Genomic DNA, 288,358 nt, shown 5'->3' with positions numbered 1-288,358 from the left:
GAGGCATGGGTAGGGTGAAACGTCCATGTTGCATGCCAGCTGCATGTGGTACAACCCTCTTCTCTTCCCCTATGTTCATCAACAACTTGCCCCTCTAACCCTCCCTGCACCTTGCTTCCCTTGGCCTCACATGTTTACAGATAGCACCCAAGAGCACCCAGTTATTCATTTTAAAGTTTGGGACCAGGATGTCCGGTGCTGGCAGATTACAGCTGAGCCTTCACACTGGTGACGTTCCATTCTGCATCCTTGTGGAGAGAGGGAGTGGTTTGAATTTTGCTCTGATTTCTTGTTCATGTCAGAGTGAAGGAAGGTAGAAACATATCTTTGTTACCAGTTACAGTGCCTCCAGCAAGTACCAAGCTGACAACAAAGGAAATTCATTTTCTCACCCTGCTTGGTACACGATTTGTTTATTCACAGAGAGACAAACGTGCAGTATAATATAAAAAGTGAAAGCCCACAAAAGGATTTTAAATGTTGTTTACAGTCTTATTAAAGTTCAGTCCTGATGTCACAGCAGGAAGGCAAAATCATAAAATTACATAATGCACTTTAGAAATAATACTGAGGGGTGGGTACCACCAGAGGCCTGGGGGAGGGGAGAGGAAGAAGCAGGGAGGCGCTGGGTCTCGGAAGGAAAGACCTCGGGGCTGACCCGGGCTTTCCTGAAGAGCTAGGACACAGGTGCCCAAAACCTTACCGTGTCCTTCAGAGAATTTTAAACCTTATGACTATGAAGAACAAGAGTTGAAGCAGGGAGGAATCCTTTCTGTGAAATAGGGTTCATAATAAAAAATAAAATTGAATTAAATTAAAAAACCCTCAGTGGCACTTTTTCTGCGAGTATTTCATCTGCAAGTGGACTTGGGGTGCCCATAGCTCAGCTGTTACCCTCAAGTCTGTGAGCAAATCCAGTACTAGACCCACAGCCACTAACCCTGGACACCTGCTGGAGAGGGGCCAAAAAATGATTCACTGCCAAACTGAAGGTGGTTTGTCAAATTCATAAACTGCGAAAAGGTGTCCACAGCATAATAATAGCTCTTCTGGATGCTTCAAAAGGGGGACAGGGTGTTTTTTAAGTCAAAAGAATAAGAAAGGGGTCATGGCCAGCCATGTCCCAGCCAGAGTGACAACCTGCGTAAGTGGGGAGGAGGAAAGCCTCATGCTCATGATGGTCCTGGAGTCTCAGGGCTGTTCTGTTCTTGCTTGATTCTGGCACCATGGTCCTGGGTTCAATTCCCAGCTCCAGCAACAATGACTGGCAAGCCCGAGTAGACATGCAACCTCTCCAGGCCATGCTCTCCTCCTCTAGGAGAGGGGGGTGACAAGGGGAACATCTCGCAAGATTGCTGGTAGGATTTTCAAACACAGTGTGTATAAAGTGCATATCTCAAAGTGCCTGATACATATGCATGCACAAAGTGCTCAGAAAAAAAGTTGTCCATTAACATGACCTTACTGGTCTCTAGTAGAGACGATTACTCTTTGGTCTCTTCTTCTTTTCCTTTGCAGATCCCTCCCTCCGCACAAGTGGCCCTGCCTTGCCTGCCCCAGAGATGGGCACCTGACCAGCCTGGCTAGTCGGCATGTCCCCGCCCCTGCAATCAGAGCATGTGACCCTTCAGCAATGCTCCTGTCTCTGGAATTACTCTGCGTGGTGATGCTGAGGGGTCATCTCTGCCTCCTCCTTGAGAGCGTCTGCCCGAGAAGGAAGCCTATGTGGAGAAATCAGAGCCAAGAGATGGAGGGGGATGATCTGGAAGGCCCCTCTCTAGCCCTAGGACCCAGCCCAGTGAGAACCCAGCCCAGCAAGGATCCAGCATCAGCCCTGAAATACTCCCATTGGTGGAGAACATGAACTGGGTGCCCACAAATGACAGTAGTGGCTGTCAATCCTGATCATGCACCAAAATCACGTGTAGGGCTTTTACAATGATAGAGTCTAGGTCCCATTGGAGACTCTGATGCAATACACCTGGAGGGGGTCTGAGATTCCTTCTGTTTTAGTCAATAAAAGTGGGGAACCAGGCACTTCCAGGAAACCCAGGACAACTTGGTTACTGTGGGGAGAAGGAAGCTTGGTGCTATCCAGCTGAAATCAGAAGAAAGCACATTACTCAGATGTTACACTTCTCACTGTGTAATGGAGACAAAAAGAGGATCACTCAAAGCACCATGAATGCATTGAGAAGCCCAAAGCGTCCACATCCCAGACAAAACTGGGTACAACAGCTATTCAAAGTTAGCTTCTGTTTTTTATTGTAAAGACAAGGAAGTTTCACAAGAAAATTCAGTTGATCCAATCATTACAAAAGGACCCAAGGACATGGGTGGTGTTACAGAAGTTATCTATGGCTAAGTATAGCTTAAGCAATGGAAACTGGTAACATCAGTAAAATTAACGACGTGACATGCCAAAGTACATTAGTGAAAAGCTAAGTTGGGCAAACTGGCTCATTATCTAAAGTAAAACCTCTCCTTAAGCAAAAGTTACATTCTTATGATAAAATCTAAGTACAATTATTTCTAAAGTTTCCCCCAACAGACAGCTTGCCCCTAGCAAACATTTTTTTTTCACATCTTTTCCTTCAGCAATTCTTAAAATCTCTTAACAGTATCAGTATGACAACCACCTGTTAGCTCTAAAATCATTAGAGTATCCAATCCCAATACCTAAGCAGTGAGAGGAGTTGATTAGATGGGCTTTTGCCCTCTGGCTACAGGCCATCGCCTCCTACCCAGGGGCTTTTGCCCCATATATGCATTTACCTAAAAACCCTATTCTAAAATCAAATGAGAATCAAGATTTCTAACCCACCACACTCAGAGTCCTCTAAAGAAGCCAGAGAAGGGCTATAATACTGTTTTACTTCGTAGGAAATGAGCTCTTTTTTTAAAAAAAGTTTATTTTTATTAGCATATTCATTGTTACAAATCATACTTATTCTTTCTGCCCCCTACCCAATCTCTCCCTTCCCCCCTCCTCCTCTCCACCTTCCCCTCCCCCTCCCCCCCCTAATAACCATAGATTTGTTCTCTCCATCTGACAGATTGACTGTTCCTCTGTTGGTGTGTTGCCTACATGATCTGTCCAGTACGGAGTCCTCCCCTATTATCATAAATGAGATGCTTCTTCTATTACTGTGGAGTGTGCTTTGTGGAGAGAGAGGACCTCTTTCTCTTTTTTTTGGTCTCCACTGGTGCCTCTCCTTGTGTCAATGCAGTTGAGAGTCTGGCATGCCATCTGCATGGCGGCTGTGACTGCTGCTGTAGAGACTAGCTGCTTTCGTGGCAGCCATGGCATTTGCGGTGGCCATGGTGGGCTACCTGTGTGGAAATGGTGTTTTTGGTGTGCTCCTTACCTGGTTACGGCTGGGTTCAGTTTCCTCTGGCTCCATGCTTCAGGATGCTGGTGGGGCCCTGGGGTGGGGAAATGAGCTCTTTCTGACAACAATTGTGACCACCTATTTGATGTCGCCAGAGACCCAATTTTAATTTAGTGTTTTAACACTAAGAAACCATTTCCATCACCTTTAATTCAGGTTCATTCTGAGTCTGACAGTATCACTTCCTCCCACTGGTACAGCTGCCCTGCACAAGTATCACTTACGTGCAGGCAGTTCTATTGTGCATTGTCCCCTCGTCCAGCCCTTGCTTAGTGCGTGCCTTTCTCCGTCCAGTAGGAGCTCTCCCCAGCCCCCGACTGGGCTATTCTTTTCCCCAAAGAGCACTGCGCAACAGCATGTTTGTTCAGCCAAAACCCTTCCCGTGTTTGAAGGAGAAAGAAAGGAAATCCTTTTTACTATAATCCAACGTAAGATGAGGAAGGGGCAAGTGACCTATTTGAGCTAGGGCCTGTTTTAACTAGTGGGGGCTCTGATAGTGGCCACAGCCATCCAGCTAACAGCATGCGGGACTCAGCTTCTTATCAGGTTGGTTTGACTCTGGAGTCCATGGCCTTGCCCTATGCCCTAGAATTACTGACTTAATCCTGCTAGTTTTATCCAATTTTATGGTCAGTGCCTTCTCATTCCCAACATTTCAGACTCCTTCAAGTTCATTTACTCATGAATACAGTTTATAGGAGCATTGGCTGCAAGGTAGGTTTTCTCAAAAGGGGTCCAAGATCCACAACCCAATCCCTTGGAGGTAGTCGGTTTGGGGAAGGAAAAAAAAAAAAAATAGAAAAACCAGATCCAGAACCCTAGGCTTCTCCCAGACCAATGGGACCAGACCCTCTGGAGCTGGGGCCAGGGAATGTGCATTTCACTCAGCCCCTGTGCATTCCAAGCTCGCCAAAGCTTGAGAATCTCTGCGGTGGGTGGCTGTTCCTCTCTCTCTCCTCCTGTGTTACATAGTGAAAACCAGAGAGCTGGGCCGTAAGCGGGGCACGGGGACGAGGCCAGGCAGGAATGTCACCTAACCTCCTCCTGCACGTGTCACGTTAGGAGGCCCTCAGAAGAGGGGCAGGGAAGGAAGATGGATGTTCCACTAGGCTGGCATTTCAGAAAACTCTGTTTAAAACACCCTGAATTTTGAGGCCTGAAAATAGTTATTATGTTGCCCTCATTACCTTCTTTCCCTATTTCTGGAGGTCCATGCTGTCTTGTCTACTGACATCCATTTTGCCTTTTCTTGCCCCCAAATAGCCTTCCATTCTTTTCCAAATGACCTCATTTTCCTGATGTGCACTGACTCCGGGCGCTGGTTGCGACGGTGCTGGCCAGCCGGCCTCAGCCACTTTTCTCAGGTTTTCTACTTCGACTCGTGATCCAGTCACCTCCGGGACAGAGCAGATGTGGAAACTTCTCGGCAAATGTCAGACTTGCCTGCAGAGGTGATGATGTCCTGCCCACATTGACATTAGCCCACGAGGTAAAGACACCTGACCCTGGAACAGGGCCAGGCCAGGCAAGAGACGCTGCCCGGGGGACGGCGCCATACCTAAAGCTGAGCCACAAGCCCCAGCGCTGAGATGGGAGTTGTAAGGGAGAAGACCACAGAGCGACTTCACAAAGGAATATGCCGGAAAGGCAGATTAGCTAGCTGCGAGCGCCACCGGGATGAGGTTCTGTGGCTGGATTTCGCACAGGCAGACATATTGCTGCCTTGGCACTAGGGCAAATCCTCATACCCAAAATAGCACGGCGCCTTCTAAAATCCCTCCTGGCATCTGCTCACAGCACCCACGCCCAGGAAATGGTGGGTGGGGTCTGCTTTACCCACTGCAGTGAGCTAGAACAATTTCAGTCACTTTGGAAAAGAACAGATACGGGAAATGATTGCAAAGCAGGGAAAGGCAGAGCTTGCGTGGAGTTATTCCACTCTCTTTGGCTTTTTCTTCTGTGGCTGGGGCCCTGCTGTGATGGTTGCACATGCTGGGACACAGGCCCACAGGGTGGGAGTTCCCAGCCCCCACTAATGTGGCGCTCCCTGCACCCCTTATCAGCTCCTCAGCTCCATTACGAGCTGCTGTCTAGAGGCCAACACGTCCCAGACCTGCTGTGGGCACACTGCAGGGCAAGGGACACCAACAACCCTGCAGCTACCCCTGGTTTTCTCCTCTGCAGCATGGCCCCAGCTGCTCACCTGGGCGTGGCAAAATGGGCTCAGCACCATAGGGTTGATTCCACCGTTGTGTTTTGTCATCCTGAGAAGCCATGGTCCCATATTAACTCAGACCAGCATTCACTATCCACAGGCCTTCCCAGCACCCTCTTCTCTGGACATCCCTGGCACGCCACCCTTTGGGCAGCAGCCACTACCCAATAGATGTGTTCCAGGAGAGTTATGTGTGAGAGGGAGTTTGTAAAATCGAGCCTTGTGCTGAAAGCAATTAACTATCTTAGTAGTTGAAGAAGCTTTGTTTCCTTAACTAATTCTCCTAACCTGTGGCTCAGCTGTGCGAATTTTCACTGACTCTCCGGAGACACGCACAATCACGTGTATACCAGCTCTTTCGGTTATGTACTACTAACAAGCCACTCCGAATTTACTGGCTAAACACAACCAGTTTATTATTTTTCACAATTCAATGGGTTGAATCAGCTGAACATTTCTTCTGCTTGCCTCGTATGAGGCGTCTCAATGGCCTGCAGTCAGATGGCTGGTGTCTTGTTGGGACTGGCCAGAAGGCTGGACCTCTTGTTCGATTTACACGGTCTTTCCATGTGGCTAGCTTGGGGTCTTCACAGCATGGCGGTCAGCTTCCCCACTGCAAGTATTTGTAAGTGTCTTCCTCGTTCCTCTTGCTAATATCCCTTGACAACCAAGAGAATCTGCTCTGACTGGGTCAGCTAAAGTATAGTGCCTTGGGAGATCTAGGATAAGTTAGTAATCACATCCACCTGTTCTGAAAAATGTTATCATAAGAACATTTTACTTAGAAGCAGCCGTAATAGCTCCAGGAAGTCATAAAATAATTAAGATTCTTGTAAACCTTATCCTAGATCCCTGCATGTAGGACATAACCTAATAACAATCCCAAGTCTCTACGTCATATACAACCAATAGAAAGCCTAATGCAGTAATTAGGTGGAACTGTCCTCTCTCTCTCTCTTTTGACCCTTCTCCCTTCTTGTGGTTTTGAAATGTTAAGCTTTGCTGGCCCTCTTTGGAACACATTTTTCAGGGCAACCTGATCTATGTGTCTCCCCTGTTGCCATTGTCATATTGGCTCAATAAATCCTTGCTATCTGTATTTGGCCTCAGTTTCTTTTTAGGTCTACACCCTTTACCCAAAGCCATCCACATAGCCAACCCCAGAGACACTGTGGAAAATACTGAACGGCAGGGTTCCTTGGGAGCTGCAAATGTAACTAATTAGTCCACAAATGCAACCCGCTTAGGGAGAACCAAGTCCGGTGCACATTAAACACTACTTGTCTAAGCAAATCCTGGTGTCCCCTTTTCTCAGGAGGAAACTAGAGCAGACATAGAACCGTTCGGTACAAAAGGAAGAGCTGGCCAGCTCTCCTTAACAGGCAAATTCTAATTACCCCAAAGGAAGTCTGAGCTCATTTTTGGTCTGTTTCTTTTTGTTGTTTCGATTTTACTAATTTTTAATAACATTTTAATTAAAAAAGAATACACACACATCACTGTTTATGCTTTTCAATTCACTGGATTTGATTGATATTAACTATTTACTTCATCTCTGGCCCACAATCTTCCCTCACCTGAGAAACAAGACCATCAGGTTTGCAAGTAAATTCTTCGGTTCCCTGCACATCTGTCCACCTCAGGGAAACCTTTGCCATCTGTGCTGTTGCCCCTGTGGTTGTCTCTAAGACAAAAAACATCCAGTGGGCCCGAATATCCCCTCCCTTGGGCTCGACTATCCATGACGTCCAGCAGCTGGTGCTTTAAAAACTTACATCAAATGAAGGATTTGTTTTGTTTCCTTTTTAAGTAGAATCGATCCACTGTTCTGGAGTCCTACAGAAAAACTGATGGATCGTAAAGCCTCAAAGAGTAAATTCAAGGACAATTCTTTTGAATAACAGTAAGAGATAATAATGCAAGACAAACCATACAGTAGGACGACACAAAATAGCTTAAGAAGAGCAAAGTAGAGCAGAAGTATTTTAAAATTTTTTTCTTATGGAAAGTCTGAAACATTTACATAAGCAGGCAGGCTAACATAGTGAATCTCTGTGTTTATGATCCAGCTTCAATAATTATTCGTATACAGCTAGACTTCGTCCTTCTTTACGTTCACCGTGAGTCCCCTGCCCCGCGTGTAAATGTTCAGTGAATCTCAAAACACTTATACTGTGTAAACGGAGCTAGGCAAAAAGAGTGTATGTTTTATGATTCTATTTATTTAGAATTCTAAAACATGCAAACCAATCTATATGGACAGAAAGTAAATCAGTGATTGGGGACAGGACAGTGAGAGGCAAGAGGGAGAGATTACAAAAACATGCAAGAAAACTTTTTGGGGAGTGTCGTGGATATGTTCACTTTCTTAAATGCGATGATGATTTCACAGGGGGCTACCACGTCACAACTCACCAAACTGTACGTGTTAAGTACGTGCAGTTTATTTTACATCAATTATACCTCCATAAATCTATTTTGAAATAACACATTAAAGTTGAAGATTGGGTTTGAAAATAATCAAGGCTTTAAAAATTGAGTTAGATGTTTAAAATAATTTGTCTTATTCCTTCTGCTTTTATTGACATAAATTTTACTGAGGATATGTATTTTCCTTCAAGCACTGCTGCAGCTACAATCCATAGGTTCTGTTATGTAGTTTTTCAATTGTTTTCTGAAAAATTCTTTTTTAACCTAACAGTTATTTAAGAGAGAGTTATTTCTTTTTTAAAAAATTTCAGTTGGAAGGATTTTTTTTTTTTCTGTTTTTATTTTGTTATCAATGTCTAGTTTAATGTATTATGATCAGAGGATCTTGTTTATACTCTTTCTCCTTCTGGAAATTTGTTGAAGTTTTCATTATGAGCAATTATGAGATCAGTTTTCATAGATGTTTTCATTGACCCTTGAAAAAAGGTAAACTGTCAATTTTAAGGATATAGATTTGGCATACATCAATCAGACCAACTTCCTTAATTTCTGATTGTTTTTGTTATTTAATCTGACAAGTGTGTTTATATTTCTCCTTATATTGCATAGAAATTCATTAACTATTCTGTCTTTGTTGTGCAGTGTACCTTTAGCATTACAATGCGCCTTCTTTGTCTCATTTATTGTTTTTTTTGTCCTGAATTTCTTCTTCTTTGAAGGTAAACTGATGACGCTGCTGGTTTGCACTTGCCTGATACACCTTTGTCCGCCCTTTTCATCTCCAACCTTTATGGTCCATTTGTTTTGGGTATGTCTCTTTTAAACAGCACAGAGTTGGAATTTGCTTTATGATACAATGTGAAAATCATTTATCTTGGTGAGTGAATTAATCTCATTTGTATTTATTGATATGAAAGATGAGTTGATCTTAAATCTGCCATATTATTTTGTTCTCTGAATACAGTTATTTTAAATCTTTCAATATAAGGTCTGCTTGCTTTCTGGGGGCGTGAGCAGCGTGAGGAAAGAGAGAAGAGAATTAAGTTCTGATATTTAAGAGGATTTGTAATGTTCTAATGATTATCTTTATAATTATATTGTCATATAAAACCCTAGGTCATCTGCTTTTTAAATAGTATTGGGCAAGAGTAAAATTAGTATGTATTTTCTTCCCTTTCTCCTGCTTACGCTTCACTTCCTGGTTTAATGGAATTAAATTAAATCAATATCATTATCTTTTTTAATTTGTACTTTGGACTCTTAAATATGTCCTATGTCCACTATTTGATTCTTTAGCTTTAAATTATTTTCTTTTTCTCCTAATTTTATTGATTAGGAAATTACTGTACTTCCTGCCATCTTAGCCCCTTTCCCATCACAATTTTTGTTAGTTGTATTATTTCTACACTATCAGGGCATATAAGGTTTACACTCTATTATTTTACTCTAATTGCCACATTACAGTTAGTCATAGATCTGAACCTAAATATAATCGATACTTACAGTCAGACTTTTGGCTAATGGTTCCATAGTTGACTCTCGGTTGGTTGAAATTCATTTTCTGATTGTTTCCACAAGAATTCTACATTCTGAGTTCCTCTATGTTCAAAACGTTTTGCTATAGCCTTTATAATTGTTGAACAGCTTGGATGATATAAAATTCTTGGTTTGCACTTTCCTTAAATAGCTTCTAAATGTTTCTCTATCCTCTCTTAATGTTAAATGTTGTTTTGGTGAAGTCTGAGTTTAACCTGATTTTTTTTTTTCTCCTTGTAAGGGATTTAATTTTTTGTGCTTTACCGCCCAAAGTAAAAGCACAAAAAATTAAAGTCCAGTAACTTTACTAGGCTGTGTCTCACGTGGAGACTGTCCTAAATCAGGTTTCCCTGGTAAGTGGCATGAACGTTTAGCAAGGAGATGCAAGTCTTGTTTTATTTCACAAAACGTTTTGAATTATAAGCCAAAAACATTGTTACAATCCATCCTTCTGGTTTCTCTGGAGACTCCAATTCTGCACGTGGTGGCCTGCCTTTGCCTCCCTGCTCTCCCTCACTGTCTCTCTGATCTTAGCTCCTGATCTCTGCTACGCTGAGCTGGCATTCCATATCCCCGTCCTTTGCTTCTTTGACAGCATTTTCTGCCATGACTTTGCTCTCATTTTCTTCTTTCTGCTTCTCTCCCGAGTCTTCTAGTGCTTTCTCATCACTTCCCATCCCCTCGTCATCTTTTTTCTAAGTTCCTGTATTTCTGCTTTGTGGTTTCCCACGGCCTTAGCTTTGGCCTTGTCTGAGCTCTTTACCTTTAACAGGTACCTTCTTACCATGCAGGTCTTTAACCCAAAGCAGCTCTGTGCAGGCTGGAGTGGACCTGGGCTAATGCTCCACACTAAGCGGGCTCTAGTTGCTTGTAGAGTTAGACTCCAACCATGCCACCCTCCCCAGGTCCCCTGCCCACACACAGAACGAGGAGCCAACAGGGGAGGGGAGCCCTGCATGGAGAAAGACAAGACTGTGAGCTGACTGGAGGAGACAGAAAAATGCCGGCATGGCAGAGCAGCCCAGATAGGCCTAAAAGAAAGGCCGAGAACATTCCCCAGAGAAAAGACATAAGCCCCTGCATGTCACCTGTGAGTGGGTGAGATTCCTGGCCTGCTGTGGGCCTCCTGTTACTGACCCACCAGGCTCGGCTTGCACTCTCGCATTAAGTAAATGACCTGAAAGTCCAAAAGCTGATGCAAGGATTGGAAGGTTTATTCAGATTACTGGTACTCAACTAAAGGTCTAACCAAGCAAACAGAGAGAAAAGAGGAGCAGTGGGGTCCAGTTTATCCTAGTCCCAATTGGCGGGGCCAACCTATTCCATTAACAGTAATTGATAAAAGCAGTTCTCCGCACTGTTGCCAGCACAAAGAAGAAAAGGATCGACTAGATTTAAATCAGAGAAACAAAGCATAGCCAGGAGCCCTCCAGGGTGCACCTACAAAGTAGCGGATACAATCCAACCAAACAGCAGGAGAGGGCTCAGAAAATCAGAGAAAGGTAGAGAGAATTTTAGCGGCTTCCAGACTTGCAGTCACTGCACGGCATGGGACTGAATCCCACACTCTCATGAATTCTCCATCAGGGGGGACCTGCTCAAGAAGGTCTTCACGGTGCAGGACTGGCCTTCCCACCTCTGCCAGTTACCTGTCAGGGCAAGTCATTGCCAGGCAGAGGGAGCAGCTTCTCACAGGGTGAGAGGAGTTTAAGCTTTAGTTGTCCAGCAGTCACTTTAAAGAGGAAAAAAAGGGGGAAAGGAGAGCAAAAGAGAATAAAGCATTGCCTTGTCAGAATTTAGGTTGGGACTCCAGGAGAGACATGGGAGCAAAATAGTCCCAGTGGCCACTTGCCTCTTGCAGCTGGGGCCTTCTCTGGTGCCCAAAGCTTTCCAATTTTCTCCAGTGATTAAGTTAGGCTCTTGGATTCCAAAGTCATAGAAATGAACAATGTACCCAGTAGTAAAGCAAGCAACGCTTTATTAAAAGAGGAGATAGACTTATGTGTAAGGGGAGTAGTGACAGTAAAGCTGGCCACCTGAGGGAAGCTGTTCAGGGTCTTTATAGGGAAAGGGGTTAAGGGGTACAGGCCAGAGTCACTGGAGGTGGTCCATTCTGTTCTTCCTGGTTGCATCATGGGTACATGCTCAGTAGGTCCAGAATGGCAGTGGTGATCATCATTGTCACCCCAGGAGGGTCATTGTAGCAGTCACCTTGATGCATTGTGTGCAGGTGGGAATTCCTAAAGGGGTCTTAAGGTTAATCTGTAACTTTAACAATTATGGTAAACAAGCCTTGGGGAGGGATTTTGCAACTCAGTAAATATTTGTTTCCTCTCTTATCTCAGTCTATTTTATTAGGGCAGCCCATAGGTAATCATTTGCCCTGGGGGGGTCTCAGGAGTGAGGATTGGAAAAGTAACAAATTGTCCTTTGCAGGGAAAATGGAGTCAGTTTGGTTCACAGGCCTAGCCTTACTCTATTTCACTCCCACAGCTCTGGAATGCAGTTAGAATGTTGGAGAGCAGCCTCAGCAGGGGTAGGGGCCAAATGTTCTGGACACTTACCAGAAATAAACAGACTGCAATGAAATAGATCAAAAATCTCTTCCAATTAGGACAGTTGTGTGGATTTTTTTTTTTTTTCAATTTTCCTGAAATAGGAAAGGGAACAAGATGCAAAAATCTGTTCTTTTCTTCCAAAAGACTTTAAGAAGCAAATAAGCAAGGTGTTAGGACTGGGAAAGCCTTCTGTCTAGGCTCTGAGTAAATGAACTTGCCTTTTGGTATAGAGCTTGAGTTAAAATTAAACAGATACATATGCATAGCTTGCAACAAGAATGAGCCTACATGCAACGCCTTAAAAAGAAATCTGAACATTTTTCTGAGGAGGGCAAGTTAAGAGAATCAAGCAGCAGTCCCTCCTCCAGAAATCCACCAGCAGCCCCTCTGCTTCCACAGAGGAAGAAATTTCTCAGAGTGGCTTACCAAGTATCCTGGTGGTCTAAAAACAGACCAGGGTCTTTCACTTTGTTCTTCTGGACAAAGGCACTTACAGTGCCCCTTGAGACAAAGACAACATCCATGTAAGTATTGCCCCACCACCTCCACGTCTGTCCCCACCCCCAGTGGACAAAGTCAAGCTGTCACTGTTTGCAGGTAACATGATCCTATATATAAAAAAGCTTAAAGACTACCAAAAAAACTCTCAAAGCTGATAAATGATTTCAAGATAAAAGTTGCGAGATACAAAATCAACACGTAAAAATCAGTAGCATTTTTATACTCCAATAATGAACTAGCACAAAGTGAAATCAAGAAAGCTAGACCATTTGCAATAGTCACTCCAAAAATAAAATACCTAGGAATCAATTTAACCAAGGAGGTGAAAGATCTCTTTAACGAGAACTACAAATCACTGCTGAAAGAAATTAAAGAGGACACAAAAAGATGGAAAGACATTCCATGCTCTTAGATTGGAAGAACTGACATTGTGAAAATGTCCCTACGACCCAAAGCAATCTACAGATTCAATGCAATCCCCATCAAAATACCAATGACATACCCCACAGAATTAGAAAACAGTCCTGACATTCATGTGGAACAACAAAAGACCCCAAATAGCCAAAACAATCCTGAGCAAAAAAAGTAAAGCTGGAGGCATAACACTACCTGACTTCAGATTATACTACAAAGCTATAGTAACCAAAACAGCATGGTACTGTCATAAAAACAGACACTTGGATCAATGGAACAGAATAGAGAACCCAGAAATCAAACCCCATACTTACAGCCATCTGATCTTTGACAAAGGCACTGAAAGCACACGTTGGGGAAAAGACTGCCTGTTTAATAAATAGTGCTGGGGAAACTGGACATCAATATGTAGTAGAATGAAACTAGACCCCTATCTCTTGCCATATACCAAAATCAACTCAGAATGGACTGAAGACTTAAATATTTCCAATATACTTGCAGACACAGCCCAGCAGAAGGCTGTTGGTAACCTTAGGGAGGCCCAAGTGGAGCACTTGGATGATACCCCTAAATCTTCACCTGTACTAGAAAAACGATTATGTCCAGTTTACTCCAGGGATGTTGGCAGATATTAGAAGCAGCCTCAGTAATGCAGACTCAGGAATATCTAGAGTGAACTTGTCACAGAGAGTGGGCTGTCTAGAAGCTGCCATGGAGGGAGGCTGTCTGCACATAAGCCCTGGGCGAGTCACTGACAGTGGGCCACACCGTGTGTTTTTACTTCCATGCACTTACTCGTTTGTGACCCTCAAATTCTTATTCATTGTTTCTCCAAATAGACCACTTGAACCTCACTGTAGGCAACTAGGGTCTGGACTGACTTAGCTCAGGGAATGGAGGTGCCACTACCATCATACACAGAGGTGAGAAGGAAAGGAGGGGTCCCAGGGCCACTCATTTGGAGCACAGCTTCTTTGTCCCTAAGCATGGCCACGGAATTGGATTTTCCCCTGAATTTAGCACTGCAGGCAGGCTCCAAAGAAACCTGCTACCATAAGACCATCTGATTGCCCCACATGGACCCCAGGGCCATATTGTGTATGTTCTGCCCATCAGCAGCCCCACCCCTGCCCAGCACCCCTTCCTCCCAGCATGGCAGCTCCCCCCCCGCCCCGGCTTTGGGTGTCTGGCGTTTGCCAGTAGAAACTCCCACCAGGGGTCACAGGCACTGAATCTCTCCCCTCCCTGCTCTCGTCCTCTCGGAAGCGCGGTTTGGCTCGTCTGCACCTTGCCCTGTGTGTTCCAGCAGTTCCTCTTCCTCGCCCGACATCACCCTCACCACCTCCTGCTGCTTGTGTGGAAGCGGCCCCTGGAAACTTCTGGTAGATAACATGAAACTCTGCAAGGTGCTTCCCAGCTAGTTGTGGAAAGAGTAGACACACACTTTTTCACTCCCAGGACTCTCCAGTCACCAGGGCGCCCCCTCGGGAGTGGTGCTAATTCTCCTTCCCGGGGTTGTGTTGGGGAGCCGGGCGGAAAGCGCTGACAGTCTGTGTGATGTGCCCACCGCAGAGAGGTCTGCCAGTAACGCTCACACGACTGGATGAATTTTGATCGAGTTTGGTATTTGCTTTAAGTCCCATTTAATCTACTGCCTTGAAATAAAAAAGCTCTCAGTTAGGAATCTGCAGAAGGGATTTTTAACAGATTCTAGTGTATTCAGAAACAGCAAGAGCTATGGCTCACAGAAACCTCATGTGATGTAGGATGCAGTTATTATCTCCATTATTAAAATCCCACTCAGTGTCATTGTAGGGAGACCACTTGAACCTTGCTGAAAGCAGGATATGGAGTACAAGTTAGTCCTCTAAGACAGAGCTTCCAAACGTTTATAACCCAGGTCTCTTCTTGTTAATGTGCAAATCTCCTATTACTCCCCTCTCACTGTCAAGTTCTAAAAGGCCCCCAGCTGAAGATCACTATATCTTTTGCATATTTCCTTCAGCCCCAAAGCCTCTGTTGATCTGCACTTTGGATAGTTTGTACTATACAAACTAATAGCTTTTGGTTTTGCTTTAGAATACTAAATTTTTTATGTAATGTGGAATATGCTGTTTTGCACTGCACATGGCTCCTTAGGTATCTCTGACTGGGGTGAAGTCATTAGGCTTCGTGGCTAGCTTAACATCGGCACAGCCAGGTTAAGCGACTTTCTCCCTTTCTCCCCCTCTCCTTTCCCTTTTCTGCTCCAGGAACTGAGCAGCAAAATTCCTCTCCTGGGAAGGGGTAAACATGACTGTTATATCATCAAAGGAACATCTTGGGGGCTGCATAGCTGGCTTTGGGCTGGAACACTTTGCACTGATATAGTAACCACACTAACTAGAAGCCTATGCCCTAACCGACCAGATGTTAGCAGACCACAAGGGCTGTGTCACCTTGCATACCACTGATTTCGAAATGGCCCATCACTCTGTCAGAATCCTCAAAAACTTGTTAGCCTCTGCTTTCCTTTGTTTGGGGGAACTGATCTGACTCAGTTTCCCCTCCATGTTGGTGGAATAAAGCTTTTTGGCTCAAATAGCGCCTCGCGAGGGTCTCTCTCTCCCTTTCCTCCATCTGGCCAAACCTAACACTGAGGGTAGACCCCACCTCCTAGACTGTCACAGCTCTAAAAAATAGCTTCCTAAGAGCAAAGTGCATAGTGTTTTTATTGCTGGTTTTGCCTAAGCTTAGACCACTTCCCTTACTGCAGGGAGAAGAGAGGACCGGGAGACAGGAGGGCTTGACGTGGGAAGCAGCCCCAATAGCGCCATCCAGAATTTACTGGAGCAATGGAATTAGGAAAATCACTGGGAAGTTGGAATGAGGGTCGGGGGACGACCCCACAGCCTGCCCCATTTCCCCTTGCTGCCTGAGCTCTGATTTCGGAATGAAAGATGAGAAAATATGCCCAGATATTAACATTTTAGTAGTAACTGTTTTATCGTCATAGTTCTCATTGACGTTTTAGGAATCAGCTGCTGCTGCGTCACCAACTACCTTAAAGCTCAGTGGCTCACAACGGCATCCATATCCTGTTGCCTACAGTCTACAGGCCAGCCCGGCGGTTCTTCTGGACACAGTTGGCACATCTGCCACCAGCTGTGGGTCCAGCAGGAAGCTCTGCTGAGCTGCTCCCCTCGCTTGCTTGGGGCTTGACTGCTTCACGGCTATAAACTTTTAGGATGCCCATGGCTGGGCCGGCTGGGCTCTCCCTTGGGTGGTCTCGCACCCCCCAGCAGGCCAGGCTGGGCCTGCTCCCAGGAGAGTGGGTGCGATGCAGGACCTCCTCAGCTTCCCGTGCATTCTACCGGCCCAAGCACGACACACAGCAGCCCAAGTTCAAGGGGAAAAAAAAATAGACTCTACCTTTTAATCCAAGTCGCAGCAGTGTCACATTGCAAACGTGGATGCCAGGAACATCGAGGAAGTTGAGACATTTCCCACTCACTCCACCACAACATTCTGTTCAAAGGAGTAAATTACTTAAACACAATTCTCCCCCAGGACTCAATAAAGGTATGTACATTTTAATTTTTCTTTTAAAAAGGTGGCTGTGTGCACACAGTTCACTGCCCTAATACAACTAGAACTAGCTGGAGTTTCATCATCTCAGTGACTGGAATAATATGAACGTGAATGACTGGGTCAAAATGTAGCATTCAAGCTAGAAATCACCTGGGGCCCTGGTTAAGCTGCAGATTCGTGGCCTCAGAAAATCTAATTCAGTAACAGCCCAGGCATCTGCATGCTAACAAGCACCTCAGGGGATGAGATGCAGGTGATCCTGGAAACCCTATTTTAAAAAACACCGCTGTAAGGGTATGTGGTGTGTGTGTGTGTGTGTGTGTGTGTGTGTGTGTGTGTGTGTGTGTGTGTGTGTGTGTGTGTGTGTGTGTGTGTGTGTGTGTGTGTGTGTGTGTGTGTGTGTGTGTGTGTGTGTGTGTGTGTGTGTGTGTGTGTGTGTGTGTGTGTACAGGGCAATAGCATAATCCCCTTTTACAAAAAAATAAATTAAGGCTTCTGCCTGCTTGGTGACCTGCCCAAGGTCACTCAGAAGATTAATTGCAGAGCTGGCTCAGCACGCACATCTCCTGGCTCTAGGCCTACAGTTTGAGGGGCGCAGAGAGCCCCGTTCATCTTAGAGCATTTCCCTGGTCGGGCTTGCTGCCGTGTCCACAGGTCTCCCAGTGTCATCCTTGGTTTCCTCTTCAGTAGCAGCAAGATTATTCCCTCCCCTTCCAAGCCTTGCAAGGGGTCTAGAATTACTCAGGCACTGGTGAGGTGGAAATATATTAAAGTGGGGGCAGGAGGTCGTAAAAACTGAGCGCCCAGAAGTCTCGCCCCTTGGCTTAAATTGATGTACTGTATTAGCTGCTGGCCCCCAGCTCAGTCCTGAGCAAATGGTTTCCATCCCTTGAGGAACAAGCAATGACAGGAGAGGAAGGGATAGAGAATGAGAGGAGGGAGAACGGATTCTCTATGACGGTTTCTCTCTCTCCAGGTGGATTCCTAGAACTTCTGTGATGATGATGATGATGATGATGGTGATGACGGTGGTGATGATGGTGATGATGGTGATGATGGTGATGATGGTGGTGATGATGATGGTGATGACGGTGATGATGATGGTGATGATGGTGATGGTGGTGATGATGATGGTGTGATGATGGTGATGATGGTGATGATGGTGATGATGGTGATGGTGATGATGATGATGGTGGTGATGATGATGGTGGTGATGATGATGGTGTGATGATGGTGATGATGGTGATGATGGTGTGATGATGGTGATGATGGTGATGATGATGATGGTGGTGATGATGATGGTGGTGATGATGATGGTGTGATGATGGTGATGATGGTGTGATGATGGTGATGATGGTGATGATGGTGATGATGATGATGATGGTGGTGATGATGATGATGGTGATGATGATAGTGTGATGATGGTGATGATGGTGATGATGATGATGGTGGTGATGATGATGGTGATGACGGTGATGATGATGATGACGGTGATGATGGTGTGATGGTGATGATGATGATGGTGATGATGATGGTGATGATGATGGTGATGGTGATGATGATGATGATGATGATGGTGGTGATGACGATGGTGATGACGATGGTGATGACGGTGATGATGATGGTGATGATGGTGATGATGATGGTGATGATGGTGATGATGGTGGTGATGATGATGGTGATGTTGATGATGGTGATGATGATGGTGATGATGGTGGTGATGGTGGTGTGATGGTGATGATGATGATGGTGATGATGATGGTGATGATGATGGTGATGGTGATGATGGTGATGATGATGGTGATGGTGATGATGGTGATGATGATGATGGTGGTGATGACGATGGTGATGACGGTGATGATGATGGTGATGATGGTGGTGATGATGATGGTGATGTTGATGATGGTGATGATGATGGTGATGATGGTGGTGATGATGGTGTGATGGTGATGATGATGATGGTGATGATGATGGTGATGATGATGGTGATGGTGATGATGGTGATGATGATGATGGTGATGATGGTGGTGATGATGATGGTGATGATGGTGATGATGATGATGATGGTGGTGATGATGATGGTGTGATGATGGTGATGTTGGTGATGATGATGATGGTGATGATGACGGTGATGATGATGATGGTGGTGCTGCTGATGATGATGATGATGGTGATGATGGTGATGATGGTGATGATGATGGTGATGATGGTGGTGATGATGGTGTGATGATGGTGATGATGGTGATGATGATGGTGATGATGATGGTGATGATGATGATGGTGGTGCTGCTGCTGATGATGATGATGGTGATGATGGTGATGATGGTGATGATGATGGTGATGATGGTGGTGATGATGATGATGATGATGATGATGGTGATGATGATGATGATGATGGTGATGATGATGATGATGGTGATGATGATGATGGTGATGATGATGATGATGTTGATGGTGGTGATGATGATGGTGATGATGGTGATGATGGTGATGATGATGTTGATGATGGTGATGATGGTGATGGTGATGATGGTGATGATGATGGTGGTGATGATGGTGATGATGATGATGATGATGGTGGTGGTGATGATGGTGATGATGATGGTGATCATTATGATGATGTCGCTGTGCCCTGTTTACATACAGGGAACAAGAGCTCACAGAGGCTGCCCCACACCTCCCTGGATCCTGCCTCTTCTGGCTTTATTCCTCGAAAATGACCATGGGACAAACAGCAATCTCCAAACTGCTTTCATTTGGTGTAGTTCCTCAGAACTCTGGAATAGGGATTGAGGGTTTCCTCAGGAAGAAGAAAAGTGCAGCTTACTTTTAAGATCAATTAAGTCCTTAAGCTTGGTGTGAAGAATGGCACCCAGGACATACACCTTGCTGGGAATTTGGGACAGCACAGTCCACATCTGTCACCCTTAGATGCCAGGAAATGTTACCAGGACACAAAGATGCGCCCCTGTGCCCAGTCTCACCAGAATTTTAAGCAGCAGCGTCCAACTGAACCTCAGACTAATGACAAGAATAATCCTCATCATCCGTCATTGGTCCTTGTCTCTGGGTTGTTTCCCGAAGGCTCTGTGGCCACCTCAGATGGTGTATGAGTCCGGGTGCTCAAGAGAAAGAAAACCAACAGGACGTATGTGAGTGTATTACAGTATTACACACCTCTCTCTACGTATAGTATCTACATGTAGATGTTGTCTGTCTATCTGTCCATGATGTGTCTATACCTACCTGTATGTATACACACAGAGAGAGAAAGAGATTTAAGGAGCTGGCTCACGTGACTGTGAGGCTGGCGAGTCCACACTCCGCAGGGCGGGCCCGCTGGCTGGAGACCCCGGGGAGAGCTGACGGTGCTGTTGGAGTCTGAAGGCTGCTTGCTCGCAGAATTTGCTCTTCCTCAGGCGATATCAGTCTCTGTTCCAATATGGCCTTCAACCGATCTGATGGGGCCCACCCACATTATGGAGGGTAATCTGCTTTTATTCAAAATCCACTGATTGTAAGTGTCAATCACATCTAAAAAATACCCTCACAGCAACATCTAGACTAGTATTTGACCAAAAACTGGGCACCATGACCGCCAAGTTGACACACAAAATTAATCATCACAGCTGGGCAGGGAGTGTCCAGAGACAGGGCTGGGGGCCTGTGTTTAGAAATAGGCTTGCTGCTGAGCCTGACTTGGTGGGAGAAAAACAGGACAGAGGTGCCTACATGTGACCACAGCGACTTCTGCTCTTGAACTCAGCAGGGGCAGGGGCAGGGACAAGTGCTTGTGTGGCCTCTGTGGACCAAGATGATTCATTCCAACTCTGGGCTGACTGGGCTCTTGCTGCAGGCATGAGCTGGTGTCACTCCATGAAGCACACCCTTGCCAAACTCACCTTGTGCCTGCTGCAACCCTCTCCTCCCATGACACCGCAGCTCAGGGGCGCCAGCACACCCACTGGCTCCCAGACGCCCAGAAAGGGGTCATTCTGCATTGTTTCTCCTTAACCACTGTTCGTTCTGCCACCTTCTCCCCCGAGCCCTGTCTCTAGAAGAGTGACCCATGAGCACAGGCAAGTCTAGCAGGGGGATTCAAGCAGCTTGAAACCCTGGGAAATGCTAGTGCCCCCAACAAGATAATAAGCTGCCTCTTTGTCTCCAGTGGGCTTGCATCACGGGGACTGAAGGGGCAGCGAATCCCGTGGAGGAGGGAGGATTTGGGTGGTGGAGCCAGTGAGTGGGGGAGGGCGAGGCAGGTGAGGAGGGAGGTGAAGAGGGAGATGACGACCATGGCAGCAGTGAATTCCAGCTCTGGTCTCTAGAAAAGCACGAGAGAAGGAGCAGAGACAGTGCGTTTAGAGCCCTGCTAACCAGGGCAATGTACAGGCAGCTGCGGACCTGGAGCCAGCACAAAAGCTCTGGATGTCCTTGTCTGGATGTTCCTGGTGAAAGGTGTATATTTTTAGCCTTGATTATCTGAATAACTTGCTTAGGTCACTCTCACTTGTTCAAACTTGATTGGGAAAAGAGAGAAATGCAAAGGTCTAAAGAGGGACTTGTGGAGAGCGGGGCTGGCCCAAGGCAAAACTGGAAGTTGGGGGCTGGTTCTGTCCTTCTCCCAGGCCCCGGTGCTCAGAGCCACTGTCTACAGCTGACCTTCCCGCTGCGTACCCCGCCCCCCCACTCTTGAGGACCGATTGTGCGCAGGAGTCAACAACCCTATGATTAAGTTATTTTATTAGCCCATTTTACAGATAAAGACACAGAGACTGAACTACTAATTAAGTAATGGTCTAGGGTCAGACAGCCAGCCAAAAGCATGGAAAAATCTTGAACTGCACGTCTCTTAGCCCCATTGTTCTTGTCTGTGAAATGGGAACAGTAATCCGCATTCTGATATTACTAGTAATAAAGACAACATCTTTAACAACAGTTATATTATAGGCATTCAATAAATGATACCGACTTTAAAGGGACACAGTTTTTTGATCTAAAACAGGAAGGCAATCCCCGAGGCCCTTCCTCACTGTAGGAAACTACCAAGGACTTAAGTGTTCTGATAATCAACTCCTGAAAGAACTACTAGCAGAGAGCCAAGTTACTAATTTCTTTCAAGCTTCCCTCCAAATAGTCAATGAGGACTTGAAAACAATATCAAGGCAGGCTAGGAGGTTTTCAAGAGAGAAGCACTACACTTTCATCCCTTTCCTTTGATTCGAGGGGAAGGTTCAAGAAAAGAGGGTGGAGGAAGAACTGAAAAGGAGTTGCTGAGCTGGTATCGATCTTTTCCAGGGAGCTAGCTGGTGGGAGCTCTCCCTGGCAGGGGAATGGAGGCCTGACAGCAGCAAATGGGCCCCATACCAGAGAAACCAACTATTGTCCTAGGCTTAGTATGTAGGTTTGCTGTGGTTTGAATGTTGGTGTCCTTTCAAAATTCATATTGAAACTTGACCCCCAATGCAATAATATTAAAAGGTGGAGACTTTAGGAGATGATTAGGCCATGAAGGCTCCCCCCTTATCGATGGAATAAGTGCCTTTATAAAGGCCTTGAGAGAGCAAGTTTGTTCCTTCTGCTTCTTTGCCCTTCTGCCCCTTGAGGACTCAGTGAGAAAGTGCCATCTATGAAGCAGAATGAACCTTCACCAGACACCAAATCCACTGGCACCTCGATCTTGGACTTCCCAGCCTCCAAAACTGTGAGAAATAAATTTCTATTATTTATAAATTACCCAGTGCTGTGGGTCAGATGTATCCCCCAAATGTTCATGTGTTGGAAACCTGACCCCCATTGTAACAGTGTTAAGAGGGTGGGAAATCCAATTATGGTATTTGAAAGGTGGGGTCATTAAGGTGATTAGATTTTGAAGACCTGCCCTAGTGAATGGATTGATCCATTCATGGAGTAATAAGTGGATGATTTAATGGGTGATCATGGGCGTGGTTCTGACAGCTTTACAAGGAGAGCAGGTGAGCAGGTTATCTCTTTTGCTTAACCCTTTCTCACCATATGACACCCTGTGTTGCTGTGGAGAGTGACCACCAAAAAGAAAGCTCATACCAGATGTGTTCCCTGGACTTTGGACTTCTCAACCTCCAAAACTGTAAGGAATAAATTTCATTTCTTTATAAATCACGCAGTTTCAGTATGCTGTTATGAACAACAGAAACAGACTAATGCATCCAGTCTAAAGTATTTCATTATACCAATAGAACAGACTAAGACAAGGTTAAAGGATGCCACTTCTGTTGCAAATCGATTTATAATCCCTGAAGATATACAAAATTCAAAGATCATAAAAGGATATTATTACCAAGTTGAGAAGTCATAAAAACCAATGTAACACGCTTCCTTGTGTAATGTGTTTTTAAAATAACAAACCATAGGCCTCGCCACTGAAAAGCATTTTTAAAAAAGAATACTATGAACAACTCCACATGCATAAGTTCAACAATTTAGATAAAAATGGACCAATTCCTTGAAAACCACAAATGAGCAAAACTCACCCAAAATGAAACAGATAACCTAAATAGGCCCCTAACTATAAAAGTAATTGAATTTATAGTTTCAAACTTTACATAAGGGAAATCTCCAGGCTAAAATGGTTTCACTGGCAAATTCCACCACACATATAAGAAGTAACAGTGAATATACATAATATTTTCCAGAAAATAGAAGAGGAGGGAATACATCCCAACTAATTTTATGAGCCAGTTTTATCCTGATATTAAAACTCGATGAAGACAGTACAGAAAATTAAACCTACAAACCAATATATATCTCATAAGCTGCAGAAATATGCAACAAAATATTACAAGTTGGGTCCAGCAATATACAAAAGTAATCCCAAGTAGGATTTATTCTAGGTATGCAAGACGGATCCATCATTCAAAAACTCATTGAAAGTTATCCACTGTATTGATAAGCTAAGAAGAAATACCACGTAATAATATAAATTGACTCAGAAAAAGTATCTGACAAACTCCAACACCAACTCATGATAAAAACTCTCATCAAATTAGGAATAAAAGGGAATCACTTCAACCTGATGAAGAGTATCGATAGAAAACCCTACAGCTAACACCATATTTAATGGGGGAAGACCGAATGCTTTGCCTCTAAGAACAGGAACAAGACAAGGCAAAGATGTTCACTCTCGACATAGTACTGAACACATTATAGATTGGAAGGAAAGACATAAAATTTTTCGTATTTGTAGATGACAATGATTGTCTACAAAGTTGGGGACAACTGGAGCAGGAGCCTTAGACCAAAGAATAGCCACCTGTTGAGGACAGCAGATATGCCAGGCCCATTGGGAATCTGGATGGCCTCATATGAAGTGGAGCTCACCTTTCTGCCCCGGACTGTCACCTGAGGGGAAAATAAACTTTGAACTTATGTAGGCTAATGCATTTGGGGGTCTCTTTGTTATAACTAACATACATATTCATTGTAGAAAATATAAAGGGTAAAATAAAAGTCATCCAGAGTCTCAACACCCGAGAGAGACATGCTTGGATTTCACCTTGGCCCTTTCGATATGCTGGTAGGGTAACATAAAAATGTTAATGTGCATGAGCTTGTCTAGTGTTGTGGTAGATTTCCTAAACCCTGGATTTTGGGGGTGGAGTACAGGATATAATTTCTCCTGAGCCCTTAGATTGCAATAATGCCCTCTGCTGATCGTGCCACGAACAGATTACCACTCACTGTCAGAGTAAACCAGACTTGCAGCCAGTCCCTGCAGAGGACATGTCCTTCAACGTACCTAGTGAGGGGAATTAGTATAATACGGTAGTTAAGAGCTTGGTCTTTGGAGTTGGAAGCCATGAGTTCAAGTCTTAGCTCCGTTTCTCACTACATGTGTAAGCTTGGTCAGGTGACTTAACTTCTCTGAATTTCAGTTTTGTCTTATCTAAAATGGGAGTAAGTAGCAGTGCCCCATCCCAGGGTGGTTGCGAAAGTTAAATATGACAATAGAGTAAAAGTGCAGCAGGGCGCCCGCACACAGTAATACCTCGTAAATGGGTGCCATTCGATCATTCATTCCTACACCACATGTCAAGTGCCTGCTACATGCCAGGCACCTTTCTAGGCATTGGGACACAGCAGTGACTGACACGTAAAGGATCCTTGCTTTCATAGATCTTACTTTCAGTGGAGAGGATGAACCATAAACAAAAAACTTAAAAAATAATAGATCTGATGAAATTAAGGTGGATAAAGAGTGACTTATTATTAGTCATCAAATAGCTTTGGCACATGTGAGGATGTTTGGATCCAGTTTCCTCCCTCAGTCCTGCCAGGGTTTGTGCAGAAAGCTAGGCATGGTGAGTGCAGGCAGTGAGGACGCTGCACAGGAGACCTGGTACAGTGCACAGCTCTGTGAGCTGCTGGCATCCCACTCCCGGCATTAACTGTTCTCCTATGAGAACGCTGCTGACAACTTCGCCTGCTGGAGCCCAGCGATTACAGGGCAGAGGAAGAGCACAGGCAGGGGGCAGAAGTCTGGGGCACACCAACAAGGTTTCAGGTCTCCCGGGCCCTCGGGCGGGAGACCAGGTGGCTGCCTTTGGGGACCACTCGCAAAGAACTTTCCCCACCGAGTGGATGGCAGGATGTTTCTATTGAGAAAGACTTTCTCTACCCATGCATCAAGAACTAACAGCAGTTCTCAACCCTGTGTTTCATCAGAATCACTTCCAGATCTTTAAAAATAACAACAACATCCAAACCCTCCCATTCTCAGGACGCCTGCTTCAGGGCAGCTCAGGCCTAGACTGCGCATCTTGGCAATATTCCAGGGTGATTTAGATGCGCACTCAATGTTGGGAACCACTCCTTCCATCCTTCAACCAAATCCTGAACCATCTCTTGCCGCCAGGCAGGAATGGACCAGATGCCATGCTGTTGTAGGGCCAGCTTGTCACTCCCTCCCAAGTTTGGAGAAGGGCAGCCACAGTGAAGGACTGGAGACATCCCCATGGGAGAAGCAGGCTGGTTCCCAGCGCTGTGGCATTCCTTGGTCACGCTGTCCTCCAGACCCTAGCGAGTGCTCTTTCTGCTCTCCCCAGCCCCTCCATGGTCCAACTGACCTCCAGACTCTCTATGTCCAAATCTCCTCTCTGGCAATAGCAGCCCACAAGAACCTCTGCTTTCTTTGAAATCTGGACCCTTTCAGCAATAACAGGGTTTTACAGTTTACAAAGTACCATTGCATGTATTTTGGCACTTAATATTCACAGCACCCTATGAGATAGATATTACTATAACCATTTTACAAAGGGAGAAGCAACAACTTTAAAATATTAAATGATTTGCAAAGGCCTCTTAGTCCATAACTGGCAGTTCAGGAGACCAGGTCTCCTTCCTCCAAAGTGCTCTCAATTTCCACCCTACCTGGCAGATTCCCTTAGACAGAGTCCTACCACCTGACCATTTAATTTCTATAGGTGTCAGGATTGTTCCTTTAATCTTTCCAAATGCTTGATCCTAAATATGACATTTTTTTTCTCCCATGTGCCCATTGTGTTAAAATAGTTCATTCATAACAGCACCCCTTTAAAAGAATTTATTAAATATATACTGTATATAAGTTTCAATTGAAAATGAGATTATTTACCAAAAAAAATTTCAAAATATATTTTCTGGAAAATATGGACTACACAAAGTAAGGCACACTTTTCTGGCTTTAGTTCTAAGTTCTAAATTTAGAGAGTTGACAGCAACACAGGCCAGGCTGAGTTGGTCTTTCCTGATTGGTTTGTTGTGAGGACAGGAGGTCAGGTAGCATGAGGGTTTGGGTACTTTCATATTTTTAACAGTGCCCCTCATGGAGCTGAGCCTTTTCCCACATAATCTCCTACTGGCATTCACTTAGAATAGGTGCAGAAAGATCTGAGAATAGCAGCAAAGTACTTTCTCTGGAAGGTCATGGCCCCATCACTTTAACATTTCCTTGCAGAAAAATTACAAATGATTCATTGAAGATACTAAATCACCTGGAGGAAGCATTCAAATGGTTTGCATACCAATAAAAAACACTGCCTTTACCTCATCCCTAGGATGAATTTTCACAACCCATCCCTTTAAAGTGCACTGATATAAATGATTAGAACTCAAATCAATAGGTAATTGTTAATTTCATTCAAATCCCAGGACACTGACACAATAGTCTTGGCATGGGACATTTCCTATTTTCCTCTCACATAGCTCAGATTCCTTCATGTCTCTCAGCAGTCAAATTAAGCAGCTCTTTTGCATAGAGGAAACTGATGGGCAGCCAGCTGGGGCATTGTGCGGACCAGGAGATATTTCTAATTAGACAAGAGTGGGAGGCTGGCTCCCAGAGAGATAGGACGATGACTACTCCCTCTGCGCTACAAAACAGAAGAGAATTTGACCCTCTGGAGAGAGTTCACAGATGAGAAATAGCTGCACTCCCACTCAGTTTCCTGCAAGGCCTCTGTCTTAGTCTGTTTTGTACTGCTATAAAAGAATATGTGAGACTGGGTAATTAGTAATGCACCAAAAATTTACTGGCTCATGGTTCTGGAGGCTGGCAAGCTCAAGACTGGGGCCAACATCCAGGGGCGGGCATTCTTGCTGTGTCATCCCATGGCAGAAGGCAAAAGGGCAGAGAGAGGGTGAGAGAGAGCAAGGGATTGAACTTGTAGCCTCAAGACCTTTTATAATCAGAATTAATCCATTCATGAGAGTGGAGCCCTCATGATCTAAAAACCTCCCGTTAGGCCCCCCTCTCTGACACTATTGCATTGGAGATTAAGTTTCCAACACATGCTTTTTGGGGGACACATTCAAAACCATAGCATCCCACCCCAGGCCCATAAAATTCATGTTCTTCTCAAATACAAAATACATTCATTCCGTCCAATACCTCAAAAGTCTTAATTCATTCCAGCATCAACTCAAAAGTCCAAAGTCCAGAGTCTCATCTAAATCAGGTATGGGTGAGACTCAAGACATGATTCATCCCGAGGCAAATTCCCTCTAGCTGTGAGCCAATGAAATTAAAAGAGTTATCTACTCCCAAAATACAATGGTGGGACAGGCCCAGGACAGACATTCCCATTACAAAGGGGAGAAATAGGAAAGAGGAAAGGGGTAACAGGTCCCAAGTTCAAAACCCAATAAGGAAAACATCATTAAGTTTTAAAGTCGGAGAATAATCCCTTTTCACTACATGTCCTGCATCCTGGGTACACTTTAGCAGGGGATGGGACCCTAAGGCCTTAAGCAGTCTCATCCCTATGGCTTTGCTGGGCTCAGTCCACCCAGCAGCTCTCACGGGTTGAGGTCTGTTGCCTGCAGCTTTCCTAGACTGGAGTGGAATGCTAGTGACCCCAAAATTCTGGGGTCTTGGGGGCTGCCCCACTCTCACAGCTCCACCAGGCATTTCCCTACTGGGGACCCTCTGCAGTAGCTGTGCCCCTGCAACAAGTTTCTGCTGAGGTCCCCAGGCTGTTCACAACATACTCTGAAATCTAGGTGGAAGCCACCATGGCCCCACAGCTCTTGCATTCTGCACATTTGTAGAATTAACACCATGTGGACCCTGCCAAGGTTTACAGCTTGTACCTTCCAGAGCAACAGGTTGAGCCCCACCTGGGCCTACCTGAGCCATGGCTGGGGTAGCCAAGGGGCACTGTGCTGGAATATGGGGAGTGGAGTCCTGAGGCAGTGCAGGGCAGCAAATGCTAAGGTCCGGCAGGTGCCTCTCTAGGAACTTTGCCCTCAGGGTTCTGCTCTGGGCCTGTGATGGGAGGGGCAGACTTAAAGAAAAGATCTCTGAAATGCCTCCTAGGGCTTTCTCCTGTTGTCTTGATATATAGCACCTCGCCCCTTATACCCATGGTACTCTCTTTAGCAAAAGGTTGCTTGGCCACACCCTTAGTTTGCTTTCTTAAACATTCCTTTTCATTCTTACCATGGCCACGCTGCAAATTTTTCAAATCTTTCTGCTCTGTTTCCATCTTAATTATAAAATCTGTTTTAAAATAATTGCTTTCCTCTCTCTCATTTTAGCATAAGTGGTTAAAAGAAGCCATGCCATACGTTGAATGCTTTGCTGCTTAGACAGTTCTTCTGCCAGATATCCTAGGTCATCACTCTTAAGTTCTGCCTTCCACAGAGCCCTAGGACACAGACACAGTGCCACTAAGTTCTTTGCAACTGCATAAAAAGGATGGTCTTTACTCAAATATCCAATACTATGTTCCTCATTTCCATTTCAGATCTCATCAGAATGGCTTTTACAGTATTCTGATCATGACCACTTCCAGCATCTACCCATTACCCAGATCCAAAGTCAATTTCACATTTTCAGGTATTTGTTGTAGTAGCACCCCACTTTTCTGGTACAAATTTTCTGTCTCAGTCAATTTTGTGCTGCTATGACAAAATACCTAAAACTGGGTAATTTATAAAGAATAAAAATGTATTGGTTCACAGTTCTGGAGGCTGGGAAGTTCGAGATCAAGGAGCTGGTGTAAGACCCGCGCACCATGCAAAAATCCCACACCTCGGGATGGCTCACCTCACAAAGACCACGAGTTAGAGGCTGTTGCAATAAACATGAGATTTTATTATTCCAGCATGCTGGGGTCGCTTCGTCTCCAGGACAAAAGCGGCGCCCAGTTTACAATACAAGCACCTTTTATACAGTTTTTCCTGAACAGATCTTTATGACAGGATGAGTTGTTGGTTATCTGTGGCGCCCTTGGATTTATGGGCAGACTTTAGCAGGCTGGCACCCCGGTAGATCTAGATCTGTAGCGCCTTTAGATTTACAGGTGGGTTTTAGCAGGCTGGTAAGGAATGGCGCTTCTCTCAATCGTATATCTTCCCTGGGGCCTGGCCAGGAGGCACTTAGATAAGGTACTAGGCAGTTCCTGGAACTGGGTGGGGGCCATTCCCCTCTTGGAATGTTTAGTGTACTTGGGCCCACCTGCCTTTGCATGGCCTCTTTAGAAGCTGCTTAATAGCCCCTTAGAAGCTGCTTTACTTAGAATGTCATTAGCAAGCATTTGTCACAAAACTGTGTATACTAAAGGTTATATTTTTCTACAATCCCTACAATTTCTACAATCCCTACACTGGCATCTGGCAAGGGCCTTCATGCTGCATCATCCCGTGGTGGAAGGTGAAAGCGCAAAGAGGGTGTGAGAGAGGACAAGGGCTGAGTGGTTCTATTAACATCAGACAAAGTATACATCTGAACAAGGAATATAATCAAGGACAAAGAGGAATATTTCAAAAACAACAAGTACATCAATTCATCATAATGACTTAACAATACCAAAAATGTTTGTACCCAATAACAGAGATTCAAAACCCATGAAACTGAACTGGGTGTACCCTTCTGAATGAAACAAACAAACAAACAAAAACTGGACAAAATTTGTGAAACAATGGTTTTCAAGATATTGAACAAGCAACAAAGGACAATGATCTCTGAGAGACAGGAAACCAGTGAGGTGAGTCCTACTATTGCCCGTCTTACTGCCTGAAAAGAGTTTTGCAGTCCTAGTGCAGGGATGGGGAACACAGTTGGAGCCCGGTGGATTCCCTGAGCAGAGGAGTTGGAGGCGATGGCCCAGGGGATGATATGGTTAGAGAGATTATGGGACAGAATGCCAGAGACAGGAGAGCTGCACAGAGAGAACTCCAGAAATTTGCAGGGCTCCCCATCCACTATTAATAGAGTACTGACCAATGCAAATGTGGTCGGAAAAAAACACCAAAAAGGAACAGAGGGAACATTCCCCAGAGCTCATACAAGGCTAGGAGTAGTGCTTGCTGCCACCAGCCAGACAGGAAAACCTCGTATGTGAGTGGGCATTGGATAGAGCACTAAGAAGGGTCTTACCTACCTAGTGGGAGAAAACTAGCCCTAAATGGTTTCACAGTGCTATACACATATCAAAACTTATCAAGTGATACACACAAATATGCGTAATTTATTGTATGTTAATTATAGCTCAATAAATCTGCTTTTGAGTCGAAAGGAAAACATATGAACAACTTTATGCCGATAAACTCAACAACATAGATAAAACGGACAAATTCCTTGAAAAACACAAATACCAAAACAGTCTCAAGAAGAAATAGACAATTGAAGATTTCTGTGTCTACGTAAAAAATCAAATTCATAGTTACAACATTCTTACAAAGAAAACTTCAGGCACAGATGATTTCATTGGCAAATTTTCTGAAACATTTAAGGAACCAGGAACACCAATTCTGCTCACGCTCTTTCAGAAATCACAGGAAGGAACACTTCCTAACCTATTTCATGGGACCAGCATTATTACTCTGATACCAAAACCAGACAAAGATATTACAAGGAGAGAAACTTACAGAACAACATCGCTCATGATCATGGATTCAAAAATCTTTAGAGCATTTTAGAAAATTAACTTAAGCAAACATGAAAATAATAACACATCATGATCAAGAGTTTCATCCTAGGAATGCAACATTCATTTAACATTGGAAATCCATCAGTGTAACTCACTATGTTAACAAAATAAAAATGAAAAACCAGAAGATTTGGTTTGGGATTTTTAAAAAAATCATTTGACAAAATTTAAAACCTACTTATGAAAAAACTCTCAGCAAGCAAACTAGAAATAGAAGAGAACTTGCACAACCTGATAAAAGGCACCTCTGGAAAACCTACAACTATCATCATAGTGAGAGTATTGATAGGTAAAGAGTATGCTTTCCTCCGAAGTTCAGGAACAAGACAGTGTGTACACTTTCACTGCTTTTATACAACAGCATGCTGAAAGTCATAGTCAGTTTAATAAAGCAAAGCAAAAAATATATAAAAGGCACATAGATTGTAAAGGATAAAGTATAACTATCAATGTTCAGAGACAATATATTTGTATACAAAGAAATACAAAGAAAATCTTTAGAATCTGCAAAAAAGTGACTAGGACTGACAAACTGAATTTTAGCAAGGTCACAATATAAAAGTCCCAAGTCATTAAACAAAGTGAATTGCATTTCTATGTACTAGCAACAAATTGAAAATTGAAATTGAAAAACAATACTATTTACAATATCATCAAATAATATTTATAGTTAGGGATAAATGTAAACAAAATTTATTAAAGAACTATACACTGTACACTGTTAAACATTGCTGATAGAAACTAAAGAACTTCTAAATAAATGGGTAGCTATACCATGTCCATGGAAAAAAAAAAAGACTCAATATTATTAAGATGGCAATTCTCCTCAAATTGACCTATAGACTTAATACAATCCCAATCAAATTTTCAACAGACTTCTTTTGTAAATATTATATAATTCTAAAATTTATATGGAAATACAAAGAATCTAGACTATCCCAAGAATTTTGAAAAAGAACAAGTTGAGTCTTTACAATGCCTGATTTAAAGACTCACTATTAAACCTATAGTGATAAAGACACTGTTCATTGGCATACAAATAAACATATAGACCAATAGAACAGAAAAAAAGTCTAGATATGGATCCACACATCAATTGATTTTTAACAAAGGAGCTAAGGTAATTTAATAGAAAAAAGAGTCTTTTTAACATATGGTGCTAGAACAACTGGATATTCATGTTGGGAAACAAAATGAAGCTCAGCTCCTTCTTTCCAGAATAAACAAATAAAATAAATGCAAAAATCAAAATAGGTCACAGACTTAAATGTAAAAGTTAAGATTGGAAAGCTTTTAGAAGAAAACATAGGATAGTATCTTACTGATTTGAGATTAGACAACAATTTCATGGACAGGACACAGAAAGTACTAACCATAAACGGAAAATTTGATGCATTACACTTAATCAATATTTGAAATTCTGCCCAGCAAAAGACATCACTAAAAAAATGAACAGGAAAGCTACAGATTGTAATAAAATGTTAACAGAAACCTTATCTGACAAAGGACTTGTAGCCAAGAGACATAAAAAAAATTCCTGCAACTCCAGGACTTGTAGCCAAGAGAAATAAAAAAAATTCCTGCAACTCAGAAATAAAAGAAAAATAACTCAATTTCAAAAGAAGTGGGAGCAAAAGATATGAACATACACTTTACCAAAAAAAAGATATACAGATGGCAAATAAGCTCATAAGAAGATGCTCAATGCATTAAAAATCAGGAAATGCAAGTTAAAATTACAACACGGCAGTGCACAACCACTAGGAAGGCTAGAATATGAAAGACTGATGGTGGGGCATGTGGGGGCCAAACTCTAACCTGGCCCCCAGTGATCCTGCTTCCTGGTACTAGTGCCCTTTTAGAATCTCCTCCCCTTGAGTGTGGGTGGGCCTATGGCTTGCTTCTAACCAAGAGAATACAGCAAAGGCGATTAGATGTTACTTCTGTGTTTACATTACATAAGATTGTATCTTCTGTCTTGCTAGCCAGCTTTCTCTAGTGAATCTCTTACTCTCTGGATTTGATGAAGTAGGCTGCCAGACAAAGAGGCCCATGGGACAAAAAGCTGAGTGTGACCACTGGCTGAAATCCAGCAAGAAGCTGAGGCCTGACAGTGCACAAGGACGTGAGTCCTGCCCACAATGCCATAAGCTTGGAATTAGGTCCTTCTCCAGTCGAGCCTCAGATGAGTCTAGCCCTTGATTGCAGCCTCATGAGAGCCTCTGAAACAAAGGACTCAGATAAAACATATCAAGGTTCCTGACCTGTAGAAACGGTGGGTGTGATGGTTAATTTTAGGTATCAACTTGACTAGATGAAGGAATACCTAGAAACCTGGCAAAGCATTATGTTTTGGGTGTGTCCGTGAGGGTGCTTCCAGAGGAGATTATCCTGTGAGCCTGAGAAGACCAGGTGGGAAAGACGTGCCCTAAATATGGGTGGGCATCCAATCTGCTGGGGGCCCAGAGAGAACAAAAACAGAGGAACAGGCAAATCTCTCTCTCTATCTGCTGGAGCTGGGATACACCCTTCTCTCCTGTTTGTGGACATTAGAACTCTCCAGCCTTTGGGTTTCAGGACTTACACCAGTGGCACCTCAGGGCTCTCAGGCCTTTGGCCTCAGAGAATTCCACCATCGGCTTCCCTGGTTCTGAGGCTTCCAGACTTGAACTGAGACACACTACTGGCATCCAGTTTGCACATGGTCTATCGTGGGACTTCTCAGCCTTTAGAATGGTGTGAGCCAATTAGCCTAATAAGTCTCTTCTCATATATCTATATACATATCCTATTGGTTCTGTCTCCATGGAGAACCCTGACTAATGCAATGAGATGATAAATGTATGTTGTTTTAAGCTTCTAAGTTTGTAATAATTTGTTATTCAGCAATAGATAATCAATAGATAGAACAATTGAAACTGTCATACACTTAGGGTAGAGTGTTAAATGGCACAACCATTTTAGAAAACAGTTTGGGGGCCGAGCCCGTGGCGCACTCGGTAGCATGCTGCGCTAGCAGCGCAGCGACGCTCCCGCCGCGGGTTCGGATCCTATATAGGAATGGCCGGTGCACTCACTGGCTGAGTGCCGGTCACGAAAAAGACAAAAAAAAAAAAAAAAAAAGAAAACAGTTTGGCAGTGTCTTATAAAGTTAAACATACACCCCTAAGACCCAGAAATTACACTCTAGGTATTTACCTAAGAAAAATAAAATATACTCATATGTTCATATAAAGATTTATTTGTGATTATGTATAGCATTACATAATAGCCTACAATTAGAGACAACCCAAATGTCCACCCTTAGATGGATGAATACATGCAACAACACTGATGAACGTTGAAAACATCATGTTGAGGGAAAGAGGCAAGATACGAAAGAGTTTATTATTCATGATTCTATGTACATTAAACTCTAGAAACACAAATCTAATCTATGGTAATAGAAAACAGATCCGTGGTCATCTAAAACTGGGGGTATGGAGTTAGGATTGACAGCAAATGCTCAAAGGCTGACTATTAGGGGTGATAGACAAGTTCAATGTCTTCAATGTGACAGTATTTACAATCAACTGTCAACATTTAATGAACCGTTCACTTAAAATTGGTACATCATATTGCATGTAAATTATTCCTCAATAAAGTTTACTTAAAAAAATAGATCTCAAAGTGGATTAAAAACAAACTATAAAGCTCCCAGAAGAAAACATAGGGGAATGAAGCCTCATGACCTTGGTCTTGGAAATGACTTCTTGGATATGACACCAAAACCACAGACAACAAAAGCAAAAATAGCTACGTGGGAATACATCAAACTAAAAAACTTCTGCACGGCAAAGGAACTGTTAACAGAGTTATAAGGCAACCTAGGGAATTGGAGAAAATATTTGCAAACCATATATCTGATAAGGGGTTAATATACAAAAGGCGCTCATATAACTCGATAGCAAATAAATAAATAAATAACCCAATTAAAAAACGGGCTAAGCATTTAAATAGGTATTTCTCCAAAGAGGAGGCCAGCAGGTATATGAAGAGATGCTCAACGTCAGGGAAATGCAAATCAAAATCACAATAAAATATCACTTCGCACCTGTCAGATTGGCTACTATCAAAAAATAAATAAATAGACAACTATTAAAAAGCACTAGAGCTCAGGGGGGGGGAAAGGAGAGATCTACAGGGGTCATAAAGGTGGGAGAAGCCACGATGAGAGAAAGAAGGGACCGCTCCAACCGTTTGGAGCCCCTGCCATTTCAAGTCTGGCCCTGGTGAGCACACAAAGCAAGAGCTGGCAAAACCTGCAACTGTGCCCTTAGTATGAAGTTGCTTGGAGGTGGCAGAGGAGAAGAGGGCTTCGGTGGCCCCCAGGACAGCAAGACCATTGACAGGGGTCCCGTGGTACCACATAGGAGTGAGGGGCCACAGACAACGGAAAAAAGGAACCACTCAGAGGCCAGTGAGTCATCACAGCGGACCATTGCGTGGCCAGTCCCACGGGAAGGGTTTGGAGAGCAGGAGTTGAGGCAGCTGGGTCGCCAGGGGAACACTGGGACACAGCAAGGACAGCTGACCTGCCTCCAGTCAGCACAGGCCCATGCTGTGTAGACTGGTCAGGAATACAGAACTGCAGAGGAGCAGTTTGCTGAAAAGACTCAGGCCCAGACCAGAGTTTCCACACAACCCAGGTATATCAGACCTCACAAGACTTGGAAGTGCTTAAAAGGTCGAACATTAAAACCTGAGCCGCACAAAAAACCTTCCCCAGGGAATCAGCAGCAAAGCAGCAATTTAGCTCAACCACAGGGCTCAAGTGCTGGTCCCCACAGGAAGTTCCCCCATTTTAGAAGCAAGCAAAGGATAACAAATTAGTTCCAGGGCAGAGTTTAAGTAGTGGCAGTAGCTAATAATCCAACACAGAACTGGAAGAAAACACAAAATACCCACAGATCAAAGTTCTGATATTAACCAGTAAAGGTCTAACACCACCAAAGAACACCTAGAAAACCTAGAAGAGCTGGAGGCCCCTCAGGCTCCTGAGCCAGGATGAGGGGGGTCTGAGGGCCTCAGCTATGCCTTTCTGACATCTGCATCTAGCCTGGCGTCAACTATTCCACTCCTGGAAGCCCTTCAGGCTCCTGAGCTTGGGTGGGGGTCTGAGGGAATCTGCCATGCCCCCCAAACTCTGCATCCAGCTCAGTAACAACCGCACCACTGCTGGAAGCCCCCTGGGCCCCTGAGCTGGGGTAGGGGGTGCCAAGGGCCTCAGCCACGCCCCCCTGACATCCCCATCCAGCCCAGTGACAAACATGCTGTCACCAGAAGCTTCCTCTTCCCCTGAGCCAGAGTTGACAGGGGGCCCATGGGCCTCAGCCATGTCCCCCTGCCCTCTGCAACCAGGCCAGTGAGGGAGCCAGCCATGAGCCAGTCCTGCCCCACCGTCCATACTTCTGTCCGCTTACCCCCCTCCCTCTCCCACGGCTCACAACATCTGAGACTGTAAAAAATTAACAATAATAAATGAATTTTTTTTAAATTTAAAAATTAAAAATAAATACACAAGTGTTGGTGAGGATGTGGAGAAATTGGAACTCTTATACACTGTTGGTGCAAATATAAAATGGTGCGGCTGCTATGGAAAACTGTATGTTGGTTCCTTAAAAAATTGAAAATAGAACTAGTATATGATTTGACAATCACACTTCTGGGTATTTATCCAAAAGAACTTAAGTCAAGACCCCAAAGACGTATTTGCATTCCTGTGTTCATTACAGCGTTGCTCACAATAGCCAAGATGTAGAAACTACCTAAATGTCCATAAATAAGTGGATAAAGAAAATATGGTACATATATACAAGGGTACTTGAAAAAGTTTGTGGAAGCATAGAAGTAAAACATAACACAAATCTTTTCATGAAACTTTTTGAAGTACCCTCATGCAATGGAATACTATTCAGCCCTAAAAATGAAGGAAATCCTGCCACGTACAACAACGTGGATGAACCTTGAGGATGTTACACTAAGTGAAATAAGCCAGTCACAGGACAAATGCCACACGATTCCACTTACGAGGCATCTGAAATAGTGCGACTCATAGGAGGGTACTTCAAAATGTTTGTGGAAAAATAGAATTAAAAGATAATACAAATCGTTCCATGAACTTTTTGAAGACTCCTTGTACCAGCAGAAAGTAGGATGGTGGTTGCCAGGGGCTGTGGGGGAGGGGAGAGGGGAAGTGCTGGTCAATGGTACAGACTTTCCGTTATGCAAGACAGTAAGTTCTAGAGATCTGCACTACAGCTGTGCCTGTAGTTAACACTACTATATTGTACACTCAAGCACCTGTTGGGAGAGCTCATGTCACACGTGCTTACTGCAATTGTTAAAATAAATAAATAAATCACCCAGGCTATATCTTCTATTGAACCTAGACCAGGTGAGTGTGCTTTGGACATGCAACGCTGGGACCCTGAGTTTCCCTTTCCACAGCACTTTTCATACATTTGTCGTGGATTGTTTAATCACAGATCTTCCCACCTAAATTATAAATCCTCTGAGCACAGGGGCTACAGCCATCTGGTTTACCATCGTCTCCCCAGTGTTTACAGTGCCTGCACCAGAGCAGATGCTCAGCAAGTACTTACAGAATAAATGAAACCGTATGTAGTTCTTCTGCCCTTGTGTGGGGTTAGTCAGTCTTAAGCAAGCTATTTTGTGGTCTTCATTAAATACCCCATTGAAGACTGCATTCCGTCCCAACCGAGTTTTCTACAAACGTATTGCTGTGCCAAGTTCAACAGACAACTGGGATCGAAACTATGATGCCAGAAGCAGCTCAGACTAAAGCCACCTTCCCCGCTCATTTCTGCCTGGGCAGGCTCCTTACACTTGACGGTTTCCAGGCTTGATTAAGAACAGCTGGACTGAGCTTTATTTTCCATTTCAGTTTGGGGGCGATTGAAAAAGTTTCTTGCCAGTTGTCAGAATTAGCAGTTCCTTCCTCTGTCACCCCCAAAGCCCGTCGTTCTTACCTCTAGCCTAACATGAGACTGTTGTATTGTCATTATGGTTTCTGTGTCTCACTCACAGGTTAAGTATGATCTCTGTAAAGGGGAGTCAAGACCATCTTTCTACCACTCATACTGTTCGTGTTTTTGAACACTTCCGAGTGCCTACTGCTTGGCTGGTATTGAACTGGATAAGTCTGTGGTGCAGTTTCTCCAGCACATGGTAGGCCTTCAATTAGTGTGTGCTGCTGTTAGTCTCTGTGGCAAGGGTTTTGCTGGTGGTATTCCCCAATTCACTGGAAATCAAGGATGTTGCTTTCAGGACAACAGTTACTCTGGGGCTCCCAAGGTGGCCTACAATTAAATAAAATGCAGTGACTTTTGAAGGATGCAAAGGGGGACCCAGTAGCAGAGACTGATACTTGCTCTCTGAAAATCTTCCTCTCTTTCTTCTTTCATAATGGAAGCTGGATTTTTACTAGGGCACATTACCACCTACCCAAAATACTATTTTTTTCCAAGTCCCTTGCAGCTAGAAGTAGCCTTATAATTAAATTTTGGGGGCCGAGCCCGTGGCGCACTCAGTAGAGTGCTGCACTGGGAGCGTGGGGACGCTCCCGCCGCGGGTTCGGATCCTATATAGGAATGACCGGTGCACTCACTGGCCGAGTGCCGGTCACAAAAAAATGACAAAAATAAATAAATAAATAAAATAAATTTTGAGAAATGAGATAAAAGTAAAATTCTTATGTCAATTTCAAGATCTCTTTCAAGGGAGTGGGCACGCACCTCTTCACCCTGACCTGTCTGCTACCTGGAACAGAGACGTGGGAACTGGAGCTTGAGCAGCCACCTTGAGCTGTGAGGAGAGAAGCCAAACACTGGAGACGGCAGACTTGTGAGGGAAGGATCCTAGTTTCTGAGGACTTAAGGAAACTTTCATGCCAGCCCTAAACAGGTCATGACCAGACTTCTTTCATGTTAGAGGAAAGCAAAGTTTTTTTTTTTTCTTTTCTTTTTCGTGACCAGCACTCAGCCAGTGAGTGCACTGGCCATTCCTATATAGGATCCGAACCCGTGGCGGGAGCATCGCTGCGCTCCCAGCGCCGCACTCTCCCGAGTGCGCCACGGGCTCGGCCCCAAAGTTCTATAATTGTTTTAGCCACTGTAAAATAGACAGCACTTACCCAGGTATAATGCTTTCATTCCACCTATAGGCCTTTTCTCTTTGACTTAAAAAGTGTAAGTTTTTGAGACTTCCATTCAAGTTTGAAAAGTGTCTGGCAACTTGAAGTGTTTGTGAATGAAGGGAAAATCCATAGATGGCAGAACGGGAAAGAGAGAACTACACTATAGGGGATTGACATTTAACTATTGCTGTAAATGTCATCCTGTTATGCTGAGGACACAATCGTCCTCCTTCCCCACAACTACCAGGTTGCATGTAATTAGCCCCCGGCCTTTCTCTCCAGCACCTTCCCCGACTTCACACAGCTTCAGCTGCACTGGCCCTCTCTCTGCTTTTGCCATGCTTCCAGCCCATTGCTGCCTCAGGGCCTTTGCACGGGCTGACCCTCACCTGGAGTGTTCTTCCCCCATATCTTCACATGGATGCCTCCTCCTTGTCATTTGGGTCTCAGCTTCTCAGAAAGGGCTTCCTTCAGGTAAAAAATAGCCCCACCTGATATTTTCTAATTTATGTATTTATTGTTTGTCTGTGCTTTATATACCAACTGAATGTAAATTTGACAAGTCACTTGGCCCTATTTACTGTATCCCAGGACCTCAACAGATGCTTGGCACGTGCTATTCCTTGAACGCTTATTATTGATCGAACACAAGACTTAACGAGAAGAGCCTTCTCCCCGGGGCAGCTGCTGCTCTGCTTTCACTCATCCCTACTAGGCTTTCTGGATTTTACACATCTTTTTCTACATCTCAGAAAATGTATTATGTGCCAAATGGAGCAATTTCTTTTAAGTCTAATTTGCATAAACCAATTATTCTGTAATTCCCAATAGTATCTAGACACTGGCTTATAGTACTTGGGACTGTCATAAATTATTTAAACATCAACAATAGTCAGTTTATAAGACTCTTTCCTGAGCACAGTGTTTAAGGAGCAGGGGATGGATGGCATGTGAGAACCCTTATCATCTAAGGGGAAATAGCACCACCAAAGGGAGAAAATACAGAGAGAGGAGACTAAGATACATAAAAGCTGATTTCTAACTCACGGCTTTGCACTATCTATTACTGGAGATATAAGTTCAGCAACATGTGACAGAGACTCCAATACCGGTGGCTAAAGCAAGTCTGAGTTGATGTAACAGCTCTGCTCTGCAAAGGTGTCGGGAACCCAGACTCCTATTACTCTTCTTTGTTGCTCTGCCATCCCTAGGGTGTCACCATCACTGGGGGTCCAAGACAACTCACCACTAATTCAGCCCTTGGGAAGATGGAAAGTGCAGGGCAGGGCACTCCCTGCAAAACTCACACGCCACCTCTGCTTACATCCCATTGGCCAGAACCTAGTCATGTGGCCACATCCAGCTGCAAGGGAGGCTGGGAAATGAGTCTCTCTTCTGAGCAGCCACGTGACAGCCACAAAGCAGGGCTCTATTGAGATAGAAGGAGACCGTGGAGACTGGGGGGACTCCCAGCAGCCTCTGCCCTATGTAGTGTGTCTTGGTTGGAAGGATTTTTAGTGAACAGCCCACATAGGCACGTTTATACAAAAGGTACATAAAATAGACGCGTACACATTTTTCTACCAGCCTATGCTGTCCTGGGAAATCCAAGTGTAGTAAAGAAAAGGACATCTAACCGCTTTTCCACTCACACATCACCTTCCCATTCACGTTGGCCGAGGAGGTGAGCAGCACTGGGCTAGGCTTTCCCTGGTATTTCTGCAGATATAGGAGCAGGTGTGGGAACTGGAATGTTCGTTCATCCACAGACCCTAACGCTTAAAGTCAGAGGCGAATAGAGAAGCTAGAATTAACAATCTAATGCTTTATTTCTAATACTGCACAAAAGTTCAGAATTAACTTAAATATCAGTCCCTTCTGTGTTTTAAGTAGTTACATAAGATTAGCATCTCCCCTGTTTTCTTCTGACCCTGGGCAGGAGCACCACATGGCTGGTCTGGCCCCTTCCCCATTCTGGGGTGGAAAGTTATTCGTCTTTCCATCAGAGACATCCATATGCTTCCTAGCCTGTATTTCTAGAGCGAAATCAGGAAAGGAGCTGTGCTGGGGCTGCTCAGGGAGGACATGACGGCCGAGTGGGGCCCAGGATCCAACGCTGCCTTTGTGCTGAATAACTCTTCTTTCCACCTCAGGTCATTAGCCGTGACACACTTGGCACATCCAGTCATGCTTCCTGCAGTTCTAGTAAATGCTGCAAGTCTCCCCAGAGACACACTAGGCAGACTGGGCTCAGTTTCCCAGTCAAAAGTGCCCACATCGCTATTTTTGTCTTTCTGTGGACTTGCTACTTTAGTCTCTTAATCTACAGTAAGACACACTACACCTTTGTAGACTCAGGCTAAAGAGGTGGTCATCTGAGGTGTTGCAACAACCATGGAAAACTGTAAAGCCCTTACTAGGAATCACAGAGACCCAGTAAGCAGATGGTTAAGCTTCTGTAAAAGGCAAAGTTGACCCAAATGCAATGACCTCTTCTCACTAGGCAGCGACTCTGTGCTCAGCACTGTGCCGAGTGCTCCTGAGGCCACCTGGTCCTGCCCTCCTGAAGCTTAACATGGATTTCAAATTCAAATTCCACCACCACCGTCACCAGATTCAGTCCAAATTTGGCTGAACTGAGACCAATCCCTTTATTCTTGGCTACACCTGCACCAACCCCTCTAAAACTGGTTGCTCTGCTCCCTGACCCCCAAAATGATTATCCTCCAAACAGCCAAGAACTGAGGGATTTCCCAGGATGCAGGACTTTGAGTGCTAAAAGCAGAATGTCCCAGGCAACCTGGGCTGAGTCGGTCACCCTGCCTGCAAGTGAGAGGTTCCCCTCCCAGGAAGGAAAGTAGCAGTGGAGAAATTGGAAGCAGTTCTCACCTGGACCAGCACTCTAGACCCACAGGACTCCTGTCACCACGGCTTCCCCCACAACATCTGTGTTCACACACAACGTGCTTGAGTGGAACTTCATAGGCCACAATCTAGATTAAAAATGTCCTCAGTAATATCAGTCCCCACGGAGATAGTTGTAACCTGATCACTTTCCCACTACTGTTCCATCCTACAGCGTCCTGGAGGCCTGACCCACATGTCCCCCACCCAGATTCTTCCCTCATTGTCACTCTCACATCTCCCTCACCCAACATTTCAGTCCTAGAGCCTGACAGATCATGCCGGACTTCAGGACAATTGCTTAAATGGCTCCCTCTGCCTGTCCTGTCAGCAACTCATGGACACCCACTTCTTCATGCCTGCCCTGCCTGGACCCCACCCCTGCTTCCATCACTGTCCACTGTCCCTGGGAGGAGTTAGGGGGCAGTGGCGAAGAGCACAGGTCTGGGAGTCAGATACATGGGGTTTAGATATTGCTTTTTTCTAGTAGGCACTTGGACAAATCAGGCTCTGCAAGCCTCAGTTTCCTCATGTGGAAAATGGGAATAACAATATCCATATAACAGGGTAAGAGTGTATATCTGTACAGGGAGTGACACAGGTAAACTCATAATTGACATGAACATTCTAGCTGTCCACTTTTTACTAAGCCTTTATCTTTCGGTCTTTACATCTCTAGTGCCTGGCCTGAGAAGTTTGTTGAATGAATGAGGTGTGCTGAAAAGTTAGGGTTTTTCTTTCTTCTAGAACTGGTTACTGACTGAAAGCATCCTTTCAGAAATCTTAGAAAACAGCAGAAGTGACAGGTTGTGCCTTTTCAGCCCAGAGGCTGAGTGACGAGGACATTTTCAAGCTCTCCTCATTGAAAGTGGACATCAATTTGGCACATGCATAACAAGCTTTCAAAATGGTCGATTTGACAACTGCACTCCTGAGAGTTTATGCTGCAGAAATAATCAGAGATTTATACAAACATATCGACACCAAGCTGTTAGGAATTGTGTTGTTAATTGTAGGTGGGATCCCATAATAAGCACCTGGCCCTGGAAGCCTCTTGGTCCTTGTATGCCTGAGAATCCCAACTGCCACCAGTGTGAGAGCAAGTGACATATGACCCTCTGCAAAAAAGCTTAAGAGCCAGGGCACCACTCACCACCCGCCCTCCTTCTGCATGCATCAGTAGCATCTCTGTCCCCCTCACCTCCACTGCCGATCTACGCTGTACGTGTGGCAGGAGGGAAGAGTGAACCTGCCGTGTCGCCGAGCCGTGGGGTTGTTACCACAGCATAACCTTGCCTATCCTGACTGCTACAGAAACAAAAGATAAATATGGAGATAGTCCAAGACCATGGCTCTGGCATGTCCCTTCACTGTAAGGTTGTTACACAGTTTGAAGTTGGCGCATCATTTCAAATGACTGCCTGAACGAGAAAACTGAAAGTGAATCTGTACATCTGCTAAAACGATGACAGTAAAAACAAAGAAACACAGCTTCTCAACTGCTCGCATTTAGAAGAGTGGAAATTTCAGATTTGTGAATATCTTTTTTCCATTCATTCAGAAAGTATTTCTTGTGTAACACCTATGAGTCGGGTAAATGCTCAGAGTAGAAGATGAATAGTTCTTGTTGTCAGAAAGCTTGTCATCTGGTTTTCAAGATGGCGGCGGCTGCGGCGGCTGGTGCGGAGTAGCTGAGGTGTAAAAGGTGGCCACTGGGCCTCAGGCAGCTGGGAAACTTGTGGACCTTCCTCTCACCATCTCTTAAGGGAGGACTACAGCTGCTGGCCGGTCGTGGGGGCTCAACGCCACTTTGCCCCCGGCAGGAGAGGCTGCCTCATTTACAGGCAACAGCTTTGAAGTGTGGAGCAGGAAAAGAACTGATTCTTAGCTGCAAAAGCGAGTCTTGAAACAGGGAACACGGCGCCAGGGCTGCTGTGGATGCAGCCAGGATCCCGGAGGCCGGGGCCGCACTGAAGGCGGCCAGCTGCCCTATTCAGGATTCGAGGTTTCAGGCCGGCATTAAAGAAGATTCCTGGGAGCGCCCGAGCCGCACCGCGACTGAACAGCCCGAGGCGGCAGCGCCGAGAACACGGAAGGCGACAAACCAGAGACAGAGAGCGAACACCCGACCTGGCACAGCACTGTGAGTGATCCCTGGCACAGCTCTGTTCGGGGGGTGGATGCCCACGCGGCTCCCGCCTGCACCACCAGGCCACTAACCACCCCGGTGCTGCCTCCATTTTCCCAGGTGCGGGCAGCTCCGCCCTGCTCGGCCATCACTGAGCCCATTTGCTTGGCCTGGCGCGGGGCTTTCCGGAGCCTGCGGGCGGCCTCCTCTCCCACTCCCTCCGCGGTTCTCTGGCGGGGCTGGGGGCGTGGGGCGTCCCGACCAGTGTTGGGAGGGCAAGGAAGTACGGGCGGGCCGACTGTCACTCCACCACACCCTGGACTCCGGCCCCGGTAAACGTCCTGTTACTGGGAGGCAGATACCATCTCTGCGAACACCAGTTTGGAAAAAAGCCTAACGAATTTCTGGTTGGGAATAGTGTGGTAGGAGAGTTCCCAGGTCCGCTTGAACCTGCCGGAGAGCAGGCTGCAGGCGGGCACTAGACTCGGTTTATCCCGGGGGGATACAAAGGTGAACAAGACCCGAGAAAGATCTACACAGTGCTACAAAGGCACCCAGAGAGACCGGTCGTCTGTGCCTAGCAGAAACCTGGTAGACTTCCTGGGCGAGGCGGTGCTGAGCAGGGTCTTGAAGGCCCAGCTGATAGACGAGGGGTGCAGAAGACACACCCCAGCCCAGCACAGTGTGCACAGAGGGGGGAGACGTGCGGCCAGGGAGGCGGAGACTCGACAGAAACCACACACCCGGTGGGGTCGCCACTGCATGATCTAACAGCCTGGGCCAGAGTACACGGAACGGGGAGAAGTCCTGTACAGGAAGTGAAAGCTCAACAGAGATCACACACCCTGTGGTACGTGATCCACCAGCCCAGCAGAGTCCAAACTGACCAGAAAGGTGGATCCCCGGAGAAGCCCAAGACCCGAGGCAACCACACACACAAGACACTAGAGGCCAACTGAGCAGTCACGGCGGGAGCCATACCAAATTGGCAACCACAGCAACATCCTAGTTAGTCATTAGTCTCAAACCGGTGGACTGTGAAACCCCCTGCCACAATGAATAAACACCAAAAAAAAGACACCAGAAATACAAAAAATCAAGAAAGTACACCACCAAAAGTTAATAAATCTCATACTCTAGATCCTATAGAACAAGAAGCCCTTGAAATAACTGACAAGCAATTTCGAGTGATAATTCTAAGGAAACTGAATGAGATACAAGAAAACTCAGCTAGACATCATGATGAAATGAGGAAAAGTATACAGGATCTGAAAGAGGAAATATACAAGGAAATCAATGTCCTGAAAAAAAATGTAGCAGAACTTGCTGAACTGAAGAAGTTATTCAGCGAAATAAAAAACACAACGGAGAGTTTATCCAGCAGGCTTGTCGAAGTTGAAGAGAGAACCTCTGAACTTGAAGATGGGCTGTTTGAAATAACACAAGCAGACAAAAAGAAAGAAAAAAGAATCAAGGACATGGAAGAAAATCTGAGAGAGATATCAGACAACCTCAAGCGCTCAAATATCCGAGTCATGGGTATTCCAGAAGGGGAGGAAAATGGAGATTCCATTGAAAACATATTCAACAAAATAGTGGCAGAAAACTTCCCAGGTATAGGAAAAATCACAGATCTTCAGATCCAGGAAGCTCAACGATCTCCAAACGTATTCAACCCAAAAAGGCCTTCTCCAAGACATGTCATAGTCAAATTGGCAAAACTCAGAGACAAAGAGAGAATCTTAAAAGCTGCAAGAGAGAAGCGTTAAATCACCTATAAGGGAGGCCCAATCAGGTTAACATCAGACTTTTCATCACAAACCCTAAAAGCTAGAAAGGAATGGGATGATATTTTCAAAATACTAAAAGACAAAGATTGCCAGCCAAGAATACTCTACCCTGCAAGGCTATCCTTCCGAAATGAGGGGCAAATAGTATATTTCTCAGACAAACAAAAACTGCGGGAGTTCACTACCACACGACCACCCTTACAAGAAATCCTCAAGGGAGTACTGGGTTTGGTTCCTGAAAAATAACTACCACTGCCATAAAAACCCAAGAAAAATCTAAACCCGCTAGTACAATAAAAATGGCATTCATGAAGAGAAAACAAGCTAACAAAAACACTATCTACAACCTAAGGAACCAACAAACAAAGAAACCAAACAGTAAATCAGAAAGCAAGGAACAAAAGACACCTAAGACAACCAAACAACCAATAAAATGCTAGGAATAAATCAACACCTTTCAATAACAACTCTTAATGTAAAAGGCTTAAATTCCCCAATTAAAAGACACAGACTGGCTGACTGGATCAAAAAGCAGGACCCAACTATATGCTGCCTACAAGAGACCCACCTCACCCATAAAGATTCACACAGACTAAGAGTGAAAGGATGGAAAAAGATTTACCATGCAAACAGAAAAGAAAAACGAGCTGGAGTAGCTATTCTTATATCTGACAAAATAGACTTTAAACTAAAAACCATAAAAAGAGACAATGAGGGACACTACTTAATGATAAAAGGACTGATCCATCAAGAAGACATAACAATCATAAATATGTACGCACCCAATGTTGGAGCAGCCAGATTTATAAAACAAACTCTATTAGACCTAAAGAAGGAAATAGACACTAATACCATAATAGCAGGGGACCTGAACACTCCACTGTCAATATTAGACAGATCATCTAGGCAAAGAATCAGTAGAGAAACACAAGATCTAAACAAGACTCTAGACCAATTGGAATTGGCAGATATCTACAGAACATTCCACCCAACAACCTCAGAATATTCATTCTTCTCATCAGCACATGGATCATTCTCCAGGATAGATCACATATTAGGTCACAAATCAAGTCTCAATAAATTCAAAAAAATTGGAATTATCCCATGTATCTTCTCAGACCACAATAGATTAAAACTAGAAATTAATAACAAAAAAAACTCTGGAAACTATACAAACACATGGAAATTAAACAGCATTCTACTTAATGACATATGGGTCCAAGAAGAAATCAAGCAGGAAATCAAAAAGTTTATTGAAACTAATGAAAACAATGATACATCATACCAAAACCTGTGGGATACTGCAAAAGCAGTATTGAGGGGAAAATTCATTGCATTAAATGCTCACTTCAGAAGAATAGAAAGATGGCAAGTGAACAACCTAACACTTCACCTTAAAGAACTAGAAAAACAAGAACAATCCAAACCTAAAGTTAGCAGACGGAAAGAAATCATTAAGATCAGAGCAGAACTGAATGAAATTGAAAACCAAAAAACAATTCAAAAGATCAACGAATCAAAAAGTTGGTTTTTTGAAAAGATAAATAAAATTGACAAACCATTAGCATGGCTAACGAAAAAAAGAAGAGAGAAGACTCAAATAACAAAAATTAGAAATGAAAAAGGCGATATTACAACTGATTCATCTGAAATACAAGGAATCATTCGAGACTACTATAAACAACTATACGCCAACAAATTTGAAAATCTGGAGGAAATGGATAAATTTCTGGACACACACAAGCTCCCAAAACTGAACCGTGAAGACGTAGAAAATTTGAACAGACCAATAACAATAAAGGAGATTGAAGCTGTTATCAGAAGGCTCCCAACAAAGAAAAGCCCAGGACCAGATGGATTCACAGCCGAATTTTACCAAACATTCAAAGAGGAATTGACACCGATTCTTTACAAACTATTCCAAAAGATTGAAACGGACGCAAATCTCCCAAACTCATTCTATGAAGCAAACATCATCCTGATACCAAAACCAGGTAAAGATATAACCAAAAAAGAAAACTACAGGCCGATATCCTTGATGAATATAGATGCAAAAATCCTCACTAAAATACTAGCAAACAGAATACAGCAACACATACGTAAAATTATTCATCACGATCAAGTGGGATTCATCCCAGGGATGCAAGGTTGGTTCAACATACGCAAATCAATAAATGTGATACACCATATTAATAAACTCAAACACAAGGACCATATGATCATCTCTATAGATGCTGAAAAAGCATTTGATAAAGTTCAGCACTCATTCATGACAAAGACCCTCTATAAGTTAGGTATAGAGGGAAAGTATCTCAACATAATTAAAGCCATATATGACAAACCCACTGCCAATATCATCCTGAATGGGGAAAAGCTGAAAGCTTTTCCTTTAAGAACAGGAACTAGACAAGGATGCCCACTCTCACCACTCCTATTCAACATAGTGTTGGAAGTACTAGCCAGAGCAATCAGAGAAGAGAAGGAAATAAAGGGCATCGAGATTGGAAAAGATGAAGTCAAACTGTCCCTGTTTGCAGATGACATGATCCTATATATCGAACAGCCTAAAACCTCTACAAAAAAACTCTTGGAATTGATAAATTATTTCAGCACAGTAGCAGGATACAAAATCAACACACAAAAATCAGTAGCATTTCTTTTCTCCAATAGTGAACATGCAGAAGGAGAAATCAAGAAAGCCTGCCCATTTACAATAGCCACCAAAAAAATAAAATACTTAGGAATTGAGTTAACCAAGGATGTGAAAAATCTCTATAAGGAGAACTACAAACCACTGCTGAGAGAAATTAGAGAGGATACAAGAAGATGGAAAGATATTCCATGCTCTTGGATTGGAAGAATCAACATAGTGAAAATGTCCATACTACCCAAAGTGATATACAAATTCAACGCAATCCCCATCAAAATTCCAAAGACATTTTTCTCAGAAATGGAAAAAACTATTCAGACATTTATATGGAACAATAAAAGACCATGAATAGCCAAAGCAATGCTCAGCAAAAAAAATAAAGCTGGAGGCATAACACTACCTGATTTTAAGCTATACTACAAAGCTATAATAACCAAAACAGTATGGTACTGGCATAAAAACAGACACACTGACCAATGGAATAGAATAGAGAATCCAGAAATCAACCCACACACTTACTGCCATCTGATCTTTGACAAAGGCACCAAGCCTATTCACTGGGGAAGGGACTGCCTCTTCAGCAAGTGGTGCTGGGATAACTGGATATCGATATGCAGGAGAATGAAACTAGATCCATACCTCTCACCGTATACTAAAATCAACTCAAAATGGATTAAGGATTTAAATATACACCCTGAGACAATAAAACTTCTTAAAGAAAACATAGGAGAAACACTTCAGGAAATAGGACTGGGCACAGACTTCATGAATACGACCCCAAAAGCACGGGCAACCAAAGGAAAAATAAACAAATGGGATTATATCAAACTAAAAAGCTTCTGCACAGCAAAAGAAACAATTAACAGAGTTAAAAGACAACCAACAGAGTGGGAGAAAATATTTGCAAAATATAGATCTGACAAAGGATTAATATCCAGAATATATAAGGAACTCAAACAACTTTACAAGAAGAAAACAAGCAACCCAATTAAAAAATGGGCAAAAGAGCTAAGTAGGCATTTCTCTAAGGAAGATATACAAATGGCCAACAGACATATGAAAAAATGCTCAACATCACTCAGCATCTGGGAAATGCAAATCAAAACCACATTGAGATACCATCTAACCCCAGTTAGGATGGCTAAAATCCAAAAGACTCTGAACGATAAATGTTGGCGAGGCTGCGGAGAAAAAGGAACTCTCATACATTGTTGGTGGGACTGCAAAATGGTGCAGCCTCTATGGAAAATGGTATGGAGGTTCCTTAAACAATTGCAAATAGATCTACCATACGACCCAGCCATCCCACTGTTGGGAATATACCCAGAGGAATGGAAATCATCAAGTCGAAGGTATACCTGTTCCCCAATGTTCATCGCAGCACTCTTTACAATAGCCAAGAGTTGGAACCAGCCCAAATGTCCATCATCAGATGAGTGGATACGGAAAATGTGGTACATCTACACAATGGAATACTACTCAGCTATAAAAACGAATGAAATACTGCCATTCGCAACAACATGGATGGACCTTGAGAGAATTATATTAAGTGAAACAAGTCAGGCACAGAAAGAGAAATACCACATGTTCTCACTTATTGGAGGGAGCTAAAAATTAATATATAAATTCACACACACACACACACACACACACACACACACACACACAAACCAGGGGCGGGGGGGAAGAAGATATAACAACCACAATTATTTGAAGTTGATACGACAAGCAAACAGAAAGGACATTGTTGGGGGGGAGGGGGGGAGGGAGAAGGGAGGGAGGTTTTGGTGATGGGGAGCAATAATCAGCTACAATGTATATCGACAAAATAAAATTTTAAAAAAAAATAAAATAAATTAAAAAAAAAAAAAAAAAAGAAAGCTTGTCATCTAACTCTGCAGGGGTTAAAGACAATGTGACAAACAGAAAGGACAATACTGATCCATTTCTCCAGCATATACCATGCAGCTCTGTGCAAGCCTTTTTATACACTTTCTCTCATTTAATCCCCACATAAGCCTAATTACCTGGGAGTTGTGATCTCGGTATTAGACTTGAGAGAACTGAGGCTCAGAGAAGGTAAGTAACTCACCTGAGGTCATGCGGCCAGTGAGTGGTAGAGACGGAATTCAAATACAGAGTGGCATGCGTCCACAGCCTGAGTTCCTGTTGACACTCATGGCACGTTAAGTGTTAGAACAGAAATACGAGCGTGGTACCAAAGGAACCGAGATGGCCCACTGCTGTTTTCCTGTGGTTTGGGGAATATCAGATCAAAACACTCTGCCCTCAGACCAGCTGCAAACAGCCTGGGTACAACAGAAAGGCTTTGCTCTTCAGGATCCCCAGCAGTCCCCAACACTATGATGGGACCAGGGACCACTACACTCCTTCTCCAGGTTCAAGTGTGTCTAGCAGGAAGGGACATGACCTCAGGAGTTGACCTCCCATGCTCCCTCCAGCAGCACAGCTCTGCTCTTGGCTCACTGCAATTCCAAATGAAAGGATGGTAGGGTCACCTCAGCACTCAGGGACGGAAACGTCAAGGCCCTCAGCCTTCAGTGGCTTCACAGCAAGACACTTGAGAAGGCTCTGGAAGAAAACCTGGGGAGCAGGAGGCCGAGTCCGATGAGTCCTGAGCCAGGGGGGCGTGTTGAGTGTATGTGAGCTGACCCGCTTACAGTCCCGACACTGGGGGCAGAGCAAGAAATCCCGCCTACTGGGGTCATGCGTCGGGCCTGTGACAATAGTGAATTTCTCAGGGCAGACGCTCCAGAGCAAATCCAAGGGGCGCCTGTGTGTGTTATACCTTCTAGTGCTCCAAGGCAATCAGGACAAGAACATAAATCCTCATTTTACAGCCAAGAAAAGCTCTCCTTACACCAGCTAAATGGCCTGCACCAGTCCAAGCCGCTGTGGCTGATTTCTCTGCCCTCCAGAGATGACCCCTCAGGCTTGAACCAGGCGCCTGCTCAAAATGAGGTTGCCTTCATCCTTCAGGCTGGGCACAGAGGGACTTTTGCTGGATTCTAGGTCCTCTTTCCCAGTCCTTCAGGCATTATCTGCTAATGCTTAGCTAAAGAATCAGAAATGGACATCACTTTGCCCAGAGGCAAGGCCACATGACCTACAGATTTCCACTTTTTAAGTTCCTAGGATAAATTAGTGAGTTGTAACGTCCAAATCTTACATGGCCCAGACAAAGGACAGTAGCCTCAAAGTCTTATTTAAGACCAGAACAGGGAAAAGTTTGCGTTGTGGAAGAACCCACTTAAAGACCTAGCTTGTACGCAACTTTCAGGGGCCTTAACAAAGTCAGCCTTTCAGATACTTGGTGAATGAGTCTGACAGTATGGCTCTGACATGGGTAGATGTACTTAGCAATGCTACCTTACAGACTTTTATTATTTATTTCTTAAGAAGCTAAAAGAGGAGAATCTGTTCTAGCGACCCTAAGGATTTCTCCAGAAATATTTTGGCAATTTCTTTTATTCGAAGGCTGTTCACTGACAAAAAACAAGACCTGGTTTGTTTACATTTGATAACCTCAAATCTTCAATTCCAAGAGTAGCCTCCATTTATTTTTCTTGTTATGGTTTATGATCTTCCTATTTTCCCTGTGCCCTATGAAAATAAAATATGCCAGAGTTTTCATAAGATATCAGTTTCCAGTAGATAATATTGGCATGAAGTTAAATTTCACGTTTATTTGCATTTTTCTTGGTATTTCTACTACTGCTTACAGTGTCATATGGGCTGCATTTAACACCTATTCTGTGCTTTGTCTCTGACCGATTTTCTATTTTCATAATCAGCAAGTTCTGCAAAAAAAAGAGAAAGAATTGTCAAGTTATAAAATTTGTTTTATTCAAGACTATTTTAATTTTGTTAAGTGTCATCCTTTCCTCGAGTTTTCTCAGGTATTTTCATCTAGGAATTAAACAAAAGGACTAAATGAAGTACAGCTTTGTATTTGCAGAGCATGTGACATGTTCAAGCATTGTAGCAATGAGAAGCTCTCAACCGCAGGAATAGAAAACTTAACTCAAATGGCATAAACAATAAAGAAGGTATACTATCTCACATCACAGGGGTCTCAAAGTAGGGTAACTCCTAGCTGGCTGATTCAAGGGCTCAGTGACATCAAAGCCACCCTCCTTCTTGGCCAACCTTGGGCTCCTGTTGCAGTTGCAATGTGGCCGTCCTGTTCTCAAGGTGACAGCACCCAATAGAAGAGGCTGACTCTTCCTCTGTGTCTCTTTCTGCGAATGAGGAAACCTCTCCAAGAGTGCCCTAAGCAGATGCTCCCTCATGTCACATCAGCCACAATTCACCCCCAAGCCTAACCCACCACCTTGAGGGGGATGGGACTGGCTGCTTAGCTTGGGGATACTCTAGGCTGCATAAAGGTGAGAGATTGTCTGAGCTAAACCAGGTGGATGTGAGTGAACACTCAGGGGGGACTGCTACATATAACCCACTTCATTAAGTCCCCACAACAATTTTACGACATAGCTACTATTATCTCCATTTTATATGAAACCTAGGAACTGTAAATCCTTTCCTGATTATCCATACATGGAATATAACAGCCAGGATTCCAGAATTGTCACCCCAACGAATTCAAACTCAATTGGAACGACTTCACATTCATACTTAGAGGTTACAGTCCTTCTCTGTTCTTAACAATAACTCAAAATTAGGTACTCAACACATAGAAAGCTCAAGGCACAGAAACAACAGAGCTTCAGAGTTGGGAAGGGCTTCGATGTCTCACCCCCCACAGCATCCAAACAAGTGGTTATTGTGCGTCCACCCTACGTGAAATGCCAAATTGGGAGCTGCTGGACATGCCAAGACGAGGAAGATGGGCCCCCATTGCCAGGGCTCACAGACCAGGAGGCAGAAAGAGAAAGGCAAGCGAACAGTAGTACCATAGGGCAGCATGTACTACATACCGAGAGAGAGGTATCCAACAGCATTAGGGGGTGTTCAGAAAAATGGAAAGTTAACCATAAGAGGTTGCCATGGAAACGGTGGGATCTGGCAAGGATCTTTGGAGGTAACAATTCAACAAACGAAAATGGGTGGAAGGGAAGTGGGTCTCAGGATGGGAGCCCCATGCAGGAGCAGTCACGTGGACAAAATATCAGGAAATTAAACTTGGTTTTAAGCATAGGAGATATTACCTGGAAAAATCAAGGCTTGTCTTGTGTATCTGTCAGGATGCTTTGGCTGCAAGCAACAGAAAACCCAACTCAATATGGCTTGACCAACAAAGGCATTTATAGTCTCATTTAAAAGAAGCCTGAGAAGTTGCCCTGTTCCGGGGTTGCGTATTTCAGCAGCAGGTTTCCATTTCTCTGCTCTGTCATGCTCGAGATGTCAGCACTATACTCAGTGAGAAGGTGGCGGCCACGGTTGCCAAATCTGGCAATTGTGCACAATAACATCCAGAGGAAGAAGAGACGATCGCTTCCTGCCGTCTCCCTCAGGAATGACCCCATCAATCCCACAGGACCCCCCCCTTACATCTCGTTGGCCAGAGTTCAGTGGGATGTCTGGCCTTACTTAACCAGTCACTGACAAGCAGAGTGGGACAACCATGACTGGTTTCATCCAATTATCGTTCACCCTGAGAAACAGGGAGGAATACTAGACCCCACCCCCCAAAATTAAGGCTCTGCAAATAAGGAAGAAGGGAGACATAGGTGCTGGGGGGACAATAAAGAGGGTCTATGACGTGTTCCGTAAGGCAGGAATGTGACGCAGCATTATCAGCTGGAAAGCTACGACACTGATCTAGCTGAGAAATAACGGCAGCTAAGCTGAGGTCACCTCTACAGAGAGGGAAAAGGACTCTTTCTTGCATGACATGCGATCCCTGGATTCACCACGTTCTCTGCTTGATGATCTTCGGTGACGAAGCACTTTCAACCTTCTGAGGCTGCCGTTTTCTATTATTTAACAGACATCGGTCTCGAACCCAAACCCCTGGCTTTTCTTCACAGGAAATGTTCCCAAGCCCAAACTTTCCCATATTGTATTTGTGCTTCTGAATTTTTCATCCATCTTAAATGGTCTTTACTTTTATTCCTCTAAAATGTAGTTTTGTTGGTTCCAGTACAACATTCCAGCCTGATCTCTCAACAAGCACTGATTAACTCTCTGCTGTAAACAGGTATGCACCAGGCACTGGTGACTGACAGGTCAATAAGGAATTCACAGTCCAGTGGGGCGGTGAACACATGGACAAGTAGTTACAAACCTAGTGTGACAATGCTGTGACATCAAGCAGGGTTACTCAGCATATGGACTCCAGAACACCTACCTCAAAATCTTATTGGCACCTATTAAAAGCACATGTTCCTGCCGTTCCCCAGACCTGCTAGGTGTGGAATCTAGATGCTGTCATTTAAAAAAGCATTCTGGTTAATTCTTATGCCTACTCAGAGGAAGAGGGGACATGGGGGCCAAAAGATGGAGGTGAACTTCTGAGACTCTTTGAATAGTGAGTCTGTCCTCTAACCCATGATTCATCTTTCCTGACCTACAGCATTTGCAAAGAGGATAAACAAACTTCCACAGCGTCTCCCACGTCCCTAATGAGAGCATTGACAAGGACAAACAGGCAGCAGGACCCTGCAGGACCTCACAGAGCTGTAAACCACACCCTCAGGTAGAGTTGTCTGACCAGCGCTGAATCCAGCCAACTGTGCTGTTATTCAGACGACAGTTCACATCTGATTGCAAAAGAGGCATGTGAAACAGTATCAGACATCTCGCCAAGCCAAGACTGAGGACATGCCCATGACATTTCACTGCTCTTTGGGCCTCACTCTGCTGCTAGTTCCATGAAAAAGAACCTTTTTTTGATTTTTTCCTGACCCACCTGGGTTAAACAGAGACTCTAACACCAGAACACTGATTTCTGTGGACTTCACATTGGAAATTGGGCTGGGAAGATAAAAAGCAAGTGTGTGGGCTAGTAAAATATCTACTGTTTGAACTAAGAAGGAACGATATTGCTACTAGCCTTGTCCATCGTCATCTGTCACCTAGACAGCCATGACAGCCCCTCGCAGGTGTCTCTGCTTCCACTCCCACCCAACAGTCACTCTCTGTACAGCAGTCAGAGACAGCCCTGTGTTCAAAAACTTGACATTGTAAACATGATAAAAGCCAGACCTCTTGAGATGGGTGTCAGGGTTCATCTATCCCCTGAGCACACCCACCTCATTTCTGGCCATTGTCCCCTCAATCACTGTGCTCTAGCCACACCAACCTTCTCTCCGCACTTTAATCGCAGGGCCTTTGCATTTACCAATCCTTCTGCTCAGAACGACCTTCCCCCAGATAGATCTTTGCATGGCTATCTCTTCTTTATCATTCAAGGCTCAGGTTCAGCACAGCTTTCACCTCCTCAGAGTAGCCTTCCCCAAAATACTAGCTCAAACAGTGCCTGGCACAGAGTGGACACTCAATAATGAATGAATCAATCAATCAATCAATCAACTGGAGTATAAGCACCAATATGTATATTTTACAGACATGTGGTAACTCTTTAAGAGTCTATTAATAAGATGATTTGCTGATGATGTATAAGTGGAATGACCACTGTCTTAGTCTACTCAGGCAGCTATAACAAAATAAACTGGGTAATTTGTAGACAAAATAAATTTATTTCTCACAATTCTAGAGGCTGGGAAATCCAACATCAAGGCACCAGCAGATTCAGGTGTCTGATGAGGGCCTCTTCCTCACAGATGGTGCTGTCTCTGTGTCCTCACATGGTACAAGGGGTGAACAGCTACCTCTTACCTCTTTTATAAGGGCACTCATTCCATTCATGAGGGTGGAGCCCTCACGATCTAGTCACCTTCCAAAGACCCCACCTCTTAGTACATTGGTGATTAAGTTTCAACCTATAAATTTTTGCAGGGGAGGACACATTCGAACCATAGGAGCTATACATTCGCATTCAAACCTAGATATTTAAGAGTGAAAAGATCTCTTCATAATCATTCCAGTCCACAGAAGTAAATCAGGATGTCCCAAACAAACTAAGATATATATGGTCACCTTGATTATAGGTAATTATAAGGATAATGTCTATTTTCCCTACTAAATGATAAACCACATGTAGCACATGATACGTACACAACAAATATGAATTGAGTAAATGAATAAGTGATTCAGGATGTTGTATTTTCCACCCTCACTTCATGGGAAAACTAGCTTTGGCCACCCAGGCCAGAGAGCCAGCTTAAGGGCACTACATTGAATTGTTGGTCCAGTGAAAGCCACCAAGTTTGTGCTTCCATTGCAGATTCAAGGGGGCCATCTGTAGTTCCCCTGTAGTTACCAGAAGCCTCAGGAATTTGTCATCCCCCGATCTTTCCCATGTACATAGATAGCACTTTCCAGTTTACAAAGCCCCCACATATATTATACCTCCTTGAGCCCGTAAACCATCCTAAGCTATGAACACAGTGTTTTCTCTCCTGTGCTTCAGATGAGGAAACACAGTGTCACAGGAAGCTAAGTGACCTGAACTCAGGCTTCGGGAGACGTTGTCAGAGACCCTCATACTCATCACCACTGTCTTTCCTGCACACAGCCAGGCTTCCACTGCAGGAATTGACAGCTCTCTCTGCCTGAAGGCTTTCTCAGGCCGCCCTCAACCGATAGGCCAGGAGCTGCTGGACAACACCCCAGTTTCCTTGTCCCTCCAGTGGGACAGCTCTGAGGTGTATCCTACACTCCCTCCCAGAAACCCCAGGAGGATCAAGCGTCTGTTGCTCACAGTGGTAACTGTTCACTAAAACACCTTGTACTGATCAAAACAAATCAGAAAATAAGTGTTGGCAAGGATACGGAGAAATTGGGAAACTTGTGCGTTCCTGATGGAAATGGAAAATGGTGTAGTCTCTGTGGAAGACGGTACAGCAGTTCTTCAAAAAGTTAAACACGGAGTCACTGTATGCTCCAGTAATCCCACTCTGGGTATATACCCAGAAGAATTGAAAGCAGGACACCAACATTCATAGCAGCACTATTCACAATAGACAAAAGATGGAAGTAACCCAAGAGTCCTTTGACAGATGAATGAATAAACAAAATGTGGTGTAAACATAGAATGGAATCGCTATAGTCTGTGTGTGTGCCCCCAAAATTCAAGCATTGAAATCCTAACCCCCAGGGTGATGGGATTAGGAGGTGGGGCCTTTGGGAGGTGATTAGGTCACATGGTAGAGCTCTCATGAATGGGCTTTATGCCCTTATAAGAAAGGCCTTGAGAGACCCCTCTCCCCTTCTACCGTGTGAGGTTACAGTGAGAGGAGGACCTTCTATGAACCAGGAAGTGAGCTTTCGCCAGACACCAAACCTTCTGATGCCTTGATCTTGGACTTCCCAGCCTCCAGAACTGTGAGAAATAAATTTCTGTTGTTTGAAAGCTACTCGATTTCTGATATTTTGTGACAGCATCCTGAAAAGACTAATACAGAAATATTATTTGGCCTTAAAAAGGAAAGAAATTTTGACACATGCTACAATGAACGTTGGATGGATGAACCTTGGGGACATGCTAGGTGAAATCAATCAAACATAAAAGGACAAATACTGTATGATTCCACTTATATGAGGTACCTAGCATAGGCAAAACCCTAGAGACAGAACGTACAATGGTGGCTACCAGGGGCTGGGGCAGGGGAGGAAGGGGAGTTGTTTAATATGTATAGAGGTTTAATTTGGGACAATGGAAAAGCTGTGGAAATAGATAGTGGTAACGATTGCACAAATAGTGTGAATATATTTACTGCCACTGAATTGTATGCTCAGAAAGGGTTTAAATAGTAAATTTTATGTGCATTTTACCACAATCAAAAAAAGTGAAAGAGAGGGGGAAAAAAAAAAAAAACAACACTGTCTTTGCTTCTCTCCCTAGCCTATCTCACTTCCCACACAAATGTTTGCAGTCGCATCCTGGTCGTGGTGTCTGCTTTATGGGGAAGCCAGCCTAGCACACGGCTCATAAATGGCAGAGGTAGTATGTGAACTTCAACCTGCAAACCCAGTCTTAGGCATCAGGTCTCGTGCTCTTTCAGCCACACGAAGCTGTCTCCCATGCAGTATCAGTCAAATAAGCTTTATCCGCCAGAAGCCAGAAGTGCTCCAGTTGCCCTTTCTAGCTTTCCTGGGTTATGTTTATCACCGAAACAAAGAGCCGTTTGCTCAAAAAGCAGCCAGTTATTTCATCCATGCGTATAAACAAATAAATGAACAACAACGACAAAACCCAGCTCAGTGGGTCACTGTTTTCATCTTCCCGTCATTCGTTTGGCAAGATGTGACACAGCCACACATGCCTCCTCCTGAACAAATGAACCAGGAGGTCAGACAGAGTAAGCATGCCACCAGCGAGAATTCATGGATGAAGCACTGTGCAGCAATGAGTCACAGCGCTCAGGAAATCTGCAAGTTCGTTTGAGACAACCCAAACCCCTGCACAATGATGAGTAAGATACAAGCGCTTACAGACCCATCACCCCGAGAGTTGGGACAGATTTTGAGACCAGACACCTGAAATACTGTTTCTTCAAGGAAATGAGCTTTTAAAAACTATTCTCCCTTCAAGGGGTCGCCTGGCACTTCTGCGGCCCCTTCTCCAGCTCCCCTTGTCCTGCCCCCTTCTCAGCCCGCCGAGACCCAGCTCCACGCTGCAGTGACCACTTGCGCAAAGCAAAGTGAAAAATAAGTAGCTCAGCATAATTCCATCAGTTCTGGCCTGACCCCCACCTGTGTCTCAGCACCGATCAAATCAACCAGCTGACGACTGTGACTCCTTTCACTCGGGGCACTGTGGTCACAGACACTGACACAGCACAATTTCATTTCACCTGATGAATTTAAGGGCTGGGAGGTGGGTAGGGGAGGGGAGGCTGTTTCATCAATCCCAAGACTCTGCTGTGGCATTTGTCATACTATTGTAATTACTGGTCATTGTCACTGTCTGCTCCCTACCTTTGAACTCCTTGAAGACAGAGATGGTCTCTTCCTTCTAGACCTGACGTGCACAGGAGGCGAGCAGCCCTGCCTGGTGAATGAACATTCTAGCACCCCTCCTCCTGAGAGAGGGAGGCCATCCTCCCCAGGCTCTCTCAGCTTCCTGTCCTCCCCCTCAAGAGGCATCCATATCTGCACAAAAAGACTCGTTCTCCCTTGTTTCAGAGGAAGAGTGTGCACTTTGGGGTCACATAGACCTGGGATCAAATCCTAGCTCTGTTATTTATTATCCAGGCCAACATCTCTGAGACTTTATTGTACCCGTGAATCAGGTGGGGATTCTAATTGAGGAGCTCTGGGGCAGGGCCCAAGACTCTGCATTTCTAACAAGCTCCTAGTTAATGTCGATGCTGCTGGTCCATGGACCACACATTGAGTAGCAAGTCTCGAGGGTCTAAGTGAGATTGGTGATGTTACTTAAACTGTCCGAGCCCATGCCCTTTACTGGGGAAAAACAGGAGCTTACAGAATAGGAGGTCAAGTTTGCATTTGGCTCCATGTCATAGAAACCAGACAAATGATGGCTGAAATAAGGAAGGGGTGTGTTCTTCTCACACAAGAAAGAGTCCAGGGAGGGACAGGCCAGGGAGGGAGAGGCCAGGGCTGGTTCTGCTACTCAAGGAACCAGGCTCCGTGACTCTTCCTGCTTTACCACCCCTAGCAAATAGAGTTTCATCCTCAAGGCCACGAGATGGTTGCCCTGTCTCTGGGCATCTGCATTCTAGGCAGAAAGGAAGAGGGAAGAGCAAAGGCCAGGTGCCTCTGTTCTGTACAAATCAGAATAAATAATAACTTACCCTAAATCTCTATGCTGTAGACATCTGTGTACAACACAGTGGTCATATCTAGGTCACAGGACACCCATGGCAGCTTGGGAGTGTGATGAAGTGAGTATTCGAATCCTTCATTGTTGCCCTGAGCAAAATTGAGGGGTTATTAGTAGGGAAGCAGGGACAAATGGATATTGGGTCACCTGTGACAGTGTCCGGTGCAAATATCTATTTTATGCCATTGTAATGGTGCCTAAGGAGGCTTAATAAGGCATTGTGCCCAGCATAGCACCTGCACAGGGTCCCGATTGCGTCCCCCGCAGGAATTGCTGCATTTAGGATTTCTTCTCTCTGGTGCTTTGACACGCTCCTTCAGCCCTCCCAACTCACTCATCTCTCCTAGTCTGAAAACCATTTTCTTCCTGGCCTCCCCTGGAGGCTCCCGCCATCTGTCACACCTCTCCACCCATTCCTTTGACAACCACCTGTGTTTAACGGGCTTAAGCACTCATACCTCCCCTAAAACTGCATTCTCAGAGGTCAGAAGTACCATCCTAGCCATGAATTCCAACAGCCTCTTCTCAACGCCCTTCCCACTGCACCTCCAGGAGATGTCTTAACATTGCTGCATGCTCCTGCTTCTTAAAACATCAGCCCTTGTCTCTTAGGCACCTGGGTTTTTGAGTTTCCCTCTTCCCTCTCAGAATGCTTCTCTTTCGTCTCCTGGCTCTTTCTCCAACTTTGCCTTAGACACAGGCATTGCCTAAGTTCTCTTCTGGACACTCTTCACCCCACGTGCTCTTTTCATAATCTCACTCACTCCTGTGGTCTAGAGAAGATGGTCCTCTGGCCAAATTCCACCCTTCCTTGTCCTCCCCTGACTCTTATTCCAACTCTGATTTTTAAATAAAGTTTTATTGGAACACAGCCACTCACGATTCATTTGTATCTTACTTATACCACCATGGAAGAGCTACTACAGTGATCCTATGGCCCACAAAGCCTAAAATACTTACTATCTGGCCCTTTACAGAAAAGCCTTGCCAACATATGCCCTTTGACTCTTGTCTAACAATGTCCAAATCCACTTCACTAGATAGACTTTTTCATGCACCACAGACCCAGATTTCAAGTGCCTGTGAGAAAAGGCAGTGGGTTCTCTGCCAGCAACTCCAAGCCAAGTCCCAAACTACCTTTCTTCCCCAAACCTGTATCTACTCTTATTTGCCCTATTTCAATCAGTGGCCTTAACCATGACCTATTTGAGGTGAAACTGAACTTTTGCAGCCGATTTATGTTATCAGGACCATGGAGCTATGAAGAGCCCCAAGTTCAACATTTCTATAGTATCAATCATGGACATTGAACTGGTTTTACATTTTAAAAAATCAGTATGACATTAGCAAAACAACAACAAAGAACTGCACTTGAATTCTTGAATTCAGCACCTTTTTTCTTAAAATCTGGCTCTAAATCACTGCCTTGCCATGCTCACTTTAGCATGGTGCCTTATCTCCATGACAATAGAGGAGGTGAAATTCCATATACCTGAGACTCAGTTCTGGCTGGTGAGCTCCTTGGCTAAGGTGTGGTGCTGATAACACCAAAGTCCAGAGTTTTATCCTTGTACCGGACAGCCACCAAAAATAAAGAAAGAAAAATCAGTTATTCTGTCAACTTAATGTTCAAGTGCTACCTTCTTAATTTCTAGTTGTTTAAGTAGCTACAAGACTGAATTATATATCAATTCAGGGAATAAAAGAAAATATAAGGACCAACACCTAAATAATACCATAGTCAAGTTTGTTGTATAATTCAGACTTTTTCTACTTCCCCCAAAGAATAGCCTTCTCATTTTATTACTTCTTGGGTTATTGGAACAAAATATAAATTATTTGGCCTATTAAATTTTGCAAAAGTATCAAATGAACATTACACGGTCTCCCTGACAATGTTGGGATTCCCCGGTAAAAGTTCTTTGAACTTTGCCAGCTTTTTAGCAAAAAAGGATTCAGAAGACTTTATGAGCACTGGTAAAGACAAAGAGCAACTGTTTCTTGCCCTCTGATATCTGGCCACTCTTAGCCATAAGGAGGCTGAATTGTCAGAATTAGCATTAATAGTTTACAATGTGATTACCTTATAGTATCAGTGAAATTTTAATATTACTACTGCATCAACTTCAGCTTGTCAAAAACCAAGAATCAATATGACTTTGATTCTTAACATTTTTTTAGGCATGTGATGGTTAATTTTATGTGTCAGCTTGACTGAGACAAAGGATGCCCAGATATTTGGTCAAACATTATTCTGCATATGCCTATGAGGATGTTTCTAGATGAGATTAACACTTAAATTGGTAGAGAGAATAAAGCAGATTGCCTCCCTAGTGTAGGCAGCCCCCATTCAATCAGCTGAAGGCCTGAATGAATGAAAAAGCTGACCCTCCTTCTAATAAGAAGAAACTCCTCTCTGCCTGACTGTCTGCATGCTGGACATTGGTCTTCTCCTACTTCAGAATCAAACTCAGACTGAAACTATACCATTGGCTCTCCTGGGTCTCTAGTTTGCTGACTGCAAGTCTTGAGACTTCTCAACCTCCATACCCAAGTGAGCCAATTCCTTATAATAAACATATATTAGATAGATAGAATGATTGATCCTATTGGTTCTGTTTCTCTGGAGAACCCAGACTAATACAAGGCATAAGGAGTATACAACTGATATAGTAAACACACAGCTATACCCAAGATTTCAAAGGTTAAGCTGAGGTGCCAACTTGGTTGCATTTCTTACTCCAACGCAATTAATTCAAGTTGATAAAAAGGCCATTACGATCGACAACAACAACACAGATTATGCAAAATAAACTTTCACAAGACCAAGAAACATCACTGCAAGTGCAATTGCTATTTTGTATAATGTTCTTAGAAAGTAAAATTGAAAATATTTAAAAATCTATGAATTCATTGAGTCATCATAAAACTTTAAAACATGAGTAAGTTTTAAATGAACTTTTTATTCCTTTTAGTTTTAACAATTCCCATTATTGTATCTGAACAGAACTTTTTTTAAGTTAAAACAAATTTAATATTATTTAAAAGGAACTGTGGTGCAACAACTTTTAACAGTATTAGTACTGAGCACACAAGCCCAAGGGGATGAAAAAAAAATGGAAGTTGAAAACTTACTGATGATTTTGCTAATGCCAAACCATAGCAAAGGCCATTTTAAGGTTTTTTTCTGAATGTTTAAATTTGCATCATTGACTTTAGGTCCATTATGTTTTGCTTTAGATGTTAGATTTCAAATTTTTTATGCACAAAAAAATATTTCATCAAAAAGAATGCCATTTGGTAGTAACAAACGTGTGTGACTAGGTATGGCAAAATAAGTTCTGCTGGTTGGATCAGAACCACATTAAACCACTCTCAGCCCCTTTCACTGGCCGGGCCCCTGCTCAGCACCTCATCAAGCTACAGATCCTGTCCCATACTGTCCCCTTCCCCACAACTACTCTCATGCAGCTCACTCTCTCTGGGCCTCTGCCACTCCATGCTCCAGCCAGTGGCCCCAGTGGAGGCAGGGACGCCACTTCTTACAGCATGACCTTGGCACAGTTGCAGCTCTCAACCCCTCATGGGTACAGTGGCCTTCTTGGGAATTAGATGAGGCAGCAGGTGAAGGTACCTGGCATGGTGTCCAGCCTGGCACACAACAGAGCCTTAGTAAGTCTTGGCTTCTCTTCCCTTCATGCTTTCTCACCTAGACAATTGCAACCTCTGCCTAACAGCTTTTCCTGCCTCCATGACCTGCAAAATATAGACCTGTATAATTTCCTCCTCAAAACCTTTTGGTGAGTCCCCATTGCCTGCAGAATAAACCTGAGCTTTTTGGCAGAGCATATGAGGAACATCTGTCATCCTGGACACAAACAGCTTGCTCATTCCTGTGCTGTGTTCACATTTACCTTTGGGTTCAGGTCTGGGCTTTTCAATTTCCTCAGCTCCAACCTTTTCTCCTGGGCCTTTCCCAACCTGGAATGCCAGCCTCTGTCCCCGTGGCAGACCTCCAAGACTGGCTCAGGAGCTGCCTGCTCTGGGAAGCCACCGTCCTTCCTGCTAGTCTAGTGTGAATAAGCCACTCCCTGTGCAGCACCTACCCTCATGCTTGGAGAGTAACTATTCATGAATACTGCCTCCCCCACTGAACTGTAGACCATGGAGCACAAGACTACGCTTCCTAAATCTCTGTTTGCTCAGCACTTGGTTCAGAAAGAGGGTCACTAATGAGTGACATTGAACCCTGAGGAAAAGGGAGTCCTGGTAAAAGGAGGAAAGGAAGACACAAGGGGAAGAAATCCTTTGAACAAGAACAGACTTCCAGGTCCTTGACAGGCCAGGGGCCAAATGGTGTTGCGACGTGCTCCGCACTGGCTCCGTGGGTGGAGCACCCCACGTGATCACTATTACACTGAACACCATCCTCCCAGCAGGATTGGGCACCGGCCTTTGATGGGTCCGGTTACCCCTCATTACAACCTCCTTCCTGGGGACTCAGAGCCACAGACCCTTGAGGTGTCCCTGCTTCTCCCTTTGCTGCCTCAGCTGCTCCTGCATCGGTGGGAAGCACCTTCACTTGGATGCGTGCATTATCACACAGGTGGTATTGTGTGGGTAGAACACGGTCATTCATCTCTGAATTGATCTGGGAAAGCAAACAGACACTTTTCAGGTTGGTGTTGTTTTAAACCTTTCCTATAATAACTAGCTACCCTGTCCCCTGAAAGTCTACATGCCCCATAGTTCCACTTGAACCGATTTCCATTGGTGACAGAGTATAATATATCTTCCTGTTTTACAGAAATGAAAGACAGTTGCAGACTCTTGGAAAACATCATACAGAAACAATGAAAAAAGTCAGTTCATTCCAATACTTTGATTTGTACTTTCATCCATCAGTTTCCTGGGCATCCAGTATTTGTCAGATACAAATGGCTGGGGATGTAGAAATGCACAAGGTACTGCAGTGCTCTCTGCACCTCCCTCCTGGAAGTCTTAGAAGGGTTAATGAGCCCTGCTCACTTTGTAAAATCAGATCCACAGGACTGGAGAGCAAGTGACTCGTGATATGTGTGGAATGGATGTAGAATGACATCCCTGGATCTGACTTTCCATCAGTCACAGAGGGAAGAAGGTGGCCAGTTAAGCACCTGTTATATGACAAGTTTCATACGATCTCCTCCGTCTACAGTGCAGGCTCAATACTATCCTGAGCCTGGGCAGAGGATGATCACTATTCAACACGAGGACTTGAATATTCATATTTCCACACACAGGGACTACGTGATCTCTGTTGTAAGGAGACTTCATCTCCGGTGAGCTCCTGGGTGCTTGTGAATGATTGCAGTTTCAAAGCACTTAAAAATATGTCATATCTTTATCCCACCCAATAAAGCTATGGGCTATGCATTTTTACTCCCATTTTACAGCTAAAGAAGCGAAGACTCAGGAAGTTTAAATCAACAGTGAGGAGTGGGACAGGCCCTGGAGTCCCACCTCTGTGTCTGTAACCTTGCCTCCCGAATTCAGTGAGCAGCTATGGGGCTCATGATTGCACAGGACCTAAGCTGCTTGCCAGTGGGTGTTTCACTCTTCTTTTTAAAGTCTGAAAGCGTACATCAAAAGGTAAACAAAATAAGACCTTGTGGTCTCATAGCACATCCCTTTTCCACTGCTAGTCCATGGGTGCTGGAAGCCAGAGGAGAATGAAAAGTGGCAACCAAGTCTCCCCTGCTGGGTTCCTTTAGGAGAGAGAGCTACAGAGGAGCTGGAGTTTGGGCCCCAGCACATCCCAGATGGACAGCAATGGGTGGGAGGCTTTCCAGCTTGTACCTCAGTTCACAAACTCTGGGGACAGTTCAGGCAGCTGTCCCAGTCAACCAGCCACACACAAAGCAGAAGCCCAGCAACCCTGAACCCAGCTTCCTGCTCCCTCTCTCCCCAGTGGCAGTCCAGTTTTTGGTGTCTTACCTCAGCCAAGTGTAATATGCTTTCCCAGAATCTAATCTAATCGCTGTCAGACTTCCTTGCACAGAGAATAGAGGACTCTCCATAACAGAGCGGTGAGGACCCTGAAGCCATGCCCTACCCCAGCCTACTCAAAGCTGGGGACACTAGAATCAGCTGCTGGCCAGCCTTCTGAGCTACAGTTGGCTGACTCATACACATAAACCGGGACACTGTCCTGGAAAACTCCATCAAAGATGAACGGCAGGGACACACGTAGCCTTGTCTTCATGACTTGGGCCTCCACTGGAGGGGATGAGCGAGTGTTGATGAACTTCTCCCACCAGCAGCCCCGTGGCCAGCCTGTGTATGGGTCGTTTGAATTTTCCATGCATACAAATAAGAAGCCTGCTCAATGGACTGGTCACTTAAATAGGCTTTTCCCTCCATGCAGTTTCAATTTAAAACCCTGACAAAGCCATCTTTGGAAAATGTGCTCTTGCATTTATCTCTTCCAATTCACCTAAATGAATTAATCTACAATTGTCCTTGCAACTGTGTGATGGGAGAGAGTTTCTAAGAATTGAGTTTCTTCTAAGAACATGAACTCATTTGCTTATTCAATTTGCCAAAAGCAGCAAGGGAGTGTTTTCTCTACACTTTCCCAAGATTTATTATAGAGTTACTAATTTATTCTCTGTTAAATTGGGCATCGCTAACCTGAGAAAGTTGATAGAAAATGAATGGGAAAAAGAGGAGTGTGACCAGGGTTCACTTGAACTGATGGAAACTTTCAACAAAGTACTCCAGAATTTTAGAAATACCAATAATTGAAGAGTGGAGATGGAGCATGAGATGATACTGCTACCAGCAGAGTGGTTTTTCCATTTTCAGGGTTATGCAACCAGCAAGTCCATTCTACCTCACTACTCCCCCGCTAGGAAGACAAAGAGTGAAGTTCATTAATTCACAGGAAAGGAGAAAAGGTGGGCAAGGTAAGGTCCTGGCTGAGTCAACGCCAAGCCACGTTGCCAATCATCTCATAAGAGCAGAGCTGTTACCTCGAGTCCCCTCCACTGTGGGAAGTGTTGAACTGGGGGGCTTGGGAGCCAGACTGGCAGGGTTCAAATCCCAGCTCTACACTTACTAAGTTATCTCACTTCTTTGGGCCTCAGTTTCCTCCAAGGAGAAATGAGGATAATAATGGTGTCCCCTCATGGATTGTTGGGGGACTCCTTGAATTTTAATTTATGTGACGCTATTAGAACAGTGCCTGAAAAACGGGTGTGAGTTTGCTGGTATTCTAGGCATACTGTAACAGAGCCTAGGATAATCAAGTCTTGCTAAGAAGGGCTACTCAGAGAGCCCTTTAATGAACACATCAGAGAGAGGACATTTTTACATGCAGACACAACACTGCTATAGTGGAGGTTTTTTATTGTTTTTCTTTAAGTATTTAGAAACAATTTGATTTCTGAAGTAGACTAGTCATTGAACTGGTTCGGGTACAAATTTACCTTGTAAACCCTTTCTCTTCACAGAAAGTATGAAGAATCATTCAAATCATCCAGGACTGAGTAATGGAAATGTTTTAGGTTCCTATTCTACCTGGCTTACCTGTGGGGAAGAATTCTGAAGCAAGGAAGGGACAGCCATGCACCCCAGAAGCTGCTGTCAAACTTGGAATCTTTAAAAAAACACTCAGCCTATTGGTTTTATTAGAAGAGTGACCATACCTACTACAGAAAGTGGTGGGGGGACTCAAAAAAGTAGATAATAGAAAAGAAGAAAAAATAAGCTATAGTTCCAGCTTTCAAACAATGACCAAAACTGGTGTGAGGTATTCCCTTCCAGTTTTTTTCCATACATAGAATTTATAATTCTTGTTTTTACACAATAAGAATTCTATTAAATACATTATTTAACATATTCTTTTTTTCCTTTAACCTTCAGCATAAGCGTTTTTTCTGTTAGTACCAGGCTTCAACTCCTGCCTCATAAATCAGGGCCTGCTGGCGAGTGTCTGTTCTGTTCCTGCACCAAGCTCTCGTCTCTTCATTAGAAATGAGCAGGAAACTCCGTTCCATCATTCAGCTGTGTGGGTTGGGGGCACTGGGGAGATACGTGGCCTTAGGTGTAATAAAATTAGACTAATAAAATGTTATTTTTAGTGTTCCTAGCCCTATAATGCTGTGATGGTTAACTTTATGTGTCCACTTGACTGGGCTAAGAGATGCCCAGATAGCTGGTTAAACATCATTTCTGGGTGTGCCTGTGAGGGTGTTTCTGGAAGAGATTAGCATTTGAATAAGCAGACCAAGTAAAGAAGACCAGCTCTCACAAAGGTGCGCAGTTATCATCAAATCCTTTGAGGGCCTGGATAGAACAAAAAGGTGGATGAAGGGAGAATTCTTTCTCCTTGAGCTGGAACTTCCACTGCTCCTGCCCTTGGACATCAGAGCTCCTGTTTGTCAAGCCTTTGAACTCAGACTGAATTACACCACAGAATTTTCTGGGTCTGCAGCTTGCAGATAGCAGGTTATGGCACTTCTCAGCCTCTATAACCGTGCATGCCAACTACCAGACTAAATCTCCTCTCATTTATCTATGTGTAGCCTGTTGGTTCTGTTTCTCTAGAGGACACTGACTAACACAAATACATTCATTAACATCTCAATATATAATTTAAACTATACATGCTAAATGCTGTTTCAACCTACCATGGTGGTACTAATGTCCCAAGTGGTCAGTCCTGATGGAGGACTGTATTTATTAGTTCAGATTTCCATAACAAAGTGTTACAGACTGAGTGGCTTAAATAGCATAAAATCGTTTCCTCTTTGTTCTTGAGGCTAGAAGTATGAGATCAGATGCTGGCGGGGTGCGTTTCATTCTGAGGCCTCTCTCCCCAGCTTGTAGACAGTCATCCCCTCCCTTTATCGTCACCTGGTCTTCCCTCTGCATGCACAGATGTCTGTGTGCTAACCTCCTCTTCTTCTAGAAACACCAGTCATACTGGATTAGGGCCCACACTAATGACCTCATTTTAATTTATTTACCTTTGAAAGACTCTGTCTACAAAAACAGTCCTATTCTGAGGCACGGGGTTTAGGACATCACCACATGAATTTAGAGGGAACACAATTCAGCCCATGAGAAGGACATGCTATGCTCCACCAATGAGTTTGCTTGTTTTTAGCCGAGGTAGAAAACTCGCTTCAGTGATGCCATCTGCAGATCCAGAACCGCTGAGAGCTGGGCCTGGGTCTTCAGTCGCTCTTTCCTCAGATCTCACCACAGCGCTTGGCACTTAATAGATAACAAAAGAGAGAAGCCAAGAGGGGAGGAAATCAAATGTGCGGACCAAACGCTTCCTCCATCTGCTCAGGCCTCAAAGACTAAAAGAGGCGGACACGCAATTCCACTGCATTATTTTCTAATCCAGCTCCTAACGCTATCCTTAGTTATGAAGATGAGTAGTGACTCATTTTTCCAGAGAGACGGTGAACCAAAGCATGCTCTCTCTTTTTCAGTCTGAAGGCATTTGTTTCCTCTCTTCACGTGTTGCCTTCAAAGATAGTTTCTTGGATGAGCTTAGTTTTTACGGAAAAGAAAAGGAATTCAGAAGAGTCACCTTCTGTACGTTTTTTTTTCCTACTCTTGCAGCTGTTCAGAGCATGAGCTTGAGGTTGGTACACATCATTTCACCTACTCTTCTCAGTGACTCCGCTGGATAGGTGTTCCTAGACCACCTCTAGACCACGTGGACTAGAGGAACCAAGGCTCAAGAAGGTGAAGGTATTTGAACAAATCGCACAGTGAGTGGCAGAATCAGACCTCCACTGTTGTCTTGCAAACCCGAGCCCAGCGCCCTATTCACCTCTCTCCTTGGCTCTCTTCACCGATCGGGATCCACATACTGAGTTCCCACGCCTCTCATACCGAGAGGAAGAGCAGTGAAAAAGTGGGGAGGAAGGCTGGACGAAAGGGTGTGACAGTTAAGCTCTTCATCAAATTAACTGTGTTTGTTCTGAGCACATTACTTCCCTGTTACTCTGGGTTCTCATTTCAAAGTGGCTGCATTGCACGAGATCATGTTTAAGGTCCCATTAGTTACGTAAAGTTCTCTGATGGGCACAAAGCAAGTCCACATAGCACCGGGAGGGTGGTACCCTGAACTGTTTTGGCAGCACCCTATAACACTTGTAATTAATTTTCAAAAGCTGTGTAGGCCTTTCGACACCGCCACATCTACTTTATCCCCTCTGCAGCCTCAGTGAGAGAGACATCAAAGATAAGTTTGCCTGTTTCACATTTTTGCCTCCATCTTCTGCGTCTTTTGGAACTCCATGTAGACTAGGGACAGACCTACACTTTCTTAGAATTTGCACCACTATTAACTTAAGCATTTATCGAGCATCTGCTACATGCTTATACTGGACCAGGTAGAGAAGAGAAAACCGTGAGTTAGCAATTATTCCAGCCTTCAGAAAGCTCACCATTCAGTGAGGAAACAACTATGTAAAAAAAAAATAAGGAAGAGCCCGATCTCCTGGAATGGTAGATCGGGGACCTCTCTTAATCTGTCCACCCACAAAAGGAGCTAAAACACTGGCAAAGTTGTCAAAATCAACTATTTTAGAACAACCGACATCAACCAAAGGTTTACAGCAATCTGAGAAGCATTTATTGAGAAAAAACTGCTGATCCTCCATGAGAATAGCACAATTTGCTGCTGATCTACTCCCAGCTTCCCTCCCCAGCTCCACAGCAGCCTTGAAAAACCAGCCTCACGGCCGCAAAACAAACAGCAAGTGACAGATGTAAATCCCACGTTTCAATAATTATGTTGGATGTAAATATTTCTCTTAAAAAGACAGATTGGCAGAATGAATAAAACAACAGGATCCACTACTACAAGATACACACTTCAGATTCAAAGACATAATTAGGTTGAAATAAAAGGATGTAAAACATGTAAACGGTAAAAAGAGAGCTGAGAAAGCTGGAGTGGCAGTACTAATATCCGACAAAATAGACCTTAAGAGGAACATTGTCATTAGAGACAAAGAGGGACATTACATAATGGTAAATGGTCAATTCATGAGGAAGAGTGTAAACAATTATGGACATACCTAACAACAGAGCCCCAAAATACATCAAGCAATTCTGACAGAATCAAAGAAAGAAACAGACAATTTAACAATAATAGTTGAGAAATACCCCAATTTCAATACATGTAGCCAAAAGTCAAGAAGGAAATTGAAGGCATGCAGAACACAGTAGTTCAACTAGACCTAATGGACATCTATAGAGAAACCTTAAAACCCACATGGAAGCTTCTCCAAGATAGACCACAAGCTGGGCCATAAAACAGTCCTCCATAAAGGTATAAAGATTGAAATCATACAAAATATGTTCTCCCCCCATAATGGAATTAAATTATAAATAAATAACAAAAGGAAATTTGGGAAATTCACAACTAATGTGGGGATTAAATAACACACTTCTACATACATACCCAAGAGAAATAAAAATATCCACAGAAAAATTATACATGAATGTTCACAGCAGCATTATTTATAATAGCCCAAACATGCAAACAACCCAGATGTCCTTCAACTAATAAAGAGATGAATAAAATGTGATATATCCAGACAATAGAATGTTTTTCAGCAATAGAAAGGAATGAAGTATTAACACATACTACAACACATATGGCCCTTGAAAACACGCTAAGCGAAAGAAGCCAGACATGAAAGACCACATATTGAATGATCTTATTTATATGAAATGTCTATAATAAGCAAAACTATGGAGACAGAAACAAATTAGTGACTGGCAAGGACTGGGGAGAAGCGGGGTGGGGAGTGATCGTTAATGGGTAGAAAGTTTTTTTTTTTTTTTTTTTATAGTGAAGTTAAATGGGAGTTGTTTTATTTATTTATTTTTATATATATATATATATTTTTGCATTTTTTAAAAAAATTTTATTTTGTCAATATACGTTGTGGCTGATTATTGCTCCCCATCACCAAAACCTCCCTCCCTTCTCCCTCCCCCCCTCCCCCCCAACAATGTCCTTTCTGTTTGCTTGTCGTATCAACTTCAAGTAATTGTGGTTGTTATATCTTCTTCCCCCCCCCCCCCGGTTTTGTCTGTGTGTGTGTGTGTGTGTGTGTGTGTGTGTGTGTGTGAATTTATATATTAATTTTTAGCTCCCACCAATAAGTGAGAACATGTGGTATTTCTCTTTCTGTGCCTGACTTGTTTCACTTAATATAATTCTCTCATGGGTAGAAAGTTTTATTTGGTGTGATGAAAATGTTCTCAAATTCGTTTGTGGTGATAGTTACACAGTTCTGAATGCACGAAAATCTATTGAACTGTCCACTTTCAATGAGTGAATTTATAGTATGTAAATTATATTATAATAAAGTGGTTAAAAAGAAAAGACAGGAAGCGAGAAAGAATGCCGGGCTCTGTGATCAGAGAGAAGAGGTGGGAGGAAGCCAGAGGCAGAATTTGGCTTTCTACACAATTTTGCTTTGGGTCAGCTCTACCCAGAATGCTGTGTCAGCTGTGCCTTTGTCCCCAGGCCTGCAGTCTCAGCAGTACAAAGAGAAGTGCACAGCACACCCTGGAGGAAAGCAGAAGAAGGAGTTGACATTGGAGTTGGGACCATTTAGGGATGCCTTGACCTGAGGGGCAGAGGACAGCAGGAAGGGCCTTCTAGACTATGGAAAGAGCCACAGCAAGGACCGGCTGGAGGCAGCCAGGGGTGAGGTGTGCTGAGGACAGCTGGAAGGACGACTGCATGGCCCAGGTATCTGCGGGAAAAGGAGCCCTGAAGGCCTCCCAGGGTCTGCTAAAGAAGCTGCATTTCATCCTGGTCAGGGAGAAGCCAGCAGCAGCTCTGAACGAGAGCTTCAGATCCGGTTTTCATAAGCACATTTTGCCTTCGGAGTGGATGACAGATTGGAAGGGTAGAGGGCGGGAGGGTGTAGGGATTTGCAGGAAGCCAGCCCAGGAGAGGGAAAGTGGCTGGTCAATTCTAATCATAAGGCGTGTTAGGAAAAAAGCATTCTTTTAACACAAGGCATTCATTTGAAGCCTAAAAGACTATGTGTTGGGCTGTCAAAAGATGGTATTCAATTTTGTTACCTACAGAGCGCCTTACTCCTCTGATAAAAAGATTTGAGAGCGTAAGCTGTAATGAGAACATAATAAGCTGAGAGAAAATGCACTTCTCCAAATCCCCTGAGTCTTATTTCACTGGATACATTTAAAAGCTCTATCACTAAAATAAGTTTAAATTCCACGATGGAAAGAAATGACAGTTTCACCACTATTTTCATGGAAAGGCTCATCTTAGAGGCAGGGAGATACTTTGACAAGTGGATGAAAGGAGCTTGGTGTCTCTAACTTGCTGGGGGCTGGGGTGGGGAAGGGTGTGTGTGAATTTTTGCAGTCCCAGTGGCTCTAGGAGACTTTGGTCTGTGCTGTTCCTGTTGAACTCCTTCGTTTCTTATGGCCCTCATTTTTCTAAATGCTAAATAGATTGTGGACACCCGCCACATATATTAAGTAGCACTGTAAAAATTAATACACTTCCATTGGTTAAAAAATATAGTGTCAGGAAGACTTTAGCAGATGATTTCCATCCTTTATGAATAGCCAAACTCCCAGAGAAACGTGAAATTTACTGAAGGGACTGTGTGGAAATTGATGGAAGCATTCTAACTGCAGTTAAACAGGGATATAGGCTTCTAAATGCTTTCAAAGCGAGGAAATCAGCTGTCAGAAAAATACTGTTGAATAACTATATGCATTCTGCACAGGTAAAGTAGCAGAACCCTAGAAGTCAAATTATTATGAGCTATAATCTCCTTATAAGAATGCCTTCAAAGAGGGAGGGACCACCCATTATACCTGTGTTTTGATTTGTTAATGGTCAGAAATAGAGAACCACCTGAATGACCTCACAAAATAGTCATAAAAATATTGTAACACTTTCTGACATTTTTATGCACTTACCATACAGCAGAACCTGTGCTGAGTCATTTAACGGCTGGGTCTAATTCAGGCCTTACCCTATTAGGTTGGCAATATTACTCCCTGCTGTCATCTGAATGCTTGTCCCCTCCAAAGCTCATGTGAAAGCTTGAACCCCAATGTGGCAGTGTTGAGAGGTGGAGCCTTTCAGAGGTGATTGGATCGTAAGGGCTGTACCCTCATAAATGGACTAACCCATTCATGGGTTAATGGATTAATGAGTTAATGGATAAGTGGGTTATCACAGGAGGGGCACTGGTGGCTTTATAAGGGGAGCAAGTGAACACGTTAACATGTTCTTAGACCTGCACCAGCTCGGGACTCGGCAGAGTCCCCATCCAGACATCCCTGTGCTCTTCAGCACTCTGCCTGAGAGTCTTTGCATGTCAACTGCTGGGAATAGGGATGAACATGCAGACAGGATCCTGCCTCCCACAGCTTTCAGCCTTGTGCACAAAATAGACCCTAGACAAAGAGATACAGAGATAAAGCTCTAATTACAAACTGCGCAGAGAAGAGCCAAGCAGCAGGCCTGCTGGCAAGGGAGGCCCCAAGCTGGCATCTGGGAACTTGGCTCCCAGAGTGGAGTGCTCCCTGTCAACAGTTCACCTGACACTGGTGGCTCCGTGTGCCTCGACTGTGCAGACAGCATGGTTCATGCTGGACACAGGCCTTCCTCCTGAGGGTCTGGAATTGTGGTATGTGCTAAGCAGAGGTTCTATATGACCAGCTTGCAACTGAAACGTTGGGTGCCGCGTTTCTAACAGACTGCCCTGGGCAAAAACATCACATGCACGTTGCTGCATTTTTGTTTCTGGGGTAAGCGTGGGTCCTATGGGACCCCTCATGGGAGGAGAGGGCACAAGGGAGCTCTGCTTGGTCCTCCAGACTCTGCCTGTGTCTTTTCCCCTTGTGATCCAGCCGTGTATCCTACTATGTCACTATCATAAACCTTAGCTGTGACTACAACTGTTGCTGAGTTCTAACAAATCTCCAAATGCAGGGGTAGCCGTGGGGACCCTCAACATACAAATGGGGAGGGGTGCCATGAAGGAATAGTGCAGGTGACCTGAGCAGGAAAGCAGGAAGCTCGCTGACATGGGGGCTCCAGAGTGGACCTTGCTGTGTGGAGACTGGATTGCCAGGGGGAGGGGTAGAGACAGGGCGAGCAGCCAGAGGGGGACATGAGGATGAGTGCAGGATTTCAGGAAGAGAGTGGGGCTCGGACAGCACCTCCCAGCTGTCTCGGACATCCAGTGCTCGGCCTGCCGTGCCCCCACCCCAGCCCTGCACCACGACTCTCCCTGCCCCACGACTCCCCCTGCCGATGGCAGAGCTGGTGTGTGCAGCAGGCCCGCCTGAGCTGATGTTCTCAGCCGTTGGAAACATGAGCTTTAAGGTCGCCATCTGCTCTTTCTCAGAATTATTGTTCCTTATTTTGACATTTCATCCTTCCTATTTTTTTTTTTTCTCTGAAGGATGTTAAAATTTCCTTCTGTTTATGAAAGCAGGGTTAGAGCTGATAGTAGTTAGTTGTGTGTCCTTACATGGAAAAATAAAGTTGGTAACCCACTTTTATTCCTTTCCACTTTAGCTCTATTAAAAAAAAAAAAAAATCAATGATCTGTGAAATCCAGAGGTCTGTGGCCACTTGATTGGGGGCAAAGTCTAAACTCCTTAGCCCTGGGTGCCTGCCCTCACCTTGACTTTCCAGCATTCTCTCTCACTACTCCCCCACCCTCTGCTCCTGTCAATGGGTCCACACTTCCTGGCTGTCCCCCTTATGTCCGGGGTCACCTGCTCCTCCCCAGGTTGCTTCGGCCCACTGCAATCCTGCCCTCTCTCAACTGCCCCTCTCAACCACCTCCTTCCTCCTCCGACTCTCCCCTCACTCAGCCAGTTTAACCTCTTCCTGCATTTCGGCCTGTGTTGCAAACCCAACCCTCCTCAAGGCTGGAGACGCCAGTGTCCCAAGCCCATGGGGCCTCGCCACTGACTTCACGTGATTTGAGCGGATGCCATCGGGGCGGTGTTTGTCCTGCTTGTAGTCAGAGCCAGGAGAGGAAATGAGTTTCAAGTCTTGAAAGGCGGCATTCACAACCTTTCACATTCACAGAGGTAAAGTAGGCAATAGTCACTGCCCTTCATCCACTGGTGGCACAATCCCAGAACAAAGAGGCCGCTGATAGGAACTCCAGATGCAGCGCAGCTAACGGGAGAGCGCAGCTCACAGCTCCACCTGCCAGGACGGAGGCCGCTGCGACAGGCTGCAGGCTGTAGGAGTTCTCTGACATAACGGTAGTTATGCAAGCTATAATAATGATACATTTCCTTCAAAACTTGGATTTCGGGGTATAAATAGATCGTTTTCAGGAGATTAGAAAAGAACTCTTCCCACGTAGGCTCACCTGCTCCCTGAACAAAGCATATATTGGGAGATTTATTTTTGTCAAGTGCCAATGTCATTGTCCCAAGTAGAAAGTTTCAAAAAATTAATCAATTTTAAAGAAGAATAATCAACCATCAACAAGCCAACCGTGTATTTAGCACTAACTAGGTAATATGCTGTCAGAAATGCAGATCGAGTTTCAGTTAGGGAGAAAACTATAGTCATCAATATAAAACTGAATATTCATAAATGCTTCTAGAAAACTAACAAGGAAGGCATTGTCCTATGTAGAACTCAACATCCTTTACACGAGGACTTAGTGAGAAACTCTGCTTCCTCTATAAAGTCAAGAAAATTGTTTTCTTAAAATAGATAAATAAGCAATCCTTGCCCAAATGAGGGGTGCCTGGGGCAGGCAGCCCCCTGGCCCTTCCACAGGAGCCTGGCGGGGGCATCTCCCAGGCTTGATTCCAGGGTCCACGCTGCACCTGGTCTGCTGGCCTGGTCTTGCTGGCCAGCGGCCACGGGTCCACGGTTCCTTCTTCCACAGCCTCCTGTTGGATCAACACCTCTGGCTTCTCCTTTGCCTCAGTCTGTCTTTGAGCCTTCCCTGCAGCTCGGCGGGGAAGCACCTCACTTTCCCCTGCCCCAGCCCCCAGCCCCCAGCCCCAGCTTGAGTAGAGGAAGCCTTGGGGCCTCCCCTGTCCAAGAGGGGAGAACTGCGTGGCTGAGATTTACCTCTGCTTTATCTGCCAGGGAACACAGAGAAAAACGGAATATTCAACCCCCATGTGTCCAAACAGTGGTTTCTCTCTTTCTTTCTTTTGTTTTAATTTACCATTTCATTATTAAATTTATACAGAAACCTGCAGGAAGCAAATGTGTGGCTAACTGGATGCTGCCGGGTGAACCTCTGGAACCAGCCCTCCTTCCACTCCCTGCCAGCCTCCCCTGCTCAGGAAATAGGGCTCTGCTTGCTCACCCGGTGTTCCCTGGGGATCTCTGGGGCCTTCTCGGCTCTGCCTTCCCTCACACCCACATCCATGCTGCACCTGCCAATGCCCCTCCCTGGGCTCCCGCTGTCTGAGAGCTGAGCCCGGCCATCCCAGCCCTTCCCCGCTGTCCTCTCTATGCGGGAGGCTGAGCCCTGCAGGCTGGGGCTTGGCACACCAGGCCGGCGACCCCCATCTGGGCTTGGCCACTGGGGGCCAGTGAGAATTGGGGGTGGGGAAAGCAGGGGGGAGCCTGGGCCACAGTCCCAGGCACTGGCTGCAGCCAAGACCCCTCCATGGCTCCAGCTCCTGTGGGATAGGTCTGCAGAGGGTAGACAGGGAGGGAAGAAGAGGCCTGGACTCTGTGACCCGCCTCCTCTCCCGCTCCTCACTTGGGGGTTGTGGGGGCTCCCTACCTCCCCACCCACTATTTGCCTTCCTCTGTCACCAATGTATCAATCTTGCATTCAATTTCCTCTGTCTAGACAGGCACCTCCAGAGCCACACCCTCTCCATAATAGCCACCTTGCTGGCCTTCAGATTTGGTCCACTCTCACCTCCTAACATAAGTGACCACATGTCTGGTCTGACTAGAACGATCTCACTTTGCACATAGTCCCTGTGTACTTATTCATAGAGATCTCTTCTTTCTCAAAATTACCCTGGCTGGGGTGGTAAATGATGCGGATATCCTAAGTGCTCTTCATTCTCCACACAGCCCTCCAAAACACGACATTAGGAAGGCTATTAATAACAACAACACAAAGCCAGAAAATAACAAGTGCGGGTGAAGATGTGGAATAATTGGAGCCTTTGTACCCTGCTGGTGGGAATGTAAAATGGCGCAGCCACCACGGAAAACACTATGGCAGTGCCTCAAAAAATTAAAAATAGAATTACCATATGATCCAGCAATCTTAATTCTGGGTATATACCCAGAAAAATTGGAGACAGGGTCTTCAATAGATATGTACGCCCATTTTCACAACAGCATTATTCACAACAGACAGAAGGTTGAGGCAACCCAAGTATCCATTGACAGATGAGTGGATAAACACAGTGTGATATATCCATGCAATAACATACATTCAGACGTAAGAAAGAAGGAAATTCTGACTCACGTCACAGCATGGATGAACCCTGAGGACATTATGCTAAGTGAAATGAACCAGTCACAAGGACAGATGCTGTATGGCCACTTATAGGAGATAACTAGTCAAAATTATATGGACTGAAAGTAAAATGGTAGTTGCCATGAATACTGAGGCTGAACAAACAGTAGCCACCTCCTTGTTTTGTAGTTAATGAGCCCATAATGAGAGAGGGAAAAGTAAAACCACTTGACCAATCAAATTAAAGAACCCAAGAACTCTGCATTTTCTGTACAAAATAACCCCACAAAAACCACAACACACTGCTACAAATAACCACTACATGATCTTACACTCGTGGCACTAGACAAAAAAGGGAAAAAGTTAAGAGAAAATTGACCCCATTGTGCACAAGCCTTTCCTTCAAGCTTGGCAATATGCATGATTGGAAGCAGAAGTATCTCCCTGATCCAGAATTACCCAAGCCAATATTCCTCCCCCTAGTTAAATCAGAACATCACTCCTGTCCTGAGATGACGTATGAAACCAAATGACCCTGAATATCTGTGGGGCACTCTTCATTCACAACATTGCCCATGCACTCTTCTGTGTGTATTTCGCTTTGCCACAAACTTTGAGTGTGAACATGACATTGCCGTGTGTGCTTGAAGTTACTGCTGAATTCTCAATGGGATTCATCCCTCAAGAAATCTAAGAACCCACATCTCTGGTGACATTTTTACCAAATTTGGAATAAAATCCATGAACAAAACTAAGGCCTACAGGGCCTACATTAGCAGCCCTCCTTGCCTGTCCAAGCACACTCCCATCCCATCTTTCTACCTCTGACCTCACTCTGCCATGCCCATTCTCACTGCAGGCCTTTGTGGGAGCTCTGTCCTCTTCCTGGGGCCCTTGTCTCCCCCATCTTCCCATCACCAATTCTTCACACCCTTGGTCTCTGTCTAGATACAGCCTCCTCAGTGAGGCCTTCCCTGACCACCCTGCCTTGAAGGGGTTCTCCTCTCTTTCTGGCTTCCTTTTTTTTCTTACTAAATTGCATGCAAAAAGGGTAAGTGATAAAGGACTTTAGGGGTAGGCAGGTCAAGGACAGCTAAGGTCCTTGAGGGGGAGATGGGGCAGGTGGGAGTGATCTCCAGCAAGGTGGGCTGATGGAGAATAAGAGAACTGAGGGGCAGGAGGAGCGGCTGGGAGTTCCACGGGGCATGTAGCTACTAACCACTTCAGCTGTGGCTATAAAAATTACTGAGAACACAGCAGATGTCACTGCTCAACTGATCAAGTTTCTCCACATAGCCTGTCTCAAATACCCAAGAAAGAGTTTTAAGTCCTATAGCCAAAAATATCCTCCCAGGTGGATGTATGTCCCCCCACCCCCAGGTACAAATCTTGGAAGGAAGATGACACCCAGGGGAGAAGGGGTCTGGTACGTATGCCGAGGAAAGGATGGAAGGTTCTGGATCCCAAGGAGCCCGTGGTGGGTCTCTGGGAAGATGGGGTTTCTGGCAGACTCTCTCTCTCTCCCTCACTCTGGAGAACTGCTGTGAGGGTTTTGATCAACTCCCCCGACTGACATCTATTAATGTGGTTCTTGGGGTCATCTCTCCAGATCTAGTGACTCATTTGGAACATAAACAAAGTGAAAGTGATCCCTGTACCGGCCAGACACCAAAAAAAGGAAAGAAAATAAGAGCAAAAACCTCGCCCAGCATTTTACTGAACTGTGCAATATTTGCTTCACTTCAGAGATGGAAACAATTAGACTACCAGAAACCAAAAGGCAGGCTGAAAAGGAATACCACTAACAACATCGTTAACCTTCTGTCACACGACTGTTGCTTCATATTCATTTTTTCTCAATTGTGCACAATTTTGCAAGGTGAGTATTATTGACGCTGCCTTACAGATGAGGAAACGGAGGCTCAGAGAGGTTCATGAACTTGCCCAGCTTCTGACTCCAGGGCATGTTCTCCAGCCCCTCTCTTAAATCAGCCCATGTTGGTAGTTGAGACAAATAACCACTTTGGTTGGTTATACGTGTTAAAGTGTAAAGGCTCAGTCACCAAGGCTGAGCAGGGCAACCGAGGCATAGCCTCAGGGACGAGATTCATGGGCAGAGAAGGCATTTGCTGAGCGTCTGCTCTATGTAGAGCCCCTTCTAGGAACTGTGAGGCTTGTGAAGAAAAGCCACAGTTCCTGCCCTCGGGAGCTTGCTATCTGAGCCTAATGTCTTGTTTTCACGTGACCCTCACCCTGCACGCCTGATGGCACTGTCTGTCAATCGCACACTCACAGGGTGCCGTCCAGGCCGGGTCTGCCCCTCAGCACTTGGCACGTGCATGGGAACGTCATCTGAGCCCCAGCTGCTTTATCTACATGCTGGGCTGATGGTCTTCGTCCAGCCACTCCCCTGGGAGCTGCAGAAAGGTAACACAAGGTAATAGAGGTGCTAGCACTACAAAGTAAGAAGCCTTCTCTCAGCCTTAAATGCTATTGTCATTGGTGACTGACAACTTGCTTTTTGCCTCATCGCCAGACTTGCTGGATTCTGGTCAGAGCTGTGAATTGTGATTATTACAGAACAGTCTCCCATGTAGTGAATTCCTGGTTTGCCCAGGAGCACAGATTACCTCATTTAATCCTTGCAACAGTTCCATGACTGGGCGCTGTTATTATTATCCCGATGCGACCGATGAGGAGGCTAGGATTCAAAGAGCTTAGGTAAATGGCGGAGCTGAGATGGGACTGCGGGTTGGTCTGGCTCCAGAGCCCATACGTGCCACGGGGATCTGGGGTCCAAGCAGAAGCAGCTGCCTTAGGACTGAGAGCACACGGGTAATTTTACCCACTAAACACATCAGTGCTCAGACAAGCCAGAGGCTCCTTGTTGTGGCTGCTTGCTTGATAGGAGACCTCCCTGGCACAGGCAGTCTTCCAAAACAATACCACAGGCAAGCAAGGATGCTCAGGTTTACGAAAGCAAAGCTCGCATCAAGTACATTACCCCTAGAACCTCAGCGTGGGGTGTAAACATGACCCTCACCTGGAGACACACACATCAAGTGTAATCTCACCAGGTTACCAGGATCCTTTTCTGTTTGTATCACCTTAGATGTTTATTTTTGCATACAAGCTGGATATGGTTTGGGGGACAAATTACCTTACAGGCCTCACAAATCAGTGGCATTTTCCCAGTTATTAAAGGTAATCTGCTGTCATCACTGTGTTGCCAGGCTTTTCCCTGTACAGCTCAGTACCATCTTCCTGTCTGAAACTGTTCAGCTATAGAAAGATTTCTCCTTAGCTTCCAAAAAAGAAAAGCAAGTTGATATTTTGCCGAATTTGAATAGCAACCAGAAAAGAAGGTCAAGTTTTAAAAGAAGCAACACAGAAGGGATTGTAATTAAATCCACTCTGGGCTGGGTAGGGATGATTCATTTCAAGTACATAACATTCTGGAAAGCACATGACCAGAGGTATTTTTCTAAATAACCTCAAGTGCTAGTCGAGTTATTCTTTAAATTGCATGCCAGCGACATCTCCTAACTGGTATTTCGCTTGGCAGCTGCTGAGCCACTGCCATAGCCCAGATTTTCCTGCAGGCAGAGCTGCCTTGTTTCGACATTCGTGCCTGCTGCTTTCTGCTTTTGCTTGGAAGGATCCAGCAGCTTCAGAGGAGGGATGTCATTGGTGGGCTTCCCTTGTAGAAGGCCCCCCTGCTTGGGTAGAGGGTCTTCTCTGCAGGCCAAGGAGATGGCATGACCAGATCCCTCAGATTGGGCACTACGAAGCCTTAGGTTTCCTCCCAATGATGGCACTGCTGAAATTTCCCCTCTTCCAGGAAGATTTTTTATGAAAAACAACTAGGAGACCCAGGCAACTGACTTCTCAGACTGCCATCTTCCCTCCCCCATCATCCAAATGATTCCCAAGATTGCCATCAGGTTAGTTCATGGGGACTCTGTGCTCAGGATGTGCTAGGGTAGGTCCTGTCATGACCACCTCCACCTGACCCAAGCTGAGCCCATCTGAGTCCTTTCAAAGCTAGGCCACAAAAGCACGTGAAGCTGATCTCTGGAAGAGACAGAGAATTGATCAAATGTTCAGAGAAGGGCGAGGCTAAAGTCCGAGGGAGAGCATTCTGATGGTGTTTGGGTCCCGGATCCCAGTTTTCCCTGAAGCCCAGCTATTCTTAGGTCCTACAAGAAAGACATCTAGCTTTAAAATTAGTTTCTTGTTTCCTTTAGGCTAATCCAAGTGGAGTTTGTGTTACTTGTAACCAAAAGAGTCCTAATAATGTCACTAGACTCTCTTTCATTCACAAGTTTGCCACAAGGTATGAAATCTCTGTAACCACACTTTGCCTACCTGCACAGGCATCTTGTTATAGCTGGGCTCACTGTAAGAAAGCTTGACGTGTTGAAACACAAGTAATCCAGTCTGCAAAACGAATGGGTAGGTATTCAACCCCCCTAAGGAATTGTTTGTTCTACAAAAAAAGAACTTACTGCAAGGGGTTCTTTCAATTACAGTTTACCTAATACATTAAAAATATTCTTTTGAAATCAAAGGGTCCATCAAAGGGACTAGTAAAATAAATTATGATGCACCATATGTATTAGTCTGTCTTCTGGGCTCTGTCACAAAGTACCACAGACTGGGAGGCTTAAGCAACGGAGATTTATTGTCTAATAGTTCTGGAGTCGGGAAGTCCAAGATCAAGGTGTCGGCAGGTTTGGTTTCTTCTGAGGCCTTTCTTCTTGCTCTGTAGACAGGCGTCTTCTTCCTATGCCTCCCAACATCATCTTCCCTCTGTGTGTGTCTGTCTCTGTGTCTAAACTTCCCCTTTTTTATAATACCAGTCATTTTGGATGAAGGCCCACCTTAATGACCTCATTTTAACTTGATTACCTCTAAACATCCTGGCTCCAAATACAGTCACAATTTATGGTAATCGGGTTACATGTCTTTCTGGAGGAGACATGATTCAACCCATAATGTCACAGGATGGACTACGATGCAGCAAGAACAAAAGAGGAAGGGTGTGTACATGTCCTTAGAGACAGGTCTCCTCACATAGCATCAGGAAAAGCCAGTTTCTACGCCTCTATGTTTTGATTCCCCCATAAATTGTGTGGTGTGTGTGCATGGACATGACTGCTATGCATACAGGTGCATATCTTTAATTTCTGGAAGGAAATTACATTTGTTACCTTTTTCAAGGGAGAATTGAGGAAAAAGGGAAAGAGACAAACTTTTCACTTGTGATGTTGACTTTATCTCCACTGTCTAAACTTTATGTGTATGTATGTATACATATACTCTTCTTTCTTAGACGTGTCCGTATTCTGTTTAAAATATAAGGTACATATTGTCTTAAAGACATGAGTTGATTTACACGCAAGTTCTCAGGATAGGTTTTATGTGCCAAACATGACCTACTTTCTGTGTATCTGTCTGTACTTGTAAGCTCTTAAAAGGTTATGTTTGTTCTACTGCATGTATGTGGGGCCTGGCATTGCTGGCCAGGAAATCGGGTCCCTTCTAGTGTTCCAGAGACAGTGATGGGGAGGGGTGATGGTGAAGAAAACAGGGTTGGTCATGGCCTAGAACTTGGCTGGAATTGCTTCCATGGATGATGAAATAAAGGCCTTTTCTTATACAGCAAGGCCTGTATCAGGGAACTTGGCACACCATAGTCTGTCACTCCATTCTGATACCTGCTGTGTTTTTTAGGTGCAAGAAACATGTTCTTGGAAGGAAGGAGAGTGTTGAAGTCAATGCATCATTTTTACTTTCTAGAGCCCTCTCTTAAGACCAGCCCTTCAAAACTTGAGTTAAGGAGGAGAGCCCTGAGGTCCCAAGGCATCCACAGAGCACAGCGGGCTCACTTCTCCCCTGCCCTTGGCAGCACTGAGCACAGAGGCACACTCATACGTTCTGCAGGGCTTAATTCTCTCATGTAACCTGACTTAAAAGGCTGCCCTAGACTCTCTGCCCTCCCCATGGATCCTGCCCCCATAGTCGAACATCTCGTATTTCTGAGAAGAAGCTGGGACTCATGATGGCCCACATAGCAGAAAACAGCCAGGCCAGAACCATCTAAAACCCCATCCGGAAGGCAGGTACCACCTGGCACAGCCACTCTGGACCTAGAACCTAGTCTGCATGGCAGACGGTAGCCACTAGCCATATGGCTGTTTAAAGTTAAATTTAAACAAAATTTCAAATCCAGTTCCTCAGTCTCACTAGCCACATCACAAGTGTGCAACAGCCACCATATTGAATGGTGGACATTTCCATTAGAATTAGAGAACATTTCCATCAGCACAGAAGGTCTTACTGGGGAGCCCTGATAGAACATGACTGTGAGGAGGGCCCAGAACCATGACAAGAGGAAGTCCTAGCTCTAGACCTCAAGTCCACAGAGGGAACGAACACCTGAGAGTGTCAAAGCCCACACCATGGGATGAGAACTATGCACAGCTTCTTCAATGGCTCTAATAATAAATGTTCAAATGATGACACAATAAACACTTAACACACATAGACATGAATGCTAGGAAATATAAGTACTATCTAAAGGGAGGTTGATTGACATCAACCCACCACCTCTGCTGTGGGCTGTGGGCCAGGGGGCAGTGCTGGTCCAGGCACAGTCGTGTCTCCCCTCATCCTCTGCCCCTGATCCAAATCCTCCTTTTATTCCTCTCCATCTATAGTGGAACATTGTTTTTATACACACTGTAGAGGGTTCTCAGATTCTTTTCACAATGCTCAGTTATTTATTTCTCTCCCTGGATTGTTATGGAAACCTGGTAAATATTGAGTAGGAACGTGTACACTTTAGCTCTTTGAAAAAAAGTTTTGTATATTTTTCCAATTTTTTATTGTGATAAAATACACATAACATAAAATTTACCGTCTTCACTATTTTTAAACGTACAGTTCAGCGTATTAAACCCATTCATAAATTGTGCAGCCATCACCACTGTTCACCTCCAGAACTTTTTCATCATCCCAAACTGGAGTTCTGCCTTACGTGCAGTGACAGCTAGCGTTCCAGGTCACAGTGGATGAAAACAGGTGCTCCCGAGTTCCAGCACAACTGGAATCTTTAAACTTTGAGTAATTGAGTGACATCCAAGGATGGACAAAAGGTCTACTTTCCAAGAATGTCCTCAGTGGCAGGTGTAGAGAAAGCCCCAGCTCATCTTAAATGTAGTCACTACCTGGCCCAGGGTGGGACAGGAAGGGCCAAGTGGACAGGCTGGGAAGCTTGACTTTGTCCTGCACTCAGTGGAGAATTCCTGAGTGCCATGAGGCCACCAAGGAGCATCACATTCCTATTTTTATGGTGGAGAGATCCCTGTACTCATTTTCTAAGTCTGTGGTAACAAAGTACCACAAAATAGATGACTTTAAAACAACAGAAATTTACTTCTATGAGAACAACTTTTTTAGATTCCACATGACAGAGATCCTGCGGTAGTTGTCTTTCTGTGCTTGGCTCACTTCACTTAACATAATGACCTCCAAGTTCATCGTCCACATAGTCACAAATGGCAGGATTTCATTCTCTTTTATAGCTGAATAGTATTCCATGCTAACTCCCCTGATTGGATCATTACACAATATATGCATGTATTGAAATAACACACTGTTCCCATAAACATGTACAAATAATAAAAAATAAACAAATAAGAAAGAAACGAAGAATAAAACCCCAGAAGTTTATTCTGTAACAGTTCCAGAGGACAGAAGTCCAAAATCAAGGTGTGGCAGGGCCATGCTTTCTCCGAGGCCTGGGGTCCTTCTTTGCCTCCTCCAGTTCTGGTGGCTCTGGGCACCCCTTCACTTGTGGCTGCAAAACTCCGATCTCTGCCTCTTCCTCTCTGTGTGTCTTGCCCCTTCTCTTCTCTTATTAGGACACTTGTCATAGGATTTAGGGCCCACCCTAAACCAGGATGATCTCACCTCAAGATCCTTAATTTCATGACATCTGCAAAGACCCTTTTCTCCAAATAGGGTCACGTTCGCAGGTTCTGGGGCATGGACACCTCTTGGGGGGCCACCATTCAACCCTTGCAATCACTCAAGCAGCAATATTGAAAAATAAACTGCAAATAGGGCCAGGTCTCCCTCAGCTTGAGCCGGTCTAGTGGCTCCCATGACTGTCAGGATGGAGCTCGAGCATCTAAGTGGTTAAGGTCCTTGGGATCTGGACCACACCTGCTAGCAGCCTTCACCTGGCAAGCGCCTTGCCTGGCACCCAATGCCCCCTGCTGTCCCAGGCTCTGCCTTCTTCTGTGCTCCTCCTCCTGCATCCTTGAAAATGGTGCCTCCTTGAGAAGGCTGGGGACTTCTCCTCACACGCTCCTGGCCCTGGTGAGGGGCACCTCCCTGAGCTCCCACAGCCCCTATGACCCCAGCTGTTGAACAGCCCATCATTCATCTACCTGTCAGTCCTGCTGTGTCGTATCTATGCTGGTCACAGAGTAAACACATACTGTTCCTGTTTGTTGAACTAGTTAAGGTATGAGCTATCCTGGTGACTGAGGCAGGTCAGAGTGGGCTTGTGTCCGTTCTGTCCACTCTGGGGCCCCCGTCTATGAGCAGCATCCCCACTGGAGGTCTTCGCTCATCCACCCTCCTCACCCGTGGGCTGTCTCCATGCTCTCGGCCTCCCCAGCCCCGTCCTCCATTGAGGTCCCAGAACAAATCCGTTTGGTTCCTCCATGCCCTCCCTGATTCCCCGTCTTCAAGGTGAGAGGAGAACCTGGTAAGATCAGATAACCCTGAGGGGCAGAGAACAACAAAAACTAGAAAATGAAAAGCAATGTCCATCTTCCATTCCAAACTTTCATGGTGCATCTGTTCCATGCTCAGTCCTGAGGACCTGGTGGTGATCAAAATATGCTGACCCCACCCTCATGCAGCTAATGTGGGGGACACAGACAGTGGTCCCATATAAGCCAACATGACATTGCAACTGAGATGAGTGCCATAAGCCCTAAATTACGCTCACCCTAAACTGCTCTAAATAGACCATTTGTTCCCCAAATGTGTGCACACATCAAGTTGCCACTATGGGACAGAGTAAAATGCAGCAAATAACCCTCCCTTCTACATGACACTTCCTCATTGGTGAGGTCCTGGAAACTTCTGGATGCCTGAGGGCTGGGAGCATGGTATTGAGAGAAAGATGTCCTCTTGGGCTAACTTTGTGCTGAGATTATTCTCTCTGTGAAATCATCAGGGCTCCTCTTGAGTGTTCACTGGACTGGAAGCCCTGGGGAAGGTGGATCTGCTTTGCTTGCTGCTGCAGACCTGGTGCAAAGGTTGGTGTTCAACCAATACTGGTGACTGAATGAATGAATGAATAAATGAAGGCATCTCCCTGGTGCTGTCTGTCCCCTACTGCCTGGCTTAGTTTCAGTTTCCCTGAAGCAGACCCTGAGATAAGGATTCAAGTTCAAGTAGTTTATTTGGGAGGTGATCCTAGACCCCTGGGCAGCAGGATATGGAAGTGATACTGGGAAAATTCAGACAATAAGGGGAAATCAGGGGACCTCCTATGGAAAAGTCGATCCCTCCAGAGAACCCTTGGTGCTAGTGCCACAGAATTATCCCACCTGAGGGTGCAGAGAGCCCATCACTTGTTGGCTGATCACTGCTTCTGGGGCCTTAATTCTCCAGTACTTCCTACCTGCCCTGCATGTGGGCAGCAGGGACCCCAGGACACCCCCAGACTCTGCTACACACCTGAACAGCAGAGAAAGAGGGTTTTGTTCCACTTCCTAGATTCTGCAGGTTGACCAAAAATCCATACCAAAACCTTCCCAGAACAGACATCCAGGAAAGGCCAAGGCTAGCACTTGCCAAGCATCTAAGGTCTCCTCTGCCATAGTTTTCAAATCACCCTGCATTCTCGTGGCACAGGCCACAGCCAGCGATGGTGGCCAAGGCTACTGTGAAATGGAATGTGGCAGCCAGGAGCCCTGCAAAGGTCAATTCCCAAGCACATGCCTCTGCACACGTGTGTCCTCCAGTCAGTCTATGGTTCTTTACTGGGTGGTTTCTATATACCAGGCAACTTAACCAAAGCAAGATGAAGTTGGTAGCCAAAATAATGAAAACAAAGCTGCTCACCAAGTCTTTGAAGCTCTAAAGAGATCTTTCTGGTGAAACATTAAATGCCTTGGGAAGACATGAGCGTGGGACAAATATATCCATTCATTCACGTATTCATTCATTCATTTTTGGAGTTCAGGGGCAAAGCACTGAGTTAGTAATGCTTCAGCTCATGGAACATTGCCTCCCCTGGCCTGGGTGAGGTGCCACTCCTGTTTAATTTGTTCAATCCTTTTAACCCTTTCCCCATCTCCCACCTTTCTGTCCCTCCTCACCTTACGTGACTACTCTGTAAAATGTGTGCCTTTGTTTGCACAGACACTTGAAGGTCAGGCATGTTTTGTGCGTTTCCTGTGTGTGTATCTTAATGTGGTGTGTCTGTCTTATCCCATTTCTTACCATTTTTACTCCTCACTGTACAGTGGAAGGTATGAACTAGTATTGACCCAATTCAGGCCAAGTACAGAAGGCCAACGAGGAATGAAATTTCCGAGAGGAAGAAAGGATGAGTTTAAGAGAAAATGCAGGTGCCCGAGTGCGCTTCTTCCTGTTGTCGTCTCCTACCCGGGACCTGGCCTCCTGGAGCCTCAGCACAAGTGCTAACCTGTCAAGGGATGTGCATGGGTCATTGAGCCGGTGACAATTTAGGTCAGGTGACTGGGTAACGTATCAACTCTCCCTTCTCCATTTTATGGTTACTAACATCTTCATCCTGGTTTTCCTCCCTCATGGAGTGCATTTTCCAGGCCTCCCCATGCCTGTCCCATCTGACCCTTACCCTCCTCTTCTCCCAAACTGCACTTACCTATTCAGTTGGGAAACAGCCCTGCTGGCCCTGCTCTGATTCTGTGTCCCAGGCTTAAAAACTGAGCTACTGATCTACACAGGTTGCCAAGCTCCCAGCTTGTGCCACAGTTCCACTGACCAGTTCCTTCTGTGGCCAACCGAACTACTCTTTACCAACACTTGGTGCCTTATCTGTGAGAGGATTATACTTCCCTGCTCTACTGAATTCAGGTACTGCCGTGTGACAATGGCCAGTGAAATGTGAGCAAAAGTGACATGCTATTTCAGAGCAGACGCTGTAAAAGTCACCATACTCTTTGCCATGCAATCTTTTCCCTCTGACCACCAGACAGAAGATTTGAGTCCCAGAGTAAAGGTGGCATGGGTCAGAGCCCCAGCTAATACATGATAAACATGCCACTTGAGTGAAGAATAGGCCTTTGTTTTTGTAACTCACTAAAGTCTGGGGTTGTTTGTTACTCAGCATCTCTTATTCCAGCCTGACAGATACATCCTCCAAACCTGTGTTCAACTATTGCTGTTACTAACAGCTACCATTCACTGGACCCCTGACAGTAGCCTAGGCACATTACATGCATTCTCTGGTTAGTGCCAGTTCATATCTCATTACCGTTTTGCACATGAGGAAGCTAATGTCAGCTAATTTATCTAAATTTCCCAAGATCACAAATGTAACAGAGCTGGGATTGGAACACAGTTCTGACTCTAGAGCCCAGGCTCTTACAACAGTGAGGTTATGCTACTCAAATTTCTTCCAAGATGGACAAGATGCCTTGTCTCGCCAGTTTCCAGCATGACACCCCCACCATCATCCCAAGACATCCAGTTCATGGCTCCCCATAGCAGCCATGCCTGAGGTACTGACTGCAGCTCCAACTCTGCTCTTGCAGAACTCTAGGATATGGAGAACCTTCTGCTCTTGCAGCCCTGTCCTTCCTGTAGCCAAGTCCATCCCAGAGCCCTTGTCCCTCACTAGAGGTGGTGTCTGGTCTCCAGGACTTGGACATCCTTAGCTGCAATGTCCTGCTGCTGACCAAGGTCTAGCTCAGACACCAACCTTTACATTGCCCTCCTTCCCCCACTGTCTTAGTCAGTTCAGGCTGCTGTAACAAATTACCATAAACTGAGTGGCTTGTAAACAACAGAAATTTATTTCTCACAGTTCTGGATGCTGGCAGTGTGAGATCAGGGTGTCATTACGGCCAGGTTCTGGTGAGGGCTCTCTCCCAGGTTACAGACAGCTGACTTCTCACTGTGCACTCCTGTGGCAGGAAGAGCCAGCTAGCTCTCTGGCCTTTTCTTATAAAGGCACCAATGCCGTTCATGAGGCTCCACTCTCATGACCTAATCACCAAGTCCCTTCTCCTGACAACCATCACATTGGGCTTCAACATGTGAATCTTGGGGGGATGCCAACATTCAGACCACATGTCACCACCCCTTAAATGTAGACAGTTTCCAGCATCCTGTGCTCAGCCAACTTCTCTTCTCTCTGTATGGTCTCTGTCAAACATTTCAGTATCTCCAGAAGGAAGCGCGCATCTTCTATCCCTTCCTGCTCCAGTCAATTTCTCAGGTCTTCTTTGATTCTGGCAAGGGCGCCCACACTCTCCCGTACTGTCACTCACTCATCAAACGTCTAGTGAGCACCCACCTCCCACGAGCCTGGAGGATTGGCCCCGCCTGGTCTCTCCCACTCCTTGACCCACCCCGTTGTCAAGTCCTGCTGCGTCTTTGGTGATCCTGTTCTCTGACAAGGAATTCCGTCCACCAGTGCAAAGAGAAGGATTTAGGATCCCTCTTTCAAAAAAGGAAAATCTGAAATCATAAATATGCCTCTCCCAAAGAAGGAAATTAGCTCTAAATGAAAGGGAAAATATGAAATAAATCACTAAAAACTGAAAAGCACTTTATTTATTTGGATGCTGTGCCCCGAAATTTCTTTACCTAACTTTTAAGGAAGCTTGAACACATAACCTAATAAATTAAAGAGCTTTGTTTAGCCAAGAAAGCAGTTTGAAACACAGAAGTTAAAGTCAGATTCAATGGCTTGTTCTCCATCCGCAGCAACAGAGTTTTCTCTGGTGTGTTTTCTTTCCCACTCAGTGTCAAAGGGTAAGGACTGTCTTGCTAACAAATTGTTTCTTACGAGGTTATGTTTACCCCCCTGAATTAATAAACGTTGCTATAGACGTCAAGATTCATGAGACATGCTTTGGATCACTCTGAGAAGTCATACAACATAATTTATTAATTTTTTGGTTAATCATCTCTTCACTCACACCTAAACTTGAAATGAACTTCCTGCGTATTTTTTCTTTTTCTTGCCTAAGGCTACTATCTTTTATCTTTCTGTTCACTAAAGATGCCAGCGTGACTTCCCGCAGCTGAAACTGTCTCCTTTGCTCTCTTCACTGGGCTTGAACACTAATAAAAAAGATGCTTGTTGTTGTGGGTTGAATTGTGTCCCCCCAAAAGACATGTTCAAGTACTAACCCTGGGCTCCTGTGAATGTGATCTTATCTGGAAATACAGTCTTCATAGATGCACTTGGATTAAGATGAGGTCATACTGGGTTAGAGTGGGCCCTCTTCCAATATGACTGGTGTCCTCATGAGAGAAAAGAGGGAGATTTGGACCCATGGCCACACACGGAGAGAAGGTCATGCGACAACAGAGGCAGGGATTGGAGTGATGTTTCTAAAAGCCAAAAACTTCTAAGGATTGCCAGCAATCACGAGAAGCTAGAAGAGGCGAGGAAGGATTCTCCCCGAGTTGTCAGAGGGAGCCTGGCCCTGCTGACACTGTAATTTTGGACTTGTAGCCTCCAGAGCTGTGAGTATAGATTTCGGTTGTTTTAAGCCACTCAGTTTGTAGTAATTATTAAGAAGCCCTAGGAAATGAATACAGCTGATGCTGTTTTCTCACAGTCTCTAAACCTATAATATGACACGAAGAGTTTTTAAAATACTTCAACATTTCCCACCTTGCTTCCCCAAATCCTACCTGACTTTTCAGGCTGAGCCCGATAGCTACCGTTTCTCTGACAATTGTCATATTTTGCCTTGTATCCGGGAGCATCAGGGGCTTGAGATCCTCGATGATACCCTTGATATGTGAAGCCCAGATGAGAACCATGATCTCAGTCTTTTGTGCCAACTTCTGTTGGCTGGGGGGAGATTGACTCTCACTTTTGACCATCATCAGGGGATCAGGACCATGTCTGGGCCAGGAAACGGTATTTTACACAGAGCACGAGGCTAGAACACGGCTTTCCTTCCCATCTGCCCTCCCAGGTGCACTGGGAGCTGGCGGTCAGGACATCTCCGGCCGACCATGGCACCGTCCCCTAACTCCCTCACAAGGCCCTACCCAGAGAACAACGATTAAGCAGAAAGGCAGTGGAGAATCCTCACAGGCAGGAAGGCAGGACATGACACAGGGAAGTCACCTGCTGGTGGGCACAGGGACTTAGGAAGGCCCACAGGCCTCACATGAAGTGGGCCAGGAGGAGCAGCTGTGTTCTGTGTCCATCGTGGGGTTGAGAGAGAGTGAGCTCCTGGTTACTGGTGGTGGGGCTGGGGCTGGGGATCTCCCTACACTGCTTCTGATGTCAGAGGAAGGGTCTGGGAGGCCCAGTAATTGGCCTCAACCCACCCCGTCCTCTTACCAGTTTCTTGCCTCTGCCACAGGAGAGAATCCAAGAGCAGAGTCACAGGAGAAAATGGAACAGGTTTAATGTAATGAATAAGAGATACAGACTTCGCAGAGAGAGTGCGGCAGAGCTGCAGAGACTGAGCAGGGCGCAAACCTAGTTTAATGCAAAAGTAAGAAATACACACTTAAAGTTCAGTACAGAGTGCAGGCTGGCTCAAGAGAGTGAGAAACAGCTCGCTGAAAGTAAGTTTGGTACAAAGAGAAAGAAACGTATACTCCGGGGACAGAGCGCAGTGTGCCTCCAGGGCAGTGAGCAGCTCCACCTTCTGCTGGGATTCAGTTTCACTAGCTGATGTATGGTCAGTTAAGGAGGTGGTTCCTAATTATGTAACATAGTCTTGCACATGCTCAGTTGGTCTCCTCTTGGACACTTCACTGGTCAACTCCTATCACACGCACCAGGCATATTCAAGAACATTCTGTGCTCTCTGGCACCTCTAGTGGAAGGTCATTCAGAGGGTAAACTTCACTTTACTGAGCATGCTCGACTACTAGGATTCTATAGCCCTTCTCTACTGAGACTGCCCAGCCACTGAATATGCATGAGCCAGCCCCCTGAGTTCTCAATTTCCATGAGGTGGTGCCAAGAATAGGTCTAACTAGGGACAGTAACTTTCCTCTAGTGAAGGGCCTAGAGGAGGGGCTAGAGACCTTGGGGAATGGCTTGTAAGCCAGAGGTGCATCCTGTATACACAATGGAATACTACTCAGCCATGAAAAAGAATGGAATCCTGTCATTTGAGGCAACATGGATGAGCCTGGTAGACATTATGTTAAGTGAAATAAGTCAGGCACAGAAACAGAAAGATGAATACCACATGTTCTCACTCGTAAGTGAGTGCTAAAAAAAAAAGTGGAACTTTTAGAAGTCAAGAGTAGAATTGTGGTTACTAGAGGCTGGGAAGGGGTGGAGGCAGGGGGATAGTGAGAGGTTGATTAATGGACACAAAATTAAAGCTAGATAGGAAAAATAAGTTCTAGTGGTGTGCAGTAGTGCTAGGCATCTATAATTAACAGTAATTCATTGTTTCTTCTCAAATGTCTGGAAGAGAGAAGCTCAAACGTTCTCATCACAAAGAAATGATAAATTCTTGCAATGATGAATTTGCTAACTAACTTGACAAGATCACTACACATTGCATACGGGTATTGAAATATAACTCCGTACCCCACAAATATGTACAATCAATACACTTTAATTAAAAAATAAATAAATAAAAACAATCATCAGCCTGCTCTTTCTGCCCTCAGAAATTGTCGTGCAGACCAAACGAGTGACTGCAGTTGAAAACTGCTTTGTAGGGGCCGGCCCCGTGGCTCACTCGGGAGAGTGCAGCGCTGGCAGAACCGAGGCCACAGGTTCGGATCCTATATAGGGATGGCTGGTGCACTCACGGGCTGAGCGTAGTGCAGACCACACCGAGCCAGGGGTTACAATCCCCTTCCTGGTAAAAAAAAAAAAAAAAAGAAAACTGCTTTGTAGATGGTAGAACGCTTTCCACATGTTTGTTGTTAGTTACTGTCATTGTCATTATCCATATCGTGATGAATAGAAGCTCCTCAAAAGCAGAAAGTGTTTGCTAAGGGCACGCTGCAGGGCCAGCTGTCCATGCAGAGGGACGCTGCTTCCCCATCTCCCCGCTGCACAGCCTCTCACCGCTCCCACCCAGCCCTCCCTTCTGCTCCTGTCCCTGTGCTCAGGGACCAGCCCTTCCCAGGAGATTTGCCCCTGGCTGACGGGTCCATTCCCGCCAGGGACATAACCTAGGAAGATGTTCCCCGAGCCCCAACGGGACCCATCCCGATCTACTGGCCCTCAGGCACTCCCTCCTTCATGTTACTCACTAGCGTCGTGAGATGACAGACAGAAATGCTAGCCCAGGTGAGGGTTGGTAGGAAAGTCAGGCAGTATTCATTCTTCCAGACAGAGGCTTCACAGCATGTGACCTCGCCGTGTGCTGATCAGTACCTTGTAGGTCCCCCGAGCATCTCTGCAGGCGTCTCACTGATTGGCACCACGTGGCAAATGAGATGCCTGTGTACAATCCTGGACTGATCCTCTCACTGCCCTTGCTCTGTTAAGGTAGACAATGGCATGAGGATGGGAAAACTTGCCAAGTCGTGAGGTCTCAATGGAAAATGCAGCATCCTCCCTGCCATGCACAGTGCTTGGGTTCACACATGCACATTTATGTGAACTTCACAAAATCTGATGAGCCCTTCACACAGACACATACGCACACCTCCCTCATCCCAATACCAAGCCTCCCGCCTCTTTCTGGTGCTGTTTTTATCTTTATGCCAAGAGATGAGACATGCAGGGAAAGAACCTCCTGGGACTCTGGAGCTGTTGTGTTACTCTACGTAAGCTACTTAACCTCTCTGAACTTCAGTTTCTCCATCTACACATTGAGGATAGTTAAACCTAGCCTGCAGGATGGTTACATATGCAGATGCAAAAGTGCAGTAAAAATATCATGCCATTGCTATTACCTGTTTTTCCAAGTATATCCATAATTCTCTTAAATCCTGGTGATTTTTATGAAAGCCAACTAAACAGAGTCAAGCAAAGAAAACATAAAAAGAATAGCGGTACTATCATGAGATGGCTTTCCCAAGCTACAGAGGGAAATAAACGAGTCCAATCTTGCACATTCCCTTTAGATGCTGAGGGGGTGCAGACAGAGAGAGCTCCAGCTTGTGGTAGAAGCAACTGCCACCTTCCAAGAGTCATGGCCGCCCAGGAGAAGACCTGGGCATGGGGAGGAGGGGAAGGAGGCAGGGTGGGGGGACTCCAGAGACCTCTGGAACCCTTGATAGGGGGAGAAGAGGCCATGGCCCTGTGCAGACAGGAGACCCAGCTAGTGATGACTTTCTCTGACCTTCCTGCAGCATTGCTCATGAGGGGGGTCTGGAGGGGTATCAGGTGGCCAGTTAGGCACTGTGCTAGTTAGACTCCTTCAGGATGCTATGACCAGGGATGAATCTAGCTTCTCCACTAACTAGTTCCTGCTGTCCTCTCCAGGGGCCGTATGCTGTCCAGTTCAGCAGAAGAGTGTGTTTCATTTGCCCAGGACGTGATGCCTGTTCATCCCCCTCCCATCCTCCCTCCCCCCGTGTGCTGCCCTGTCTGTTTCACACGTGGTGGCTCCTGTGGGTCGCCTTCTTCAGCCTTCATCCTATTCCACTCAAGGTGCTTTCCTGCACGAAAGGAGCTGGGAAGCTCAAGTTTACATTTCCCCGGCTTTTTAGCAGCTAAGGTTCAGGGTGAGAATTGGGACCTACAGATCAGTTGCAAGCACAGGTGACTTGGACTCTGAGCTGAGTTACATGGAGAGAGGGCACGTTCACTGGCAAGTACCAATCGAGGCAAAGGCAGCGTGTTCCTGGGCCAGCCGGTGGCAGCTGCTTCCTTAGCTATAGTGTGATTTTGAACACTGTTCCTGTGAGTTTATTATAGCGCCTTTTTTCATCCTTCCTGATAATTCTGAAGGCCAGCTCCATCTCTCATAAGTCTCTTTCTGCATACACAGTCAGAATGGATTCTGTTTTCTCCAACTAAGAACCCAGACCAATATAGTCAGTTACATTTTGTAGATCTGTGAAATCAAACACACCCTTCAGGGTATCAGAGAAGCCCTTGCCTATAGAAGCATTTTAGAAATGTGATTTTCTTAAAAAAAACATAACCTAGCATCAGCACGTTGATATATTAAGACATGTCTAGTGTCCAGTGTAAATAAATATAAGCAAGACTTCAAAACAGCATCACTTTGCCTCAGTCCTTGAATCGAAACTAGTCCAATTTACAGAGGCGAATAAAGAAAAAAGTCATGCAAGTGAAGTGTTGCACAAAAGTTGCAACTGAAAAGGCTGGTTTTAATTGATCTTTTACGTTAGTCCATTCAGGCTTGATGCGTATAAATTCACTGCCTTTTAAAGATGAAAATTCACAATTCCAGTGACAGAGCTGCAAATATCATCTCAAAAGTTCTGGAAATCTCAGGCTGAAGATCTGCTTTCATGTCAGACATCACCCATATTTGGGTTATATCCAGAGTTAATACCATTTTTAGGACCATCTTTATTATTTCTATTACATGCTTAAATGTAATTTCTTCTGCTGTGAATACCACCATAGGGGGGAAAAAGCAAGTGATACTAAATACTTTTTGTTAGAACCATCTTTGGTATTTTTAGGAAAAGGCATTTTGGATTTTTCAGTTGTGTGAGACAGCCTGTTGTCAGGCAGGGAAGCAGGCTGCCTGCAGTAGAGTCATCTCTGCTGGAAGAAGAGGTGTCTATCCTGGGCCTGGCTGCATCTGCCCGGCAATACTGATGCACAGAATGGTATTGGGATTGGAAGAGGTAGCTTGGGGAAAAGCAGTGCCTGAGTCTCATGAGAATGTCATTCCTATTAGGGTACACACACAACCTAGGTCTTTTGGGAGTATGAAGTCACACATGAAAAGATGACACAACTGTGGGATTGGGGACTATCCTAGTCTGTTCAGGCTGCTATAGCAAAATACCATAGACTGGGTGCATTATAAACACCAGAAATTTATTTCTCACAGTTCTGGAGGCTGGAAGTTCAAGATCAGGTTGTCAGCAGATACGTTGTCTGGTGAGGGCCTTCTCACCGTCTCCTTACACAGCTCTGGGGCCTCTTTTCTAAGGGCACTAATCCCATTCATGAGGGCTCAATCCCCATGATCGAGTTACCTCCCAAAGGCCCCCCCCCTCCTAACACCATCATCTTGGGGATGAGATTTCAACAAATGAATTGGGTGAGGGGCAGGGGGGATACAATCCTTCAGACCATACCAATGACAGAGAAATACCTTTTCATTATGAACAAAGAGGAAAGAAAGAAATAATGACTTTGTTGGAGTGAGCAGGACTGGAGCCAAGTTGGGACCTAAAGCTGCGTGGGCTGCGGAGGAGGGGGAGGATTTTAAAAGGACAGTTTTTTTCTCTTCACTCTTTCTTCCCATCCCCTGACTTTCTTATCTTGCTGGCTAAGTAGGAAAACAAGCCGAGAAGCTAATTAGTACTTTGCAAAGCTAACAGTTCTTTCGTTGAGACTTGGAAAGTTTTGAGAAACAATCAAGGCCAAATGACTGAAGCTTGACCTTGGGCACCAGCCAAGTTCACCAGGGCCAATCAGAATCTTGCAGGGTCCTGCGATAACAGCAAAGATGAGAACAGAAACCAGATGAGGCCCTGGCGAGACCTTGTACCTGACCCATAGAAACGGACCCCCCGTAACTCACATCTCTTTGTCTCCTGCTTTTCACCTCCCACGTTTCATTCCCTCAACCTTTCCTTTAAAAACCCCTCAGTAAATCTGAATCTTTCAGATGGGGTAGCCTACCATCTCCTTCAGCAGAATACATCTGCTTTTCTAACAGCAACCATTTGACTGCTGAGTTCTTTTTCTGTCCTTCTCCAGGGGGTGGGCAGCCGGACTTGAGCTCAGTAACAACTTCTTCTCTGAAAACTTAACTGGTCTTTTGGATTTCAAACTGGATGAAATTCCGCTTACCATTAGGAATTTAATATTAAAAATTGCCAAGCCACTAACAATCATAGCAGAAAACTACCGTATGGAAAAGTTATCAACATGTCCTTTTTGGATGCAGAATATGACTGCGGTGTTTTTAAGTATCAAAAAAAAAAAATCCATTAAACACGTTTCTAGGCATTTTTCCTCCCATTGGGGTGAGAATGGCATTTCCATTAATGACAGAGTGAACTATTCATATTCTCAGAAGGAGTGAGGGGCTAATTGCTGACGAAGAATAGAAATTTGGCCCAAGAGCCCAGGCACAGCTCGCCCACCCACGCAGGGGCATGTTCCCGTTGGTTCAGACACTCAGATGGAAACTACTTCTTTATTCCAGAAGCGCTGTGGGTAGCCCAGGCCCTGCACATGAATTTCCCAGGGGTTATTGTAGGCTTCTCCTGCATCCCACTGTTAGGTAGCGGGAGGTGTCGGCAGTTGTGGGGGTGGCCAGCACGTAAGTCCCGCTTTGATTTTAACCATTGGCCTGCTCTTATTCTCTCGCGGTGGCTACAGTGTGCTGCAGATTGCTCCTATCTATCTTTTCAACTGTCATAGCTTAGCATGGAGATGTGATACTTCATAATGGCTTAATGGCACATCAGCCAGAGGAGAGAGGCTCGTTGGGGTGAAGGGCAGCTTCATCTCAACTCCTTCATCTGCCCAGAGGTTGAGGGAATGGGTGGGGTTCCTGGGGTCCTCAGGGTGATTTTGGCCATAAAAGCCTGCCAGGATTGACTGAGTGAGCAGTGTGGCCCCCCTCCCCTTGGTTCCTGCATTACTCCACGTTTCATTTCTATTTAGATGAAAGCATGCAAAATCCCCCTGTTCTTTGCAGCGGGAGAGAGGGCTGTCTGGAAGGTCTGGGAACAAAGGCAGGAGGGGGGTCGCCATGGGAGTTCCAAGTGGAAAAGTTCTTCAGCAGGTCACTCGGAACAGACTGCAGATGATTGATGTCGATGTCCAAGTCCTCCTGCAAGAGAGAGTGTCCCAACCCCAGGTACCGTCCAATGGGCTGCTGTGCTGGGAGCCCAGGACAGAGCCTGGGCTGTAATTCACTGGGGAATGCAGCTTCCCTGGGCTGGGAACCCTAGGCTTGCACAGGGCCCCACAAACCTTCAGTGTTTTGAGACTGTGATTAACTGAAGTACATGAGGATTCTTCCAGCTGAATTTCTTTCTGGTGAGAATTCAGCGCCATTTTATGAAAAAATAAAAGGAGGGAGGCAAGTGAAGGGAAGGGAGGAAAGAGGAAAGGACCAACCCTAGGTTGCCAAGGATCGCTTCAAGCAAGAGAATGAGGTTGTTCTTCGGAGTAGGGTGCCAAAACTGTGTCCAGATCAAAAAAATTGCAAACGCAAGTTGTTGTCATGGAGATACTAAAGACATCTACAGGACAAAACCATTGTCTTCCGGGGCAGGAGCCTGCAGCCAGTCCCTTCTCAGAGCTCTCCTTGACACTTCACTCAGGAGAAACAATGCACCCTAATCTGTGCTTCCTGTAGCCCCACGAGTCCCCTGCCTTCAGGACAGGCTGTGGGTCAGCTGTGCACATCTTGGTGACCGCCAACAGAGATTCCTCTGTCCCACTGCTTTTGAGCAGATGGAGGAATTCCATCTCTCTGCCCACAGCAATCCGAGTAGGTGGCCACAGAGCAATCAAGGAAACTAAGAGAAGTTGTTTGCCATTGATTTAAAAAATATACCTGCAATACCCATTAGGATGGCTCGTATAAGCTTTTTAAAAAATGGAAAATAGCAAATGTGGTGAGGATGAGGAGCAGTTGGACCCTTTGTGCACAGTTGGTGGAAATGTAAAATGGTGCAGGCACTACGGAAAACAGTATGGCAGCTCCTCAAAAAATTTAAAATAGAATTACCATATGATGCATCAATTCCACTTCTGGGTGTATGCTCAGAAGAACTGAAAGCAAGGACTTGAACAGAGTCATAGCAGCTTGACTCCTAGCAGTCAAGAAGTGGAAGCAACTCGAGTCTCCATCCAGGACTGAATGGATAAACAAAAAGTGGAATCCACATAGAGTGGAATAATATTCAGCCTTAGAAAGAAAGAAAATTCTCACACTCGCTATGACCTGGATGAATCTTGAAGATGCTATGGGGAGTGAAATAAGCCGGTCACAGACAGACAAATCCTGTATGATTCCACTTATGTAACCTTCCTGGAGCAGTCAAGTCTGCAGAGAGGGAAGGGTGCTTGCCAGGGGCTGGGGGGATGAGAAATGAGGAGTTGTGGTTTAATGGATACAGAGTTTCAGTTTTGCAAGATGAAAAGAGTTCTGGGGACCAATGGTGGGGATGGTTGTACAACATCATTGTTCTTAATCCTCTGAATTGTACACTTAAAACACGATTGAAATGCTAAATTTTATGTTTTGTTTATTTCAGCTGGATAAAAATGTGTGTGTGCGCACACATGTGTCACCGTCTGAAGTCCTTTACACGTGGATTCGGGGAGTGAAGCCTCTTTCAGCTGGGTCACTGCTCCTTAATTCGTCCTCTCTCCCAGCTGAGGGAGAAATGGAATAATGCAGAAAGCAAGAGGCCTGGCACCAGAGCCAAAGGGTCTCCCCAGCACAGAGGGGGATGGAAGGGCTCGTCCACATGATGAAATCTAAAGTGCTAAAAAGCCCATGCTAGCAGAAAACTACATTCATCAGTGTACAGTGTGCAGGGTGTCTCGCCCACATTATCTAACCCTCACCACCCTCACCCTGACCTGGACAAAGATTGCCCACCCTCCCTTATACAGACTCAGAGAAGTTAAGTAACCTGCCTGGGTGACCCAGGTACTAAGTGGTGACATGATGACAATGAAACCTGAGGCCAGGTTGGCCTACTTCTAAAGCTCTTGACCCTGCCACATGCTATACTTGTCTTCTCCTGCAAAGCATATCACCCCTCCCAAATCCCCTTGCAAAGGTACCCACTTCCCACTCTTTGCAACATCCTTCAAAGGGGTCCCTGAGTCCAAGTGTGTTTTTATTGGATCAACAGTCTAATGTGAATAAGCCCCCATGTTGCACAATGCACAGCCTAAACAGCTGAATGCCAGAGCCCTGGTTAACACATTATGTTACTTAAGAAAGGTAATACCATAGTTCACCAACATGCTGGCAGCATTCCTTTACCACACAGAACTTTTGGCCCCAAATTCTCCTCTGGTAGAAAACAGAGCCTGCCTTAAAGGCCCACGACACAGGACAGGCTTGGATGACAAGGGTCAGGAGGAGGCATGAGGTGACACCCAAACAAACAGTGCCACTGTGGACATCTGCACAGACTCGCTGCCCAGTGATGGACAGGACACCCCATGGCATCAGTGTCTGCTTCTAGATAGAGCTGACACAAACTACGCGAGCAGCCTCTTGTCCCCCTCAGCCCCACCCCAGCTTGCTTTTCTTCCGCTCGATGATAAAAGCAGGATTTAAGAGCTGCGTCAGGGATTTCTCATTTCATTCATTTGATTTCAAATGAATTTTTAAAAGTTCACCATCTGCCTCTGCCAGAATCCTAGCGTGGGCCAGTCTGAACCTGGACAGCCTAGATGATGCCGGATGGTTCTTGAGTGGCCCGCGTGGAACCAGACAGGAAGAGGACATGGCTGGAGCACAGTGACGCTGGAAAGGGAGACCAGTAAGGAGGCCAAGGAAGGGATAGGTGCTGTGGGGAGGTCATGGTCTGGGAGGATAAATGGGCTGATGTGACCAAGTCCCCCGATCCCAGGAGCTCAGGAAGGAGAGAAGAAGGTGGTCAACGGGGAGCCTGGGGTGGGAATCAGAGGCAGGAACTTGGGGACAGGCTGAGCACATGATCGTGTAAACTCATGAGCCATCCCAGGTCTACTACACACATGGGGGATGACATCGAGAGTGTCACTAAACCTCTCTGTGATACAGTTTCAGCAAAATAGGGAAATACTGAGCTCAGGAGGTTGTTGTGAGCATTCAGTGAAAATGTACTGTATGTGACACCTGGCACATGGTAAGATCTCGATAGTTCTTAAAACGGTCGCTAGATTCCCTTCACACAGCCACATATTCAATATCCATGCATGTAGCACTTAAGGCCCTAAGACTGCACTGCAGAGGACAGGAGCTACAGCTAGTAACACTTTCTGACCCTGGGAATGACAGGAGAGGTCATTCGAACTGAACTGACTTGGAAGTCCTCAGCCCTGGGTCTGGGGTATAAAATATGAGCTCTAGTCCACATGGAAGCCCTTAAGAGAGCACTGTGGTTTTTCCTCCCTCTTCTTCCAACTGGATATCGGCTTTATATGTGAAATGTCCTTTCTGCTCAATTCAGGAAAGCTAGAACAGTCACTATTTAAAAAAAACAAAACATGGAAGCTGTTAAAATATTTTGCTCGCAGACATAGTATAGCTTACAACTCAAAGCACACGAGGTTTAATTTAAGAGAAGACATTTAAGTATGTGGTGCAGCAGGGAAAGGCTGTGAATCTTGCATATGTTGGACGCCATTCTCCCACTGCCTAAGTTAGGACTTAGGAAATGTACTTTGCCAAGTAGGCAATGGGGTATATAAGACTGGAGTTACACATCTGGAAGCCATTGGCCAATGGAATGGGACAGGACTTGCAGCCTTGAGGCTTAGTTAACTGACGAGGTTAGTAAGAGTGTAGACAGAGGGGATAGCTGAGGTCCGAGCCCTGGGAGCAGAGTTGGTTTCTGTTTCTACATCAAAAACAACTTTAAGTTTCAAGATGGCGGCGGCTGCGGCAGCTGGCGCGGAGTAGCTGAGGTGGAAAAGGTGGCCACTGGGCCTCAGGCAGCCGGGAAACTTGTGGACCTTCCTCTGGCCATCTCTTAAGGGAGGACTGCTGCTGCTGGCCGGTCGTGGGGGCTCAACGCCACTTTGCCCCCGGCAGGAGAGGCTGCCTCATTTACAGGCAACAGCTTTGAAGTGTGGAGCAGGAAAAGAACTGATTCTTAGCTGCAAAAGCGAGTCTTGAAACAGGGAACACGGCGCCAGGGCTGCTGTGGATGCAGCCAGGATCCCGGAGGCTGGGGCCGCACTGAAGGCGGCCAGCTGCCCTATTCAGGATTCGAGGTTTCAGGCCGGCATTAAAGAAGATTCCTGGGAGCGCCCGAGCGGCGCCGCGACTGAACAGCCCGAGGCGGCAGTGCCGAGAACACGGAAGGCAACAAACCAGAGACAGAGCGAGCGCCCGACCTGGCACAGCACTGTGAGTGATCCCTGGCACAGCTCTGTTCTGGGGGTGGATGCCCACGCGGCTCCCGCCTGCACCACCAGGCCACTCACTGCCCCGGTGCTGCCTCCATTTTCCCAGGTGCGGGCAGCTCCGCCCTGCTCGGCCATCACTGAGCCCATTTGCTTGGCCTGGCGCGGGGCTTTCTGGACCCTGCGGGCCGGCCTCCTCTCCCACTCCCTCCGCGGTTCTCTGGCGGGGCTGGGGGTGTGGGGCGTCCCGACCAGTGTTGGAAGGGCTAGGAAGTACGGGCGGGCCGACTGTCACTCCACCACACCCTGGACTCCGGCCCCGGTAAACTTCCTGTTACTGGGAGGCAGATACCATCTCTGCGACCACCAGTTTGGAAAAAAGCCTAACGAATTTCTGGTTGGGAATAGTGTGGTAGGAGAGTTCCCAGGTCCGCTTGAACCTGCCGGAGAGCAGGCTGCAGGCGGGCACTAGACTCAGTTTATACCGGGGGGATACAAAGGTGAACAAGACCCGAGAAAGATCTACACAGTGCTACAAAGGCACCCAGAGAGACCGGTCGTCTGTGCCTAGCAGAAACCTGGTAGACTTCCTGGGCGAGGCGGTGCTGAGCAGGGTCTTGAAGGCCCAGCTGATAGACGAGGGGTGCAGAAGACACACCCCAGCCCAGCACAGTGTGCACAGAGGGGGGAGACGTGCGGCCAGGGAGGCGGAGACTCGACAGAAACCACACACCCGGTGGGGTCGCCACTGCACTATCTAACAGCCTGGGCCAGAGCACACGGAACGGGGAGAAGTCCTGTACAGAAAGTGAAAGCTCAACAGAGATCACACACCCTGTGGTACGTGATCCACCAGCCCAGCAGAGTACAAGCTGACCAGAAAGGTGGATCCCCGGAGAAGCCCAAGACCCGAGGCAACCACACACACAAGACACTAGAGGCCAACTGAGCAGTCACGGCGGGAGCCATACCAAATTGGCAACCACAGCAACATCCTAGTTAGTCATTAGTCTCAAACCGGTGGACTGTGAAACCCCCTGCCACAATGAATAAACACCAAAAAAAAGACACCAGAAATACAAAAAATCAAGAAAGTACACCACCAAAAGTTAATAAATCTCATACTCTAGATCCTATAGAACAAGAAGCCCTTGAAATAACTGACAAGGAATTTCGAGTGATAATTCTAAGGAAACTGAATGAGATACAAGAAAACTCAGCTAGACATCATGATGAAATGAGGAAAAGTATACAGGATCTGAAAGAGGAAATATACAAGGAAATCAATGTCCTGAAAAAAAATGTAGAACTTGCTGAACTGAAGAAGTTATTCAGCGAAATAAAAAACACAACGGAGAGTTTAACCAGCAGGCTTGTCGAAGTTGAAGAGAGAACCTCTGAACTTGAAGATGGGCTGTTTGAAATAACACAAGCAGACAAAAAGAAAGAAAAAAGAATCAAGGACATGGAAGAAAATCTGAGAGAGATATCAGACAACCTCAAGCGCTCAAATATCCGAGTCATGGGTATTCCAGAAGGGGAGGAAAATGGAGATTCCATTGAAAACATATTCAACAAAATACTGGCAGAAAACTTCCCAGGTATAGGAAAAATCACAGATCTTCAGATCCAGGAAGCTCAACGATCTCCAAACGTATTCAACCCAAAAAGGCCTTCTCCAAGACATGTCATAGTCAAATTGGCAAAACTCAGAGACAAAGAGAGAATCTTAAAAGCTGCAAGAGAGAAGCGTCAAATCACCTATAAGGGAGCCCCAATCAGGTTAACATCAGACTTTTCATCACAAACCCTAAAAGCTAGAAAGGAATGGGATGATATTTTCAAAATACTAAAAGACAAAGATTGCCAGCCAAAAATACTCTACCCTGCAAGGCTATCCTTCCGAAATGAGGGGCAAATAGTATATTTCTTAGACAAACAAAAACTGCGGGAGTTCACTACCACACGACCACCCTTACAAGAAATCCTCAAGGGAGTACTGGGTTTGGTTCCTGAAAAATAACTACCACTGCCATAAAAACCCAAGAAAAATCTAAACCCGCTAGTACAATAAAAATGGCATTCATGAAGAGAAAACAAGCTAACAAAAACACTATCTACAACCTAAGGAACCAACAAACAAAGAAAGCAAACAGTAAATCAGAAAGCAAGGAACAAAAGACACCTACAACAACCAAACAACCAATAAAATGCTAGGAATAAATCAACACCTTTCAATAACAACTCTTAATGTTAAAGGCTTAAATTCCCCAATTAAAAGACACAGACTGGCTGACTGGATCAAAAAGCAGGACCCAACTATATGCTGCCTACAAGAGACCCACCTCACCCATAAAGATTCACACAGACTAAGACTGAAAGGATGGAAAAAGATTTACCATGCAAACAGAAAAGAAAAACGAGCTGGAGTGGCTATTCTTATATCTGACAAAATAGACTTTAAACTAAAAACTATAAAAAGAGACAATGAGGGACACTACTTAATGATAAAAGGACTGATCCATCAAGAAGACATAACAATCATAAATATGTACGCACCCAATGTTGGAGCAGCCAGATTTATAAAACAAACTCTATTAGACCTAAAGAAGGAAATAGACACTAATACCATAATAGCAGGGGACCTGAACACTCCACTGTCAATATTAGACAGATCATCTAGGCAAAGAATCAGTAGAGAAACACAAGATCTAAACAAGACTCTAGACCAATTGGAATTGGCAGATATCTACAGAACATTCCACCCAACAACCTCAGAATATTCATTCTTCTCATCAGCACATGGATCATTCTCCAGGATAGATCACATATTAGGTCACAAATCAAGTCTCAATAAATTCAAAAAAATTGGAATTATCCCATGTATCTTCTCAGACCACAATGGATTAAAACTAGAAATTAATAACAAACAAAACTCTGGAAACTATACAAACACATGGAAATTAAACAGCATTCTACTTAATGACATATGGGTCCAAGAAGAAATCAAGCAGGAAATCAAAAAGTTTATTGAAACTAATGAAAACAATGATACATCATACCAAAACCTGTGGGATACTGCAAAAGCAGTATCGAGGGGAAAATTTATTGCATTAAATGCTCACTTCAGAAGAATGGAAAGATGGCAAGTGAACAACCTAACACTTCACCTTAAAGAACTAGAAAAACAAGAACAATCCAATCCTAAAGTTAGCAGACGGAAAGAAATCATTAAGATCAGAGCAGAACTGAATGAAATTGAAAACCAAAAAACAATTCAAAAGATCAATGAATCAAAAAGTTGGTTTTTTGAAAAGATAAATAAAATTGACAAACCATTAGCATGGCTAACAAAAAAAAGAAGAGAGAAGACTCAAATAACAAAAATCAGAAATGAAAAAGGTGATATTACAACTGATTCATCTGAAATACAAGGAATCATTCAAGACTACTACAAACAACTATACGCCAACAAATTTGAAAATCTGGAGGAAATGGATAAATTTCTGGACACACACAAGCTCCCAAAACTGAACCGTGAAGACGTAGAAAATTTGAACAGACCAATAACAATAAAGGAGATTGAAGCTGTTATCAGAAGGCTCCCAACAAAGAAAAGCCCAGGACCAGATGGATTCACAGCAGAATTTTACCAAACATTCAAACAGGAATTGACACCCATTCTTTACAAACTATTCCAAAAGATTGAAACGGACGCAAATCTCCCAAACTCATTCTATGAAGCAAACATCATCCTGATACCAAAACCAGGTAAAGATATAACCAAAAAAGAAAACTACAGGCCGATATCCTTGATGAATATAGATGCAAAAATCCTCACTAAAATACTAGCAAACAGAATACAGCAACACATACGAAAAATTATTCATCACGATCAAGTGGGATTCATCCCAGGGATGCAAGGTTGGTTCAACATACGCAAATCAATAAATGTGATACACCATATTAATAAACTCAAACACAAGGACCATATGATCATCTCTATAGATGCTGAAAAAGCATTTGATAAAGTTCAGCACTCATTCATGACAAAGACCCTCTATAAGTTAGGTATAGAGGGAAAGTATCTCAACATAATTAAAGCCATATATGACAAACCCACTGCCAATATCATCCTGAATGGGGAAAAGCTGAAAGCTTTTCCTTTAAGAACAGGCACTAGACAAGGATGCCCACTCTCACCACTCCTATTCAACATAGTGTTGGAAGTACTAGCCAGAGCAATCAGAGAAGAGAAGGAAATAAAGGGCATCCAGATTGGAAAAGATGAAGTCAAACTGTCCCTGTTTGCAGATGACATGATCCTATATATCGAACAGCCTAAAACCTCTACAAAAAAACTGTTGGAATTGATAAATGATTTCAGCACAGTAGCAGGATACAAAATCAACACACAAAAATCAGTAGCATTTCTTTTCTCCAATAGTGAACATGCAGAAGGAGAAATCAAGAAAGCCTGCCCATTTACAATAGCCACCAAAAAAATAAAATACTTAGGAATTGAGTTAACCAAGGAGGTGAAAAATCTCTATAATGAGAACTACAAACCACTGCTGAGAGAAATTAGAGAGGATACAAGAAGATGGAAAGATATTCCATGCTCTTGGATTGGAAGAATCAACATAGTGAAAATGTCCATACTACCCAAAGTGATATACAAATTCAATGCAATCCCCATCAAAATTCCAAAGACATTTTTCTCAGAAATGGAAAAAACTATTCAGACATTTATATGGAACAATAAAAGACCACGAATAGCCAAAGCAATGCTCAGCAAAAAAAATAAAGCTGGAGGCATAACACTACCTGACTTTAAGCTATACTACAAAGCTATAATAACCAAAACAGTATGGTACTGGCATAAAAACAGACACACTGACCAATGGAATAGAATAGAGAATCCAGAAATCAACCCACACACTTACTGCCATCTGATCTTTGACAAAGGCACCAAGCCTATTCACTGGGGAAGGGACTGCCTCTTCAGCAAGTGGTGTTGGGATAACTGGATATCCATATGCAGGAGAATGAAACTAGATCCATACCTCTCACCGTATACTAAAATCAACTCAAAATGGATTAAGGATTTAAATATACACCCTGAGACAATAAAACTTCTTAAAGAAAACATAGGAGAAACACTTCAGGAAATAGGACTGGGCACAGACTTCATGAATACGACCCCAAAAGCACGGGCAACCAAAGGAAAAATAAACAAATGGGATTATATCAAACTAAAAAGCTTCTGCACAGCAAAAGAAACAATTAAAAGAGTTAAAAGACAACCAACAGAGTGGGAGAAAATATTTGCAAAATATACATCTGACAAAGGATTAATATCCAGAATATATAAGGAACTCAAACAACTTTACAAGAAGAAAACAAGCAACCCAATTAAAAAATGGGCAAAAGAGCTAAGTAGGCATTTCTCTAAGGAAGATATCCAAATGGCCAACAGACATATGAAAAAATGCTCAACATCACTCAGCATCCGGGAAATGCAAATCAAAACCACATTGAGATACCATCTAACCCCAGTTAGGATGGCTAAAATCCAAAAGACTATGAACGATAAATGCTGGCGAGGCTGCGGAGAAAAAGGAACTCTCATACATTGTTGGTGGGACTGCAAAATGGTGCAGCCTCTATGGAAAATGGTATGGAGGTTCCTTAAACAATTGCAAATAGATCTACCATACGACCCAGCCATCCCACTGTTGGGAATATACCCAGAGGAATGGAAATCATCAAGTCGAAGGTATACCTGTTCCCCAATGTTCATCGCAGCACTCTTTACAATAGCCAAGAGTTGGAACCAGCCCAAATGCCCATCATCAGATGAGTGGATACGGAAAATGTGGTACATCTACACAATGGAATACTACTCAGCTATAAAAACGAATGAAATACTGCCATTTGCAACAACCTGGATGGACCTTGAGAGAATTATATTAAGTGAAACAAGTCAGGCACAGAAAGAGAAATACCACATGTTCTCACTTATTGGAGGGAGCTAAAAATTAATATATAAATTCACACACACACATACACACACACACACACACAAACCCGGGGGGGGGGGGAAGAAGATATAACAACCACAATTATTTGAAGTTGACACAACAAGCAAACAGAAAGGACATTGTTGGGGGGGAGGGGGGGAGGGGGGGAGGGAGAAGGGAGGGAGGTTTTGGTGATGGGGAGCAATAATCAGCTACAATGTATATCGACAAAATAAAATTAAAAAAAAAAAAATAAATAAATAAATAAATAAATAAATAAATAAACCAACTTTAATTGATACGACAACTTTAAGGCACTTGGCCATACATACAATATGGCAGAAGGACTCAGCAACGATGTTTTGGGAGTGATAGCACATGATCAAGACCTTGAGGGACAGAAGAATTTCAGCAGACAGAGAAGGGAGGCAAAAGCAACGCAGTGATTGCCGCTGAGAAAGCCCAGGTCACGTGTAGGCAATGCACTGCAGGAAGCAATGGAAAATAGACAGGAAAGCTAGGTTATAGTCAGATTAAGACGGACCCTGAGGATGCCAAGCAGTGTTCACTTGGTTTTGCGGCCACTGGAAAAGCACTGAAGCTGAGATGAGGGGTTACACAGTCAGAGCCCTGTATACAGCCAAGTGTATATCTCCTCCAGAGAAAAGCCTATTCAATTCCTTTGCCCATTTTTTAACTGGAGTATTTCCCTTTTATTACTGAATTGTAAGAGTTCTTTATGTATTCCAGATGCAAGTCCCTTACCAGATATATGACTTGCAAATATTTCCTCCCATTCTGTGGGCTGTATTTTCACTTTCTTGATAGTATCCTTACAAGTTATCACTTTCGATGAAGTGTAACTTCTCTATTTTTTTCTCTGTTTGTGTTCTTGATGTCATATCTAAGAATCCTTTGCCAACTCCAAGGTCATGGAGATTTACCCTTATGTTTTCTTCTAAAAGTTTTGTGGTTTTACCTCTTACATTTTTGCATTTGACCCACTACGAGCTAATTTTTGAATAAGGTGTGAGGTAGGGGTCCAACTTCATTCTTTTGTGTGTTGCTATCCAGTGGTGCCAGCACTGTTTGTTAGAAAGACTGTTCTTTCCCCATTGAACTGTCTGAGTATCCTTGTCAAAATCAATTGACCATAAACACGACGGTTTATTTCTGAGCTTTCATTCTACTTCCTTAATATTTTATACTTGCCACCCATACTATGGTAACACTTTTATTTTTATGTTAATTTAGAGTACAAATGTCTACTTCTTGACTTGGTGACCCAGGCCATTGTCATTTCCCTTAGACTACCAGCTCCGCCTGAGTTCAAGCACTGCCTACTGAACCTGCCTGCACTGTGACAGACACAGCTCACTGTGGTCAGTAAATCCCCTTGATACTGTGTCTTGTAACCCTCCCTGCCAGCTCCCCTTATCTGAGGGCCACAATCAAGCCAATTGGCTCTCCACACAGCCTGGAGTTACCAGGTTTTTGGCTCAGCACTATGATTCAGACTGGCTGAATTGGACTCTGACGAGGAGCTACATGAGAAAAAGATAAAAGATAGGGCAATATGTTAAAGCAGTTCATTTCTGAACCAGAGGCGAGAGAAAGAAAGCAAGAGAGAGAGAAGAAATGACTAGGAGACATTGAGAGAAAGGGAAGGAATAAGGGAGTAGGAAAATGGGGGAAAACTGGGGAAGGGAGCTTATGAAAATTCTTATCAATCATTTGACTCAGTGTCCCAGTAAGCCAGCATAACCGCAGGCTGCCCCAAGAGCAGTCGTGGCTGTCAGAAAGGCCTCTGTCTGGTCCATCAGGGCTAGGATCCCTGCCAGCAACATTGCCTTATGCAAGTAGCTTAACCCCTCTAGGCCTCCATTCCATCATCTGTCAAATGGGAAAATAAGACAACTGCCCTCAGGGGGTAGTTGTGGGTTTTCAATAAATCATGCAATGCTCTTAGCCCAGGGCCTGGCACAGGAAGCCCTATAAAATTAGCTCAAACCATATAAGAATTGAGTGACCCCCTACCTGCTGCATCACAGACTGTCTAAACCAGGGAATTTCAAACTCGATATGCATTAGAAACCCCTGAAAGGCTGGCTAGCACAGTTTGCTGTGCCTGCTTCCCAGGGTTTCTGGTTCAGCAGGTCTAGGTGGGGCTTGTGAATCTGCATTTCTAACAAGTTCCCAGGTGATGCTGATGCAGCTGGCCCCAGGAACACACTCTGAAAACCAGTACGCTGAATTTGGAAGGGTCAAGAAAACAAAACGCCACCCATTGGCATCTTAAATTCTCAAGTGAAAAGTCTTTAAATAAAGCCCTAGTACTTAATCCCAGAGATGGACAGTCTGGACCCTCTGAATCTCACTAATATAATAAAAAGGTGACTTTAATGACCAGCTTCTGGCATGTGAAAACACAGTCAAGCCCAGCTACCAATTTTTTTTTTTTTTTTTTTAACAAAGCATCTTTTAAAGCCCTCATTTGTCTGGAAAGGAAGAAATCTGAAGTAACATGCAATAGCACATGTGTGTTAAAAATATCAAATGAGAACATCTTTATCAGAAAATCATGATCACTGTCAACGCAAGTGCTCAGCCGGGACCACTGAGAAAAGCTTCCTTCTCACCAAAATCTTGCACCAAAGCACGCTGATAAAATAATGCTTGCCCATGCAGAAAATGCATAGTCGGCTGCCTACTTGGGAGGGGCTATAAATAGTTCCTTGGAGAGCATTTTCCTATAATTAGCTTTTCACTTCAACTGAACTGTGTGTAATGTAATGAATTTCATATCACTAGATATTCTTCCTGGGCAAAGTACATGCAGATTGCATTTGTTAACGTAGAAACTGAACCATTCAAACAGCATTGCATGGAAGTCAGGGAATTTAAAAATGAGACTGAAATGGAAGCCACGCTGGGAAATGAACTGAAAAACACCCATTTGGTGTGTATGCGCTCTTACCAACAGACACATGTAAATACATTCAATTACCTCTTCAGAGTTTAGTTAAATGGGACACGAGCTGAGAACAGCTAAAGATCGTGGCCATTGAGTCAACATGGCTGTTTTTGTGCCCTGTTCTTAAAGGGCGTTCCTTGCCCTGGTTGGAAAAGCGCATGTCTCAACAGCTTGCCTGCGCCTCCACCAGTGCGGGCCAGGAGCAAACATCTCACAGAGCTGAAGTGTTTTCTTCTACGTTGGATATGCTTTAGCTCCGACTCTGCAATGACTTCTGAAATCCTCTCAGCTATTGGCAGGAGCTGAACGACACCTCTCACCCTTCTGTTGTATTTACAGTCCACCCCCAACTCGTAGCACCCTGTACCCAAAAGACTTTTCTTTCCCTCTGTTTTCCTCATGTTCTGAAACCAGCATCCCTTCCACAGTCCACAGGTCCACCTGTGAGGGCTGTTAGTTTAAGGTGGGATAGTTTAAATGCTTCCCCAGAGCTCTCACAACTTGAACAGAGCATTTTCCCAAGAAAACACTCCCATTCTGGTGAGAAAGGCTATATATATATCCCTGGCCATAGCATTACCCAGCAGGAAGACCAGAGGTAAGAGCTGAACCAAGCACCCTCCTTGGGCCGGCCCGCACTGCTCCCACGTTCTTGAGGCGAGAGGAGGCTTGACTTGCACTGAAACTTTCCCTTTAATGACAGGAACTTACATTCTTTCCCACCCTGAGAGCCAGATCAGGTTTGAAGGTCACATGTATTTACAAAAGTTCACTCCCATCCACTCTATTGCCAAAGTCCAAACAGTGCCTTTGGTGAGATGCCAATTTGCCAATAAATACTATCGACCTACTGACTTTATTTCCTGTTATGAATAATCATGACCAAGTGTCGCTCTTTTGCCAACCCTGATCCTTCATCTTGGAATTCTATTTCGAGCACTTGGAAGATAGCTGCTTTCAGAATGGAGTAAAGATATAAAAAACTGATGCATCCAGGGAAGGGAAGAACAGGAGAAAACAGAGACAATAAATGTGTAGCAATGTAGCAGAACTGCTCTGGCATCAGTTCACTGCCCAGCGAGCTCTCGTGCAGACTGAGTGGTGCCATGCATATCTTTGTGTTGGCATCTGAGGTGACTGAGTGGCATGTTGGGTGGGAGGGGTCATGGGCTCAGCAATCGTCAGAGTCAGGTTCAAGCCTTGCTCTCCCACGTGTTCACCGAGCGACTGAGGGCACCTTGAGCCCCTCTAAGTTAGATTCCTTATTGACCAGCTGGAAATAATAAATCGCTTTTTTACAGGGCCTTATGAAGATGAAATGAGGCCATGTAAATACATGGCACATACGTATTAGATAAATTTTTCTTTTTATTACTGGAAACATTATTTACTAAAATATCATTTATAAAATCCTCTTATCCAGACAATAGAATATTTGGTGCTAAAGGAGAAATGAGCCATCAAGCCATGAAAAGTCATAAAGGCAACCTAAGTGCATATTACTAATTGAAAGAAACCAATCTGAAAAGTTACATACTGTATGATTCCAACCATATGACATTCAGGAAAAGGCAAAACTATAGAGACAGTAAAAAGATCAGAGGTGGCCGGGGGTTGGGGGCAGAGAAGGATGAATAGTTGGAGAACAGAGGATTTAGGGCAGTGGAACCACTCTGCCCAATACTACAATGGTGGACACGTGCCATTACACATCTGCGCAAACCCATAGACTGCACAACACCAAGAGGAGCCCTAATGTTAACCACGGACTTGGGTGATATGATGAGTCAATGCAGGTTCATCCAGTGTGACAAATGGACCCCTCTGGAGGGGACTGTTGTTTGCGTGTGTGGGGGCAGGCAGGACAGACGAACTTCCTGTTCTTTCCTCTCAATTTTGTTGTGAGCCTAAAACTGCTCTAGAAAACAATGCCTATTTTTAAAAATCCTCTTAGAAGTAAATAGGACCTAAATTCAAACTTTACTCGTTGAGAAATGTACATGAAGGGTCTCCCTCAGAGGGCTTAAGTATAAGGAAAGATATTCTCAAGTGCTCTTATTGTCGAGTCTCACCACCTCTTTTTCAGGTGTGTGTGTGTGTCACAGGCCTGCACACACATGTGTACCCTTTCCTCCTATGGCCCTGGAAGCACTGCAATTAACTGGTGGGATTGGCTGAGCTTCAGGGCTTTGTCACCTCCAGACTTCTCCAGCCCAGTTTTCCTCCCTGGGTCCTTCACACCGGCTTCGTAAGGAAGTCTCCATTCTTCAGTCTGCCGACCACATGATCTACCAGGCACGAACACCAAGTCTTAATTCTCCCAGGTGGCTGCACAAGGCCTCTTTGTCTCCTGGTACATCCTCAGGCCCAGGAGAGCCTGCCGTATCCTGCACTTTTCTACTCGCTGGAGCTTCCACAGAACCAGAGCGTTCTAATTCTAACCTTGGTATTTGAAACGCAGGGTGGGTGTTCTTGGTTCTTTCTTCTATAGGTGCTCATAAGCCCTGGCCTCGGAGTCAGTCTCCAGTTACTGGGTTCTAAGGCCTCTTCTTCATGCTTATACTGACCCAACTTTCCTTTTTGCCTTGTATGCCACATTTTTTTTTTTCTAGCATGTTATTCTGCCTAATGATGCATGGTATTGGGTTTTATTTTTCTGTTGAATTTTGAAGTGAAAACTGATACTCAGAGGCAAGAATCCACAAATGGGCTTCTGGACACTCATATAAAAAAGAGTATTTTCCTACCTTACGATTAGCCAGAAAACCTATGATATCATCTTGCGTAGAAGCCTGTTTGTATTGTCTGTTCTAAAGTTTGTGTTTGAGTCACTGAATACACAATGTGGGTCCAAGTCCTCGGCTACTGCTATAATTACTGTAGTAGTCCACACATTCTTGCCTGTACATAACACCACAAACGGACACCAATCGTCACACAGTACATATTCTGAGAATTTAATTGGATAAATCTTCTAAATTAGGAGATGCCACAGATTTAACCTCTGTGATGGAAAATAATATCCAATTAGATTGTGAAAACTTTGAATTATTTCACCAATATTGCCAAAGATTGATATAATTGACTATAATAAAATTTTGATCCTTCCCTCCATATGTTTTGATTCTTTGAAAAATATCTGGGGTTCCTGGGTACATCGATGCAACACTCAATCAATAAAGCCATGTTCTTTTACAGGACTAATGACTGGGACCACATGAGACTTTCCCATAATTGGCAATGCAGTTTTGAAATGGCTCTTTTGCTCCACACTGCATATTTTGAATAATGCATAGATTATGACCTAGCTTGTCTTTGTTATCTGGTTAGTGAAAAAATCCTAGCACCAAATGACACCTCTTCCAAGAAGCCCACCCTGATTCCTTCCTTTGACTACATGGGCCACTTTGTCTTCTGACACTGGCCCTATTTAGCTCATATTTATCCCTGCCTTGATATTGTAAACCCTCATGTGCAGAAACTGACTTAATGTTCAGTTAATCTTTCACAGGCCAAGCCCAGCCTGACTCATCATAAGCCTTCAACCAATGTCAGTAAAAGGAACTGAACTGTCAAGTGCATGGAATGAACAGGAGGTAAACCTCCCTCTGCAACTCTCCTCTGTATTTGAGGGGAAGGGCACATTCTTATGGAAACCCTGTTCTCCTCTAACCCTGACTGGGTTCTGTGCTGCAGAGTCTGCCTTACCATCAGAGAGGTATCCTTTCCTACCTGGATGGGATTAACATTAGGAGATGGGACGGAGTTTGGAATAAGTACAATGACCACATATGCATTCTCTCCATGACTAAAAGGCAGAAACTACACATTTAGTGGGATATCTTACTGGACAACAGATAAAAACAGACCACAGCAAAAACGTACTGCACTGCAGAATTATTTGATGACTTATTACTGCTGCAGGCCATCTCAAGTTTCCTAAAAGATCACTTAATGATTGTTCAACAAGCTCCCAAAAGGCAGTAGGGGAAGGGAGTTGGAACTCTTCCAAAGCAAAAAAGGAAGGGAGGTGGCTTTAAATTCTGCATTAAATCCGGTTACAAGTACACAACTTCATCCTTTAGTAGGTATTAGTCATGGCCTCGCATTAAGGGCAGGGTGACACCTACTTGCCTGAAGAAAAGGGACATGGTAGAAAAACAAAGCAAAATAAAATAAATCAAAAAACATGTTCTCCTTTTGGAAAGGGAGTGACTTCAAAATCATGATGGGCCAAATGCCTCCTCCTCTTTCTTGAAAAGCCCTCTAGGTCAGAAGCAAGCCTAAGTATAACAGCTGCTCTTAGGATGCTCAAAGCTCCTTGCAGCTGATTATTTTTCAGGAGGAGAATTAGACAAAAATAATACAAGTGGGAAATAAAGAGAATGACCTACTTTACAAGGGGGAAAAAGGAGCTCTGTGTGATTGTTTTGATCTCATTGACGGTGTGGGGTTGCATGCCCAAATAAGGGCTGCGGGCCGGTCTTCGCGGGAGAGGGCCCGCCTTGAACGCCAGGGACGACAGGGGAAAGCGGGGACCGTGCAGCCGCGTGCGGGGAGACCTCCAGTCCACCATCGGGCAAAGACCCTAGGAGACACCTTCTGGCCACAAAATCGAGGATGACAGAAAAGGGCCAGCGGGGGCATTTCCCTCTCCAGGCCCACTTGCCTGAATGTGCGAGGGATGGAGGGTCCTCCAAAAGAGGCTGCTGCGCGCACAGCGCTGCGCCAGGCAATGCCCCTAAGTGGTATCAGGAAAGGGGTGAGCTCCGGGAGGGGGTCCCTCTTCCCCCCTTGGGGCTTCTGCCCAGGCGCCTCCCCGCTGTGATCGCCGCAGCCGAGACGCAGGGGGACGTGGGGACGGGGGGAGGGGACAGGGGGCGGGGTGCTGCGAGTCTAGGGGAAACCGGCCGCCGCTCCGGACCTCTGAGGGGCGCACGGCCTCTCCTTTCCACCCGGCTCGGTCTCGGGGCCGGCAGAGTATCCGACAGCAGCTCCTGCTCCCGGGGACTGTTCACACTCAGCTGTCTCCGTTCGGTGCTTGCGAGAGCCTCAGCAAAAGCCTCCCTGTTTTCTCGCGCGCGCCTGTCTCTCTCTCCAGCTTCTCTTTTTCTTGGATTCTCGCCTGTCTCCTCCCACAGAGGAAAAAAAAGGTCACTTATGTTTGGGAAAATATGTAGGTCAGTGGAACATTTCCTGCACTGGTGCAAAAGGAGAGGAGGGCAGCGGGGGAGGGGAGAGAGGCAGAGTGGCGCTCCGAGTGCGCGCTGCGGGCCGCGGCCCCGCCACCCCCACGGGCCGCTGCCGGGGAGGACGACAGCGAGCCGGTGCCTTTTCATCCTTGACCCATTTTCCGGGCCGGCCACGTTCGCTTTGGAAGGGGCGCCGATTGCTCCTCCCCAGCAGCCGCTGCTGTCCTGCCCTGAACAGCGCCCGCCCGCAGCCGCCCCGACCCCCGCCTCCCGCCCGCCGCCCCCGACCTCCGCCGCGCATGGAGGAACAGCGCTGGTCCGCGCACCGACGCGCCCTGGGTCCTGGGTCGGGCCCCGCGCGCAGCCCTGCCCCTCACGGACGGCGTGGAGGGGGTGACAGTCGCGTGCTCGCCCCCATCCCACCCTTCCCTCGGGCACTGCGGAGGGTCTGTCCTGGGCGGGGGCGGAAGATTCCCTGCTCCCCGCCGAGTGACAACTTTAACGGGACCTCGACTGCCAGCCCCGCACCCGCTTATCTCCCCTCTCAGCCGGTTCACCTCGAAGCACACCCCCTGCCCCGCACCCAGCCCCAAGCCCGCGCCCCAGGCCCGACCTCGCCGCGCGTCCCTTGAAGCCCACCAGCAGAGGCGGCGGCGACCTGGGGACTCGCGGGTGTCTGCGTCGCCCGGGGAAGCCCGAGTCCTGGGGTCCTTCTGCCCGCGGTGCGCGCGGGGTGCGCGTCCCAGGCTGGGTCGGGGCCGGGAGAGACCCCGGCGGCGGCGGCGGCGGCGGCGGGAAGGAGGAGGAGGAGGAAGAGCAGAGGGCGGAGGGCGGGGGGAGGAGGCGGAGGCGGCGGCGGCGGCGGCTGTCCCCGCCGGCTCTGCGTGCGCAAGTTTGCCGCGCGAGCAGCCGGCCTCCCGCAGGAGCCCAGGGACCCGCGCGGCAGCGGCCCCGGAGCTCAGAGACCCGCGGCGGCGGCGGCGGCAGCGACAGCAGCGCCTCCCGCCGCCGCCCGGGAGGAGCTCGCCGCGCCCGCTCGCCGCTTCGGCTCCCAGCGGCGGCGGGAGGCGCGTCTCCCTGGCCCAGTCTGCGCCCGGCCCCGCGGGGCCGCCCCGGCCCGCTCCGAGGTAAGGGGCCGCGCCTGATGGTGCGGGGGCCCGGGGGTGGGAGTGCGTGTGCGCGGGGTCGCGGGACCCGGTCACCTGCTCGCCGGCGTGGGGGACGCGCGGGGTCGAGGCTGCGCGGCGCCGGGGACCCGGGGCGCAGGGACGCGGGGAGGTGGGTCCCCCCCCAGTCAGGCCGCCTGGGGCATCGCGTCCTGCAGGATGGCAGGGCTGGTGGGCTCCGGAGGAGGCGGAGGACGAGGCACCCCGAACCTAGGAATTGGGGGATTCTCGGGGTGTACCTTAGGGGTGGAGAGGGGTCGTTCCTCCGGGCGGCAACCTTGGGGATTGCCCGCTGCCCTCCCTGAGCCCATCGCGACCCCTCCCCCCGAAACGTGGGGAGCCCGGGGCCCCGGGAGAGTGCGGCACGCGCTTCCCGGCCTGCGGTTCCTCGGGTGCCTGGGTCGGAGTTGGTTCCGGGCCGGATCGGGTGCCGAGGCTGCCCCCGTCCGCTCCGAGAGCGCCTGGCCTGGGGCTGGGCCGCCCGGAGCTCCGCGGCGTGGACGGCAGCGTGTAGTTCGCTTGGGAGGTGTGCCCCCTCCCCTCCCCGAGCACCTTTGACCTTTCTAAAGAGCCGCGCTGGGTCGGTAACCAGGGAGAAGGGACAGGTACCAAGGGGCCACATTCAAAACCACCCCGATCCTCTGCCCGCCACTCCTTAACTGCTCAAGGTAAGAAAGTTTGTTTTCAACCCCGTGATTCATAAATAATTAGTAGCCAGTCTTGTTGATTAAGCAAGATGGAATCTTTCAATATACACAAGCGCTTCCACAAAGTCTAAAAACTCCCAAGGTTGTATCCGGGAGGCTCTAGTTCCGAAAGCTAAAAGCCCTGGAGTTCGACAGATGTTCAGGACGGTCCGGGAGGGGACAGGGTTTGTCCTTACCCGTGGCTTTGGTGTCCGCCCCAAATTCATTAGACTGGTTAGCCAGTTTCTTTACAGGTAAAATAGTAGTAGTTATTAAATTAACTTAATCAGCAGGGAGGAGCTAGTCGTTCTTGATCACTTAGAACCCAAGCCTTCTTTTTCTTAGTAGGAGGGTTTTTCCCGTTTGGATTTCCCAGGTAATTAGTTCTAAAGCAGGTCCCTGAAAGATTCAGCTGTCAGCACCTCTTGCTCTCTCACAGTGACTTAGTCCCCATCCAGTGAATTGACCAAGTAATTAAGGCTGTCGTTAAAAAGAGAGCTGCCCTCCTTGGGAGGCAGCATTCAAATTCGAGGGCAAGAGCTAGCTCTATCTTTCTGCTACTAACATAACCTTAAAGGAAGAGGGTTGCCTGAAATAACCCCAACCTTATTTTTAAAATAGTCCCCCAACAAATATACATATAATGTTTTAAAGAGTTATTCTGGCCTGGGCCACAGTTTTACAAAAGCAAAAATTCAGTGTTTCTTCACATGAATAATCCAGAACCAGAAGAAGGACTGCTGTTTCTCAGCAGTCTACTTAAAGATTTTGTTAAAAATAAAGTGCACAACATAAAGACATTCAGCAATTATCTTCCATCTCACAGAGAGGTATGGCGTGTGGCTTAGAAGAATTGTAAATGCACTGCTTTTAGCCATTTTCTTCTTGGAAATCAATGCCTCTATTTATTTGCTGATCTGTCCCACTGTGCGTAAATGTAGAATCGGTTTTCTTCTCACTACTCCCCAGAGTGGCTCCTGTAGAGGCAAGAGAAGGAAATACATTCTAGAGGAAATATGTTATTAATACAACGTTACCCCCCAAAGTGTTAAACATGCCCAGAAAAGAACCAAGTGAGGCTTTGCTAATTAGTGTGATGAAAAAATTCCCAGATATAATGGGAGAGTGTTCAGATGGTGACTAAAGAATTGATCTTTATGTAGAAAATAACAATTGTTTTTAAGCTCAATTGGTCCTGTTAAAACAGTTTGGGCCCTTTTTATATTTCTGACTGTTTAATAATGAAAATGGCAAAAAAAAATAAGATACATCACCTGATTTGTGTCATTATTAAGTTGAATTCATCTTATTTTTTTGAACAATCTTTCTTAACTCGTGGTAATCTTTATAGCTCATGCTTACTTGTTCTCGGGTTAAAGATTCAAAGTTGGTGAATTTCTTCAGATTAAAATAATAATGCATGCATATACTTTTTATATCACCATCTTTATATATTAATTTTTTCAGTCTTGCTTTTGAACCTTAAGAACTCAAAGGGCTATCTTCTTTCTTACTTTTTAAAACTAGCATGTGTTTTGTTCCTTACGTGAGTCGTCAGTTCTTCCAATGTGATCGTGACACTGCCTGTTCCATGCTGATCCCAAACACACTGGGACATCTCTTTCCCAAGAGAGGTCAGATTGCAAGGTGTTGAAAATAGTCCAGTGACTCAGTATTCTTGGCTGCTTTATGTGGACGGTTTAATTGGCTGCATCATAGCAAGCATCTATCTAATTGAGTTTCACGTTTAAATAGTGGAAATGGTACTTGATGTATTATTTGCTTACAGAAATGTTTGATTAGCATGTCCTAATCCTCCTCGTCTATTTGTGGCAAAGATGGAAGGTCAGGGACTGCCACATTCATATTCACCACGATATCTCATCCCTGTGGGGCCTTGGTTCATAATAGATGCTCAGTAAATAGGTGTGGGAAATGAGCTGAATTGTCAGCCATGGCCATCCAAAGGTTAGAAATATCTGAGTGCAAAGAGGATACTTAACAATGACTAATTTCATGTTAAATCTCATGATAGTTAATTGTACCTTAGAGCATTAAATAAACATTTATCAAATGTGAGCACATGTTTATAAGGAGAATTTTTCTTATCATCTTTAGTGAAAGCATGATTATTTCTCACTTGAATCCTTTGACTAACAGGGACTAACGTGGCATGTTAAGCAAGGTCATTTCGTAGGTGCAGTTCTCCCAGAGACCACTTTAACTTCTGCAGCTCTTAAAACAATGTGTGGTTCCATCTGATGATTCAGAATAGAAAGGAGAGAGTTTGTTTTCTACACTGGTGTGGAAAAACCAGCGTGTGTAAGGAGATGGAAGGTGGTGGACATCAGAGTGTGCCTGAATCACCTGAGGCCCTTATTAAATGCCGATTCTGACTCAGGTTGCCTGGGTTGGGATCGAAGCTTCTGCATTTCTCACAAGCTCCCAGGTGCTACACGCTAGCAAGGTTTTGGGACATACTTTATCCAATTCAGCTTACATTTACTGATCATGTACTATGTAGTAGGGCCAGATGGTACAAAAATAAAGAAGATGGGTCATACCTACCCTGGAGGAGCTAACAAGATGAGGAAGAGAGGAAGGAAAAAATCAATTGATTCTCTCTAGACTGAAAATGAGGTCCTGAGATGCCATTCTGCAGGGTGGTGGCCATAGAGGGGTCCAGGAAAGGGGATTTTCTGGGAGGGCTTCCACATTACTGACCTTGACCCATAGTTATGTTTGAATGGAGAGCTTTGTGACTTGGCGGGAAATAAAATGCAGATTTTGAAGTCAGAAAGACCTGGGGTAGCCTCCCTGCTCAGCTACTGTGTGACTTGGAGCAACTTTTTAACCTCTCTGAGCCAGAGTCCTTGTCAGAAAAATAGTGTGAATAATGCTGACTTCGCCAAGTTTGTCGGGTTACCGGTAAAGGACACATGTTAGGCCTAAAAAAAAGTGATTGCTTTTATTACTGTTGATGGGAGAGAGGGGCCTAGCAAGCAAGGAGGATGAGGAGGTTCTTAAAATATTTTTCCATGTGGTTCACCAGTTAGAGATTCAATTTGGTTAACCAACACACACACTGCCGACAGCAGAGAACCGGGCTGGGGCTGGAGGGCAGGCCGCTGTGGAAATTAACCAGATGCAGATAGAATTACTGGGAGCATGCTGGTCTTCACCCTTCTCCTGCGGTTCCCTGGTTCCTGGTTAGCTTGGTTGGTAGTCCTTCCAGCAATGTTTTTACCTGAGGCTGCTCCTGCTACTTAACCTGTGGGTTCTGTTGACTGACTGGTGCTTGTGTCAATCGGGCACTCCTTAAAAATAGTGTGGTGAGAAGGGCAGTGTCTGTCCTCCTGGAGGGTCATCTGTCCATTCCGTGGTGGGGCACTTTTAAAAATTAAAGCCGTCTGTCAGTCCTTTTCACCTTAGTATGAGTTACCTGAAATTGGTGCAGGGTGTGTCCGAGTTCACGTCGGGTGCTTTTTCTACTCCACACTCTGAGATGGTTGCTTCCTCCCGACCACTAGGGGAGACGGGTGTTCCAAGGCAGGGGTCTCCTTCACCCTGATCTCGGGAGGGGTGATCTGCGTGGAGAAAATACTTGAAAATACGTGAACCAAAGTCACTCTGCTCTTCTTTTTTACATTTTGGAGTTCTATTTATTATTTGCAAAGGAGATTTCTCTGCTACCACTCCCTTTCCGTGCTGTGGAAGTAAACCTTGAAAACCAAGTCCTAAGAGAATGGCCGTGGCAGTTTGATGTCTGGGGGAAGGAAGAGTAGAGGAGGGACTGGAGCCAAGGCCAGCCTGGGGGAGGGAAGTGCAGGAGGGCATCAAGCTTCTGAGTGCCCGTGCTGGAGATCGGAGTGGTGGTGGACCTGAGGTGGACCTGAGGGGGCCCAGGGCCCCCCACGCTGTGGACTTCGCTGCTTCGGTGAAGATAATATGCCCGGGTCACTGAAAATCACCCAGGCTTCCAGAACACACGAGCCCATCAAAGGCAGCCCCTGATGAGCGGAGCACCACAATTCTTCCAGCCTCTTCCGAACCAAAAATGGCATGGCACAATTTCAGGAAGGATAGTTATGCCTCTTGATGATAAAATATTAAGAGCTGGAGAACATTTTGAAAATTATTATTGTGCTGTTTATAAAAGTATATCACATAGTTCTTGGAAAAGAGAAAAGTGAAGAAGAGGAAGATGACCCATAATTTCAAGGTGTATTTCCTTTTAGTCTCTTTTCTATGCATTGAAATATTTTCATATTAGATTTAATTTTTTAAAAACACATGGATATAATCGTGTAAAATTTTCCAAATAACACAGAACCATTTCTCGTAAAAAGAAAAAGATCCCCTTCACCCCCCAGTGGCCTACCCAGTAGTCATTCCCCTTTGTTTGCCTGGCAGGAACCTGATTTTGTGCAGTGGTCTACCCTCCACCACCTGTCTCAGGAGGCAAATCCTGATTGGCCAAGCAACCCTGGTGGGCCTGCTGCCCTGGCCAGTGACTGGCTCAGGGTGAGCCTGTGAACCCCCGTCTCAGCCAATAAAACACGAGGGTGGGCTACTGGGAGGCTTCTGGGAAAGTTTTTCTGGCTCTGAAATAAAGGCAAAGGAGGAAGCATCCCTTTTCTTCCACCGTATTCTGGGCGTGTGGGCATAATGCCTGTGAGTTGGGCAGCCACCAGGCACCAGGCAAGCTGGGCCAGCTCCCAGCTGACTGCGGAAGAATGCAAAGGTGAAGAATAGGTCCTCTTTGATACCCTTGACCTTCTGAATTACCCAAGGAGGAGTGTGTGCTTCGGGACACCTGTGGGATCCTGAAACCTTCATTAGCTTGTGACGCAGGTCGAGTTAGGTTTTCTGCTGTTTGTAGCCAGAACATCCTAACCCAGGCACCCATAACTCTCCACCCTTCTCAAGAGGTAACTACTGTTAACCCTGGGGTGTGTTCTGCTACTCATCTTTCCCTGTATTTACATGTATACACATACGTACACACGCACAAAAAAACCCTCATCTTATTTAGTGACTTTTTAAAAAACAGTATTATGGCATGTAGACTTGTTTTAATCATTACTTCTATCTACTTAATTTTAAAGGCTACAGAGTGTTTTTCAAAAGCGTGGCTGGGACACAGTTGATTTAACCCATCCCTATTGATAAACATTCACTGTGTTTTGTTTCCACTTCATTATCACAGTGTTTGCCTTAACTTCCTTATCTGTGTATCTTCATGTACATTTCAAGTTTTTCTAGGTCAGGGATTACTAACAAGGGATTCCTGGGTAAAAAGGCACATCTGTTTGAAATATTGATAGATGCTGCCAAATTGACGACTAAAAAAGCTCGAGCTACGCACCTTCCCACTCACAGAGTGTAAGGGCACTTTGTCACCATGTCTTAACTAACACTACATTTCTTTAGTCTTTTCTATGCATTTTCATATGCTCGAAGTAATACTGTTTACAGTTTTCTATTCTGGCTGTTTGCCTTAACCTGTACATGAGCATTTTCCCATGTCATGAAAAATACCACATAGACATAATTTTGCTGGCTACATAACAGTCTATGATCATTCTTTTTGGAGCATTTCAGTGGTATGTGAGGATGTAAAAGGGAATATTTGAAATTTGAGGCTCTTCATGAAAATTAAGTAGACACGATCAACCTTGCAGTAATCTTGAAAGATTTCCTGACAATGGTGTTAGAAGAGACAGTCCTCTTGTAACCTGTTTCCAAAAATACTCTGAGGAGATGGTCTTCCAGACCTTTCCCAGCATTTCTAAGAAGTTTTGTTGCTCTTAGGATCCATAGAGTTTAGTGTGACAGACTCTGAGTTCAGTTCTCTGAATGGACAGTAGTCACTTAAACAAATACTTCGTGCGTGAGACACAGCTGGCAAGTGAGTTTGCTGTATTCTTTGAAATTTTTAAATTCTGCTAGAGAAGACAGGAAGGCAGATGGGATGCATGAAACTCATAAGGAATGTTATTCCCCCTTCAGGGAATGGCACATTTGAAAAATACCGCTATTGTGCATGGACCTCCAAGCACCCTTCTACGTCCCACTCCTAAATATTATTGTGTGGCTTTGGAACACTAGCCATTGATGTCCTCTGATAGGAAAGGAAAAGGCAAAGTGACAGAAGGAAAAACCTTCTCAGAGGAAACAGAGACCACATGAGAAAAAGATACCTTAAAAAAACTGTCAGTGGACTTCCTGGGGACATCACGAGGCACCAGCATAGCTTTCTGGTCTTTGTTGTGTTCACTAAAGCATCCCAAATATTCTGACATGAATAGAATTATTAGCCATTAAACCACACACAGTAAGTAACATGGCAGGTAACAGGAAAATTTGAGACCACCAAGAAATAAGAATGCCTCCATTTTTATTAATTTGTATTAACATCTATATTTTTGGCATACAGTTTTTTCTTTTTATCCAGAGGGGTTAATTCTGTTTCAAATCTGGCGCCTAGTCATTGGTCCTCTGCGTGGGTTACAGTCCTTCTGGGGCAGTTTCATAAATAGTCCATTTCAGTAGAATTCAGGTTTGTATGTAGTGTTATGTAGGAACATCCATCCAGTATTTTTTCAACTTCAGAGCTTGATGGCTTCAATTTTCCACTGTTCCATGTTGCAAGGTTAAGGTCTATTTAGAAACAGGCAGCATCCCAGGTCTACACATTGCAGGCTGAACAATTCTAATCTGCTGTGGACAGAGGGAGGGAGGGGACAAGACGTTACTTTGCAGCTGGAGAGGTTTTTTGAGGGGGTGGAGTGAGGACAAGGTGCAGCTAGTCTGGCTGCTACATTGATCCAACGAGTCATGTATTTGCCACGTCAGTGCTTTCATTTTTGTGGTCTGTGAAAGACGTGGCCTACAGTATCATCATCAGTTACTGCAAAAGATGCCTGTTTCCCTGGAGACAGAGATCTGATAAAAATATAAGGAAAACTTTCAAACCCAAGTGTTGGTGTGTGTCTGTGGTGGGGTGGGGGCAGAGGTGTCAGTGGGAATGTGCCCAAGAACGATTGCTTCGTAGCTCTGCAAAAATCAGTTATCTAACAACTAGAAGCAGATGTCAGCCTTTCTATGACCTCTCCAAGGTCTTCCTCATGGTCAGGGAGGATTCACTTTTATGGCCTACCCCTTTCCCCTCCACGGGGATTATCAGAGAGAGAAATTCATTCACAGCAAATTTGCATGGTGATTTTGTAGAGGTTTTCTGATCTCTCAAGCAGAAGATCTTGCTTCTACAAGGGTACTTCCAAAAATTCATGGGAGGATTTGTACTATCTTTTAATTCTATTTATCCAACTACCCCTGTGTTTCTAAGCAGATGTAGCCCTTGACTGACAGCGTCTTGGGTTTATGGCTTGGGGTAAACTAATTTCATGTGAACTAAGAGAGCTGCTTATTTTTGAGCCACTTCTGGGACTGTCCACCTTGGCCTTCCTCTCTCAGTTCTCCACTCTCAGTCTGTCCACCTGGTCTGGCATCGTGGAAGTGCTGGTGACCTGCCACACTCCTTCTCCTGGGATCTACAACTCACCCCCACACGCCAGCTTTACCAACGGGGGTGGCAGCTCACAAGGAAACCCTCCGCTATTTGACTATCTTTGTTACTTCCATTTGATCTGAAAAGGCACCACTTTTGGAGATTGTATCCAGGGGAAGCATGGGACCCCAGACTTGGAGTTCAAGGGGGTCTTGACGGAAACAGACCCCTCTCCTGCTTAGCCCATTTCATTCCTGCTTTTCCTTCCATCTGAGGCCTGCAGCCTCTGAGTGGTTTCATCTTTTTCTGCTGTCACTCACCCCTCGGCATGCTGACCCTCAGCTCCAAGAGCCTAGAGTCCTTCAATTGCTCTCAAATTGTTCCTGGGATGCTTCCTGGCAGGGAGTCAGCCGCCACTCTTGGACACAGCCACCCAAGTCATTGCTCCTGTCCGCTTGTGTGTGTGTGTAACTCTCTCCTGGGCCCTGGCCGGGTCTATGAGCCCCCGCACCTCATGCAGGGCAGGCATGTAGGTGTTCCACGGCGTTCCATAGAGGGGTGAGAGGGGAGCTGTGCCGGTTCCTGACTGCCCAACCACAGACGTGACCCACGCAGCGGAGGGCCTGAGGAGCTCCAGAGCGCCCTGCTTCCTCCTGGGGCAAACTGAGCAGCTTGTGTCTGCCCCCCACCTTGGGGCAGATCATCAGATTTCTTTTCTTTTAATTTAAAAAATTTTTATTTATACATGTTTTTGGGGTACAGAGTTGACTATTAGTATGTGTACAGTGTGTGATGATCAAATCAATATCATTAGCATATTATTACTATAATATATTATAATATTATTATTATCATAATATTATCACGTCCCTTACCCAATACTGCCTCCTCAGATTTCTTTCCAAACCTACTCCAGGCACTTAGCTGGTGAGTTTGCACACTGTGTCTACCCTGGCAGTTGTTGGCTCCTGCTCAGCCGGGGCCTGCTGTACAAGTTCAGGGCACCTCTTCTTCATGCTCTGTAAATGTGGTGATGTCTTGGGCAGCAAGGTGGCATGCTGCGGTTTGTGCCATGTCTGTTTGGACTGGTGCTGTTTGGTATATACACAGTTCATATACACTTGTGCTGGGCCAGCTACTCTTGCAGCTGCGCAGGGCTTTCCTCTCTCAGCTCCCTGTGCCCAGGGAAGTGCCATTCTCACTACACCAGAGATGCTGCTAGCCAGCGTCCGAGACCTGGCTTGGCCTCTTAATGGAAAGACCTGGGAAATAGTGGGGGTGCCTAGTGAGGGAGACGTCATGCTTAAATTTTAAAAAGAATAGTTCTTTTTGTGTTCCTAGTTTCTATGAAGCTGGCTGTGTGTGCACGAGTTAGCTCTTCAGCACGGTCACCCCCTAACCTTATGTGCAGAATCGCCTCCTGCTTCAACCTTGCTGTATATCTAAGCACATATCTCTATTAAGCAGCAGTCTCGTTCCCATTTGGTGCTTCTTTGGGTGGTACATTAGGATGTGCTTACTTGAGGCTGCATTTGTGTTTTCTAACAACTCAGGCTTTGGCAGCTGTTGTATATTTTGCAGGCTGCTTATATGCAATACCTGTGATAACATGCAGCCTTTTCCTCGGGTGCACCAGCATCGACCTCTGACCTGATTTTAAATCACAGCATGTGAGTGGTCATTGCTGTGTGCATCAGCGGCACTTTTAAATGGTTTAATGAAGACAGCTTGTGGCCCATAGCAGAAAGTTTCAGCACCCTGACGTGGTCCTATGGCCAAGTGACCTTCGCAAGTCACTTAAACCTCAAGGCTTAATTTCTTCATCTATAAAAGGGAGATATTAACAATGAAGGATGAAAATCAAGGAGAGAGTGTGTGTTGAATAATTCCATAAAATGAAAAGTAGCATTATTGTTTTATTACTTGCTGCCATGACAAGTTCATCCCTCAATCTCCTGAACATCCAGCTGGGTAAATGCCAGCCTCAAGGTGTTTTCTTCTTGAATGAAGTACCTGTTTTTTTTCAGACAAGGTGCATGTTAGCAATCGAAAACACAGTATATCCCAGTGTTCTCTTGAAAGCTGATGTGCTGGGGAAAAGTGAAATACTTAAGCCGAAGAAGCCATCCATTTGGAATGTCTGGCAGTTGCTTGGGGTTGCACAGTTTGCTTTTGAAAGTTTTGGGCATTTATAAGAACAAAGTACTTGATAACCTTTTGTGTCTGAGATCTCAATCCAAATCACATGGCCTTTGCATATTCCAGTGCATTCCGAGATTTTACGGGATGTGTGGGGCCATTTCACCAAGATAAATGTGACGTGTGCATCTCATGTGACCTTTCATTTTTTGTAACGAAGGTTGGCCTGCAGAATTGAGGCTCAGCTCCCACCATCCTCTTAAGGGATCCTGTCACTCTGCTCCTGTGTCTGAATCCCCTAAAGGACAAGGATCATCTGATTTTCAGTGGAGCCAGGAGTTTATTCTTTGGATTGGACACCCACACACGATTCTGTTAGTAAATCGGTTGTGAGGTAGAAGGAAAGGACCACAGTGATCATCTGGTACACCATGGCTCACTTTTTCCAGTTGAGAATTACAGGTTCAGAGAGCCCAAGGACCTTACCCTGGTCCAGGAGGCTGCAGGTGGCCAGATTTGCCTGCTCACCACACTATTCGGAGCTTCCTTTTCTCTGTTGAGACCTGAGGGGGTGTCTTCACCTGGAACGTCAGGGGCTTCCCAGGCCCCGGTTCCAGCGGGTCTGTGGGAACGAGGCTGGCCCGGCCTCCACACCCAGAAGTCCCAGGAGGACACCGCAGCCCGAGCGGCCGCCCGCCCACCCACATCACCATCCTCTGTGCGTGCGCTGCACGGTCTGCTTCTGACATCAGCACAGGGAAATAACAAAGTCGGAGGTCTGGATGCGGCCGGCCCGGGGAGAACGAGGACAGGGCTGGACACAGACCCTGCACCTTCACTTCTGGGAACCTGCTCTCCCTTTGCAGTGCTGCAGCCAACTTTCTTTCATAACAATGGAATGAGCATGAAGTGCTGACTTCCTTTCACCCTGCTCACCATGCTTCTCACGCATGCCTTTAGGGTGAGGTCAAGGTCAAGGTCAACCGTAGGACGCCCTCACCGCACTTTTCTATCCCGTGACTTCCTCATGGCCTCTCTGAGCATCTCTTAATCAGTTTTCCATAACGCATTAGGCAAGGTGTAGTGTCATTAGGTCTAGTGGTCATGGGGGGAGACCCTGTGTTCAGCTGTCTCTGTCACACACGTTTATGCATTTGATTCAATGACAGTCTATTGAGCAAAGCTCTATTGTATTTCCAGTTTCCATGCAAGATCCCAAGGCTCGGAGAAGTTGGGGGCTCCCACAAGGGCAAGCAGACAGGAACTTGAATGTTGCCGTCTAAAGAAGGACCAAAAACAGAACAGCCGGTTTTTGTTTACTTTTTCTGGAATGCCACTTCCAAGATGATAGGATGTGTATTGTACAAAACAAATGAAGCGTTTGAAAGTTGGCTGCTTTGGCTTAGGCGGCTTTCTTGGGTTCAAGGTTACTGTGCGGCTGCTGCGTGAGTGCTGGGGAAACGACCCCAATTTGGTGTCCCTGTTCAACCCACCCTCAGAGGAGGAAGAGGCTGGTGTGAAAGGGTACAGAAGAGGAATGCTTGCAGGAAGGTCTTTTTTAGGGCAAAATCATTACTCTGTTCCTTGCTATCTTTTAGTAGCTACCCTGCTTTTCAAAATTGTTTCTTTGGCTGTAATAAGGCCTGTTAAGCCAGGACACTCGTTACATCTCCCCTCGTTTTCCTCGACTCAGGTGCATCTGTCTTCATCTGGGTGCACCCAAGAAGTAGGAGCATGAGGAGTTGGGGGCCACCTGCCACCTCATTTGTAAAACACTGTTGCACCTGGGCCTTGTCAGCCCCAGGGGGCTAGAAAACTATTGACCGACCGACAGAGGAGCCACCTGGAAGTCACTCAGGGTTACTCTGCAACGTATCCACACACGAGCACAGACCTCAGCGCTCAATGTGACATAAAAGAAAGTGCATGCAAACAAGGTATCACAGACTCTTTAGTAACAGCGTTTTCCACGTTGTGGCTCTTCAGTTTGAGTCCTGGCGAGGATCTCCAAAGTGGTCCACTTAGTTACTAAGGGCAGCTGGGAACACCCACGCCCTCCTGCCCCTCCGCCAGCTAGGGGCTGTGGGCAGAGGGGCTGGGCTCTTTAGGATCGCAGTTAGATCAGTTCTGTCATTGTCTACCTTTCTGCTGCGACTGTTTATGAAAACAGAAGCAACATCTGAAAATAAACATTGGTAAGGAAATTTGTTCTGTCTGATGACTGAGTACGCACACACACACACAAAATCAAAGTCGTTCTAAAAACCTTACTCAGATTTGTACGACACCCACTTCGGAGAGGTGGGGTTAGCTGTCCAGCGCCTGTGATTCTAGAGTGAGTGCATTACCCTGATCCGAGCAATTTCTGTGTTGCTTTTTTCCCAGAATCCTTTAGTAAAACCTGTCCGAATTATTCTGGGCTGTATATAGTTTCAGAGAGTTCTAGGAAACCAGCACTCAAACTGATGTAGGAAAGTTTTTCAGCTAGAAGAAATGGCAGGTGACTCTTGTGCCTTGCAGCAGTGGTGATGCGGGCTGCAGGGGCCAGGATGACTTGTCATAGGGGCCAACCATGGAATGATATGGTCAAGAGGTAATGATGATTCAAGGGCACACAGGTCAGCAGTAGGCTCTGCCAGGTGAGCGCCCCTCTTCATCGGTTCATGCACACAGCGCTGTCTGCATCTTGGTTCTGATGCCTCCCTGGTTCTGTTTCAGCTCAGCCCTGACATGAAGGTGAGCTCCTGGGCCACAAGCGCAGGGTTGGGGAAGGAGTATCCAGGGTTTGGGAGGAATGGTTCTCCTCGACTTTCCCAGATGGGGAAGAGTGTGGTCAAGAATATGAAGGAACTTTGGAAAGAACATGAGATGAGGTCTGTAAATAGTAGAACATGTTGATCTGAGTTCTGGAGCAGATTTTTCAAGATCAAGAGTTAAAACCAAGAATACCTTTGAGCACTTTAGTGTAGCTCAGTTGGTGGCCACACTCACATTTCTATTTCCAGTAAATTATGTCACTCACCGATACCTGAGTCACAGCCACGAGTCCCCATCCTTCCAGAATTTAGTGACATTCTAGAGTAAAGCTAGTATCTTAAGGAGATTTTTTTCTCAGCAAAAGTAGAAGCCTGAATTCACTTGAATTCAGGAAAAATAGATCATTCATTCAGATAACTTGAGGCCCAAAGTGGATGTTTGTATATTCTGCCTAAGAGTTAGGTTGCAAAAGGCCATATTTATCCTAGTATCCTATTCCCGTTTTATATCTAACTACTAATTGCTATTTTTTTAGACAAATAGTTTACATTTTGCTTTTGCAGCGTCCTCTTTCGATAACTATCCAGAAACTTCAGGGCAGTATCTGGGGTTAGCTTCCAATCTGATTGAAGGTAAACTGAATTTTCTTCATATTGGTCTTTTTTGTCCTCTTTAAGCTAAAGTCAAGAAAAACTGGGCAGATGCTAAGCAGAGATGGCATGGAAGAAAGACACTGTTGTCCTCAACTTTGATTTTTGTCCAGGGCTGTGTCCTCTAGAAAGGAGAGTCAGGAAGCAGTAAAGCTGGCAGAGACCTTGGGGGTCAGGAAGCCAGAACTATCATTTTACAGAAGGGGAAACTGAGGCTGGGGCTCGGCAGTGGCAGAGCCCATGGTGGAAGCGGGTCTGCAGCCTCCCATCACGAGGTCATCAACTGCTTCGTCTTCACCTCATTCTCTGCTTCCCCCTTGCTTTCTTGCCCTGCCTGCTTTTCAGCAGAGGTCTTGATCGTTTTAGAAACAGGAACAGGATTGTAGCTGTGACATAAAAGAAAAGTTCTGCATCTTCTAAGCCCCAGATTACTGTCACTGGTTTGGCTTATTTTTATGATTTCCATAAGTTGGATGTATAATGATAAGCATTTAAAATTTGCGTTTCGCGAATGCATGTGCTGATTCAATTTAGTTTCCTTGAAGACTGATTTGCATAGTCAGTGAGTTGAGATGGAGAGAGCAGGGTGCCAGGGCCAGGAGACCGCTGGTCTAGCCCATTTTATTGTTGTCATTTTTTGGTGGCTGGCCAGTGTGGTCTAGCCCCTTTTAGCTGTGGGGAAGTGATTTACTTTCTACATCCTGTGAGAGGTGGAGATAAGAAGGCTCACCTTCGGAAAGGGGTGTTCGTGATGATCAAATGAGAAAATACGGGTGACGTCACTTTGCAAACTGTTAGTACTTAAGAAGTGTAAGGGGGACTTTGCTTCACTGCTTTGAGAAGTTATTTTTTAATGTGCAAACAAAAATTTAAGATTAAATTTTAGAGATGTATATATATATTACTATGTAGATTATTTTTGTAGTCCTTCAAATCTTTTCTCTCCTTCCATTTCATTTTTATCAAAAATCTACACCAGGCTTGTCTAGAACTTTTGTTTCATATCAGTTAAGGATATTTGTGCTTGACTCTTGAAGTTCTATCTCTGTAGACTCTCTTTGAACAGTAGTTAAAACAGCTACTGTATAAGTAACACTGTTTTTCTTTTTGATGGAATTTGGGATTGACTAAAAATTGCTCACAGTTTGCAGATGCAAGATGTGTTAAAGCAAGCTTCTCTCGTCTATGTGCAGGTGATTTAAGTTTTCATGCTTTACATGAACAACAAGTGTGGGAGGTATTATTTAGTTCACCGCCCAGGTCCCTGGGCCTTTCTTTGCTCGTACTGCTGCCTCTGGCTGGGACACCCTTCCTTCTGCTGTCACTGCCAACTCTAAGAGCCTTCCCTGAGGGGTCTAATGTCCGTCCTTTGAGTTCTTACAGAACCTCTTGCATGTCCTCTTCGTGACAGTATCTGAATTTTACAGTTGTGAGTTACCAGCTTCTGACGCTGTCTCCCCACTAGACTGTAGATTCCCTGGAGTGTAGATCAAATCTTTTCCCCCTTTGTCTTTCAGGAGCTGCTGTGTAGTAGACATGCTCCATGAACTGAACCAAAAGACAAGAAGGCTCTGCTCATTTGAATGGAGACCCACTTTTTAAAAGTTTCATCATTCATTATTAGGTCTTTGAGATGTTTTGTTTTATTAAATCCACCTGCTTTCACAGTCCTGGTTCCTCAAAACCCTCTAATGCTACCTTCTGGGAGCCACTTCATGCCCCAGACAGTCTTCTCTCTACTTGCCTGAGTCCACAACACCCTGACGCTCCTGAGGCTTTGGGGTTTCAAATGTGGAATTCCAGACTCCGTATCTCAGAGAACATCAGATGCCCATGAAATCGCCAAGTCTCACAGAGGCGGGGCAGGGAACACTGAGAACCATATCCAAAGAAGGTCACTATGCTAAGAGAAAAAACCAAGTGACAAAGGGCAGTCTGATTCCTTGTAGTTAAAAAACGGGAAAATGGAAGGAGTGATCTCCCTGTCAAAACACGAGCGTGCAGAAGTGTAGCGCGTGGGATCCACAAGTCAGGGGTTTGGAGTTAGGCTGCCTGGGTTTAAGTGAGCTTTACTTCTTACCCGCTGCACAGCTTAGGAAAGTTGCTTAAATCCAGCGCCTGCCTTTCCTCCTCTGTGAAAGGGGGATGATTGTAGGACCTACTTCACGATGTTGTTCTGAGGAGGCACTGTGATAAGTGCAGAGCCCTCAGGACTGGGCCTGCGTGTGGTAAGCGAGCAGTCCCTATTACTTGTCCTTATTAAATTTTCTATGGTGAACACATATGTCCATGCCAAATATACCTATGAAAATTTTGTAGAAAGTATTAAAAGTTAAAAGAAAGAAAACAAACATAATCCCTATCTGTGGGCTGAGATCTTGCTGTGGGCCTGTGTAGGGAGGGGCGTGGGATGGTGACCAGTGGGTGTGCCCAGTGACTCAGGATTAGAATGTTTGATATCCAGACTGACCCTGCAGAATTCCATCTACACACGCACATGCATGCATGTACACAAGCAGATACATACACATAGGCATACACATACACACACATATGCATGCAAACACATCTGTCAGACACATGCACACATATGCATACACACATACACATGCATAAACACAGCTGTGTGCATATGCATATACACATGCACACATACACGATGCAAATGCACACATAAATACACATGCACACACAAATACGTATACACAGATACATGTACACACGTACACATACACACACGCACAGTTAAGCCCCTAGGTGTTGGGAAGAGTGGAGCGCTATCTGCTTAGGTAGTTACGCGACCAAAAGGGCGAAACCCAGATGTTCAAGACATCTCTTGGTCATAGAAACCCAGATACATGGGGCTCTCTGACCCCTGGAGATATTTTTGTTTATATTCTGTAGGGTCAAGGTAAGAACCCAGGATCCTTTCATCACATCTCCAAAAAGCAAAAGTTTCTTTCTCTCCTTTCTAGATGGGGAGGGAGGCAGCTGCTTCTGTCCTACACAGAAACAGAAAAAATCCAGTGTTCCATGTGTACATGTATGTATATGTGTGTGTGTGTGTGTCTATGGGAGTAGTCTGCACCCACGAAGAAAGCTCCCTCAGCTCCTGTCACCTTGCCTGGGGTCTGGGTGTGTGGAGCTGCTGCTGTGATAACTCTGGCTGTTGGTCTGGGGGTGAGTGTCCATAAAGAGCTCTTTTCCCTGCCCTGGCTGTTTCTCCAGTGTTCGTGTGTGTAAAGAACACAACCGTGCAAGAGGGGCAGCATCTCATGTCGTACTCGGTTTAACAAAGCAGGTCCGTATACTTGAGCGCTTCGCTGGCACAGAGAAATCTGTGTCCTTGTCTCTGGGACGTGTTTGAGGAATGAGGTTTGTTGTCAGGACCAGAAGGCCCCATGTGGCCCCACCTGTATTCCTTCTTTTGGCAAAGGCACTCAGTCAGTACATTAGCAAACAGCCACCAGCTTTTACAAATTGTAGTTGGATTATTTTACAGAAAAATATAGTTCTAATGAAATGACTCTGTCCTAAGCTATTCCTGAGAGGGTGGAAAACGCTAGCATCTGTGTCCTGGTGTTCCCACCTGTGATCAGCTTCATCTAGGAATTTCATGCTTTTTCTGATCAAAGTCCAAAGTCTCTGCTTTGCTCGAGCTTTAATCATGGGCTATAAAGTCCGCTACTATTGCACACACACATTAAAATCAGGTTGGAGTCAAACAGTGATTTGGTTTTGGGAGTGGGGGCAGGTGGAAAGCACATATTTAGATAAATAGGTAATCAGAGCCTTCGTTATGGGAGGGTATTTTGACAGTCTCAGGTAAAAGTTTACTTAAAATTTTTTTCAATATAAGTGTTGGTATGTTTTGATATTTTTTGTCCTATATATTCATTTTTGCTAATTGTTGAAATGGCCCTGAGCTATGTTTTCTGTTACTTCTTAACACTTATGTCAAGCAAAAGAAGACACGTAATTTAAATTCAGATTCTTTCCAAACTCCACTATTGACTTTAACTTTTTCTCGATCAAAAAAATTTTTCTATTTCCTTTAAGGAAGAAGCTGACATTTATAAAGATGTCCAAAGGATTCCTTTATGAAGGAAAGTGGATGAGGTCTATAGAGGACTCCTGCATAGAGCAGCTCCTCCCCAGAACTTCCTGGTCTCACCCATCGAGTAATTGTTCAGATGGGTTGGAAAATGGGCAGACAGTGTCCTGATAACCCATCCCAGAACTAAGGAATTCCAGCCTCCACGTCCTCCGTTCACCCAGAGGGAGACAGAAGTGGAAGGTTCAGGTGATTCGATGATCCAGGAGGAGAAAAGAAAAGAGAAACTATGTTGGAGCTGCCTGGCCTGATAGGGAGTTCCCAACACACAGACTCCGGGGATCAAACCAGCTTTCACTTTCCACAGGCTCACAGCCTTGCCATCTGATGTTTTCTTCAATACTGACCCAGTAATGTGTGGTTTGTGTCATTAGCCCCATATACGTAATTCAACCACCTGACATTCATCTAGCATGTGCCAGGCTCCCCCTGTGCTGATGGCTGCGCTGGGTATGGGAGGCCATAGAGGGGTGGACACTGTGGGAGAAGGTGGGGGTGGGGAGGCTCGGTGCTCAGAGGGACCCTGGGGACAGTCAGGAGCGCTGACCAGCAAGTATTCTGATAATTCTCCTTATTTCATACTTGGAACACCAATTTTCAGAGAATTAGAAGAAATAAGTATACGTATATACTACTGAAAAGTTCATCTTTCTTTGCTCCTTTGGTCCCCAGCAGTGCTGAGGAGCCAGTGATAATGAACAGTTTTCCATCGGCTCTACGGGTATACAAGGCATAGAGGGCAGCGCTCACGTGCATCTACCAAAGATGCATTTTGAAACAAACCCTGACTATTAATATCTTTCCTTTTCATTTAGCTTTTCTATCACCAGATGAGTATAGGGGAACTTCAGGTCGTTCAAGTTCTGGATCAGTGAGGATGCTATGTGGATGGGCACGCACTGCTTGAAAGTGAGAAGAGGGTGTTTTGTGATTGTACGTACTGGTCAGGCGTGGTTGCACCCTTTTGCAGAGTGGTGGTTGACCCTTTCACTGAAATTAATTAATTTCCCTTATGTCACTTTGGTTAGAGAAGGAGATAGAGAGGCAGGAGTGAGGAAGGTATGAGAGACAATAAACAAAGACCACCCAAATGAGAGCAAGCAAAGTCTGTTTGTTCAGAGCCTGCTCTAGCACGGGGGCACGGGAGTCGGCTGCCATCCCTTGCCTCGGCAGAGACTCAGAGGCAGGCAGAGGAGTGAGAAAACTTCATAGTGGACAAAAAGGAAGGTTTCAGGTGTGCCCTGATGGGAGGCTGTTGGCCTAAGGAAGCCGAAGCCAGACTAACTAGAAATGGGGCAACCTGTGTGATTGGTAGGGGGGCATGTCTGACCTCTTCTGGGTGGTCCTAAGTTGAAAGTGGGGACAAAAACTAGGTTAACTATCAGTTATTAATCAAATCCTGGTCCTTTGGGGCTTATTGTTACAGAAGGTATTATTTGGCTTTCTGGATTGTTGCTAGAGATAGCAATCTGACTTTCTGCAAGTCTGACTTAGAGCAGGCTGGCTTCCTGGGTGATTATTGCAGATAAGGGGTTGGTTTCTTGGGCAGGCTACCGCAGGTCGTGAGCCAGAGTTTTATTTTCATCTGTTGTCTGTTTGTGTATTCAGTCTCTCAGTGCCAGTGTAGTGCTGCCTGAGAACAAGTAACAGGCCCACCACACCTGTTGGCATGAGAGTCATGCAGACCATTTAGCTCCCACTCAGGTAGCAGACACCCAGACTGCTCCAGTCGTCACCAGCCAGGGCCATGCTGTGACCATCTGACATCAGCCCTCGTGGGCAGCTGTGCACTTGGCCCTGGGGCTTGTCAACACTGCAGCGTCTGTATGCTGTGAGCTCCTGACTACCTTCATTAAACTTGGAATTCTCATTAGAGAACTACTTCTCTAAGGGGCACACTGTTTTATTGGGCAGGGACAGCCCCATCCTGGGTTTTAGCCTGTTTTTAGTAGTGACCAGCTGTCTTCATCAGCAAAGGACTCCCTTGGCAGCAAAAGATTCTCTTGCGTCATTTCACACTTGTTCTCAGCCTTGACACACTTCCTCGCCATGGCAGAGGGCTTTCTGGCCAGGAATGCATTATTCCACACCACTCTGGAATGTCTGTAGTAATCTGCTCCTTCTTTAGTCAATGTCTTGCCACCCCTGAAAGTTCAATGCCGTAGCTTCCCTGCCCTGGATGCTGCATCAGGCCTGAGGCTGTACCCAAATGGTTTGGCCATGTCCCTGCCAGCCCTTGGTGTTCCTGGCCCAGGCCTGACTGGCTCACATGGGGTCCTGTGAAGGTGGTTCCTTTCCCTGCAGTTTTTTCTTTATGTTTGTTGTGTGATTGCTCCAACACTGAGGAAGAATTCTTAGGTGGCAGTATTCTTGATAGTCAAGGGAAACACTGGAATCTTTTCTAGAATACACGAAAAAAAGTTTTCAGAGTTTAAAGCATTAAGTTTTACATAAAATGTGTTTAAAGTATTTAAGTTTTGTAGATAAACTCTAAAAAAATATTATGTAGGGTTTCAAAACACATCTGCAATTTTTGAGGAGGGGATGGTTTTTAAAAAGCATTTATTCTCTTGCCTCTGTGTGTTTGTACTTTTAAATTAAATGACATCCGCTGTGCGTAGGAGTTAAGTCAAAGCTGTCAAGATTTTTTTCCTTCCTAATAACAACTCTTGGGCCATTGACTACCAAGAATAACAATAACCCTTTTTTTAAGTTAAAAAAGAGTATTTATTTTTGTCACTGAAAGAACAACAATTATTCATGTCCTTAAGTTATTTAAAGAGTTTTTTTGATTTCTAAGAATAAGGCATTTTGAGGTTCAGCCCCACAAAATAAAAGTACTTTATTAGTAGGTCCTTCACTTGACATATTTTGGTTGCTGGGTCTTGGCCTTTCAATAGCAATAGGTATCATTTAGTGAGGGTGTATTTGTACCATACAATGTTGAAAATGCTTTAAATATATTAACTCATCTACTTCTCATATTATTCTCACTTTGTAGCTTGCAAACTGAGACCGAGAAAGGTACCGCTGTTTGCCCAAGGTCACATGGCCTCGATTTGGTCCCAGATGTCAGTACCCCACATAAGCCTGTACTGACTATAGAAGTTCTGATGTGTTCTGTTGAGGCATTTAGTTTCTCTCTTGTTTCCTCAAAATATAAAGTTGGGAAGGAAAAAAAAAAAAAACCATTTATTATTTGTGTTTTTAGCTTGGAACCCTTCAAGCCCTTAGAGTGTAAGTAATAATCATGTTTATTAGACTCTCTCCTAAAATTTGACCTTAACTGTTGCTGATATGGTTGCTGCTGATTTGCCATCCATAAAGCTGAACTTGACACAAGACAAGTAAAAATAACAAGAAAGATGGGTGGCAAAAATAGTTTATGACTATCTTCTTGTCTTGTAGTTATTTTTTAAATAGGTTTTTAGCAGACTTTTAAAATTTGTGGTACAAGACTGAATCCCACTGAACTGTTCACTTAAAAATGGTTAAAATTGTAAGCTCTGTGTTATGCATATTTTACCACAGTAAAAATAAATACAGAAATACAAAAATGAACTTTTTAAAAGTACATGGTCTTATAGCTCAGCGAGGCATAATGTCTGTAGGACTTACAGTCTCCAGAGAGATTTTCCCCAACACGTTATGTTCTACACGGATGTCACAAGTAACCAGAAAGCCTCAGCAATACATGACAACGTTTAGAAAATGCCAAGGAGAGTGTACAAGTGCTTTCTTTTGGTGTAAGAGACGTGGCTGATTTTGTGGCCTCGAGAACCACTTCCGTTTCTACTGTTTGCAGAAGCTACAAGTGCAGCTAAAGATGCTGTGAAGATTGTCCTTCTGTCTTCAAAAGAAGAGAGGGAAAAAAAGGCATTGATGAAGAAGGGAACTCCTGGACCATCTTTTTAGTTTCGATGAGTCTGGTGTCACTTAGAAGTGAATGTCTTCAAGGACTTCCCCCTTAAAGGAAGAAGCAAAAGCCCAGGGAGGAAGCCACCCAGGGTGTCTCTCCACGGTGCCAAGGCTGGGCCTGGAACGATTCGGCTGGGCTCATGTTTCTGTTAGGATTGTTATCGATTTTGGATTACAGAGATCCGTGGGTCCTCAATGGTCTGCCCCAACACTGTTTTTCCCATAAGCCCTGTTTTTTAGGGTGTGGTTTTTCAGAGTCATATAGTATTCTAGAAGAAACCCTGCATCACACTTGGGAGGGTAATGCCATTTCAAGTTCTTATAGAAACAAGGAAAGGGCCAGATCTAGATCAGAGCCTGAGCGTTTGCCTTTTTGGGCTCCAGGGAAACTCATAAAACAGAAAGCGAAGGTTTAAGGAAGGAGGAAATAGACAGTGAAAAGAGAATTTTCAGAGCCTCAAATCCACACACACAACTTGGCGTGAGCTAGGCCAGATCACCATAGAAAGGTCCCTTCCACATCTAGAGCGTACACCATTTCTCAGAAGCACCCTGAGTACATAGACTTGCTGCAAAGAGGAAGGCGGTCAGTTGCCTTTCCCAAGCACTATTCCACAACCGAGATCCATTTCATCTGGATGTATTCTTCTAGAAGTATTTCTTCTAGACCAGTGGGGTCTAAGTCAGCTGTCCCTTCTCTGGCTGTTTGGTTTGTGCACCTGAGTGTGTGAGTGAAAGTAACTAAGATCCTAAAGAGTGTCTTTGAATAAACGGCCACCACTATGCTTCATTGTGACCGCCAGTAAATTCTGGAAAGCAGAGGGTGTTGGCAGCAGGTCATGGTGTGTGGAGCAGAGCTGTGAGTTGCAGCCCTGCCGTCCATTAGCTGTGGGAGCCTGGGCAGGTGGTTTTACCTCCCTGGGCTTCGGTTTCCTCAGAGACTAAGCTACAGGTAGATGATCCCTGCCATGGGTTCTCTTCAGCTTTAAAATCTTGGCCTTGACCATATTCTAATCACAACATTATTATAAAATGGTAAGCGTGACTCTATCATATTTATAAAAAGCCACAGCGCATGCGCTAACCATCTGTAGGAAGAAATTTAAATCGTTAAGTTCCTTACCTTGCTCTAAAGCAAGGCTGCAGAAGGTTTCAGGTACCAGCAGGTTTCTCTGGGCTAGAGTCGGTAACAAAGAGGTTTTGAAAAACTGGGGAGAGGTCGGGGAGAAGGAAAGGAGCAAACACCGCATGATTCTGGCCCCATCAGGGCCCTATTGTCTGTAAGAATTTGATGTGAGCTAAAAAAGGCATCCGGAGTCACTGGGGAGGGAGAGATGATGCTGTAATGGGTCAGGGAAAGCAGTTAGACTTTTTGAAAAACAAAGTCTATAAAGTTTTACATTCTCACTTTACCCTATATAGACAACTTAAATTTTAGACAGATCTAATGGTGACTATTTTTTTTTAAGCAGGAGAAAATAGAAAAAAGAAACATTGTGAAACTCTGAGAGTAAAGAATTTTCTAAGATTAGAACAAAAATTGCAAAAGAAAATAGTAGATTTAAATTCAACCCGTATACTTCATAAAAATGTAATCAAAATGTAAAGATAGTTAACCTTCAGAAGATATTTGCACAACAGAATTAATTTCTTCAGTATAAGGAAAACTCTAGGAACAGATTTGAAAACTAAGACTGTAGTCCAGAGTTTCTCAAGAATAACTAGCATCAGAATTATTCTACAAGGTGGATTCCCGTCCTCCGGCTAACTCTTCCACCAATTCTTGGGTACACCAAAGGTTGGGTTTGCTCATGTGAGGGCACAAAGGAGGAGTGACACAGGGGTGACAGGAAAATGGAAGTCAAGGAAGTGCAAATAACAGCGATGAGATCATCGTTCATCCATCAAGTAATCCAGAAAAAGGGTTGAAAGGATGTCCACCCATGTCGATAGCATCATTCACAAAAGCCAGAAGACAGAAGTAATGCCCGTGTCCATCACCAGATGAATGGATGAGCAAAAGTGGCGCATTCAGACAATGGAACATTAGTCGGCCTTAAAAAGAAGCGAAATTGTGGCACAGGCTGCGACATGATGAACCTTGAGGACGTGATGCTTAGTGGAATAAGCTGGGCTCAGAAGGACAAACACTGCATAATTCCACCTGCATGAGGCATTGAGAGCAGTCACACTCTGGGACAGAAAGTAGAGTGGTGGCTGCCAGGGGCCGGAGGGAGGGAGGACAGGGAGTCAGTGTTTAATGGGTACAGAGTCTCAGTTTGGGAAGATGGAACCATTCTGGAGGTGGGTTGCACAGCACAGTATGAATGTACTTAACACTGCTGAGCCGTACACTCAAAATTGGTTAAGATCATAAATTTTATGTGTGTATTTTACCCCAATTTAAAAAAAATAAAAATAAAAAATGCTAAATCCTTCCTAGGAATGTGAAATGGGCTTTCCACTGTGTTGCTTATGGCAGCGTGTACAGGGAAAGCCATCTGCTTGCTGTATGTGTCAAGAGCCCTCAACACGTTCACACCCTGAACCCTATCGTTCTACTTTGAGGAAAACCTTTCCTAAGGGAATAAGCCCAGCTGAAGGAAAGGCCTTGTGAACCAGTGCTGCTGTGTTAGTAAAAATTTGGAAGCTGAGATGTCTGAAAAGCTTGCTGTAATTAAATACTTGTACAGCCTGAGCGTCCGCTGGGTGGAATAATAGGCAGCAGTTGAAGGTATTGTTTCTGGGGACTACAGAGTAACATGGGAAAATGTATATAATGTTAAGTGAAAAAGGAAATATGCAAAATTATATTTATAACATGATCTCAACTACATGAAAAGCACCCATGTGCAGGAAAGAAAACACAAAATGTTAATAATGGTTGTCTTGGGTCATGAGTCCATGGAAGACTTAAAAATTTTTATTTTTTACTTTTCTGGGTTCTCCAGGTTTTTGAGTAAGTGAGTTTCTTTATTTATATGGGGAAGGCAGGTAGTGGGTGGGAACACACTCAAAAAATGATCTTTAGCTAAGGAAAAGAAAGAAAATGCTGACCTGCTGCAGGTAGACCCTGGTGTTCTTGCAGTAAGCAAACCAGGTAGGTATGGATGTGTTCCTGTTTGGAACATGAGAAAGTGAGGCTCAGACAGGTTAGATAACTTGCTTTGGGTTCCTCAACAAGTAAGAGTTTTTGAAAGCCCCTGGGAAGGGGTCTCCTAACCATTTTGAGGCAAGAACGTTCCCCATGGAGCTCTACCCACCACTCTAAGAACAGGACCTCATTTTACAGACAGCGATGGGGGCCTGCTCCAGGCCTCTGTGCCCCGCACTGTTGAAGGCTACAGGAGGAACATGAGCAAAAGACAAAGTGTGTACTTTTGCAGCTGGCCCTCTCCAGGGGCAGCAGAGCAGGAGTCTTAGCGCTAGTTCCTAGGCAGGGGAGTTCAGGGGGTAAAAAGCTCACTAATGGCTCAATATGAATTTCACTCATTATTTTTCCATATCCCTTAAAACATTAAGCATTAATTAGCATGCCAAACTCCCTAAGAGGAGCAAGAATAATTTGAGCCCTGGATTTCAATTACCTGTCTCACAAACTCCTTCTATTGTGTGATGTAGAATGAAGAGTCCCTATCTACACCCCCATGGACTTTCAAGGGGGCTATTTAAAATTTCACAAGACTATGCATTATGATTACGGTGCATAAATTGCTGTCTTGGGAATGTATTGATCAAACACCAGAAGACAGCTGTCTGAGCTTCTGTCTGAAACTTGCTCAGGAAAGAACAAGACCTAAACTGGAAGAAGAGTTGATAAGTACTTAGCAGTAAGCTAATGGATTTTGTTTCTGAAAAAAATAGCATAGTACACAATTTAAATTTATACGTATTAGAATTCTGTCAGTAAATCATCCTCCACGATGGGATCAAGGCCAGATTTGAGTTTTATTTCTACAGTCCTCCAAGAGGGGGCTCACTGGTGCGCTAAGTGGCTATTTCCTGGGTGAACATAGTACATATTTACTGTCGTGCTGGGAATACCAGTGAAAATATCATGCATACGTGGAGGACATGATTGTCATCTTTGTGTTTATACCCTCAGGCCTGGAACAGTCTCCTTTTGTGTTCGGTTGATTCTAAAATGTCAGTGTTCAGAACTGGCCTTTCATACAGTTCACTAGGAGGTCAGTTAGATCCTGTAGTGGAAAGGCCAACTCATGGCACAGTCTACTTCTCAAGGCAGGGCGCTTGAAGGGGGAAATGAAATAAGACAGTAGGCACATGGAGTAGAACAAAGAGGAGCCACAAGGCTTCAGCAGCGAGGTGGAGCTGCTCACCTTTCCGGCATATATTTGTCCACTGAATGAAAGTGCGAGGGCGAAGATCTGAAAACCAGGCTGTGGCCTGGGGAGGGACAAGAGCTGTGCAGCCCGATGGGACTTAAAAGAGGGAAGTCCCGCCTTTTGAGTCTGGCCAGTGGTCCCTCTGTGGCCTGGCACACTGCCTCAGAGACAGGCCCCAGGCATGTGCTGGGAGAGCGTGGCAATGGGCTGGAGTTGTGACTCCACTAAATGCGAGTGGCTGAAACCAACTCAAATTAGCCTAAGCAAATGAGAAAAAGTTGAGTCCAAGGAAGAGAGACTCAGTTCAGGGCCTCAGGGCTAAACCAGGATCCTCCTTTGCCTCCACATGGCCCCATCCTGAGACCAGCTCTTCCCATGATGGGGAGAGACCTAGAACCACGTCCTAGCAACCCCAGGGGAAAGAGAAAGCATTTTCCCTGGGCTTCTACAGATAAGTCCCAGGGAAGTATTCTTATTGGCCTTAGCCGGGCCACATGCCCTCCTCTTGGACAAACACAATAGAGTAAATTATGATCAGGAGGCCAGGGCCAGGTGCCCACCCTGGGAGGAAGAAGACAGGTACTATGAGTGACAGCCTCACCAAAACTATGTGGCAGGGAACTGAGTATAGACCGAATAACCGAAGCCCCACAAAGGGGGTGCTCTCCACACCTGCTGCTTCCTTGGATAATGCTCATTGTAGGTATATCCATTCACTCTTCCTACACCTGTGCACACAATACGGCTACTGAGCCCCTGGAAAGAGTCCAAACTGAGTGTAAAATAAATACTGCATTTCAAAGATTTAGTAGGAAAAAAAGAATGTAAACTATTCTATTAATAGTTATTACATGTCAAAATGATAATATCTTGTATATGTTGGGTGAAAAAATATATTTTCAAAATTACATTCACTTGTATTGTTTTACTTTTTAAAATGTGGCTTCTAGACATTTCAAATTGCATATGTGGCTCTCCTTATATTTTTCTTGACAGCACTGTTCTAGGCTGTGTTTGTATTTCTATCGTGGGGTTATTAATGTGGCAGAATATATATTAATCCTTAAGTTTACTATCCACTGGGCCAGGTACCTTTATTTTCCTTGAAATTACCTCCGCAAACTTCAGTGTGTGCTTCCTATTTGAGTGTTGGGGGGATTTTAGTGACTAAGTCATTGTTTGCCCTTGTGGTTGTTCAGTCTGTCTCTCAAAGGCCCAGACTGTGAGTAGAGCTGGAATCACCTCAAATTCAGGGGAAAACAGTGACTGACAGATGTCACAACTTATGGAATCTCATCCCTGGATCCCATCAGTGAATGTCTGCATGTCTCCGTTAAAACTACTCGCATCCCAAGTTGCTTTGTTTCAGCTCTTACGGATTTTTTTTTGTTTACCTCCTTGTTAACCCATCATGCATTTAGTCTGCAATCCAGATGGGGCAAAACATTTCAGCGCTTAATCATAATGGGAACTCTTGGCCCACTTGCAGGTCTTACTGTTGCCTCTCTCCGTTCATGCAAACTCCCATCCGCATCCATCCATTCCTTCACTCCTCCGGTTGTCCCTGGTATATGCTAGGCACTGCGTTGGGTGCTGGGAATATAGCAGTGACCCTCCCAGGCTCAGTTCCTACCAGCTCCTGCTTTCCTTCACATCTGATGAATCACTGGCTCTAAAACGATTTTTCCCAAAACTCTTGTAGGAAAAATACAATGCCTAGTGCAGAGGGTCTCAGAACAGCTCATCTTGAATGGGGAAGGTCAGGTGCCGGTGGGGGTCCCTGCTGCTTCCTTCCAAAGAGCTCCTCTGCAAACCCCTGTTCTAAATCATTCCCGTCCCTCCAAACATATTCTAGTTATCATGTCTTCCAGTATTGCATGTTGATTAGCTGGATTGGAGCTAAGATCCCTGCTTAATCAAACAAAATTAAGGAGCTTTGCCTGAAATTGACATATTGAGAGAAACACATCAAAAACCAAAACTCAAACAGAAAAATGGATCCAGGTCTTCCTGGCTTCTTAGGAATGTTTTCTCTAGGACAAACAATAGGTTTCAGGTAACTTTCCCTATGACATGTAACTATCCAGTAAAAATCAGGCCAGACCGTAAATTAGGATTTCTTTTAAGTGTCACATGTTTATTCTGTTTGCTAATTGCTAACTTCTTTCCCCCCCTGAATTAAACACGTGATTTTGGTTGAGAACAGGTTCATTAAGATATTGGCATATTCCTGAGCAAAAGCTCCCAATGATGTCTGCTCTTACCCTTCTTTCTCACGAGCCCCCAGTCCGCCGTGCAGGCACAGTTAGAGGGCACCTGCTTCACCTGCCAGCGGAATGTGGAAGAAGCGTTCTTTGATGAGCATTTAAATATGTTCTCTTTAGACCTTCATGGAACTAAATTAGTGAAGACTTGGGGTAAAGAGAAAAAAAAGAAAAAGACATTTTCCCCTTCAAACTATCTGAAATTGATTCTGCAAAATTTGATGTTTTTAAAGAAAAGAAACGGAAGATAATAATGCTCACAGAATTATAGCCACAGAGCATGCTCTGAGTGCAACTCAGTGTGTTGCGTCTGCTGAACAACCTAGGAAGAGTGAGTGTGTGTGTGAGGGGCGGTCAGCAGAATCATCATTCATGCAGATCAAAAGGTAGGATCATGACATAAGAAGAGGAAGGTTTGTCCACTCTGCTTGGCACCTGGACTCCTGTGCCCTGACACTCTCGGTTTAGTTATAGTTATGTCATTTAAGTTTCAGAGTGGGTAGTAAGATGGCACCTGGGTGCATAAGCAGGGTGGGTGATGAAGTGATAGGGGTGCATTTTTGCTGGAATTAGGAGTAGATTTCTCAGGATGGCGTAGGGGAGAGGACAGGATGTCCAAGCACAAGCTTAAGATGTTGTCATTCCCTGAGATCCCTCTGAGATTTCACTTGTTGAGAACATTTGCTGAACATTTCCGTATACTAGCTGGCAGGGACATAGAGGTAAAAGGCTCAGTCCCTGCTTGCAAGAAGCTGGCTAATGGGAGAGGCTTCTGAGTGGACTGTCACTCAGTTGGATGTGGCCATCGGGCTTCCTGGGTCCATGCTTGAGGTATGACAGGCCAGAGCAGGCCACTGCAGTGACTTGGTAACCAGAGGACAAGGTCCTTAGGCTTTTGTTTCAGGGAGGGTTCTAATATTGAAAAGCCACTCCTCCAAGTGGAAGTGGGCCAACCCTCTGTGGATGGTGGATCTGTGCAGTTGGCTCTGCACACCTGGGCTGTGAGGCCATAGCGAGCATTTCTGTGTGCCCATTGTTTGCTATGGGCAGGCCACGCTTCACTCTGCAATTTGGCTTTCCTTTGGTGTCTCACTGGGTGACTGCTTTGTCCCACTGAAACAACCACTCGTGCGTATTTTGTGATCTAGAGCCCTTGGCCTCCCTTCCGTCAGTTTGTGGGAACTCAAGCTGCCTCCTTGCGTAGAGGAACAATCATGTCGCCCTGGCATCATGCATTTGGCCATTATCGGTTACAGGCGAGTTGGAAAATTGGTTGTGAAACATCCTTTTCTTTAGGAACCTGGAAGAAAAAGTGAGTACTCCAGAGGAGGAAATAATGCAGATTTTTTGAAAATGTGTTAACCTGTCATTTGCATGATGGGCCTAGATAAAGTGGCAGGGAGTTAAGTCGAGGGAAAGGGGACACATCTGCCCTCTTTTGCGTCCTATCAAGGAACTACGGTTCTTCTCGCCATAAAAACCACAGGCCATCTGACTCAGCCTATGCCTTCAGGAATCAGGGTTCTATCCACACCTAAAAACTGGGACAAGTGAGACCTAGAGAAAGAAAGTGATTTTCCAGGCTGGTAGGTGGTGGACATGGTTAGACTTGAGCTCAGATCTGTTGTCCTTCTCTTTATTGAATGCTGTCTCTCTCTGTCTACTGTATAGCTTTAAAAACTGCAGAGAAAAACACACTACTTCCAACATGCACTCTTGTTTGTATTAATTACTTTAATTTCCTCTCTGAGCAAGGAAAACATCTCAAGCTAGAGTTTTGCTGTGGCCTCTATTTCCAGTTTTCTAAAGGGTTTCCTTTCTTTCCTGGGAAGGCTGGCCTGATGGAGGTGGGGCTGGAGGAGACAAGGGGACTGATGAAGGAGAAATTTAGGCTAAGGTGGTGGGGGGCCCCCAGGACTGCACATCAAAATTAATTACAGAAAAGAAATACATCATTAACGTCAGATCTCACAATAGGTCCCAGCGTGACTATTATGTGAAACTAATTACTCCCTACTTCACTTTTTTTTAATCACCTTCTCTGTACTATGAAAATAGTCTTAATTACCGACATCAGTTGTTTTAAGCCATTAAGGGTCATCGTTTTATATGTCAGTGTACTCCTTCCATCCTGTTTACTTGGATTTAAATATAGCAGCCCTTTGATTCTGTGGGGTAATTTTCCTGTGCAGTAACATGTTTGGTAAAACTAAGGAAGGTTGCAAGATCAAGGTTCCTGTGTCCATGATGCTTGAAGCGTCATTACTGTGGTGGTTGCCAAATGGTGAGTTTCTAATTCCATCATCTTTTCTACATGTCTTAATTGGCAGTCTACTTGAAGGAGGAACTTCTTTCTCCCCTATTCATCCATTCATTCATTCACCCATTCATTCATTCATTCCTTTGTATCAGTATGGATTCGTGTATTCCTGTTTTATTCTTTGGGTTATAATTACAATTTTGATTCTCAGATTGACCCAAATTTGGCCAGTGAGAGCCCTTTCTAACAGGCTTTTGACTTGCCCTCTTCCATTCTTTGAGCACTTTTGATTTTGACTTTCTGGGCTCATCCTGTACCTGCTCCAGCCCTGGAATAGGCCTGGTTCTTTTTAGTGACCAGTGCTATACTGAAGGGTTCCTGGACAGTGGCCTGATCTGATTGGCATTTCTAAAATATTACTGCAGCTGCCCTCGAAGACTGTATTGAAGGGAGAAGTAAGAGCCGAATTAGGGAGGCCACATGGAAAACTTTTGGCTGTAGCTCAGCCTGGTGGCTTGGGCTAGTGGCAGTGCAGATGGAAAATGGGGATGGATTTAAGGTAGATTTTGAAGCTACAACTGACAGTTGTGCTGAGTGAGACATGGGGGGGGCAGAGAGGGAGAATGGAGGTGTCCTTTTCTGAAATAAGAAACATGACGGGAGGGGAGGAGCAGATTTTGACAGGGAAGATTTAAGTTCCAATTTGGGCCTGTGAAGCTTGAGAGTTCTGCATCAGCCAAGCAACGATGTGAGGGGCCGGTGAGCACAGGTGTCTGGAACTCAGGAGGGAGGCCTGGGCTGTATCTCAGCATGGTGGGACTCAACATACCCTTGAGGGCCTCAGAGCACGCCTTCCTGGTTAGAACTGCTGTCTGTCACCCCATATTCTGCCTTCTTTTCTTTCTGCAACACTTGGTAAATGCTTGTCAATTTCACAACAGATTTAAAACATGTTTTCTGGGCCTGGCCCTAGATATATTTGTGTGGGGTACTGAATAAGCAAGCTGACAAAGTCCTTGCTTTTCTGGAGAAGCCAGCAGGGCTGGCACCCCTTTTACCTACTTCCACCTTCTCCCTCCCTTTGAGGTCTAACCTTTGATTGAACCCAGGACCCTGGAAGCTTTGTAAATGAGAAACTTATGTTCTTATTTTGTTGATAAGTACTTAGCTATGAATCTTCAAGCCCGGTGGCAGCCGAAAATGTTTTGTTCTATAAATAGCTTGGTAGCAGATATAATTGATTTAGTCAATATGATTTGTTATTCTCACTGGCTTATAAAAAGGAACCTAAAATAAACTAAGATGCTTTGCAGGTCAGCAGCCTGCAAAAGTCCTCTTGATCCCATAAAATAGATCATGTCTTTCTTCATTTCCCACCGTTTCCCCTCGGTCGACAACATATTTGTCAAGAAGAAGGAGTGTAAACAGATTACTTCTCTGCACCATCCCGGTAGACTGGGGAAGATGTCAACAGTAATGGTCACATTTTTGTGTGTTAGGGGATCTGTAATGACATATATGTGTGTTAAGAAAAAAAGTGTGTGTGTGTGTGTGTATACACATATGCATACTTATGTATATGTATGTATATATGTAGTACTTAAAATGTTTGCAGTCAAAAAATACATTATCTCAAAATTAAGATTGACCAGGGGTTGTTAAAAACAGAATGAAGATAGAGACCCTGCCGAGGAGACTGTAACCGTGGCACACCCGCAGTGCGTTAGATGGGGTAGGGTAAAGGCAAAGACGAGAAGAATCCATCTCAACCAAGGAAGGCCAGAGTCAGAACTTGGTGACGTAGGCGCACAGGTCACACACACACAGTGGTTTTGTCCCCCAAGATTTGCTCTCAGATGGACCATAGGGAGGGATCCGGCTTTCATGAGTTCAGTCATCTTGGTAGATGTGGATGTTATTTGTTTTGACATTTTAGGTAATGTTTATGAAGTTCTTTTTGCCTCTAAATCAGAAACAGCTGGTTTTGCTGATGTTCACGGGGCTGTTTTTAACTTCTGCTTGTGTCTGGAAAGCTAAGTTGGGAGCTCTCGACGGTTCTTAGTTTAAATTTTATTTTAAATCAAGGACTGGCGTTAACTATAGCCTAGCAATGCGGGAGGCTGGACAGGAAGCCAGTGCATGGCCTGGCCGTGCCATTAGCAGGGTGGCAGTCGGTGTGGGTCCTGGATATGCAGCACGCGGCTCAGTGGTCACTGCCCAGCACTTGCCAGTCCGGTACCTTCTGGACTCCTTGGTAGCCTAGCAAAGGAGGTTTGCCCAGATTGTTCACACTTACCATAGGCTTATCTTTTTCAGCATGTCAGCACACTACCCTTCCTTTTTCATGGCACTGAGAATGTGCAATTTAAAAATGTCAGATTTAAACATGCCTGTCGTCAGTGTGGCTTGAAGTTCTATGGGGAAATGTACAGACTGTGCTCAACTTACTCTTCATGAGGGCATCCTCTTAACGAGAGTCACTATGTGCACCTCCCATTTTGTGTCCTCCCCATCCTAGAAAGGACAGCTGTTTAGGACCCTCGTGACTCTGTCCTTACCCTCTGCCTTTTAGTAGCGTTAATAACAGCTGCTTGTAGAGTAGTTAGTGAAATGGCGTTGTTGGGTCACAAAGGAGGTAAGCCCAGCCTTCATAGGGTGACATCCTCCCAGATGAGGAGGGATGTGTAGTCACTTTTCTGTAGGGACCACAGCCCATGCAGAGCAGCGAACTAATGTCAGCCACCATTGGTTTGGTTCATCTGATGCCTCTGAAAGCCTATTTGAAATAGCACCCCCCAAACATGACAGAGAGCGCAGAAGGGACTAGTCTACAGCTAGTAGACACTTACCACAATGAACATTCTTCCCAAGTGCTTGAGCACCACACACCGGTAATGGGACTCTGCCGCTCAGCCCCGCTGTCCCATTTAGGCTGCCGGACTCTGCTCCCTTTTCCATGCTTTGATGGTTGGTTGGTTGGTTGGTTGGTTGGTTGGTCTGATGAGAGCCCCATGTGGATACCCATGAGCCCTTACCTTGGTTACTGATTGTGTCTCAGAGGGAGAGATCCTGGCAGGTAGAAGGATTCAGGCTCATATCAGTAGCTGTCCCACAAATGGGCCCACACATCTGTGCCCCCTGTTTGGTAGTTTGTTTGCATATTTTCAACATACTGGCTGGATGTGAGGCCCAGCACTCACTTCTGTTGGGTCAGAGTGGCATGTGAACTACTATAAATAGCTTTTCCGTCTTTCCTCTTCCTAGCCGAAACAAAGGAATGCTAAAGCGTTGCATATTTAAATACACCTGGACCATTTTCATACAATGGTGAAGAAATGTTATTTGTGCAAATATTTTATATCTTTGTGATTCGACCATTCTTGTTTTATTCTCTTCCATCTGTGAGCTCTAAAGGCTCCTATTACGTATATAATTCATGTAGAGCTCCCTGGATTCCACTTTGTAGTGTGATTATTGTTGCACATGTCTCTCTCTCATAGACAGACTTCTCCATGAAAGCAAGCTTTGGACCGAAATCACACCTTCATTAGTCACACTGCCAAACCTGAGCCAAACACGACTCAGTTCTTAGGAACTGCCTGAAATGAATGAATGAAAACATTTCTACCACATTGAGGCTGGTCTAGTTGTAAAAATGTTGTGCTGAGGTGTCATGAAGATGGGATGTGTACTGCACTTTAGACATCAGTAGCTAGATGCTTGGTGGGAATTTGGTTGACTAAGATTATTATGAATTAGCATCATATTTCTTTGGAAGTGATAAATAATTCAGAACACATATGGGATACCTTTTATCTTTTCTGGCCTGTTGATTGTGTACAGGAAAAAGGGCTCCTCTAAATGTCAAAACAATATTTTATGGTTATTGTTTTAGTCATTTATCAAATTACATTAAAGTCTAGACCCAGTAGTCCATCTCAATAAAATATTGGGAGTATCTCTAAATTGCCCACAAATTTTCTTGATATCTTCCAAAGTAGTGTGATATAATAAGATTCTGTGTTTCCTAAGACGGTATAAATAAACTCTCTATAGCATTTATGGTGATGAGTTCATAGTTAAGTTCCCATTGGAGCAGCTGACTCCCTAGAATAAATAATGCACAGAACCCTGCTTTAGGACACACGTGTGGTGTGTCTGGCTTTGCAACTGTGGAGCCATTTCTGAGGCACATGCAAAATGGCAAGGAGAAATGGTTGCCAAGTCTTTTATATTACCCATACATCTACGTAATCAAAAAAGGTGGCACAACACTTAAAGTAACTAGTAAGAGTTTCAGGTAAGTGTCGGGGTCTATAATCAACGATTTATGGTGAAAATATAGAGCAGCAGTTCTCAGACGTGTTGATCACAGGACCCTTTACATTCTGAAAAACTGTTGAGAATCCCAAAGAGGTTTTGCTTATGTGGGTTCTATCTATGGATATTTACCATCTTAGAAATGAAAATAGAAAAATTTTAAATGTTTATTAATTCATTTTAAAATAACAATAAGTGCACTGTGTTTTAACACAAAAAATGATAGTTATGTTTCCTAAAATGATATAATTTAGTGAGAAGAGGGGTATTGCTTTAATTTTTGCAAATCTCTTTAATGTCTGGCTTTTTAGAAGGCAGATATCACATGTCAGTATCCTCCAGGAAACGCCACTGTACATTTGTGAGAAAATGAGATTGAAAAAGGCAGATAATGGCTTAGTATTATTATGAAAATAGTTTTGACTTTGTGGCCCCCCTGAAAAGATCATGAGCACCCCAGGGATCACCAGACCACACTTTGGAAACTACTAATATAGAGTATTTAGTTGAACCAGGATATTCTTGGATGTAAGAACTCTGAACCCAACTAAAAATCTGCTTTCTATGCCACGATGCTGGGAGTCGGTGGGAGGAAGTACGTTGTTCTGCCCACCTAAAGTGGTGTGATCTTCTGGACAGACGTTCAACCTTCCCTCTGTACTGGGGACCCCGCCTGGCCTCCTGTCTGCATAGCGCGGTGCTAAGGCCTTACTTACCTGCTGTGTGTTCTTAGGCTGTTACTTCCTACCCACTGCTGTCCTTTGGGCAGCTCACACGATTCACTTGGTTCCCTGACCAGTGGACTGATGAGTTCTACTTTGTAGGACACTTGCTCAACTCAGGAAATCTGGTCACACCAATCACCACCATGACTTCTAGTTAAAGTAAGAAGGTGAGCTCTTGATAACTCAGACCCTAGGCAAAATCCGACCCTCTGACCCTGTGTCAGAGAAGAATTTGGGAAAGGGGTAGTTGCAAGCACTTGGTATTATTGACTGAAACTCCAGCCCACATGCACTAGGCCAGGCTTCCACTTGACTCAGGAACCGAAGGCGCTGCATCCAGGAAGGACAACCACTGACTTTGGGAATAAGGAGACTCCTGTTTGGACTAAACTCAGTTTAAGTTGTGGAAAGCCACATCTGGAGCAGTGCTACCTCCAGCTAAAATTAACAAGCCTAAGTGCTTGCCTAGACTCTGGCCCTGGTATTTGCTTATTCCTGCCTCTTCCCTGACTTTGACTCCAGCCTGGGACCCAGCCCGCCTGCCCAGGGTGACCCTCTGCCCTCCAGTGTCCATCCTCGCTTTATGAACAGATGCTTGTTCCCCTCCTTGCCTGGCACGGATCCCTGCTGTCTGACCGTGCTCTCAGCCAGACCCCAGCTGAGGCCAGAGAGAGGGAAAAGGGAACAGTTGGTCAGTGCAAAGGATTTCTGTCCATCTTCGACTTTTCTTCTTGGACATTCCTGATGCAGTTTGTCAAGAGCAGGATCCTCCTGAGTCACTTGTTTACTGTGTGGTTCCCTGTAAGAATACGAGGGAAGTAGAACTGAGTTTATTTTTCGTCTATCTACCCTCTTTCTGCTTTTCCCAGAAGGCTTTGCCCCCATCAGCAGGCCCAGATGACGTTCCTCAAGGCATCTCTAGTGGTGTCAGAGCTCACCTGGCCTGTGGAGCACAGGAAAGCAACACAGAGGTTTCGTGCTTTCTTTCTGAGATGTCACGCCTGAACCTGAATGTGGGTTGTTAGATTACTCACTTGCCAGATACACGAAATATTCAGAATTATCACAGTGTCACAAGGAAAGGTGAGAGAATGTGTAGAAGTAGCATAGCATCTTCATCCACTTATTCATCTCGTCATTCAGACATTTTTATTTCTGTTATGAATGTTGTTATGTGCCAAACACTGATACATCTGCCAACAAAACAAAAACTCTTGCTGTCATTTCGCTGACAGTCTAGCCAGGAGCAAATCATCATCCATCCACATTTTGGGTGAAAGGAATCTTTTCTCTGGATTATCAATGGTCATTTTGGATGTTGTAGCTTCTATACTGTTTCTTATTTGCTGTTTCTTTACTTGCTCAGTCTAGGGAGCTGGGTGTGAGTGGGAAAAACAATGCTTATTCTCTTTGGTGACATAGGGCACACCATTCTAAGGGCAATTGTTTACAGGTTAATTAACTTATTTTGCAGCCAGTGTAATATCTGGTCACCCAATAACTAGTTGAACTTGAAATGGTTGCTCCAAATCCTTTGTTAGGAGGACTTAAAAGTAGCCAGCTGTGACCTAAAAAAGCAACTTCCTAGATGGTCAATATTTGTTTGCCGTGTGCTTGAAAAAATGTTTATTCTCCCATTATTGGGAGCAATATTCCATATGTTCATTAGATTTGTCTGCTTAATTTTATGTATCCTAACTAACTGTTGTGTTGACTGATATATCAGTTATGAGATGATATATGTCAAATATTTCTGACTGTGATAGAGTTGTCAGTTTCTCCTTGAGGTTTGGTACATTTTTCCTTTATATATTTTGAGGCTGTATTATTAAGTGCATACAACTTTAGAGCTGTTTTCTCTTCCAAGTGAATTCAAACTTTTATCCTTATTTTGTGACCCTCTCTTATCTTTAAGTTATGCTTATTACCTTAAAGTCTATATGTCTGATATTAATTGAAACAGCAGGTTTCTTTTGTTAATATTTGTGTGGTATTTGTTTTTCCTCCTTTTACTCTCAAGTTTTCTATTCTTACATTTCAGATATGTTTTTTACAAACAACATTTGCTAGATTTTTAAGAATCGTGTCTGATGACCATTTTTTAAACTGGAGAAGATTACATTCTATGATGTTGTTGCAGAGCACTTGGGAGGGAGGGGAAAAAAGGGAAAGGGGAAGAAAATGTGATGGAAGGAGGAGGAAGGAGGAGGGGCAGGATTGATGCCTGTGGCACCCCCCACATTCCCACAGGGGAGACTGGGGGACTTCTAGCCGTGGTTTGTTCATTGCTGGGCTGGGTACGGATGTCAGGGGGGTGTGGCAAAAGCCCTCGCCTCCTACCACCCTAGCTCTGGAACCCAGGGCACTTCCTGCAGTGGCTCAGTGGTCGTCACTGGGCTGGTTGCTTGTGTTAGGGGGAGTGGCTGAGGCCTGAGGCCCCCCACTGCCCTGGCTTGGGAGAGCCCGGGGCACTTCCTGCTGTGGCTCAGTGGTCATCACTGGGCTGGTTGCTCGTGTTGCGGGGAGTGGCTGAGGCCTGAGGCCCCCCACTGCCCTGGCTTAGGAGAGCCCGGGGCACTTCCTGCTGTGGCTCGATGGTCGTCACTGGGCTGGTTGCTCGTGTTGGGGAGAGTGGCTGAGGCCTGAGGCCCCCACTCTTGGGACTGGTTGCAGGTGTTGGGGGGCATGTCTGAGGCTCCCAGCCATCCCCCCTTTCTGGTTTGTTAGCCCAGGGGACTTCTGGTCCTAGGTGTTATAGGTGTTCTTTGGTGAAATGATACCTTTACTAGTTAATATCAAACTTTTTCTCTTGTTGTGGGTACTTTGTTTTTTCTTTCCCTTCTGTGTTGGATTATATGCTGTTCCCACCACTGACACTCTGAGCTGGAACTAACTTGTTGTCTTTTGCTTACTTCTAAAATGTGGTAACTTCCTGTGAGGTCCAATACTTGAGCTCTGTGGTTGAGCTAAATTGCCGCTTTGCTGCTGATTCCCTGGGGAAGGCTTTTTGTGCAGCTCTGGTTTTAATGGTTGACTTTCTAGGTACTTCTGATTCTAGTGAACTCTGGTGCACCGGGGTTGTGTAGAAATACTGGTCTGGGCCTGAGTCTTTTCATCAAACTGCACCCCTTGCAGTTCTATATTCCTGACCAGTCTCCTCTGAGTGGGCCTGTGCTGATTGGGGAGCAGATCAGCTGTCCTTGCCTTGCCCTAGTGTACCCCCAGTGGGCCTGTCTCCCCCACCGCCCGTGTTCCAAACACTTCCCACAGGATGGGCCATACTCTGATCCTTTTTGATGACTCACTGGCCACTGATTGGCTCCTTTTTTTCTGTTGTTGTGGCTCCTCAGTCCTATGTGGGTCCACGGGAACCCTATTAGTGGTATTGCTGGCCTGGGGGCCACCAAATCCCTCTTCTCCCCTGCTGCCTCCAAGCAACTTCATCCAAAAGGCACAGCTGTGGCTTTTTGCCAGCTCCTGCTCCATGTACTCAGCAGCTCCAGCCTGGAAGCAGCCAGGATTCAGAATGGTCAGAGCAGTTTTTTCTTTCTCTCATCATGGCTTCTCCCACCTTCATGCACTCCGTAGGTCTCTCCTCCTCTTCCTCTGAGCTCTAGCAGCCCCAGCTTGGCTACCGTTGTTTTTTTTGTAGCTGTAAATTGGTTGATTTGTGGGAGAGATTGATGCCAGGGACCGTCTATTCCACCATCTTGACCAGAAGTCCCTTAACTTATTTTTAACTGTTTTATATTTTACTTGGCCTTTGTCCCACTTTTTCTGCCTCTTTTTTTCCTTCTTTTTCTGCCTTCTTTTGGACATTTCTTTCTCTCGTTACATTTTTTCCTCTACTAATTTGAACTTATACTCTCTGTGCCTCTTATTTTAATGATTACCCTAGTATTTTAACATGCATACTTAACACATTTCAATATTATTTTTTTCTTCCTCTCAAAAAATATAAAGTTAGAATCATTTATTATTACCTAAATGCTATTGTTATCCAGCATTATTTTTTTATAAAATACTGTATTTTTTCCCACCAATTCTTCTTGCCTCTCAGAACTCCCAGCTGGGATAATTTCCCTTTGCCCAAAGGATGTCATTTAGAATTTGCTTTAGTAAGAGTTTGCTAGTGGCAAATTTTTTTGTCTTAAATACAAGAGTACTTCAAAAAAATTTGTGGAAAAATAGAATTGAAAGGTAATATGAATCTTCCATGAATTTTTTAAAGTACCCTTGTAGCCCTATTTTACTTCTATTTATCTTTTATTCTTGAAAGATATTTTTGCAGGGTATACAATTCTAGAATGGTGGTTATGTTCTCTTAGCACGTTAAAGGTATTTTTTTCCTGTTTTCTGGCTTCCATTTTGTACTTGCAAAGTCTGATGCCAATCCAGTTGCTGTTCCTTTTTAGATGACCAATGTTTTCTCTGGTTTCATTTAAGATCATCTCTTTGGTCTGGCTGGTTAGCTCAGCTGCTTAGAGTGTGGTGTTGATAACACCAAGGTCAAGGATTTGGATCCCCGTACCACCCAGCTGCAAAAAAAAAGAAAGACCATCTCTTTGTCTTTGGTAGTCTGCAGTTTCATGGTGATTGTATTGAGGAGTAGATATATTTTTGGTTTTTCCACTTCGGATTGTTGGTCTTCCTGAATCTAAGAATTGGTGTGTTTCATAAATTTTGGAAAATTTTCTTTTGAATATTTCCTATTCTTTCTCTCTAAGATCTCTTACTAGTACTCCAGTTATATGTGTGTTAGATCACTTTGTTAGACCTCACTCTGTCCTATTTCTCTTTCTTATTATATTTTCCATTTTTTTGTTTCTCTATTCTGCAGTCTGGATAATTTCTTCAGATCTGTCTTAAACTTTACTAATTCTCACTCCACCTGTGTCTCAGCTTCATTTTAACCAGTCTGTTGAGTTTTTAAAATATAAATTATTATATTCTTATTCGCGAAATTCTTTTTCTTTTTCAAAAAAATTTTTTTAAATTTTTTTTTTTTTTTTTGTCTTTTTTGTGACCGGCTGCACCACGCTCAACCAGTGAGCGCACCAGCCATCCCTACATAGGATCCGAACCCGCGGCGGGAGCGCTGCTGCACTCCCAGCACAGCACTCTCCTGAGTGCGCCATGGGGTCGGCCCCTTTTTTAGTTTTTAAAAAATGATTCCTTATTCCTTGGTTTTATTTTTCAGCCTCATTTATATATGTCTTTGAAAATATTAAGCATACTATTTTATAGTTTATGTATGATCCTTCCATTATCTGAAGTCATTGTGTGCCTGATTTTGCTCTCTATTGTTCCTGCTGGATCTCATTCATAGTGTCCTTTTTCCTTGCACCTTTTGTGAACTTGGGCTGGGTTCATATTCCGTGGACCTTGATCTGTGAGGATTTTTTGAAGCCTGGGTTAAATTTACTTTCCTCTAAAGAGGATTTGTATTTGTTCTGCTGTGCTCCCGAGTGCTGTCCACCCAAAACCACTTGAAATTATCTTTTAAGGATTTTCAAACCACACAGTGGGAATTTTGGGCCTAAAACCTGTGTGAAGACTGGTTAGTGGTTATGACTATTTGGGAGAGACTATTTTTCCTCCTGTCCTTTCAGTGGGGGCAAATTTCCTTCTCACTCCCACGCATACTAAGCACAGCCTTCCTTTGAGATCTGAGCTTCGTGCCAGGGTCTTCTATTCGATTCCCCACCACGGACGTGCTTTGTCCTCGCCTCTGCCTCGTCCCACACAGCCACTGTATCAAAAGATAAGGTCACCAGGGTTTGCCTGCTGAGAGAACGCTAGCTGCAGCCTTGTTTACTCCCAGGATTCCTCCTCCCACTCCGTTTGGCCTGTGCAGACTCCTTACTTTCTTACCAGCTCAGCAGTTACTCAGATGTTTTCTGTTCTTTCATCCTTCATTTTTAGTTGACTTCAGCAAGACGTTGCCCAGGGTGTCTGCTGGAAGCAGAACCACATGCAGTTAATAAATGTTTTCTTGTCAAGGCCAAGGAGCCCTGTCTTGATTCTAACGGATATCTACATCTCTGTTCAGTTCCTCAACCCCAGGATGGCATTGATAGGTCCTTTCTTCCCTGTCCTTTGTAGTTCACCACACACTCCAGCAGGCACTATAGCATGAGAGGCTGTTACCTCCAGGTGATGACTCCTGGGAGAAGTCAACCCTTCCCCTTTTCACCTCTGAATTGAGCTGTGTGGCCTCTAGTGCACCTTGGACTTTGGAAGAATCAGCTCCTATATCATTCAGGCCCAAGATGAATGACTCTGGCTTTCTGTTACTGCCGTCCTGGCTCTTTCTCCCAGATGGGTCTGGGTGTCCTGTCACACTGCCCCCAGCATCCTGTTACCTTCTTTTCAACGCCATACACTAAGGCAGGGGTCTGCAAATTGCCAGTTGCGGGCTACATCTCACCCATAGCCTGTTACTATAAATAAAGTTTTATTGAAACATAGCCACACCTATTCATATTATCTTTGGTTGCTGTTCCACTACAATGACCCACAAAACTGAAAATATTTACTATCCCTTCACAGAAGGAGTTTTCTAGCCCTGCCCTCAGGCCCTGTGCTGGGCTGTTCAACTCTCCTTACCTTTTCCCTGGAGCATCCTGTATCCAGACCTTCCCCTCCTTATTAACCACATTTGGGACCTCCCCAGCTCCAGGCTCGCTCCACTGACTGCTCCTTCCTGTACTCCTCCAGGTCAGGATTTGCCCTTTGAAACACTAGAAATGCATCTCTGCATGTTAAAAGACAATTAGTAGCTTGCCCTGGGAAACCCTCACTTAATTTAGTTAAACACTTAAAGTCTCTCCGCTCCATCAGGAACCTTCCTCCATCCTGGGGTAGATTCTTCAGCTGCAGACCCTTTGGGGGAAGGCAGATATCTTGCTTCTGTCCACTCGCACATTCACTCCAAATACACATTTTAAGCAGCAGATATAGTCTTGGAAATACAACCACAAACATGTAAAACAATATTTCAGTAATGTTAAACAGCATTTAATGGCACTAGAAGAGCTCTCCTTTTAAAGCAGTAGCTTGAGCAGTGAAGAATTAATTTGTTCTGGAAACAATCACCAGCAAGTATGTCTGTTTTGTGTAAAAGGCTCATCAATATGCTCTCTATAGCTGAAAGAGCACAGGCCGTTGATCGCCTGTGGTGAGAAGTACGCACTGTGGAGTCAGACTGCTTGGCTGGGAATCTCTGCTCTGCCACTAACCAGTGATTGTAGGCAAGTCACTTAATCTCACTGTCCTTAGTTTCCTTATCTGGACAAAGGAATCACAGTGTCGCTAATATGCTGAAATGAGATAAAATATTTTAATGTACTTAGAACAGTGCCTGGAATCTAGGAAGCCTTCAGATATTATCTATTTTCATCATACATTATTTCATCTTTCTAACTGTGTGTTTCCTCATGTGTAAAATGGAAATCACAATAACAAACTCTTATTTTGTTTGTGGAATAACCATGATGCATTTAAAGCACCGAAACAGGGGATATTGTAGGAGCTAAATAAATGGTGGGCCAATGCTATTTTCTGGGATTTCGTTAATATTTGTTCTCTATCTCCCTTTCCATGCTGAGGCTTTTTATAAATTCCTTTTTCAAAACAAGTGGTTTCTAGAAACATCTGGAACCTACTGGCCATCCTCAGTATGGTGGGCCTTCGGTAACTTCTTACTGGCCCATTCTGTAGCTGAACACTGGACGAGAAGCTCAGGAAGGTTTGTTCTCTTGTCTGCCAACTCTGCTTACCCAAGACAGCCTCCACCTCCAGGAAGTCATCCCTGATCCTTCACCCCCAACACCTGGGTGTTTCTGTGGCATTCTGTGATGACTCTGTCTACTGAAGCAGGGACTGGTGTCATTCATCTGCACATCTCTTGTGACTGAGAGACTATGTTCGAATAAGTACCAAAGACGTGCTGGTTCAGTACATGAAAAAATTAATGAATAAATGGATGCCAATTAAAATCTCTTTGAGAATACACCATGAAGATACCCATCTTAAGAAATTTGTAGTATGGTTCATTTTCTCGGTACAACAACATTAAATCTCACAAGAGTAATATACAAATGTATTCCTTTTTTAAAAGCCCATCTCCAAATTGTAGTTAATGGAAACACACATACAAAATAACACCTGAAATACTGTATATGCCAATTCAGCTATATTGTCTTTTAAACCTCTGAATTTTCGCCTGTTCTTTACGTTTTGTTGAAACACCATTTCCCTTTTTTATGCTGTCTGTAGAAGCATTTTATAATTATGATGTTATAAAATATTTAATTTTATAATAATCCGGTGGCAGTTCATTAATGAGTGGGTTGGGTCTGCACACTAGGCAGGGCTGCTGGACTTCTGTGAAGGATGGTTCAGGGAAGCTCAGAAATCCCTGCTCTGTTCCTCCCCGTCGTAACTGTGTGTGGCTTCATAGCACTTAGGGACAGTGCTTCGCATTTTAGTGAACCTGTAAAATGGCAGGGGCTTCTGGAGGCCTTTTTCAGCTGGCAGTTTTCAATAGATAATCAGTTCTTAATTGTTGAGCAAGTAGAGAAAAGTAATGAAGTAAGACTCACGCGATGGAGTGGAACAAAGATTAGTTATGTTTGATTTTGCCATATGCAAGTACTGAGCACCTCGCATGGCTTTACTCAAGGGGGAGGCATGGTCTCTGCTCCCAGAGAAACCGGGAATTCTTACACAGAAGTTACCATTTAAAAAGATGAAAATAAAGTAAGACGTGGGTTTTCTGCAAGTTTTCTCACAGCCCTGCAGCATGGTCAAGGCAGAGATGCCCAGAACTCTGGGGCTGTCTCCTGCAGGCTGTCTCCTCCCCTAGAATTTTGGGTCCTCTAATGCCACGTTCCATGCCCTGGACCTGAGCAGGCTGAATGGGCCCTTGTGACCAGGTGGTGGCCTCCTGCTAGGTCATTTGTCATCAAGTTTGTATTTACTGAAATGAGTGTGGAATCAAGGACGTGTTGGCAGGTTAAAGAGAATTGTTTTATCATTTTTAGAATGAAAAGCTGGGCCGGCCAGTTAGCTCAGTGGATTAAAGCACAGCCTTCTAACACCAAGGTCACAGGTTCGCATCCCCATACTGGCCAGCCTCAAAAAAGAAAAAATAGAATGAAAAGCTTAAGCACGTGTGGTATATACATATAACGAAATATTATTCAGCCTTAAACAGAAGGAAATTGTGTCACATGGTTGAACCTTGGGGACATTATGCTAAGTGAAATAAACAAGACATAGAAGGACAAATACTTAGTATGAATCTACTTCTATGAGGTCCCTAGAACAGTCAGATTCACAGAGCCAGAAAGTAGAGTGGTGGCTGCCAGGGACGGGCGAAGAGGGGAGGAGGTGTTAGTGTTTCATAGGCGCAGAGTTTCAGTTTCAGTTTGGGAAGATGAAAAGGTACTCGAGCTGGATAGGGGTGACGGTTACACAACAGCGTGAATGTTCTTAATGCCACCAAACTGTGCACTTAAAAATGGTTAAGGTGATAAATTTTATGGGTATTTTACCATGATTTTTAAAATAAAATAAGAAATAAGAAACACAAGCAGATACGCACAACACCTAGGGGACCACGCGGATGTGAGAATGAAGCCTCATTACGTGGCATCCCCAAGGGATGGGGACAGGATGGCTTTGCTCAACAGGCTCCCACCTACCCCATGTGGCTCCTGTGACCACAGCCTGTTGAGACTTGAAAGGAGCAGGCAGGGTTGTTTCTGTCAGTTTTGTAGATCGAAGGTCGTTTATTTTGGCATTTTTAACAAAGATTTAAAGTTTCTGGAATTTGCCAGTCAGCCTGGTCTCTGGGCCCAGATTAAGCAGCATGTACTTTTTTCCATAAATGCAGAACAATAGCAGACGGCATGAAAGCTTTCCCAAGGGCTGTTTTTCCCTTGAAGTAACAAAAGGAAGACGAAAGAGGGAAAAACACCCACATGAAATCAAATACTGCAGAAAGCACATTTCAAGCCGCATTATTTTATCACAGAAGGGAAATGGGCAGGGGGACAGGTTAAAACCATTCGAAGTGCACAGAGTTCTGTCATGAGGGCTCTTAAGCTATTTTTAGTTTCAAAAATGCTATAAATCCTGTTATCCCATTACATTCTCCAGTGGATCAAATTATTTGCCTTTCTCTGTGTCTACCACTACTAATTTTTTCTTGTTTGATTGAATGAGAGCAGGCCTGCCTCAGAGGCAGCAGACTTCAGATGGAGAGACCTACTATGGGTGTACACAGGGCCTCACCAGTCCTGCTTCTATGTTCTTCACATCTGGTACTTTTAGTGACACCCTGGAGCCACAGATTCGCTCTGCAACCTTTCTCCAGGGCGGACAGGGCAACCGTAGATCTTAAACCAAAGCACGTGGCTGGTATCATTGCATGGGACCATAATGCGTGGCTTCCAGAAATGCAGTGAGGGCCCTTGTCCCCAAGCCTTCCCCATGGGGTAGCGTCCTCTTCCCTTGTGACTCGTGCTGTGGGATGTCAGTGCTGCTCCCACGTCTGCTGAGAGGCCTCCGGAGAACACGGAGTCCAGTGCCTGCCTCTTCCTTTCAAACCCGACCTTCGCAATGTGGCTGTGTGTCACAATCTCCAGCTGCCACCTGGATGGCCCAGGAATCTGTAGTTTAGTTGCTTTCCAAGTAATCCCGCTGCCCAGGTGGATTTGGGAACCAGGACTTTCATCGGTGATTCTCCATCAATGGCAGCTAGGAGGAGCTCAGACGGAGTCTTCAGACCTGGACCACTTGTCCCTATTGGCGGTAGTGGCGTGCATGATTATGGGAGCTCAGGGCTGAAACCCAGCTCTTCGGCCACCTCAACTGTCTGGAAAACAGCGCAGAACAGGTGCCAGAGCCCCCCACACCGAGCTCTTGAAGAGGGCAGAGAGCCCACCCTGGCTCCCACCTCAGACATGTGGGGAGGGGGTCATCTGCTCTCAGCTGCTCAGGAGAGAAGCACTGCAAAGAGCAGGAGCCACCACAGCCACCAGGAGAGGTGGGGGACCCTCAGTGGCCAGAGAAGGGACAGCAAAATGATAGTACACTGGTAGAAGAGCTCAGAGATTTGATGTTCCCCAGGGCACTTTACCCTGAGGCCCTCAGTCCTGCCTCCCCAGGGCCCCTCCGCCAAAGTCATGATCAAGTTCATCTTGAAGACTGAGCCCTTGGGAGGAGCTTGTAGTTATGTTCACTTTGTGCTTCTGAGGCAGACAGGGCAGTGTGAGAGCCCCAAGGGAATGAGTCCCTCCAGAGCGGTCAAAATAAGAAAGCTTTCTGGAGCAGCTGGTTCTGAGAGGATCTGCTCTCCTACACAGCTGAGCCACCCCAGGACTGGTGAGACAGCCTGTCTGGTGTCCACCAGCCTCCCCTCCCCTGGCGGTCCTGCCAGCCCGAGGGCTTTCATGGGGAACTTTCTCACCTGAGAGTGTCCTGTGGGTGTTACAGCCCCCATTTTGCACCGCTCTACATGCATTTTGTGATATTTTTGCACTCTGTGGTTATCGTTCCAGTCTTCAGTGGTAAATTTAATATGTCGTGAATCTTGGTTCAAGCAGCTCTTCCTGGCACGCCCTCTTAGAGAGCCTCATCATTTTTGCTAAAATGCAGCTGGATCTCCATCCAATGAATACTTTTTTTTTTTTTTGTCTTTTTTGTGACCGGTCGCACCGCGCTCAGCCAGTGAGCGCACAGGCCATCCCTATGTAGGATCCGAACCCGCGGTGGGAGCACTGCTGCGCTCCCAGCACCGCACTCTCCCGAGTGCGCCACGGGGTCGGCCCAATACTTTTGATTTTATTCCATGAACTGCCTTGTAAGAATACCAAGGACCAAGTAAAATGAAATTACCAAACAGTAAACATGGCTGAAACACTAAATGGAAACTCTTACAGTCTGGGGACTTCAGAATTTATCAGTTACGTGTGGTACAGCTAAGGCCAGAATGGGGTGTCTTTGTGGGCCCTCTGGACTCCTATCTTGATTGCAAAAAGTGGTGATGAGGCAGGTTACCCAGTGTCCACGGAAGGTCCTTTGGCAGCATCTGAGACAGGCTGCCTGCCACAGAGGACACCTACAGGAACCGGGTCAGTGTGTGTGGCCACACAAGAATTGGTCGCCACCTGGCTCCAGACTCTGGGAAGGCTGGACAGGAGGCAGACGAATCTGGAGGACTGTTCCAGGAGCTCAGGGAGGCACCAGGAGCAAGGGGGGCAGCATGTCCTGACATCCGTGCAGGCCATGGGGAGACTGGGTCACCCACGACACAATGGGCCTGCTTTGGAAACAGCGGAAAACCTGGAAAACCAGCAGTTCATCTTCCCAGCATTGGGCAAAGACATGAGAGAGATCCGCAGCCACGAGCTGGAGGAGAATAGCTGCCTCTGTGGAGGTGAAGAGAGGAGAAAAGGCGCTGAGAGATTCAGCTGCTTTGTTTGTTCTTCGAAACAGACACCTGGCTTAGCCATCCGCTGAGGTGGCCCTGGGTGGTACATCAGGCTCAGTAAGAACACACACCTTCAGTTATCTGGTAGCACGTTTGAGGTAACTTCATGGTTTCATTTGTAAGAAAAGTTTTCTAATTTTACTGGTATTGATTTTGTAAATTCTCACTGATACCTGGCTGCAAGGGAGCGATGATATTTACTTGTTTGAAATTCATCCAAGTCCAGATATCATAACCTAGGTTTTAAATGTCCACCACACATTGTTTCAAGGTACTGTAAGTTACTTAGGAGAAAACATAATATATATTAATATGCACTATAATATATGTTACATGTATCACATTTTTTAATCCATCCACCTATTGGTGAACACTTTGGTTTCCTCCTCGTATCTCGGTTGTTTTCATACCTGCAGTGAACACGGGAGGTTCACTGTGCACATATCTTTGCAAGGTGGTAGTTGGATCTCCTTTGGATCTGTACCCTTAAGAGGGATTGCTGGGTCATATGGTAGTTCACTGATAATACTTAAATGTTCAAGATTTCTTGGATCCCATTTTCTTTTTTTCTCTAAATCTATGAGCATAATTTCTATTTAGGAAAGAAAATCATGACATCTTCAATATTTTTAACTTGTAAGAATGAAATACAATGCCTTAAGTGTAAGAACTAATGGCTGCATTTAATTGAATACTGAGATGGTGCTGCATTCAGGGCAGGGTGGTATGTTCGTCCTTACTCGGATTCTTTAAAACTATGCAGACCACCACTCAAAGGTGCCTGACTGCAAATTCAAGGCTGTAATCATGCCCTTGGAATCAGCTTCCCCAAACCTCATTTTTCTCTCATGAGCGGTCTGGCATCCAGGAGCTTCTGCTCCCCCACACTCCCCTGGAACCTGTGAGTTCTCCCAGACTCAGTGAGACCTGGCCACAGTGAGCCCCTGTCTCTAGAAAGGTGATCAGGACAACAGTGTCATGCTTTGTACTGTTTATGGTGCTGTCCTTTTTGCAAAAGGCTTTCACTTTTTTTTTTTATTTTTTCTTTTGGTTAAAAAACAACTGTAAACAAGGTGTGTCCAGCAGCTGCTCAGGGAGAAAGGCCCTGGATCTGTGTCCAGTGAGTCAGCTCTGGGGGTGGCTTAGGCCTGTGCTGCTGAGGCCTAGTCCCACCACAGCAGGGACACTGTGCCCACTTCCAAAGAGCACACTTCAGGGCGACCTTGGCCACCAAGAGGAGGGGAGTAACTGAGCATATTTGGCCTGAAAAAGAGGGGCCTCTTGGGGGTCAAGGTCACTCTGCTTCAATATCTTAGGGTTAACGGCATCCCTAGCTGGCTTCATATTTTTTTTTTTTTTTTGGATCAGTAAGGGGATCGCAACCCTCGGCACGGTGTGGTCTGCACCACGCTCAGCCAGTGAGCACACCAGCCATCCCATATACGATCCGAACCCGCGGCCTCAGCGCTACCAGCACCGCACTCTCCCGAGTGAGCCATGGGGCCAGCCCATGACTTCAATTTTTTTTTAAAAAAAAATTTTTTTTATGGAAAATAGCAAGTGTTGGCAAAGGTACGGAGAAATTGAGATACTCATACATTGCTGGTGGAAATTTAAGCTGGCATAGTATTTGTGGAAAACAGTTTGGCAGTTCTTCAAGCAGTTAAGATATAGAATTACTGTATGACCCAGCAATTCCCCTCCTTGGTATATACCCAAGAAAAATGAAAACATACGTCCACACAGAGACGTATACAGCAGGGTTCATAGCAGTGTTATTCATAATAGCCAAAAGGTGGAGGCAACCCAGGCGTCCATCCGTGGATGAGTGAATAAACAATACGTGGTACATACATGTAATGGAATATTATCCAGTCTTAAAAAGGAAGAAAAGTCTGGACACGCTCCAAAGTAGATGGACCTTGAAAAAATTGTGCTAAATAAAAGCCAATGACAAAGGGCCACATATTGTGAGATTCCTTTTTTTATGATACATCCAGAAAAGACAATTCCATAGAGGCAGAAAGGGGGATAGGGGAGGCTGGAATCGGGAGCAATTACTTAATGGGTATGGGGTGTTTCTCTGGAGTGATGAAAAAGATTTGAAACTAGACAAAGGTGGTGGTTGCACCACATTGTGAATGCAGCAAACGCCACTGATGGTCAATTGTGTATGTGAATTTCACCTCACTTAAAAAAATCTGAGGGCTGTTAATCTATATGGCCCCTGAACCCATGGTGAGTAGAAGTGAGTAGAAATTCGGGAGGGTGGAGGGGGGCAGTGATATTTTGCCTCAAAAGGAAGAACTTTCTGGTAAGTACAGCTAGCAGGAAGTAGAAGAGGTTGCCAGACCAGGCAGCAAATCAACCAGACTTATGGAGCATCCACTGGATGTCATGGGTGTCATTCAAGTCCTAGGGACACGGCTCTCACCTGGGTGCACATGGGAATCACCTAGGCCCACCCCAGGTATGCTGATGCCATTGGTGTAGGGTAGAGCCCGGGCATCCGACCAAGGCTCCCAGTGGCTGTCAGCTTTAGGTAGAAGCAGGTGACCTTTAGTATCCCTCCCGCCACCCCCGTGTGCACCTGTGGGGACCTCTGTTTTCATGTCCATGGTGCTTTGCATGCCTGGGATCCCCACAGTGCCCTTACAGCTTCAGCCTCACCTGGGTGCTGATTAGAAATGCAGCATGTCAGCCCCTCCCCACACCCACCGCATCAGAATCCACACTTGCATGGGATCCCAGGGTGTCTCGTGCACACGTGAGCTTGAGAAGCGCTGCTGTAGATGTTTATTTGCAAGATGCTTTGAACTGCTTTTTCTCACTTTATCTTCTGAACAGTCACAAGTAGCCACCAGGACAGGTGACTGATGTTGCTGTGGACAATGAGAAGGTGCAGGCACAGCAGTGGCAGGCCCAGTCTACTGTGATGCCCATCCAGGGTCCTCTGCCCCAGGCCTGGGAGCCTTAGGTTTCCCACCACCTCCCTTGTGCTGAGCACAGTGCCCTGCCTGTGGCCCCAGCTGAGTAAATATTTGATGTGCCGAGGAGGAAGAAACAGACAAAGGAGCGAGGAAATGCGGGGCCCCTCCTGGGTACTGAGCACTCGGGCACCCAGCGCACCTGCACTCACCTACCTCCCGGTTCTCAGCTCAGCACTCTGCTCGCCCTTCTCAGTTGAGATGTGGGCGAGATGTGGAGCCTGGCCGTGGGTGCTGGTGAATGAGGGTGCACCCATGGGGGGTTCCCCCAGGTGAGGAGGGCAGGGGCAGCGGGAAGGGAAGGAGCCCTTGGCAGGGGCTAGGGGGTGCCTGTCGTTTCTGTGGTGGCTGCAGTAGGGGAGAGATGGGGAGGTCCTGCAGGCCCCCTCCAGGTACTGATCCTCCTGGCGGGGGCAGTGTTGTTCCTAGCACTACCAGCTGGCACCACTGAAACATGTTATATGCCCTGTGACTGTCCTGACCTCTCTCTGCTTTGGGTTCCAGCCCTTTGGGGGCTTAAGACAGAGGAGGAGGAATCTCCCGCAGCCTGGTGACGTGCCCTGTAGGGCTGCACTGCAGCGTGGCGCTCCCCGTTTGACCAGTGAGGAATCCAGAGCAAGCCTCAGCAGCTTGCTTGAGAGCCTGTGTTCCTCACCGTAGCCCGAGGTCAGGAAGAGGGGAGAATGCCACTGTGGCCCCTGGTGGCCACCATGCTTTATGTATGAGTGCCCTCACGATTAAAGTGCCTTGTCCCAAACCTGTGAGGTGGTGGCAGAGCTTGCTGGCCAAGCCACTCTTCAAAGTCTGCAGCTGTTGGCCTGTTGTGGTGCCTGGTAAGCCAGGAGTTTGAAGGTCAATCCGTAGAACAGGCAGTGGAGAACACAGGGTGTGCCTCCTGTCTGAGAGCTTGCCCTCTCGGCCCAGTGTTGGTGGCATCAGCGTCGGCAAGCAGAGGGCTAGCAGGGGCCTCGTTTCTCCACACCCAGAGGTCAATGCACCCGGGGAGCTGCGGGCGCTTCCCTGGCTGAGCCTGCTGCCGTGAGCTTGGTGCCGTGTGATTCCTCGCGGCCGTACGAGTTGCCATTAGCTGTTCCCTTCCTTTTAAAACAAAAAACAAAAAAAAACTTATTTATCTTGAAATAATTTTAGCCTCAAAGGAAGTTGCAAAGAAGCCCATGTTTGGTGTGCCCATCACCCAGTTCCCCCCGTGGTGACATCGTCCATCACTGTAGCGCAATGTCACAACCAGGAAGCTGGTGTTGGCACAAGCTGTGTGTCTAGTTCTGTGTAGATTTGTGGAACCACCAGCATATGTTTCCTCGAGTTTTTAAAAAAATAATTGCGGGGGTCCTTGCAACAAACTCCATAAAGACTGATTTCCTGTGGGAGGAAGGAGCCACCGTGCATCAGAAAGCAAGGAGGCTCAGGTCACGTCGTATTCTAGAGTGGTGTGACACAGTGACCCTCCACCTTGCCTGTGCGAAGTCATTTTCTGTGTGTGTGTGTGTGTGCGTGCGTGCATGTCTCACACGCACACACACACACGTGCTATGTCCTTTCTCTGTGGAAGACTCGAAAGTGTTTCAGAGCTGCTCCTGAGTCCTGTTCCCTCCTTGGCTGGGACAGGTAGGAGCCTGATCCTTGTAACTGTATCTTTTTTAGAGGAGAAACTGGCCTGAATTCAGACCTTCTGGGAACGCGTGTTGCTTCCACCTGTAAGAAGAAGAAACTGACCTAACCAGCAGGCGATAGAAATCATGTGTCCTATACAATCGTGTGTTGCTTAAGAATGGGGATATGTTCTAGGAAATGTGTCCTTAGGTGATTTCGTTGTTGTGTGAAAGTGTACTATGAAAGGGAACAGCAATGAATTTTCCTGTCATCTACACTGGCCGCTAGGAGCATGAGTGTGAGTTCTCTAATTATGTTACTAAGTCTCTCTGTGCCTCACTTTCCTCATCTGTTAGATGGAGATTAGGATAATACCACCCCGACAAAGTTAGAAACATTAAATTGCAGGTAGGAGCTGTGCCTGGCACTCAGAAAGCACTCAGTGTGAGCTTAACTGTTATTAACTGTTATTTTGCTATGGGGATGAGTGGGAACCATTTAAAAATGCAAAAATTCTAAAGCAGACCAGCTTCCACTTGGGGTCAGACCTAATGTGTCCAAAGCTTGGCAATCTGTCTTAAAGGTTTGAGCTGCCTTTGGAAGGGTCACCCCATGGGTAAGCTGGATGCTCCTCCACATATTTTGTAGTAGGTCTGTTAACACCAGCATCACCACAAACAAGTGAGGAATGCGTTGTGCTATGATGGTAGCCATAACTAGGCGGTAGGAATTTTTCAACTCCATTTTAATCTTATGGGACTACTGTCGTACATGTGGTCTGTTTTTGACTGAAAAGTTGTTTTGCAATGCCTGACTGTACTTGGAAACATAGCTACGCAGCACAGTCTACAAGGGACACCCAGGTCCACAATGGATTGGAATCTAAGCAGCTAGAGGAAGAAATTACATCCAGAAACCACAGTAGCAGATGAACCACAGGTATAGCTATTTCACTTCTTTCATTAAATTCCAGAAAGGTTTAGATTTTTTTAACTGACCCTGGTCCAAAATACAAAGGCCTGGCTGGGATCCACCAGGGCCCGATGTTGTCATCGATTGACTTAGTTTATGCCAGGCCATAAACTCGGCAAACTTGGTGGTAGATGCTACAAGCAAGGTCCCTGGGTTAGAATGGCTTCATGGCCTTGTCATTCCAACTGAGAACACCAGCCCCTGACAGAGGGTGGGAATCAGGTCCTTGAAATACCTCTCTCATTGGCAGAGAAGCATGTCAGAGCCACACGCAGTAGCAGCATACACTTGAATTTCAGGTAGCCACATGCTCCAGGATATTAAGGGTTTGCATATCCACTGTTAAGAGGTGAGAGGACGAGCACTGAGGGCTCTGATTTGTCACTATAGTATAGTCATGGATGGGGAGGGCTCTGTTGCAGCCAGGGCTTCTGTTCTCTGTGGATTCTTAACACCCTTCTTTATCCCGCCTCCCTGTTCACCTGTGTGGCCACCTGTGCAGGTAATTCTTGCCCAGAATAGCACATGGGCTGAACAGCCATTTTCAAGTTATAAAAACTCATATTTGTATGACATTTCATAGTTGACAAAAATTGCTTCTTATTCCACCAAATGAAGGAGCCATGACCCAAAAACGTCAGTGACCCCCCAGCTGGTCAGTGACGGAGCCGACACCATAGTCCACATCTCCTGACCACACCTTCCCCTTGACTTGGGCCCCATCTCACATACAGAAGCCTTTCTGTTTCACCCGTGGAGGGGGATATGTGACCCTGAAGATTTTGTGAGTTTGTCGAAAGAAATACAAGGAGAGGAGCGGCCCCTGCATTCCTGGGGGACCCAGCTGGACTCCCCTCCTGCCCCTTCAAAACCCTCCAAGGGCAGCGGCGGGTGCTTGAGAGAACTTGACCCTGATTCTGGATTGTGGGATTTTCCAAGCCCAGGACTATAGCCGTGGATCCATGGGATTTTGCAAGCTGCTTGCTTTTGTGTAAAACCACTATGTTTTTCAGTATTTTAAGTTTCTGTGAGGCTGTTCTTGAATTCAGTTCCTTCCTCTTTGTCTAAATCTTCTCCCTTTGGCCTTGTAAGAGATTGCAAGGGCACTTAGAAACTTGCCAGAAAGCAAACAGTACCTTCAGAAGATAAAAAATTCATTGCATTTGTTTTTCTGCAACTGAGGAAAAGGTAGAAGAATGCACGTGCTTTGTACAACTCACCATCTCTGATGCTGATAAGTTCCTCCTGCTCCTTGGACTCTTGTTCTTACCACAGTGTCAATCTTACTGTGTTGCCAAGTGACATAAATATGCACACGCTATTAAGACCTCACATGTGATCAAAAATAAGACAAGTTGTGTTGTTGTTGTTGTCTTGTTAATATAAGTTCGTGACCTCAAAATGTTTGTAAGAGCAGAGCCAGAGACAGAGCAGTCCTCAGAGGGAGTCAGCCTGGGTTCACTGTTACATAGACATGAACTCGGTTTCTACTCTGGAGTAAGGCAGAATAAACAGTTTAAACCATATGAAGAAGGAAGGAATCGCAAATGAGAAATTTAGGGAGAGTATAGGTAAAGGAGAGAGAAAATATTTCTAGGGGAAAGAGGAAGGACTTAGTCAGTACTTCTTTCTGCCAATTTATTTTTAAAATATGTACAGGGCGAAGGGCTTGACTCTGCCTAAGGAAAAATGGCCTGAGATCCTTTACCTTTTCATTCTTAATGTAAGAAGGAATGAAATACAGTGAATATATGTATTGCTTCTCCTTCAGAAAACAATGAGACCATTTTTAAATGTTTTTGTTTAAATCAGACATCTTTTGTTTTATTTGTTGGTTTCCTTTTCTTTCAAACAGGTTTGCAAAAATGAAATTTATTTCTAAGTTTATAACATCCAAGAGTATGTGTCTGTGGCCTTGGTGTGATAATTTATTTACTTCTGTTCTGAAGAATCTGATAGTTTTTTCACAGACTCGGTAATTTAACGTACTCTGGGAATTGAAAACTGCATGACTTTATTTAAAGATAAGAATGTAACACTATGAAATATACTAAATTGCTTACTTGTCAAGTAAATGGAACGTTCTTTGAGGTAACGCTAGCTTTAAGAAATGCTTTGAGAGCAGATAGGACTAATATATAGCCAATTTATTTTACCAGCATTTCACTTTCAACTTTGTTAAATTTGGCTAAATATGTAAAATTATTTAAAATCAAAAAAAGAATCCGAACTTCTCCCCATTTTACCCAGAATTTCGAAGTTAATAAAAAACTGCAGTGAGTTGTGGTCTCCTGGAAACCAGGTGTATGATACTGTGTTAAGCAGACTAATTGGCAGATGAGTTTTGCATTGCAGAAAGCTCCTTGGTGAGGGTGGGATTCTGCACTCCCCTAATTAGTGAGCCACTCACACATGTAAAGTATGATTCAGTTCACAGAAATGTTGTCACCAGTTCTTTAGGAAAATATTATATGCCCGTGGGAGGTCCCAGTCCAGCACTCTTTAGGATTTCGAGGTACATTTAAAAGGGCTTGCTTTCTTTGCAGGTTCCTTGGTAGCTGGTGAATATCTTGGGAACTTAAAAATGAAGATAATTGACATTCATGCTTAGGATCTGTTATTTAAATGTAGAATCCATTTAAATACACCGTTGGCATAGTTCCTGGATTGTGATAATAATAACAACCCCCTGAGCTGGCATTCATGGTGCTTTTCCCTATGTCTCACCTTCTAGGTGCTTTATAGATCCTATATCCTTAGGTCTCACAGCCACCCTGTGAAGGTGAGAAACTGAGGCAGAGAGCGGGTTAATGACTTGCCTGAGGTCACTCAGCCAGTTAAACCACAGAGTCACCATTTGGACACAGTATCTTCCTGGCCTGTGGCATCTTGATCTGTCTTCGTCAGCGGTGGATCTCTCATTCCATTTAGTATCTGCTAAATAAATTCACCAACACAGGCCAAGGGACAGGAGGAGGAACAAGGGAAGGACCGGTCATTGTAGGGGCCGCAGGACAGTCAGGCCTCTGCCTTTTAGTTCTTAAAATGCCAAAGAGGAAACTTTACAGATAAGATCATTTCCTGAAAGAGGCTGGGTGAACATTTCCAAAGTCATGGGTTTTTAGATTTGAATGTTTTAAAAGGTTCATCGACAAAACCTTCTAATACATTTATTACAGAAAAGAAATAAGGAGGAAACAATGTCCAGCATGTAGAAGAAAGACCTCTAAAAATTATACATATCTACATTTTACAGATTCTGTCATTTTGGCCTGGGCTGCAAGTAACAGCCTGGGTTTCTGGATTCCTGGACTGGGAAACTTCTCAGGGGCCCCCAGACACCCTCATTTGCTCCTGCTCTGGGGCACCAGGATAGCTGTTTGGGGGTGAGCTGGGGTCTTGTCCTCCTAGGAGTCCTGGGGAGCAGGACCTGGCCCTCAGGGACCCAAGCATCAGCCTCCAGGTGTGTGCTGGGCCTTCCTGAGACTACCTGATTCTAGACACCAGCTCCTGGAAGTTGGTTAGAGTACCTGGGTCTTGAGAAATTTCGCTCACGGTGTCTGGTGCTTTGTCCAACTTATGAACCCGGCAGGCCTGAAGGAGAGACCTTTCTGTCTAGACAGCTGAAGCCCAGACCGGACACAAGAACGGTAGGGACAGTGCAGTGACCTCCTGCCTGGCACCAGGTCCTGGAGCCCAACAATCCTGGCACCTGTGACACCAGTCTGACCTGGCCCCCAGCGAGCGTCCAGTTATTGCCAGAAGCCACGTTGTGTGGGGATCTGGAAGGGAGCACCACGGTTGCCTGCGGTGTCATGCGCGGGTGAAGCAGCGTATGGCACCACCAGAAAGACATGCATGGATGTGTTTTTAATGACAGGGAAATGGCAGTGAGTGTCAGTGCATGCTGTCCTTTTTCTGCAGTTTTTGTTTTTTTTAAGAGCCATCTCCCCAAGTATACTTCGGGTTTCTCTCTTACCTGGGTCCCCTGTCACCTGGAGGCTGGCCAGAGTCCCCCAGGCTGGGCCTTGAGTGGGCACCACGCCCTCCGTGCAGGCCCTGCCTTCGCATCCTTAGTTCATGAGCAGGGCAGAACCGGGCTGCTGCGCTGACCTACTTTCCCTGTCTGCCCACAGCAGGCTAAGCCTGTTTAGCCTTGTCCAGAGGGGCTGGGCCCGGCAAGTTGCTTTCCAAGTGCTACAGATGGCACAGGAGCTATTTGTGCTGTTTGCCATTAGTCTAAAGGGTCAGGGCCCAGCATCCAGAGTGGCTGAATCACAGGGTCCAAGCACAGGGGCATCCCACCCCACCACCCACATTCAGCCTTTCCCCCAGAGATCCTGCGTTAGGGTAAATCTGTGCTGGGAACCGAAGCTGAGCTTCTCTCCAAACTTTAAAAAAAGATTCCTAAGGAGAATCTCCTTAGCAGAGCATAGTCCATACGGAGCAGCTGTCCTGAGCCCTGAGACCATCAGCTGCTTGCTGAGAGGCCGAGAAAGGTGGGGACCATGCCTGTCTTTGAGGGGTTTACCATCTAGTGGGGGAGGGTCGTGAACAGCCAAGGCCAAGGTGAGGCAGAAACAATAGAAGAGGATGGTGATAGGCCATGGAAGCAGAGAAGGACGTCATGGCAGGCTGAAGGTGTTGGGGGAGGTGGGGACGACATGACGGGAGGGGGCTGAAATCACAGATTGGCAGCTCGTCCTCCAGGGCCTTGAATGCTACAGCGTGGAGGCTGTCCCCTGCACTGTGGTGGTGCTAGCAGGTGTACCTACTGTCCCCCACCCCTGACACACACAGATTTACTGCTTTGATTCTTTGCTGAACTATTGCTATTTGCTGCTTGTGGGCATAGGATAGTATCTGTTAGAGTAGTTCAGGGGAAAAAAGTTAGGATCGGACAGTCATGATTAGATAAGCTGATGTATGAGAAAACCACAGGCCAGACCTTTACCTGTAGTTTATTTTGCCAACTCATGTCTTGTGTGTAGCAACATGCCTTAAGAAGGGTGCCCTGGGCCTGTGCTTTGTAATTCTGAAGCTGTGACAGAACTGTCATGATTGAGAATATTAAATTCTCATGGCACCCCAAAGCCACCACTCTGGCGGCTGAGGAGGAGTCGAGTCAGAGGGTGAATTGTGCATTTATTGGGGCCACTTCATTACACATTTGTAAAAGAAGATAACTCAGTCTGTTTTAAAAAGGAAAAAATATATACTTCTCATTTCTCTTGCAGTTTCTTCAATATTGTCCGGGGGCAGAGTGACAGGTATAAGGAGAGACATCTAAGATATCTTTAATTTACAACACGAATATGTGAATGTCCATCAAGAAACTGGACATTTCTAGCCCTGCTGAGGCAAAATCCAGTTGGCCTTTAGATGGTATACAAATCAGACTTTTCTAGACTGCTGGCACTCTCTCAGCGTGATGAGCATGACTGTGTCGTGGCCAGTGACTGTCCCGCCTGAGGTCAGGGTCTCCCAGGAAGTGCTAGAAGTCTCTCCTCTCCATCCCAGGGTGCTGTTTGTGTCTGTCCTTGGGTGTCATATTTCCACCTAAGTCGTCATGTCCGAAGGTCGGGCCTTTCTTCAGACTCTGTAAGTGGCAGGGCCTGGGGCTTCTCGAGGAGAAAATGGAGCTGGAACATCAGCTTCCAGGACGCTTGAGCCCTGCTCGTCTGCGATGCCCTCGTGCCCACAGACCTCAGTGAACGAGTCACAGTGGTCGTGGTGAGTGGAATAAGAGAATCTGTGGAAAGCTGGGAAGCACCCGACAAATTCAAGTCATCTCCGACAAATTCAAGTGGTCTCCGTTCTTGCTGAGGGGAAGCCCTGAGCGCGGCATCTGGGGAAACAGGGAAGGTGTCACTCTGTATTGGGAATGCTTCTCTACTTCAAAGCTGCTGGTGCCTCCAGAAATGTGGTGGTTTCTGCAGGACCTTCCTGTGGTGGATGCCTTATGTCCCATGACATGATCCTCCTCTGCCGCTGAGCCTGGGAAGGACTTTGTACCAGATGGCTTAGAATATCCATCTTTTCTCTCTCTCTCTTGCCCTCCCTTTCTCCCTTCTGCCACCACTCTTCTTTGGACATTCAGCAAGGATTTATTGAATACTCGCATGCAACCCTGAGTCTTGGTGTTCCAGAACTGAAGAGAGAAAATGGAAGTGTTTGGCCCTGTGTTGTCTGTCTACGCCTCTCCATAGGGAGAGCTGTAAGCTCTCTGTGAAGGGCTTGCCATGGGCCATTCCATTCACTTCGGTTCAGCCTTTGTCCAATGGCTCCTCTAGCTCAGGCAGGGACATGTCCCTTCTTAAGATGTTCAAGGAGACCAGTTGTCCCAGTCAGCTCTTTCCTCTACTGATCTCAGCTTCCCATAGCCTGAATCCCAGCTTTTCTCTGGTCTTCCTGGTATTAGTTGGATTTTTTTCCCTGTGTGTTTGATCCATGTGCACATTTTCCCCAGACTGGATATGCTGAAGTTGGGCTGGTTGGGTTTTGGGGGGCCTTGGGGGAGGCATGGCCAGGATCAGTTCACTCTGTGGATTAGGCTCCGGTTGTATTGGGCCATGGGAGAAAGGCCTCGCCAGATGGCAAACACGGATGGATCCCAGATTCCCATTGCCATGACTACCAAGCCAGCTGGGTTTGCATCAAACCCAACTGATCATAATTTTCAGACAACTTAGATTTTAAAAAGAGAGGCAGCCTGTCGGGTTAGTGACCTAGCAAATATATCTCAATGCTTTTTAAGTTTTTAATTGCCTTATTTTTAATGGGAACCTGTGCTCCTTTCCCGAGTAGTGCATGGCTGTAGGTGCTACTGAGGCATCCCATGAGGTCGAGGGCCTGTGGTGGGTGTGTTCTGATAGGGAGGGTGGAGTTTTCCTCCTGTCTGCACGTGGTGGGGGTTCTTGGTTTGTCTGGAGATAGGACCCTTCAGGTCTGCTTCCATCTGCACGCTGCACAGGATGTGTAACTTTGCCAGGTCTCCGCACAACACACTTGGATGATGGCTAAAAAGGTCACATTCTCCAAGGGTTGTTTAAAGGCCCCAGCCCTGGTATAGTGCCACTGCATGGAGTGCTGGGCCTCCGCCGTGGGCTGGTCATGCCCAGGGAGTACGCCAGGCTCAGAGGTAGCGGGAGCTCTCAGCTGCCTTCAAGGACCCACTTAGGCTCCTCAACACATTTGGCTATAGGGGCAGGTGGGGCAGGGAAGGTGTGGCAAAGATGGCTTCATTCTGGGGGTTGGCAAAGGAGCAGGTCAGGGACTTCCTTGCCTGTTTCTGCCCCTGAATGCACCCCCGCACAGAATCATGCAGGCCTGCCCATGGGCCTGAGTCTAGGGCGGATCTGGTGGGAGGGAGAGGTGAAGGTGCTCTGGACAGTACTACAGTGTAACTGCACAGGACATTGGGCCAAAATGCATCAGGAGTCTAGCCATCCAGAACAACTTGAGGGGCTCCAGACACACCCTGTTTTCCCATGCCCCAGGACCTTTGAACAAGCTGTTCCTTCTGCCTGGATGCCTCTTCCATTTTCAGCAGAATCATACAATAGAGAGCCAACAGAAGGAACATGAGAGGATCTGACTTCATGGCGACCTTTTGAAAGTGAAGACATTTAAAGATTATAAGTCACTATAGAGTTGTGCAGCATGAAGGAAGAGAGCTCTGTGCTGCTAGTGCTGTCTGGGCACTCCCTGGAGGGCCACTTGCAGCCCATGAGCTTGGCTCAGCCTGGCTGTGCTAGCGGAGTTGGTGGGTAGGAGCCCAGCTGTGCAGGGAGGGCAGGTGGTATATTCTCTATTTAAACTGTAAGCCTTAACATTCATATGGAACAAAAAAAGACCCTGAATAGTGAAAGCAATACTAAGCAAAAAAAAAAAAAAGCCAGAGGCATAACACTACCTGACTTCAAATTATATTGCAAAGCTATAGCAACCAAAACAACATGATACTGGCATAAAAATAGACACTTGGACCATTGGAGCAGAACAGAGAACCCAGAGATCACCCCTCAGGCTTACAGCCAGCTGATATTTGACAAGGGCAACAAAAACACACATTGGGGAAAAGAATGCCTCTTCAGTAAATGGTGCTAGGAAAATTGGATGTCCATATGTAGAAGAATGAAACTAAACATGTACTTCTCACAGTATACTAAAATCAACTCAAAATGGATTAAAGACTTAAGTATAAGACCTGAAACTGTAAAATTACTAAGGGAAAATATAAGTGAAACACTTCGGGAAGTAGGACTGGGCACAGACTTTATGAACAAGAGTCCAAAAGCACAAGCAACAAAAGAAAAAATAAACAAACAGGACTATGTCAAACCAAAACTTTCTGTATAGCAAAGGAAACAATCAACAGAGTGAAATGACAACCTACAGAGTGGGAGAAAATTTTTGCTAACTATGCATCTGACAAGAGATTAATATCCAGAATATGCAAGGAACTCAAGCAATTACACAGTAAAAAAAACAAATAACCTAATTAAAAAATGGGCAAAAGAGCTGAATAGACGTTTTTCAAAGGAAGACATACAAATGGCCAACAGGTACATGAAAAAATGCTCAACATCACTAGTCATCAGGGAAATGCAGGTTAAAACCACATTGAGATATCACCTCACCCCAGTTAGACTGGCTATGATCAAAAAGACAAATGCTGGCGAAGGTGTGGAGAGAAGGGAATGTTCCCACACTATTGGTGGCACTGTAAATTAGTACAACCAGGACTGGAGGTTTCTCAAACAACTACAGATAGATCTTTCATACAATCCAGGAATCCCACTTCTGGGATTCCATCCCAGAGGAATGGAAATCATCATGTCAAAGGGACACCTGCACTCCCATGTTCATCACAGCTCTATTTACAATAGCCAAGATGTGGAACCAACCTAAATGTCCATTAATGGACAATTGGATAAGGAAAATGTGGTATATGTACACCATGGAATACTACTCTGCCATAAAAAAGAATGAAATTCTCCCATTTGCAACAACGTGGATGAGTCTGGAGAAACTTATGTTGAGTAAAATAAGCAAAACACAGAAGGATAAATACCGCATGTGCTCGCTCATATGTGAGAGCTAGGAGAGAAAGAAGGAAGGAAAGAAAGACCACAGTGGTGCATTGGACTTGCAGAGGGAGAGAACATTCCTAGGAATACAAAGTGGGATGAGGAGGGAGGTCGGGGATAATTGGGTGGGGGACGTGGGGTATAATCACAATTTGTAGTAATGGGCATGCTGCCAGTACGGATCTGTCCATCACATCTTGGGCACAAGTGGTGACAGTCAGCTTTGTACCCCATGAATATTTTTAACCAATAACAAAAATTTTTTTAATTAAATAAAGTGTAAGTAGAAGAAGTGATGATGCGAGGATAAGAGGGCAGACAGTGCAGAGGGAGGGTGCTTCGTGCCAGCAAGGTGTGTGGCATTAGACCGTCACGGGCCAGGCGTCCCGTGGCTCGAAGGTCCCGGGCTTTCTCAGTTTAAAGCCACGATGTCTGGGTTCGTGAGCACTGCACTGTGGAAGGGGAGGCGATTAACCGGAGGAGGCCTGCTCCTGGATTCTCATATCCACTGTGGAAAGTGGGTCTCATCCGCTTCAGCGTCCGGGGGAGGTCATCATTCTGAGGCTCTTCCTGAGGCCACCACACTAAGTGAAGGAAAGATCTGGTTAGTTCCCAGACTAATCCTGCTGCCTTCCACAGTTAGCGGTTCACATAGAACATCCCACATGTTGATGAAACATTATTTGAAGCTCTGATATTAAACCCAAGATTCCACAGCCTCAGTGTCCAAAACTAATTTGACTTCCCGTTTCGAGGACATCTTTTTCTTTTGCTCTCCTTACCACCTTGAGCAACATTAGAGTGAGCATTTCTGGACCCCACGGCGTGCTTGGAGGAGCAGTTATGCATAGGGGAGACACTGGGCTGGATCAGTGTTTTGTGGATTTGTTTTGGTTTGTCTGTGGCCGCTGAATGGTGGTTCCCATCAAAGGCTTTCACTGACTCAGCTCCAAGCGTGACTCATACACCTCCTTTCCCTTCTTGCGGATCTTTCTAGACGTCTCTTGTCCACACCCTGACCACACGTTGTCTCCCATCGGATCCCCTAGTTGACTCAGGTTCATACCGTGTGGTCTGAACTCTCGATAAAGAGGCCCCCTAAAAGGAATCTCAAGTGATTGGAATGTCAGTGTCAAAAGTTGCAAGAATAGCATGTCACGTTAGGATGGCCTCTCAATCCAGATATCGCAACTATTTCTATTTGGAAGTTTTTTGCTGACCAAACAATGTCATTGTAAACTTACTTAATAAGGAATTTCTTTCATTCATTGTGTATGTTAGTGTCTCCCTGAGTCATGAATCATCAGAGGCTTGGAAAAAGGAAAGCATGAAGGAGGAATCATGGTTGTAGCAGGCAGATAAAGCCCCAGCCTTGGCCATTGAGACGCTTGAGCTCGTGTTCACGTACGATCAAGGGACCTCGAGGAGGGTCTTGTCTTGGTTTCTTCCGGGAATCCACCCACAAAGTGAGGCCCAGCAAGTGCTGTGATGAGGGATAAACACTGCAGCGAGCTAGTGTTAAGGTTGTATCTGTCTGTCTTGATCTTGCGGGTCAAGGAATGTGCCGGAATGTAATGGAGAATTCCTTAACTGGAGAGGAATTGGGATTGCAAGTGCTCTCAGGTTTTCACTGCCCATTTCCTTTAGAAAAACTATTTTTTTTTCCCAGTGAATGAATCATTGCCACCCGAAAAGCCATCGCCTGTAGAGGAAGAATCAAAATATGCAAGTTATTTCCTAGCTTCTCCAAATGGAGTCAAGTGAGCATCCCAGTTCATCAGCGGCTGTTTCTCAAAGCCTTTTTCTTTCTTAAATATAATGAGGAAAAATAATTCTCTACCTCCCACGTGTGAGATACAGACATTAATCCAAAACGACATGAGGTCCCCTCACTGGGGACCGACTGTGAGGACAGAAGGCACACACTCTGTTGGCAGTAAATAAACTCCAGTCATTGGGGAGATGTGTGTGCTTGGTTTTGCCTCTTTAGATTTCAACTTACTCTTGTTTTTGGTATTTTTTTCTTTTTAATGAACTAAATTCCCCAGATTTCATTGGTATGGTGGGGAGGAGTAGTAGGATTTTCTAGCTAACTTGGGACCTGTCATCTAAACCACTTCTCAGCCAACTTGAAAACATCATGATTTTATGTAAAAACGTTGGCTTCACAACCCAATAGGCTTGTAGTAATTTCAGGGAAAATTCATGATACAGAGTGACCCACTGGGCTTATAAAGATTTTACAAAAATTCTAAATTAAAGGACTCTGGAAAAGAAGGTTGAGCAGTGTTCTAGTGATTTTTTTCAACATTGGCCAGCAAACTGCTATCTGGAGGCCAAATTTGGCCCACAGCCTATTTTTATAAGTAAAGTTTTATTGGAACACAACCATACCCATTCATTTACATATTGTCTATGGCTGCTTTTGCACTGCAATGGCAGAGCTGACCAGTTGCAACAAAGACAGTATGGTCTGCATCTAAGATGTCTCCTAGGGGGTCCTTTACAGGAAAGTGTTGCCAACCCCTGCTTTAGTAGAATAACATACCTTTCCATGTGTGCGGCTATAGCCAGTCTCCAGGGGGTCCTGTCGTCCATATGATTCATTAGTCTCCTGTCTCTCTCACTTCTGATACACTGTGGGACCCAGGGTAGATGTGGCACAAGAAGAGAGTCACACTGCTATTTGCTGGTCCCCATTCACCAAGGGCCAGAGCTCTAATCAGTTGTGTAGTAGGTGGCTGTGAGAAAGAATGTTCTAGAGTCCTTGGGGCAGAAATTTCACCTGGGTGATATAAATGTCATTGGCAGGCCTTGCTTTTGTCCTTCAGTTCAGTTAAAGTCAAGAGCTATTTATTGAGGACCTGCTGTGAAAAGGACATCCTCAGTCGTTTCTTCCTATGGGTACTCCGTTCCCTTCTCTCCCTTCCTCACGACGACCTGTTGTGTTCCTGTTGAGTTATCACCAGCGGACCCACTACTCCAGACAGCACCAGTGTGTGTGCATGTGTGCGCCTGTCTTTCCAGCATGCCTGTGCACACACGTGTGCGCACACATTTTCAACACTGACTGGTAGGTGGGAACAATAATCCTGCTCCTCCCAAAGACACTTTACAGGCTTTAAGTGCCAGTTTCCACTGCTAGCCCTTTAACTCATCATCATTATTGACATTGTGACTAACAGTAGTAAAAATTTTTTGATGACTCGTTTGTGCTGGGGGCTGTGCTGGAGGTTTCTGATGGGTTCTCTCATTTCTTTTCACAACTGTACAGTGAGGGAGGCCCCTGTCATTCCCACTGCACAGGTGGAGGACTCGGGCTGGGAGCCCGCGCATGTGCCCAAGGTCACACAGAGCTATTGAAAAGCAGAGCCAGGTTTCAGCTCGGGTCTGCTGACTCCAGGCCACCACTGCCTTCTCCCCTTTCCAGATGTGGATGCCGGACCCAGGAGCTGTGCCTTGCAGCAATAGGTGTGGTTCTCTGCCAGTCCCCTGCAGACTTCCAGGTCCACCCAACGCTCCATGGGCCTTGCTTGGTTAGATTCTCCAGCTGGTCTGCTTCCTGGGCCTGGCCTGAGATCCTTCACCCACCCCACCCTGCTCAGCGGTCTCCATAGCCCTGCTGGCAGCAGTCACAGGTGGTCCCTGCAGGCAGGGCAGGCACAGGCCTCAGCCAGGGCACCTGATTTTAGGTGCCTCCTGGATGTACAGTGCTCTTCCCACCAATCCCCTTCCTTTCTCTATTCAGGATCCGCGTTCGGAAACCTTAGGTGTGTGTGACCCCAGAGCCCACATCTGTTTCACCCCCCTGGCGTTCTTCTTGCAGTGCAGAGAATGTGTTCATTGAAATTCAAGGCAGACAAGGAAAGATGAGGCTCGGTGCACCCACCTTAGCAAAGGCTCCGCTGCAACAGCATGCCTGGGAAGGGCAGGCCTCACCTGGAGGCCTCTGTGTGTGGTGTCCCGCTGGGCCCCTCCTTGCACACCTGCATGCAGACACACCTCGCATTCCGTCCCCCACCATCCTGCCTGCTGCGTGGTAGCCTCGTGTTAGGAGTGAGGGTGACAGAGACTCGGCAAGTTTAAGGGATGTGCTCAAGATCATAGAGCAAGTAGGTGTAATGGACATTTAAACCAGGCTGATTCTAAAGTCAGAAACCCACCCGTCCTCAGCAGCAATGGACGGAGAAGACCGCCCGAGCCTGCTCTGTCCCCACAGCCCCGGGTCCGTGGGCGGGCCATGTAGCCTCTCCAGTGGTGGCGCTTCCTGATCGTAAGCCAGCCCACTCCATTGGCAGAACTGCACAGAGGTAAATGCACTTTCAGAACTGGGCAGCGGCCAAGGGCCGTTGAGGGAGCCCCTGGGCTTCCTGAGAGTGCTGATTGCCATTTCCACCCCCGTGCATTTTCCCCTTGGTCAAGAGCTCCTGCACACAGCAGTTTGTATTTCGATTTTAGTCATCAGGATATAGTGGTACCTTCAACTGTACTTCATGAGTACTGTTAACCCTGGCTTCGCCGCGATCATGGAGAGGTTTGTGGAATGAATGTTGGGCTCCCACGGGAATCCAGGTAGAGGCTGGCCCCAGCATGTCCTTCCCTCCCTCCATCATCTTCATGCCTCTTACATTTATTGAGCACCTAATGTGGGTAAGGAGCTGGGCTGGACATCATTTTAATGCTAAAATTTACATGGAAATGCAAAGACCTATAATCAATACTATCATGACTTATTTTGTGGCTCACGTTGTTCCAGGATTTCCTGTCAACCCCTCTTTTCCTCAGACTCCCATCATTGATCATTATTGCTGCTGTGATTAGTTGCTACATGCAGATACCTAGACTTCAAAACTGGGGAGATGTCACAAGGTTTAAAAAGACTCCAAGAATTTGTGTTATAGGAAGCCCAAGAAAGCCAGAACTAGAAGAGCCCCTAATAAATGAACCTTTCCAGGTGTGTTAGGTGTCTTCCTCGTACCCCTCCACGCGTCTCTACCCCTCTCTCTGCCCCCCGAGGCTCCCCTGTGCTGACGGCATAAATAGGCTCCCTGCCTCCGCCTTCTGGGTAAAGTGGCCGATGGGAGACACAGGTGAGAGGTCAGGGGTGTGTGCAGAATGGGCAAGAGACTTTATTCCCTGGGCCCCCTTCCTGGCTTCATCCCTGCACAAAGGCCACCTCCCCTACGTGACACGCTCCTTCCAGGTTTGGGAAATCCTTTCACCTTAAGAGGTGTTAACAGCTCTGCCATTCCCAACCTCAGGTAACTCCACTCGGTTCCCTCCTCCCCACCCACACCTGTGCAAGTAGCCTTTTTTGCAAATAAGCCGTCCTCAGAGTGTCCTAATCACGCCACCTACTTCCTGTTGAGACTCTGGCTTGCAGACCTCATGAATGTCTAACTCATGTAGGATATGTGGTTATCTGGAGTGAAGACTCCACTGTTTCACTCTGGGAGTTAATCACATCAACAGTTATTTTCTTAGCTCCAGAGAGAATCTCCTCTGCTTTCATTTAAGCTCAATTTCCTTTCTCTGGCACTCTGTGATCATAAAAAATAATAATAATAATAATAGCTGCTTAAAATCCTCCTCATTGAAAACTTTTTGCAATTGAGCAGAGTGGCTGTCGCCCCTCAACTTCTCTACTGTTCCTTTAATGTGACCTTCACTTTGATGCTCTTCCTTGTTTGCTCTCGGGCCCTCTCCAGCTCCTCCATACTGTGAAGTAAAAGGTGACTTGAAGACACAAGGTGGGATGTCCACCCGTGCTCATAGCAGCATTATTCACAGTAGCCAAAGGGTGGAGCAACCCAAGTGTTCATCAGCAGATGAACAGATAAACAAAAGGTGGTGTATACATGCAGTGGAATTCAGCCTTAAAAAGGAAGGAAACTGTGACACATGCTACAACATGGGTGAACCTTGAGGACATTGAGCTAAATGAAATAAGCCACACACAGAAGGACAAGTACCATATGAGTCCACTCATATAAGGTACGTAGAGCAGTTACATTCCTAGAGACAGAAAATGGAATGGGGTTGCCAGGGTCTGGAGTGAGTGGGGAAGGGGAGTTGGTGTCTGATGGATCTGGAGCATCAGTTCTGCAGGATGAAGAGTCCTGGAGACGGGTGGTGGTGGTGGTTGTACAACCGTGTGATATACTTGGTGCCACCGAACTGTGCACTTAGAAATAGTGAAGATGGTGAGTTTTATTATGTATATTTCACTGCGATTGCTTTTTTTTTTTTTTTTTTTTTTTACTTACATGGTAAAGACATGGGGGGAGACAACAGAGGTGATAAAACAGTAAGGACACGGAGCTTCTGGGGCAGGTGCTGCTGGGGAATTCAGCCGAGTGGCCGAGAGGTCAAGTGAGGAGTGGGGTGGGGCCAAGGAGGAAGTGGGTATAGATTATCCAGGCTTCATGGATTCGGGAAATGTTTAAAGATGAACATATTAATCAGAAAAAGAATAGCTATTAGTCACTTAGATGTTTAATTTGTGACTAAGCAACCCGTCATCCAGACAGGGTCCCAGAATCTCAGGAAAGTGGACTGAAACCAGCAGCCCAGCCCTGCTGTCATGTGCTCTGTCCAGAGGCTCCTGGTAAAGGACACAGCTGGGTGGGGCCCCGGGCACTTGGGCAGCCACTGCTCTGCTTGGAGGCCCAGGCCTGGGATTGGCATCATTGAATGAATTGACATCGTGTTGTTCGTGTCACAGAGCTTTGAACAGATTCCATCTCGAAAGCATTGAGGGCATGCGCACTCTAATTGTGATACCAGCCTCAACTGCTGAAGGGCGCTTCTTGTGAGTGCATCCCTACATATGCCCGCCACTTACTGTACGGCGCTGGACGTCAGCAGTGGTCGTGGCTGCAGAATTCTCTTCCTTGCTTTGGCTTGGACCCGTTCCTGTATATGTATATGACCAAAATCCTAAAACTAAATTATCTCAGAGAGAGATTCATTTGCTCCATGGAAACGTTTTATCTAAAACTTTACATTTCCTGAGTAATTGCTGGTGCTTTTGCAAAGTGTTGGTTTTGGAGTTCTGCCTTCATACCCACTGTGTTGAGCACAGAAGTGTGTGGGCAATGGTGATTCAGCCTCCCTGTAGTCCCCACCCTTATCTCGGTCACACTGCCCTCTCAGCCTCCACAACCGTCTGCCTGCAGTTCCCCTGGCGGGCTCTGGCCTCGGGGACACCCTGAGAATGGTTCTGCAGGGTGCTGGCTGGCAGGGGAGCACCCCAGACAGGTGGGGCTCCAGCGTGTGTGAATGAAAGAGGGAATCAGGACGTGGCTCTCCAGTGAAGGAATCCCAGGCCTGCCCAGGCAGGAGAGGAAACCAGGTCTTTGGGCCTGAGAGGCCTTCAGCCAGTGGCCTGGGAGAGCAGAGGCTCCAGGCGGTGGGGTGGTTCCTGGTGAGGGGGCAGCAAGAACACTCCTGGTTGCTCTCAGTCTTGCATGTCTGCATGCCTTTACTACCTAGGGGAGTGTGAGCGCGTCAAGGGAGGGACTCTGGATTGTACTGCTTTGGGGCGATTCCTCTAGGACACGTGCCAGAGGAGTTTGAGTATTTGAATGGACAGGTAAATAAATGCTTTCCTTGAGAATGTCATGGGCAACTGGCTGCTGTGAGGAGGAGAGGAAGAGGCCCAGTGGGACCTTACGAATAGGTCACGGCACCCACCAGGAGAAGCTTGCTGGCTTACAGCTTAAAATCAACAGATGCTGCTTTGTCGAAATGAGTCTAGACGGCCGTTCTCAAAGTGCCGTCTAGGGACCCCTGGGGTCTGCGAGGTCAAAACATATTTTCACAGTATCATTAACACATTATTTGCTTTTTAAAAAAACTCTTCTCTCATGAGTGTACTGTGGACTCTTGCGGAAGCTACTTGACATTTGATGACTTCATTGCTCTGACACCTAACGGAGTGAGTGCTTGTGCATGCAAACATCTCTCAGTTTTTACCCACACAAGAGCACTTTGGAGCCCTGCACAAGTTTTGAGAGCGTAAAGGGGTGCTGGGACCAAAAAGTGAGAACAGCTGGGCTAAGCTGTCAGTTAGATCAAACCAGAAGAGTGATGAGCAGAAAGACCTGTAAAAAAGATCTCAAAGCAGACAATAATCATCTATTCTTTTTTTGGCAGGAAAACCTGCATAGAAAATCTAATGGATGAAGATGAGAAAGACAGGGCCAAGAGGTAAGAAGGAGCCATCCTTGCTGCCCCCACAGGCTTCTCTGCGGGTCTGTCGGTCCTCGTCCCACTTGCCCTCACCTTTGAATGAAAGCACCAGCAGGACAGGCAACTGCGGGGTGGGTGCGACACTCTCCTGGCAGAGTTGCAGTGCTCCACCAAAGCATTGTGGCCCAGCTCCCTCAGGCTCCTCCTCACCTTGACATTACTCATCATCCGTGACTTGCCCAGTGGTCTGCATTTTTAACACGCTCATCTGTCACTGCTGTTGACTGCGGTCTTTCAGAGGCCTCTGGTTCCTGCTTGTCCGGGACAGAAGCTGCTTGGCAAGGCTGGCTGGTTGGAGCCCAGCAGGCCTGGGTTCAAGTCCTGGCTGTGTTGTTGGGGAGCTATCTGGCTTTGGATGATAATATAATAATTGTCACCACTCACTGAGCATGCAGTAATCACCCAGTGCTGTGCTAAGCACTTTCATCTACATTAGCTGTTTCCTCATCTGTAAATTGCAGGTGTCATAGCCACCTGCACTTGGTTGGGTCACTGAGAAATACTGGCTTGGTAGCTGGCATGTCAGAGCTCTAACAACCTTATCCATGTTTGTTCCTCCATTGGACATTTATCTGAATACCTGCTAGATGCAAAGTGGAGTCATAAAGTTGACATTTAGAAGGTCAAGAAGGGTGGAATGTCATCAATCTCACCTAGTTCACCCGAGTCAGCAGTTACTGTGCTAAGTGCTGGGGAATCAAAATGAGTAAGAGGCTTCCTGCCACCAGCTGTGCACAGGGGAGTGTGGCTGTGAGCAGGTCACAGCAGATCGTCAGGGTGTGGGGCAACAGGCCCAGCAGTAGAGCTGTGGCAGCCCGGCCTGTGCTCTTGGGAAAGCCTTCGTCACAGGCTTCGGTGCACTGGCCTCCTCTCTCCAGTCTCCTCCTTTTCTGCCTCTGCTACTGCTTATCCTCTGTGACAACCCCTAGGAGCCTGCATAGCTGAAGGTTCTGCCCACTTCCCTTCTGCCTGGTTTTCACTTGCAAATGGTGGAGCCCTCAGAAGTCACTTAGCTCAGAGGCTCTAGGGGTAGCTGTCCTTTTGCATCACCTAGGGAGGCAGATGTGAGCATCACAAATCCCCAGCCATCCCCAGACCTGCTAGATCTGAATCTGCAGGCTACAGGGGAGTCTGGATGGTTTTATGCACCCCTTCACCCCCCAATATTATCTTTAAAAAAATCAGGGAACCTGGGAAATGGCCAATGGTTTAGATGGAACAGGGTGGGTGTGGCATGAGGCCTGGGAAGTTAGGATATCAGCACTGGGAGCTTGCCTCTTCTTTTATATTATTTTACTCTTGTCTCTACTTTTCCTTATGTTTGCAAGTTCCTGCAGTGAAAACTCAAACAACAACACAAATATGCCCCAGCTTATTCTGAAGCTACAGGCCCTTCATTTGGTATTGGGAGCCATGCTTCCCACAGCAGTGCTTTGCAAACTGCAGGTCACAACCTACAAGGGTTGCAAAATCCATCTGGCTTCCAACAAGTAAATGAATAGACTGGACCAGACCTGACTAGAATAGGATCCTCTTGCCCTCTCTCATAGGCAGGCTGGCTTCCAGCTCTTTCCTCTGCAGTGTTTTACCAGTTCAGTTTCCTGCAGGGTAGCTGTGAATAGAGTGCTGGAGCCAGAGATCTGAGCTAATGGATTCTGACAAACCCCTTCATCCCTTTAAGACTCTGTTTGTTCACCTGCGACATGAGGGTGATAGTGTCTGTCCTGCCTTCCTCAGGGGTTATTTTGGGAGCCAGCCACAAAATACACTGGGTAGCTCTTTTTAATTAATCACTACATGTATGTGAAAATGCACACCACTTTACAAGAATGCATTTACAGGGTATTCTAATTAGCAGTAATGAAATGGACAGGAGTGGTGGCCAGAATTCATGGAGTGCTTCCTGTATGCCCCAATATATACCCACAGTACCAAGCTAAATACTTTTAGATGCGTTATCTCATATCATCTCCTCAACATTCCTTTGAGGTATTGTCATTGTTATTCCCATTTTACAGATGAGGAAACTAAGGCTCGCCAAGGGTGAGCAACTTGCCAGAGATCGTAAAGCGTTAGAAAGTGGCAGACAGGAAGTTAAATACAAGATTCCTTCACTGTATACTCTGCTCTTATCCCCCAGACACAAGAGAGTCTCTTCGTATAAGAACAAATTCAATCTCTCTGGCAGGTCCAGACGAAGAATTGCATTCCTGTGTGACTTGGGAATCCACGGGAACTTTACTGCTGCCATCATCATCTTTAATATCTCCGCTCTGACCCCTCATGGTCTCAGCCCTGCCTCTGTACCACATTGCTTCTTCTACATCAAGAAAAGAGAAAAATGCATTTTTAGGCTCTGCCAGACTCAGAAATCAGCAAATACAGACATGCCAAAAAATCTTGGCTGAAAGAGTCTAGAAATAAATCTGATTGTAGGCAGCTTCTTTTCATTAATCCCTCCCCATTTGCTTTGGGCCATGAGAATACCCCCGCCCCAGACGTCTCTGCTTAGAAACCTTCTTTGCACAGATACCCATGTCATGAGACTGCTGGTCCTCACTTCTTTCATCCTCAGATGGGGAGATGGGTTTAGAATATTTGGTAATACCCACGTCTTTTTGCCCAAATAGGAGCCATAATGCAGTACCCTCAATAACACTGGGGGAAAAACAGAAACAACAAACACAAACCTAGGATTGTATCCATTTCAAAGCCTCTAGTTCTGCAGGTTTTATAGCAACAACATGGGAGGTCCTTCCCCTAATCCCCCCTGGAGGCCTCACGTGAGGTATTTTCACTCACAGGATATCTTTGATGAGATTAAAAATGTTTAGCTTGAGATCAAAACTCTCATTGTCCACAGAAAGCGTGCTTTGTGTTAGGCAAGGCATTCAAAGCTTTAGGGAATTCATGGCATGTTTGGGTTCTTTGATCAAGTATTCTGAACCAGGGCACAGTTCCACTTTCTTCTGTGAATTTCCATGTAAATCCAGCAAGTATTAATTGAGCGCCTATTGTGTGTTCAGAACTGTAGGCTGTTTTCTTTAGGGAAGAGGCTAAAAAAACATGTCCTTGTACTCAAGAAGGAAACAGGTTGATGGAGAGATATTTGGAATCCCTAGATGGTGAAGTTCACAGTTTGCCAGTTTGTGTTCCAGTCATAAGCGTGTCTTTCTAATTCTGATGTGATGTAGTGTGTGTGTGTGTGTGTGTGTGTGTGTGTGTGTGTGTGTGTGTGTGTGTGTGTGTGTGTGTGTGTGTGTGTGTGTGTGTGTGTGTGTGTGTGTGTGTGTGTGTGTGTGTGTGTGTGTGTGTGTGTGTGTGTGTGTGTGTGTGTGTGGTCATCCAGGAAGCAGTGTGATGGGGAGGAAGTGCACAGGCTTAGAATCAGACAAACCGAGCTTTGATTCTTGACACTGTTACTGTCTGACCTTGGACAAGTTACTAACCCTCTCTTAGCCTCATTTTCTTCTTCTGTCAAGTGGGGGTGATAATAATAGTAGCCACTTCTTCATAGGGTTATTGCAGGAATGAAATGCAGCTGTGTCTAAGCACCGGCACAGTGCAGCATGCACAGTGCTCCTGAGAAAAGCTACAACTTAGGGAGCACTCACAGTGTGCCTGGAGCATTGGACATGTGGTAACTCTCCGAGTGTCACGACACCCCCTCGATATAGGTTGTTAGCAGTCCCGTTTTGCAACTGAGAAACCTGAGGCTCAGGGTTTGCACAGCCAGTCAGTCACAGGGAGGGATTCAGACCCAGGCATCAGCTTCTAAAGTCTGGGCTCCTCACTATTTCTATGACCTTCAGTAAATGGAAGCTGCTCCTTGTGACTCGCCAACATGCTCAAGGGATAGGGACAGGAAGTGCTGGTGGGAATTCTCACCTTCCGAAGAAAGCTCGTGTCTATACTTTGCAATATTAAATGAGTACGTGATCTCTCCAGTCAGCTGTGAAGTTCTGTTTCCATAACCCTGCTGCCTTTTGTTCCTGAGAATCAAGAGTGTCAGGCAAGATTAGCTGATTCTGGGGGTTTTGGAGAGAGTGAGTGCTAGTTCTGGAAGACAAACTAAACCATTTTATTATTCTTTGACCCTAATCTTTAGTCTCAACACCGATGCAGTGTCTCAGACAAGAGAGAGCAGATCAAACACAACAAACAAGAGGCCTGTACATGCCATTTTGCAGAAGCAGATATTTCAGAGGGAAACGCTTTAGCTGTTCAGCAGCTTGTTATTTCTTCTGTCCCCCTAGATAAAGAAATAGGAAATGGAGTAGTTTGTTGAGGTGGGCCAATGACCGAGACCATCTGCCTGCATTTGCTAAGTAACGTGGTGGGCAAGTGGAAGCCATGGAAGAGGATAGATACATAGAATTGCCAGCCCACAAAGAGCTTTCAGGCAAGTTAGGGAGGCATCCACAAAAATAAGCATAAAGGAGAAAAAAACATATTTTGCAGAGTCTGTGTTAGGCAAAGCCAGGATGGTGGTCAAAATTTATAAGCTCATCCTTCTCAGCCAACTGCTCTTTTGGGGACAGTAACATGGTTAAGAAGAGATTCTGATCACGTTTCGTTTGTATCATTTCTTTGGATGTAAATTCTGTAGATCCGATAGGAAAGGCCCATCGATGAAGATCGTAGCCAACTTGGAGGACTTGAGCTCCCTGCACGCTTGCCGAGTGCCCCTGTGTGCGGGCACCGTGCAGAATGAAAAAGCCTGGTCCCAGCACTGAAGGCCGATGCTCCCAGCTGCAGCCTGCCCTGCTTATGTTGCTGTGATTTTTCGTTCATGCTTTAGATTGGGTTTTAATGTCCATCATCATAAGCTCCTACACAGGGAAAAAGTGGCTGTGAAAAAATGTTGGTCCTTCCTTCCTGTTAGTTTTGTTGGGTGATTAAGGCAGCAGCAGGCATCACAAGAACACGGGAGGTAACAGGACTGGCAATTCGTTTCTATTACCCTGCAATTTCCAGATGAGTGATTCTGTTCTCAAAACAAAGGGAAAAGTAGAACTGTACTTGCAGGCAGAATGCTAATTCTTCCTGTTGCCCAGTAAACTGGAGAATGGAAAAGGGGCCTCCCTCTGTTGGGGGCTCTCGGCTTTTACCCTGCTGGGGTCCTTCGGTTGGCTAAGAATTGTCGTCAGAGGAGAGGAGTGTGCCTGGGGGCTTAGAACTTGGGAATGTCTTAGCTCAGGGAGATCCAGAACCTCTCTGGGGACGTCTGTGGCAAAGGCAAATTTACTAAAAGCCCTTTCAATAATTTCAATAAATTTTAAATTGAAAAAGATAGTCAGAAGTCTACCATCTTGAAAATGCTGCCTTTTTAGTAAAGGCTTAACATTCCTTTTGAGAATTTTGGTGACGAGTTCCTGAGGATCATGCTCCAGTTAAATGCTGCTCGTGTGACCATTAACTAAGAGTCACTGTGAAATTAGGCTAGCTTCCCATTTGGGCCCAGACATTTCTGATAACTGTGGTTAAGAGTAAAGATGTGCCTGTTACATCTCAGGAGAATAGAACAGCCTCAGCTGCTCTCAGTCACCCCAAACACTTCCCCAAGTCTCTGCAGTAGAAATCATACCGAGTTTCTCAAGTTCTCCGTGAGATGAGGGTGGCACCAGCCTGCCCCCCGTCTTGCCCCATGTGGGGTCCCTTTGCTCCCCACATACCCAGATGACATTATCTTCTTGCATCGAACTGCTGAAGGCTCTGAGCTCAGTAGTGTCCCCAACCCCCTCTGTCTCAGTGTACCGGGATGCTGCCTGAATTATAGAAATGAGGTGTGCACCTGCGCTTGGCAGGGGACTGCACTGACTTTAAGTGGATGTTGCTTTATGCCAGAATTACCCAGAATTTATCCTGGGGCATACTAATCTCAGGAAATTCCCCCCACAAGTTTGGATCATGCATTTACTGTTCCTTCCTTTTCGTAGAATTTCAGGGCTCCTTAGCACATTAAAGGTGCTAAGACTACAATGAGCAAGTAAGCAAACAAAAATCCGTTCAAGTTTATGCAACCCTGAATTTAAAAAAAAAAAAATTATCTGGTAAAACAAAATATAGTACAGGTTAATCATCCCAAATCCAAACTCTAAAACGCTCCAAAGCTTGAAACTTTTTGCATGCCAACATGATGCTCAAAGGAAATGTTCATTGCAGCATTTCAGAGTTTGGATTTTCAGACTTGGGATGCTCACCCGGTGAGTATAATACAAATATTCCAAAACCTGGAAAAAAATTGAAATCCAAAACACTTTTGTTCCCAAGTATTTCGGATAAGTGATACTCAATCTGTAACAACAAAATAATCTTCTCTGGCCATGATCCTTCCCCTTTCTCGAAGTAATTCTTCACGATTTTCCACGGAAGACCCTTTGACCAGTGCCATCTTATGTAGTAGATGTATAGGCTTTATTTCCACCATTTTTGTACCTTTTCTTATATATAAAACGTACCAAAACAACATTTGAAAAATACTGAAATGTTTAAAGAGGCAGAGAGACAGCCACCGTTAATATTTTGGTGTATTTCCCATCAGCTTTTTCTCTGCGTTTCCATTTAGTGTTAACAGGACTACTCTCATAAGCTCTTTGTTCTTGTGGGTGATCTGACTCTAATTCACTCTTTAGAAAAGCTCACCTATCGTGGCCAGGACTGTCTCAATGAGAGGACACTCATTTAATGCCTCTGAGCATCGCGTGCCTCAGTTATCTCCTCACATGCTGACTATGGGCACCTGTTGGGTGTATTCCAGTTCTACAAGAAATTCGACCTCGTTCTGCAACCACCCCTTTGGTTTCAGGAACAGTGGAGACTACAAAAGAAGGCTGAACCCTAGTCTGGATAAGCTGCCTATACGGGTTCCGTTTGCTCAGTTTACAAGACTCAGATTTGGGAGGACTAGTCCTGCACCCTTACCAGTTTCTGTTTTATCCCATAATGTGGACTGGTTAGATATGCTGGAATTCCCAATCCAGGAGAAACCTCAGGCGTCAATGAGTCTTGATTTCAGGCATTATTATTCTGGGTATTTGGTGGTGAGTAACAAACTACTCTAGGACCTGAGGGATAAAGCAATGGCATTGATTTTGCTCATGGATCTTCAACTAGGGTAGGCCTTGGCTTACCGGACTCGAGGATGCTTGTCTCATTCCACATGGTATCCACTAGGGCGGCTCAGAGGTGGTGGGCTGGAACCATCTGAAGACATGCTCAGTCCCTAGTAGTTGACGTTGGCGTCAGCTGGGACCTCCGCTGGGACGGTGGCTTTCCACATGGAGGTGTGGCTTCCTCACAACATAGGGTTGAGTTCAAGGGCAAGCAGTGTGAGAGAGAGAGAGATGGGGGAAGCTGCACCTCCTCTTGACACCTGGCCTCGGAAGCCAGACAGTGTCACTGCTGCGTTCTGTTCACTAGAAGCAAGTCACCAAGGCCAGCCTGTATTCAGGGAGAGGAGAATTGGAACCCATTTTCTGATGGGGGAAATTTCAGAGAATTTTAAATTCTCTGTGTTAAAATCACTATTTTATAGGAGGAAACTGAGGCCTATGCAGGTGGGAGAGCCTCGCCCCTCTGTCCTGGCTCAGGCAGCAGAGCCAGGACGAGGTCTCGCATCTTCTGAAGCCTTGGCTTGTGCTCCTTCCACTAAGCCTCTCCCTGCCCATTCTCCAGATCCCCCCAACCAGCCTTCAGCTTCCGGTGGTGACTAGGAATGTGGATAAGATGCCTCACAGGAAGCCGTGAGCTCCACTACTTATTACACCTGTTGTTCAAACGCTCTCTGGCACCAGGGGAGAGGCTAGTGCTTCCTGCACTGGCTCTGGTCTCAGCATTTGAATTTGTTGGGAAGCATTTGATTTTATCAGCGTTCACTTCATTTGACCAAAGGCATTTGATTCAGAGAGCATCTTCAGTCCCCACTCCCCACCCCCCACATCCTGTTTACTCAATTAACAGAACTAGAATTGGTGGGGCCAGTTTCAAAGATAGCAGCCTTGGGATTAAACATCAGGAAAAGCATCCCAGCAGTGTGGAAGTCTGTTAGGTGTTGGGGATAGTTTCCCAGTGGATGCTGAGATGTTTATGCTGAAGACTTTGCCAGCCAGACCAGAATACACATGAGATGGATTGAAAGAAAGAACCTACTCGTGATGATAAATTTTTTTTTTTTTCTCTTTTCACTGATTTTGTTCTCATTTCCGATCTGGCTCACAGAGAGGAGTCCTGATACAGTGATTTTTAAGGGACTTTTGGTGATGTTTAAAATTCACCTGCACCACTGTCCACACATCCTTGTGAATTTAAGGAAGAGAGAGGACCAAAGAAACAGACGTTGGGGTGTGTGTCCACATTCACCTGCGTGCTCAGACTCACCAAGGCCTCTCCCGGCATGAGGGGAGTCTAGCATCTCCCTTCCTCATCTATGCTGCAGGCTCCTTGGAAGGACCTGATCGCCAGCCCAGCCACACACCACGCCTCTAGAGCAGTTGGGTGTGAAGTCCAGTCTTGCACGCTATGTGCACACCTGTGGCCATTTCCCTACCAAGATGGAGCAAAGAGCAGCATCAAGTATAGCGTATAAAATACGCATCTGTTTCATGAAGTCCCCTGAGAGAAGGACCGTCGAGGTTCCATCTGCTGGAGAAACCCAAGGGGTGTGTGTGTGTGTGTGTGTGTGTGTGTGTGTGTGTGTGTGTGTGTGTGTGTGTGCGCGCGTGCGCACTTGCGCATGTGCATGTGCACGTATGTGCACGTGTCTCTCCTCCACGACACTTTACCTTGGGACCGTGGTCCTCTGCCGCCTTGCCTCATGTGGTGCCTCTGCTTCCTTTAGTCCTCCTCACATATCATAAGCACAGTCCCCTCGTAAGAGTGAGGGGCTGCTGTGCTAAGTCTCTACTAGATCCTTAGCTGCAAGTACAACCCTCCTCTGGAACTTCAGAGCTCTGGAGACCTACACTTCAGTCCCTGCCCCCTGTGTCCTAGCTAGGCCAGTATGTTGCCCAAACCTACCCTCAGTGGGTAGGGAAGTGCAGGAGAGTAGTTTTTTAGGTTAATAAAATTCCATGTTGGCTATGCAGTGGTTGCTTCTTTTTGATGCTTTTTTAATGTTAGCTCATCCCAGAAGCAATACACTAATGCCAAGGGAAGACGAGCCTACCCAGTTCATCTATCATTCTCTTTGTTCTGCAAGAGCCACCCAGAAGTAGGTTTCATAAAGAGTCTGTTTCGTCAAGAGTCACTACCGTCCAACTCACCCCATACACTTTCCTGCAAAAGGGTCTTGTTTACAGCCCCGGCCACCAGCCTTTCGGAATCTGTGCTCCCACCTTTTGATTCCGATGGGTCTTTTACAAACTCACTAAAAAAGTATGGAAAGATATATGGGGGTTCTAGATCTGGATAAGATGGAGTCCATCACACTGAATGTGGTTATAAAGCCTGGACAGAATGCATGGAACAGCTATTTGAGGACTCTGGAAAGTAGATGGTGGGGGGAGGATTGAGGAAGTACTAGAAATTTCCCGTCTAGTATCCCCGAGCCTAGACTCAGTGAAGCCCCGACCCAGAAGCAGGCACATCTGTGCTGACAGGGAGAGCACCGGGAGCAGCCCTCTAGTTCTGGCTTGAGGAGCAAGAACAGGGTTTCCTAAGGCTCAAATGAGGGAGGTGAAATCTTCCCTATTTTGTTCTTTTCTCTATTTCCTTGCATCCTGTAATACTCTGACGACAGCATCAGTGGGGATCCCCATGGAACCTAAAAGGTAGAGGGAGGGTAACTCACCTCTCCAGTCAGAGCAGCTGTAGTTCCAAGAGGGTGGGATGAAACCTGTTGCTTTTTTCCCCTCCCTCTCTGTCTTCCTACTGCTTAGCCCCAGATAAAGGTGCAGACATGGGAAGCAGGAGACAGAGCAGGATAAAATAAGACCCAGCTTTCTGGCCAAAAGAAGGAAAAGGGAGCCCCAGGAATCAGAATGTACTAGGCAGATCTCAGAGAGGGGGCAGTTCAAGAAAGTGACCCTATAAAGTTGGTTGTGAGTTCCCGGGCTCACCCCCGAGCTGAGTATGGGTGGATCTGATCTTGAGTAGCATACCGTAGACTTTCAGGTCTGAACTTCAGGATAGACCACCACCCAAGGGCCAAGACTGGCCACATGGGGCAGATCTAAATAGCACTGTGAATTTCTCATCAGAAACCATGGAAACTTTCTGATGACAGCACAATATTTTTTAAATGTCAAAACAAAATAACTAAGGACTGTGTATATCGCACTTAGTAAAGGGATCCTTGGGTTCAACCCTGTGGGTGACTTTCTGCCTCCGTCCTCGACTGTATCCATCCAGATAGGCTAGGTTGTGCTGTAGTAACAAACAACCCCCAAATCTCAGTAAGCCCTACATGTTCATCACAGGGCTGCTGGGGCCCTTGCTATAAGACGTCCTCACTGGGGGGCCGAGGCTGGGAGAGGCTTCCCCTCTCCCATTGCCAAGGTAGGAGAAAGGAACGTGGCAGATTTTACATTGGCTCTGCATGCTTCTACCTGGAATGGACACGTGCCATTCATGCCCACCTTTCCTAGACCCAGGAGAGTTATGTGTCCACGTGTCACTTCTAGAGACAGGGAAGTACAGTCCTGCTCTGTCTGGAAGAAAAACCAGAAGTATGTGGTGGGCGGCAATACTGGCAATCACAGATGACCACGGCAATGGGAAAGGTCACTCCTCCTAGGAGCTGGGGCTGGGGTCTCAATCTCCCTTGGTGGTTTCCTGCAGTTTTCTTCCCCAGTGAGGCACAAAACACCATCATGCTGTTTGTGAGCAGTGCCGTTTTTCTGCAGGGTGTGTTTAGCTTCTGTGTTATAAACTCAAGCAGCCAGAATTAGTCACTCTCCGTTCTGTGCTCCCAGAACCCTGGGTACGTAGCTCTGTAATGGGTCCCACCACAGTGATTTTAGGGGAGCTGTAGCAGAGCAGGAGAGTGCGCATGTCACGGTGGGCCCTGGAGCTAGCCTGTGCCCCTACGTCCTAGCTGTGTGTGTTGGCAAGTTACAAGCCTCTCAGTGTCTCAGCTTCTTCGCCTGTGAAATGGGAAGGATGGTAAAACCTACTTTAAAGGGTCATTGTGAGATTAAAGGAATTAATATGTGTAAAGTATTTAACATTGTACCTGTGACATAGTAAGTGCCCAGCAAATGTTACCTGTGTAACCAGACCCGCACTTCCCATGACGTCCAGTGACAGACACTTCAGAAAAGATAAGCTGGGCCTCTGTGAGTCCTGCACTCAGAAGTCAGAGGGGGAGGCTTGCACTGATGTGTATTTAGTACACGCACACACACTCTTCCTCCTTGCTGTCACTCTCCCTGTCTCTCTTTTTCTCTCTCTCTCTTAAACTCAGTAAAAAGACAAACAACCCAGTTGAAAAATGGGCAGACATTTCACAAAAGAAGATATATGAATGGCCATTAAGCATGTGGAAAGATGTTCAACATCATTAGTCATCAGAAAAATACAACTCTTCAAGCCACAAAAAGATAACATTTCAATGGCTAAAGTAAAAGGAAAGACTGACAATACCAAGTGTTGGCAAGGAATGCCTGTGTCTACACAGAGAGATGCACATGAGTATGCAGATATTCATTATTTTTAATACCTCCACACTGGAAACAACCCAAATGTGGCATGTGTGTGCAATGGAATACAAGTCAGCAGTGAAAAGGAATGAAATATTAATATGTGCAATGATGGATGAATCTCAAAAACTTTATGCCAGATGAAACTCAAAGATTATATGCTGTATGATTCCGTTCATGTGAAATCCTAGAAAAGGTGGAACTAAATTGATAGCAGCTCAGTGGTTGCCCATGGCTGTGGTTGGGAGATCAGTAGCAAAGACACATAAAAAAACCCTTCAGGATGGGAGATCTGTTGTACATCTTGGTTTTGGTGCTGGTTACATAATTACCACAGTTCATCAAGCCATACACTTAAAATGAAAGAATTTTATTGAATGTAAATAATGCCTTTAAAAAATACTGAAAGGCTGACTGTTTAGGTGTCTGTCAACCTGTGGCCCCAGAGCCTTGTGTGTGGGTCTCGGGGCTGCTGAGCAGACCTCCCTGTTGGAAATAAGGTCATTTGAAGCTCGTTTTCTTTCTCTTGCCTCAGAGCTGTGGATCCAGCTGATGCTGACCAATTTCCAGTGGATACCACAGTGTGTCCCAGGCAGAGGCTGACGGAAACAAGCTTGTGTTTTTGTCACTAATGATATGAGCCTTCCTCAGATTCTCTGCCAGGCCATGGCTGTCATCGTTACACCCATTGAAGAAGAGAACAGAGCAATAATGAGCTGGGTGTTATCGACTCACAAATAATTTATAATGGGCAAACTAGGACAGGAACAGAGCTTTTTTTGGCTAAGGAGGTTGTGTGTCACTCTTTAAAATCTAGGCCAAAAAATTATTTATAATGCATAGACAGTCACTCAGCAAGTTAAGGCTTCCTTTCTTCTCTCCCCTGTGTTTGAACACTGTGCTTTTTCCCCTGGATTAGCAGCAAGGCACCTCAGCATCTCACAGCCGCACCTGCCGGCAGTCTGTGATGCACTCAGCCCCTGTAAAGACGGTGCTCAGCTAGGAACACAGCTTTTGCAGAAATCTCTTAACCCAAGATCCGAGAACTGAAGATAGGAAGCAGGGAAGAGTCAAAAAAAAGGAAAAGAGGGGACGGCCCATGGCTCCCTTGGGAGAGTGTGGTGCTGATAACACCAAAGCCACGGGTTCAGATCCCTATATAGGGATGGCCGGTTAGCTCACTTGGGAGAGCGTGGTGCTGACAACACCAAGTCAAGGGTTAAGATCCCCTTACTGGTAATCATTAAAAAAAATAAAGGAAAAGGAAAAGACCCTTGGGAAAGTCTGATCTCCACACTCTTGAGGTGAGCTCTGAAGAATTGCTCAGATATTATCAGGAAACAGCCCAAACTGAGATATAATCAGTATAAGATGGGTTGTGAACCTGTGTGTTGAAATAAAAACAAGTCACGTGTGGTTCAGCAGGAGCGAACAGAGTGGTTGTGGTCATTGTGGTGTCTAGGGAAAGGATATTTGGAATGTGTTCTTATGTTTCAAGGGCTATTTGGGGAAGCAAAGTCTTCTTGACACTGATACCTATAGATATTGATACCTAGCCCGAGGGAGGTGAATCACAGTCCACCAGCACCCTCTGTCCTGACCACACATTGGCCGGGAGCCTCCTGATGAGTGACCAGCTCCCCTGGGAACCTTGACCCCAGGCCCTGGCGTTCCTGCACCAGCAAGCAGACCAGGCACTACCAGCTCTGCCCTGTGGCCCTGCCCTCTCTCAGTGAGCTGACTTTCTGGAACAAGTCTGTCTTGGGTGAATTTGGGAGGGGTGGATCAGCTTTCCCAGCCCTGGGTCACCTTCAGATAAGCTGATGATGGATGAAAGGCCTGTGTGTGCATTGAAGATCAGGCCCTCAGCAGTGCTGCCTCCTGGGCTTGCTGGCGGAGGGCTTCCTGCGTTGCGTGTTCCTTGGCTTGTCTGTCCAGAGCAGCCCCTGGAGCGTGATTCCCTATTCAAGTCCCCAGGGATCCTAGACTTCCTCGGTGGCTCTGGGAAGGTCCCCTCCCCTCAAACTGAGCAGCTTCACTTGCTCTCTCCAGTAGGTGCACAGTGTAGAATATCATTTTGTTTTATATAAACTTTTTACAGGAGTTTTAGGTTCAGAGTGAAATTGAGTGCAAGGCACAGAGATATTCCATAAACCCCTGCCCTTGCTACATGCACGGCCTCCTCACCAGAGCGGTACATTTATAACAACTGATGAACCTACGTTGACAAGTCATGATCACCCAAAATCCATAGTTTATATTAGGGTTCACTCTTGGTGGTGTCCAATCTATGGGTTTGGACAAATGTGTAATGACATGTACGTACCATTCTAGTATCATACCAAATAGTTTCACTGCCCTAAAAATCCTCTGTACCCCCACCTATTCATCCCTCCCGAATCCCCGGCAGCCGCTGATCTTTTTACTGTCTCCGTAGTTTTGCGTCTCCCCGAATGTTACGTAGTTAGAATCATACAGTAAGTAGCTTTTTCAGACTGGCTTCTTCGACTTACTAATATGCATTTGAGTTTCTTCCATGTCATTTTGAAGAGGGTTCAGCTGCTCTCAGCAGCTTGACAGCGACATGCACTCGCTGTCATTCATTAACTCTGAGTCTGCATGGCTCGCAGACTGTTTCCTGTAGGGAATGCCATGACGTCCCGACAGAATGAGCTGCTCAGAGAGGGGCAGGGATATATGCCCTGGGTGGCACACTCAGAACCCCGGGCCACCCATGACTTGGCACCAGGCTGGGTGTTCTGGGTTGGAGGGGACATGGTCTGAGCCTGAGAAAGGGCTCTCAGAGCCAGTTCCTCTGGGCTGCAGCCATCTTCATAGATAATGTGCCGTCTGCTCTCTGAAGGTTAAAACTCTACAAATTCAGAGTGAGCAGCATCTGGGATGGAGCTAATCTGTGTAAGACTTTGCGTCTGAGTCAGAACTTATTACTAATGCTGTCTCTCTTTGTGGCCAAGAGTCTAGCAAAACATTTTCCTATCCCCATTATTCAGCTCTGAAATGTGGCTAATGTTACCTCCCTGAAAGAGTTTTCGATAAGATGATCACAATAGAACGCCTCTGATAGAAAACACCTCCGTTGCATAACAAGGCCTTTATGGAAGTGGAATGTTCCAGTAACCTGTGTGTGTTGTGTTTACAGAGCTTCTCGAAACAAGTCTGAGAAGAAGCGTCGGGACCAGTTCAATGTTCTCATCAAAGAGCTTAGCTCCATGCTCCCTGGCAACACGCGAAAAATGGACAAAACCACCGTGCTGGAAAAGGTCATTGGATTTTTGCAGAAACACAATGGTAAAGGCTACACTTCTCTCCGTTTCTGTTCCGCCCTGCCCTTCCCGTGTGCTGGTGACTTCATCTGTCAGGTCTTCCTGGTTAGTTCTCTCTTCCCAGCAAGGCCCAACCTCACCAGTCAAAGCACCCTGACCTCTAGAATAACCCCATCTCCTGCACGTTGGAGAGAGGACACTCACCTCCCGAATTGCTTTATTAGCCAGATGAGAGAGTACAGAGCAGCCTCACAGGTAGCACCCAGCCCAAGAGGAATGGCACTCATAGTGGGAGTTTCTGGATCAAAAATCTCTGGAGCAAGCATTTTTCATTCAGCTCTGAACAGATGTGGTACCCGAGTCCTCATTTTCCACGGGGTCCCACTGTACTGGCTTTTTCATCCCTCTCTGCCACAGCCCCTAAACTCTTTGGTCTTCTGAGATACACCATGGAAAAACAAAAACAAACAAACAAAAAAAAACTGAAAACAATTCATTTACTTCATGTCAAATCCATTGTATTTTTATTGAGATATTGTATTAGTCCGTTTTGTGTTGCTATAACAGAACTACCTGAGACTGGGTAATTTATAAAGAGAAGTTTATTTGGCTTACGATTCTGGGACAGCTGCATCTGGCACGGGCCTCAGGCTGCCTCTACTCATGGCGGAAAGTGGCAGGCAGCCGGCGGGTACAAGCAGATCACATGGTGAGAGGAAGAGAGAGAGAGAGAGAAGGTGCCAGGGTCTTTTTAAGCAACGAGCTCTCGCCGGAACTAAGGGAGCGAGAACTCACTCATTAATCCCCCCTCCCCAGGGAGAGCATTAATCCATTCATGAGGGATCCGCCCTCATGACTCAATCAGTTTCCAACACTGCCACATTGGGGATCAGATTCCCACATGGGTTTTAGAGGGGACAACACATCCAAACTCCATCATATACCATAACATTCACCATTTTAAAGCACAGAGATCAATGTTTTTAGTATATTCACAAGGTTGTGCAGCCATCACCACTATCTAATTTCATCATCCCGCAAAGAAACCCTGTGCCCATTAGCAGCCACTTCCTGTGTCCCTCTCCCTCCAGTTCCTGGCAACCACTCATCTACTTTCTGTCTCTAGGCATTTCATGCAAATGGAATCATGTAACATGTGGTCTTTTGTGTCTGGCTCCTTTCACTGAGCATCCGTGTTTTAGCACATGTCAGTACTTCATTCCATTTTATGGACAAACAATTTTTCCATTGTATGGATATACCACGTTTTGATTATCCCTTCTTCAGCTGATGGATATTTGGGTTGTTTCCCATTTTGGGCTGTTCTGAATAATGCTGCTATGAACATTCGCATACAAATTTTTGAGTTGATAAATGTTTTCACTTCTCTTGAGTATATTCATTCCTAGGAATGGAATTGCTGAGTCAAATGGTAGGTCAATGTGTAACATTTTAGTGAGCAATTTTTTGTAGGAGAACATTGCAATTAACAGCCAACTCCTCAAATTCTGGTATAACTTGTGCCCTGGGCTGCTCACCTCCTGGTTGTTCCTGGTGTGCCTTAACAAGGCACAGTCTGTCTTTGGGCTGTATGTGGTCAAATAAAAGTCTGGAAAGTGGGGCAGAAACTCTACTGCTGGGGTGGGTAAATATCTCCCTGTCCAATAGGAACATTTTTCCTTGTTCTACAGCCCTCCCTACCCTACTCCCATCCACAAAGGCAGATATATTGTAGAGGTATGAATGAGCAAAGGGACTTAGTGTTGGGAGAAAATTACATTGAATCAGCTTGACGGTCCTGCAGGAAGGGCGTAATGTGTAGGCCAGCCCCACCTCATAGAACTAATAGATGGATGTGGACGAGGATGTCCAATGTGCCCTGCTGTTGACATAATTTAAGGGTTTCTCTCCAAAATAGATACTGTTGACACAAAATTCTGCTTCAAAGAAGCATGATCAGATTCTCATTTTAATATGGATTACTTCAAAGAGAATAAGTGTGCATTCCAGGATGGAGATTTCTCTCCCAAGCTAAGAAAATAAGGATGCTTAAAAGATTATTGAGGAAATAGCTAAATAATTATAACAACTACCTGCACCTAATCATCTTTCCTTACTTATCATGTGGTTTCTCTTTAGCATGAAGGCAGAAAGAGATTATTTATGTCTAAATCCATAGTCCTGGGGAGCTTTAAAAATACTGATGCCCCCATCTTACCCAGTGGTGTGCTGGGAAAAGGCTCTCCACCCCCACAGCAAAAAGCCCTGATTTGTAGTGTTTGCCCATTTCTGTGGTGTAAATACTCCTACCATGGCTGATTTCAGGCTACCAACCTGATGTCAACTGGCTTGCAAAACTCCTGAAAATTTAACAGTCCTCTCTTGCAAGCTGTTACAAGCTCCTTCTAGCAAACCACTGGGGTCCCACTCCCAGAGATTCTGATGCGTTGGTCTGTGGGATGTTACCTGGTTGTATGTTATTTTTTTAAAGCTTCTCGGGTGATTCCAATGGGCAGCCAAGGCTGAGAACCAGTAGTGTAAGTGGACACACTCATGAACAGCTATAGTGTGGCTGTGATATAAATATCTATGAGTCCCATCAATCCCCTCTTGCAGAGAGGCAACAGAGTGCGGCAATAAAAATGTGGGCTCTGGAGACAGGCTGCCGGGTTTAGATTCCACATCGTCCTGGCCGTCTGACTTGGGCAAGTGACTTAACCTCGTGTGTCTCAGTTGCCTCGTGGTGCCATTGTACTAACTCAAAGTGCTGCTGTGAAGCCCAATGAGTTACTGTGCAGAGAGCCCTGAGAACTACGCCTGGCTCCCGTGGGCCCTGAACAAATGCCAACCTGCATTGTTCTCACCTGCTGCAGATGCCTGCGGAGTCCACGTCCATTTGGACTGGAAGGAAAGGAAAGTGGTTGTTTTTGTTTTCTTGTTTTTTGTTTAACTTAAATTTTGGTCCAACCACTACATTTCTGCATAAGATATGCCATGGATTTTCTCCTTTCTTTTGGATATGAAATCCCAGAGATGAGTGAAATCTAGGAGTGATCCTGGTCACGTTTAATGGGATGGTGTGGAAGAGGCCTTTGCCTGATGAAACAGGTGGGATGAGACAGACACTCCCGGTGTTTGGAGGGTGCGTTTCTTCTGACCAATCCTTTCCAGGGCCCACATCTGACAGTTCTGGAATTCCACAGCAGACAGAGCCCAGCACAAATGTAATACTCACGAACTTGATCCCAGCTGTCCTATTTAACAGCTGTCCTGCTTCTCAGTGGCACTGACCTAGTTTGAGTAATTTGCGCAAAATATTTTGGCAGTCAAACCAACCTGCTATTTCATTTGGCTAAATCATTATTTAGGAAATATAACCATTCTGATTAAATTATTGGAGCAATCAAATACTGCTGCAACACTTTATTTCAATCCTGCTTGATTGCTCTTCTCTGACTTTTAACAAAAAGCAGTTAACATGTTCTTTACTCTCCCCTGGGCAGCTTTAGAAAAAAATAGAAGGATATATCATTACTGTCACATTTTTTAATAGGTATATGCAATTATCAAAGAAATAATGAAAGAATAACAAGTATAATGAAACTTTCCAATGTCCCAGCCGCGCCCTCATCCATGAAATCATCTTGTCTAGGAAAATATTCAGTGGAAGAGAAGCATCACCATCAGCACAGATCTATAATTATTTCCTCAATAACTCTGACATTTCTGACTTTATTATATTTGGTGTCATGGTTAAAGAAAAAAGAATTCTGCTCTTCTTGCTTGCTAAGAGCTCCAGAACCCTCTTAACTATTCTCTGATTTTTTTTGTACCATCCTAGGTGAGAGGCAGGTTAGGTGTGATCAGCACTGAGAGGAAATGGGTTTGAAGGAGAGTAAAAGGGAGAGAGGATGATTTGAGAAAGACATGGGTTCAAGGACAGATTCAAGTGGTAAATTCATGGGATGGAATACTACATACCAATGAAAGGAACTAGCCATAGCACAGGAAGAAAATGGATGAATCTCACAAACATCACGTACATAATGTGTCATTCCATCTGAATGAAGTCCCAACAGGCAAAACCAACCTGTGTTATTAGAAGTCAGAGAGAGGCCACGTAGCATCGCCCTTACTCTGGGGAGAGAGAGTCGGTGGAGCAGTGCGCAAGTGCAGAGCGATGACGCCTCTAACTCGGAGAAGCGAAACCGTGCTCCAGGGAAGCATCACCACCAACGCCACCCTCAGCGGCGACAGCAGCCACCGCCGCCACCCATACCTGCAAGCGGGCAACAGGCCAGCAGCCAAAATGAAGGCTTAACTATTGACCTGAGAATCCTAGCAAACCAGGAGAGAAGACCTTCACCCAACGCAGCCGTCTCTTTGCGGACAGTCTCCTCCTGACGTCCCTGAGGAGGAAACGAGGAAACCAGCTGAGAAAGCGGGAAGGCAGGCCAAGTCTTCATGCAGAAGGGCAGAGGCTTTGGCTTTGTCCGCTTGGAAACACGACCCTCAGTGGCGATGGCCGAGGTGGAGCTGGACAGATGCCACCCCGTGGACAGCAGCGGCGTGTGCGCTCTGCCTGCCGTCGTGCATCTCGTGGTCCGGAACCTTCCTCGGCACGTGTCCCGCGGACTTGCTGCAAGAAGACTTTTCCGTGCCTGGCCAGGTGGAGAAGGCTGTCGTCATGTGGATGACCGAGGAAGGCCCTCAGGAAAAGCCATCGCTGGCGTCTCGGGGGAGCCGGCGGCTCGGAAAGCTCTGGACAGACGCAGCGAAGGCTCCGTCCTGCGAAGCGCATTTCCTCGACCTGTGACAGAGGAGCCCGTGGAGCAGTCAGAGGACGAAGCGGGACTTGCAGAGAAGCTGGTCACACAGAACCAGCCCTTTCACAGGGATCGGAGCGGCCACGCAGGTCTGCACGGCCCGGCTCCTGTGCATGGGGCTCGTGGGCCGTGGCGGGGGCCACGCGCGGAGATGCAGACGCAGCAGCAGGGCCACGTGCAGCCACCATCGCGGAGGCTCGTGCGGAGCTGGACACGCAGCACCGGCTCCCGCTAACGAGACAGGACCTGATGAGGGCCAGAGCCGCACCGCCAAGAGGTGCAAAAACGAAAGCAACCGGGGCTCAGGCAGGAGCAGCAGCGCAGGCGCCGTGACACCGGGAAGAAAGGGGGCGGCGACAGCAGGCGGGGTTCCCCGGAACGTTCCCTGATGAGAGAGAGCAGGAGGTACGGACGGGTCAGATGGCTTTGGGAGGTGCTGTGGCATAAACAGCAGCGGTGCCGTGCCCTGCTCCCGTGCCAGCTGGCACCCCAGCTCCCCCAGGGCCTGCCACTAGGATGCCGGACGGAACCTTGGGATTGACTCTGAACGCTTTGGCCAGGCTGCCACGGTGGAAGGGACTGGGGCACTGGTGGGACCCCTCCTGCATTCGGCCGTGCAGCTCGTGCAGCTGAATGTGCTCCACAGAAAGGTCGCCGATGCTAATAAAGTTTCAGTGTCTGGGTTCCCAAAACCCTTAAAGGAAGGACCCTTTTTGAACTAACCGGAATTCTACCCTGGAAAAGTGTTAGGACTTCGTCCCGACAGCAAGGTCTTCCCTGCCTGTACTACCTAGGGAATATGCTGGAGGCAGACGTCAGGAGGGGTGCTGTTTAACCAATCGGTTGTGTGGTATGTTTTTAATCATTGTGTGGTGCATCCCTGAAGTCTCAAATGGGATTGCTGAGGGCCCCCGTGGCGAAACGGACCCAGTTAGAGCCCCATTAATCTTGGTCGTTCCGTGTTTGGTCCGTTCTGTTTTATCTGCTTTCTCACCCTACACCTTCCAGCCCTGGAGACTCTGCCACATGCACCACAAAAACCAAATATCCCCCGGTGATCTCAGCCCCACTGCTCTGTTCACTCCCAGGTGAGAATTCAGGCAAATGTCCGCAGAGGTCACAGGCAACATACGTAAGGGTTCTGCTGTATCCCATATATCACCCCTTCACGATCTAAAAAAGACATTTTCTCTTAGAGATGTTCATTTTAGTATATCTTTAAAAAAACTTGTGTTAACTTGCCTCCAGCTTCTTCTTGGGTAAGGACAACCCGGGAACAGCCCTTCTGTGCTGTGTCCATGATGTCGCTGTTCACAGCTTTTCATGACAGGCCTGGTACAATCTTGGGAACAGCGTTGCTGTACGTGGAAGGTCTGACGGTGACTCTTGGCCTTGCCTATCTTAGGTGGTTAGGCTGTGCATTTTTTTAAAAAAAATTTAATTGGTGTACCATGTTTGATTTGTCCCTGATCCCTTAAATTGGGAGTTTTTCTGAGAAATGGAGCAGTAATGCAGCATCAACTTATTAAAATACATTTTAAGCCTTAAAAAAAAAAGAAAAAGAAGTCAGAATACAGGTCACCTGTGGGGAAAACAGAGGTAGATAGGAGGGGGTATCTCTTATGAAAGCTTCTATTTCTTGTCCCAGGTGTGGGTTCACCTTCTGTGTTCACTTTGCGATAACTAATTCAACTGTACAGTTATGATTTCTGTTTTTTCTGTATGTGTGTTATACTATTATCAAGTATTAAAAAGCTAAAAAAAAAAAAAAAGGAATAGAATGCTGGGGTAACTGGATGTCCACATGCAAAGAGATGAATTTTTACTTCCTACACCATATACAAAAACTAACTGAAAATGAATCAAATACCTATAAATGCTTAACCTATAGCTTATGTCTAAATGTTTAACCTATAACTCAAAACTATAAAACTCTTAGAAGAAAACGTAGATATAAATCTTTATTACCTTAAGTCAGACAATGGTTTCTTAGATGATACCTAAGGCACAAACAACCAAAGGAAAAAACATATATAAGTTGGACTTCAAAATTGAAAACCTTAGTGTGTCAAAGAACATCATTAAGAAAGTGAAAAAACAACCCATACAATGGAGGAAAATATTTGTAAATTATATGTCTAATAAGGGTCCAGTATCCAGAATATATGAAGAACTCACACAACTCAACAATAAAAAGAAAATGTTAAAAGTAGGCCAAAAATTTGAAAAGACATTTCTCCAAAGAAGGTATACAAATGGCCAATAAGCACATGAAAAGATCATAAAAAGCACAACATCATTAGTCAGCAGGAAAATGTAAACCAAAACCTCGCTGTTTGTTTGCCTCACTATTTTATTTTATTTTATTTATTTATTTATTTATTTTTTTAACTTTTATTTTGTCAATATACATTGTGGCTGATTATTGCTGCCCCTCACCAAAACCTGCCTCCCTCCTCCCTCCCCCCCTCCCTCCCAACAATGTCCCCTCTGTTTGCTTGTTGTATCAACTTCAAGTAATTGTGGTTGTTATATCTTCTTCCCCCCCCGCCCCGGTTTTGTGTGTGTGTGTGTGTGTGTGTGTGTGTGTGTGTGTGTGTGAATTTATATATTAATTTTTAGCTCCCACCAATAAGTGAGAACATGTGATATTTCTCTTTCAATGCCTGACTCGTTTCACTTAATATAATTCTCTCAAGGTCCATCCATGTTGTTGCAAATGGCAGTATTTCATTCGTTTTTATAGCTGAGTAGTATTCCATTGTGTAGATGTACCACATTTTCCGTATCCACTCATCCGATGATGGGCATTTGGGCTGGTTCCAACTCTTGGCTATTGTAAAGAGTGCAGCGATGAACATTGGGGAACAGGTATACCTTCGACTTGATGATTTCCATTCCTCTGGGTATATTCCCAGCAGTTTCCTCACTATTTTAAAGCCATGTTGACCAGATGTCTCTTTGCTAATCCTGCCTTGTCACCTCTAGCTTATTTCATTGGTCACACCAAATGCCAGTGGAGACATGACTGTAACACTGAATTTTATTTCCCAGTGTAACATTTGTGACTTGCCTTGAGACCTCATATCTAACTTATATATTTTTTAATATGCTATGAATGGAGCCTTAACTTCCAAGGATGGTAATCGAATTGTTGAAATACACAGTGAGTGCAATGGCTGCTTTCAGTGCTGTGATGCTCATATGGAGAAAGCATCCAGTCACACGAGTGATCTAAAAGTTACTTATCCAAAAGAAACCTGTCTTTTCTTCTCTTTCACCATCATGTTGAGTGACCTGTATGGAAATGAAGTTGGGGCCGCTGCAAACGCTCCCAGGATGCATTTCACTGGGTGCACCATGGCGTCCAGCCCTAGGAGGCGTCTCCATGCGCTGCCTCTCACTCATGGGCAGTGATGTCGATTGCCTGACTGAAGGCATGGTTTCCTCTCTTGAGTTTCAATTACTTTCCCCGTGCTCAATTACCAAGGGCTCTTAGCAGCTCTTTCATGCTCCTTTAAAATCACAAAGTACAAAAATCCAATTTTGCACAGCACAGCAGCGTGTTCTTTCTGACATCTGGAGGGAGGAAACTTGCCCGGGAGAGCCCAGCATTGCCAGGAACACTGGGAGACGGAACAAGGGCAGGTTTACAACTCATCCCTCACACCCTCTTTGTGAGCAACCACTGAATTCATTCAAATTCATTCAATCAAGTGGCAGAATTCATTCCCCATGCTACACATAAGACAGATTACCAAAGACAGAGAGCCTTGAGATCTTTCTCCTAGTTTAAAGTTAATAGATTATCCACCTGAACAATTGCATTCTCCAGGAAGTTGTTAAACAGGTTTTTTTTTAATTCTCTGAAATGTAAGTCATATTTTCTTACATTTTTCCTAGCACTGAGAAAATAATACCCAAAGACACCTCTTACTACATAAAGTGGAGCAAAATGTTGGTTTAAAATGGAGGATAAACTGAAGGAAAAACAAATATACTCAATACCACATTTGGGCTACCTGTTATAATCTTATCAGAGATAATTTAATTATTGAGCAAAACATTCTTCCAAAAATGCAAATGAACTACAATATTTAAAGAGTCCTGTGTAGGCCAATGACTATTTGGATTTACAAATATGAGTAATGTCTTCAGTACAAGGTAGTTACATGAAATAGGTAAATTATAGATTAACCCAAAAAAGTTTGGAGAAGAGCAAGTTCCAGCCTTAAAAGCAACTAATAATGTGTATTTGTATAGCACATTATACTTTAGTGATGGAAATGCTGAAAAATAAAAATACTTTACATTCTGTGTACCACAGTGGGTTATTTACCACCAGCCTGAGATGTTTCTGGAATTTTGAAAATCCCAGATCTCTGAAATGTTTTGCTTCGCCTTAACCGTGAAGAAGCAGTTTAAGGTGTCCCACCATCCCAGGGGTTTCTGTTGCCTTCATAGGTGGTGACTACCTAATTCCAACCACCAGCTGAGGGTGGGGCTATGTCACGTAGAAATTCAAGGCGCCCTGCCACCTGCGAGTGGCAGTACTACACCCATGCAGAGGGTGAGGTACCCTCCTCCTGGAAGCCTCATTAAAGGGATGTGAGAGCACATTAAGAGTGTTTTTAAGCCCATTACATCCAAAGTTCCTAGTCCTTGGAAATCAGGGTAATGTATTTCCTTATAATGTCTTCTTAAATTAAACTTCATAGAGGTTTACATAAAATTCCATAGAAGTAGCATGTGCTTCTTTGGTTAATTCCAATTTCTAGGTGCCATTGAATGTAAACGCTTATTTGTGTTTCCTTTTTAGAAGTCTCAGCGCAGACGGAGATCTGTGACATTCAGCAGGACTGGAAGCCTTCATTCCTCAGTAATGAAGAATTCACCCAGCTGATGTTGGAGGTGAAATGTAGTTTCAAATTAGTCTAATGGGCTGCAAATTAAAATGTACTGCTTGTTCTAGAAAAGACCCTGTGCCCAAAGCAAACAACTGTTCTTGACCCTGAAAACAGGTCTTGAAACAGACACTTTTATGAGGCTCAGTGTGCTGTTGCTTATGTTTTGGCTACTGAGTTGGGCGATAAAAGCAGGAATCCCCAAACTGAATGTGGTCATGTGCTCTCACTGCAATGACCGGTCTCCCGACCAGAGGACACCTAGCAGGGGAACTGGGAAGGAGCAGGTTGGAGGTAGGTAGAGAGGGAGAAAGCGAGAGGGAAGATTATATCAGCCTTCCCTGCCGTGTGGCTCAGGGAATCTTCTCTTTAGAGCGAATGATTATATATTTTTTTCTTAGTAGAAACACAGTTCAAAAATAAAAGTCTCCTTTTAAAGTTATGCTTTTAACTTGAGCTCATATTCCATCACCACGCATGTGGGTGTCAACCGTCTGACCCTTTGCTTCCCTGCCCAGCCTACACCCTCTGTGTTAAGTAAGGTGCTCACATTCCTGCCTCTGGATTAGGTGCCCATCTTCCACCGCAGGGCTAGATTTGTGAAAACCTGGGTGACCTGAGCAAGTGGCCTTCTTTAATATCATGTATTTACAGACGGATAAAACTCCTCAATGCAGATGAAGATAAGACTCCACAAAAACATCTGGCAGGATGCTGTGACTTCCAACCTGGGGATAACACTGGGAGGGTATGGCTGTGGTGATGGGGGCAGAGAAAGCCCCAGACGTGGCATGTCTCGGCCCTCGACCAAGAAGAGGAGAACTGGGACAGACAAGCTCAGTAAAAGGAAGATAGATGCTGGCTGTGTGCCAGTGGTTGCTGGCAGGATTTTCAGAGAGTAGCTTCTTGGGATAAATTTTTCTATATCTTGTCTTATGTGCCTATGTGAGACTGATGTAAACTTCAATTTACATAGATTAACTATGCAGAAAACAGAAAGTACTGAAGTAAGAAAATGCCAGAATGAAGATGTCCAAATATTATGAAATATAAACGCATTAATGAACATTTGCATAAGATGAAACACACTTAAAGCTGCATGGGAACTATATTTAAAGAAAATACAGAACTTTCTCCAGAAGCAGCGCATTTTAAGTATGTTAAATTTAAAGCAGCTTGTGAATATAATGTTGAATTAATGCATCATTATACCACTTTACATAAATCGATTTATCTTGTAATTCTTATGGAAGTAGTTAAAACACATAACCCTATAGCATCAGCCTCTTTTTAAGAGCCTTTAGCACAACCTTTTTTTCCCCAATGAGTTTCCAAGTATCAAAAGTATTTGAGGAAACAAGGTTTTTATAAAGTTAAAAATAGATAAATTTTGGGGGTGGAAGGCAGGACTACGATTCAGGAGACTGGAATTTCTAGAAAAAGAAGATTTTAGATTTGTATGGATAGTATTTATGGACTTTCCCCTGCTCCCAGTATAGACTCCTCCAAGTGGATGGAAAGGACGTTCCACTAGATGAGTGGGTCGGCTCTGAAATCAGGCCTGCACGACGGTGAACTGCCGCCGGGAGCAGGCTGGCCAGTCCTCCAACCGGTGCTGGCATTTATCTCTGACTGTGTCAGCCTTCTATCCCCGCCTGTTGCTCATAAGTAATTGCAACCCTCTGTGTCTCCTCCCTGAGGGCCTCGCCCCAGCCATGGGCCCCCCTCTCAGGGTGACGTGGTCATTTTCCAAGGTGCACTTTCTTCCTGCTGTGCGTCCCATGCTAGCCGCACCTGCCTCTCCTTTCTTCAGAGCCATTTCAGAGAACGGGGAATCCAGATGCCTTGTCTGGGTTACCAGGACGGTCCCTTTTTAAAAATGAGAACAGAACCTGAGAGAGAACCTGTCATGCCCCCGGGGAACTTCTGGTGCCCTTTGGTTGTGAAACCCTCCTTCCCTCTTCTTTCCAGATGACACAAAAACAGCTCCAGGAGGACTCCCATAGTTGTGAAGGTTGAAAGGACAAAAATGACCTGGTTGCAGACCAGCCGAGCTGGTCAAGTGTACGCTGGCGAGCACTGGGGCTATAGCGTTGGAACAAGTAGGCTCAGAGAGAAAGCTCTTGTTGACCAGGGATGAGGGGGGTTGTGGAATGTCTGCATTTTATTCAGAAAAGCTACAGCAATGTTTTCTCTTAGCCCACAGGCTGTCCCAGAGAACACAAGAAATGTTCCATCAGATTCTTGGAAGTGGTAGAAAGGGGAGGTTTTGTTTCCCTGTGGTTGTGGCGGGTATAAAATTCTGGATCATTACGGCACCTCTGGTGACGTCCCTGTCAAGTTCACCTTTGCATGGTTGGGGCTCATCACTTTGCCTCCACTCGGTGTCAAATCACTCTCAAACGCTGCTGATGGGACTTCCTAAACCGTGGCAGCCTTCTTAAAGCAGTGAGTCAGTGCAGCTCTTGTACATCTGATGGAAAATGCCAGTGAGCTGATGAGTTATCTTTCGTCTATAAATACCTTCAGTTTTTTCACACCCACTTGCTTTGCAGATTCGGGAGGGATGTGGCTCGCTGTGCACAAAGGCCACTTGTGCAGCTCCCGTTTCCCCCCAGCCTTCCAGTCTGCTCTGTCCAGAAAGGTCTAGCTGACATCATCAACAGTACCCCTACCCCTTCAGAAAATTCACCTCCAGGAGGGCTGCAAAGATGACTTGCAAAATAATTGAGAAAAAGACTTGCGGGAAAAAGAAATGGAAGTTACTGGGATATACCTCTTCGTTCACCATAACCCATAAATCTAATCCAGAGTTTCTCACTATTGACCTTTTGGTCTTGATAATGCTTTGTTGAGGGGCTGTCCTGTGCATCGTAGAATGTTTTGCAGCATCTGTGGTCTCTACCCACTAGATGCCACGATCATCCACTCCAGTAGTGACAATCAAAAATATCTCCAGACATTGTCAGATGTCCCAGGGGGATGAGGGGAGCAAAATTGCCTCCAGTCGAGAACCACTGATGTAATCCAGAAGGATGAGGTCTGTTTAAGAAGTGTGCTTTGGTATATTTTTCAGTCTTAAATCCTGCAGTACATCAGTGTAAAATAATAAATGAGCCTGGTGTTAATTTTCCTGGTGAAAAGAACTCTCTCCTATTTTGGCACGTTGTAATGGTGCCCTTCACGAACAGTTAGTGGCCTATTTCTGCTTCCTGCTGCCATGGGCTTAGCCATGCCCTCCTAACTTGAAAGAACACATGCACTTTGGGCCATGCAGATTCTCAGTAACACCCTGGGAGGATCTGGATGAGTGCATGCAGGATGTTTTCAGAGCCTTCTGAGCATACATTTCACTTTTTTCCCCCAGAGCAGAAAACTTTCTAGATTTGGGGAAGATAGTATGTCAAATATTATAGTCAGTAAAATGACAGTGGCAGGTTTGCCGTGAAAGCCCACCTGAGCGTATAACCCCCTCAAAGGTTTGTTTTCTGGCGAGGTAGGCTTTGTTTTTAATCCCTTCCATCTCACTGGTGCACTCCAGACTGCTACTTGCCAGTATGACCCCATTCTCCACTGAAGTACATAGTCTGAATTTTAGAAATCAACTTTCAGATGTGTCTTATGAAAGCACTGCAAGAATCCACATTAAAAAATCTCAATAAAGGATCGAAAAATAAGACAGCAAAAGTGCTTTCTGAGAAAACATTTCCACTTTAAGCCTTTTCTATTTCAGGCACTCAGAACATGCGCCTAGCATACAATAGGCACTCAGTAGATACTTCCAAACGAATGCATTTTTCAGACATTCTGAAATGTTTATGGATGCAGTTGAGTTACACAACCTGCCCTCCCTGCTCCGGCCCTGGGGAATAATGTGAATGTTCTTTGCAAAGGTTCCTTCAGTGGGCCTTTCTCCTATAACAATGAATGTAGGCAGAGATCTACCTTGGCCAATAGGCTCGTTTTCTGTTGTTAATGTACCTATTAGGTCTGATGTCTTATAGTAAATGTTTACTGCTGAGCTCAAAGTGGTATCGGGGATAGGGAGATGGGGACAACATATTGCTGATGTCTTTTATGATAATAGTGGTATTTCTGATTCAGCCCAATAGAGTGCTTATCATTAAACCTGTTTAGATCGTTTCCATCGCTAAATTTTATTTTGGGATACCAATAGGTGAAATTTTTCACTGAGCCCATAGCGCCTTTGCAAGCGCTCATCCTGGGCTAGACAAATTCTGGGTAAGAAGCCCTCCCATGTGTGTGGCAGGAAAGTGCTGCGAGGTTATTCACGGGAATATTCTGAGGATTACAAAACAAAGCCAGCGTTCTAAAATGGGGTTCTTTGCTTTGGTGACACGCTCCTCCGTAAAAGCATCGCTAAGGAGCTTTCAAATGTTGCATTTTCCACAGGCATTAGATGGCTTCATTATTGCAGTGACCACAGACGGCAGCATCATCTATGTTTCTGACAGTATCACGCCTCTCCTTGGGCATTTACCGGTGAGTTTCTATTCCGATGGCCTTTGCCTGTGCACATTGTCATCTTTATCTTGAGAGTCATTCAGACCCCAGATCGGAGGTGGTGCAGGTATCAGGGGCTGTGTGTGAGAGGGGGGTGATGGAGGGGTTAAAGAGTGCCCAAGTCCTGGAGGACAGGACCAGGCTGAGGTCAAGGTCCCAGGAGCCTCAGACAAAGGGCAGGTACAGGCATGTGTCACCCTGGAACAGGCCAGGCACCGTGATTTCAGCCGTGCTGGACCTGGAGCAGAGGACATGGATACAGGTTCTTATCCCTGGTCAGAAACAGGGACCAGCAAGAGAGTCGCAGCACAGTCAGCAGAGCTCAGGGCCTTTGCAGAGGCTGATAGACGTCCCAGCCCAACTGAGAGCTGGTGAAGGAATGGGCAACAGATGGCTTGGGTTGGGATGTGGTGTGACGCTCACTCCAGACATGTCTGAGATTGCAAGTACATTGTCACGTCCTCCGGGCTGACATACTCTGGGAAGACACTGTTGGACCAATGTCTTGAAAGGCCTTGGGGAGGGAGGAGACTTTGGGCAGGCTGGGAGGAAAGGGCCAGCTCTGCAGTCCAGGGATGGGTGGCAGGGGCATGGCGGGTGGCCGGCCACACATGTTCCCAGGCCCTGACGGATGTCTCTCCCCCTCACTGCTTCCCTGTGCCTCCCTTCCTCTATTTTCCCTCTTTCCTCTCTTCCCTCCTTCTCTTCCTTTCTCCCTCCCTTTCTCCCTCCTTTCCTTCTCTGCATAAGCCTTGCCAGCACTCTGGTCACCCTTGACTGAGGATGAAGTGACTCACAGGTCTGCACCTGGCTAGTGAAAGACCCACCTTTGATACCAGCCCTCCATTTCCCACCAGCATTATTTGTTCCCACAGAAAATGACCTTGAATGGCAGTTCCGCCAGGAGCATCACATGCAAATGACGGGGATAAAACATCGTCTCTTCCTACCCCTCCCAATAAGCCCAGCCAAACCCCTTCCCCGCCATCCTCACCCCGCACATAGGTGGACGGGCGGCCAGTTTATGTGATGAGTTGGGTAACAGCTCGCTCTGGGATTGTGTGTAGGAAATCCTGAGCCAAGATGATGTTGGAGGACGTGGTTCCCTCGCCGCAGCTGCACCTGCCAGGGGTGGCCTTGCTCCACGGGCAGCTTCCTTCTGTCTCGGGGTGACGAGCCAGCTCTGCTGGTGGCCCAGGCTTCCACGTCGCCCTGGGCCGTACTTTTCCTTGGAAGCCACTCCCACCATCCCCTCATTTCTGCAGATAATGCTGTGTTCAGTCAAAGCCACCATGCACGTTTTCCTTTGCAGTCACTGTGTCGTAGCCCAGAAAAGCATTTTTGAGTTTGCTAGGCAGACGCCTGCCCATTCTGCCATAATGTAACCTAATCTGTCTCACCTTTGTGTGCCAGCCCATTTCCTGAAGCCAGAGTGTCAGGCTGGGGGTGGGGGTCGGGCGTCTCCCTGAAGGCGTCGGAGGGTGCAGCTGCACCGTGATTATAGTTTCAGAGCGGGAGGATAGTGATTAATTCAGAAGTGAACCCCCTCATTGGCCCAGCTTCTTTGGGCTGATCTGAGGATGGCTGAGGAAAGAAGAGGAGGTGGGTACTTCTCTGGAAGGAGCTAGTGTTTTGTATTGAATAGGAAGGACTGGGCGTGATAGGCACTGACCGAAAGCAGGCGAACGTGGCCTGCCTAATGACCTGGGAATGAGAGACAGGCGCCCAGAGCTGTTTGGGTAAACAGGATTTGCACTGTTCTGCTTTATGCTTTTGTAATTATCTGATGACCCAGTTGCTGTGCAGAGGGGACCTAGAAAGTAAGACAGGAATTCTTCTGACTTCAAATTATGGAGCAATTTAGGACCATCCTTATCAATTATTTTCTAACTCTGGAAGGGCTAGAAATGATCCCGACCCTATAGTCAGTGCCAGTCAGATATGAATGCTTGTTAACTGTATATAGACCCACACGCAGATACACACAACGAGTCAGCCCTTAACTCCCCAGTGGCTTGAGCCCGGGATGCACAATCCCCCAATTTAACGTCAAGTTGCTTTTAGCTTTCATAGTCCAGTTTTTACCAAGATCGTCCTTTGCAGGTGGGTGGACAGGGGCTGTTGAGGACAGAACTTCCCTGTTGCGATCAGCATAGAGCTGGTCAAGCAGAGGAGCTGGTCTGGGAGTTATACATCTCCTGCTTCGACTTTACAGGTGAGGAAGCCCAGGTGGCCCAGACAGTGAGGGACAGAGCAGCTGGCTACAAAGCCCAAGCTTGTCACACTCTATGCCAAGGATTTGGGTCATAATTTAGGAATACTGCTTCTGATTTAGTTCACTTCAATTTGTACTTACAGCAGTCCCCTTTTCCAAGACCCCAAGTGGAGGCTTGAAGCCACAGGTGGTTTCGAACCCTACATACACTATGTTTTTCACTATACATACATACCTATGATAAAGTATAATTCACCAGTTAGGCACAGTTAAAGATTAACAACAATAACTAATAATAAAATAGAACAATTACAACAATATACTGTTGACAATTTCATGGATAGAATATTCATTCCTACTGTAGATCTTAGCAACCACAGCGTAGGGTTTTTTTTTTTTTTTCCTTACTAAGTCGAGAACTTTCAGCTTTTCCCTTAAAGGAAGTGCTTTACGGCTTGTCTTTGGCATATCCGAATTGCTGGCATCACTATTCTTATGCTTTGGGGCCATGAAGGTTACTTGAACACAAGCCCTGCAATACCATGACCGTCGATCTGACAGCAGGATGGCTAAGTGAGTAGTGGGCAGGCAGCGCTACCTGCAAGACACTGGGCAAGAGGATGATTCGCACTGCGGGCAGGATGGAGCCGGGCGGCATGAGAGGTCAGCATGCTACTCGGAACCGTGCACGATTGAAAACTTAGGCATGGTTTACTTCTGGAATTTTCCATTTAATATTTTTGGACTGCAGTTGGCCAAGGGTAACTGAAACTGTGGAAAGTGAAACTGCAGATACGGGGGCTACTGTACTTATTATTCATTATTAGTCAGCACGAACCCATGACCTCCACAGACGATGCATCATTTTACAAGGCCCCTGTGAGGTTCTTTCCTTCAGGGTTTAAAATGTTATTGAGAGATTTCCCCTGCAAAGCCATTAGTGACCAGTACTTACTGAGCACTTACCACATACCAGGCACCATTCAGAGGCCCTTACCTGCACTGATTATGTATCTGTGAAGCACTTAGAACAGTGGCTGTACCACATTTGCTCTCCTTTCCTTGTCAATCCTATGAAAAGGTCATTACCCCAATTCGCAGATGAGGAAACTGAGGCACAGAGAGGGTAAGTAATTGACCCAGAGTGTACCCCACTCTGTACAGGACAGAGTGAAGTTGGATGTTCTCAGCGTGTGGTGGGTGGTTAGGAAGGGAGAGAGTGAGGAGCTGGAAGGCAGTGGTCAGTCTTTGTGGAAGAGGTGACTGTTTAGGGGAGGTACAGCCAGCCGGGACACAGGGGGACAGGCGGCCATGGCCCCAGCAGCGCCCCCACTGGTGTCACTCCAAATGCAGGCTGGCATGCCAAAGGTCCAGTCCCAGGGCCCCTGTGTGGCTGGGGGTCAGAGGGCCATCAGTGATGGGGAGTAAAGAGCAGCCAGAATTCCTTCCCATGTCCAAGACAGTCTGGCCTAAAGTCTCTCTCTGTTCCCTTCATACCCCTGGAATCTGAGACATGACGAAAGCTCACGTGATAGATTTCTGTACAGCAGTTTCGTAGAACTTTCTCACCAGGTTGACAGAAAAGAAAGAAGAAAATAGCTCAGAACAGAAAGTGATCTTCAGGTGGAGTCAGAGCTTCTCCGTGGTGGTGGCACCAGCACGTTTTGACCTTCCTCGGAATTACACGGTCAGAGAGAACGTGACCACAGGGATGTGTGCGCCGAGGGACAGCCAACGGCTGAAGGGAGCTTGGGGAGTGAACGCTTCTCAGGAGAGATACAGGAGAGGGTCGTGTGCCTGGGGCAGAATTGGGAAAGAGTATGGCTGAGACAGAACCAAACGAGAGGCCAAAAGGAGGCGCAATCTGTGTTTCCTGCTTGTACTTCTGTTGGATTTTTTTTTTTTTTTTTTTTTTTTGATTAGCTCCCTAGATTACTCTCCTGATTTGTCCATGAAGGCAATGTTTTGCCTAATAAGCTAGACCGTGATAAGTTCTTAAGGCAGAAATCACATCCCTGGCCCTGAGCACGGTACTGTGGGCCTGCATGTTCGTGACGAGGCTGAATTCATGCATGGGGCTGCACGTTGGGAGTGACTGCACGAAGCCTGGCAGGTGGGCCGTGCCTCAGGAGCGTGGAATGCAAGAAAATCATCTATGGCACAAGAGTTTATAAAGCTGGAGAAACCTACAGGCCCAAAAACACCCCCGTGTCATGCTGGCTTTCCAGGTAAAAGATCCAGCAAGAAGGCCAAGACCAGAGCAGAATACGGGCTCGAGTTCTTGTGGCAAGGGCACAGCAGGGAGAAGAGGCCACAGAAAAGGAAAGACCAGCCTCTGGCTTAGGTGACCCCAAAATGCAGCAGCAAGGCCAAGGCTGTGAGACACACTTTCCAGGAAATATCCCTCTGCCCTCCCTCCCCAACCCACCCTCACCTGCCCAAGGAGCCCACCCGATCCAGGTCATTTTGTCAGAGGCAGCTCCAGGTAAGGGCAGAGCCCCGACAGGTGTGGCTGCAGCTCAGAGTTGATCAGGGGTTAAAAGAGTCCAGGTCTCTAGTTATATTTTTAAAAATTTTTATGCCTTTTGTTTTTTATATACCATACATACAGATGTGTATATAAAACATATATTCATGTATTTAAATTAATGGTTAAGCAAGCATGAACGTGCATGTCTCTGTCACTGATGTGAAGAAATAAAATGTGGCTGGGACCCTCAAAGCTCCAGCACGTACTTTTTCCATCACGCCCCCACCTCCCACCTAGAGGCCACCATTTTCCTGACTGTTAAAATCATCGTTTGCTTGTTTTTCTTTGTAGTTTTACCAGCTTTGAATTCATTGCTAAAATATAATTTAGTACCACCTTCGTTTGTCTTTATGTAAATGGAATCGTAAAAAATAGACTCTCCTTTAATATACACAACTAAAAAAAAGAGTGTATAATAATATCATATAAAAACAATTATAATTTCAGTTAAAGTAATGTACAATTATATGTGCTATATGCCTACAATTACAGAAAAACAAACGAAATACTGCTTAGAAAAGAGATAAGATAACATAATAAAAGGGTTAACAAAGGTTGGCTAAACAAAGAAAAAAGAAAATGGGCTCCCTGACTTCCTTCTTTGCTCGACATTGTGACTGATCCTGTCCCACTGCTCGGTGTGGCTGCCGTGGGTTTGTTTCCGTGGTTGTATGGTATTCTGCGGTAGGAATGTGCTACAATTCCTGCATCCGCTCCAGTTTGGAGCTCTTAGAAAGTGCTTCTGTGAACATTCTGTAGTGTTTCCTCATGGACATTTGCAAACACCCCTTAGAGAGCTGACTAGGTTTTGAATTGCTGGATTGTAGGGCAGGTGTACCTTCACCTTTCCTAGGTAAAACCAGACTGTTTCCACAGTTCGCCCTCCACCAGCAGAGTGGAGAGCTCCAGGTGCTCTGTGTCTCAGAACTTGGTATGTCGCACTCCTTAGTTTTGTCGATCTAGTGTATGAGGGATGTCATGAAACTTTAATTTACTTTTCTCCCAGGTACTAATGAGATTGTCTTTTCATATGTGTGTTGGCTACTTGGATTTTCTCTTCTGGGACGTGCCTATTCGGGTGTTGTGACATTTTCCTATTGGATTTTCTGGATTTTCTTCTTGTGATGACTTGTAGACATTCTTCCCATGATCTGGACACTAGTCCTCTGTGAGGTATTGTTTTAATTGCCTTCTATTCACCCCCAGGGTAATGGGATGGCTGAACACGTGACACCTGACATGGACAGATGAGATTGACAGTTATTAGTCACATATACTCACAACCCTGGGAAGGGGGACGCTGCACACCACACAGGGACACCAAGGGGCTGCATGTGGGGACAGAGTGAAGAACCAGGAGCTGAGGGAGACAGGCTTTGTAGTAGCATGAGGCTGTGATTGGCGTGTCTGAGTGATTCCACAGGCTGGCAGAGAACTAAACCCTCTACTCGGGGATAAGCAGGAACTGCTGGCTGCTCAATAAAGCAGTGCCTGGTTTCCTTGATAAGGAGGCTTGTTTGGCCAGGGGACCTTGGTGGGGAAGGGGGACCTTGGGAAGGGGAACTTGGGGTTAGGACGGTCAAAGCCCTCCTGATTTTAACAGATGTCAAGGCAGCAAATGACACTGAACCTTAATCTTAGGCCTTGCACCACGGATCTGTGTGCTACAAATATCTTCCTTGATTTTATGGCTCACCTTTCCCGTCTCTTTAGGGTGTTTTGATGAACAGAGATATTGTTTCTTTATAGTGGGTGCTTTTTATATTTATTTAAATCTTCACTACTCCAGGGTTGAAACTCTTCTCCTACTGTCTTCCGAAGCTTTACTCTCTGGCCATCAGTTTGATTCTGAATCTAAACGAGTCTAAGCATATCAAACAAGCCTCCAACTTCCTGGTCCTTTAGGGAGACCAAGGCCCTGACGACTTCCCTGAGCCCGTTTTTCCTCCTTCTCAAGGTGAGGTTTCTCCAGAGCTTCTCCCCGTCGCCCCTTCTAACTGTGGCCATCACAGATCTCCAGCCAGAACAGCCAGGGCCCCTCGGGGGCTTTCCAGGTCTGCGTGTCTACCCAGCCCAGCCAAACAGCCTCCGTGTGCTTCTCGTACTCCCTTAATTTTGCTGGGTGCAATTGACTTTGTGCTACAGAGTCACGGGAAAGAGGAAGGTGCTTTCCTGTGTCCCGCAGCAGCTTTAGATCATCCCAGGCTCTCAAGCTTCCTCAAAGGGAAACATGGCAGAGGTGCAATTTGGAATTTAGGACAGGCATTCACAGTGAAGAACAGGGCCAGCTCCGTGACAAAGCAGCAGAGGGCATGCCAGTAAGTTGGGAGAGAACCCCTGCCTCCGACAGGTGAGTGATGTTCCTGGTAATGTGACTCAGCCGTGAAGATGGCTGCAGGTGACACACTCCTTCCCTGGTCTCCGCAGTTGCTGTTATTTTAATAAACAGCTCAGTTCCCTCAAGGGACAGTTCAGTTGCAGATGAAATTTACTCTCGTATAAGCACTAATATTTAAATTTTCAAATTATCGTTGTTTGTGTCAGGTTTTGGCACATGGGAATGGCACAATAGCAATCTACGAGCAAGCACACCCAGAGCCGGGCACGGTTCTGCGCCCCTGCTGTGTCACCGCGCACCCTGGCATCCTGCCCCTATCCCCACCCCATCCAGCATTCGTCTTCTCCCTGGGCAGAGTCTGCTGCCCGGGCAGCCCCGGCCTCCGACCTGCCCGTGCCCTCCCATGCGAGCCACCAGGCCACAGCCTCCACCCTTGCTCTGCCACTCCCACCGCAGGAGGACGTGGCTTCAGATGGAGCCCCGCAAGAAAAGACCACCGAGTGACTTAGCTATCGTTTTCAAGTATCTGAAATATCTTTAGGAAGAAAGACTACTGTCATCTGTGAACATTAGTCATCTTCTAAAAAAACTAGAGGGAAAAGGCTTAAAATAAAATCAAGAATGTCAGAAGGAAGGTGGAGAAGGCAGAATGAGGAATGACGGCACAGGCTGGGGACGGCGTTTGTGGCAGTCTGCGTCCATAGAGGTAAAAACTGGTGCGGCCCAGCTGGGAGGCCCCCCGAGCCCTCCCCCTGTCCTCCAGTAAGCCACCAAGCTGTGTCCACTGTCCTTATGCCCACTAGACCGCCAGTCCAGGAAGGAGCCCCACCTGCTCCATGGCCTTCTCCCCGGTGCCTAAAACAGGCTGGCACGTTGTACCCTCAGCCCGTGTGGCTCGCACTCTGCTAATGAATGAAACGCTTAGGACTCTGCCTTCTCCCCGTCCCCTTCCTCGCTGTCTCTATTCAGACGTGGACCATCTTTAGTGTGGCTTCCCGTGCTCCCCCCGCAGACCATGAGTGGGTTCTCTTTAAAATACGAGTACAGTCCTGCCCCTCCCCCTCTAGGTCCCTCACTGACTCTTCTGTAATCTGGGCCCTCCTTCCCTTTGCAACCTCCTCCCCTGGGGTGTCTCACCCTCCCTGCCCCCACCTGCCTACAATACCACGATGGTTCCCACCTCCACGCCTGTGTGCCTGCTGTGCCCCTGCCTGGGGTACCCTTCCCACCCTAGCTGCCTCGCAGACCCCATCTTATTCCCCAGATCCCGCTCTGGTATTGTTCCCTGGGAGACTCCCCTACCCCAGCCTGTTGGATTCAGCACCCTGTCCTCAGTGTTGTCTGAGCACCTTGCTTTTATTGCTCTCAGTGCTGGCCATGCCATTCGTTCAGCTGTTGGCACGTGTCTGGTGATACCAGGCGCCTGCATTGGATGTCAGGAGGTGGCGGTGGGCAGGCAGCCAGGGCCCTGACCTCCTGGAGCTCCCGTTGGTGGCAGAGTACACAAGCCAACACACAAACGAACACGAAACATCACTGAGGTGTAGTTGCCATTGTAGCCATTCCATGAAGGGTCACTCGGTACCTAATCACACGTGGCACTTACTGGGTGTCTGCTGTGTGCCCTTTTGTCAGCAATGGAGGTGAGCGAGCCCTTAACGGCCTCACCTTCCTCATCCTGGGCTGAGGACAGAGCAGCTTGGAGGCGCCAGAGCTGACTTTCAAGCCAGCCTCCAGGGCTCTTACCTGCCTGATGGGATGCTACCCATGCTGTGGTGACCCAGCAGTGACAAAATGGCACAAGTGCAGCCAGGGGTGCAGCGGCCAAGCAGCAGGGGAGTGCACCTGGTGGGGACAGGGGGCTGCCGGCACTTTCTCAGAGAAAGTGACTTCAGAGCAGGGACCTGAGGGATGCATGGCGGTAGCTAAACACAAGGGTTGGTGTAGAATGTTCCAGCCTGAGGGAATAGCCTGGGCGAAGGCCCCGCAGAAGGAGCAAACCTGGCAAACTGGAGAAGGGGACATTCGGAAGTATTGGAGAAGTCCTGGAGGCAGAGGGCAGGGAGGGCTTAAAGGTGTTGAGAAGCTTGGGCTCTGTCCCCGGAGCAGTCGGAAGCCGAGGGACTGTTGTAAGCAAGGTGGGAACTTGATCTGAAATGAGGCAACTTCTGGCTGCTGCTGGAAAACAGCTGGGACAGGGACCAGAGTGGATGTGGAAGACCAGTCTGGCCATGTCGTTTCTCAGGCAAGAGGTGATGGTCTAGACCAGGGTGAAGCTGCGGAAGTGGGAGCGAAGGGAGAAGCCGTTGAAATACGAGAGAGGAAAAACGAGAATACTAGAAGTGAACAGAGCGGAGAGAATTTGAGGGGGCAGGCGGGCAGTTCAGGTGAGGGGGGACGGCGAGGAGCCAGGGATATCACCTGGGTGTTGGATACGGGCAGGAAAGAGTGATGACATTGGGGACATGTGTGACTCTGTGGTCCCCAGGGGCACCTGAGTGGCAGTTGGAAGGTGGAGCCTGGGCTCATGAGAGCAAGTTGGCTGAATATTCAGATGTAGAGATTCAGATCATGTTTGACACCGTGAGAACGGATGAATTTATTGAGGGAAACTGAGGAAGAGTTAGAGACATACCTGTCTCCTCTCTCTGCTGTGAGCTCCTACCTACACCGTCCAGTATGGTAGCCACTAGCCACATGTGGCTATGTGAATTTCAATTACAATTAAACAAAACTAAAAATTCAGTTCCTGGTCACATTAGCCACGTTTCAGGTACTCAGTAGCCATGTGGTTAGTGGCCGGTGTAACAGGCAGTGCAGATTATAGACCATTTCTATTGTCACAAACAGTTTTATTGGACAGCACTGTATCTAGACTCTATCTTATATTTATCTTGTATCCACAGTGCCCAGGCACTCAGAAAAAAAGTGCAGCTCCATTGATTAGAGACCTTTAAGAAGTAAACAGCCAGCTCTTTGCTGGCTAGATGCCCATGTGCTCTTGGGGCCATTTAAATGAGTGATTGGTCCCACACCAGGTCTCCATGCTGCCCCAGCTGCCCCAGCCAGACACAGGAGTGACAGCACATGGGGATCCCCAAGCAGCAGGTGACCATGTGCTTCATCCATGTGCCTCACATAACTCTTAATTCTTCCTGGGCCTGTGGGCAACAGCACATGGGCATCTGAGCAAGTAAACCCTTCTCGATCGCAATTCATGATTACAGGTGATGCATTGAGAGTCTTCACAGAACGTCAGACCTTGAACTTTCCATTTCAGAAGCCAGTTCTGAGTTGTCAAGAACATTCCATTTTTGCTTCTGTTTTTCATCTTTGTTGAATTTGTACCTTTGTTCTTTATTTTCTTTTTCAGTCGGATGTCATGGATCAGAATTTGTTAAATTTCCTTCCAGAACAAGAACATTCAGAAGTTTATAAAATGCTTTCTTCCCATATGCTTGTGACGGATTCCCCCTCCCCAGAATACTTAAAATGTAAGTTTAACTTTACTGGTTTAACAAGATATAAAGATAGGAATTTTACTTTTGAAAGGAGGTTAGAATGAATTAAGAAGGGAGGACTAATTTTAAGAATAATTTTCCTTGTGACTCACAATGTTTCCAAGATCCTTAGAGGTATATTTTAAGTTTAAAGCTAAAGCTGGAGTTTATGGGATATGTAAGACATTTAGCTTTTATGTGGAAAATTTGAAAGCATAAAGCTTAGGAATAATAAATTGTTTTGCATGTATAAGAGATTCCTTTTTTTAACATGAGAGTCTTTTAGTAATAAACAGTGCAAAAATCAGTGAACAATCTGCTTATTTTGGAGGACATTCTAATGCTAAATTTGTATATTACTAAGTAACCAACTGAAAACTGAATAATTAGGTCAAAAATCTAAATTCTGTCCTCCTGAGGCCATCATCTGGTTATTTATATACAGTCATGTTTTTTATGTAATTTCAAAGTTTTTATCAAAATATCTGACAACCTGGATAGAAGGCTGGCCTTGGTGCCTACTGAACAGGGGTCACTTAATGAAGTGCACGGCTGCATGCGGTAGCAAAGATGCTTGTGCTAGTTGAAGCCTTCATCCACTTCCCATGAATAATTTGTCCTGTTGTACATCTGATTGACTTCAAAGCAGAGCAAAAAGATTAAATTAAAGAGAGCAGCCCTATATGAGCAGCTTCACTTTAATATACCGTATGAAAACAACCGGAACTAATCAATGCTGACATCACCAACCACAGACATCTGTGAGCAAATTAAGACTAATTGGGACCAAGCATGGAATGCAAAACATCTATGAACTATGGGAAGAAAACCCTGTGCTGCAAAGGTTATAAACCAGGTTTGAAAGTCAATCATAATGAGAGAAATAGCCTGGCCATGTGTAGACCTAATCCCGTAAGAGTTTTCACCAAGATGCTGCTTGTGTAGTCTGCAGCCTGTGTAATGCTCGTGTTCCTTTCTCTCTTCTTTCTTTAACGGCCCAGCTGACAACGATTTAGAGTTTTATTGCCATCTTCTCAGAGGCAGCTTGAACCCAAAGGAATTTCCAACTTATGAATACATAAAATTTGTAGGAAACTTTCGCTCTTACAACAATGGTAAGCTTTAATTGTCATATAATTGTGACAGCATCTTTTATCATGCAAACATGCACATGGGGGCATAAGAATCACCGAGGGAAGAGGAAGGAGAATTTTCCAATTTGCATTTGGATTTGCATGTTCCCAAGATGCAATTTTGTGCTCATCGATGCTCTCTCCCTTTCAAGAACACACTCCCACACCTGTTCGTGCCAGTGCACACAGTCCCACTGAAATGCATGTGATTCGTTTACTTATTTTCAGGCTTATGAAATAATTCTGTACTGTGAGAATCAACTTACAGTTAATAAAGAACAGGCGCGGCCTACGCACTCCATCAGATAGGTCTTCATTGTGACTTCAAGATCCGTAACCTTGCTTTCTGCGTTTTTATCCTCCTCTTCACAGTACTGCCGTGAGCATGCTTTAATAGCTCTGGTTCACGGCTCTTCTGCTTCCTGTGGCCCTAACGCACAGTAAAGGGCCCATTTTACCATGAGCTAGCAATCCAAATCGGATGAATTATCAAGCAGGATAAGCCAAGCACTCAAGTCCTATTACCCAGATAACAAATTACCCAAACTCTGGCTGCAGACTCATTTTTACTTGTGACCCATGCAAAATGGGGATGCAGCCTGATACCAGAGATTCAGAAACCAAGTCTCACCATGGCCAAGCACAGAATGGCCTGCATTTTGTTTGTTGTGCTCCTCAAAACTCAACACAAAACAAATCACATTTCATAAAACAGCAAAGATGGGGAAAAAAATAGAAGAAAGTGTTGATAGGGACTGGGGAAAAGAGAGAAGAAGAAGAGAGAAAAATACCAAAGGGAAATAAAGACAGAAAGATGAGTTGCAGAAATGAGGGGGAGGGCAGGTGGGAGGTGCCCGGAGCAGATGATCACAGCACTGACTTGGGCTGTGTTAGTTACTGCAGTTCAATTCTGGATCCACGGTGGGTCTATTACCCTAGTCAAGAGTTTCCATGAGAACCAGCTGCAGTAATGGCACTGAGTCCTATGCTGAGGCTGGCAAGGATTTTTCCTTCAACCTCAGATGATCCTTTGTTGTATATTATTTGCCTAACTATCCATGCTTTGTTTAAAAAGTTCCAGCTAGATGCTAAACAGCATGATCCTGCCAGAGTGACTTTCAGGTCCAGTGTTCAGGGCTTATGCCTGGATGCTGGACTCCCTAGCTGAGTTGGAGTCCCTCCTGGAACCCAACCCATCCAGGGCTCAAGGTACCCGAGCAGATGAATTGGTGGAAGGTTTGCTTTCCCAAGTGAGCCCCTAAATTTGGGCAAAATAAGATGAAGCCAAGGCCTGACCATGTCTAATTCAACTCATCTGAAAGGCTTACCCAAACTTTATGAGATGAATTTTTAATGAACCACACAAAGATGTAGATGGTAGCTCTTTGGGCTACCCAATTAATGAAAGTGAACTAAGAAGGCACCTCGTAGAAAACCCAACATCATGGCAACCCTGTGCAGTGGTTCTTTGGGTGCAGCAGCTTGTTAAAATGCAGGTTTCTCAGGCCTTGCGCTAGAGATCCCAGTTCAGGAGATCTGAGGGTAGGGCCCAGCAATGTTGGAAAGGACTAGGGTTCTGGTTAAGGCATCATACTTTGAAAAGCACTTCCCTAGTGTAATACCAAATGCCATTCCTTATAGATTTTAATGGCACTACTTCCAGACAACTTTATCATCGAGTTAATATAAATGGCGGTTTGAAATGTGCTCAAAATGTGTATGCTAGTTTCTCAAAAAACTAAACATAGAACTACCATATGATCCAGCAGTTCCACTTCTGGGCATATACCCAAAACAAGTGAAAGCAGGGTCTTGAAGAGATATTTGCACACCTGTGTTCATAGCAGCATTATGTGCAGTAGCCAAAAGGAGGAAGCAACCCAAGTGTCCATCAGTAGATGACTGGATAAAGAAACTGTGGTATATACATATACTGGGATGTTATTAAGACTTAAAAAGGAAGGAAATTCTGACACATGCTGCAACATGGGAGAACTTTCAGGACATTATGCTAAATAAAATAAGCCAGTCACCAAAGGACAAATATTCCGCTTATACGAGTACCTAGCGTAGTCACATTCGTCGAGTCGGAAAGTAGAACGGTGGTTGCCAGGGGCTGGAGGGAGGAGAATGGACTGCTGTTTAATGGATACAGATTTTCGGTTTTGCAAAATGAAAAGAGTCCAGGAGACGGAGTGTGGAGATGGTTGCGCAGCAATGTGAATGTTCTTAACACTACTGAACTGTACACTTAAACGTGGTTAAGATGGTAAAGTTTGTGTTATGTGTAGTTTACCACAATATTTTAAAAAATGCATGTGCTTTGTCCATAAAGCCAGCTGCTGGGATAGGAGCATGTCCCAAGTGGCCGTGTGCACAGAGGGGAAGGCACCCTGTCCCCCAGAGTGCCAAGACTGGGGGAAGTATGGGATGCTGCTCCCGTGTGTCTCCATGACAACAGTGCACACAATTAAAAGAACTGACCTGTGATTGGCTGGGAGCAGCAGTTGGAGCCTTTGTAAATTTACATTTCCACGACTCTAATTAAGATGCTGCCGAATATCACTTTGAAGCATCCTGTCATTTATCACATCTTAGGAGATTTCAAGGAAATAGGCAGGCCTCATTCTGAATACCTGAGAGCGAGGCTCTATTTTCACTTCAAGTTGATACAGTGTTTGTTTGCCTGAAAGAATGTGTGGAAATTATGTGTGATTTTTTTTTGAAACTGTTACTGCTATAAACACACAGCATTGAAAGTAGAAAATTTAAAACCAAGAGTGCAGAGTGTCTTTGCAGAGCCTGTTGTACAAGCTGAAGTTCAGGGGGGTTTTCTTGAGACAAGAGCCCCCGAATGTGACCGTGGAACACATGGAATACAAGCCTAAATTGGATTAAAATAGCAAAAAAAGTCAGAGACAAATGAATTTCTAAGATTGAACCCTATGAAATTGCCAACAGTCTACCAGTTTTGACCCGTAAAACATGGTTTAACATAATATAAGAAATAATTCAAATTTGACTTTCATAGGTTTACTTCTCAATAAGCGTTGAACAATGAAAGTGGCTCACCTTAGGAGGGCTTCCTGAGCAGCAGGCCCTGGTGATGAGGTGGTACTGTTGACATCGTCCCATCTTTACAGAGGAGGAAATTCATACGTAGAAGGCTTGCATCTACGCATCAGGTGTAAGGGTGGAAGTGGGGAGCCCACATTCACACCCCCTCCCAGGCTCTCTGACCCAAAACCCACACTCTTTGCTACATGAGGTCTGCACCTGTGCACATCAGATGCCCTGCACCCATGGATCAAACTGTTTTAAGGATACTGAGATTTGTTTTAATCAGATAAGACACACAGACACAGGAATGACTGTATGAAGGGTTTATACTCACAGATCCCTAGAAACAGGAGGCACAGCAAAGCATGCAGGGCCACACGAGAAGAGGTTGGTCAGGAGGCAAAGGGAGCAGGAGAAACGTGGGCAAAAGCCTTTATTGTGGTTTCCAAGAGAAGGAAAGGGCAAGAGAGGGTAAACAGGCTTAGGACTGGCTAGTTTGGATCATTTTAGTGGGCTGGGAGTGCAGGGGCTGTCCCTATTTATCTGGTGCTTTTCCTGGGTTGATCAGGGCAGAGGACAGGGTCCCAAAGTATGAGAGTCCCTTAGAAGATATGGTTGGTGCATGGGCTCTGGATTGTTTGGTTTGCATCTGAAAGGTGTGCTGGAAGGTGAGCTGTTTACTAACCAAGGAATTGGTTAACCTTGGGAGGGGCAGTCCCTTGAAGGTCATCAAGGCCCCAGATGTCAAAGCTTCAGATACAGAAATTAGAAAATGCGATGATAACACAAGCCACCCTTGCAACTTCCCTGAGTTCTCAGGTGTGCACAGACTGAAAAATTAATATGTAAAGTGCAGAAGAAAAATGACCACTCGCATCAGTTTTATTTAAATAGAATACATACTCACACCTCAAAGAACTACATAGAAAACCCAACTTTTGTCCATTACCATGGAAAGTCCTGGCATTTCTGTAGGGCTGTGTAGTTTATGGAATATTGCCTGATACATTCTTATTTGATGCCTGTTATTTTTTTAATAAAGAATGGAATGGAAAGGACAGCGACCTTTACTCATCTGTGGACTCACTGCACCCCTTCCTGGGCCCAGCATAGTCCATGCCTACCAAATAAATAAGTGTGGATAGAAGTAGGTTGAACTAAACTGAGGCTCGGAGATCTTGGCCCCAGCACATAGAGCCAGGATTCAGTCCGAAGACTTCGGACTTCCAGGGAAATAATGCTCCTCCATGGGAGCTAACAGAGCTCTCCTTGACAGGCTCCAAGGAACGCTCCAGGAGGGCTCCCCTGGCCTTACATCCAAAGTGCAGGTTAAATACATGTCAGTATATGCTGGGTGAACTGGAGGGTGTAACTTATGGCGCCTTGTAAATCGTCCACACTGAGGGCCTCCAATGCAACAGCGTGTTGTTAAGGAAGTTCCTCTTTGGCCTCCCTTCACTCCGCATTCTGTGCCCTGAAAGGAATAAAATTCAGCACCAGTTAAAGGATGAGACACAAAGGCAAGGCGGCTCGCCGGAGAAGGTTTTTTATTCAGCGGGCACATCTGCTTTTATAGGGTTAGAAGAGAGCTGATAGGTTTGCTGAGGACACGGGGCGTTCGGGGATTGGATGGATTGTGTTGCTAAGGGGCCAGGAGCAGGCAGCCTGTGCTGATTGGCGTGCGATTCGCGCCGGCGGGAAGGAGAAGGCGGAAGAGAAGGGTAGCCAGCGCCATAATGGGGCGCGGCCGAAAAAGGGTTCTCATACGACCTAATATGCCCCACTCCCCACCTTGGTTCCCTGGGTGTCTTGAGCCCAGTAGCCCCCTTCCCTGAGGTCCCTGCCCAGACCCCTCACCCAGGGGTGCCCCCGCTGGGCCATTTCTGACACACTCTCTTCCACCTAGAGCTCATCTCATCAACCAATTGGCCCCCAGCTGATAGAGGCACTGGGCTACTACTCAAAAATCCATTTACAGGGACCCTCGGGCCCTAAACCAAAGGACCTGAAGTGAAATGTGTAGCCTCCAGGGCAGGGAAAAGCTGGGACTGGCCAGAGAGCTCTTTGGGAACCCTTAGATCGTGTAGCTGAGGGTCCCATCTGCTTGCCTGCTAACCCAGATGGCTGCTCTAACCAGTGATTTGTGGGGCTCTAACCAGTGTGAGTGGGCTGAGCGAGTTGGAGATGGGGAGAGGAGGGACGGGAGCCTCTGCCCTTGACGAGATCACGCTGTCATCAGACACTTCTGGCCTCACCTGTGGTTTTGCCCCTTGACCCCTGCCCTGGTCACTGGGGCAGTGTAAACATAGCCACCATTGCCCAAATACCTGAGCAAAATGGAATTTTCCCTTGGTTCAGTATTTGCACATTTGGGGCGCTCATTAGGACTTTACCATCTGCAACAGATGTTGTAGGGGCCGGGGGGTGGGGCGGGTGGAAGACAGCACTTCACATCTTTAACCTACATTTTTAATAACTGTGAAGAAATATGTGTTGGGAAATAGGACAAGAAAAGAGTCTTTTTTAGGTCTTTCACTTGAGGACAGATTGTAACTCAGTGTGTGAGACACTTCCTGGAGGACTCCGAGCTGGGACATGTAGGCGCGCGTCTCCTCCTCTCCGCATGGAAAGCTGCTCTGATCCGGGGCTGGGGGCGGCACGAGCAGCCCTTGTCTTCCTCTGCTCTGCACACTGACTGTTCCAGAGTAGAGTTGAAACTAAATTACTTCATTCGGGGCTATGTGTGTCCTGTAACAGATATTTTTAAAACCAGAGAGAGAGAGAGAGAGAGATTCTTTGGGACAGATACACTGTCCCATCTTTTTACCTCTCCAATTAGATAAGGGAGCCCACCAGGCCCTTCTCAAACCCACGCACCCAAGCCCTGACTCCACCCTACCGCTCTTGGTGGGAAGAAACCAGATTTTCAAAGCTGTGATGAACAGTCCTGCTTTAAGGGGTCCTAAGAAGTGGTTTCCAGTTCCTGAAAGATAACCGCATGCCAGGAAGGAGGCAGCTCTTTGTGCGAGCCCTTGCCTCTCCCCCAGGCCTGGATTTAAATGTGCGTCTGACTGAAATCCAGAAAGCAGCATTTCAAAAGTTACTGGTGTGGTTCCAAATAGGTCACCCTCAGCAAACATTCCACTCTGGGCTTTCCAGAAACCACACACCAGAGTATAAAAGTTTCCCTGCCCTCATATTACCTACTTGCATCTAACCACACAGCCAGATTTGAAGTGCTGGCAGAAGTGGAGGGTTTTCGGCTTATAACACTTGGTTCTGTATGGTCTGTGGCATTTCTGTAGGTTGCCTCATTTTATGGCTTTGAGGATTGGGGTGTGTGTGTGTGTTTGTGTGTCTTCCCCGCAAGCTGAATTAATTGAGATGTCTCAGTTAAGGAAACAGCGCCACATGCCAGACCTCACTGGGAACGGAGGTTGATGAGCTTCGTGGGAGGCGTGTCGAATCTATCCATCACAAGCTTCTATGAGTAGGAACCGGAACGTCCCCTCCACCCAACAGAGAAGCATCATGTCCTCCTCCAGCAGTGATCATTGCTGCCAGATTGGATTACAGAGCAGTTAAAATCATGATAAAGAGCCAATTGTTGCCCAGGGCATCGTCCTGTGCAAATATCTAGGGTCTCTGTTATAATGTATGAGGAAGGGTCATACGCTTACCAACCACGTCTTTCTGCTTGTTTCAGTCTGGGAGTAGAGAGAACTTTCGTACAAGTTGTCCCGTAATTGTGATAAAAAGGTGTACACGATATCCATTTGGAAGACAGAGCTGAGGGCCTATAGGAAGTGCACTTTCCTGAGCGTACAAATACCCTGGCCTGTCCACACCAGCCATCTGGTAGATGTCTTGTTAATGCCATTACAATCTTCTGGCCCCTGGAAATACTCATGTTAGTTAAGAACACTAGAGGAAAGAAGAAATAAGTAAGACATATACTTTCTCTTTAGGGTACTTTTCTCAGTCCACCAAATTGCACACCCCGGCTTTCTCATGTGGCTCTCACTCCTGCTGTCCAATGTTGTTCTTCCCTGCGCTAAGCAGAACTGGCAGAAGGGACACAAGACCCAAGCACCACCGAGCGATTCAGGCAGGGCCTCGGCAGAGGAACAGGCGGGATCCCTGTGCTGCTGCCGACCTAAGAACCCAGGTCCTGGCTGCTCGGAACATGTGGATCGAGCATGCTGTGAAGAGGAGGAAGTAAGAGTCTGAAAGTAGTGCTTAATGCATGGGAGATGATTTCTCATGAATGTGCGGAGAATTGTTTTCCCCTCTGCATTCCAGCACCATAGCCCAGACTTTTCGGATGGTTATCACCACTGGGATTTAGGAACTTGATTCTTCCTGGAGCAAACCTCCACAATGATTGTTTCACATCTTGCACACACCTATTAGATTTGTTTTTTATTTGTTGTGAGAAGTGTTGAGAAAGCTATTTGTCACTTTCCTTGCGGACTGTTAGTATGTTTTCCTCTAGCCGTTGCAGCTAATTTATCATAAGCAGGCTGTCTCTGATGAGAATGCGTAATTGTTCTGATGACTGGGTCTATGACTGAGTGGAGCAGAGTCAGTACATCTTTCTCCATTGCTTCATTTCTTTTATTCTTTTGCTGCTAGCTGAAGGTCACTATTACCATCTCTGCCTCTTCCTCGCCCTTCCCTAACCCCTTTTGAAATTTCTCCCACCGCCTGAGATCTCCCTGCCCTTCCAGTCATCTTTATCTCCTTGTCATGACTGATTTGGGAGCTCATCAGACAGACTTGGAAGCTAACCTTGGGGGCTTCCAAATGAGACAGACATTTGTCATTCTGAATCTCCAGAGAACCTTTGGACTCTCTGGTTTTTTGGGATTCCAGAAAGGCCAGCTCAAGGCAAAACTCTTTCAAAATCTCTGAACTTAGGGGCTTTTCAAGATGGCGGCGGCTGCGGCGGCTGGCGCGGAGTAGCTGAGGTGGAAAAGGCGGCCACTGGGCCTCAGGCAGCCGGGAAACTTGTGGACCTTCCTCTGGCCATCTCTTAAGGGAGGACTGCTGCTGCTGGCCGGTCGTGGGGGGTGACCGCCACTTTGCCCCGGCAGGAGAGGCTGCCTCATTTACAGACAACAGCTTTAAAGTGTGGAGCAGGAAAAGAACTGTTTCTTAGCTGCAAAAGTGAGTCTCGAAACAGGGAACACGGCGCCAGGGCTGCTGTGGATGCAGCCAGGATCCCGGAGGCCGGGGCCGCGCTGAAGGCGGCCAGCTGCCCTATTCAGGATTCGAGGTTTCAGGCCGGCATTAAAGAAGATTCCTGGGAGCGCCCGAGCCGCGCCGCGACTGAACAGCCCGAGGCGGCAGCGCCGAGAACACGGAAGGCAACAAACCAGAGACAGAGCGAGCGCCCGACCTGGCACAGCACTGTGAGTGATCCCTGGCACAGCTCTGTTCGGGGGGTGGATGCCCAAGCGGCCCCCGCCTGCACCACCAGGCCACTCACCGCCGGTGCTGCCTCCATTTTCCCAGGTGCGGGCAGCTCCGCCCTGCTCGGCCATCACTGAGCCCATTTGCTTGGCCTGGCGCCAGGCTTTCCGGAGCCTGCGGACCGGCCTTGGCTCCCACTCCCTCCGCGGTTCTCTGGCGGGGCTGGTGGCGGAGGGCGTCCCGGGCCAGTTTCGGGAGGGCAAGGAAGTACGGGCGGGCCGACTGTCACTCCACCATACCCTGGACTCCGGCCCCAGGTAAACTCCCTGTTACTGGGAGGCAGATACCATCTGTGCGGCCACCAGTTTGGAAAAAAGCCTAACGAATTTCTGGTTGGGAATAGTGTGGCAGGAGAGTTCCCAGGTCCGCTTGAACCTGCCGGAGACCAGGCTGCAGGTGGGCGCTAGACTCGGTTTATACTGGGGGGATACAAAGGTGAACAAGACCCGAGAAAGATCTACATAGTGCCACAAAGGCACCCAGAGAGACCGGTCGTCTGTGCCCAGCAGAAACCTGGTAGAATTCCTGGGCGAGGCGGTACCGAGCAGGGTCTTGAAGGCCCAGCTGTTAGACGAGGGGTGCAGAAGACACGCCCCAGCCCAGCACAGTGTGCACAGAGTGGGGAGACATGCGGCCGGGGAGACGTGCGGCCAGGGAGGCGGAGACTCGACAAAAACCACACACCCGGTGGGGTCGCTACTGCACGATCTAACAGCCTGGGCCAGAGCACACGGAACAGGGAGAAGTCCTGCACAGGAAGTGAAAGCTCAACAGAGATCACACACCCTGTGGTACGTGACCCACCAGCCCAGCAGAGTCCAAGCTGACCAGAAAGGTGGCTCCCCGGAGAAGCCCAAGACCCGAGGCAACCACACACACAAGGCACTAGAGGCCAACTGAGCAGTCACGGAGGGAGCCATACGAAATTGGCAACCACAGCAACATCCTAGTTAGTCATTAGTCTCAAACCGGTGGACTGTGAAACCCCCGGCCACAATGAATAAACACCAAAAAAAAGATACCAGAAATACAAAAAATCAAGAAAGTACACCACCAAAAGTTAATAAATCTCAAACTCTAGATCCTATAGAACAAGAAGCCCTTGAAATGACTGACAAGGAATTTCGAGTGATAATTCTAAAGAAACTGAATGAGATACAAGAAAACTCAGCTAGACATCATGATGAAATGAGGAAAAGTATACAGGATCTGAAAGAGGAAATGTACAAGGAAATCAATGTCCTGAAAAAAAATGTAGCAGAACTTGCTGAACTGAAGAAGTTATTCAACGAAATAAAAAACACAACGGAGAGTTTAACCAGCAGGCTTGTCGAAGTTGAAGAGAGAACCTCTGAACTAGAAGATGGGCTGTTTGAAATAACACAAGCAGACAAAAAGAAAGAAAAAAGAATCAAGGACATTGAAGAAAATCTGAGAGAGATATCAGACAACCATAAGCGATCAAATATCCGAGTCATGGGTATTCCAGAAGGGGAGGAAAATGGAGATTCCATTGAAAACATATTCAACAAAATAGTGGCAGAAAACTTCCCAGGTATAGGAAAAATCACAGATCTTCAGATCCAGGAAGCTCAACGATCTCCAAACGTATTCAACCCAAAAAGGCCTTCTCCAAGACATGTCATAGTCAAATTGGCAAAACTCAGAGACAAAGAGAGAATCTTAAAAGCTGCAAGAGAGAAGCGTCAAATCACCTATAAGGGAGCCCCAATCAGGTTAACATCAGACTTTTCATCACAAACCCTAAAAGCTAGAAAGGAATGGGATGATATTTTCAAAATACTAAAAGACAAAGATTGCCAGCCAAGAATACTCTACCCTGCAAGGCTATCCTTCCGAAATGAGGGGCAAATAGTATATTTCTCAGACAAACAAAAACTGCGGGAGTTCACTACCACAAGACCACCCTTACAAGAAATCCTCAAGGGAGTACTGGGTTTGGTTCCTGAAAAATAACTACCACTGCCATAAAAACCCAAGAAAAATCTAAACCCGCTAGTATAATAAAAATGGCATTCATGAAGAGAAAACAAGCTAACAAAAACACTATCTACAACCTAAGGAACCAACAAACACAGAAAACAAACAGTAAATCAGAAAGCAAGGAACAAAAGACACTTAAGATAACCAAACAACCAATAAAATGCTAGGAATAAATCAACACCTTTCAATAACAACTCTTAATGTAAAAGGCTTAAATTCCCCAATTAAAAGACACAGACTGGCTGACTGGATCAAAAAGCAGGACCCAACTATATGCTGTCTACAAGAGACCCACCTCACCCATAAAGATTCACACAGACTAAGAGTGAAAGGATGGAAAAAGATTTACCATGCAAACAGAAAAGAAAAACGAGCTCGAGTAGCTATTCTTATATCTGACAAAATAGACTTTAAACTAAAAACCATAAAAAGAGACAATGAGGGACACTACTTAATGATAAAAGGACTGATCCATCAAGAAGACATAACAATCATAAATATGTACGCACCCAATGTTGGAGCAGCCAGATTTATAAAACAAACTCTATTAGACCTAAAGAAGGAAATAGACACTAATACCATAATAGCAGGGGACCTGAACACCCCACTGTCAATATTAGACAGATCATCAAGGCAAAGAATCAGTAGAGAAACACAAGATCTAAACAAGACTCTAGACCAATTGGAATTGGCAGATATCTACAGAACATTCCACCCAACAACCTCAGAATATTCATTCTTCTCATCAGCACATGGATCATTCTCCAGGATAGATCACATATTAGGTCACAAATCAAGTCTCAATAAATTCAAAAAAATTGGAATTATCCCATGTATCTTCTCAGACCACAATGGATTAAAACTAGAAATTAATAACAAACGAACCTCTGGAAACTATACAAACACATGGAAATTAAACAGCATTCTACTTAATGACATATGGCTCCAAGAAGAAATCAAGCAGGAAATCAAAAAATTTATTGAAACTAATGAAAACAATGATACATCATACCAAAACCTGTGGGATACTGCAAAAGCAGTATTGAGGGGAAAATTTATTGCATTAAACGCTCACTTCAGAAGAATAGAAAGATGGCAAGTGAACAACCTAACACTTCACCTTAAAGAACTAGAAAAACAAGAACAATCCAAACCTAAAGTTAGCAGACGGAAAGAAATCATTAAGATCAGAGCAGAACTGAATGAAATTGAAAACCAAAAAACAATTCAAAAGATCAACGAATCAAAAAGTTGGTTTTTTGAAAAGATAAATAAAATTGACAAACCATTAGCATGGCTAACAAAAAAAAGAAGAGAGAAGACTCAAATAACAAAAATTAGAAATGAAAAAGGCGATATTACAACTGATTCATCTGAAATACAAGGAATCATTCAAGACTACTATAAACAACTATACGCCAACAAATTTGAAAATCTGGAGGAAATGGATAAATTTCTGGACACACACACGCTCCCAAAACTGAACCGTGAAGACGTAGAAAATTTGAACAGACCAATAACAATAAAGGAGATTGAAGCTGTTATCAGAAGGCTCCCAACAAAGAAAAGCCCAGGACCAGATGGATTCACAGCAGAATTTTACCAAACATTCAAACAGGAATTGACACCGATTCTTTACAAACTATTCCAAAAGATTGAAACGGACGCAAATCTCCCAAACTCATTCTATGAAGCAAACATCATCCTGATACCAAAACCAGGTAAAGATATAACCAAAAAAGAAAACTACAGGCCAATATCCCTGATGAATATAGATGCAAAAATCCTCACTAAAGTACTAGCAAACAGAATACAGCAACACATACAAAAAATTATTCATCACGATCAAGTGGGATTCATCCCAGGGATGCAAGGTTGGTTCAACATACGCAAATCAATAAATGTGATACACCATATTAATAAACTCAAACACAAGGACCATATGATCATCTCTATAGATGCTGAAAAAGCATTTGATAAAGTTCAGCACTCATTCATGACAAAGACCCTCTATAAGTTAGGTATAGAGGGAAAGTATCTCAACATAATTAAAGCCATATATGCCAAACCCACAGCCAATATCATCCTGAATGGGGAAAAGCTGAAAGCTTTTCCTTTAAGAACAGGAACTAGACAAGGATGCCCACTCTCACCACTCCTATTCAACATAGTGTTGGAAGTACTAGCCAGAGCAATCAGAGAAGAGAAGGAAATAAAGGGCATCCAGATTGGAAAAGATGAAGTCAAACTGTCCCTGTTTGCAGATGACATGATCCTATATATCGAACAGCCTAAAACCTCTACAAAAAAACTGCTAGAATTGATAAATGAGTTCAGCACACTAGCAGGATACAAAATCAACACTCAAAAATCAGTAGCATTTCTTTTCTCCAATAGTGAACATGCAGAAAGAGAAATCAAGAAAGCCTGCCCATTTACAATAGCCACCAAAAAAATAAAATACTTAGGAATTGAGTTAACCAAGGAGGTGAAAAATCTCTATAATGAGAACTACAAAACACTGCTGAGAGAAATTAGAGAGGATACAAGAAGATGGAAAGATATCCCATGCTCTTGGATTGGAAGAATCAACATAGTGAAAATGTCCATACTACCCAAAGTGATATACAAATTCAATGCAATCCCCATCAAAATTCCAAAGACATTTTTCTCAGAAATGGAAAAAACTATCCAGACATTTATATGGAACAATAAAAGACCACGCATAGCCAAAGCAATGCTGAGCAAAAAAAATAAAGCTGGAGGCATAACACTACCTGACTTTAAGCTATACTACAAAGCTATAATAACCAAAACAGTATGGTACTGGCATAAAAACAGACACACTGACCAATGGAATAGAATAGAGAATCCAGAAATCAACCCACACACTTACTGTCAGCTGATCTTTGACAAAGGCATCAAGCCTATTCAGTGGCGAAGGGACTGCCTCTTCAGCAAATGGTGCTGGGACAACTGGATATCCATATGCAGGAGAATGAAACTTGATCCATACCTCTCGCCGTATACTAAAATCAACTCAAAATGGATTAAGGATTTAAATATACACCCTGAAACAATAAAACTTCTTAAAGAAAACATAGGAGAAACACTGCAGGAAATAGGACTGGGCATAGACTTCATGAATACGACCCCAAAAGCACGGGCAACCAAAGGAAAAATAAACAAATGGGATTATATCAAACTAAAAAGCTTCTGCACAGCAAAAGAAACAATTAAAAGAGTTAAAAGACAACCAACAGAGTGGGAGAAAATATTTGCAAAATATACATCTGACAAAGGATTAATATCCAGAATATATAAGGAACTCAAACAACTTTACAAGAAGAAAACAAGCAACCCAATTAAAAAATGGGCAAAAGAGCTAAGTAGGCATTTCTCTAAGGAAGATATACAAATGGCCAACAGACATATGAAAAAATGCTCAACATCACTCAGCATCCGGGAAATGCAAATCAAAACCACATTGAGATACCATCTAACCCCAGTTAGGATGGCCAAAATCCAAAAGACTCTGAACGATAAATGCTGGCGAGGCTGCGGAGAAAAAGGAACTCTCATACATTGTTGGTGGGACTGCAAAATGGTGCAGCCTCTATGGAAAATGGTATGGAGGTTCCTCAAACAATTGCAGATAGATCTACCATACGACCCAGCTATCCCACTGTTGGGAATATACCCAGAAGAATGGAAATCATCAAGTCGAAGGTATACCTGTTTCCCAATGTTCATCGCAGCCCTCTTTACAATAGCCAAGAGTTGGAACCAGCCCAAATGCCCATCATCGGATGAGTGGATACGGAAAATGTGGTACATCTACACAATGGAATACTACTCAGCTATAAAAACGAATGAAATACTGCCATTTGCAACAACATGGATGGACCTTGAGAGAATTATATTAAGTGAAACAAGTCAGGCACAGAAAGAGAACTACCACATGTTCTCACTTATTGGTGGGAGCTAAAAATTAATATATAAATTCACACACACACACACACACACACACACACACACAGACACACACACACACACACACGCACACAAACCGGGGGGGGGGGGGAAGAAGATATAACAACCACAATTATTTGAAGTTGATATGACAAGCAAACAGAAAGGACATTGTTGGGGGGGAGGGGGGAGGGAGAAGGGAGGGAGGTTTTGGTGATGGGGAGCAATAATCAGCCACAATGTATATCGACAAAATAAAATTTAAAAAAAAGAAAAATAAAATAAATAAATAAATAAATAAATAAATAAATAAATAAATAAATAAACAAAAATCTCTGAACTTAGAGACTGTTGTGAAAGGTGCGGGGCTTGATATCCTGTGGACCATTTTAATATGAAGACCAAAAGCAGAGCACCACCCTGCATGTCCTCAAGCAGGAGCTCACGACGGGCATTTCCACTGTTTTCCATCACAGTGTGGTGACCGTGGTGTGCCACACACAGGCCTCCTGCTGACCAGTGTTAATGCACCAGTGGGGCAGTGAGCTAGCCTGAATGCCAGTGGAACCCAGAGCCATGCCCTGTGGGCACCCTCCACAGCTGGTGGAGCAGGCCAGCCACCAGCAGCACCAGGTCTCACCGTGGAGAGAAAGCCAGTTTGGGGCCCCAAGGTCTGCAAGGTCTCTTCTAAAACTGGGCCTTAAGCTATGGTTTGGATGTGAGATGGAACGTCATCTCATGATAGATTCATCCAGTAAACACATGTTGAGCACCTGCTATGTGCAGGACACCTGCTCAGAGCTGGAGACAGAGAATAAGACCCAGCTCCTGCCATGGAGAAATCTACTTACTTACCTTTTGGCAAGAGTAAGATCAGTTTTGACTAAGATGACCCTAGGGGGAAAATGTGGCAAGAAAGAATCACTTTTCTTTATATCATGAGTGGTCAGAGATCTGAGAAAACAGGGCTGTGCCTGCATTTAGTGGTTAATCCTTCTGAGAGGCTCAGGAAGCCAGTTGTAATTAGACGTATTTTTTCTATTACTTAAATTAAAACAACTAATTGAATCCTTAATTAATGTCTCTAAACTACCTTGGGATACAAAGTGCCAGTGAAGTTATTCTAAGTGCTAAATATGACTCTGAAGTCCCAGGGAGCAGTTTGCGTATGCGTTGGCTCTAGATGTGCAAGAAGGCTCCCGCTGAGAGTAAAGGTCGTTCAAATGCAATCCACAAAATGTTTAAAGTATCTTCTTCCCCATGGTTTTCCCCAAGGTTTTCCCCTTGGCCTGTATTAAAACGTTCATCCTTGATTTACTGTCTGTCTCCCCTGATCAAGCCCTCAGTTGCCTTTTGGTGGGAAAAGCTTGTTTAGAAGAGAAGTTGCTCAATTCTGGGCCCATCTGTAAAATGCCAAGCTTATCAAGCGTAGGCTGCAAGCAGTAATGAAATTTCCCTTTTGGGATGCATTTTCATCTTTATAGCCTTAGAATATAAAAGAACAGATAAAACCACGTTGGGAGGCAGCCAGCAAGCTCTGCAGAACATCCACTCAGTGTTCATGGGCTGAGTCTCTGCTCCCCTGGAGGAAGTCGCAAGGGGCAGTGAGTCCTGGGGCAGGTGCTTCCGCCTCTCTGTCCCCCTCTCCTGCTCCCAGTGAATCAGGAGGAAGGCACTTACTGACAGAGCACACGAATTTAGCAGCCAAAAGCATCATTCAAACAAGGCGCATCATTTACAGATAAGGGAGGCTTTCTCTTGAATTCCTGGGAAGTCCTCGGAAGTTTGCTTGGAAGGTCTTTGTATTCTGAAAGAGTTGGGGGAATTTTATTAGGTCATTATCTGGCTGGATAATGTCTCTTAGTTTCAAGCAAAGAGGGTATTTCACATCTGGAAAATTTTTAAATGTCCTTTTTTAAAAATTATGCAGATGTTCACATCTGCAGACCTTCCCTTATGTGGAATTGTTTTCCTTCCCTTTGATAAGTCTCTTGGCTCACCCTACCAAGTATCTGCAGTAGTCTAAGCCAATTTGTGACAGATGTGAACTCTCCAGAGACCGCTATTTTTTATTTTCCTCACTTTATGTTCATGTTTGGAAACATTTATTAGTGTTGATATGAATGAATTCAGAGAACATGCTTGGTAAAATGAATTTATTCATATGAGTGGAGGAAAGACCACATGATAGAATCACTTAGAAACATGTAAATATATAAAATAAAAAATGATTGAAAAGCTAAAATCCAAAGAAAATCTTGCAGATCTCGTTTTATAATGCATTTAGTTTTCTGGTGCTATATGTTTTTAGTTAAATTGGAAAACATGACAATGTTTAAATTTGCAAGTTCAGAATGTGTAGGATATAGTCAACCACAATTTAAAAAGAAAAGGAAGTGTAGATGATCTGCCATAGGGATCCTCAACCCTGGCTGCATGTTGGAAAACCTGCGGAGCTTCTGAAAACGCCGATGTCTGTGCTTCTCCCCCAGTTTCTGAATGAGCTGAGCTAGGACCTAGGCAGTTGTGCCAGAGGTCCCAGGGGAATCTGTTGTATAGCCAATTTTTCTCATATTTAGCAGGGTTATTTTTCCCACCTAGCGAATTCCACCTAAAAGCAGCAGAATTTTTCTCTGGCCCACAATGTCCATCATTTCTCCACAGTGACACTGAGGGCAGGTCTGGAGCCTTTCAGGGAAGACTCTGCTGATGCCAAGTGGCACCTCCTGGAGGTCCTGGTCTCTGCTCCACAGTGGATGTGAATCTAGAACAATCCCCTCTCTTCCCTGTTAGAAGCACTGACTTGGAGTCCGAAGACCTGGGTGGCATCCCTGTTCTGTTATTTCTACTCTGAGTGACCTTGGTTAATTACAGAACTTTCTGGGCCTCAGTTTCCTTATCTGTAGAGTGAGGACAGTAATGCCTTCCCAGGCTCTGAGAATAAATACGTATGGGAACAGATTTTTTCACCTGTGCAGTGCTATGGAACTAGCAAGTCTCATTGTGGGCACTGTGTACCTCTGGGGATGACCCTAAATCCAGAGGCCTCCTCCTCAGAGGTCCAGATGCAGCCCCTGCATCAGCCTGGGCCCCCGGGGGAGGGCTTCAGGGCAGAAGCCCTTGAATCCCAAGTGTGCCAAGCCAGGGCCAGGGGCAGGGAAGGGGGTATCAGTGCATGCAGGGACACCACTACTTTCCCTGAGACTGTCGGTCTCTGAAACGCCATCTGATGTGGAACTCACCCTTAGAACACCGGCTGCAGTGAGCACGCAGGGCCGGGATGTGGAGCGAGGCTGTCTTCACGTGGTGGAGTGTCTTCCCAGCACAATGAGCTAAGGGCTCTAGGACCGGTGGAAGTGAGAGGCAGTGCAATAATACATCGGTCCCCGGCACAGACACAACTCCCAGCTCTGCCACTAGCCACTTGTTCGGCTTTGCACAAGTTACTCCACCACTCTTTGCCTCAGTTTCCTCATCCGTGCAGTGATACCTACTTCACTGGCTTGTTGTAAGAATGAAATGAATTAATATACAGGAAGCCCAGGGAGTGGTTCTTGGCTTAAAGTAAGTGCCAGGGACCGGTTGGCTACTGTCACCAGACAGGGCTCACCTATGTGTCCTCTTCTTCCCCACAGTGCCTAGCCCCTCTTGTAATGGCTTTGACAACGCCCTTTCAAGACCTTGCCAGGTGCCACTAGGAAAGGAGGTCTGCTTCATTGCCACCGTTCGTCTGGCGACCCCACAATTCTTGAAGGCAAGTACCCGAGAGAGAATTCATGGTGTGGAGCTTTTGCAATTGAGTCATATTTAGTTACATTGCATTCATTGTCCTTAGGGGAGAGGATAAAATTATGATGACGTTGTCACTGGCTTTGAAAATCTGAAATGTCTGGTTTCTGTGCCCGCCTTTCCCCTCACACTGGTTTCCTGCAAGTCCCTCTGTGTGAAGTCAGCATCCGTGTCCCCCGGCCTGCAGAGGCTGCTCTCCAGCTCTGTAGCTCTTCCCACCTCTCACCAAATGTCAAAAAGCTGAGGGTGGGTCTGTATTCTCTCATCTATGATTGCTCTAGCATCTATGGCATGAAGGTTGAGTTAAATTAGTCATTCAGATTCAGATGAAAAGCCATTTTCCGCATGTTTACCACACTTCTAGGTAATGGGAAGGGAGTGGTGTGACATTTTGGCTCCTAGGTATTTTTCCTCAGCTTGTGAAATAAATTTAGTATCAGCTAATACTGAAATTAGCTACAGATGATGAGTTTCAGTCCAATGCAACTTGGAGACTTGCTCAAAATGATTTTAACTTCTGTTACCCACTGTGCACTCCTTTAGAACAGACCTAGGGTAGCATCCAGCGCTGCAGGCAACATTTTTTCCCCTTCCCATACAGGAAATGTGCATAGTTGACGAACCTTTAGAGGAATTCACTTCAAGGCACAGCTTGGAATGGAAATTTTTATTTCTGGATCACAGGTTTGTGAAAAGAAAAACATATTTGGGTTGGGTCCTTTTCAAGTGTTGTTTGCATGAACCATGCTGAACTTGGGAGAGAAAAGTTGGGCCTGGTCCGTTGAAGGAAACGGACTTTCTGGCAGGAGGAAAAGTTATTTCTGGCCAAGGATGAGATGGTTTCCCTCCAACTGCATTTGCCCCTTCCATGGGTACGCTCTGTGTTAGGGTCAGAGGCCTCGGCCCAGGGGCATTTTAGGGAATGATTGCCGCTTGGGGCCCTTTCCAGCTCCCAGTAAGGCAGGAACAGATGTGAGAGAAACGTCTCATTTTTTTTCTTTCAACACCCCTTTAATCCTTGAGCCCAATCTTTTTTTCTTTCTTTTGTAACATTATTCATAGCTTAAGTACTAAAAAATCTTCTCTCCCCACCCTTTAATTTTTTATTACACTTTGGCATTGGGCTGACCCAATGTGTAGCTGCTTTTAATTATTCAGTAGTGATATAGTTTATTATTATTATTTGGGCCGGAATATGCCAAGAGAACGGAGTGTCTAAATGCCAAAAAAAAGCTGAGCCCTTTGGAAAACACAGCGTCTCTGGTTTTGACCATTGCAAAGTTTTTCTTCCACTTGTTCTTGAGAAATGAGGCCTCTGGGGTGATCACTAAACACACAAACTGCACCCTCAGTGTTCTAAGGCATGGCCACCTCGATGAGTCCTGCAGTGTGTTTCCTCTCTGATGAACACTCCCTCCCCTGTGTCCTTGGGCAGGGCCCCTCCAATCATAGGATACCTGCCTTTTGAAGTGCTGGGAACCTCGGGCTACGACTACTACCACATCGACGACCTGGAGCTCCTGGCCAGGTGCCACCAGCACCGTAAGTACCATCTGCCCAGCTCCAGCACAGGGGCCTCGAGCTCACTCCATGGGGGCCTGGACAGCGGGGCTCTGCGCCTCTGGAATTCTGCTTGTTACCTGGTTTCCTTCTGAGGCAGCGGACTTGGTTTTCTCTGAAATGATCTGGGGCACGCATGGTGGAGGTCCTTGTCTGCATTTACCCCTATGTCTTGTTTTCACCTGGAATTGGCTTTACCCCAAACTGAAGCACCTTCCCAGTGGCATATTCCCAGATAGGCATTCTGTTTAATCCTAATTAAGAAACTAAGGCGATGCCAGGAATTTTAAGTTTGCAGTATATCTTGAAGACTGAATTCACAGAACTGTTCTTTAGTCAGCAGGCATGTACTGCTCACCAGCTACAGGCCAAATGCTGAGCTCGGCCTGGCACATAAAGATGACTGCATCGTTGTGCCGTCTGCAGGGTCAGATGCCTCAGCCCAGGGGCTTTTGGGGAAATGATCCTTCCTTGGGGCCCTTTCAAGCTCCTGGTACTACAGGAACTTCTGGAAAAGCCTCAAATAGGTGACTTTAGAGGATGTTGTCAGTGCATTGAGGGGGGTGTGCACAGGATATTGGGGGGCTCAGAAGGACCCCTCACACAGCTGTTGGAGGGGTCAGGGAAGGCTGTCTGCCAAAAAAGGGGGACACGCTGGCAAGCATATGGGGGTTAGACCTCATGATGTAGGGCAGCAAGAATTGCAAGCTTGTCACTTAGCGAGAGGAGTCAGGAATTAACCACTGAAAGTCGTCTTTTCATTGCCAACTCTTAGCTTTGAACAGGAACATTTGTAGTGACATTGATCTGTGGATTCTGATACATGAATTGGCCACCAACATTATATGTTAATAGATGCCTTGTCTGGAGCATCTGTTAGAACTTTCTTTTCTCTGCTGCTCCTGTTAAAGGAAGGACAGGCTTGAGTTCCATCTGGATCAGCTGCTAGAATTTAAGGCTAATCTTTAAACTGTTAACCCCTTTCTCCTCAAAGTGTGGTCTGCGGACCAGCTGCATAGGCATCATATGGAGTTTTGTGAATCTCAATCTCCCCCGACTAGGCCTGCTGACTCAGAATATCCATTTTAACAAGACCCCCAGTGATGTGTGCACACGTTAAAATTTGAGAAGCACACTGCTTTAGCTCCTTCTGAATCTATTAACAGAGAAAAGCCACTCAGGTTGAAGAACTACATCTGGCATCTGAAAGATTCGCCCATGGCTTGGGCAAGCCCTGCTTGCTCTGTCTGCTGGGCTTCTCTCCTCTACAGATACCACATTCTCCAAGTCAGTGGCTCCTTTTGTAGGTTTAGTTTCCTAGCTAAGATTTCTCTTAACTATTTGCGTAAAGAGGTGCTAAAATTCCAGGAGCTGTAGCAGTAAAACCCAAATTGTTCTTTCTTGGATCCATAGTCCATCTTTCTTTTACTGCCTTGCCCAGGCTAATAATCTGTCAGCACCCATTCTGTCCTGGGCACCCCCAGAGGAGCCACCAGTAGACAAACCCTAGAAGGCTCCAGGCAGCTGTGTAGGTGGGGGCGTCTGTACCAGACTTTTTCTTTGAGAATGGTGTAGACTGAGGATGAACTGCTGGCTGACAGCCACAGAATCCGTCCAGAGGGTGCTGGCTGTCAGGTCTATTTTTGATCCAATTCTACCAGTGTCTAGATGCTCCTTCCCGTGCTCAGTCTCTGCAGCTCCAAAGACAGCTCTAGCTGCCTCAGAAAGACGAGCACCAGGAAAACTTGGGCCTCTTTTTAATTAAACTTTCAGCTTGAAAATCTGTCTGCATCCGTCCTTATTGGAGGATCTCTTTAAGCTTTTCAGCACATGGGAAAGTATGTAAATTGTTCTTCTACTGTTTAAGCATTCATTCTAGTTTATCATTTGCCGGAGACCAGCTCCGCAGGATTCGTTGGACCTGAATAGGTGGTGTGGCGCCGGCGAGGAAAGAAAGAGATGGACCACAGATGTCTAGTGCAAGTGTGGATGACGTCCACATGAATCTTGCTTTATTTATATTTTTTACTTAACCTTTTACATGATGATTTATCTTTTAATCAAAACATTTATTATTTTATCTCTATAGAAAAAGAAAAATCAGAATGTTCCAAAGCATTCATGCTGTGATAAAAGCACCCTCTCATGCATCAGTAGTTCACCCCAAAGCCTGTGGCTTGTGGCCAGGAAACTATACAACAGCAGCATGCTTGGCATTAGAGAGCGTCAGACTTTTGGTCTGAATCATAATTCTTGACCTTTTAAACTTACACATAAACTTATATTCTAAATTCTTATAAAAATCTTACTTATACTTATATTTAACAATTTAATGTCTTATGTTTATATTTATTATTCTAATTTATGACCAAAATCACAATATATACAACATGATTTTATATAATGAAACTTGATTATAACGCTCTATTATATTTTATACTACTATTAAAAACAATTATGCTGTAAACTAATCTAAACAAAATCTATTAATATCAAAAACCCTTTTATATATTTTTATTATTTTACCTATTCATCTTTATAGTAAAACTTTCTAATTTTTTTTACCAATTGACTCTGGGAACAGTACAAGGAACAAAGTGAAAAGTTAAATGACCCTACTCAAACTAACAAAAATGCAATATATCATTCTTATTATTACTAGGGAAACAACATGTTCTTGGAAAATCAAGTGAAACTATGGGAGTGGGAGAAACAAAGAAATCTGCAACTGGTTGATGATCAATTAGTTATAAACATTACTGCACCCAGACCCACTGTCTCCCTGGGGGAATGTAGATAGAAATCCAACAGAATAACTTCATTCCACACGTACAAGAGCCTGACCACAGCCACGATGGGTCCATGCACACATCACTAACAAGGAAGATTAATGACAAAATTAAATGGAGCCAAGCCATACTGGGAACATGCATCAAAAACACCTTTAGTACTGACAATGCCCTTTAAATAAACCAGTTAATTTTGATGTATTTTAACATGTCCTTTGAGAAACTCCAGGGAATTTCCCAAAGCCATACTAAGCCAAAAGGTTAGGCTATTAATTCTGGGAAGCCTTGTCAAGCAACCAAAGGTGAACAAACAAGAACTTCCATGGAGCCGGGCCACACACATGGGACCCCCTTGTAGCCTGCAGAACAAGGGGTATCATTGAGGCTCCCATGCCGTTCCTTAAAGCAGGATGGCTCACGGCAATCATTATCCTGATAGTCACTTAAAATACAGTGCAACCAGAGAAATAACGTTTGGAATTGTCTTTTTGAAAGCTTCTATTTTAACAGTAACTCTTGGGGGAAAGATCTTGCTGGCATTAACGCTAGTTACATGAAGAATCCATTTTCTTCTAACAGTGATGCAGTTTGGCAAAGGGAAGTCATGTTGTTACCGGTTTCTGACCAAGGGGCAGCAGTGGATCTGGCTGCAGACCCACTACTACATCACCTACCATCAGTGGAACTCCAAGCCCGAGTTCATCGTGTGCACGCACTCGGTGGTCAGGTACTGTGCGGGCGGCGGGTCTGGGCCAGGTCCCTGCAGCACCTGAGAGGGGTGCATGAGGTCGCTGACCACCCACCAAACCCAGTCAGCAGCCGCCTCAGGGGTTCCTGACCCTGAGGATCAAGCCCGGGCTGTGTTCTGCCATTAACAGAACAATTCCAGAGCTCAGCCTCATCCAGTTACACACCCAGCTCTGCTCCCAGGGCTGAGACTTCTCTCGCGTTTTCACTCGGGCCCCTTTGAAAGCCTCACGAGCTCACAGGCTGCCAGGATATTCCTTAGTAAGTTACTGCTTCGCTGACCTACTTACATATTTTCCTCTCATCTCTATCCATTCCCAGCCTTCCCTTGTCACTGTTTGCAGGAGAAAATTAAAATTTTGCCTCTAAATAACTCAAACACATACTCCCCTTTATTTTTAATGTCTTAAAAACCCCTGCTGGCATCTGAGGTGGTGCTGGGAAAACAGCCAGGCAGCGGGTGGGAGAGGTTCTCTCAGTGGGTCGGTCCCTGGTGGCCTGGGGGAGCGCCGCCCAGGGTGGGGGAGCGCCGCCCAGGGTGGGTGAGCAGGGCTTCGAAGGAGGTGGCAGGTCCAGCATTTCATCGACATGTCCTGTGTGCGGCCTCAGCTCCCAAAGGTGAAGGAGAAAGTCATTCTTCTCCCACCTCAATACAGCAATTTTAAGAACATAAATCAGTTTTAAGCTGGTCTAGAGAAGAGTACAGAAAGGGCAGAGGGATTGCACTAGAGAGACAGACAGACACTGCACACACACCTGTGCCTACGTGCGGGCACCAGGTCAAGCGCTCCTCCTCAGTCCGGGAAGAGAGAGGAAGGCTGCCATTTCTCAGCCAGTGACCCCGACCCCACTTGCTCACATCTCATGCCCACGCTCGGGTACTCGACCTTCCATTCCCAGCCTCCCTTGGGCACTCCAGCAGCCGGTGGTGTCTGACTCCACGGCCAGTCCCCCCACTGCCATCTGGTCTGGGCCTGGTCAGGGGCCCTTTGCCCCAGGGGTGGCTGGACATCACCCACACCTTGTTCTTTAGGCTCTCCCTTTCCATCCTCCACCCCCAAATCTAGACAGAAACTCTCTCAGAGAAAGCAGGGCATGAACAGAGTGCATGAATAAGGACGGATGTTCCCGAGAGCTGTCTCTCCTGCCCCGGCCCCCACCGCCTGCGTCTCACACGCGAGGCCACCACGGCACCAACACATTGCATCGATTTATGCCCCCGCTGTGGAAAAAGCGGGTCCATAGACTCAGCGGGTGGGTCTGGCCAGGTCTAGGTTTGTTGGAGAGAAACTCTCTGAGAAATGTGATTACTGAAAGAGTTTGGTGCCACTCTCCCATGAGCAGGTTTAAGAAAGGTTCTAATGCTTTAAAGACGGAAGTTTACCCTTTAGATGCACATGTGTTTCTGAAGACAGTCACATCTGGAGATTTGGGGGAGGACTAGAAACATCTGGCATGTCCTCTGTCCACTGTGGTCTCTTGATTTCCTGAGCAGCTACGCGGACGTCCGGGAGGAAAGGAGGCAGGAGCTGGCTTTGGAAGACCCGCCGTCCGAGGCCATCCGCCCCTCAGCACTGAAGGTAAGCTTGTCCCTGCTGCGGGGACAAAGTCCACACTCGGCCAGGCAGAACCTCCCATGAGCTGCTGTCATAAAAATAGTGATAGCAAAAACACGGCAGCTTATATTTATTGAGCATTTGCTACATTCTCATGGTGTTCAAAGTATTTTTCGGGTATTTTCTTGTTTACCCCCCATGACCTTCCCACGAGGTGGGCACCGTCCTTGCCCTCGTTCTTCGGATGGGCACAGAAGCACGAGAAGCTCACTGAGGGCACCCGAGGGCTGGAAGGTGCAGAGCTGGGTTAGAAACTGCCTCTGGACCCAGAGAATGGTTTGGTGACTTTCCAAGCTTACGAGAACAGCTGCGAGGAGTCCACGTTGTATTTCTCCCACTGATAAAAAGCTGGACAGTTAGTCCATCATCCCATTGACACATGGAACAATTGGCGTGTCACTGCCCCTCCCTTAGCCCAGGTCTGCTGCTCTGCCTCCAATTCTCGGGTGTGCTGTGGGTAGACCACCCCTCACGCAGCCTCCCGGTTGTCAGGTGCACCTTCTATGTCGGGGGGTCTCAGTTAACAGCTCTGTGCCGGGGGCTCCCCTATAAAAAGGCCTTTCCCTCCACAAAGCCTGATGGCTCCTCCTCTTCACCCCAGCTCTCTGGTCCCCCAGCCAGGCTTCTCCTGGTTTGTCAGACAATTCAAGGGAACCTTAGAGACCGTCTGCTAGTAGACCAGAGCCCTGTTCCTCAAAGGTCATTCTTAAAGAGACACAAATGTTGGGGTGGGGAGAAAGAGAGAGCAAGAAAGAGAGGGAGTGTTGTATCTCATCACAGCCAAAAGCCATCAACTGGAAGATCCACCACTATTTTACCTCCCAGTGAGAAACAGAAAATGCTGCCCATTAATGCGTGAAATGAGGATTTCTTTTTATCAGTTGAAGGACATTTCCCAGTTTTAGATATGCTCAAATGTGGGTAGGAGAGTGCCTCTCAGAACTGGTGAAGTTTGGGACTTCTGGTCAAGATGGTGGAATAGACAGTCCCCAGTGTCACTCTCTCCAACAAATCAATGAATTTACATCTATTAAAAAGCAATAACAGCCAAGCTTGGGCCACTATAGCTCAGGTGAAGAGGAGGAGAGACCTGCAGAGTGCATGAAGGCAGGAGAAGCCACAATGAGAGAAAGAATAGACTGCTCCTACCATTTTGAGCCCCAGCCGCATCCAGGCTGGAGCTGATGAGCACACGGAGCAGGAGCCAGAAAAAGCTGCAGCTGTGCCCTTCCTATGATGTTGCTTGGAGGCGGCAGAGGAGAAGAGGGCCATGGTGGCCCCCGGGCCAGCAAGACCACTAACAGGGTTCCCGTGGACCCTCATAGGAGCAAGGGGCCACAACAACTGAAAAAAGGAGCCACTCAGAGGCCAGTGAGTCATCACAAGGGACTGGTGCACAGCCCATCCCATGGGAAGTGTTTGGAGCATGGGCAGTGGAGGAGACAGGCTACTGGGAGAATATTGGGGCTCAGCAAGGACAGCTGATCTGCTCCCCAATCAGTGCAGGACCACTCAGTGGAGACAGATCTGCAGGGGTGCAGTTTGCTGAAAAGATTCAGGCCCAGACCAGAGTTTCCACACAACCCAAGAGTACCAGACCTCACAAGACCCAGAAGTACACATAAGGTTAACAATTAAAACCTGAGCTGCACAAAAAGCCTTCCCCAGGGAATCAGCAGGAAAACAGCAATTTAGCTCAAGCACACAGCTCAAGTGCTGGTTCCCACAGGAAGTTCCTCCATTTTAGAAGTAAGCAAAGGACAACAAATTAGTTCTGGCATAGAGTTTAAATGGTGTGAACAGTGAATAATGCAATGCAAAACTGAAAGAAAAAACAAAATACCCACAGATCAGAGACAAAGCTTGATATTAACTAGTAAAGGTCTCACTTCACCAAAGAACACCTGTAAAACCTAAAAGGACCAGAAGCCCCCTGGGTGCCCAAGCAGGGAACAGAGAGGGCTAGGACCCTCAGCCATGCCCCCCGCCTTCTGAAACCAGCCCAGCGATGACCATTAGGCCACCACAGGAAGCACCCCTGGCTCCCAGGCTAGGGTGGTGGGGGGCCTCGGGCCTTGGCCACACCACCCCGACACCCACAACCAGCCCAGCGACAACCACCCAACTGCCGCAGGAGGCGCCCCTGGCTCCAAAGCCAGGGCAGTGGGGGACCAGGGGCTTCAGCCACACACCCCTAACATATGCATCTAGCCCAGTAATGACCAAGCAACTGCTGGAAGCCATTATCTTCAGTGCAAGAATGAGGAGGTGCCACCAGCTTTAACCATGCCACCCCTCCTTCCTTCTTCTCCCACCCTGTTTCCTTTTGCCTTCCCCTCTCCCTTCCAACTGCTCTGCAACAACATCTTAGAATGTAAAAAAATAATATTAATAAATAAATAAACTTTTAAAAAAATGTGAAAAGAACTGGTGAAGTTCAAGTTCCAGGGTGTCCAGTGACCTAGAATCCAGTCTTTGGCCAGAGGCTAGTGCAGCAGCAGTGGATCAGCCTTTCTACCTGCTGTGATCAAACAAAAGCACTTCTCCACCCTCAAGGACCATGCGGGGAGGAAGGAGAAATCTCATTTGAAGATCAGAGAGCAACTCCTCCCAGCCAACATGCCACACACAGTGTGTGAGGTGGTTATTTATCTCCAGCACACTGGTGCAATTCAGCTGTGGGTGTTTATGGATGTGTTTATGACCCAGCTCCATCACGTAATACATCATGCTTCGTGTCAGAGAACAGAATTAAACTGTTAATGGTAGGTGTTAGACACACCACACATCACGCTGAAGACAGTTGGAAATTCACCAGGGAGGTTTCTGATCCTTCCGGAATCCTAGGGCCCTTGGTGCATTATCTCAAAAAAACGCACATATGAATAAAGACAAATACAATCTCCAGCGCCAGGTTAGGAACCCCCTTTAAAATAAAAGCTCTAGAGCTTCCGGTCAAGATGGCGGAATAGACTGTCCCTAACATCACTCTCTCCCACAAATCAATCAATTTATGACTACTAAAAAGCAATGACAGCCAAGCTGGGGCCACTGGAGCTCAGGGGAAGAGGAGGAGAGACCTGCAGAGTGCTTGAAGGCAGGAGAAGCCGCAATGAAAGAAAGAAAGGACTGCTCCTACCATTTCATGCCTCGACTGCTTCAAGGCTGGAGCTGGTGAGTACATGAAGCAAGAGATGGCAAAAGCTACAGCTGTGCCCTTAGTATGAAGTTGCTTGGAGGTGGCAGGGGAGAAGAAAGCCTTGGTGGCCCCCAGGACAGCAAGACCACTAACAGGGTTCCCGTGGACCCACTTAGAAGCGAGGAGCTACAGCAACAGAAAATAGAAGCCACTCTGAGGCCAGTGAGTCATCACAAGGGACCAGCACACGGCCCGTCCCATGGGAAGTATTTGGAATACGGGTGGTGCGGGAAACGGGCCACCCCAGGAACATTGGGGCACAGCAGGGACAGCCAATCTGCCCTCCAGTCAGCGCAGGACCACCCTGTGTAGACTGGTCGGAAATACAGAACTGCAGGGGAGCAGTTTGCTGAAAAGATTCAGGTCCAGACCAGAGTTTCTACACAACTGAGGTGTATGGATCTCACAAGACCTGGAAGTGCTATAAAGTCAACCATTAAAACCTAAGCTGCATAAAAAGCCTTCCCCAGGGAATCAGCAGCAAAACAGCAATTTAGCTCAACCACAGAGCTCAAGTGCTGGTCCCCACAGGAAGTTCCCTCATTTTAGAAGCAAGCAAAGGACGACAAATTAGTTCCAGTGCAAAGCTTAAGTGGTGGGAACAGCGAATAATCCAACACAGAACTGAAAGAAAAAACAAAATACTCACAGATCAGAGACAAAGTTTGATATTAACTAGTAAAGATCTCACTTCACCAAAGAACACCTATAAAACCTAGAAGGACTGGAAGCCCCCTGAGACCCCGAGCCAGGGATGGGGAGGGCTGGGGGCTGCAGCCATGCCCCCCAACACCCACAACCATTGTGGTGACTACAACTGAGCTGCCACAGGAAACACCCCATGCTCCCAAGTCGGGGTAGAGGGGGGCTGAGGGATTCAGCCACACCTCCCTGACATCTGCACTCAGCTCAGCAATGATGAAGCCACCACTGGAAGCCTCCTGGTCTCCCCTGCAAGAATGAGGGGTTACCACCAGCCTCAACCACACCCCCCTCCTTCCTCCTTCTGCCACCCTATTTCCTTCCCCCATTCCCTCTCCCCCTCCCACACAAATGCTCTGCAACAACATCTTAGAATGTAAAAACAGATGGAACCGGGGACTGACCCCTCCTCCTGCAACCAGGCACATCGCCGCTGCCACAGGGCCTGCCCAGGTTCTGAGATGTGGAGCCAGAACTGACCCCTCCTCTTGCAAGCAAGTGTGCCGCAGCTGCTGTGGGGCCTGCCTGGGGTCCTGAGGCATGGATCCAGAGACGGCCCATCCTCCTGCATCCAGGCAAGGAGCACACAGAAAACACCACTTCCATGTGGGTGGCCCACAAATTCAGCACAATAGCCACAGCTGCCAGAAAAGTGGCTAGACACCACAACCACCATGCAGATGGCCTGACAGCCACTCAAGTGCATTGTCACAAGGAGAGTCACCAGCAGAGACCAAAGAAAAGAAGAGGATGTCTCTCTCCACAAAGCCCATTCCAGAGTGATAGAAGCAGCATCTGCTCTATGATAATAGTGGGGGACCTGATCACCTCTCTCAGCATTGGACAGATCATCTAGGCAACAGATCAACAAAGTAACTGTAACTCTTTCTAAAGGAGAAAAGAAATCTAGGGTTATCCGAGGTGGGCCGGGGGAGGGTGAAGGGGATGGGGAGAGATTTGATAAGGGTCATAAAGAATATGATTTATAATAATAGATTTGATCGACATACATCAACATTGAACTCCCAAAATATGTATAATCAATTATGATCCAATAAAAAAATATTTAAAAAATAATAATAATAAATAAGTAAATAGAAGCTCTAGGACAGAGCTTCTCAAACCATCTGTGGTGACGGACCAGTTTATTTTTTTAATTTTAGGGCCGAGCCCGTGGCGCACTCGGTAGAGTGCTGCGCTGGGAGCGCGGCGACGCTCCCGCCGCGGGTTTGGATCCTATATAGGAATGACCGGTGCACTCACTGGCTGAGCGCCGGTCACGAAAAAACGACAAAAAAAAAAAAAAAAAAAAAAAAATCTGCACTGACCACCACATCTGTAAATGCGAATTCCCATGCTGGGATGTGATGTGCAGTGATGTCACATGGCTGTAAAGTCTTTCGGTGCTGACTCTCACTTCCTGGACTTATTTCTCTGCTGGCCGGGAAGACACAATTTGTAAACAGCTGTGGTCCAGGCACCCCACTGAGGGGCCTGATCCAGGGGGGGAGACTCTGTGACTGAGCACAGTGTCAGAATTGACATTATAACATATCCAGGTACAGCCTGAAATTCTGTTTCGTGCAAAGTCCTGTGGGTCTCGTAGCAATCACTCAGCCCCACTTGCGCACACACACAGTGTCCACCCTCACTGGGGCCGTGACTCAAGAGACAGAACAGCCACGTAGACTCATACACATGCGATTTCATGCCTGAGACCATGGGATATTGACCAGCCTGTCAACGTAGCCCAGTCGATGCTGGAAATTTCCATCCTTCTTAAGACTTGGTAGGAACATGGCTCAGGAGAGTAATCACTATGAAAAGTTTTCTTTTGCTTAAATATGATCCTAACCCCCATTTTTGTGTGCTTATGACATCTAAGCCATGCAGGATGGAGAGATGGTCACTCGGGGTCGGACGGTCACAGTCATTTTCTCATCATGCTATATGTGAGGCAGAGACCTCCTGGGAGCCAGGATCAGTTAGGAGCCAGAGGTCAAAAGATAGGAAACTATTGGCCCTTTGCCTGTTCTGCACAGGGGATCACTGAGGCTGCCGTGGGAGGCAGTGTGGGACGTGCCTGGAAGGAGGCATTTGTTTCATTGGATGCATTAACAATCTGGTGCCAACAGCAACCTTATTCCTAGAACCCAACTCTTCCTCTCTTCTCAGAAAGCCAGGATTCTGGGGGATGAGGTGACAATTTTAAGGAAAAAATAAAATGCAGAGTAAGTTATGAAAATGTAAAAAACCAAAATGAAAGGTGAGAAAGCGTAATAAATGCTGCTCCTAGGCTGTGAGCCACTCGATGACTTCTCTGTTACTTAACTGTGTACGTGTTCACCTGAGTGTTATTGCGTCAGTCTCGGCAGCCTACGTACTCAGAACTAGAGTCATGTAATTCACTCCTGTCATCCTGCTGCTGACACGTGGACTTTTGTGTGTTTCAGGACAAGGGCTCAAGCCTGGACCCCCAGCAGCACTTTAACACAGTTGACGTGGGCGCCTCGGGCCTCGACACCAGCCATTCACCATCAGGGTCCTCAAGAAGTTCCCACAAGTCCTCACACACAGCTGTGTCAGAACCCACCTGTGAGTGCAATCCACGCATGGGAGCAGGAGGGGTGACAGAGTCCCACGAAGGGTCCCAGGCCTGAGTTGAATCAGGGCAGTTCGTGCCTGTGCGGCCAGAGTTGTCATGTGGTTTACATCCCTTGTGTCCTTTCCCACTCACTCCCTACCTTCTGGTCACCTCTCCTCCACACTCTGGTGTCTCCCCTGCCGCACCAAGCAAAAACATAGTGCAGGTGATACGCAGATCAGATCACTGGGCTACTTTTAGTACCTTTGGTAAGGTGTCCGATCCGGCAGGTGGTGGGAGTGAAGCTCGGGGATTGTGTGGGGCGTCTTCTACCTGCTCTCACGTTGAGTTTTCATGGCTCAGCTCAACCCCTTCCATTCACGGTGGGCACCCTGTATCAGAGATTCCAACTAAGCCCAGTGTCACCCACACCGGAGTCACTGTTCCCTCTTTTGATAAGAAAGCTGCCAAGTGTCCATGAGTCAGGAAGGTAATTCATTATTTTCTTACAGCCACTCCCAGCAAGAGGATGTCAGAGGCCAGCACCACGGCTTTGCCACGATCGGCCACCCTCCCCCAGGAGTTACCAGTGCCCGGGATCAGCCAGGCAACCACGATGCCAGTATGTGTGTGACCCAAATTTCTCAACTGGGGTACACTATGGTGTGACAGGCTGCAAAGCCACAGGCGACAGACGTGCTGCGTCCTCCCAGAGAGTCAGTTTTACTTAGACATTGGGAGTGTGGGGTGGCAGGTGGGGTGGGACGTTAGGTAGTTAAATTGACAACTAATTTTAAGCATTTTTATAACAAAGTTAACATGGAAATATATCCATAGAATACAAAATCCAAGTAAATTTTAAAGATAAAACTCAACTCTTCACCCCTGGGGTCACACTCTCAGCGCCTCTGGGAGTACAGGATCGGGATCCGCCCATTCTGAAACCCATTTCATGCCAGCGAAGATGTTTGAGAAGCTTGGGTTCAACCAGAATGTGCTTCTGCATGTATCAGGCAGGGCCCTGATGTGTGCCAGACCTCTCCAGGCCTCCGAGAAGGCACATTGACTATGCACAAAGTCATTGACATATGTCAATGCCATACCAATCATGGCAATATCCTGGTCATCTAATGCATGTAACGAACCACAGCTAACTTAGTGGCATAACGCAGCAATCATTTGTCATGTTCACGGAGCCTGGGTCAGGAGTTTGGAAAAGGCACTGTGAAGACAGCTCTTCCCTGCTGCGTGGTGTCAGAGGTCTCATCAGCCTGGGCTAGGGGACCCACAACCCAAATGGTGTCTGCACTTGAATGTTGGGGACCCAGGCTGCGGCCCCTGAGGCTTGGTTCAGCTAAGACCATCCATCGTTCACCTGCACAGGCCTCTGCATGCCTTAGGCTTCTCCCAGCGTGGTGACTGGATTCCAAGAGGAAGCATCTGGAGAGTCTGGCAGAAGCTGTACGGCCTTCTGTGTCCTAACCTTGGAAGTCACATAGAGTCACCCCTGTCATGCCTCTTTGCCAAAGCGGTCATGAGCTCACCCATCGAGAGGGACATAGATCTCCACTCATAGATGGCAGACGTGTCCGGGGTTTTTAGGGGCCACCCCAGATACCTGCCAAGTACCTCACACCTACCCCTCACCAATGCTTTGGAGATGGATGAACATGCCACGTCCCTGCTTGCCATCACCACAAAGGTTATGCACGCCCTGCTTGAAAGCGTGGGTATCACGTTTTACATTCACGTAGAACAAGACCTCTAGCCGCACTGATAAGCGGCGACTGCCATTCTTCCAGACTCTTTCCTGTCCAGGATGACTCGTTCTGCCACTGAGCGTGGCCCGGCGTTTCCCATTTCCTCCCTGCCATGTAGGGAACACAGTCAGGAGAACCCAGACTAACTCGTGGCTCAGCCCTGTGCCTGGGGTTCCTCACGCAAAACAGGGTCTCCTGCTGTCCTTTCTTGCCATTTGGGCTGCCTTTTATAGTTCCTAGGGACAGGGGCAGTTTTGGAGTAACTTCAGAAGCCCTTTTACTTTCCTTTCGAGAACTCTAATAGCCCGTGAAGCTGAACACTCATTTCTTGTTTGTACAGATTGTCCCCCCGCCCCACCCCCGGGCTTCCTGCCCACCCAAGTGGTCAGGGAACAAGGATGTGACTCGGTTCATGTCCCAGGAATCTCTCTAAAGATCTAGGTGGAGGCCGGGGAAGTTTCCCCAGTCCTCACTGCCCGGATGAGTTCATGAGTACAGACGTGCACGGCATGTCTGTCTATCTGCATCAGTGTGGAGCAGCAAGGATAAGGGCATGCGTAAAGCCAGCTCTGTTATTGGGACACCCCCTTAACACTGCTTGATGTCACGACTAAGCATTCATCAGTCTGGGAGAAGAGCAGCCGAGTCCACCGAAGATGCAGGCAAGGAATGGGAGGTGGAGCAGAGCTGTAGGTAGCAGTGGCCTTGCAGAACACACCCTGGTGGGGAGGAATTGTGGACTCCAAGTGCCTCCAGGAACGTGCTCAGGGGCCACCCGCACATGCCTCGTGTCAGCGCTGACTGCATGCCCTGCACGGGAAGCAGCACAGCCATGGAACAGATGCCTATAACTTCTAGAAGTTGACCTTCAGCTATTCACCCCAGTGCAGAAGGGCCTCCTTAAAGCCAGAGAACCCAAGAGACAGCATCCCTGTACCCCTGGAATGGCCCAGAAGCAGAGTTTGTTAACAAAGCCCCTCTCTCTTCCCAGGCTCCTCTGCCCTCCCCGTCGTCCTGTGACCTCGCACAGCAGCTCCTGCCTCAGACCCTTTTGCAGAGCCCACCTGCTCCCATGGCACAGGTGAATCTGGGTCTGGGGAAAGGACAGCACTTCCTCGAGACAGAATGTGCTATGTCCTCTCGGGTGCGGGTGTGGGTGCTGATGCATATCACGCCCCTAGGTGCCAGCCAAGGCCCCAGAGTGGGGGACGTTCCTCCCGATGTGCACATGGGGCGTGTCAAGCTGTGAACTAGGTCTGTGTCCCTGTCCTCTTCTGCCGTCCTTGTCTTCTCCAGATATATTTTCTATGTCTTTTCTGCAGTGTCTTTTCCAGTCCTTTTAACAGTCTTTGCTCATCTCTCCACCACTTTTCCACCTTCCTCTCTTTTTTTACAACTCCAGATTGACCATACTTTAGAAAAGGTCTGAATTAGGCTGAATGTCATAGGCAGACTTTCAAAGGATCTAAAAGCTGTGGGTCCAGTACTAAAAATATCACTTTATTTTTTTTTTTTCTAATTAAAAAAAAAGACTACGGTTTGGTGAGTAATTCCCTCGTTTCAACCACATTCAGCGAGTTACTGTTTGGGTCAGTCAGCAAGCAGGGCATTGGAGATGCAGAGATGATTATAACACTTAGTACTCGGAGGTAAAGGGAGAGACAGGCGTATAAACAGAAGAACCGCCCATGGCAGGGCATGTGTTTTTATAGAGCCAGTAAGAAAAGGTCCTGCCTAGGGAAGTCCAACGTGGCTTCCTGGAGGAGGTGACGCTTGAGTTGGCCCTGAGAGGATGGGTAGGAGGTTGAAGATGGAGAGGTAAGGGGACAGCAGGGAAGAGGGACCCAGGTATTGCTTCAGCAGGGAGTTATGAAAGGTCTGCCATACCTGGGGACTGGCAAGAGGCTGGACGAGACGGGGGCCGTGCTGTCTGGTCACGTAGAGCAGCTGAGCTGATTGGCCCATGCTCTGCTGGGCCAGAGCTCTGACTTCAATTTCCTTACAGGGTATTTAGTTTTGCCCCAGTCCCTGGCCTCAAGCTACCCCTGGTCCCAGGTGGTGGTTCACCAGCATGTGCCACTGGCCACAGTCCTGTCAGAGTGGCCTTCTGTGTCTTGGTGCAAATCCTTCACCACTGATGAAAACTAGTTCCAAACAGACACCCTCTTAGCAGTGGTCTCTGCTGTTTTCCTGGAATGAGAACAGGTGCTAGCACATGCAGCTTGTTGGAGTCGGCCTGAGCAGCAACTGAAAGCTACTCATCCCAAGTCCACTAATTCACACAGTCTGAAGTCATCCTCAATAGGCCAAAAAAAAAAAAAAAATCAGTATTATTTTTTTCTTTTCAAATTTCTAAGGCACATTTGGTATGAAATTAGTAACTTTTCCAATCCAAAGGAACATGAAATGAAAATTCCTTTAACTTCTGGGTCTTGCATAGTAAAGTGTATCTCTGTTTATAATGTAAATAATGTGATTAAAGCCCTTTGGGAATTCTGGTTTTTCATTTATTGAACCTCACTTTACTTAATAGTAACTGCTTTCAGTCTGTTAGATGTGCTATACTTAAAAATAACTCTATTGTTTAAGACCTTCATGCATAACACTGACTTTTCAAATCAGATGGTTCTTCTCATATGTACCCCACGTGAAACAATAAGGTTCCACGATTTTCCCTGGGTCCCCTCACTGATGTTGTCACTATAGCACCCTGTCAGGGAAATGGGTGAAAAATAAAATCCAAAATCTGGGGAGTGGTAACTGGGGTTTTCCAAAAAGCCTCTTTTGTTTCATATGGTGTTTCTAAAGAGTCTCAGAGTTAGAGTAGATCTCTTTATCAAAGAGGACACAACCAAGAAAATAATGAGACTGATGACTGGGTTTCTGGAATGCCCTGAATAAACAGGAATAATACTAGAAGAAACTAACTCTTACTAAGTGCAGTGCTGGCTCCACTGGACACAGCCCCGGGCTCCCCACAACAGTGCAGCCCCCTTCTCGCTCCCACTCAGCAGCCAAGAGCCTCCACTGGAGTTGGGAGGTGTAGCCCTGGGTGTTTCCTGACTTAGTGGAACCCACCATAGAAGCTTTTATGTTTTGTTTTTAAATTAAATACCTGATATAGCTTGTTTGCTTTCTCAGTTGAATTATCTTTCAAAATCCCAGCTCAGTACTTTGATTAGGTACATTCTGATTGAGATTTTTGTGAGGCAGTCTGGTATAGTGCGGGTACATTTTAACTCCTCTGTAGACACAGAACCTTCTATTCCATGAATTCCGGTTTCAAAGCCGCTGCGATTGAGGTGGGACTGGGGGGTGCAATCGGCCTCACCCAGCTCCTGAGACTCAGGATTCCCATTTCAGCTCTACCACTGTCTAGCTAAGTGATCTCTCTGTGGGACAGGGATTTATTGGGAAGAATTAAGGTGTCTGGGCTCTGCCTGCCTGGGGCAATGACTGGTATCCACGGGGCCCCACAAATGGCAGCCCTTGCCTTTATGATTCTTACTGGTCTTGTTATTATTCTTTTGCTGTTCCAGAAACTGTGGTCAGTACTTCCCTCTGGTATGTTCTATCTGAGTTCTCAACTCTTCCAGTCTTTTTGCTTTTCCATGTATGGGAAGTCAAGGGCAGAAGAAAAGAGAGAGGCTCTAGAGGCATTTGCAAAAGACAGTGGGCAGGAAGCACACTGGGGAGATTGTCAGGCTAGAGATTGAGAGAATGGAGTCATGTACAAAAGAAAAAGCAGCAAAAGCCAAGTCCAGCAAACACATATGCCTCAAAAAATGGGGGTCATAGGGAGCCCCCAAGAGCCTGGAGCATGGCTGTAAGCCCAGGGGTGCAGCCTCTCCTGCCATCTTGTGAGCCCCCACTTTCCACGTTTCCTGCAAGGAGAGCCCCCTGACTCAAGGTGATGGGGTGGAGATCATCTGCAAGACTTCCTGAAAGCCACCTTCTGCCCCAAGAAGCAATTAAGGAGTCCCAAGAAAGGGGACACTCATCACGGTGTGCAAAGGCACCTGCGTTGTATACAAGGCCCCTCTGCAGGTGTTACCCAAGGGGTAAATGTTTGCTGATTGTTTTGCTCTTCTCCATAGTCCTTTTTTGCACAGATTTCCAAGATGTACACAGCAGCAAGTGAGCCTGGGGGAAGGCGGGGAGGGTGATCAGGCCTCAACAGCCCCCAGGCAGGGTTGGAGGGCACCAGGATCAGATTTAAGATAATGATAGGACCCAGAAGTACTTGTGAAACTGTCACATGCAAACTGCCATGCCCTCAAAGAGAAAAAAGGACTCTCTGGTGCCCCACTTTTGATGTTCATCTCCAAAACCATTTGTCCATCTGACCAAATTTGGAATGTCAGCTTGCAGGCATTGCTTACCAAAACATGTCCCCATTCTGCGGCCCTCCCAACTGCAATGCAGTAAATCAGACCTCCAGATTCAGACAGGCTTGCTGCCATAACCAGCCTGAGAGAGGCTGGCATGGGACCCCCGGGATACCTAGCACCTTGCAGGGGACGCCTTAGGGACACTGGGAAGGATGGCCAAGGGATGGGAAAGGGGCTGATTAAAACAGTGGCAAGATCTGTCTGCAAGGCTGAAATAACTTTTTCCTCTGGTTATGTTTTTTGACCCCACCTTGAAGTTTTCAGCACAGTTCAGCATGTTCCAGACCATCAAAGACCAGCTGGAGCAGCGGACGCGGATCCTGCAGGCCAACATCCGGTGGCAGCAGGAAGAGCTCCACAAGATCCAGGAGCAGCTCTGCCTGGTTCAGGACTCCAATGTCCAGGTGACGCCCTTCCCAGGCTGGCCTCTGTCCTCCCCACTGCTCTGGCCTGGATCCTTAGCCACCATCTCAGGGAGGTGGGACTCCCTCCAAAGCCCCATATGCTTATGAAGCACAGGGAAACCTCCACCGACAGAGCGCAAGGAGCGAACCCACCTCCTCATCCCCACCTCCAAGCCAAACAGGACATTCCCGTGTTGTCCTATTCCGTTGCTCCTCACCCTGGTGGGCACATGCTGTCTGCTGCCACACCTGCATTTTCATTCCTGCATTTGGCATTTGGTCGCACTGCAGAGACACCCGCCTTGGTCTTGGGTGCTGCTGGCACCTGTAGAACTTGGCTTTCCCAGCACCCAGCCCAGGCTGCAGCAGAGGGAGGTGGGAGCAGCTCTGCTGTCTGTCTCTCCGCAGTGCATGAGAAGGGGAAGGATGGGAAGGATGGTATCTGTGCTGCAGCCTGAGCAGCACAGCCATGGGAGCTTAGGGCTGGCACCTCCATGCCACTGCACTGGTAGCCAGCCAGTGGGGACTCTCATGCCCTGACCACAGCAGCCACTCTCACTGTGACCCCCACATGTGGCTTCTTGGAATATTTTTGAGGGTTTGTTTGGTTTTTTTTTTGGAAAAAACACTATATGTAACACATTATCTTTCAAGGATAAATGATTTTAACCAAGTTGTACTTATATCAGTCCAAGAATGTTTGTCTTCACAAGTGCATTATACCCAGCCTTTCATTGCAAATGCAATTCTAGCTAGCCCTGGAGTCTGCCCTGGGAGCACTAAGCATTTGCAGCCCCCTTAGTAGAGACAGGGGGAGCAAAAGAGACACCTCAGGAAACTGGCCCGAGCATTTTCCCTGCCACTGCCCCACCCCCACTGTCCACGCAGTCCCTTCCCTGGCCACACAGCTCCTGAAGCACAGTCTCACCTACAACAGGCAGGCTCTGTTGGGGTGCAGTGACATGAGCCAGTGTACACTGAGATTGGTGCCGGATGGTGGTGTTTTGTTGGGCAGTGGGAGGTGTCTGGACCTGGCCATTCTGCCTCCCTGGGTCCCAGCAGCTCTGCCCAGCCCCTCAGGGGTGCTCCTTGTGGGCTTTCCAGATGCTTACGGCCTCTCCCCTCCATGCAGTGTGCAGGCTTCATTCGAGCAGCCTAGGCCAGCACCCCACTGCTCTCCCCCGCTCCTCAGTGACACCCCTATCCTAGGAGGGAGCAGACTGCAGCGTTGACGTGAAAAGAAACGGAGCCCTCAGAGTGTCAAGTAGGAGGCCACCCTCACTTATTCTTTCCCAACCATAATGTTTTGCTCACTGATCCGGGGCCTGATTTTTGAGCCCAGAACTTGCCTGACTCCAATTACTTTAGTGGAATTTTTATACTAACAGGAAGGGGGAAATTGAGCCAGAAAGTGCTGTAAGCGAGGTAGCATATGAACACCCTCCTCAGTGCCTGGACTTCCCCATTTCCTGCCTTTTCAGTAAGAAAGCTGAATTTTAACATAACGGGTGACAAGGTTATTGCTTTCACTCCCCGTTACAAAGAATTATCAATTTTCCTCCCCACGACCGGTGCCTTTTGTTAACCTCCGAATGACATGTGCCACAGAGCACTTGAGTCCTGCAGGGGGTGGTGTGGCACTCAAGCCCTCCAGCGTGTTCGTTCCCTGTGTTCATTCCTGTAACCTTATCTTTGCAGTGGAATTTTCCAAAGAACATAAAAATCCAGAGTCTAGCCAGGGAACCTTTCCTTAAGCCTTTTTTGTTTTTTGCAAGACAAAGAAATACATTCTGAAATGCTTAACCAAAATGTGATATTTGTTTAAGAAGAAAAAACCTGTTTGACCCACGTGTGAAGAATAAGCGAGTAAAACTTACTCCAGCCCCACCCCCACCCCCCAAAGTGGGGGGAAGAGATAGAATAAGAGTGGCAAAGTGCTGAGAATTGTTAAAGCCTAATGATGAAACGCGGGGTTCCATTATGCTTTTTCTCTATTTCACGTACTTCTGAAATGTCCTATAATGACAGGCGCTTGTAAAATCAAGCAGATAAGAAGAATGAAAAATCACATGTGAGTGTAGGATTACTTTCCTCTTAAAAATTAGAAATTTTTTCTTCCTCTAATAACTTTTCCTACTTGAATTGGGGAACTATTTTTTTTGCATGTTTTTTATAAAATTGACTCCAGAGCCCTTTCAAGAAGTCATCTCCCTAAGCCATAAAATTCTACTTTATTGCTGATAAAACGAGGCACGGATGTGCACAGCAGCAAACCAGGAGTCCCCACCCATGGGCATTTGTCCCACTTCAGTGGATTTTCCCTACTTTGTTTACTTCATTGGTTTGGGACTTTCGGTGAGGCTCTGTGTACTTGTGATGCTTGCTAAGTATGATTTTTTTTTTTTTTAAAGGTTGTGTTATGAGGCAGAGGTCCTCTAGGCTGTTGGTGTTTACACCTAGATGGGGTCATGAAGGCACTACATGGGCGAGAGCTGTTCTGCTGAAAGGCCTGTCACCCCTCCAGTCACTGGAAGGCTGCCTCTTGCTCTCTTTTTGAGACCATGTGTGCCCTCTGCTGGCTACTCAAAGGAATGCCTACAAGGATACCTGTGGCAATGTCAAATCCATGTTTCTTGATTCTTTCATCCCTCCCTCCCTCCATCCATCCATCCACCCACCCATCCTTCCATCCATCCACCCATTCATCCATCCATCCATGCTTCCACCCACCCATCCTTTCATCCATGCTTCATCCACCCATCCTTCCTTCCATCCATGCATCCACCCACCCATCCTTCTGTCCACCCATCCTTCCATCCATCTATGCATCCACCCACCCACCCTTCCATCCTTCCATCCTTCCATCTATCCTTCTATCCATCCATACATCCATGCATCCATCTACTAAAAAGAGCAATGCTTTCCCTTATTTTTAATTTATGTTCAGTTAGTTTATAAATTTAACAAATTGTGAACAATCAACATTATCTACCAAAGCCATTAACTTACAAATTTAATATATCTGAAACTTTCAAATATTGCACATATCTAACAGGGAAGACTTATAAACCTAAGAAGTAAGACTGTTTTAAATCAAATACACCAACTTATGTGAAGTAAATCAGGATTCTTATAAACACTTAAGCACTCTTTACAAACTTCATCAAATGGTCTTAAACCTTTCAAATTAAAACCACCAGACTAATATATCACAGCCTCTTAAATGTCTGAGCCATCTTAGATCCCAAAACACATAGAGATTGTCGTGGTGGTTGTAAAACATAAACATAACTCTAAAGCACATGGACTTAATGTTATGGCATCATCTCTCTGCTTATTGCCTGCCTGGGAATGAAGCGTCCCTACTTAATGGAACAGATTTGCCATCTCAGCTGAGAGTACTGGGTTGCAGATTCCCAACAGCAGTGTGGGTTCACACCCTGGTCACTGGTCAGAGATTCAAGGCCAGGCACTGCCAGGGTGATGTGGCCCACACCGCAGGTTAGCCAACCCTCTGACACCATTACAGCACATTCGTCCCATTCACAGGATTTTTTTCCCTTCTAATAAGAAACTGACAAACCAACCTAGACTTTAAACAAGTACATCAAATTATTTATAGAACATCTGGGTCCATGCTGCTTGGACACTGTTAGACCTCATTCCCTAGTCAAACCTTCATGAAAGCAGGGACAACTGTGTCCAGTGCCTTGTGCTGTGCTTGGGGCATCACAGGCACTCGGGGTCTACCAGCTGAGGAGGTAAACTATTTCCAGGCAGGTGGGAGAGGGCAATAAAGCTGGCCTCTTACTGTGGACAAGGAGTACAAAGAAGGAGCACACCTGCGAGGGCACACGTGAGCCCAGCCTTACATGCACTTCTGTTCTCCTCCCAGATGTTTCTGCAGCAGCCAGCTGTATCCCTGAGCTTCAGCAGCACCCAGCGGCCCGAGGCACCGGAGCAGCTACAGCAAAGGTCAGCCACGACATCCCAGCCCCAGCTTGTGGCGAGCCCTCAACTTCCAGGGCAGGTCACAAACCAGCACCTGCTCAGAGAATCAAGCGTGATATCAACCCAGGTAAGCATGCCCCTCTCCACACTTCTCCATCCCTGCCACCAGAGCAGACACTCCTGCAGTCCAGGACGTACCTGATCCCCACAGCCTATGTGAACTGGGAACCTACTCACTGTTCCTCTGGAGGTAGATTATGGTGGAGAGCCTTATTTTTTTCTTTTCCTTTTTTAAAGTCACTTTGAAACCCCAAGTTGCATTAGCTTCCTTCTATGTTGTATTAATGTCCACTTCCAACCCTTGCTCTTGCCTTTAAAGATACCATGCAGCTGGAATGTTCAGCTTTGATGCTGAGTTAGGGTAGGAGGTAGATGAGGATATCCCAGACACTCACACTGGCAGCCATATGTCCCTACACGTCTGTCCTCAGTCCCCACCATCTATTCCTGTTTTTAGCCATTATCCATGTGCACAGCCAGTCTGTTCATTGACGCTTCCCTAGGACCACCATGCTCCTCCAGGTCCCTCGGACTCCCTGCCAAACCCTCCCCTTACAGCCATTTCCACTGACTACAAGCCAGTGACCAGATACCTCACCATCCAGGAGGGTCACCAATGGATAAACGGCACCTGAATTGAATGGAATCAAGAGTCCCAAGCCCCTGCTTCTGGAAGGTCACAGATTGGAAGGCAGACTTTCCCCAAGCCTCTCACATTCACACACTTTTGTGGCTTCAGTAAATGTTCGCTGAGCCCCTGTTATTCACTGAGCCACAGGGAAGCAAAGAACAAGAATTGTCCTTGACCTTGAGCTTCTGGTCTAGTGGGAACCTGGGAACTGAAACAGAGAATGTACAGCACGATGTGGTTAAGAACATGGATAGGAGAGTTTAGTCCATCTTTATCCAAATGTAAGGTTTTGATTGAAAATACAGCCTTTTGATTCAAAAGGTGATCAGAAAGATGAATGGGTAGGAATAGCCAAGAAAATTCTGGAAAAGAAAACCTGAGGAAGGATTTACGCTATCTGATACTGAAAGGTTTTCTAACAGCTCTAAGAATGAAAGGACTGTGGTGCCACCGCATGAAGGGACAGCGAAACAGAGCAGAAACCCAAGAAATCCAAGCCCCGCCCTCATCCATTGATTATTTCACTCAACAAATATTTATTGGGTATTCACTGCATGCCAGGCACAAAATTCTAAGCACTGAGGGAGGCAGTGAACAAAAGAGGAAAGAGAAAAATGAATCTCCGATCCAAGTGGGGCAAGGGAAACAAACAGGTGAAAACTACAGCAGGTGACTGGCAGCGCAGGGCCACCAGCGAGGGTGGGAAAGGGCTGGAGTTTTAAATGGGTGGCCAGGAAAGACCTCCCTGAGAAGACAGTATTTGAGTAAAGACCTGAGGGGGTGAGAAAATGAACCCTGTTGATGTCGGGGAAGCGCATGGGCACACAGAGGATCTGCAAGTGCCAAGGTCCTGGGGTAGGGGCCAGCCAGTGAGCTGGAGCAGCAGCAGGGAGGTGCATGTGTGTTGCTTGCCTGCTGAGAGGCTGGCACTGTCCTGGGCCCGTGGGATACAACTATGATCCAATGGGGAAGACAGTCACAAGATCAAAACACTTCAGTACACAGTTGGTGGGTCCCATATTAGAGGAAAGGCCAGGTGGGTAGAAGAAGGAGGCTCTGGGGAGGTTTCCTGGAGAGAGGACACCTGAGTCGAGTCTAAGTTTCACTTTTCTTGTCAAAATGATGCTCCAGGGTCCGAAGCCGATGAGAAGCTCGCAGCTGCTGCAGGGGAGCGGCCGCTCAGTGAGCAGCTTGACGTCCCAGTTCAGCAGTGCCACGGCCGTGCTTCCGCCAGGTCTGACCCTGCCCACACCTGCTCCCGCCTCCCAGGATGCCAGCCAGTGCCAGCCCAGCCCGGACTTCAGCCATGATCGGCAGCTCCGGTACGGAGACTGTCCCTGCGCAAAGGATAGCCGAGGGGCAGTTTTACACCTGTGGCTTTGGCTCTCCTTTCTGCTGTAGATGAAGGTGGGGTTCAGACAGGCTCTAAAGCATCTGCAGTGGATCTCAGCTAAGGGTGCAGCAGGAAAGGGCTTGGGGTCCTGACAGCCAGGGGTGCATTCATTGTCCTCTGAGAATGGAGTGGGGGAAGTGGGTAGTAGAGTCAGCTAAAAAGGGCCAGGCTGGGTATGTGCTGCCACCACAGCGGGTCTACAGTTTGGGGGCTGATCAGAATTCCCCGATCTCTCCTCCTCTGCTCCAAGGTTACTGCTGAGTCAGCCCATCCAGCCCATGATGCCGGGGTCCTGTGACGGGAGGCAGCCCTCAGAGGTCGGCAGGACTGGACGGCCGGTCAAGTATGTGGCCCTGGGGAGAAGAAGGGGGCAGAGCGCTGCGCTGAAGGCCCCAGGCCAGCCGGTCTCATCCTCTGGGCCGGCAGCGCCCACTGAGAGTCTTGCACTCCAGGCAGGCTCAAGGTGTGCCCACAGCCTTCAAGGGGCTCTCCTCTTAGCTTTTCTTCCACCGGCTCCCATTTAAGCAGATGAAACTTTGTGCCAGCACTCCATGCTTAGAGCAGGACCCAGATGAAACAATTATATCCCCCCCCCCACCGCCCTACCGTTTGCTGTCATCTTCAGACTTCTTTACATGCCTTAAAAGCCTCCACCCTTGGTGACATACTGGTAAATGTAGCCTTATGCACTTCCAGGGGCCCCCCTGGCTCCCGCTGCCCATTCCACGCACCCTTGAACTGCCTGCTCCGTGTTCCAGGCACTGTGCCCCAGGCCTAAGACCCTGTGACCATGGGCCCTTCCCCCCAGACACAGCCCCCTCTCTGCTTGTACCCCCAGGCCCAGAAGCAGCTTTGCTCAGCTTCTTATTGCTAGAGACAAAAGTTACTGGAGGCATAAGGGTGAGTCATTTAAGAGCCGTAGGAAAATAGCATCCAGCCCTTTGAGATGAGGCAGAAGTAGAACTCTCTCGCACAAATGTCTTCTTTGGATAAACACTAGCTCAATTTGTGTCTGAAGCTCACCAGGACAGTGCTGGCTAATTAGGCCTGGTGTGCCCTCACGTACAGGCCTCGCAGGCATCCCCCTGGGGACACCCCCCTGGAAGTCCTCCCTCCTGTGTCCTCCTGCAGCCACTACTGGTAGTGACTAAAGATGGTAACTGAGCATTTCTGAGGATCAGGGGCCTGTATGTACGTTATTTCATTTTATCCTGATGAAAACTCTGTGATATATAGGGATGCTCCCTTTTTTTTTAATCAGTGAAGAGACTGAGCATTAAAAGGTTACATTCTCAAAGACCCACAAACTGTACGTGCTGGAGCTGGAGTTGTCTGACTCTAGAACACAGGTCCCCTTTGCCTTCCTGAATCTTCGGAGACCACCTTGTTGGCTCTGTCCAGGGTCTCCCCACAGCCTCTGGACAGCCCCTGAGACTTCCCGGCACTCTCTTTGGTCACAGGAGGGTGAGGGGGGGGACACATGTTGCAGGAAATCATCTTTAAAGTTCTCTGTTCATGCACTTAGTTGGGGGTGAGGGGTTGGGTTTTGGTTTAGATTTTGCCTGTTCTTCCTAATGATCAAAATAAGTGGAAACAAAAGTTCTCATTATATAACTTTTTAGAGATGCTTAAAATGCAGTGAACTAGGCAAGAATGGAAATTCTTTCCTCTGAGAAATCTGATTGCCATTTTCAGTCAAACCAATGATTTATACCCTCCCCATCTCCCCTCCTGTCTTTTCCAGATGTACCCTAAAAGCTCCGTCCCCCAGGGTGTGTCAGGATCCTTCCTCCCACACACACACAGACCTCTTCGGGGGAGGTTTGGAATCCCCAATGCCAACTGCAGATGACCCCACGCAGGGAAATAACACCTCTAGAAAAATAATGCGATGTGGACTTCTCTAAATGTCCATTGCTAATCAGTAATCTTCCAGACCTTTCCTAAATGGCCTTTTTCCACTCCTTGTTAGTGGACCATTATCATCAACGCCTCTTTCTTTTAAAAAAAATAAAAATTTCTTTGTCGTAAAATATACATAATACTTACCATTTAATCATTTGTGAGTGTACAGGTCAGTGGCGTTAAGCACATTGGCACTGTTGTGAAACATCAGCACCATCCGTCACCAGAACTTCTCCATCTTCCCAAACTGAAATTCTGTACCCGTTGAACAATAACACCCCAACCCGCCTTCCCCCAACTCCCAGCAACCACCATTCTACTTTCTGTCCCTAGGGATTTGACAACTCTAGGTCCCTCATATGAGAGAAATCATACAATATTTTATCCTTTTGTGACTGGCTCATTTCACTTTCAAGGTTCATTCATGCTGTAGCATGTGTCAAAACTCCCTTCCTTTTTAAGGCTGAATAATAGTCCATTGTATAGACAGACCACATTTTTTTAATCCATTCATCTTTCAATGAACATTCTGGTTGTTTCCACCCTTTGGCTATTGTGAATAATGCTTCCATGGGATGTACAAATATCTGTTCCAGTCTCTGCTTTCACTTCTTTGGGGTATACACCAGAAGGAGAGTTGCTGGACCATATGGTAATTTGTGTTTGATTTTGAGGGTCTACCTTGCTGCTTTCCACACTGGCTGCAATGTTTTACACTCCCATCCTCTCCAACACTTGTTATTTCCTCTGTGTGTGTGTGTGTGTGTGTGTGTGTGTGTGTGTGTGTGTGTGTGTGTGTGTGTGTGTGTGTGTGTGTGTGTGTGTGTGTGTGTGTGTGTGTGTGTGTTTGCTTATGATAACCATAGTTATGGGTTTGCTTTGCTTTTCCCTAATGACCAGTGATGCTGAGCTTATTGGCCATTTGTGTATCTTCTTTGGAGAAATGTCTGTTCAAGCCCTCCGTCCGCTTTTTGGCCAGGTTACTTGGTTTTGTTTTGTTGTGGAGTTGTAGGAATTCTTCCTGCTTTCTGGATGTCAGTCCCCCAACAGATACATGATTTGCAAACATTCTCTCCCATTCTGCGGGTTGTCTTTCCCCTCTGTTGACAGTGTCCTTTGATGCACAGAGGTTTTTGATGAAGTCTAACTCATCTGTATTTTCTCTTGTTGCCCATGCTTTTAGTGTTACATCAATACCTCTTTCTTAAATGATCTGTTTTCTCCCTCCCACATGAAATCAAACAGGTATGCACAGAGCCAGGTGGTGTTTCAAAATCCAGATGTGTACCCCTCCAGCAGCAGCGCCTCGACCCCCGTCCTGCTGATGGGCCAGGCAGTGCTCCACCCCAGCTTCCCTGCCTCCCACCCATCGCCCCTGCAGCCCACCCAGGCCCCGCAGCAGCCGCCACAGCGCTACCTGCAGGTGGGCACCAGGGCCCAGTGGGTCTGGGGAGATGGGGCCAAGCTCCACGCCCCAAGTCTGAAAGGCCTTTTCCTGCCTTGCCTTCAAGGTTATTCTGTCCCCGGTACAGAAGTAAGCCCCAGAGAGATTTGTATGTGATTGTTTTTAATGTTTAAGGTTCTTAAAGTCTATATATATGTAGTAAGAGAAATTAAGAATCATCTATTTTGCCTCATATGGTTATGAACTAAAAAGGTTCGTTTTTTAAAAAGAATTCTTGTCAAGATTTTGCACCTTGATATGTCCATATTTTTTAGAGTGAGAGTCAGACTGTGTTTGTTGGACTTTTTAGTGTGTTTATAGATAAATTCTTACACAGATATAAAATTAAATCACACTTAGTTAACAATCTATCAAACTGCCTTAATAAATACAATAATGTGTGAAAGTGGGGCTTGCCAGGAACTTTTGCAGCACATTTACATGTGGTCACCACTTAGAAGGCAAAACTTACTTGAGGCAAGTGCCAGATACACTGGAAGGAGAATGGGCGGGAGCCCCGTGTCTGCTGAGGCCCTCCAGGGCTCCAGCAACCCTCCCCCATATGCCCGGGGCGTCCCTCCTAGCCCCGGCCCAGGTCTGTCCTCTGGGGCTTCCTGCAGCCTTCAGCCCCATCTTCACAGCCACAGGACAGTACATGGTGGCTGAGACCTCTTGAGGACTGTGGGGTAGACATGCAGAGAGTCGTCCTTGAAGGTCTGGACTGTAATTTAATTCCAGAGCTGCTAAACTACCTGTGGTATGATTTTCAAGTCTCCTCTACCGCACACACAGTGGGAGTCCACTCAGACTTTGGCTCGGCAGATCCCGTCAGTTCTCAGGACACAGAGGTGATTTTGGATGGGAAACGATGCTGCGAGAAGGCAGAGATGGTGTCGGGGTGAGAGGCCTCCCATGTGTTTTGTCAGCAGTAGCAATAATCACGTGTGCAGGACCTGTTGTTGAAGGATTCAGGCTAAGGTACAGAGAGCTCTTTGTCTGCTGGCTGGCCTGAGGGCCCTCAGAGTGCTGGGGGGAGAGGGATTAGCCCAGGGTGAGCTCAGCACAGAGTGGAGCACTGTGGCCGGGAAGCCCTTGTGGAGGAAGAGACTGGAGGAGGAGGAAGAGGGTTTGGGAGGCACCTGCTGTGGAGGCTGACGATCAGGAAATGCCTGACTTGTGGATGAAGGAGTGAAAGAAGATAAAAGGACAGTCTCCCAGCAGGACAGCCCAAGCCAACATGCAGGGACACGTATACCAGGGCAGCCTCGCAGGCAGGGGTACTGGCTACTTGCAGGGGGAGATTTCACAGAAGGGAGAAGTGGGAGATGAGATTGAAGCTTCCAAAGTCAGGCTTTGGCCAGTTGAAGGTTCTGAACTTCAAATCGGGATGTTTCCTAGGAGGAGCTGGCAAATGGCAGTATTTGCAAGTAGCCATGGGAGCAGAGACCAGCACGCAGACTGGATGTGTGTTTGGATTTTGCCTTGTCGATTATCCACCTGAGGCTTTGGGTTCCATAATCCAAAAACATACAAACTATGTGTAGATTATATGCATGTCTTTAAGAAACCATTCCCTGCAGCTTCAGCCCCTGGCCCCAGGAGGATGGGCGGGAGCCCCATGTCTGCTGAGGCCCTCCAGGGCTCCAGCCACCCTCCCCCATATGCCCAAGGCATCCCTCCTAGCCCCAGCCCAGCTCTGTCCCATTGGGCCAGAAGGAATCCCCCACCCACCCCGTGTTGGCAGAGAGCTTGGCTTCAGAATTCATGCCCACCAGGTTCCTTCCTTCTCCATCCACAGCCCCAACATGCTGCAGAGCCACCTCTCCACAGATGACCCCCCGACCATCCTCTTATGGGTCCTATAGTCTGACAGCATCTGCAGCACCATCCCGCACCCCCTCTTCGGCCCTGATGAATCACAGAGCCACCTCTGGAGCCCTTTTTCTTTTCTTTCCAGGTGCAGGTGCCAACCTCTTTGCACAGCGAGCAGCAGGATGCACTACTTCTCTCCACCTATTCACAACCGCCAGGGACCCTAAGTTATCCCCCGCTGTCCGCAGTGCAGCCCCAGCCCCCACGGCCACCCCGAAGGGTCAGCAGTCTGTCTGAGTCATCAGGCCTCCAGCAGCCGCCCCGGTAGTGCCCTGGCACAGAAGATGGGACACAATCAGCTTTAACCATTGGACGAGGGTGGGTGGCCACAGGAGATGGGGGGAGGAGTTTGAGCAAAAGCCTTGGCTTTGTGCACACTGCATACATTTCAGAACACATGGATGGTAACCATCTCCAGAGTGCAGGGGCTGGCACAGAGAGAAATGATCAGGAATACTGGCTGGCTTTCCCTTGCCTCTGAGGTTCTCGGGCACACTCTACAGCCATACTGCACAGGAACCGAGTGTCCCGTGTAGGTGTCCTTACTCAGTTTACCTGTGGAGATGGTGCATCTTGCTGCATCCCCTGAGACTGCACTGGTTACTCTAGCTGACCATGGCCTGTCCACATGCTCTAGCTGGCCTTCACTCTCTTGATCGTCTTTCCTTTGCTTTCCAGAAGGACTGGGTCAGAGATCTGTTGGAGAGAGAGAATAAAGAGATTATTTTTCATTATTTTTAAATGGTTGTTTTTGTTTTAATTTGCACAGCTGCACAGAGGAAATAACTTAGGCACTTTCTGTTCTTAAAAAATAATAAGGTCTCATGACTTGGTTTGCAGACCACACTAACAAAAACAGCCCACCAATCAGATAGCGAGGCTGGTGGTTATTAACCAAGCTGCAAGTCCGCACCCTCTGGCCTAAACCTTAGTGGAATGAGGCTCTTCACCCCATGCTGTGCTGGTGGTGATTTTTTTCCCCCCTAAATATAACACTGGACTATTTCCTGTTTACTTTGTTGATTGCAACTACAGAGGTGGACTTAAAGCAAAGCACAATCATGTGGCTGATATTCCAGAATTCCATTGAGAACTCTAAGACTATGAGGGGAAAGGTTTCACAGCCAGGCAGGCCTGGGGGGCTCCAGTCCCCAAGGAAATACCCCCACGTGCTGGCCCTTTGAGTGAGAATGCTGCATCTTTCTACATATCTTTCATGATAATACTGAGGATTGGATTTTCCTTTTCAAAATGCACTTTGCTTTTTTTGTATGTTTTGTTATGTTGAAATGTTTCTAAAGAAAAGATTTTATGTAATTATCAGACAAAGTGTAGTGAATTGTACAGCCGTTGTAATAATGACCTATTTCTATATAAAATAAAATTGTATGGATTATGTGTAAATTATTTTGTATCTGAGACACCAGTTCCTTTCCCAAATATAAAAGTATAAAAGTTTTCTTGTGTTTTTCTGTGAGTGGACATTTTGTAATAAATTAACAAATTTGTACAAGTCCCTCTGTCCCTTCTTATACATCCATGCATACATCTTTTTAGCAGTAACATATTTTTCTTTAGCTTTTTATTGAAATATAATTGATTGTACATATCTGTGGGGTACTCTGTTGAAGTAAACATACTTTTTAATCTTGAGATGTTTCAAGGATAACACCAAGTTCAAGTGTTTGGATCCCCTTACTGGACAACTGCCAAAATAATAAGAATAAGAATAAGAATAAGTTATTTTTCATTGAGGTCTAGGATTCAGATCCCTTTACTGGCCAGCTGCCTAAAAAAAAAAAAAAATGTTTCAAGAATAATCGGGACAATCAGAAATATGGAAAAGGTGGAAGCAAGCAGTAAATGTCAGGTATTGGTGATAAAATTTTGATCTGTAACATGTCCATCGGCCCATCAGTTTCCTGAGCTTTAAAGTTTGTGGCAGAAACACAATGGTTTACCGTAGAAATGACAGGAAAGTAAACAAACAAACAAAAAAAACAACAAAGTTCCTGGAAACATCTCAGCCTTATAGACTTAGGTGACCATAGGCAATCCATGGAGATGACCAAGACATTCTCCACCAAAGCATTCACTCATAGCCCATAATGAAACTCACTGGGGCTGGAATTCCATGGGCTCTCACTGTCAGCACTTAGATCCACTGATGTGTGTCTGTGAGGTGCATGCACACACGTGCTATAGCAGCAAGCTCTAGCAGGGTCTGCCCACTACAGACCTCCTCTTCCTCCTGTGAGGCTTCAACGCCCTGACGTGAGGGCGCCTGGTGTCCCGTGGTTCAGAACCAGAGATGACAATGCCTTTCCAAAAGCATCACTCAAGAGTGCCACGTTCCTCTCCTTGCCCCATTGCTACAGCTTTGTGCCTCTAAAATGGGGATAGCTCTTCTCAATTTTTATGTCTAGGATCAGTTTGGGGTGGCATAAGAAGGTGTTATATAAATGCATCCAAAAGGAGTTTTATTTCTCACGCAACTACTCTTTCATGAAAAAAAAAAGTCGAAATATTTTGCACCCACTAGGAACATTTACTCCTTAAAAGAACCAAAAATGAACCCGCTTTTTAAAATAAAATCTCTGTGAAACTGGATTAACTATTTTTTAATTTAATGTTTTGTAAATCCAGAGGTTTATAGGTCTGATTTTTCTGTAAGATTTTGTATTTTAATTGTATATGTATTCTAATTGACTTTCAAAATACTTCTAAGTAGAACAAGATTTTTAATGGACACAGCATATTTATTGTCCTAGGATTTTCTAGCTGAAAGCCATTAAAAGAGTAGGCCATGCTACTAATTTATATAGCTTTGCTTAAGTCTTACACATGCTCAGAATTTGGGTAAATTTAGAAAACTCATAGCATAATATTTATGTAAGCCCACATACATCATGGGGAGCTATAGTGCTATGGTTAATGTCGGAATCCTGCTGATGTCGCCAATTGTAAAGCTACACGACTATGCCAGTTGTTGGGCTCTTTTTACCTGCTGGTAATCCCACTGACCAGGCCAATTGTTGAGCTAGGGCTGGGTCTGGAGCCCACAGACCCCGCAAGCCCATTCACAGACTGAGTCACAAACCCTTCACACGCCAGGCTGGATCACCAGACCCCTTGCACGCAGGTCTGTGAGCTAGGTAATCGGCAAACAGGTCCATGGAAGCCACAAGTTGGAAAGGCATGGCTGCGTAGAGCAGCGGACACCAGAGGCAGTAAACTCCAGCCAAGGTGGCGATGAGGCACAGGCGCACCAACTCCACCCACACCCAACCTGCCCACAGAGAATGCTGCACCACCCCCAACCTGCCCCTAGGCGAGGGGGCCTGATTAAATTATTCTATTTTCCCAAAAGGAACTTAAGCCCTAAGCTTTTGACTCATTAAATATTGCTCATTAAAAGGCTATTTGGGGGCTGGCCGGTTAGGTCGGTTGGTTAGAGCACAGCATTGTAACACCAAGGTCAAGGGTTCAGATCCCCATACTGGCCAGCTGCCCCCCGCCCCCCCCCCCCACACACAAAGGCTGTTTTGCCACCCTGTCCTACACACACACACACACACACACACACACACACACACAAAAAGGCTGTTTTGCCACCCTGTCCTATTTCCAGAAAAAACAGGACCTTACTGTCTCACACACACACACACACACACACACACACACACACACACACACACACACAAAGGCTGTTTTGCCACCCTGTCCTATTTCCAGAAAAAACATGACCTTACTGGCCAGCTCACACACACACACACACACAAAACAAACAAACAAACAAACAAACAAAAAGGCTGTTTTGCCACCCTGTCCTATTTCCAGAAAAAACATGACCTTTCTGTTTGGAAAACTATAAAGTCTTGGCTCATGAGAAGTGACTGAATGTGAAATGCCATGGCAGGTGGGAGTGGGGGTTACATAGCGGCAGCTCTAGCAGCGTCCTCCCACTACAGACATCTCCCTCCCCATGAGGCTCATCCCCCTGACATGACTGCACCTGGTGTCATGAGGTTAAGAACCACTGAGACAGTAACGCCTTTCCAAAAGTGTTGCCCAATAGTGCCATGTTCCTCTCCTTGCCCCATCACTACAGCTCTGTGCCTCTACCCTCTCTTCTGAACTCTGGAGTACAGCAAGTTTAAGATATTTTAAACTAACTCAATTAAAATGTAATATCTTCTGTCTCTAATGACAAATAGTTTATTAAATTAATTTAAAAATTTTCTTTAGATATGCAACATGGTGAATTGGCAATTCTGAGTCATGATGTTTTCAACTCTTGCCTAAATTATCTGGTAAAATTTGAGTATTTGGTACAAAACTTCAATTTCTCTCCTCACTTGGTGTAGGCGCAGCCTGAAGGTCTCAGTCAGCCATTAATATCCTAAATAATAAACTAATTTGGGTTCTCCAGAAACATGCTGTTAGTGGCTTTTTGGACAGACATGCATGAACTTCATATTGCACATACGAACAGCTTTTTTTTTTTTTTCTGGGGAAAAAGCTCACTGGAAACAAGAAAAGGAAAAAAAAATTTCTTCTAGGATTTTTGTCTAACGACACCTAGGCATATCTATTATATTGACTCCTTTTAAAATTACAACTACCTATTCTTAAGTTTCATGTTTTACTTTAAGCATGAAGTCATGAACTCATGGCACTTTATAAACTCAGCTTTTCTAGCTGTTAAAGTAAAAAAATATATACAGACCAATCTCTAAGAAAAAAGTTTTATTTGGGAAAACAGGATTATAATCTGGGGTATATACACAGTCCAGGGTGATCTTCTGGATGTCCAAGAACAAAGAAAGGGTTGGGAGTTTTATTAGAAGGAGAAATGCTACATATCGTTTTCAAAGAAAGCTCATTGGCTCTAGTGAAGTTTTGGGAGTTGGCAGGTTTTGATTGGTGAGTGACAGCAATAGATAAAATTAGTCTCAGAGTCATGGCAGGTCGTTTCAGCGGCTACTGCGTAAAACTGGTCTCAGGGTTACAGCAGGCTGTTTCAACAGCTGGGTTTGTGAAAATTCTTATTGGAGCAGGTGCTATGTATTTCAAGTGCTTTTTCCTTTTAAAAATCTTTTAGTGGTTCTTCTTGGGAAGTTGCATTTAAACTTCCTGGAGCTCAGCCCAGCATGAAGATGCCGAGGAGGACCACCCCCAGTCCCTTAGGGTTTGTCGCCCCCTAAGACTGGTGAGGACTGGAATGCAGCCTGTCCACTTCTTTCTTGCTGCCCCCATAGGGAAGCATTCAGATCTTGCTTCATTGTAAGGATTCTCTATAGTCACTGGAAGTAAAGCAACGTGGGTGATGAGCACAGCTAACAAATGCTGGAGAGTTTCCAAGCACGCAAGTTCCCAGAGTGGCTTCTGTCCCTGGGAGGCCCAGCAGTCACTGGCCTGGCCCCTGAGGCTAGAGAGGGAAAGAAAAGAGCCTGCAGGACTGAACTGAAACACAGAAACCCCAGGCAGGTTAATGACTTCAGGTCTCAAACCAAATAGCCTTTATTATATGTCTGTTCAACCTTTATTTAAGGCAGCAGAGTTGACACTGGACAGGGGTGTTCTGTAGATTTCCACCAGAGGAATCTATTTGCTCCAGCAAGAAGTAGGATCTATTCATATTTTATCAGTTATATGGAAACTTGAGACAGCTGGCAGCAGGCAGCAGACTTCTGAGTTATTACAGTAACATTCTTTTGTCCTTATGGATGGTGTCCCAGGAGGCTGTCCTAATTCCCCTCTAGGTGCTGGGAGCCAAATGGAAACGGCAGGATCACATCTTCAGGGAGTGATGCAGGGAGTCGCGGGAGTCACAATCAGAACAGTGATCCCAAATGGGCCATCTGGTGTGGAAGGCCTGAGGCAGGTTTCAGGTGCCTGAGCACGAGAAAGAGGACAGGTAGTTCGTGAAGTGGGGAGAAAAGGAAGTGAGAGCATGTGTCATGGGGTTGAAACAAATTGTGCCACCCCCCTTCTTCCTTAACAGAACCCCAATTTTGTGTGGGGCAACAATGTGTCTAGTCCAGTCCCCCAAAAAACAAAACAAAAACCAAAAAAAACGTCACTAGGCTAAAGTAATCATAGCAATCCCATTTGCGCTAGGCCAGTATGTACTCCCCCAGTCTGATTATAAGGGTGCTACCGCTGCAGCCAGTGACAAGTAGAAAGCTGCTGGGAGTTTCTGGAAAGAACTTTGTTTTCTGGTAAGAGACGTGGGGAGAGTGTGCTTGTCCACTCTTACCCCTGGCCTTTGAGGACAGTTGGGAAACCTGGAGGTGCAGCACCCATCTTGATAAAGGATGCAAAGGCAGTCTCCTGATGAGATTATAGAGCTCCTGCTCCAGCCCTGAAACTGCCTATCCCCAATCTTCTTGTCTGAAATGTGTCAATAGCTGAACTCCCTGTTAGCAGGATGGCACTGGTCTTGCCTTGGTCTGGGCATTTTCCCATTCACTGAAATGCCAAGAATTAAAAAAAGGCCCTTTCAACTTGGAAAATAAGGTTCTTTACTTCTGGGAAATTTCCCTTGCATTGAAGTATCATCATCATGAAATTTCAGAACTTCAGGAATAAAGAAAACATCCTACAATCTTTCAGAAAGAAAACAGAACAGGTCACACAAAGGTAATGCATGACCTCTCAACAACCACATTGGAAGACAGAAGACAATGGAGAATGCCTTCAAAACGCTGGGCAGAAATTCTTTTCAACCTAGAATTCCATACAAGCCAGAATTTAAATTTGAGGGTTGAATAAATACCTTCAGATATTAAAGGGCTCAAAAACTTTAGCTCCTGTGCTGTCTTGTGCTCTTGTGAAATAAAGGAGTTCATCAAGGAAAAGGAACGCATGGATCCATGGATCTGACTGTCTCAGAATCTCTAGATTGGTGACATCCAGTTCCTAGGCTTTTGGGTGGCTGAGAAGGTTCCTTCTGGAACCTCTTCAGAGCTCCCATCACCTCTTACATCATGTCTAACCCACTAATCCAACCCAACTCTCTATCACTCCCCCAGTTCCCCTGCCTTTTGTTCCCCTCCCTCAGTATGTCTTCTTCCAGTCTCTACTGCCCCAAGGGACGGGACAGGTGGAAG

General features: G+C 45.8%; 1 protein-coding gene and 1 pseudogene across 3 annotated transcripts; both read left to right on the top strand.

The window, feature by feature from the left end:
* The first annotated feature begins 119,818 nt into the window (after positions 1–119,818).
* NPAS2 (neuronal PAS domain protein 2) lies at positions 119,819–282,636 on the top strand. 3 transcript variants are annotated; one of them, XM_063078202.1, is made up of 21 exons: positions 119,819–119,894; positions 190,947–191,000; positions 205,842–205,990; positions 215,611–215,702; positions 220,109–220,198; positions 230,676–230,796; positions 231,804–231,917; positions 250,082–250,200; positions 250,837–250,919; positions 251,671–251,777; positions 255,164–255,311; positions 256,827–256,911; positions 263,302–263,443; positions 263,945–264,054; positions 266,184–266,273; positions 269,841–269,987; positions 273,883–274,065; positions 275,761–275,951; positions 276,273–276,365; positions 279,173–279,350; positions 281,329–282,636. In XM_063078202.1, exons 2-21 carry the CDS (start codon positions 190,969–190,971, stop codon positions 281,509–281,511), a joined length of 2,457 nt encoding a protein of 818 aa, XP_062934272.1. In that variant the 5' UTR covers positions 119,819–119,894; positions 190,947–190,968; the 3' UTR covers positions 281,512–282,636. The 3 variants fall into 3 exon arrangements, with proteins under 3 accessions (XP_062934272.1, XP_062934273.1, XP_062934274.1); XM_063078203.1 differs by lacking the exon at positions 279,173–279,350 and having other exon boundaries at positions 281,329–281,510; XM_063078204.1 differs by lacking the exons at positions 119,819–119,894; positions 190,947–191,000; positions 205,842–205,990; positions 215,611–215,702; positions 220,109–220,198 and adding exons at positions 226,079–226,137; positions 226,754–226,921.
* Positions 208,748–211,455, top strand: LOC134363220 (non-POU domain-containing octamer-binding protein-like; annotated as a pseudogene).
* Positions 282,637–288,358: the final 5,722 nt, after the last annotated feature.

The sequence above is a fragment of the Cynocephalus volans genome, chromosome 14 (genome assembly GCF_027409185.1).
Source record: "Cynocephalus volans isolate mCynVol1 chromosome 14, mCynVol1.pri, whole genome shotgun sequence".
NCBI lineage: Eukaryota > Metazoa > Chordata > Mammalia > Dermoptera > Cynocephalidae > Cynocephalus > Cynocephalus volans.
The sequence above is the reverse complement of the archived record's forward strand: the minus strand, read 5'-3'. Positions and strand labels throughout refer to the sequence as shown.

Excerpts from the sequence above, each read along its gene's own strand:
- NPAS2 (XM_063078202.1), top strand. The coding sequence starts at position 190,969 with ATGGATGAAGATGAGAAAGACAGGGCCAAGAG. Across the intron at positions 220,199-230,675 it reads CTCTCCTTGGGCATTTACCG|TCGGATGTCATGGATCAGAA; the intron begins GTGAGTTTCTAT and ends TTTCTTTTTCAG. Across the intron at positions 230,797-231,803 it reads CTCCCCAGAATACTTAAAAT|CTGACAACGATTTAGAGTTT; the intron begins GTAAGTTTAACT and ends TTAACGGCCCAG.